The sequence below is a fragment of the Gossypium hirsutum genome, chromosome A13 (genome assembly GCF_007990345.1).
Source record: "Gossypium hirsutum isolate 1008001.06 chromosome A13, Gossypium_hirsutum_v2.1, whole genome shotgun sequence".
In the NCBI taxonomy this organism is placed as follows: domain Eukaryota; kingdom Viridiplantae; phylum Streptophyta; class Magnoliopsida; order Malvales; family Malvaceae; genus Gossypium; species Gossypium hirsutum.
The window spans coordinates 109,728,538-110,016,895 of record NC_053436.1 but is presented as its reverse complement, the minus strand read 5'-3'; the positions used below and the strand labels follow the sequence as shown (position 1 = coordinate 110,016,895).

The following is a 288,358-nucleotide window of genomic DNA, read 5'->3' as shown; positions in this document are numbered from 1 at the left end:
TATTATGTAAAAAAGAGAAGAAGATATGATCAGAATCTATAATTATGCATATATTTATGCATGATTGTTTGACTAGATCGAATTGTTTGAATTTAAAATTGATCAATGTACCAATTTAGATAAAGGTTAAACCGATTTTTGGGTGAACTACTTAGAACCATTACAAAATTAGTTGAATAATTTTTACTGTTTTAATAACTTTAAAGGAATTTTTAACAATTTATTTAATTAAAATCGGATTAACAATTGAACTGGTGATAAATTAATTTTAAGTAATTTATAATATGTTATGTTACTCCGAAATTAAGGTGATAAATTTATACGAATTTTTACATGCTAATAATTTGTTTTTTATTATTATAAATTTTGATATATTAATTTATTTATATTATTTTTATATCAAATTATATAATCATTAAATTTAATTAATAACTTACAAATAACTCCAAATTTTGTGTACTTTACATCAAATTTAGTAAGTTTGACGTCTATATCAAATAATCTATTCATTTTTATGCTTCGACAAGGTACTATTGATTTTGCCTTGTGCTTCAGTTGTCAAATAATTTGAAAACAATATAAAAAAGTGATTTTATGTCACATGTTGTACGCTATTTTGGTTGTTATATTTTTTTCCTTTTCCTTTTTTTTTTGTTTTATTTCTGAATAATGAAAAAGAAATACCTTACTGATTGAGTCTTAGTTCGATTGATAGAGGTATTGTTATTAATGCAAGAGGATTTGGGTTTAAGTGCGCTGAAGTGCATTATTATCCTATTTATGGGTTTGAGAGGGATTATATATAGTTCTAGACATTGTATAAAAAAGAGCAAATATGATCAGAATATGAGATTATTAAGAAAAAAAAGAAATACCCTAATATAAAAAAAACTTTAAAAAAATCATTTAAAAGTTCATCAATAAAATATATATTAAATCTTTAAGGAGAAGTAAATAAACATTTAAATATACAGGTGAAACTATGATTTAATAGAAATATTTAGGGATAAATATTAAATTTATTCATGAATTTTGGTTAAATGTGCAGTTTGATACATGAGCTTTGATTTGGTGCAATTATACACATGGAATTTGAATTGTGGTTCATATATATACATGAAACTTTAATTTTCATTACAATCGTACACATTTAAAGAAATGGTATGGACATTTATTTTCATAGTGGATAGATATAATTGTTTGTGTATGTCATATATCAACGTAAAATTATATTAATTCAACGATGTTGTTAATGATTTGTGAAAATTGAATCAAATCAAAATTTTATGTATAAAATCGCATAAAATCAAAGTTCATGTATAACATTACATATTGAATCAAAACTCAATTAAATTTGATATTTATCTCAAACATGTAGACTATTATATTTATTTTGGTTTAGATAAAATAATAATTCGATTATCAGTTCAGTTTGGGTTTTATGAGAGTTATTTTTAATCATATCACCATACTAATGTGTAATATTTGTACTTACAATCAATGTTATAAGAATCTAGCTAGTGATCAAATTGATCAGACTATTGATTTTGAAAAATTCTAAAAAATAAAAATAAAAATAAATAACAATTGAAACATAAACATTCATTTTATAAATTTTGGCAACAAAATTAATTATTCAGAATATCTCAAATTCGGTTCAAATGAGTTTTTCATTGGTTTTTTTAATCCGATTTGATTGATTTTTATCAATTCAATTCCTTTTTAATTTTATGATGCTGCTTAAATCGACAATCAATTTTCAATTCAATCAATTCAAGCGACTGATTCAATCCAATAATAACAATATTACTTTAAAAATTGAAATTGTTCTTTCTAATTTCTATTACAAAGTGTATACATGGCTTATTATTTCAGTTCTAAGTCAATCAAAGTACCCATTTTCCTCTTCACAATAATACAAAAAATTACAAAGATTTTCATGCCACCTTTATTCCATAGTTATATATATATCCTATAAACTTATACAAATATTTTTTTTAGAGACAAAACTAAAAAATAAACCCCCAAAAAAAAACTTTATATTTGATTTTGATTTTTTTTTTGTAAGTATTGTCGAAATCTATGAGAATTTTGTAGTCTTTTTTTCACTATCAAACAAACAAGGTTTTAAGGTTTTTTTTTTTTGGTAATGAACTCTAGGTTTTTTTTTAATGTTTTAATTATATTGAACTTTGAAAGTCAAGAAATGGAAAAGAAGAAACATCTTTCATCAAATCCTCCAAATCCCATTCTCCAACTTTAATCTCTTCACCTAACCAAAAATTCCCGATAGCCGCACCAGTCATTACGTTCTCCGATTTCATACTGCAATCTACGATATTGTTGTTGTTGATATTGTTGTTGTTTGTAGTGGGGATGGTGGTGATGTTACTTTCGAATGTATTCTCGATTTTAAGGTTTTCTCTAACAGTTTCTAAAGGAGGCATGTATAGTTCCTCCCCACATAACATCTCGTTTTCACCGTACAAACCGTTGACGTTTGTCGCAAAGTACCCGATGGTGGCACCGAATGCAGTCCCGGGGTTCGTGACGGTTGATTGCAAGGAAGAATTGGACGAAGTCGACGATAAATCGAGGTACGTAGGCAAAAGAACACCTTGTTGTTCCATTGTAATGAAGCCGACTGGATTGGAATCTTTGCTAAATTTTGACGATGATGAATCGGGGGTGTTTGGTGAAGAGTTTTTGAGCCTTTTCTTTATCGTCGAATTCCAAAAGTTCTTTATTTCATTGTCGGTACGCCCAGGCAAGCGAGCCGCAATTTGAGACCACCTTTGAAACAAAAAAAAAAGAAAAAAGAAAAAAAGAAGAAGGATTAAAACATGAGAAAAACAAGGGTTTAGTATTTTTTTTTTGTAAGAAAAGAAAGGTGTGTGTTTATTAGGGTTTTTGATTTGTATGTTTATCGTATAAAATGCATAGATTTGTGGCTTCAAATTGAAATTAAGTTGGACAGAAGCAAAGAAAATACTATAAAATTTCAATGTGATCATGGAGAAAAAATAAAAATAAATTGTGTTATATAGGTCGGAGAGGAGGCATGCATTGGAATTTGCATGCAAAGTCGAAAAGCATTATATAATTGTAGGGTTGAGTATCTTCGACTCAAAGGATTGGTATTTAGGTACCAAATAAAGTCTAATGTTTTGGGTAAAAATCTTCCCAATTATTTAAGCTTCTTAAGATATTTGATTGTAGCTTCTTCATACAATAAATAACTTTAAAAAATATGTTCCAAGTCTCTATATTTTTCGTACATTTAAAATTTAGTCACTCTATTTTTATTTTTTTTTAAAATATTCTCTCTACTTTTTATATTTTAAAATTCAGATCAGATTATTAAAACCACTAAACTTGTTAAATTCGTTAGTGCGATATTTTGAAAAAAAAAACCTCACTTGGTAGCCATACAAAAAAAACGATGTTATAATAAACTTGAATTTAACAAAAAAATTTTAACGGTGTTAATGATTAGACTTATATTTTTAAATAAAAAAAAAGTAGAGTGATTAAATTCTTTCAAATAAAAGGAAAGTGACTACATTTTAGATATATAGAAAATACAAGGACTTAAAACGTATTTTAACCTTAAAAGACCCTTTGAATGGCTAAATTCACTCTATATGTATTTTCCATGTTGCTTTCAACTTTATAACTCCATAAAGAGTATATATCAAATACGCATTTAAAAGTTAACAAACTTGGTTTAATTCATGTGCATATGCATTGTTGTTTTTCTTCATTAAGTACTTTAAGTGATTCTTACTTTTGCATATATATATATTTCACACCAACTACCTAAAAACCCTTGACTCAAGGCTTTACAGCATGCATGTATGTGCCAAGCAATTTTTAACCAGAATAATGAGAGAGCTCTTCATTGGTGCTTCACTTTTGTGATATTTCCAAATCACCTTGAAAGTCTTTTTCATATTAGCTTTTCTCCAATTACTCCTCCATTTCTTGTTTTAATTTTTTTTTCTTAAAAAATTGGGGAGCTTATAGCTAGAAAGTACAATTAAATTGCTAGAAAGAATTACCGATTGAGTTTTAACTCGATTGGCATGGACATTGTTGCTAATACAGGAGGACGTGGGTTCGAGTGCGCTAAAGAGTATTATCCTTCTATTTATTGGTTGGGGAGGGGCTATGGGTAGTTCTAGGTATTGTCTCAAAAAGAGCAGATATGATTAGAACTTATAATATGATTGTTTAAAATAACTATTTTGGACTAATTAATGAGATTGTAAATGTAAAGGGACCAAACTATGCTAGATTAAAATATAGGGATTAAACCCAAAATTTGAGCATAAATGAGAGACCGAAACCATAAATTGACCTTTGTATTTATGCTCTATATTTCTAATCAGGGTTTGAGGGGACTATAATGATGTACAAGACTACGATCATAAGCGCTTATATTTTGTCAATGAAATGATATTGAAGGCAATATTAGACTATTTCCATGTAATTATCATTGCTCACCATTAATAAAAAAAATTACACAACCTAAGGATAAGAAAGGAAGGAACATACCTATTGCCGAGAATAGAATGTAAATGGACGATTAGTTCTTCTTCTTCTGGCGAAATGGCACCTCGTTTGAGATCGGGTCTCAAGTAATTGATCCAACGGAGACGGCAACTCTTGCCGCACCGTTGCAAGCCAGCGTTCCGAGCTACGTCACTCCAACAACCTTGGCCATTGGTTAACATATAGTTGATGAGCTTATCATCTTCTTCGGGTGACCATAACCCTTTCCTAAGCTTATTGTTAGTAGTAGTAATAGTGCTACCATTGTTAGGCTTCCTCATCATGTAAAATAATAAAAAATCTCCTAAGAGATGAAAATTTAAGAACTAACTAAGACTTGGGTTTATTTTTGTTGATATTATAAACGAGTTTTTTTTTTGGTCATAAGGAAATTAGTGGAGATTTTATAGAAGAAGGGAGGAGGAGGCTTCATGGTGGGGGAAATGGTGGTGATGATGATGATGGTGATGGTTGTGGGGGTTTTGCTTAGAATATTGGAAATGAAAGAGGAAGGGGAGTTGGTTGATGGGTCTAAGTAGAAAAACGGTTTGGAAGGGGACTTATAGAGAGAGAAAAGAAAGAGATTAATTGTAATTTAATTTAGCTTGTTTACGTTCTCACCTTTAAGATTTAGCATCTCCATCGTTTTTAGCTTTTTTAGCCGACAAGCTTTTGGAAGTTTATGTAAAAGTTGAGGTTTTAGGATAGCAAAAGCTTAGATTGAGTGTTATCCTCCCGGGACAAAGCTAGAAGTTTATCTTAGAGGATCAAATTTAAATTATCATTTTATCTTTGTATATATTTATTATTTTAGAATTTTAAAGGGATTAAATTGAAAATTTTCACCTTTAGGGGGTTAAAGTGTATTTTTAAAATTAAACTAACTTATAAGGGTGTTCATAGTTTGGTTAAAATTAAATTAACCGACCGAACCGATCTGATTTGATTAATTGATCGGTGGTCGAATTTAGTTTTGTCTGAAGTCAGTTAATGATTTTTTAGAATTTCTATTATTGATTAATTCTGTTCAAAATCAGGTAATTAACTGAATTAACTAAAATAAATAATATATTATATATAATTGTTAATTTTTTGTTTGGTTGTTAACTTTCAAGATTTATGTAGTGTTTCTAATGTCTTATTTGTTGTTTTCACCTCCATTTATAGTTTTTTGAACTATTAAAAAAAAGAAAATGAACATTAGCAATGTAATTTTATATGTTTTATACTTGTTTTAATCAAAAAGCAAAAAAAAAAAAGTCGGTTCGGTTAATGGTTAAAATTTTTTACATTTCGGGTAATTGGTTTGGGTATTAATCGAACTAACCGTTTGAACACCCTACTAACTTATACTTTTAAAAACTTTAAGGGACTAAAATGATAATTTGCCATTTTTGGGGGTTAGTGTAGGTCCTATCTAGGGGTGAAGCTAGAAATTTTTTTTAGGGATTGAATTTTAGTCGTATATTTTTATGAGAGTTAAATTACAATTTCATCATTTTAATAGTTTATATCTTTATAGTTTTTTAAAAGATTAAACCAAAATTTTATCATTTTAGGGGCAAAATGTATTTTTACCATGCACTAATTTAAAATGTACCAATTTGAAAAATTCATAAAATTTAAAGGATTAAAACTAAAAATTCATAAAATTTACGGGATTAATCCTACCTAGATTTATTTTAGTTTAAATCTGGATATATTTTAGTTATTAATCCATTTGTTTTTATTGTAAAAGTTTAACAAATGTGTTGATTGTAATTACAATTTGTTTGTGCATTGTATTGATTATTGTTTAGATTGTAATTATATGGATGTATTATTTGAAATTGTTAATTGTTCTTGTACCTTAAAATTTTCTTTTCATAATTTATAGTTTTATGAAAGTAGAAATTGTTGATATAAGATACAATAAGGGAGGATGACAAAGAGAAGGTCAAGATGGTGCTATGGAAGCTAGTTCACCCGTAAAGGTTCAAAGTTGAAACATAGATAAAATGACAAATTGATTGAGAGGGCAAATGTTCAGAGTAACATTAGGATGTTCAAGGGTCGATCCTCTGTTCATAGTTTTTTAAGGTATTCAAAGGAAATGTCTCCTTGTTCATTGGTATGATCTTGACTAGATAAACGTTTAAACTTGTTAAATGCACAATGGACAATCATCTGCACATATTATGAGATTCTCTCAGTATGATATAGTAAAGCTGAAATAGACCCCTTATTGTCTTGGAAGTATATTCACATTAAGATAGCATTCTCCTTTAACCTCGAGTGGTAGGTCCTATTTGAAGTAGAACGGGTGGTCAAGTTAGTAAATGCTGACGCGTATCTTTTTTTGTGGAGAAATATAATAGAAATATTATCAACTTTTACTCAATAAAATACCTTTAATATAAACGAATAATTATTTTATACACTCTCAGTGAAAATAAAAAATCATAAATGGATCCAGCATGTTGTCAAGAGTCACATTTATATAAGTATATTTTCCCTTTTATCCCCAAATGATGAATTACTTTTGACATAACCTTATTGAATGACTTACAAACAAAATTAATTAATTAAAATATTCATGTAAGCATATAAAATGACAATATTAAAATTTAATTTGTTAACTATAATTGAAAATACTAACAAAATAATTATTGATACACTTGGATTAATGCAAATAATTTTGAAAATAATTATTATAATAATAAAAAAAATCGTGATATATATTATTTTATTAATAAAATTATAATTAAACATAATTTCGATATTTTCATAAAAATAAACTTTCATTATATAATTTTATTATTTATCTATTCGAATTCAAATACATATTTCATTCAAAAAATTTTAAAGCGTACAAATGATATTGTATAAGGATTGACATGAATATCGTTGTCAATGTAATATGATCAGAATTTATAAGGATTTATTCAAAAAAAATTCATATAAAAAACAAATATTTGTTTTTATTAATATATAATCTAAGATATTTTGCTTCAAATTCACATAATCTCCTCTTTTTTCTTCTTTCAACATGTCATGATCCAACACGTGTTTTTGAAGCTATAGTGGCATGATTGATTAATTTTAAATTAATAGTTGACGCATATAGGACATATATATAATATTGTATTACACATTTAGGAATTATTGCTAGAATAATATCAGATCAGTTGGTCGAAATGGTTACATTGGAAATCGATTGGTATGTTAATTTGGATTAAAAGATTCAATCGATCTCCGAGTGAATTATTCCGAATCAGTAAAAAAGTTAAAAAAACAAAAGAGAGAAATTGAATTGATTTATAATTTTTATAATTTTATAAAATTTTAATTAATTATTTATTATCAGGTTAACAATTCAATCGATTAAATCAAAAATCAAATCATCCAACTGATTTGAAAAAAAAACATATATTGAAGTTGTGATGAAAAGAAAAAGTAGAAAAGACTCCTTTATTGGATTATGAAATTATTTTTGTTGTCAAATGGAAAAAATGTGACAAAAGAAGGATTAATTGACATTTTAAAGTTATATAAAAAAAAGTCCTAAATTTTAATTAAATTGGTATGGAGATAGTTGTTAATGTCAGAGAACGTGGGTTCGAATGCGTTGAAGTATATTATTCGCTTATCTATGGGTTGAGGAGGGGCTATGAATAGTTCTAAATATTGTGTAGAAAAAAATAAATATGATCAGAACCTATAATGAAATTATTAAAAATATATATAAAAAATAAATAAAATTATTAATTGATGAAAGGGAAATACGATGACTTTCAAATGTGTTCCACTCACATAAAATTGGAAAGCACATTGAGTCATATCAAATAGTAGCATAGCCTATACAAATTATCTTTTTAAAAATAAATCAAAATTTGTAAAATATAAAATATTTTATACAAATTATGACATGAAAAAAGAAGGAATACAATATCAGTATACGAATTATCAATATAATTTATATATTAAGAAGTGTTGAGTGTAATGAGAAGATACGTTATAATATCGAGAAAACTGAAATCCAAACATTTGAAACAACGTTATTGAAAAAAACTGTCACGAATTCAAAAAATAATTTTTTTATTTGTGATTTTCGAGCCTTTTAAATTTAATAGGAGACATAATCATTTTAGCCAAGGGTGGCATCAACAGCAGGCAGTACTTGGGCCTCTAAAAATAATAATTTTGTACATAAGTCATTTAAAAATATAAAATAGAGTAATATTATAGTGGAATTTTACTTTTGACTTCCCAATCAATCATAATTAAATTCTATTTTTCTAAATAAAATTTTTGAATTCACTCCTAATTTTTAAATTTAAATAATATTAAATTTTTATTCAAAATTTTTATCAAATAAAATTTCTACAATTTCAAATCCAATTTTGTCACCTCTGGTTCTTGGTCTTACAGACATAAAAGAAATTAATTATCAGATATATAATTATATTCTCAACATAAATTACTTAAATTAAAATTGTTGACTTGGGTGCCACATCTGCACTGTTACATGCCACGTAAGGTTTCCGTTAGTGTAATGTGACACCAAAGAGAGAAAGAATTATATAAAACTGTGATTTCACGTCATTTTTATCCCTTTTCAATAGGAGAATGATAAATCAAATTTTTTTTCTCTTGATTTTCAGTATTTTCCCTCTTGAAAAAAATTCAAATTCAAGAAAAAATACTAAAAATTAGGAGGAAAAATTTGATTTGTCATTTTCCAATTGGAAAGGGATAGGGATGGCGTGGAATTATAGTTTCATACAATTTCTTCTCCACCAAGAACCATCATTTACAACTCTCGGTAACTTTCAAGACGAAAAATCCAATTAAACTGAAAATTTTAAGATCGAAATAGAAAAGGAGATAAGTTCAAGGATTAATTTAGTAATTATCTCTTCTTCTTTTTTTCAAATTAATTGCTAAGCAATTAAGAAACCAACGTGAAGAAAATAATACAAAGAATTGTGATTCAAGAAAATGAATTACTTTTGCCTTCAGATTTCAGTCACTGACATTTTCAGCAAACACATAATTTAACAAAAAATTGAATCACAATTAAGGTGGGAAAAACATGAAGAAAAGAAATATGCTTCAACACACGCACACAAATATCCTTTTTTGACTTTCCAATTTGCACCTTTTAGAAGCAACACAAATAATTATTTATTGGTTTCCGACTGAGTCTTAATTGGAATTTGTATTATTGTCAACGCAGAATGATGATGTAAGTTCAAGTATGCTGAAATGTATTATCTGTCTATTTATGGGTTGGGGACTATAATTAGTTTTAGGCCTTATATTAAAAAGAGCATATATGATATCGTTGATTGTATTGATAAGTTTAAATACTATCTTATGTTGATTTTGTTCGAATTTATATTGTTCGACCCTACTATGTTTTGCCTATCTTAATTTTGATTATAGTTATTCTGATATATAATTTATATTTGTAATTTGAAAAAAAAAAAACAAGAGAATCGGAAACTACACCTTTTAAAGGTAATTTACATTATAAGTTATTTAATTTTAACACCAATTTTCATATCAATAAACATTTAATTTCATTAAATTCCATCATTGAAGTTTTATTACTAATAAATTGGGCTAATTATACTAACTCTAGTAAGTAATTCTGATAAAAAAAAAAAACTTAATTGATTGTATATCCGTGACTTAATATGATATCCCAAAGATAATTATATTTTAAAAAGACTATTAAATGCTGAAACCAACTTTTACATTGAAATTATTCAATGAAATTAGCATAAATAATCTAATTTGCTAATGATTGAAGTTCAAACGATATAACAGTGGTTGGGTATAATGATAAAGCACATTGTACTCCTAAAGGGAGGACTCAAGTTCAAAACTTGGAGACGACATTGTTTGGAGGGATAACCACGAACCCTGAACATAGATAGTAAAACAGACATGAAGAATAAAAAAAATGTAACAAAATTGGTGTTTCGATCAATGACCTAAAATGTAGAATACCATTTTAGTGTATAATTTTATTTTAAAAACTTGAGAAATGGATAAAAAAATATTTACGAGTATAATTAATATTTTTTGAAGTTACTTCAACATCCATATAATTATAACCAAAATAAGTTAGTACATTGAATAAATGGATAATTGAAATATATTCAAAACTAGAAAAGGATAAATTTAGACATATAATCAGAATTAATTTATATGAGATAGGACTCGAATTTAATATCTCAAAATTCTATGGACCTCAACCTTGTTTTTGTTTTGTTTTTTTTTTTTTTTTTTTTTACAATCTTCGGCCTTCAACCTTATTATTAAACTAAGGCCTCATTACCATTGTCATATCTACACCTCGCTAGCTCACCTTGAGTCTTACCAATATCGCAGGATAGCACCTTGATCGAGAATTACCTTGTAAGGTTAAGACTTTGCAAGCCCTCAGCCTTGCAAACCTATGACATCGTAAGCACATACCATGGGGCCTACACTTTGGCACAAATAGAATACCTACTAGTAGTACATCACATTAATCGTTGTCTAAACATGACATCCTATACCTATGAAGAAAGGATATCAATAAATCAAGTGAAGCTCTAGAAAGTATAAAACTAATACAAAAGTAACACATGGTGTCTTCGAAAAAACTGAAGGTGCCCTTTTTGAGTACCCTCAAGGACTAAGGATTGAGATCTCCCTCTTCTCTCTAACTCTCAACTACTTTTTTACCTTCTTCGTAACTTATATTTTTTAAGGAACTTAAATTCCAATTACCCACGATCATTAATGGTTTTTCGTTCTTAGGGTAAATTTTCACAAACCACTCCAATTCTAATTTTGTATCAACATGCATATATATTGGGAGGGATCCATTTATAGTGGTATAAAACTAATATGGTTTTACCCTCTTTTGTAATTTTTCTACAAATGATATTTAAACAATCCAACCATCATATTTCATGTTTTATTTATACAAATCATGCATGTCAAGTTTGAAGTAAATAATTTTTTAACTATTTATTTTATGTAAAAAATTTCAACTGCTACATGTATATATATATTAATATAGACAACTTTTAGATCAATATGATGATGATATCAAATTATTTCAAAATTTTACATGAATGACAAATACAATTATAATAATAAATTTATCAAATATCAATCATAATAAAAATTACGAAATGATGTAAAAATACGTTAATTTTAGACAAATGTAGTAAAATTCCTCCCATTTAATATTAATAATTAAATCATTTGTAGCTTATAACTATAAATTCCGGTCATTTAAAGAAAAAATCATTGATTTTTCATCGTATCCACACAGTTCTTGAAAATATAATTTGCTTCAATCAATTAGGTTCTAGAAGTAGAGAAAATTAAACCGATTTAATGGTAGTTTAAGTGCAATTATGGTGTATTGGGCGAAACTCCTCACACGTTTCAGCTTTATATTGTCAACACATAATTAAATTGGTTGAATATAATTGGAAGCCACTTTGGACATTACTTAAATTCACATACATAATATATAAATATATTCACATACTTTGGGTTTTACTTGGGCTTTACTCAAATTACATGAGTATTATTGTTAACGAAGGAGGGCGTGAATTCAAGTGCGATAAAGTTATTATCCTCTTATTTATGGGTTTAGGAGGGACTATAGGTAATTCTAAGCATTATATAAAAAAACAAATATGATCAGAACCTATAATGAGATTGTTAAATATATATACATATATGGACATTGCACAAGCAATTGAAATAGTCTCTTTAATCATGCATCCTTTGAAAGTAGAATTCAAATTTATAAGCAAGGACACATATCCTTTGAAAGATGAATTCAAATTTATAAGCAAGGACACATACTTGAAATTTAGCTTTTCGAGACTCGGTTCGAGTTGGATTCATGCATGATGTTAACACTAAGGATAAAGTTAGAAATTTTTTGGGGTTGAGATTGAATTATATATTTTTATGAGAGTTAAAATATAATTTCACCCTTGTATTGACTTGTATCTTTATGGTTTTTAAAAGGACTAAATCAGAATTCTAGTACTTTGGGGACCAAACTATAATTTTATCATATATTGACTTACAATTTTATAAATATTTTAGGACTGAAGTAACAATTTCTCATTTTAGAGGGCTAAGGTCGTTGTCAGCCCCTCCTCTCTTTGCCCTTGGGTATTGATATAATTTATAATTATTAAAGTTTGGCCTGATTCGAAATATAAGCATTACATTTTATCCAAATCTATTTATATTTGTAAATGATTAATCTAAGTACATTTAGACTTTTCTATATTATTTTTTTCTTTAAATATTATAACATTTATCTAATATTTAGTAATTATATATAATATTTATGACCATAGTATATTTTTCATTTATTAAAATTTTAAACATAAACAAGTTAATATATATTTGAATATTTATATTATAATGTAGTATATTTATTTTTTATGTGATATAAATTATATAATGTAAAAAATAAAAGAAAAATAACGTATTATATACTTGGAATGAACTGATACTAACTCTAGCTTGAATATTGGAGTTCAAGCAAGGCTTATATTTTAAACAAACCTAATTTTTGTTGGTCCAATCTTATTTTTTGAGCTTAATTATGTCCAATGGACTTTAGGGTTTAGGTGAGTAGCTCAATCCTTCAACATGTCTAAGTTAGATGTTTACATGGGTTGGGTCAAATATATGCACTATATCAATATCATACATAGTTGTCGAAGCTCAATCCGACTTGAAATGAGTCTCATATTTTATCTAAACTCGCTTATAGTTGTTTACTATTTGCAAATAAATTTACAATTACATTTTTCATAAATTAAATAGTCTTTTACAAGAATAAATTGAATTTTATTTACATTTTATTCTAAATAAAATCATATAACTAAATTCTATAGTTATTTTTTGAGTTAAAAATTTGGGAGAAGGGATTGTATAAAACTGTGATTTCATGTCATCTTTATCCCTTTCCAATAGAAGAATAACAAACCAGATTTTTCTTCCTGGTTTTGAGTTTTTTTCTCATGAAAAATTCAAATTCAACTAAAAAGTGCTAAAAATCATAAAGTTAAATCTTATTTGTCATTCTTCTATTGGAAAGTGATAAGGATGACGTGAAATTACAGTTTCATATAATTCTTTCTCATAAATTTTATTCTTTACATGTTCCGGATATAATAGTTTTAGGGCTTTATGGGTATCTGATCTTGTCAAATTTGGGCTTATTGTATTTCAAATTTTCTTTTCTTTTCGGATTTGAATTTTCTCAACTTTTTTAAATTATTATTTTTAGTTTGAACTTAGAATTTTTTAATGTATATAAAAATAAAATAAATTTTCAATTGAGTCTTAAGTCGATTGATGTGGATATTGTCGAAACCATTTTTTTGGGATTTAAAAGATGGTGGATCGACTTTTTGGAAAAGAGAAAATGGAGTCGCCACCGACCCTTTTTTGAGGTGTAATCGGATCACCTTGAAATAGATCACTTTAATAAAACATTTGATTTATTAACATAATAATTTTAGGTCTACGAAAATTGAGAGAAAGGGTTCGGGAGTCGGTTACGCACGAGAAGGGTTAGCGCCCGCATAACGCCCAAAATTGGTACCAAACCGATTAAATAACTGTCCATGTGTCTTAGATTTAAAATGTTTTTGAAATGAGATTTCTTTTTGATTACATTTGAATAACCTGAATTGGTCGTCAAAATCTTTTTGTTTCAAAGGAATATAGCACCACATCCAGCACGGTAGGATGTGATCCTTTATACCCACGGGAACACGATAGATTTCGACTTTCAAAATTCATGACTTGGGAATTACAAAAGGATGCTCTACTATTTAGTCCAACGAAAAAATCGAAACCCAGCACAGTTGGGCACGATTCCTCGAATTTCCAAACGTTGAGCATTGCCTTGCCTTAGAAACCACGAATGAAATTCCAAAGGGATATTCGATTATTTTGCGCAAACGAGAAATTGCAACCCAGCACGATAGGGCACAATTCCCCGAATTGCCAATTATCGAACACTTCCTTCGTTTTAAAAAGTTTTTAGAAAACATGAACGAAATTCTAAAGAGACATTCGATTATTTTGGGCAAACGAGAAATTGCAACCCAGCACGATAGGGCACGATTCCTCGAATTGCTAAATATCGAACATCGTCTCCGTTTTAAAGAATTTTTAAACAAATGATTTTAAAACCGGCTTGAAATACACTAATTTAACTTAAAATAAAAGAGAATAGTTGGTTTTAAAAAATTAGAAATTATAAAGTGATATTTGTAAATCGGAAATAAAAATGGGATAATATACATGAGCATAATAGACGCATTAATATAAAATAAAATGAAAGACGAGAATAACAAAAATTATCAAGCACGCGAGATAGTCACAGATCAAAGATAACGAAAAGTAAAGTAAGAACTTAAATAAATGATATATACGTAAATAAATAAATGACACAAACGACGATAAAAAATAATAATAATGCAATGATAATAAGAAAGAAAAAAATGATAACAATAATATGTCAAATAATAAAAATTAATAATAATAGTAAATATAGTGATGATAATAGCAGAATATGCAATATATAGTATTAGAGGCAAATACATAATACATACATATCAGAAATAATCATAAATAAATAAATAAATAAATAAACTATTAATAACTATATAAATAGATATATAGTAGTTGTATATACATGGTATTGTTTAGGAAAAAACATAAACATAAGATAGTATGAGAAATAAAAATGTATAAATGATATAATATTAAGGTATATACATAACAATAAAAATACAATATTAAAAGACATATACACGTAACATAAAAAATGTATCCGTATTTGTATATTAAAAATATGATATTTAAACTATTTACATAGTATATACATGCTAAAATAATAATAATATTTAAAAATAAATATTAATGATATTACATAGATATATACATATATATTAAAATGAAAACATGATAATATCAACAGTATGTACACAATATATAATATATTAAAGATATATATATAATATTAATAAAATATATATATATATATGTGGTATAATGTTAATATGTATGCATAATATGGGGTATGACATAATATTTAAATGTGTGTACATAAAATATATTAGGAGTAATAATAAGAAACAATAAATATATATAATAAATATTGTAAGCATTAATTAAAGCTAAAAATGTCTAAATAATAATAAAATATGCTAATAATAATAATACGAAAGTAGGACATAAAATAATAAATAATATTTTAAATAAAAAAATAATAATAATGCAGAAACCATATTAAATCTAAAGGGACTAAATTCGAAACAAATAGGAAGTTTTGGGGCCGATTAAAAAAGGAAATATGACAAAAGGGACCTAGATGAATGCGCGAGTGACCAAGGAGGACTGAAATGGAAATAAATCCACTCGTCCAAAACGCATCATTTGATTAAGGACCCAGATGAAACGACAACGAAATTCCAGGGGTGAAATTAAAAAAATCAAAAAGAATGGGACCACATCGAAACCGGACTCAAAAGCGGAGGGACTGAGGGTAAAAATAGACCCTCAGTCCAAAAACACGCGGATCCTAGGCAGTTTTCGGGTCGGGGTCGGGGTCGGGTCAGGCGATTAAACAACACCGTTTTGGGTGTGTAATACTTGCCCCAAAACGACGCCGTATCAGGGGGATATAAAAGCTAATATTTCAGAAAAAAATTTCATTTTTCCCCGAGTTTTAGAAAAAAGAAGAGAGAGGGAACTGTTTTCTCTCTGGGTAAATCCCAGAACTGGCCAGAAAGGTCCGGCCACTCCCGCCGTAGCTCCGCCGTGCCGGCCACCGTACACGGTGGCTGGAAATCGCCAAAGGTATTTTTTTTATATTATCTAATATATATATGTGTTATGTGTAGACAAAGGAGAAAAGAAAAAAAAAAAGAAAAGATCCCAAACTAAAGAAATTAGAATCACCTTTTTATTTTTGATTTGGATTTTTCTCTTTTAGGGTCTGTTTTTGCTTTTGATTTAGTAGTGTTTAAACCACTTTTCTCATTGAAAGTCCGAAAAGAAAAAAAAGAAGACCCTTACAATGCATTTAGAAGGCTTTATATAGTCGAAATAAAAATTACATTTCATTTTGATTTTCTTTCTTATTTCTATTGCTGTCTTTTCTCCATTAATGTATGCAGATGGAGCAGGTGGCTCAGCAACAGCAACGGTGGCAGGCGGTTAGGTGCGGCGCCGTTAGAGGCAAGTGGGGGGATGGTGAAACGGCTAGGGTTTTAGGTTTCCTCTTTTTCTTTAATGTATTGGGCTATGTGGGCTTGGGGGTCATTTGGGCTGTAATGACTTGGGTTAATAGGTTTAGTGGGTTTATTTAGGATTGGGTTTAGGGGTTGTAAATGGGCCGAGCAAATTGGACTTGTAACAGATATTGTTATCAATATAGGAGGATGTGAGTTCAAGTGCACCAATAAATAATTTTAAATATTATGTTAAAAAGAACAGATAATGCTCATCCAATTGAAGATTCTCATGTGCTTCTCATGTGATTTTGCTGCTGCAATTTTATTAATGATAGAAAAATATTTTTGAATCTATATCAAAGTAGAAAAGAGGCCGCAGGATGAATGAGAGAAGAGAATCTAAGGATATTTCTTAATTACCTAACAAATATTATATATAAGAGTAATTTTGTAATTATTTTAGGTCAGCGTGAGGTGGGTTTAGGATAAGTTCGACTTTTATCTAATCCAACTCCTTTTTAAAATTAACTCACTTCGAATTCGATTTAAAAAAAAAAAAACTCGACCCCATTTGGTCGGATTGGATTAGAACTTGTTACTTATTATTATTATTTTTTTGCCATCTGTGAACCATACTACTAGACTTACATGGCAAGACGTATACAATATAAGGGGCCACATATCCCAAGAACAACCGAAACTTTGCCGAACTTCTTCCACAACTCTACAAGAACTAGCGGCTCTAGCTGGTTGATTTACATAAGGAACTTTACAATATATGACAAGATAATTTGATGGTAACTCATATGAAAAGTACATAAAAATCTTTACCACGACGAATTTTTTCTTAGATAAAGTGGTTAAACCGACAAAGTATCTAAACAAAAGTATTAGTTATAATGCGGTTTAAAAATTAAATTTCAAATATCCTTTAAAAAACCCCAATTTATTCACGATTTTTATTTACATCCATAATCAAAATCCAAAGTTGGTACCAAAATTCCATTTGGAGCTAAGATATTGTTTGCCAATGGACAACATCAATACAAAGTGGACGGCACCCATACCAAAACAATGGAACACTTCAATTCATGATTTAGCATTTTAAAGAAAAAAAAATATTCAGGTACAATTGCCGAATGAAGACCATTTCATTTTCGTCTATAAGCAGTAAATTCACCCAATTAAAACAAGAAAACTAAATAAAATATATATCATATATTAAATGACTCTTTCAAATCCCAATAAATTAATGACTCTTTCAAGGTTTGTATACAATTAGTGGGATATCACTACCAAATCCACAATAAATTAATGAAGGTTGACAGAATAAAATGTTAAATTATTAGGTTTTGTTGGAGAATTAGTAAGCTTCATACAACATTAAACAATTGAAACAATATTGGAGGGATGAGTATATATATTGTGGTTTGTCTAAAACATTTCATTCACTAAAGAGAAAGGTATTACATCTCAAGGCATAAGAGAGAAAAAGTTGAGGGAATTTCGGCGCTTAATTTTGCTCAAAATGGCCAATATTTGGCCTCATCTAGCCTATGTATTGGCATTGTGCTTGTTGATCAACAATGTAGCTGCCTATTATGATGAGCCTTATAATACTCCACCACCTTACTATAGTAAGAAACCAGAAACACCATTGCCTCGTTATACTTATAAATCCCCTCTACCATCATCGCCACCACCATACACCTATAACTCTCCACCACCACCTCCTTATTTCTACCAATCCCCACCTTCACCATCGCCTTCACCTCCACGACCGTATGCCTATAAGTCTCCACCGCTACCTTCTCCTTCCCCTCCACCTCCTTATGTGTACAAGTCCCCACCTCCACCATCTCCATCTCCACCACCTCTATATGTTTATAAGTCCCCACCACCACCATCACCTTCACCACCGCCGCCTTATGCCTACAAGTCACCACCTCCACCATCTCCTTCACCTCCTCCACCCTATGTCTACAAGTCTCCACCTCCACCATCACCTTCACCACCTCCTCCTTATATTTACAGGTCTCCACCACCACCACCACCACCACCATCACCTTCACCACCTCCACCCTATGTCTACAAATCTCCACCTCCACCATCTCCCTCACCACCTCCACCCTATGTCTACAAGTCTCCACCTCCACCATCTCCCTCACCACCTCCTCCTTACATTTATAAGTCTCCACCACCACCATCACCATCACCTTCACCACCTCCACCCTATGTCTACAAGTCCCCACCTCCACCATCTCCTTCACCTCCTCCACCCTATGTCTACAAGTCTCCACATCCACCATCTCCCTCACCACCTTCTCCTTATATTTATAGGTCTCCACCACCACCACCACCATCACCTTCACCACCTCCACCCCATGTCTACAAATCTCCACCTCCACCATCTCCCTCACCACCTCCTCCTTACATTTATAAGTCTCCACCACCACCATCACCTTCACCACCTCCACCCTATGTCTACAAGTCCCCACTTCCACCATCTCCTTCACCTCCTCCACCCTATATCTACAAGTCTCCACCTCCGCCATCTCCCTCACCACCTCCACCTTATGTGTACAAGTCCCCACCTCCACCATCTCCTTCACCTCCTCCTCCTTATGTTTACAAGTCTCCACCTCCACCATCTCCCTCACCGCCTCCACCCTATGTCTACAAGTCCCCACCTCCACCATCTCCTTCACCTCCTTCCCCTTATGTTTACAAGTCTCCACCTCCACCATCTCCATCACCTCCTCCACCTTATGTTTACAAGTCTCCACCTCCACCATCTCCTTCAATACCTCCTCCTTACATTTATAAGTCACCATCACCACCATCACCTTCACCACCTCCACCCTATGTTTACAAGTCCCCACCTCCACCATCTCCTTCACCTCCTCCACCATATGTGTACAGGTCCCCACCTCCACCTTCTCCTTCTCCTCCTCCACCTTATGTCTACAAGCCTCCACCTCCATATTACTAAAAAGTTGCATTTCCTCCCTCTTCATCTCCTTTTCCGCATCTCTAAAAGCCAATATCGACACCATTATTCAATCAAATCAAATGTTTTTCTAAGTTCAACGAAGCTAAATTATAGTTTCTTGGAACAATTTCCCTTTCTTTGAAATTCTTGCTCGTGTCCTTTATATGAAATTAACGCGGATGTTTCTCACTGTTGGAAGAATAAAGAGAAGAAATAAATTGATGTGGAAAATCATCGTATGATTTCTTGATTGTTTTTGAGTAATATATATTGTTACAATTGATACATTGATATCTTTATCAAGGGTTGAGGTTTTACTTTGTAATTGTTTACTTCATAATATATTTTCCATATATTTCATTTATCTTTTCTTCACTTGATTATGATTCTTTTACTCCCCTTTCCTTTTACCATTCTTATCTTAAACTTATTGAAATTTGTGATGCTAATTAATTAATTAACAAATCCTCTCCCTAAATTCTAACCACCATCAAATTGCCTAAGCTAAGTTTTCTTTTTGGTATTCTGCTTGAAAATTATGCATGAACTCAAGCAATATAAACCCAAACTCAATTGAATTTTATTGCAATTAATTTAAAGTAATTCCAAATCACAAGTGGACCAATCTTGGGTTTTTCTTAAATAATATTAATGACTAGTTTGTCTACGTGACCTTTAATAATAGGCCCATGCTAGTTCAAATTTGATTAAAAAGAAGTAATGGTAATTAATGTTAATTAATTTGAATCGTTTAAGGAAAAAGTAGAAACAATCAGCCAAAACCCCGGATTGAGGAAATAAGAATATCCTCAATTAATTGCTAATCAGGCTTTAAAATTGATGATAAAGGTGGAGGTTTCGATCCTTGAACGCTTGAGTTTGACTCCTACCATTTACTATTCTAATGTCTGGGTCTCATTTTCACTAGTTGCCCATGTTTTAGATGGGTTTTGTTCAATACCCAATCCCCTTTTTTACTTTTGAGCTAAGATATTGTTTGACAATGGAAGACATCACCAAGATCAAGTGAACGACAACCAGAACCAAAAAATTGGAACACTATTCGTGACTTACCTATTTATAGATTAGGTTAATTTTTTTCCCAAAATTTAACATTTATATATTTTGGATGTTTAGATAAAATTATTAAATATAAGAAATCAACTATATAAAAAGAAAATAAATAATAATTTTCAGAACGAATTATGCTTAGACTTATTTATGAGTCAGACGAGATTAAGTTATAATTTGTCAATTTACTTGTTCATTTTTTTTGTTCATATATAGAAATATTAAAAATGTATATTACTTTAAATTTACATAAAAACTCTTCCGATTATTTAATTTGATTTCATACAAAACTAGATCAATCTGAAATAAAAAGAATGTTGTGATATACAATTGTTTGGAAGAAGGTTTTTTTTTCTCATATTTGTTTTATAGTACATTTTTAAGGTTCATGGCCGCCTCTCTTATTAAAATCGACTCTGAAATTCAAATTTACATTGAAGATACTCCTTATTGTGCTTTAGACATATCACATTTTTCTTGGCAAAATTTGTTTTACTATTAGTTAGATCATTTTCTTTTAGATAAATCAATTCCTTTCTAGGGGTCCCTTTGGATGGGTGATACGTTTACCTACGATTAGTGTAAAAACAACAGTGGCGGTGAGATTAGATACTATAACGATAATGTAGTGTGAGACAAAAAAAAAACTAAACACACTACACTGAAAATAAACGTTTATCCAAATAGGCCCTAGGAGAGTTTAATCATTTTGTGTAAAAATATTTCTTAAATAAGTAATCCAAGCTCTAGATATGAAAATTTTGCCTATATTTTCAATCTATCAAATTAATAAAACAAAAAAAATCTATCAAAATCTTGAAGGGATTTACAATTTAAATACTAAAAAAATGTCATACTACCTAAATTTACTCAAATATAAATAAATAACTTGATTTCGTCAAATCAATTTTATGTTTTTTCAATGCCTAATGGGTTGGAGAAAATGTCTGGATTTACTACCATTTTTAGCTCAATGTTAAGAATTGACTTGTTGTGGTACAAAGTCCCAAAATTTTATTAAGAATTAATGAAATTGACAAATTGTTGGAAGCTGTTTTACAAATATACAGATATTTATTCCATTGACAAATATCCAACATTTAAGACTAGCACATCTTAGTACAAATGTCAATTGGTCTCTTTCAAAACTATTATATTTGAAGTTTTAATATAGTCTAACATGCAATTGAGAGTGGTTCATTTACAATTCTATTGGACTGCTTCAAGGTTAGCATACAAATTAGTGGGATACAATACCTCAATAAATTAATAAATGTTGAAGGAATATAATGTTGAATTATTTGGTTTGTTGGAGAGTTTGAAAGCTTCATAGATCATTAAACAATTGAAATAATAATGGAGAGATGAGTATATAAATTGTAGGTTGTCTTCAACATTTTATTCATAAAAGAGCAAGGTATTACCTCTTAAGGTATTGAAAAGAAAAAGTTGATGGAATTTTGGTGCTTAAATCTACTCAAAATGGCCAATTCTTGGCCTCGCCTAGCCTATGCATTGGCATTATACTTGTTGATCAATAATGTAGCTGCCTATTATGATGAGCCATATAATGCTCCACCATTTTACTATCGTGAGAAACTCGAAACACCATTGTCTCGTTACATTTTTAAGTCCCCTCTTCTACCACCATTGAAACCACCATTCACTTACAACTCTCCACCACCACCATCTCCTTCCCTTCCATACCCTTATGTGTACAAGTCCCCATGTAACACCCCCACGCCTGAAACCGTCACCGGAGTCAAGCTTGAGGTGTTACTAAACTTATCTTACCTTTTAAACAACTCTAAACCACTTATTTTAATTTTCGGAATAAACTATTTTTCTGCGTCATGGTTGCTTAAAAATTCATTTCTCGAGTTTCAAAACTCAAAATTAAGATCCGTAAATTTTTCTTGAAACTAGACTCATATATCTATCTACTAATTTTTTTCTAGAATTTTTGACTTGGCCAATTAGTACAGTTTATTAGTTAAAGTTTCCCCTGTTTCAAAACTCGACTGCACTGACCTCTTCTTACTACGAACCATGTTTCTTCCTGTACAAAATTCATATCACTAAGCCGTTTGTTTCACTTAAAACTAGATTCAACAAGGATTCTAACCATATAAAGTACACCTTATAATTAGTTGAAACAAGGGATCCAAAAATCGCTCTGACCCTGTTTCACTAAAACTCAGATATCTCATAAAATATAATACCTTTACCTTTTTTGCTTATTCCAAAGTTGAAACAGGGGATCCAGAAATCACTCTGACCCTGTTTCACTAAAACTCAGATATCTCATAAAATATAATACCTTTACCTTTTTTGCTTATTCCATAAGAAAATATACATAATAAGCTTTAATTTCATATATTATTCATCTTCAAACTATGTTTCTACAATTTTTAGTGATTTTTCAAAGTTACGTCATTTCTGTTACTTGAATCTGTTTTTAGGTTACTTTCACATTTTTCATAATTTTCATGTGATAATCACCATTCAATCATACATATTAATAAACATGTATATCATCGGCTATTTTATTAGCTAATCACTAGCAAGTATTTACACATCATTCACTGTTCATATTATACCAAAAGTAGCTAAGTTTCTATACATGCCATACCCAAAACAAAACGTCTAATTATACCGAGTTATTTATTTGATAGTGTGATCAGCCTCCGACGTTTCCTTCGATCCCTGAGTGACTAGATAAGTACTATAAGAAGAAGAAAATAAAGAGATTAAGCACTAGGCTTAGTAAGCTTACAAGCAAATAAATCACAACATTCAACATAATGGATAATTATGCATAATATCATCTAACATCATAAATTTCTTTACTTCTCAAGTTCTATCTTCTTCTTTATTCCCTTACCTTCTTTCTTACCTGACCTTTCCTTTTTCATAAGTATAATCTACTTTTACTTTGCTGTTAATTCACTGTAATTTAACTCGCATCCTGACCCGTTGAACTGCTCGGAATACTAAGGATACTAGGGTCGTTCCTGTCTATCAATATCCTACCAATGCCATGTCTTTGACATGGACTTACATGAATTATTCCTATCTCTAATGCCATATATAATATGGACTTACATGGCTCAATCCTGTCTCCAAAGCCATATTTCTAATATGGACTTACATGGCCCATTTTTGTTCTGTCCTGTCAACCCTAATATCCTAACATTCCTAAGGTTCAACCGGGGCTTTCTAACACTTTTCCTCTGTCACTTCACCTTAAATTCGACTTTAAATATTTTCATAAAATAAATATATAAATGCTGGAAGTTGACAATAATAATGTAAAATAAAAGAATATTGCATTTATTTACTGTAACTTACCTTGATACAAAATGTGACTAAACTTTATAATTTAGTCATTTACTTTTTCTTTTCCCCGATCTACTCCTGAATTTCGTTCTTCTTGATCTATAATAGAAAATTTAACTTATTTAATATTCACATTTATTAAAACAGTCCTTGACCCAAACTTTGGAAAAATTATATTTTTACCCCTAAACTTTCACATATTTGTACTTTTGCCCCAAGGCTCGTAAATTAAACTTCATCCTATTTTCTTATGTTTTATGACATGCTGATCATTTTTCCCTTCTATGGCAATATCAAAATCACACTCTAACATATACTTATGACTATTGGTATTTTTTTCCAATTTAAGCCCTTTTACTCGTTTTCACTTAAAACCGAGTAGCATAAGTTGTTTAACATAATTTAAAACCTCATATTCTATCATAAAACACCAAAATACACAAATTTCAGCCATGGGTATTTTTCCAAATATGAACCCTAGGTTGAATTATTGCTAGAATAAGTTTAATCAAGTTACCGGGACTCCAAAAACGTAAAGATCATTAAAAACGGGGCTTGGAATCACTTACTATGAAGCTTGAAAGTTGAAGAAACCCCAGATATGGAGGAGAGAAAAAATCGGCAGAAACTAATTGAGAAGATGACCATTTTTGTGTTATTTTTCCCTTTTTAATTCATTTAATATCTAAATGACCAAATTACCCCTCCTTACTAAACTTTCAAAGATTCCTTCCATGTCCTAATTTTTGTCCATGAACTTAAAATTGGTTAAATTATTATTTAAACCCTCCTAATTAATATTCCAAAGTAATTTCATACTAAAAACTTCTAGAATGCAAGTTTTACAAATTATTCGATCTAGTCCCTAACCTCAACTTAAGCACTTTATGCATAGAATTTCATCACGAAATTTTCACACAATTATGCAATCATACCATGAACCTCAAAATAATAATAAAATGAAATTTTCTACCTCGAATTTGTGGTTTCGCAACCACTATTCCGTTTAGGCCCTATTTCGGGATGTTACACCCCACATCCACCATCTTATTCACCTCCTCCACCCTATGTCTACAAGTTTTCATCTCCGCCATCTCCCTCACCTCCTCTACCTTATGTCTATAAGTCCCCACCTCCACCATCTCCTTCACCACCACCACCATATGTCTACAAGTCTCCACCACCACCATTTCCCTCACCACCTCCTCCTTACATTTATAAGTCCCCACCACCACCATCACCTTCACCACCTCCGCCCTATGTCTACAAGTCACCACTTCCACCATCTCCTTCACCACCACCACCCTATGTTTACAAGTCTCCACTTCCACCATCTCCCTCACCACCTCCTCTTTACATTTATAAGTCCCCACCACCACCATCACCTTCACCACTTCCACCTTATGTCTACAAGTCACCACTTCCACCATCTCCCTTACCTCCTCCGCCATATGTCTACAAGTCTCCAACCCCGCTATCTCCCTCTCCTCCTCCACCCTATGTTTATAAGTCTCCACCTTCGCCATTTCCCTTACCTCCTCCACTCTATGTCTACAAGTCACCACCTCTACCATCTCCCTCACCTCCTCCACCTTATGTCTACAAGTTTCCACCCCCGCCATCTTCCTCTCCTCCTCCACCCTATGTCTGCAAGTCTCCACCCCCGCCATCTCCCTCACCTCCTCCACCCTATGTTTACAAGTCTCTACCTCCGTCATCTCCCTCCCCTCCTCCACCCTATGTCTACAAGTTTCCACCTCTGCCATCTTCTTTACCTCCTCCACCCTATGTTTACAAGTCTCCACCTCCACCATCTCCCTCACCACCTCCTCCTTACATCTACAAGTCACCTCATTCACCATCTCCCTCACTTCCTCCTCCTTACATCTATAAATCCCCACCTCTACCATCTCATTCACCTCCCCCACCATATGTCTACAAGTCCCCACCTCCACCATCTCCCTCACCACCTCCTTCATATGTCTACAAATCCCCACCACCACCATCTTTCTCACCACCTCCTCCTTATGTCTACAAGTCCCCACCTCCACCATCTCCTTCACCACCACCACCACCACCACCACCCTACGTCTACAATTCTCCACCTCCACCATATGCCCACAAGTCCCTACCTCCATATTACTAAAAAGTTACGCTTCCTCCCTCTCCCTCTCCCTCTCCCTCTCCTTCTCCATCTCCTTTATCTCTTCTCTAAAACTCAATACTGACACCATTATTCAACCAAATCAAAAGTTTATCTAGGTTCATGGATGCTAAATTGTAGTTTCTTGGAACAATTTTCCTTTTCTTTGAAATTATTGCTCGTGTCCTTTATTTGCAATTAACGCGGATGTTTATCACTGTTGAAAGAATAAACAGAAGAAATAAATTGACGTGGAAAATCATCAAATGATTTCCTAATTGTTTTTGAGTAATATATATTGTTACAATTGGTACGTTGATATCTTTATCAAGGGTTGAGGTTTTACTTTGTAATTGTGTACTTCATAATATATTTCCATATATTTCATTTATCTTTTCTTCACTTGATTATATTGCTTTTACTCCACTTTTCTTCTTCCATTCTTATTTCAAACTTATTGAATTTTGTGATGCTAATTAATTAATTAACAAATCCTCTCTTTAAATTCTAATCACCATCAAATTGCTTAACCTTTTTTTTTTACTCTAAAATTATGCACCAACCCAAGCAATATACACCCAAACTCAATTTGATTTTATTACAATTAATTTAAAATAATTCTAAAGGAGAAATGTAATAATCAAGGACTTTTTTTAAAAAAAAAAGCAATATCAATGATACGAGATTCACTTCTTTTATACCTTCAAACCTTTAAATCATAAAAGGATTTGAGCAACATTCTTTTTTTTGTTGCAACTGCATTTATGTGAGCTAAGCTAAAATTCAATCAGCTTAAATATCGAGCTTGAATATCATTATTTAAACTTATAGAGGAGAAAATAAATATAATTGTAATATCCAACTTTACCCCAAGATTAAGATTTATGGGTTTTTTTTTTGCATTATTAAACCTTAAATTATAGGCTGTAAAGAAATTATGGACTTACTATAACAGAAATTAGGTCTAATTTTGCTATAAGTCCATGTATTTTCTTTAGTTGAAATGTTTTAATAAAATTGTTAACGGTGCCATTTTTTTCCATTTAATAAGCTAATGTGGCAAGGTGAAACCAAATGCAGGAGATGAGGTGGATTAGTTTGTCTACGTGGCCCTCGATTAGTCAAAATCGAGACAAAAGAAATTTCTCAATCAACTACAATGTAATTCGATGATAACTCAGTTTTTTTTATATACTTCATGTTAATTTTATGGTTTATATTTGGGGTTTGAGATTATCTCTTTAAAAAATATTGTCTTTAAGGTTCAAATACGGACCCTTCCTTTGAAAGTATGTTATAGTACAAGAAAAAAAAATCTTATGAAAAAATTAAATCAATTAAGTTCATAGTGATAAAAAAAATCAATTAGATCCTTTTTGTAAATAATTAAAAATTGTCATCGATCAATTTAACTATTAATGGACATTGACATGATTGACGAAAGCAATGTGAAGATGATATGTGGTATGCCACATGAAAATATGTTGACCGAGTCAACATATACTTTTTAAATATTAAAAATTTTTAAAAAATTAATATTTTAAAAAAATACCTGTCTAGCATGTGGTTGGACATAACGTCCAAATTCATTTGTTCAGATTTTTTGTGGACATAATTATTAAAATTATAAATTATTTTTAAAAATTATATAAAGAATCCTAAAAAAATAACAAAATACTTTAAAAATTATAAAAATTATTAAAATGACAATATATAAATATTTTTAATAACTTTTATAATGCTTTATAATTTTTTTAAATGCATTTTATGAGTTTTAGATAGTTTTTATAATTTTTTAATGTTAACTTAAATAATGAATTTAGACAAAATGAGAAAAAAAAAACCCTAAACAAATAGATATCTAAATTTGTCCAGATTCACATGAATGTGGGCAAAAAAAATGCTTGATAGAGGTAGAATATTCATTATCAAAAACTAAAGTTACATTAATCAAGTTATTGGTTTAATGACAAAAAGCTCAAATTTTGAACGTGGAGCTAAAATAGGCATAAAAATCTCAATTCAATCAAAACATTAAATAATAATATAAATATTAAGATAATTATATTTTTTTTAGAAATCTCGTTATAGATTCTAACGATTTATGTTTGTTTTGACACAATACTTAAAACTATCCATAGCTCCTCTCAACCTATAAATAGAAGAATAATGCGCTTCAACGCACTTAAATCCACGTCTTTCTATATTAACAATAATGCTCATATTAATCAAGTTAAGGCTTAATTTACAATATTGAGATAATTATTGGATATTATTAGTCTACGTCATGATTGGATTTAGACCTAGGTTATTGTCGGCCAATGGAAGTAGTGTTGACTTCGCTTAGCATTTACATTTGCAATTCCAACATTTAGATACCTTTGCCTAATTAGTTGACCAATTCATTTTCATCTTTAAGTAGTAAATTGACCCAATATAAACGGAAAATAAAAAATATCATAAATATATATTCGTGAATATCCCAAATATATATTTATATGCACAACGAACCTCGAAAATTTCAATTATTTTGCAATTAAAAATTTGAGATTAAATTTATCCATAGATGACAATATTGTTATTTAAAAATGAAAATAGCTGTCTGATATTTAGAAGGTTGGAATAAAATATTAAGTATAGAAAATAAGTTTAGGCAAAATATGAAAAAGAATAACAATTATTACATGTTTATAGGTCGAGTCGAGTCTTCTAAAAATTATCATTCTTAAACTCACATTCAATCTATTATTGATGTTCATACATTATAAAAAAAAATTTGTGTTAAAATTTCTAGCATGTGCTCATGCAAATATATATTCAATCTATTATTGATGTTCATACATTATAAAAAAAATTGTGTTAAAATTTCTAGCATGTGCTCATGCAAATATATATATCGAAAATTTTAACTAAAACATTAGAAATTTTGATAAATGTTAAATTTTTTTATATTGATATAGTATTAGAAATTTTGATATAATGTGATATGCCTTTTCTTTTCTCAAGTGAACAACAAAATTTCTCGATTAAAACTCTTATCCATAGATACGGGTTAAAATACTCTTTTATCTCGTTTAATAAAAAAAATATATTGTACAAATGAATACTCAATTATGCTTACGTTTCTGTTTTAGTCATCCAACTTTAAAAAAATTCAATTAAGGCATTAAACTTAGTATTTGTTCTTGTTTTAGTCATCCGCCGTTAAATTGATAACGGAAATAATAATGTGACATTTTTCTAACTAGTATAATATATTTGCATATTCTACCAATTTGATTCTCAAACTTTCTAACCAAAACTTTTAAATTTTAAAACAGAGGCATTTCATATCTACAAATTTGTAAAACCAAAAAAAAAAAAGGGAAAAAAAAACCTTCTCCAATTATGCAAATATAACATGTAATAAATAACATGTGCAAATATAGTCTTGCTTAGAAACCAAACAATCGAAATCACCACCGAACATCCAAATCCAAAGAACCAAGCTTAAGAAACATAAAATCTGGCAATAGGTACTAATTAATTCAATAAAATCCAAAACAATTAACATCAAAGTTGTACTTCTTCTTTATGGATGATTTAGTATACAAAATAAAATCAATTAACAAAGACTATCTTTGAGCTATGGATTAAATTGGGTAACCATCAAACACAAGAACAAGTAAAAATTCAAATAACCCAGAAACTAAAATCCTAATATAGTGTAGTAGGCCAATTTTGGCCCACTAATACCAAGCCCATTTAACCCATCCTCAAACCCAAAACCTAAAATTAACCTAGCCCAACATCCAAGCCCAATCCCAAAACCCTAAACTCCCACTTGCCTCTTCCCACTCTCCCATGCTGTCTGCCACCAGCACCACTCCCACTCTCCCATGCTGTCTGCCACCAGCACCATCACACACCCCCATACCGTCTACCACCACCATGCCTTTGCCGCACCTGCAAACAAGCAAAGGAAAAGGACAAAAAATGAAGCAATAAACATTAACAGAATATTGTATTTTTGGCTATAAAAGCCACAAGCAAAATCGAACTCAGAGGGGGGTTTTTTTTTTCTTTTCTGTTTTCGTTTTTAACATTCATTCAAGTGTTCAAAAGAAATCAATAACCAAGATAGAATGAAACACATGTACAAGCCGTGACTTTAACACTGAAATCAGAAGTTCAAAGTTGTCAAAAAAATCAAAAACTACAAATATAAGGTAATCTTTTTCTTTATTTTGTTAGTCTCGTTCTCTAAACCTATTTTCCATACATAAATATTAATATATATAAAAAATACAAAAAAGTATAAACATAAAAATATAAAAAATAATAATAAAAAAATATTTTTTACCTTTTCCCGGTGGCCGGCGCCGGCGCCGGCGAGCCTCCGGTGGCCGTCCGGTGACCGGCCCCCTGGCCGGATTCCCCTTCCCCTTCCCTTCTCTCTCCCTTCTCTCTTCCCTCTCTCTTCTTTTTTTCTTTCCTTCTCCCTAAATGATTTTTTTTGGTTATTTTAGGCCTTATATAGCCCTCCAAAACGACGTCGTTTTGGGGGCTACACTTAAGCCCCAAACCGACGTCGTTTTGACCATGCCCGACCCATCCGACCCGACCCGCTAGAGGATCCGCGTGTTTTTGTTTGAATGGGATATTTATGCGCGCAGTCCTTCCGCTTTTTCAGGGTTTTGCAATTAAGTCATTTTTCTTGTTTCCAATTTGGCCCCATAATTTCTCGCGCTTTTCGATTTAGTCCCCGCCAATGTGCTGCGTTTTAATGGAAAAGAATAATTGTTGTTTCGGTCCCCCTATGTTTTGTGCGCGCTCAAATAAGCCCTTTTCTCTTTATTTCCTTTCACATTTGCCCCAAAACTTTGTTATTAGTTCAATTTTAGTCCTTTTTTATTTGTTTTTGTTTCTTTATTAAATATTACATTTTTTGTATTTCAATATTATTATTATTATTATTATTATTATTGTACATTAGTGTATATCTTCATGTATGTACTTATATAATGTACGGATGCTTTTCTTTTTCATATTATTATTTTAATATATATATATTATATTTGTGTATATTATTATATATATTTTAATGTTATGTATTGTATATTTCTTACTGTTCATATACTTTTATGTCGTTGTATGTATATTTTATTATTAGTTATGTTTTCTTATATATACTATTTCATGTATGTATTTTTTATATGTTATCCTTATTATTTGTATTGATATTAGTATATGTTTATATATATCTTTAATATATATATATAGGTATATATTTATGTAACATTATTAATATTCGTTTTCCACATTATTATGATATATATTATGTAAATATTTTAACATTATATTATATATGTATTTATATATTACGTATGTACATATACCTTTTAATATTATATTTTTATATTACGTAAATATTATTTTAAATACTGTATTGTATATATATATCCTTAGTACCACGTTACATATATATTGTGTATATACTTGTTTTCTTACCCCTATTATATTCATTGTTAATACATTTATTTTTTTATACATGTATACATACCCTTTTTATAATATTATTTTTTACACATATATGTATATATTTTATTTTATTGTTGCTAGTTATGTACTCTTTTACTATCTTATATGTACTTCAAACACTATACGTATAATATATTTCTAACACTACTACCATTTATATAAATATTTTACGTATATACTCTTAATTATCTTCATATGTGTATTCATTGTATTCTTATTACGTTCTCGTATTCAATGCTAACATTGCATTTGATCTTGCATGCACGGTTATTATTTTCTAATATTATTGTCACCTCGATTATTTGTTTCAATATATGCCTAGCCCTATCATTTATTTATTTTTATTTCATATCAATTTATTTTGCATTATTTCAAAAATCATATACTTGTTTTGCTAATTAATTTCAATAAACAAGGAAATGTACCGATTAAACATTAAGTCATCGAGTTCATCGCTATGTTGGGTGAACGTCAATTGACTCGTGTTAAAACGGCATATCCTTCTCAAAAACCGGAATAAACTAAAATTTCTCGTTTTTTTTTCGGATCATAACTAAACTTTACATTGAGTTCGCATTTTTGAAAATTAAGACAACATGTGTTTAACGAGATACCAATTTTGGGTGTCGCGAGGGTGCTAATACCTTTCTCGCGCGTAACCGACTCCCGAACCCTAATTTTCTCTGGATTTTCACGCAGACCTAAAATTACCTCTTTTTAGAAAAGCTTAAGAATAAAGTTTCTAAAAAAGGAGAATTTTGTAGGTGTCCGATCACACCTAGGAAAAGGATCGGTGGCGACTCCCTTTTTATTTTAAAATCAAACTTCAGTTTTCAAACTTTTTCACTAGATTGCCACAATTAGCGACCCCGAATCCACCAAAATTTTTAGGTCGCTACATATAGTATAATTCATAACAAACCCAGTAAAGTATGTTATATTTGCATGATTCAAGAAATTTTTTCTTTCTTTTTTGGGTTTTGGAATACCTCTATTGTCAAAGTTTTCTGATAGCTTCGATTAGGAAGTGTGAGAATCAAATTGATAGAATTTCTTAATGTGAAATGTTATATTTATTAAATTATTTAGAATTAGGATCAAATTGATAGAATATGTAAATATTAATGACTAAATGTGTTATTATATCAGTTAGAAAAATGACATCTCCCTATTCACGTTATCAATTTAAAGGCAAGTGACTAGAATAAGAATAAATACAATTTTTAATGCTTAAATTGAGTATTTTTAAAATTAAATGACTAAAAAACGAAAATAATTGGATAACAATTTATATAATTTACCCTTAAAAAATGAAAATATTTTTATTTTTATTTTACATTATTTAATGGAAAGGAGATGTTTCGTTTCTCTACAATTTTTTAACACGATGTAAAGCATTGACTTCTTGCAAAATCAAATGAAAAAAAAATTATTAAAAAATATTAAATCATGAACGTGATGACAAGGTGCTTCCCATATATCAAATATTTATTATTCATTTGACAAATATTGAACATTTAAGAGTTGCACATCTTACAAGAATAAATTATATGTATAGTAAGGTATAAAATACAATTGGGAATGATTTATTTACAATTTCATTGGACCGCTTCAAGGTTGGTATCCAAATTAGTGGAATATACCTACAAATTCCTCAATAAATTAATAAATGTTAAGGGAATATAATCTTAAATTATTTGGTTTGTTGGAGAGTTTGGATGCATTCTAAAGCATTAAAAATTTGAATAAATATTGGAAGGGTGACTATATAAATTGTAGGTTGTCTTGAACATTTCATTCACACATAGAGAAAAGTTATACATCTCAACAAAAACAAAGTTGAGAGAATTTCAGTGCTCTAACTTTGACTAAAATGGCCAAAATTTGGCCATGCCTTGCTTATGCATTGGCATTGTGCTTGTTGATCATCAACAATGTAGCTGCTAATGATGATGAGTTTTACAATGCTCCACAACTATATTATGGGAAGAAACCGGAAGTACCTTCAAGAGCACCACCATACATTTACAGGCCACCTCCTCATCCATATCAATCACCATCACCTGGTTACACCTATAAGTTTCCACCACCACCATCTCCCTTACCTCCACCTCCTTATGTTTATAAGTCACCACCACCACCCTATGTCTACAAGTCCCCACCTCCACCATCACCTTCACCACCACCTCCTTACATCTACAAGTCGCCTCCTCCACCATCTCCTAAACTACCTCCTCCTTATATCTACAAATCCCCACCTCCACCATCTCCTTCACCTCCCCCACCATATGTCTACAAGTCCCCACCTCCACCATCTCCCTCACCACCTCCTCTTTACATTTATAAATCACCACCTCTACCATCACCTTCACCACCACCTCATTACATCTACAAGTCCCCTCCTCCACCATCTCCCAAACCACTTCCTCCTTATATTTACAAATCCCCACCTCCACCATCTCCTAAACCACCTCCTCCTTATATCTACAAATCCCCACCTCCACCATCTCCTTCACCACCTCCCCCTTACATCTATAAGTCCCCACCTCCACCATCTTTCTCACCACCTCCTCCTTACATTTATAAGTCTCCACCACCACCATCTCCTTCACCTCCTCCACCATATGTTTACAAGTCTCCACCTCCACCATCTCCTTCACCTCCTCCACCGTATGTTTATAAGTCTCCACCTCCACCTCCACCATCTCCCTCACCTCATTCACCATATATTTACAAGTCCCCACCTCCACCGTCTTCGTCATCACCTCCTTCTTATGTCTACAAGTCTCCACCTCCACCGTCTCCTTCACCTCCCCCACCCTACGTGTACAAGTCCCCACCTCCACCATCTCCCTCACCTCCCCCACCATATGTCTACAAGTCCCCACCTCCACCATCTCCGTCACCACCTCCTCCTTATGTCTACAAGTCCCCACCTCTACCGTCTCCCTTACCTCCCCCACTTTATGTCTACAAGTTCCCACCTCCACCATCTCCCTCACCACATCCTCCCTACATCTACAAGTCACCTCCACTACTATCTCCGTCACCACATCCTCCTTATGTCTACAAGTCCCCACCTCCACCGTCTTCCTTACCTCCCCCACCTTATGTCTACAAGTCCCCACCTCCACCATCTCCCTCACCACCTCCTCCCTATATCTACAAGTCACCTCCACCATCATCTCCCTCACCTCCTCCTCCTTACATATACAAATCTCCACCTCCACCATCTTCTTCACCTCCCCCACCATATGTCTACAAGTCCCCACCTCCACCATCTCCTTCACCACCTCCCCCCTACATCTACAAGTCCCCACCTCCACCATCTCCCTCACCACCTCCTCTTTACATTTATAAGTCTCCACCACCACCATCTCCTTCGTCTCCTCCACCATATGTTTACAAGTCTCCACATCCACCATCTTCTTCACCTCCTCCACCATATGTTTACAAGTCTCCACCCCTACCATCTCATTCACCCCCTCTATCATATTTCTACAAGTCTCCACCTCCACCATCTCCTTCGCCTCCTCTACCATATGTCTATAAGTCTCCACCTCCACCATCACCCTCACTTCCCCCTCCTTACATTTACAAATCTCCACCTCCACCATCTCCCTCACCACCACCTCCTTACATTTACAAGTCTCCACCTCCACCACCATATGTCTACAAGTCCCCACCTCCTCCATCTCCTTTACCTCCCCCATCTTATGTCTACAAGTCTCCACCTCCACCATCTCCATCACCACCTCCTCCTTATGTCTACAAGTCCCCACCTCCACCTCCACCGTCTCCCTCACCTCCCCCACCCTGCGTCTACAAGTCCCCACCTCCACCATCTCCGTCACCATCTCCTCCTTATGTCTATAAGTCTCCACCTTCACCGTCTCCCTCACCTCCACTACTTTATGTCTACAAGTCCCCACCTCCACCACCTCCCTCACCACCTCCTCCTTACATCTACAAGTCACCTCCACTACCATCTCCGTCACCACCTCCTCCTTATGTCTACAAGTCCCCACCTCTACCGTCTTCCTCACCTCCCCCACCTTATGTCTACAAGTCCCCACCTCCACCATCTCCCTCACCACTTCCTCCCTACATCTACAAGTCACCTCCACCCCCATCTCCCTCACCTCCTCCTCCTTACATCTACAAATCTTCACCTCCACCATCTTCTTCACCTCCCCCACCATATGTCTACAAGTCCCTACCTCCACCATCTCCTTCACCACCTCCCCCCTACATCTACAAGTCCCCACCTCCACCATCTCCCTTACCACCTCCTCCTTACATTTATAAGTCTCCACCACCACCATCTCCTTCACCTCCTCTACCATATGTTTACAAGTCTCCACCTCCACCATCTCATTCACCTCCTCCACCATATGTTTACAAGTCTCCACCCCCACCATCTCATTCACCTCCTCCATCATATGTCTACAAGTCTCCACCTCCACCATTTCCTTCGCCTCCTCCACCATATGTCTATAAGTCTCCACCTCCACCATCACCCTCACCTCCCCCTCCTTACATTTACAAATCCCCACCTCCACCATCTCCCTCACCACCACCTCCTTACATCTACAAGTCTCCACCTCCACCATCTCATTCACCTCTACCACCATATGTCTACAAGTCCCCACCTCATCCATCTCCTTCACCTCCCCCACCTTATGTCTACAAGTCCCCACCTCCACCATCTCCATCACCACCTCCTCCTTATGTCTACAAGTCCCCACCTCCACTGTCTCCCTCACCTCCCCTACCCTACGTCTACAAGTCCCCACCTCCACCATCTCCCTCACCTCCCCAAACATATGTCTACAAGTCCCCACCTCCTCCATCTCTCTCACCGCCTCCACCCTATGTATACAAGTCCCCACCTCCGCCATTTCCCTCACTACCTCCACCCTATGTCTACAAGTCCCCACCTCCACCATCTTCTTCACCTCATCCACCTTATATCTACAAGTCACCGCCTCCACCATCTCCCTCACCACCTCCTCCTTACATCTACAAGTCACCACCTCCACCATCTCTCTCACCTCCTCCTCCTTACATCTACAAGTCCCCACCTCCACCATCTCCATCACCACCTCTACCACATGTCTACAAGTCTCCACCTCCACCATCTCCCTCACCACCTCCACCATATGTCTATAAGTCCCCACCTCCACTATCTCCCTCACCACCTCCACCATATGTCTACAAGTCCCCACCTCCACAATCTCCATCACCTCCTCCTCCTTACATTTACTAGTCTCCACCTACACCTTTACCATCTCTTTTACGCCTTCCTCCTTATGTTTACAACTCAAAACCACCTCTTGTTTACAACTCCACTATTCTACCGCCATACTATTAAAAGATTCCACCGCCTCCCTCTCTTTTTTCTCATCACTGAAAAACAACACCGCGACCATTATTCAACCAAATCAAGAGTTTTTCCAAGTTCAGGGAAGCCAATATATAATTTCTTGGAACATTATTTCTTACTTTCGAAGTTCTTGCTCGTTTCATTTATTTGAAATTATTGTTGATGTTTGTCACATTGTTGAATGAATAAATGAATAATAAATTGTTGGAGGAAATCATTTGATTCTTGATCGTTTTTTGTAATATATATATATGTAATTCGATTTCTTTACTAAAAATATTTAAGTCATTAACAATCCTCTCATTAAATTCCTAACGAAAAAAAAAAGCAATAGCCTACACTATGTTTTCTTCTACATATTTTACTTGAGAATTATGAATGAATTCGACTATAATTACCAATACCCAAATTAAATTCATTACATTAAGAACAAAAAATTATTTAATATATATGTCAAAATAGTATGTCACGATATATTAAATATTTAACATAAATTTAAATTTGAAATTAGAAGTATAAGTAAAAAGTTAATAATAAGTCATATGAATGATAAAAATTTTCGGATTAAAATTAATTTATTGCTAACTAGTGTATTAAAATTCCTATATATCAAACACAGCTTTATGGTTTTTGAGGTTTGAATGATTTATTGGACCTCGATTTATTTTGGGGCTTTAAAAGGACTATGAGTTGCCACAGCATGAATTTAGTTTTAGCATTTTTTGGGGGTTTGCTTAAGTGTTGGGTTAGTGAAGTCCATTTTGGATGGCCCAAATACATAATTAGAAATAAACTTGTCTAAAATTATTTGATGATTTTATCTAAATAGTTTTTTTTTAGAAAATTTGGGATCCATTTGAATTTTTTAATTTAAAAATATTTTTATTTTATTTTATTTATTATAAAATATCTGTAAAAAATCATTTACTGAAAAGTTTAAATATAAAAATGAACATACAAAATTATATAATTTTTTTAATACGTGAGTCTTGTTACCATTGACTCAAATTTAAAGATTTAATACCATTTACTTTGGGTATCTTTTAGTAATAGAAACAAAATTAAGATATTTAATTGGGACAAAAAAATTGAGTATTACGTATATTAAAACTAAATTCAAGTATCATTTGATATATTAATCTTCTAAATTTTATAAAGATTAGATTAGGTAAAATATAATTATACATAATTTCAAGTTAAAGGCTTGAGATTAAATGTGGATCATGAAATGTATAATCTCGTTATAGGTTTTGATCATATCTGTTCTTTTTGACACAATATTTAAAATTACTCATAACTCCTCTTCAAGCCATAAATAGGAGGATAATGCGCTTCATTACACTCAAATTCACATCCTCCTATATTAACAACAATGTTCATATCAATTAAACTAATACTCAATCGACAAATAGTATTTTTTTTAATTTCAATAACAAAAATTCAATAAATGTAAACTTTAAAAGGAAAAATCTTCACATTTTTCCATCTAAACCATGTCTTATCCATAGACAAACTTCTCAATTCTTGATCAATCGACTACCGAGAGCCATTGACTTGTATCTCCAAATATTATAAATAAATAAACAAAGTGCTTAACCATTCAATATATCTAATCGTGCAAGCATTTGTTTGCCTTGTATTGTTTTTTATTGCAATTAGTGGCAAATAGGAACAAGACAATATCATCTCATTAATCACTTTAAATAAATTATACTTAAAATATATTTTTTATTAAGTTAACCAATGAAATTAACTAAATTGGTCACTTAACTGTCAAATGGTAATAAAAATTTAACGATTTATTTCTACGTTTTTTATACTGAAATTTGAATAAACTACCTGTTAGTCGCTCTAAATAAGAATCATTTCTATTTTAGTTACCTAAATTTTTTTCATATAAATGCTCCATTAATTTTTTTATTATCATTTAACGATGGAGTGACTAATTTGACTAATACCGTTAGTCTTGTGTACAACACTATGACCAACCTCCTTGTCCAATTCCTCCAGTCGCATAAAGATTAGAGAAATATAACGCAGTATGATTCTAATTATTCTACTCGGAAAATTTGGATCAAGAAACCAAATAAAATTTGATAGCTATCCATCCCATCTTGCCTAGGTGATGATGTTATCACTTACATTCCGACATGCAATGAAACTAGTTTCATTTAAGATTTAGGGTTTGTACTTCTTTGCAGTCTAGTATTCTTTATAATTCTTCTCTTAATTTGGCTTTTAAATTAACCAAGCAACAAGATTTAAATGTTTCATGTACATGTTGAACGCCCTCAATTTAACCGTGATCATCTTCTTGAGAACCCCTAGACTCTCAAAAATTAACTTATTCCACTCTTACGCAGCCTCAGTACCATCATGTTGAATTCGTCCTACTTTTATGTCTTTATATTTTAATAAAACCTAACCTCTGAATAGTAAATGGTATAGTTTCAGGAAACACATTGTCCTACCTTCTTTTACAAACTCCCCAATCCAACCTTAGTAATAAGCTACCCCAACTGCATGTAAATTTCGAGCCTTTGAATCCCATGTCCATTAATCCATGACAAAACACATCAAGTTCTGAAAATGTTTACAAGGTCCAACATTATCCCCACTTACTTTCCTATCCCAAAGTTCATTAAAGTCACTAGCTATACATTAACTTAAATAATGCCAAAATGTAATTGGATTTGAGTGTAATTACTTCAATTATCACTCTCCCTCTATAAATTGAAGATTATAATTGGGGTTCGTCATTTACATTCAATTCAATGAAGTTCACTAATAATAATAACTACCTGAACATGTCACACGTACATAATTACAAACAATTATACCCAAATCTAATTAGTATATAACTCTCCCTGGAAAAAAAAAACTTAAAATATCGATAGCTTAACATCTTTCCTTACTTTTTTTAATATATATCCTATAATATTATATATTAATTAGGTGTTGTTTGACTATTGAAAAATTAAGTACTAAAACATTAAGAATTGAATTTGAATTATAAAATATGTTTGATATATTACTTAAAATTAACTACGGAATAAAATTAGATTATTTGATAAATATTTTTTTTTTAAATTTAAAGGTGAAGTATTTAAAGGATAACGTTAAAAGAAAAAAAATTGAAAAAAAAAATCATATTGAGTGATAAGTAATTCCTTATAATCTTATCATTTTCTCCATTTTTATATTGAAAAATTCTATCATTTGTTTTTAGTATCGATTTTCAAATATACTTAAAAAAATAAATCACTTAAAATATTAATTTTTAGTTGATTTAATTTTTTTAATGAGTTATAAATATACTGTTATTATTTATATAATGATGGCATAATATATATATATACTAAGAAAAATTATCTCATAAATCACTTAAAGAAGTTTTGTAGACTCTACAAGATTTAGAGTGTGATAGATTTTTCTAAGATAAAAAAAATAAAAAATATTATATAATTAAAGTACATATTAAATAGATAAAATCAAAATACAAAGTCAAAACTCAAACCGTAAGAGTTATTTAGAGGGTTTTTTTTAACATTATTCTTAGTATAAATTTTTATCATATCTGTTCTTTTTTATACAATCTAGAATAATTTATAGCCCTTCTCCAACCCTTAAATAAGAGGATAAATAACTTCAATACACTCAAATCCACATCCTCTTACATTAACAACAATATCAATACTAATTGAATTAAAACTCAATCAACAAAAATTAATAAAAGTTGATATCAAAACGTTGTTATCACTCTACCAGTGATTTGGTCTACTTTTAATTTATAATTTTAATAAAATACCAAAGTGACATTGCGAACAAACCCAAAATGAAATTTATAAATATTATATATGTTCACTGTGACGTAGTCCAAGGGAGGAGTTTACCTGTTCAGTTGGAGTACTTAGGCAAACGTTTACTAAGTCTTTCATAAATTTCTTTTCTTCAAATTGCTTCTATTCTTACTTTTTCACCATGATGAAAACTTGTTTTTTTTTATTTAGGCCTTAAATTTGGTAACTATTCTTAAATTAGGGTTTGGACTTTTTTTTATCTAAATTAAGCTCTAAAATTGGTAATTATTTATACATTGGGCTTGAAATTTTTTTTGTCTAAGTTAATCCTTAAAAACCCTAACGTTTAAGCTTCAATATGAGAATAATTACCGAGTTCAATAACTAATTTAGACAAAAAAAAATTCAAACCTCAATGTAAGCACAATTACCAAGTTCAAGCCCAAAATAATGATTTAACCCTAAAAGAAATTATATCTCCTATTACACAATATCCAAATTGAAATAGGGAGATAAAACCAAATTTGATTCCTTAAAAAAAGTTTAATTCCTTATACTAGTCCTTCTATTATACTAAAAATTTGAGATTTAATCTTTTTATTTCAGTTGAACATAGTTTGATCTCTATACTTTTATAATACTTTTAATAGGTCTACAATGATAGCACTCTTAGTTATTGCTCTTAAAGTAGCGAATTTGTTTTACTGTTATTCTGTCACATAGTGATTACATGAATATCCAATCAATCATGTTCAAATAATAACAAATTTATATGTCAATTGAATGTTAAAGGCTTTTTTTTTTAAATTCTATAACATCAATTTAACGGTGTTATCAATTTAGACATATTAAGAACATTAAAAAAGTGAATGAACCAAATTAGACAAAATTAAATTAAAAAGATTAAATCCCAACTTTCACATAGTAGAGGTGCCAATCTATAATTAGACCTAAAAAATTAAAAATAAAGTCTATTATAATAATGCTAAGGGTACTTCGATCTTGTGAAATAGGAAATTGGATATAAAATTAAAGTTATGCATAATTTTTAATATGTAACGTTTGCTAAGAACATTTCAAGTACAACTTCTGTTGACTATTTGCTAAGAACATTTCAAGTACAAATTCTGTTGACTACTTCATGGTTGAAGTACAAAAGTCTAGCACGAGTTAGTGGAATGTCAATTTCATTTTTCAATAGTTAATAATTTCATATAACATTTGAGCACATATGGATTTAATTTAATGGCTAATTAGAAGTTGGAAGTTTCATATATACCAATTTAACATTCTTTAAAATATTGGTGAGATTACTATATAAACTTCAAGCCCTCCATTGGGAGATCACAAATCAGAAATAGGAAGTCCTTTATTTGTTTGGCATAGAAGTGAAACTTAGTGCAGTTTTAAGAGCCTTGTTCCCCAAAATGGCCAAGGTTTGGCCACATTTAGCCTATGCCTTGGCATTGTGCTTGATAATCAATATTGCAGCTACTGAGGATGAGCCTGCTTACGATGCACCACCTCCATACTATTATATATCACCTCAACCTTCACCATACATTTACGAGCCACCATTGCTTCCGCCATATGAGTATAAGTCGTCACCACCACCTCCTCCATATAAGTATAAGTCTCCGCCTCCACCCCCATACATGTACAAGTCGCCACCACCACCTCCATACAAGTATGAGTCGCCACCACCTCCTCCATACAAGTATGAGTCACCACCTCCGCCTCCATATTTGTACAAATCACCACCTCCGCCTCCATATGTGTACAAATCACCACCACCTCCTCCATATGTGTACAAGTCACCACCTCCTCCTCCATACAAGTATGAGTCACCACCACCTCCTCCATACAAGTACAAGTCACCACCTCCACCCCCATATGCGTACAAGTCACCACCATCACCTCCTCCATACAAGTATGAGTCACCACCTCCGCCTCCTTATGTGTACAAATCACCACCACCTCCTCCATACAAGTATGAGTCACCACCTCCACCTCCACCTCCATACAAGTATGAGTCTCCACCTCCACCCCCATACGTGTACAAGTCACCACCACCTCCTCCATACAAGTACAAGTCACCACCACCTCCTCCATACAAGTATAAGTCTCCACCTCCACCCCCATACGTGTACAAGTCACCACCACCTTCTCCATACAAGTACAAGTCACCACCACCTCCTCCATACAAGTATGAGTCACCACCTCCACCTCCATACAAGTATAAGTCTCCGCCTCCACCCCCATATGTGTACAAGTCACCACCACCTCCTCCATACAAGTACAAGTCACCACCACCTCCTCCATACAAGTATGAGTCACCGCCTCCACCTCCATACAAGTATAAGTCTCCGCCTCCACCTCCATACGTGTACAAGTCACCACCACCACCTCCATACAAGTATGAGTCACCACCTCCGCCTCCTTATGCGTACAAATCACCACCACCTCCTCCATACAAGTATGAGTCTCCGCCTCCACCCCCATACGTGTACAAGTCACCACCACCTCCTCCATACAAGTACAAGTCACCACCTCCACCCCCATATGTGTACAAGTCACCACCTCCACCTCCATATATGTACAAGTCACCACCACCTCCTCTATACAAGTATGAATCTCCACCCCCATATGTGTATAAGTCACCACCACCTCCATCATATTACAAGTAAACTCCACAGATCTTTATTTTCATATAAAGACCCATTATTCCTCTATCTCTTTTATTTTCCCCTCATTACATTAACAAGTCTCCAGGTCTTCCACTACCTTCAATTACATCGTAAATTTCTAAGTCTCCTCCCCCATTATTTTCATTCCCTCCAACTCTATATTACTACAAGTCTCTATCACCTCTTTCTACACCCCATCCCTTTCCTTACTACCATAAATTGCCTACGTTCTATCAATATTTGTACTAAGTTAAAAGAACCCTAATTATTTAATGAAATATATGCATTATGAATGTTGAAGTACTAAGAGAAGGGATCATTGCTACAAGAAATCATTAGTTGGTTTCTTGCAAGCCTTGTTGTTATGCCAACTCATAGATAAAGGATTTGTTATGTTTTCAAGAATATTTACTTCGTGAATTTTCAATCTCATGTAAATTTAAATCAATTAATGTTTATATGCTTTCATATACAAAGATGCAAAATAATGTAATGTGAGTTCTCTTGATTACAATTCTCTGGTTTTGTTTTTTTCTTTTTAATGTTCATCTATCCAAATGATAAGTTTTATTAGGTCATTAATCACATTTAACTTAAAAAATATATGATAAAAATTTACATTTTAAAAAATGTCTAACAATTAAAAATGGTTATAAATCTCTATATTTTTCTCTCTTAATTGGACAATCCTTATGATTTTTCATATTTTCCCTTAAAATTTTGAATTATTGTATAATCACACGTCAGCAAAATATTATTATATAGACCCTTCCTACTACTTAAACTACGAGCCTTGGCCAATAAAATTAATCCACATTATTTATTGTTCCATTCATTTTTACACATGGATATAAACTCCAATTCAATATTTTTCCCTCAAAATACCTAAATGCAATACATATGTATTGTATTTTTCCTTCATGTTGTCGCCATCGCCAACTAAATGGAGAAATCATTTTTAAATAACATTCAAACAAATAGTGAACAACACCATTTCATTGAAAATTGATATTTTCTTTATAGAAACTCCGTTAAAAGTTGTTAGAGTTGTGTGATCCAATCTCGTCACTTGTTAAAGCGGCAAAATAGGGGGATCTGTAGACATTGATTATAACAAGATTGTTTAACCCTTAAATAGATGTAGTCGAATTCCTCTTGTATCATGTGTTTTTCAACATAGTGAATTTCTCCTCCTCTACTTGTGGTTTTTCCCAATAAGAGTTTTTCATGTAAAATTTATGTGTTTTTATTTTTTTTCTTTCTTACTGCATTGCGATCATTCCTATTACCATTATTGACATTTATTATAACAAAAGTATTAGTAAAAATCCTAAATTTTTATAAAACAAATCCAAATAAAAGGTAATAAATCATATATATTTTTAATTTTGCCAAAAAAATTCACAGAGTTCTTGGATCAAATTCATTTTATAAAGATAATTAAAAACCCGGAAAACAAAACAACCATTTTTATATGATCAAGAATTAAACTCAATAATGGGGAAAAAATTGAGAAGTAAACTCCCTGAGAGTCCAAAATTTCAATCATGGAAAAAAAATAGTTCCATTTGGATTTTGTTTGGATTTCTCTGGAAATCAAAATTCACTTTTTCATGAGATACCTTACAGAAAAAGAAAAGGCTTTCTTTTGGGTTTCTCCATTGTTTTTATAAAAGTTATTCAATTTTTTTCATCAACTCCAAAATTGATGGTGATTAGAGGTAAACAAAATTTGATTTGATTTGAAAAAAATTGAATTTTTTTTTAAATTTTGAGTTATTTGATATTTACGAGTCAATTTGAATAAATAATTCGAGTTTCGAGTTCAAATCAAGTTGAATTTTATAATTCGGATAACAAATAGGTGTAATTACCCCTTTGGTCCTTGTCAATTTTGAAATTAAGCAAATTGATCACTCTCTCAACAAAAATTATAAAAAGAATTCAAATAATTTTTAAAATTTTAAAATAATTTTTTAAATTCAAAATATTTATAAAAATTCCAAAATTTATACTTTTAAAAAAATCTTTAAAAAATTTAAAAAAATCTAAAGAATATATAAAATTTTCTAAAATAATAATTTTGGGACCTAAATAAGTTAATTAATGATATAAGATTATCATACTAAAGTATCTTTTTTTCTTATTTTACTTTGAAAAAGTTTTCAAATATATTTGGTTTCAAATTCATATATTCTAACATGAAATTAGTTATACGTAACAATATTTTAATTTAACATGTTTATTTTTTAAAAATTTAACTCGAACAATGTCACTTTGTTCGACTTGAATTTCATTTCACTCGATTCGATTAAAAATTTTAAATTAAGTTTGAATAATAAAATAGGACTCGTCAACCCGATTAACTCAAAACTTTTAGATTTTATATAGAAAAGTATAAAAATAAAATACCTTCAAAATGGTGTTTATTGCTTTACAAAAATAATGGGTTTTTGATAATTTTGAGATTAACTCAATCAAATCCTTAAATAATAGTATAGGTTGAAGTGTTAGAAAACTTGATGTTTTATATTCGGGTTCCACCTTGTGTGAGTTTTTTCTCAAAAATTATTTTGGGGTTTAAGTCACAACATGTGTGAATCAATATTTTTAGAATTAGGCTGTGGTTGAATCAGCTAGACCACCAATTCGATTAAAAAAACTTTAAATTTTAAAAATATTAAAAATATATATAATAAAACAACAAAATTCTGGTTCTAACTAAACTTTTCCATGGGTCGGGCCACCTGTCTCGTGCTGAAATCTCGCTTGAAAAGTGGGAGGGTTTAGGCAAAAAATAAGACTCATTTAGAAAACGGGCCAAGCCTCAGGTAAGGCTTTTTTGGCTCGGGCATAACCCGGCCCGAATTCACAAAAAGAAATATATATATTGTTTTCAAACTGTTTTGTTGTCATTTCACTATTATTTTGTTGTTATTATTTAGATATTGTATAACTCTTATTTTATTGTTAATTTCGTTACTATTTTAGATAAATTTACTTGTTAAGTTGTACATATATTAGTGTTATTTAAGTATAAAGATTTTTTTCAAATTATTAGGAAACTTTTATTTTAATGTTTTTAGTGTTTTTGATGTATTATATTTAATATATATAATAATATAAAAAATTGAATACGGGTTGAACCTGAGTTTTAATATTTTTATCCAGGCCGAGCTTAGACAAAATTTTAGATTCTTTTTTCAAGCGGGGCTCAAGCCTCTCAATCAGGCTTAAAATTTTGTCAAGGCCCTATCTAACCCATGGACAGATCTAGGTTCAACCAATCTGATAACAATCTCTAAACTAATATTTTAATCAATTCCTGGTCCAATTGACCCATTCAGTCCAACTAGCCCTATTCAAACATCATTAGTGTGAACTCTGTCCATAATTTTAGATATCTTTCGGTTTTTAGTAAAAGATAAAAAAAAATAATAAACATTTTTCTAAAAATAAAAATAAAAATAAAATTGGGTTGGTGCCTTTTATGAGACGGAATAGAGGAAACAGAGGCAAATGTTTGGAGATGAGAGAACAACACATAGACAGTGAAGTTTCAAAGAGATTACTCAAAAACAAAAACACACATCCAACACACTCGTGCTGTCTTGGGAACATGAACTAAAATATTATGTTATTGTAACATGTACTCTCCCCCATCTTGGAAATATCTCTCATTTTTCTTCCCTTTTTTATTTATTTCTATCAACATTCAACACTAATAAATAATTTATTATTTTGGAATTTATTTTTAATTTTATATTTACCCAAAATATTTTTTAATTTATATCACTCTAATCGATGTTACAAATTCATATTTTTTAAGTTTTATTATATTAACCATTTTTAGATTAGTTCTAAACTATCAATTTTATATCAGTTTACTTAAAAAATATAATAAGAATATGGCACATAACGTGCTTTTATCGGACATTGTATATATTTTTTTTACGTAAAATATAACAAAATTGATAGTTTGGATTTCATTTTAACAAAATATAAAAAAATAATATGAAATTTAAGTATAATTTAAGGACCAATTTATGGTTTTTATTTTTTATTAGGTTTCACATTTCATTGTGGATCGAATCACTTCTCAAGAAAAAAGATTATATAGGATCAACCAGTTGAACCAAAAATATATAAAGATATCAATTTGAGCTTCGATCTAAATCTTTTAACATTGTATTTGATCATGTACATGTAGAGCCTTAAAATTTTTGGTAAATTATCATTTAAGTTGTTTAAAATTTTTGAAATTTATTGGAAATTTTAATTAAATTTTATAAAAAAATTTAAAAATTTTAATAAACCCCTTAAACTTTTGAAATTTTTCATGAAATCCAAAAATTTATAATTTTTTTGATTAAATCTATAAAATTTTAAAATTTTTAATTAAATTCCTAAAACTTAATATCACAGTTCACCACTGATATATAAAAATATAAATTGATGATAAAGAGATGAACTTGCAGTTCGAGTATTTTGTTCAGAAATGGTGTTTTTAGTGTACCATAGCAGCATGTTTGTTGAATGGAAGACAAATATACTTACATTGGAATTCATGAATGTCAATTGTCAAACTCATCTTCCACTTATCATGTGTCATTACATTTTCAAGTTTCCACTTTCATTGTTTACTCACCATGCATGCATGAAATTCATTTTTGACTCGTGGCTTCAAAATATCAATGATGATGAAGCGAATTTAGAAATAAAAAATTATGAGGGATTGTAATTAAATTATAATTTTTTAAAGGTTAAAATATAAATTTATCATGTATTAGTTTATGATTTTATTATTTTTGAAAAGAATTAATTTTTTTTATTTTGGAGATTAAAGTGCAAATTTATCATATATGAATTTATAATTTAATAATTCTTAAAGGGGCCGAACTGAAATTTTTCATCCCTTTTGCATTCGCCCTTGGTTAAGGCTGAGCCTTTTTGTATTTGAGTAACTAGATTTGAGTTTCATCATATGTAATTAAGGGTGAAACCAAGAGAGTTGACAAAGATCTTGGTCACCTTTTGATTTGGTATAATTCCCTCTTTAAGCCTTTAAATTTTGATAAATTTTAATTAATAAATAGTAACAAATCTTGTTTTCACCCCTAAGGTTTTTCAATAATTCCACCCTTATAAAATTCCTAACTCACCCCTGATGTGGGTCTCTAGTTTTATCACATGCGTATGTTATGTATAGATGTTGTCCCTCTTTTTTTTTTTTTTTCAATTTTTCGTCTATTAAGTTTTATGTCGGACCCTATGTTATAATTGTTCAAGTATATATTTATATTTGTATTGTACTTGTGTATGTACTCTAGTAATTTTAATTATTATTTTAAAAATTACATTTAATACCATATAAGCATCCTCTTCAATTATATTTTTATTTTTAAAATATAATTTAAAAACGCTTGGTAGTTTTTTTAATTAAAAAACTCTATTACTATTTGCCAAAAAAAAAACCCTTCTTATTTATTTATTAATAAGTACAGGTTGTAGTGATATGACATATTATATTTTCAATGAGAGAATTTCATTCGAATTCTAGAGATAACATTGTTGGGAAGGATATCTACAATTTTCAAAAAATTAATATTCATAAACTGTAAAATAAACATATAGAATTAAATCCTAGAGAAATAATTTTCACAATTAACACATTAGACTTCCAGTGAGAGAACTTAGCTCGAACTTTAGATATAACATTGTTAGGAGAAATATCAACAAATGCGAAAAAATTAAAATCTTCATTGACAATAAAACAAACATAGAGAATTAAATCATTCACACATTATACTTCACTATTTGTCAAAAAGTATTGGGTGCAAATCGTAAAGTACGTTACATGGAAAGAACTCAATTCAAATCCTGAAAATGATTTTGTTGAGAAAAATAGCTATAAATTTGATAAAAATATCATTGAGGTCTCTATACTAGAAGTTAGATTACATTTTTTCCCATTTACTTAAAAAATGAGCAAATTAGCCTCTATAAGCTAGATCAAAGAGTAAACTGATCCTTTCTGTAAAAAATTAATATGGCTGACAAAATAACTTGACAGTTACACGTGGTGTGCCACGTGTACCTTATGCTGACGTGTAAAGACCAAATTTTAACAATAAAAATGGATGAAATTTTTAACAAAATAACTAGTTTACTTTTAGATGTAACATACAGAGATTAATTTATTTATTTTTAAATTAAAGAGAATATATAATTTAACTCGTAATACAATTTCATTCATAATACTTTTACCCAACAAATTTAAAAATATATATATTGATAGACAGTAAAATACATGAATTCTACTGTAAAAATATTCTATTATCTAATAAGAATAATAAAATTATTATATACTCTAGAACCTGTCGGAAGTGGGGCTTGAGATGTAAAGAAGAGAGAGATAGAGTGAAATGTAAAGCCAAAATGAAATGCAAATGTGAAAGGGTTGAAACAGTGAAGTTGGTTGGGGAACTGTTTCTTAGTTGGTACTGAGCCAACCCGACAGGAGCTCGCCCACCAAAGCACCTGCTGCTGCCTTTCCTCAACTCACTTCAGTTGAGACTCGAGTCTATTTTGTTGTTTCCCTAGGCCAATTAAACTAAAACCACCACAAATTTATAATCGAATTTGGATGTAATTATTTATGTAGTGTATTTGAATAATTATAGTAAACAATACATCTTATTAAATTGAGTGTTATTAAAATATTTCGATTAATTTTTTTATTTCTTACAAGCAAGGCATAGTTAAAAATTTTGTTTTAAGGGAGTAGAAATGAAATTATAAGTGAGATTGAATATAATTATGTATATGTATGTAACGTATTTAAGTAATCATTATAATCAATGAATTTTATATAATTGGGTGTAATTGGAACACATCGGTTAATTGTTCTAATTCTTACAAGCAGGGGCAATGTTAGAAATTTTGTTGAAGGAGAACTGAAATAAAATTACAAGTGGATTTAGATGTAATTACATGTGTAGTAGATTTAAATAATCATTATTGAATTGAATTGAATGCAATTGTGTATTTTTTTTTTACAATTAAGAGATGAAAATTGGGTTACTTAATATAAAACTCAAATTCTCATGTCTACAATATTATCTTCTTACGACCGAGATAAGAGATTATTGACAAATGTAAAAAAAAAAATAGAGCAATGTTCTAAAAATGAAATAATAGATTAAACCAATTAATTGAATTGAAAATAAATTCAAATAATAAGTATTAAATATAACATATATTTGATAGACTATGCATTTGGTATAATTTTTAATATAAATTCTAGACATTATCATTTATTATTTTTTTATAAAAATTAAAAATCGGTTTTTATTTTTTTTATTAATTTAATCTTTTCTCGATGATATTTTAATTGGTTTGCTATATTCTAAATCAAATTAATTATCGATTTTCAACTCAATCAATATATATTTTAAATAAAATTAACTATCGACTTTTAATTCAATCAATAAATTGTTGCTTTTACAAAATTATTTTAAGGTAATAGTTTTTTTTTCGGTGGAAGAAAACCGCCAAAGAACAACGATTACAAAGATAACAAAATTAACATTCAAAAGAAGTTAAACCAACCATATCTTCAGTCAACAAAGCTTTAACTGAAATAGGGCGATCCTTGAAGATTTGCAAATAATTACGGTATAAGTTTACAATCTTTGCCATGTGATCAACAATTCTATTGTGGTCCATTGAAGCATGTCAAATTCGTTCTTTCCAATTGTGACACAACAACTAATAGATTAATCTCAATTTTGACGTACTGTTATTAGCGGCATTTCCATTCAAGATTAATTCAACCAGTATAATATTATCACATTCTAATTCTAACAACATAATACCAACTTCCCATACTATTTGGAGACATTCTAATGCAGCTCGTGCTTCCATTTTGGAAATCCTATCCTTACCAAGCCTCACTGCAAAACCCTACAGCCAGTTTGCATTGTGTTGTCTAAAACACTCCCTGAATCAATGCACTACTAATAAATACTGAGATAGCACCGTCTTTATTTACCTTAACCCATTAACTGAATTCATTATTAATTTGCTTGTTCCGTTCTACTCTTTTGTGCTGAACAGTAGATATAATAAAGTGGAGCGAAGTTCAATCATTAAAAAGTTTGACCTAGATTTTGGAATTCAATTCATCGAGTTTTTTTCTAAATTTAATTTGTAATTTTAAATTGAGATAAAATTTAATCTTTTGGATTTTGATTTATTTACTTAATAAAAATATAAACATAATTTTTTTATATAATATTGAATAAGAGACCAAGATCACGGTTTGAATTCGCATCAAACATATGTATGATAAAAGATTTAATTCAAACCAAATAATATAAATTATATATTCAATTCTAATTTAATATTATTATTATTTATATTCAAGTTTATATCAAAATTTTTCATTATTAGTTAAAAATATAGTAATTATTTCCACAAATAATATTAAAAAATTACCATATATCTCTTTTTATTTTTATTTTTTTAAATATTGATAACTTGTTTGTTAATTGCTAGAACTCTGGCTAATTGAGTTAATGTGACTGTTCACTTTCTCTTACACCGACAATAATATCTATGTCACACCGACAATAATATCTATGTCAAACGAGTTAAGATTCAATCGATAACTACAAAAAGTAATTAAAAGTGAAAATCAAATTGAAATCGACATTATTAATAAAATTTTATTTGAATATCACCTCCTATTCGAAAAAAAAAACTAAACTCAAACCACACATGTGATTAAAAATAATAATAAAAACAAATGTCTAATTTACTAGGTAGTCACTAATTTGTACATTGTATGTGTCTTTTTGTGAGAAAATTAAGACAAAGAAGCAACCAAGGAGCTAAGTAGGGAGACAAAACTATAAAACCAATTACTACCTGTTTTTTACTTCCCCACTTTTCCTTACAATTAATTTACTTCTTCAACCTCTATTTATCACTCTTGTTATATATATATATATGTGTGTGTGTGTGTGAATTTCTTTCACTTTTCACACCGTATCCTTCAAACATTATCTTGTTCTTTCAACTTCTAAGATTTATCTTCTCCTCCACTTTTATTACCCTTTTTTTTATTCTCAAAATTTGTGGATCCTATTGAGTCTCCCCATATAAACTATTAGGGTGGGGATTTTTTGCTCTCAAACTCTAAATCTTCATCTTCAAGTGATCATCAACCATGTCTGATTCTGATCCTTACTCTAATTACTTCAATGGGTGGTTCAATCTCAACCCTTTTAACCCTTTTTTCCCATCTCCATCATCTTCAACCCCACCTTCACTTGCTCCTATCAATGGCTACAACGGGTACCCTTCTTCCCCACCTTTGAAAGAAGCTCTTCCTTTACTCCCAACAAGGCATGATGAAGAACAACAACAACAACAACAAGATAGTTCATCTTTTAGTGCAGCCATGGAAATGGAGAAAAAAGCTTGGAAGATAATGATGAAACCCTAACTGTTGCTCTTCATTTAGGACTCCCAAGCCCTAGTTCTTGCTCTAATGATTTGATGATGGTGTCGTCAAGGTTTTCACCACAAGAAGTAACAGATGATAAAGAAGATCATACCATTGTTGCTTCTGAGTATCTTTCAAATACACTCAACAAAGGTCAATATTGGATCCCAACACCATCCCAGATTTTAATTGGACCTACACAGTTTTCTTGCCCACTTTGCTTCAAGACCTTCAACAGATACAACAACATGCAGGTACTTTTTCAATAAAAATGGAACCTTTAATTAAAAAAGAAAAAAGAAGCCGTCTCTTTTAATTTTCAACACCTAAAAGAGGAAAAAAAAAACCCATTTTTTTCCTTCTTTTCCAGTTTGATTTCAACACTTCACTTTTAAGCTTGGTTATGATTATAAGATAAGAAACATATGGGTCCTTAGGGTTTTTTTTCTCTTTTTCTTTTTTTTTACACTTTATTATTGCATATCTTTCTCTTTTTCTTTTTATTTTTTTGCTTTGACACTTTGAATATTATTATATACATTTATGTATATATATTAATCTTTTTCATATAGTCCATATCTCTTACTTTTGCATGATTTGAGGGTGTTGGGATTTGAAAATTAAGAATAAATCTATATAGACCTGGTCCAGTTTTGAGAATATAAGATCACTATAAACTTCTCTTTTTATTATGTGATTGAACAACACAAAGATTATGCTTTATTTTTTTTGTACCTTGAAGTTTGTGTTTCACACTTTGGCAGATGCCTAGAACTGTAAGTATCCTCAGGGCTTATCAGATGATCTTCATCAAACCCCTAAAAACCCCAAATTTTTTTCTGTGAAGTAAAGTCAAAATTTGTGAAATGAAATTACATTAAAATCCCATTTTAATTCAAAGAGTTTTCTCTTCTTTTAATGCATACAATAATAGCTAGAGCAAATACATGTACAAACCCTAATCTCTTCTTTTCCACGCATCGCCATTAATTCAAGCAATAAAGCATGATTTTGATTTTGATTTTATAGATGCATATGTGGGGGCATGGCTCTCAATATAGGAAAGGACCTGAATCTTTAAGGGGAACTCAACCGACAGCAATGTTAAGGTTGCCGTGCTATTGTTGTGCACCAGGGTGTAGGAACAACATTGACCATCCAAGGTCAAAGCCACTCAAAGATTTTAGGACCCTTCAAACACATTACAAGAGGAAGCATGGGATTAAAGCATTTATGTGTAGGAAATGTGGGAAGAGCTTTGCTGTGAGAGGTGACTGGAGGACACATGAGAAGAATTGTGGGAAGCTATGGTATTGTAGTTGTGGGTCTGATTTTAAGCATAAAAGGTCTCTAAAAGATCATATTAGGGCATTTGGGAATGGACATTCAGCTTATGGGATTGACTCTTTTGATGAAGAAGATGAACCAGGGTCTGATAATGAACAAGATAATGAATCCTCTCAATGACACATAAAAAGGTGTTCCATAGTTTTAGCCTTTTGTTTGTTTTCTTTTTTTCCCTCTTTTACTTTTGGATTTAGCTTCGTAGTAAGAGACTCCTCTTTGATCAAAGGTGGACCAAGTTCTTGCATGTAATTCTAATTTGAGGGGATGTAGAATTTATCATTTAAATTTAGTTTTTATTTATTAATAAATTTATTGCGTGACTCCAAAATGAAACATCTATCGGATTAATCTGATTTAAAACTTATAATTATTTGAATAAGTAACTCGAGATAACTCATTCAATGTTGAAATATAGCTAGAAGAAAGGAAATCCGATTCTAAAGATTGATTTTAGCCTATTATTAAGTTCATTGAAACTTTCTTTGGGAGATATTGAGGTTGGAATTCAAGTGGAAAGGAGTGTGTGCACTATTAGATGATTCATTAACTAATGAGATTCGAGAAATAATAGCTTAATGGTGAGTTTGGATGGGTGGAATGTAGTGTGTTTAGTTTATTTTATTTTATTTTTTGTCTTACACTACAGTTTGTTATAACATCTAATCTTATCGCCACCGCTATTTTACATTAACAATAGGTAAATACACCGTCTATTCAAACTCACCTTAAGACGAGAAAATCTCTCTCTCTTCCTTTTCCTCATAGTAGCAAAGGCTGTTCATTTACTAATTGATAATGTGATTTATTTTCATTGGTGAGTTCTTAAAAGCAAGAATTAGTAAAAAATTTCATTAAATGTTTGCTTTGAGATCATATTTTTGAAAATTTTAATTTACTCTAATGATGATGTGATTTATTTTCATTGGTGGGTTTTTAATGATTTTTTGATAAAGTTGATAGCTATTTAGTTGAAAGATACAAAGATAGTTCTTTTTGTTTGCTAATAATTAGATATAAAAAGTAGAATGAGGAATTATTTGTTTGCTAAGTCTTCAAACTCTATATTTTAAGTATACACTAATGATTCCTAGTTATTCATTGAGTTTGCAATGAACTCACTCACTCCTCTTTTACTTTACAGATAGATATGTCGCGGATGGCAGCGATAAGGTAGATGACTTGTCGAGGCTCATCCTTGAATAGATATTGGAGAACTTGAGAAATAGGCAATGAGATTTTATTTACGTGGATTTAGATTTATTATAATTTGATTATGTTATTAAATCAATTTCCTTAAAAATTAAGTTTATTTTTATTTTGCAAACCCTTAAATTTTATTGTTGTAAATAAGTGGTGTATTGAAAATTAAGTTGAGAGTTAATGGAGAGTCACTTCGGTAGCTAATATAGTTCTCCAAATTTAGGTCAAAATCTACTTGGATAGGTTCGGGGTGTTACATTGTGCGTTTAGCTTCTTTTTTTTCTCACCCTACAGTATTTAATTGGATTAGTAGTTAAAACTGATCAATTATCAAATTAAACAGTTCAAAATAAATAAATTATTAAAAATTTTAAAAAATAAAAATTAATTTAACCATTGATTTAATCTGTCCATACCAACTTACAAATAAATTAATTTTATATATCTTACAAAATCGATACTTCAATCGCTTCTCGATCTAACTAGTCTAGTGAATTGAATTAGGACCAACAACACTACCCTATATTAATTTTTATACCCATCAAAAAAAAAAATTTTTTGAGCTGCTTTACTTGAAGAAAAGTTTTGGTGACATGAGACTTGAGAGAGACAGGCAGACAGCAAAAAGAAGTAAAAAAGATTGCTTATGAAAAGTCATATCAAAGCTTACAAATATACTCACCAGAGTATGTACTTTTCTTCATTTTTACTGTCCCCAAAACAAAACAAACCCACTCTAACCACTATTTCTATGCTTCTACCTCTCTTCTACTTTTATATTTGTTTTTATGGTTTAATTTAATATTAAATTCGAAATCAATAATAATCAAAAATTTAATTTTAAATTTTTTAAATATAAATAAAATATTTTTTATTTTGTTTTATGGTATATGAAAATCGTCGTAACATTATTTTTGTTTTCAATGTTTAAATCTAAAAGAAAAAATTTACAGTTTCATTGCAACTTTTAATTTCTCGTCAATTTTCTCTTTTGAGATTAGATTGATCAATTAAATAAGTTAAATTATTAATAAATTAATATATTAATCCGGATAAAGGGTTGAATTTGATTTTGAAGAAATCGTGCGAAATCAGTTAAAATAGGTTAAAAATAGTTGAATTAATAGTCGAATCAATTAATTTAATTTTCTCTATTTTTAAATTTCTTTTAAATTTTTTTACTCTTATAATTTTTAATAAATTATTTAATTAAAATAAAAATAACTGATTAAATCAAAAATCAATAATGATCACGTATATTATTTTAAAAACAATTTAGGTAAGGTTGGCTCGGCAGTATAGAGAGAGAATTTGCAGTTTCACTGTGCATATAAATTTAACTCAACAGTGTTAAAAAATTTATTTATTTATTTATTTTGTTAAATTGCATTCATGATTCTTTTCTTGTTATATTTATGTTAACCAGTGACCTGTCTGTCATAGCATTTTCATCATTATTTGACTGTTCTATTAATCTGTTAATGTGAAAATCATGAGAGGTTGATATTTTGGTTTTAAAATATTTCATTTTAATTTTAAGAATTATATTTTTTACTTATTGAGTTTTAATTCGATTATTATCGGTATTGATGAACATCCATTTAATAATAAAATATTTATAACACTCTTTCTGTGGATGTCCAATGATAGATAATATGTTTAGTTAAAAGCTTACTAAAATAAAAATCTTATGGGAAAAAGCTTCTTAGTGAAGGAAAAAAAATACACATATTTATAATACGCATAACATGTTGTCTCATTAAAAAAGTTTATCAAGAAAATCCAACGGGACAAAACTTCGATTAAGAGATAAAAAGTATAGCGCGTATTTACTCCCCTCATAACAACATCACATAATACATTATATTCTATATATTCAATATTTTGAATATTAACTTTTCAAGTGATCACTTGAACGGTTTTATATCATTATACTTTTAAATGTCACGAGTGAAGAAGAATTTAGAGAAAATATATTTTGATCTCTTTATGAGTTTCAACCATAATTATAACAAACGTTAATCATAATCTTTCTATGATTATATGAAAATACATATAGATATTTTGGATCAATTTATAATCTTTCTTCAACTGCTATTCACTAAGTTGAATTTACCCGTATCAATTTAATAAATACTTACACAAATACATTCCTAGAAATTTCCATATACTTTCAAGATTTTAATACAAACTTTCACTATAAAATGATTTACATAAAGCTTGTAACAATAATCATTAGACGCATATCAAATTTTCATGAACAGTCATACTAATAAGATATCTAAAGGTTACTGTATCCACCACAAAAGAATATAATTTTGTAATCAATGTCAGAACTTAGCAAAAACTTCAGATTTCTTATTTTGTTTTCACAGAACTAATCATTTGTACCTCACTAGCTTTATACCTTTAGACGTTTGGACTAATGGTTCAAACTTTACAAATTTAATTATACTCGAATCGTGACTTTCCATTTTTATATTTCTTGACAAATTTATTCAAGATTCTCATTTTCTTTCATTATTTCAATAATGCTATTACATGTAAAAGCGTTGTCGATAACTGTTTTATTTTCACAGTTTTATATATATTTTCTCGTATTGATATAACTTATCAACATATCTTCACGTAGTTGAATCTTTTCAGGAGTTTTTAATGTTTTTTTTTTACATAAATTATCGAAAAGGTTTACGATTTTTATAATAGCAACAGTCTATCGGCTAAGGGCTTAGCCCTTTAATTAAACAGAATATTATCAATTCTAGTTCTTCATTTGTCCAGCCTTCAATTTAGGCAAAATTTCAATATAATTTTATCGTTAACAAGTTAAATGTATTTCAAGCTTTAGAAATGGTTGACGGGCTTATCCCCTTAATTAATGGGATATTATCAATTCTAGTCCTTCATTTGTCAAGCATTCAATTTAAGCAATTTTTCAATATAATTTTTTATATGTATGATTTAACACTCTTCTAGGGTCCACAAAGTAGAAAGTGTTGGGCTTCTCTTTTGAGAACTCTAAAATTTTCTAATTATTGGGCTTGTCTTTATAAATAAAAAATTTTTTGGGAAAAAAATGCTTGTCTCAATTATACATGATTTTTTTTAATCATATCTACGTTTGATTTAATGTGTAATTTGATATACAAACTTTAATTTGATATAATTATACTCGTAGAACTTTAATTCTGATTCAAATATTTATTTTTAATTCAATTATTCGCATTTAAAGAAATAAATACATCAATTTTTTATATTGGATAAATATAATTATCTGTGTAGGCAATATATAAATATGAAATGATGCTATATTGAAAATTATGTTAATACTTTATGAGAATTGGATCGAATAAAAAATCAGTATAAAAATTGCACAAAATCCAACTATCATATTTCATTTTTCATTTATGTAAATCATGTATGTCAAGTTTAGCATTAATTAAAATTTTTTAACTATTCGTTTTATGTAAAAAAAATTAAATCGTTAAATATACATTAATATAGATAATATTTTAGATCGGTAAGATAAAGATATCGAATTGATTCAGAAGTTTACATCCATGATAAGTATAAATATCTTAATAAACTCAATAGTTAATTTGTTAAAATATTAATCGTATAAAAATTATAAATTTTTTTGGAACAATCTAATTATTAAGTTTTGATCAATATCTGCTCTTTTTGACACAATACTTAAAATTATCCATAGCCCTTTCCAAACTCATAAATAGGAGGATAACGCGCTTCAGCACACTCGAACCCACATCCTCACATATTGACAATAATACCCATACCAATTGAGCTCTATCGGTAAAATTATAAAAAAAGTTTATTGAATTATGAAATTTTGTTTTTGGTAAAAAAAACTTGTATTATTTCAATCCATATATTTACATCAATCATGTTCACATAATCACCTCATGTTAACAGTCCAGGAGTGCTTACCATCAGTCCCATTGACATCATAAATAACATAATTCACATTTATGGTATCAAATTCAATACTTGGTGACATTTTTTAATTACATAATTCAAGTAGAATTAATTATTTTAAGTGTTGAATTATGGATGAAATTAAATTTGATAAAAATTTGCATATTTACATAAAGCAAAAATTAAATTATGGACTTCAAAGTGTTAAATATTCAATTTTATCGTTCAACTAAAATCTTATTTGACCAATTGATCATGTTTTTGGGACGACAGCGTGTTGGATATTTCGTGGCTTTTATAATATTTGTATTTGAACTTATTAAATTTGAGTAAGTCATTCAAATCTAAATATGTATATATAAAATTATCCGTTGAATATCTAGATCAATTAGTTATTCGAATTTAAATATTTAATATGTCAAAAAATGACAACAAATTTTAAAAAGTTAATGATTCATATATCCGAGCTTGATATCTAAATTCAAATGAATTATTTGCAAAAGTAGAGCTAATTTGGACAATATATTCTCTAAGTTTAATATTTGTCATTCCCTCGTAATCATTTATGTATAGTAATTAGAATATATGAATCCAAATATCATCTAAATCTACAACATTCGAATATGCAAAAAAAAATGTAAATATTTAAATTGACAATATTCATTCATGTTTGTGCTTACATTAATAATAGATCACTTATCTATTAGGTGTAATGGTAAGACGCATTGTACTCCAAAAGAGAAACTGCATATTTAAACTTTAGAGACAAAATTATTGAGAGGGACAATCACGAACCTCAAACATGAAATGTAAAAAAGAAAAAAAATTGAAATATCATCTAATTTGTCATATTTGGTTAGCACCTTTTGACTGAAAAACATTTAATCTTTAATACTTAACGTGTTTAAGTTTTCATAATTGAAGAGTTCGATTTTTATAAATAAATAACTCTTCCCATTAGATTTGTGTTATTTGATTATCTACTATAGAAAACTACTCCTATTAGATCTTTGTTATTTGATTATTCACTCGAGTTAAATTCAAGAAGGTTGAATTTCACATTGATGGGAGGTTTAACAATGCCAATATATGTTTATTTAAAAAAGGCTTGTTTATCATTTATGTACGCTTAAAAGCTTTAGTGTGAGAGTCAACAGCCGCATCGAGGGTCTAGCAAGGGCTTTACCTCTTAAAATGGATAATTTAACTTTTGGCTCTTCATAATTTATAAAATTTTAAGTTAATATATAATAAAATTATACTTTGGCCTCTAAAAAATAATAAAATTTTGATTTAATCATTTGAAATATTATAAATATATAGATTATTAAAATAGTGAAATTGCATTTTAGTTATCATAAAAATATACAACTTCATTCCTCCTCAGAAAATATGTAGTTCATGTATATAAGTTAGATTGCATATAAGTTGGATTGCAACTTAGTGAGTTATTCTTTGGATAAAACTCGCAAATATACGTAATTTTCAAACTGCGAAACTAAATTCTATGTTCATTTCAAATTTACTTTATTACAAGGCAAAATCAACTAACTCTTAAATCTTCAAGTTTTACTCTATTAAAGGTTTGGATATATTCCAATTATTGATCTGAGTATATTTTGATTATCGGTTTAATCATGCTTTATAATATTTAATTGGGATAAATCTCAAAACCATACATGAACGTTGATTTTGTACAATTTCATACATAAAATATTAATTTAATTCAATTTTTATGCAGATTAGTAACATAATTATCGATATAACATCACTTTAAGTATACATATTGCAATACAAATAATTATATATATAATATAAAAATAAATTAGTATATTTATTCCTTTAAATGTGTATATTTAAACCAAAATTAAAATTTTATGTATATATTTGAATCACGATCGAAGTCATGTGTATAATTGCACATAATCAAAGTTTAAGTGTAAAATTGCACATCAAAACAAAATTAATGTGTAGGTTTTGAGATTTATCCCTATTTAATTTTGATGATAGTTATTTAAATATATATTATTTATCTATGTAATAATAACTTCAATAAAATTAAAATTAAAAATATAATTAATAGCATTATTAACGACTTAATTAATCAACAAGCTCTAAGTGGTTTTCCACAAAGACAATGGTTATGAGAAAATGACGATGCTTCGAGATGATCGAACGGAGCTCCGGCAGGAATCCGCCCGCAAAGGTGGTTGTAACTCACATCAAGGTGACCAATATAAAACGCCGCCGTCAATGTTCTCGGAATTGAACCCGAAAGCTTATTATACGATAAATCGATCACAGTAAAATAAGATCTCGGCCCGAAAACATCCGGTATTTTACCCGCTAACCCGTTTCGACTCAAATTCAAGTTTCCAATAGAAGAAGTCAAAAGAGTTGGTGGTATCGTACCCGATATTTTGTTACAATCCAAATTCAATGTAGCGAGTACCGCCATTTTCCCGAGTGAAGCAGGGATTGATCCCGATATTTTGTTCATCGAGAGGTCCAAATCTGCGAGACGATAAATTCGAGATATTGAACCGGGGATCGGTCCACTTATTTGATTCCCACTCAACAATGCTCGACTCAACATTCCGAGTCGACCTATACGTCTAGGGATCGGACCCGAGATTTTGTTATTTCTCAAATCGAGATGCATTAAACTCGATAAACTCGTTAACGAAGCCGGGATTCTCCCGGATATTTGATTATCGGCTATATTTAAAACCGTGAGACGGTTCAATTTTCCGATATCGTAAGGAATTTCTCCCGAGATTTTGTTACCGACTAAATCGAGGATTCGTAAAAACGACAACGTACTGATACATTTAGGAATCTCACCGGTTATTCCTTTCCAATCAGCTATAGTAATACTTGAAAGACGGGTCAACTTGCAAATTTCCGGTGAGATAAAACCGGTCATATAACCGGTCCGGTGAGCTCGTTCGAAAATGGGGTCTTCGGACTCACCACGGAGGTTGATGTCGGCAACTCGGTGTGACTCACTGTCGCAGCTAACGCCGTACCAGTTGTGGCAACAATCCGTGCCAGTCCATGAATCGAAGATTCCTAAGTATGGTTCGTGGAGAGCTGCTCTGAATGCTAACAGCGCCGCCCTGTCTGACGGAGGGCAGCTGTTGACGGTGGCGATGACGGCAAGTAATAATGCCGATATAATGGTAAAGACTGGCTTCATTGCTTTGTTTTGTTTGGTCTGAAATGGAGGAAGGATGTTTTTGTAAAAAACAAAAAAACAAAATACTATGGAAAGTGAAAGACAATGGGTTGAATTGAGAAGAGGTTTATTTATAATGGGGAAATGTGAAATTTTAAGGACAGTTTTGCCCCTAACGTCCATTTGGGCAGTTTTGTGGTGCTTTCTAGAACGTTCATTGTGGTTTTGCCACATCACTCTATCACATTTTCATTTTAATTTAGAAATAGGAAAAATGATCAATTTAGTCCTAATGTCTACCTCTTTTGTAATTTTGGTCTTGATTCTTCTTTTTTATTCACTTTGGTACTTAACCTTTAAAATTTAAGGTGGGTTTGGATGAACAGTGCATTTACGTGCGGTTATTGTAAAAATAGCGGTGGCAATGAGATTAAATAATGTAGTGATACTGTAATGTGAGATAAAAATAAACTAAACGCACCGCACTTAATCGCTCATCCAAAACCACCATTGGTCAATTTATTTTTTTCTAGATGAAAAAGTTAATTGAACCGTTAAATTTATAATAGTATAGACCTGAAGGCTTGCATGACCGTTCATATATACTTTATAAAAAATTTTAAAAAAATTAATAATAAATTTAACAAAATTCAAAAATATTCTTAATTTAAATCATAGATATGTATGTATAAATTATATATATATATAATATACGAAAATAAATCCTCAAACTCTTGATATTTAGAATTAGTTATTACACTTGTTATCTTCATGTTTCAAATTTATATCCTCTTATCGAGAATGTAATATAATTTACCATTACATCCAACAATTATTTTTTAAATTTAAATCACTTGATCTTATTATTCATGGTAATAATTTATTATAATTACAATTATTTAAACTATATTGCTTATAATTATAATTACTTCTTAAAAACTAATAAAACATATATTTTTGTATTATACATTTACAATTAGCAATTAAAACTCGTGGTCGAGGATTCGATCTTTGTCATGGATATGGAGTAACTTTAAAACTCGTGACCAGTATTTTTCCCCTTAATAGACCTACAAAATACAAAAAATTAATTATTGAACTCGTTTAGATAAATACCTTAAGAAATAAAAAACTGAAAAAAAAATAAATCTCTAGATCTAAATTCGGGTAAACGTCAACGACGGAGCAGATTGGCCCACGAGAGGGGTACTTGAATCTCTGTCTTCAACACAGGTATCACTGGTTCGGTCCTTTTGGAAACCATGCACTCTGTTTATTAATTTATTTACTTAATACAATTTACGAAGTAAATACAGTCAACATGATATTAAAAAAAATATATTTAGGGTTTCCTTCCATTGATCTGGACCGTTCAACCACCCTATATATATAAAAAAAAAACCCAGAGACCCCATTAAAATTGATTTAAACCATGGATAGAGGAAGAAGATGAAGTGAAGACAGGCCATGAGGTTGTCATGTTATGTGGGAGATACCAAACAAGAAGTGTAAGATTTCGATGTCCCTAATAACTCAACATGAGCTTCATTATTGATGGGACGTAATTGTATTTAAATCCACTTTTTGATAAATTTAATTAAAAATAAATTTTTACATTAATTTTTATTTGTTTTATAATTAAAATTGAATTTAAATGTTTTTGTTATTTTAGTAATAATTCCGGAATTCAAGTTGGAATATTGGATAAAACATTATTTGGAATAACAGTTACAAACTTCGAAATGCAAAGTGAAGGGAGGGAGACTCACAGCACAAATGTCTTGACTTCCTTAAAATAAAAAAAAATTATTTAATCCCAAAAAATATAAAAAAACTTAAATTAATATATGATAAAATTTATAATTTGGTCCCTTAAAATGTTAGAATTTCAAGTGTATCATTTTGAAAACCATATAAGCTAATAGAAAGGTAAATTTGCATTGTAGCCCTCATATAAAATATAATGACAAATTTCAATATTTACCTATGGTATGGTGGCAAATTTACACTTTAATCCTATTATTTTTTTAGAGTATGTTTCTTTCAAGGGCTTGGGCTCAAAAAAAAATTATAATAGATAAAACTAAAGGTTAATATACGGTAAAACTACACTTTAATCCTCTAAAAATGAATTTTTTTAAAGAAATTATAAATTAATACATGATAAAAATATATTCTCACTTCTAAAAATTATATAACTTAATTTCAGTCTTTTAAAAAAATCTCCAACTTTGTAAACTCTACTTTTACAAGTAGTGTATCAAAAATTAAAGAAAAAAACTCGTGAATTACAATTTTATTTTTAATAAAAGGGAACAGCATAAAGCGAAAATATCAACCGGTAAAAACTTAACCTGACATCAACACAACTCGATCAACAAACAATAAACCTTTTATCCTAGGTTAAGGATTGTCGAACACCTGCAAACTTGAACTTCCGACGAAATATCGATATGATAATATTATTAAATAATAATTGTAATTAATAAATAGAAGTTTTCCGACAAGGCAGTAGGAAAGTCATATGTTAGGAGAACCTTATCCATAAGATACTCTTCCTTATTGGGAACATGAAATCTCTCAGACATATCTGAATTTAAATTAATTTATGTCTGTTTTCCACTCCTAAGATTTGGCAGAAAATCTGACAGTTAAATTGTTAATTTAATACATTTAAGCTAGCTTAATAATTTTAGGTATAATGATTAATTTAATCTTCAACGTTTATATTTATTATCAATTTGGTTCTTTTTTTTAAAGTTAAATTCGATTATTAACTTTTTAAAAAGTGTCAAATTGGTTTTTTTATAACGGAAATGTTAATTAAAATAATAATCGTTTAACAATATCGACGTAATAACTCAATTCACGCGTACCTTATGTTGACGTGACACAATTTATCTTATATATAAAAAATTATAAAAATTCAAAATTTATCTTTATGCCATGATTTTATATTTGAATTTATTTTACATAGAATTTATAGGTTTTTATATATTTGATTTTGGTTATAGTTATTTAATTGTAGATTCTTTATAATTATAATTATAATTATGATATTTTATTTTATTTTATTTTTTAAAATTTAAAATTTTAATTAATTGTTGATCTGCATGATTTTCTTTTTTTTTGGGATTTTAAATTTTTAAATATGTTTTTATTTTTATTTATTATAACTCTGTTATTTTAATTTTTTTTTAATATAAGTCCAACTAAGTCTGTGGTGTAGTGATATTCAAATCAGTCCAATTGGTCGTAAAATTAAGTATTTTAATTTAAAATATTATAAGAATTTAATTAATTAAAGATTAGTGTAAATTTGGACAACTCACATAAATATAGTAATAATTGATACACTTAGCTGTTATGATTTTATTTAAATCCTAAATTTTGGGATTTTGATTTTGAAGTAAATAAAATAAATTGGGGGAAAATCTGATTTGGATTTAGTCAGTTTTTTTTTTGGTGAATTTATAAGACGAGAAGAAAGCTTTAACAATAATATGATTAAGGCGGCTCGAATCTAAACCGCATTTGAGACAATGAATACTCTAATCATCAAGTCTAATCATCAAGTCAATACACGATGTTCGATTTTGACAGATTTTAAATCTACATTGAAAAGAAAGATTGAATGAAAATTTTTGAATAAAATAATAAGGGTTTAGAGAATCAAGAGATTTAATTATGATCATAATTAAGAGGATTAATGCATGTTCTTCTTTATAATTTTGTTTTTAAAATCATGATATATTAGAAATTTTGAACATCAATCATGGCTTTCCTGTTGTTGCATGATTGACCTTCAGCATGTGCTACGTACATGTGCTATATATATAAATATAGGTTTAAATATATCAAAGGTCCCTGTATTCTTTTAAATTTTAAATTTTAGTCCATATACTTTAATTTTGAGACATTAAATTCCTGTACTTTTTTTTTAAGTTGAAAATCTTGGTCCGTCTAATTTGTAGTTAAAGTGAACGGTGTCAAAGATAAAATATCTTTTTGGTCTTCAACATTTGCAGTTTTTTTTTCTTTGTCAATTTGGTCTTTATTTTTGAACCAATAAGTCTTTCTAAAATTTTTAAAATATATATTTTTTAATTTTTATGTTTTTATTTAAAATATGAAAAAAAATTCAAAAAATTTTATGTACTTTTAAAGGGTAAGGACCAAATTGAAAAAAAATTGTAAATGTTGAGGATGTAGAAGTTATTTTACTTTTGACACCGTTAACTCTAAAGGAAAATTTACATGGAGGAATCAGAATTTTTAAATAAATAAATTACAGGGACTTAATGTGTCAAAATTAAAGTATAGGGACTAAATTTTAAATTTCAAATATTATGGATGGAGAAAATAATTTTGAGAACATTTTTCACCAATTTCATCATTTGATCTGGTTCAATTTTAAATTTAATCGTGATCCAATGTAACAGGTGCAAAGCTAGGAAAAAAAAAGTAGGGGCATAAATTAAATTGTCTATATCTTTATAAATTTTAAAGGATTAAATCAAATTCTTATCATTTCTAGAGGGTCAAAGTATAATTTTACCTTTACTAATTTAAATTTTTTTAAAATTTAAAAAGTCAAAATGTCAAAATTTTCATTTTAAGGGCCCCTTAAATCCACCTTTGCAATGTAACTATCAAACATAAAAAAATTTAAAATTATATATTAAAAGAAAAATAAAATTTAATTTAATTTTGGGTAATCGTTGTTTTTAAACTTATATTTCATAAATAATAGAAATATCTGATTTTTAATTTTTTTCATCAGCCTGAATGCATTGATTAGGTGTAAGTGAAATATTAGTTACATGATCCAACAAAATTAAAGATTTAGAGAATTTGAAATTTTAGATTTATTATCAAGTATGGTCAATAATTAGCACAAGAATGTAGTTCATAATAAAGGCAAATTATAATTGATTGGATAATAACTGGCATCACTATTCTTCAACATATATGTTTTTCAATAATCGTAATTAGTTAATGGTTTGGATTCGGTACAGGTGTTTAAAATTTGACTCGATTTGAAAAATCGAGATTTTTATCAAATTTTGAGTTAATCGAATTGAGTTATTCAATTTTTTTGTAATAATTCTAATAAGTGATTCAATTTTTCGAGTTTGAGTTGAATTGGAATTTACAACTTGAATAAAAAGTTTATGTAAGTACCTCTTGGGCCCCTGCCAAGTCTAAAAATATGCAAATTGATCCTTCTAAAAAAAATTAAGAATTCAAAATATTTATAAAATATTTTATTCCAATAAAAATAGCGGTAAACTTAAAGTTTTGAAAAAATAAATTATCAAATCAAATTTTTCATTCTAATTATCTTGTTTTTTTCCTCTTATTTTGTTCTTAAAAGAATTCTTATCTATCTATCTATATATATGTATAGTATTTATGTTATTTAACTTAAAATTAGTCATATTGCCAACAAGATTTTATTATAGTCGGTTTAATTTTTTAGTTTAACTCAAACAAATTTATTTAATTCAACTCGAATTTCATTTCACTCAATTCGGTTAAAAAAATTCAAATTGAGTTAGAATGATAATACATGACTTCTTAACTCGATTAACTATAATTTTTTTCTTCTGATTCAACTCGATTTGATAGAACGTTCACCCATTGTTCAAATATTCTTTTGATACAATGTTTAAGGTTTAGTGAATTATATTTAGAGGTGTGCATGGGCCGGGCCCATAAAAAAATTTTGGCCCGTTTTCAAGGCCCGGGCCCGACCCGGCCCGAAATATGGGCCTGAAAATTTGTCCAAGCCCGGCCCGAGAAAAAATGGTAGGCCCAGCCCAGCCCGGTCATATTAATTTTTTTTTTTGCTTTTTTTATTAAATAAAAAACTTTAAAATATAATAAATCAAATACATTTAAAACATAAAAACAAATATTAAAACAAAAAATAAATAAATAATGGGACTAAAATAATTATTAAAATAATACATAAATTAAAAATATAATAAAATGTAATTATATTAAAATTGAAAAATTGAAACAAATTAAAACTAAATTAAGAATTAAATTATATTAATAACAAAAGTTTTACAATATCAAAATAACATCAAAACAACAAAAAAAGTAAAGTAAAAGTACTAAAGTTATTTAAAATTTAAAATAAAAAAAAAATTAAAATAATTTAATATTAAAATCGGGCCGGGCCCGGGCCAAAAAAATCTTACCCGAGGCCCGGCCCGTTTTCTAAACGAGCCTCGTTTTTTGTCCAAGCCTGTTTTTCGGGCCTATATTTTTACCCAAACCCTCCCATTTTTCGGGCGGGCCTTCAGGCCGGGCCGGGCCGCCCGGCCCATGCACACCTCTAATTATATTTCACTTGGATAATTTTTACAAAGCATTTTTATTTTTTATTTATATAATTCTAATTACAACCATAAACCCCATAAATTAATAAGTTGAATTATAATACACGTTTAAGTATGTTTGAATCTCGAGTTTTATTTATTGTTGAAACAATAACTATGTATACTTAGTTTAAGCTTAATCAACATTTTTTTTTAAAGTTAATAGTATATTTGAAATTTTATATATGAGTTATAAATTTTTTTTATATCAATTGTGGAATTAAATATAAAACATTATATTGATAAAGGTTTGACAACTTTCAACCAATGTTTTATAAACTAAATTGGTGGTCGAACTGGTTTGCTCACCAGTTTGCCAGTTTGACTAGTCCAATCGATCTAATTAAAAAATTATTAAAAAAATCAGTTCAATCAATTCAACCGGTTCATATTAGTTTCAGATCTAATCGATCCACAAGTACCTTCCGGATTGATACCTAAATAGGTTCTCAGTCCAACCGGTCTGATCCAGTTTAAGTAAAATTGCTTTCAACCAATGAAAAAGAGTTTAAATTTGGGATTTATTCTTTATACCTTTTCAATATATTCCTTACATTTTAATTTGGTATACAACGATTCATATACTTTTTATAATGTTATTAGCTAGTAAAAGTAGTTAATATCATTAATTATTTTATTAAAATGCTATTTTGAACTTTCCCTAACACAAAAATATAGATATTAATGAAGCCTATGTGATGGCCTAATGGTTAAGGGTGTTCACCGCCCTAGGTGTGGCCTAGGTTCGAGTCGCGCTAATCATGTTTATTGCTCGAACTTTGCATTGTTATTGTAATTGACCAAAAAATATATATAGATATTAATATGATGAGTTTCAAACAGGAAGTTTTAATTAAAAAATCCCATCAACATTTTAAATTTTTAACTAGAATTGTTAATCATGTTAATTAATTGGACTAAAAGATAGATAATCAAATTATATCAAATTAAAATATAGAGATTAAATCTAAAATTTGAGGGAATAAAATCACAATTTCAACCTAAATAAAATAGGGTAAACTACAAAAATAGTCACTTTTATTTGCCTCATGTTACATTTTAGTCATTGATGTTTGAAATGTTACGTTTTAGTCACTTATGTTATTATTTTGTTACGAAGTGATCACTTTTCCATTAAGTTCCGTTATCTCCCTAACGGTAGTCTTATGTGGCAGTCCAACTAGATTTTAAATTCATCCGGCTAAATTATGCATTTGATTTACAATTATAATTACGTTCTTCAACCGGGGGAAGGATGACTATCCTTTGTAATATACATCAATGAAACTTTTAATATCGAACAGTTGTTATTAATACTCGGATTTATAACAAGCCATATGGAATGTTTAGTTCTGTTTTATTTTAATAACACATGAACTATGTCGACATTAATATTTAAGGTAAACTCGTGGATTTTATAGTCAATGAAAGTTGGTAATATTTTAAAGTTGTTTTTAATACTTGGTTTTATAACAAGCAAACACCTGGAACAAGAATGTCTAAAATTCGCCCTTAACGTTTGCACATTTTTGCATATAAGTCCTTATACAATTTACATTCGTAACCCGGAGGACGTATGAGTATATCTATTAATACATACGTCATCCGGCTAAATTATGCATTTGATTTACTATTATAATTACGTTCTTCAACCGGGAAAAAGATGACTATCCTTTGTAATATACGTTAATGAAACTTTTTAATATTGTACAATTGTTATTAATACTCAAATTTATAACAAGTCATATGGAATGTTCATCCTCGCACTAATATATATAGATAAACTAAAATATATATCTTGTAGAGCAAACTTATAAAGTAAAATTTTCATAAATTATGCGTGAGGTATTCATAGTAAAGACAACCACATGTGAAACTAAAATTGATTACTTTCATTTTGCAGACCAAATCAGCAACCAGTTAAAGTAAAAAAAAATGTATAAATACACGATCAAAGTAATGCAGTGTCTGTTTATTTCTTTCTCTCCTTTTTACAATGCCAATTGAGTGAAAATAATTGTTAACGAGACAAAAGATTCTGATTTTTCTAGCATGAAATGGATCATATTATTTGGTAATTAATTTCAAATTTACATGTCTGTTTCATATTTTATTTACACCCATGATTTCTTCCTCGTCCTCTTCGACCCTGTTAGCTTCTTCTAACCAGCTCTTAGTAGGAGTGTATTGACAACGCATAAGCAAAAAAAGCATTTATAGGTGGGACTACAGTAGCTTGATCATCAACATGATCGAGGGAGCATTTACGAGCAAATCACAATTCTTAATATGAATCTGCAAGCCTGAGAAGATTGCATATTTTAAAAACTTAATATCAATTAACATGATTTTGTCACATGTCTAAAAGAACATTGAAATAAATAACTTATGGAATAGAGCTAAATTTGAGCAGAATATGACCAATTCTCAAAGAAAATTAAGGTGCACATAGCATAGGAGGGGAGACGCAAAGATCATAATGTAGCTAATAAGGATGAATCAGACTAAAGCATTAAAATGATTTGTGGAACAAATTAGACACAAGGGATGTACAGTTCAGATATAAAACATAACTAAATCTATAGCACAAATCTCATGTCTCGACGGAAGCAGTGAAACTGAGCCAAGACATCATTAAAACAATCTAGTTTTGACATTCTTTAGACTATTTCATGCAGAAAAGAAATGTCTCACTATAATCACTTGCTTATCTAGACATGCTTTGTGCATCCTTCTCCAAATAAAACTCCTAACATTTGCAAGCATGTTTACCAACTAGTTTGATGCAAAAACAGTAACAAGCTGATTTCAAGGACTACAATCTCCTAATCATATATTTCATGTTGAGCTCCATGTTGCGAATATCTTGAAAGTTAGATTACTAGGAAGAACAAAGATACAAACGTTGGACAAAGGAATTGAATGGAACCAACCTGACATATCAAACAAATTGTTAGAAATTTCAGACTATTCTAAATAACACAATATCAGAAAGCAACAAAGAAATAAGGCAAAGAGCAACAATATGTAACTGTAAAAATTCAAAAGCATACTTGATGATGTCTCCAGAACAACTCTCTATGATTTATAAAATTGAAGCAAGGAACTTGATGTTTGACCTGATGCTTGAAGTCTCTGCTGTATATTTTGTTGTACTTGATTGGGTTGCTTTTGCAAACCTAACTATTGCTACAATTGAGTAGGCTGTGATTGCATCTAAGCTATCAGTTGCTGTTACTGTTGTGGCTGCTGGGATGTTTGTCCTCGTATTCATTAATAAGAAAGATTTTTATTTTTTGAATAAAGTATACAACTTGAATCCATTTTATATCAACAACAACGATAGTACAAACGATAGAATGAGAGATTACGAGTTTCTATACAAGATTTCGCACATACAAGAAATGATGACTATCCTTTGTAATATACGTCAATGAAACTTTTTAATTTCGTATAATTGTTATTATACTCGGATTTACAACAAGCCATATAAAATGTTCAGTTCTCTTTTATTTTAATAACACATGAACGATGTTGACATTAATATTTAACGTAATGAAAGTTGGCAATATCGCAAAGTTGGTTTTAATACACAGTTTTAATATCGTATAATTGTTTTTAATACTCGATTTTATAACAAGCAAATATCCGGAACAAGAAACTCCAAAATTTGCCCTCAATGTTTGTACAATTTAGCATGTAAGTCCTTATACAATTTACATTTATTGGAACCCGGAAGACATTTGAGTATATCTATTAATATATACTTCATCCGGCTAAATTATGCATTCGATTTACTATAATAATTACGTTTGACTATCCGTTGAATATATATCATTGAAACTTTATAATATCGTACCGTTGTTATTAACACTCGGATTTATAACATACCATATGGAATGTTAAGTTCTGTTTTATTTCAATAACACATGAAAGATGTTGATATTAATATTTAAGGCAAACTCGTGGATTATATAGTCAATGAAAGTTGGTAATGTTTAATCCCTCAACGTTTGCACATTTTTGCATGTAAGTCCTTATACAATTTACATACGTAACCCTTAAAACGAATGGTTATAACTGTTAATACGTACTTCATTGTGCTAAATTATACATTTGATTTACTATTCTAATTATGTTCTTCAACCGGGGGAAGGATGACTATCCTTTGCAATATACGTCAATGAAAGTTTTTAATATCGTAGAGTTGTTATTAATACTCGAATTTACAACAAGCCATATGGAATGTTCAGTTCTGTTTTATTTTAATTACACGTGAACGATGTCGACATTAATATTTAAGGCAATGAAAGTTGGAAATATCGCAAAGTTGTTTTTAATACTCGGTTTTATAACAAGCAAACACCTGGAACAAGAAACTACAAAATTCGCCCTCAATGTTTGTACAATTTTGCATGTAAGTCCTTATAGAATTTACTTCTATAACCCGGAGAACGTATGATTAGATTTGTTAATAAGTACTTCATCCGGCTAAATTATGCATTTGATTTAGTTATGTTCTTCAACCAGGGGAAGGATGACTATCCTTTGTAATATACGTAAATGAAACTTTTTAATATCGTATAGTTGTTATTAATACTCGGATTTACAGCAAACTCATGGATTACATACGTCAATAAAAGTTGGTAATATCATAAAAACTATCTAATTGTTTATCCAAAAGAAGCTAGCATTATCCAAACCAACTTAGCATTATCCAAATGAAGTTATGGAATTAATTATTGTGGTTTGTTATTTGTCATTCAAGCAAATCAGTCATACTAATTACAAATCAGTCATTCAAAGATTTAGTTAATTTAATTCAGAATTCAGTTTTCTCCAGCCTCTTTCTCCCATCACAGACCTTTTTAGTCTTTGGTTTGGTTGAATAAAGGAAGGATTCTAGAAAGTGAGTTAAATCCCTTTTTTCCTGCCACTACCGGAACAGGGGGTTATCCTTCAGAAGTCTCCTTCCAACGATTTTACTTAACATTGAACCAACAACAGCAATTGTGCATGTTTTAGTTGCAATCCAAGGAGGAGTGTTGAAAGGTGGCTATAATGCAGCAGTATGCAAGTGACCAAGCAGTCCAGCAGCAACACACAAATGTCCATTGTGTAATCCGGATGAAATTCCTTTTTGTAATAGTTGAATTTTGTTAGTTTGGTTGTAATCCTTTTATGTTATGATAGGGTTAGAATTAATCATGTTCTTAGATGATTTAGTAGTCATTTAGACTGTCTTTAAGCTGATTTAACAGCTTGGATACTTGCACAAGCAAGTTTTATGTTGAAAATTGGCTTACCATGCTGCTATGATATTTTTGGTTAAAGTACATGCAGCGCATGAAGCTGCTGTAATATCTCCGGATGAAGTGCATGCAGCTTGTAAACATGCTACAGCACAAATGTTACAAGGCTGTTTAGCTGTAATATCTCCGGATGAAGTACGTGCTAGTAATTGTGCATGCTGTAGCATGAATGCTTGCTGTAATAGCAAGGTTGTTTAGTACTTTGTTAAGTTACTTAGTTCAAAATGAACTAAGTTGGTATTATTTTAATATTTTTAGGTGTTGTTTGACATAATCAACTTTTGTACAAGTTAACTTTTTATAGTCTCAATGTTGACTAGTTTAGATTGTTGGGTATGGGTCCCACTATGTGGGAAACCCATATTTTCTGCCATAATGTTTTGTCTTTCTATTATTATTGAGTGTCAAATTCTCAATTTAAAAGAGAGAAAAAAAAACAGAGAGTGAGATTGAAGCTCGTTGGAGAAAAAGAGAGAATAGAAAAAAAAATCAGTTTTTCAAGCTTGGTGCAGCAGTGATCAACTCCTCGATCGAAGGTCCATCCGTGGTTCGATTGAGCTGATTTTTGGACAGCAGCTAGGTGATAAGGTGTTCTTGACTTTGTACAGTCGGATTTTTCATCCGAGACTTGTAGCATCGGAAATACCCATTTTTCAGCAGCTACGTTTTTGGTGATATTCTCTCATTTTTCTCTCTTTTGCTAAAGATTACATATTGTTAGCCTTGTCGGAGTTGAATGCTTGATGTAGGCTTGATATTGTGATCTTATAGTTGAACATTTGATGATAGTGGAACTCTTGATCGGACTCTAAAGTCCCGTGGTTTTTACCCTTGATTTAAAGGGATTTTCCACGTAAAAATACCGGTGTCTCTATCTATTTATTTTTGTTGTGGTTGCATTAGTTGATTTGTGGTTGATTAAGGTTGCTAGAGAACATATCTTGTGCGATTGTGCTTGCCATAATTTTTGACAGGAGTTATAAGGAGAGAAAGAATATCGGTTGTGCTTTCGCTTTGTTTCGGTTGTTCGGTTTCAACCCAACAAACTGGTACCAGAGCTTGGTTATTGTGTCAGGTAATTATGGAAATTAATACGAGCAAGATGATTATGTTGAATGGCACAAATTATCAACTTTGGCGGAATAAAATGAAGGACTTGTTGTTTATGAAGGCTTTGCATCTTCCGGTCTTTACTACTCAAAAACCCGATTCGAAAAGTGATGAAGAATGGGAATTTGAGCATCAACAAGTGTGTGGCTTTATTCGGCAATTTGTTGAAGAAAATGTTTACAACCACATTGATCAAGAGACACATGCTCGAACATTGTGGGAGAAGCTTGAAAGCTTGTATGCTTCGAGGTCGGGCAATAACAAGTTGTTTTTGCTGAAGAAAATGATGGCGCTGAAATATAAAGAAGGAATGTCTATAGCTGACCATGTTAGTGAATTTCAGAGTGTGATGAATCAGTTGCTTGGTATGGGTGTCAAATTTGATGACGAGATTTTAGGACTTTGGTTGCTTGCTACTCTACCAGACTCTTGGGAGACCTTTCGAGTCTCACTCATTAATTCTGCCCCACAGGGTATTATTACTTTGGATTTGGCTAAGAGTGGTGTGTTGAATGAAGAGGTTAGAAGAAGATCTCAGGGTTCTACATCACAGTCCGAGGTGTTGGTTATCGAGAACAGGGGAGAAACAGAGACAAAGATGGAAATGGTAGAGATAAAAGCCGAAGCAAGTCAAGATCGAGATACAAGAATCTTGAGTGTCATCATTGTGGTAAGAAAGGTCATATCAAGAAATATTGCTTCAAGTGGAAGACAGAGAACAAAGGTGGTGGTGATAAACACGATCGGAATGACGATGAAAAATCCGAGCGTGTTGCTACTGTTACTCGTGAAGATTTGTTAGTTATTTGTGATGAGAATTTGGTCAACCTAGCATGCGACGAGACTAGTTGGGTGATTGATACTGGTGCATCACTTCATGTCACGTCGAGGAAGGAATTCTTCACATCTTATACTCCTGGTGATTTTGGGGTATTGAAGATGGGTAATGATGGTTTGGTTTCGGTTATTGGTATGGGAGATGTTAGCTTGGTGAGTAACAATGGAACAAAGTTAACTCTCAAGGATGTCAGACATGTACCGGATGTCCGTTTGAATTTGATTTCTGCAGGAAAGCTTGATGATGAGGGATTCTGTAACACCTTCAGTGAAGGGCACTGGAAGCTGACTAAAGGCTCCTTGGTTGTGGCTCGAGGAAAGAAGAGCTCAAATTTGTACTTGATGCAAGCTTTGACTTCTCGAGAGACGGTGGATGTGACACTGAATGACAACTCAACTGAGTTGTGGCATAAACGACTCAGTCACATGAGTGAGAAGGGGCTTAGCTGTTTAGCGAAGAAGAATCAACTTTCGGGTTTAAAGAATGCTACATTGAAGAATTGTGCTCATTGTCTAGCAGGAAAGTAGAAAAGAGTTTCATTTAGAAGCCATCCTCCACATAGGAAATCAGAGTTGCTAGAGTTGGTCCATTCAGATGTTTGTGGTCCGATAAAAGTAAGATCACATGGTGGTGCACTTTACTTTGTGACTTTCATTGATGATTGTTCAAGAAAGCTATGGGTTTACACTTTGAAGTCTAAAAATCAAGTCTTTGAGGTGTTTAAACAGTTTCAAGCATCAGTTGAAAGGGAAATTGGGAAGAAGTTGAAGTGCATTCGTACTGATAATGGTGGCGAGTACACAGGGTCGTTTCATGAGTATTGTCTGCGACAGGGAATCAAACATCAGAGAACACCACCAAAGACTCCACAGTTAAATGGGTTAGCTGAAAGAATGAACCGAACATTGATTGAGAGAGTCAGATGTTTGTTGTCAGATGCAAAGTTACCAAGATCATTTTGGGCTGAAGCTTTGAATACAGTGACACATGTGATAAATCTGTCTCCTAGTGTTCCTTTGAAAGGTGATGTGCCAGATAGAGTTTGGTTTGGTAATGACGTGTCATATGATCACCTACGTGTGTTCGGTTGTAAAGCATTTGTTCATGTTCCAAAGGATGAAAGATCCAAGTTGGATGCCAAGGCTCGACAATGCATTTTTATTGGTTATAGTCTAGATGGTGAGTTTGGTTATAGACTCTATGATCCAGTTCAGAAGAAACTCGTGAGAAGCAGAGATGTTGTCTTCATTGAGGATCAGACCATTGATGACATTGATAAGACGGAGAAAGTGGATTCACAAGGTAGTGGTGACTTGATCGATGTGAATCCGGTTCCCCTAGACTCTTCACCAGATCCTATCCAGGATGATGTGCATGGTGATGTTAGTGGTAACCATCAGACTATAGGTGATTTTGATACTCCCATGGATGATGTTGTGAATGATCAACAACAAGCACCTATAGCTCCACCAGCAGTTCCACTTCGAAGGTCTTCCAGAGATCGACGATCTTCTATCAGGTATTCTCCTGATGAATATGTTCTTTTGACTGACGGGGGAGAACCTGAATGTTATGAAGAGGCTATGGAGAGTGAATGCAAAGATCAGTGGGTTGAAGCAATGAAAGACGAACTTCAATCCTTGCATGAGAACCATACTTTTGAATTGGTGAAACTGCCTAAGGGCAAAAGAGCTTTGAAGAATCGGTGAGTTTACAGGTTGAAGCAAGAAGAGAAGTCTTCATCTCCACGATACAAAGCTAGATTGGTCGTCAAGGGTTATACTCAGAAAAAAGGGGGTTGATTTTGAAGAAATATTTTCTCCGGTTGTGAAGATGTCCTCTATCAGAACTATACTGAGTTTGGCAGCTTGTTATGACCTAGAGGTTGAACAAATGGATGTGAAAACTGCTTTTCTTCATGGTGACTTGGAAGAAGAGCTTTACATGGAGCAGCCAGAGGGTTTTGTTGCACAAGGGAAAGAGGACTATGTGTGCAGATTGAAGAAGAGCTTGTATGGTTTGAAGCAAGCTCCAAGGCAATGGTACAAGAAGTTTGAGTCTGTTATGGGGGAGCAAGGCTACAAGAAGACTACTTCTGATCATTGTGTGTTTGTTAAGAGATTCTCTGGTGATGATTTTATTATTCTTTTGCTCTATGTTGATGATATGCTTATTGTTGGTCAGAATGCTTCTAGAATTGAGAAGTTGAAACAAGAGTTGAGTAAATCCTTTGCAATGAAGGATTTAGGGCCAGCAAAGCAAATTCTTGGCATAAGACTGACACGTGATAGAAATGCCAAGAAATTATGGTTATCACAAGAGAGGTACATTGAGAAAGTACTTCAAAGGTTTAGTATGGACAAAGCTAAAGCGGTGAATACTCCCTTTGCTATGCACTTTAGATTGAGTGTTAAGCATAGTCCTTCCACAGAAAAGGAGAAGGAAGAGATGCAGAAAATTCCTTACTCTTCAGCCGTGGGGAGTTTGATGTACGCAATGGTTTGCACGAGACCAGACTTGGCTTATGCCGTTGGTACAGTTAGTCGGTTTCTTTCTAATCCAGGCAGAGAGCATTGGAATGCAGTGAAGTGGATTATGAGATATCTTCGTGGCACTTCCAACATGAAACTTTGTTTCGGCAATGAGAAACCTGTTCTTGTTGGGTATACAGATTCAGACATGGCCGGAGACATTGACTCGAGGAGATCTACTTCAGGTTACTTAATCACTTATGCAGGGGGAGCTGTGGCATGGCAATCGAGACTGCAAAAGTGTGTTGCATTGTCCACCACCGAATCAGAGTTCATTGCAGCAATCGAAGCATGTAAGGAGATGCTTTGGATGAAGAAGTTTGTGCATGAGCTTGGTTTTACTCAGGAGAAGTATGTCCTGTACTGTGATAGCCAGAGTGCTATTCATCTTGGTAAGAACTCAACTTTTCATGCTAGATCTAAGCATATTGATGTGAGGTACCATTGGATACGAGATGTTCTTGAAGCTAAGCTGTTAGAGCTTGAGAAGATACACACTAATGATAATGGTGCTGATATGTTGACGAAGGCCTTACCAAGAGGAAAGTTTGAAGTATGTTGTTTGACCTCCGGCATGGAGGCATTCCCCACATAGTTGGAGGGGGAGATTTGTTGGGTATGGGTCCCACTATGTGGGAAACCCATATTTTCTGCCATAATGTTTTGTCTTTCTATTATTATTGAGTGTCAAATTCTCAATTTAAAAGAGAGAAAAAAAAACAGAGAGTGAGATTGAAGCTCGTTGGAGAAAAAGAGAGAATAGAAAAAAAAAATCAGTTTTTCAAGCTTGGTGCAGCAGTGATCAACTCCTCGATCGAAGGTCCATCCGTGGTTCGATTGAGCTGATTTTTGGACAGCAGCTAGGTGATAAGGTGTTCTTGACTTTGTACGGTCGGATTTTTCATCCAAGACTTGTAGCGTCGGAAATACCCATTTTTCAGCAGCTACGTTTTTGGGGATATTCTCTCATTTTTCTCTCTTTTGCTAAAGATTACATATTGTTAGCCTTGTCGGAGTTGAATGCTTGTTGTAGGCTTGATATTGTGATCTTGTAGTTGAACATTTGATGATAGTGGAACTCTTGATCGGACTCTAAAGTCCCGTGGTTTTTACCCTTGATTTAAAGGGGTTTTCCACGTAAAAATACCGGTGTCTCTATCTATTTATTTTTGTTGTGGTTGCATTAGTTGATTTGTGGTTGATTAAGGTTGCTAGAGAACATATCTTGTGCGATTGTGCTTGCCATAATTTTTGACAGGAGTTATATGGAGAGAAAGAACACCGGTTGTGCTTTCGCTTTGTTTCGGTTGTTCGGTTTCAACCCAACATAGATGGCTTGTTTGTGTGTACAAGCAATGTTTTTAAAGTTACTAAGCTGCTTCTGGTAGGTAGCAATAAGTGATGTAGTTAGCTATAAATGTATTATTTTTCTTATTGAAAAATTAAGCATATTAGATTGCTTTCTTGGTGCACGTTTGTGAGTAAGTAAATTTTTCTTGCTTCCTTGTTCTGTATCCCGTATTTTTTCTTCTACTTTTTTTTTTCTTTTTTATTACTGTAATACATACTTCATCCGGCTAAATTATGCACATTTGTGAGCAAGTAATTTTTTTCTTGCTTCCTTGTTATGTGTCCTGTATTTCTTCCTCTGCTCTGTTTTCTTTTTTGTTGCTGTCAAAAATCCCAACATTTTAATAATCCCAATGCTAATTAGTGGGGTTACTTGAATTTTTGTGATGATTTTGATTATAAATGTACTGTTTTTTCTAGTTGAAAATAGAGCAAAATGAGCTATCATCTATAAGCTCCCTTGCTGCACATTTGTGTTATTCTGTGTTCTATGTTTTCTTTTTTGCTGCTATCAAAAACCCAACAAATTCAGAATTCAGTTTTCTCCAGCCTCTTTCTCCCATCAACCACCTATTCGGTCTTTGGTCTAGTTGAATCAATGAAGGATTATAGAAAGTGGGTTAAATCTCTTTTTTGCTGCCACTCCGGGAACAGGGGGTCATCCTCCAGAAGTCTCCTTCCAATGATTTCACTTAACACTGAACCGGTAGCAGCAGTAATACATCCAACTGCAAGAGATTTAGTATCTGTTCAATATAGTTGGGCTTCTTCTATAAGAATTCAAGCTGTTATTCGTGGTTATTTTGTAAGTTTTAATACTTTTTAGCTCTTTCACTTGTTGTCTAAGAATTCAAGCAGCTCAAATGAAATTCAGTTTTAGCCTTTTGATTCATTGAACTTAGTCTAAATTCTGCACCTATATTAGTTGTTAAATGAAACAGTAAGTTACTTTGCAACAATTTATTTGTAGGCAAGAAAGGCTCTCCGAGCTTTAAAAACAGTTGTGAGGGTTAAAGCCTTATTTCGTGGTGGACACGTGAGGGAAAAGGCTGACAAGGTGTTCAGGTGCAGAGAAGCTATGATTAATATTCGGATTCTTTATAATAATATAAAAATCTACTATCTATCATCACTGGGATGCATGTTGGCAAAACGAAGTCTTAGTTTCAGTCTAGAACTGAAAAGCGCAGCAATAGCAAACCAAGCTACTTGAAATTAACGAAGTCTGCCGTGGCAAAACAAATCGTTCGCAGTCATTATTGTAAGTTGTAACTGCTGCTGGTTCTGATCAAGTGTATATGATTAATTTATAAAAAATTCTTTTAATATTTGGTTCTAATATAAATACATTGTTAAAAATATATATTTAGAACTTGTTTGAAATATTCTTTTTGGCCTTTGGTTACCCAAAGCTAAAAAAATGAGAGGAAAGAAATTGAAAAGAGACCGAGAGAGAGAATCGGTAAAGAAATAGGAGGAGATTTGGAATATACAAGATATATCTGTTAATACGTACTTCATCCGACAAAATTATGCATTTGATTTACTATTGTAATTATGTTCTTCAACCGGGGGAAGGATTAAACAAAGATATGTTAATTGAAGAAAATGCAAATCAATCAATCTATCCAGGCTGGATAAGAACATAATTATAATAGTAAATTAAATGCATAATTTTGCCGGATGAAGTACGTATTAACAGATATATCACGTGTATTCCAAATCTCCTCCCATTTCTTTACCGATTCTCTCTCTCGGTCTCTTTTTAATTTCTTTCCTCTCGTTTTTTTTAGCTTTGGGTAACCAAAGGCCAAAAAGAATATTTCAAACAAGTTCTAAATATATATTTTTAAATATATATTTATATTAGAACCAAATATTAAAAGAATTTTTTATAAATTAATCATATACACTTGATCAGAACCAGCAAAAGTTACAACTTACAATACTGACTACGAACTATTTGTTTTGTCGCGGCAGACTTCGTTAATTTCATGTAGCTTGGTCTGCTATTGTTGCGCTTTTCAGTTCTAGACTGAAACTGAGACTTTGTTTTGCCAACATGCATCCCAATGGTGATAGGTAGTACCTTTTTATATTATTATAAAGAATCCGAATATTAATCATAGCTTCTATGCACCTGAACACCTTGTCAGCCTTTTCTTTCACGCGTCCACCACGAAATAAGGCTTGAACCCTCACAACCGCTTTTAAAGCCCGGAGAGCCTTTCTTGCCTACAAATAAATTGTTGCTAAGTAACTTACTATTTCATTTAACAACTAATGTAGGTGCAGAATTTAGACTAAGTTCAATGAATCAAAAGACTAAAACTGAATTTCATTTGAGCTGCTTGAATTCCTAGACAACAAGTGAAAGAGCTAAAAAATATTAAAACTTACAAAATAGCTACGAATAACAACTTGAATTTTTACAACAGCTTGAATTTTTACAGAAGAAGCCCAACTATATTGAACAGATCTGTAATCTCTTGCAGTTGGATGTATTATTGCTGTTGTCGTTTCAGTGTTAAGTGAAATCGTTGGAAGGAGACTTCTGGAGGATGACCCCCTGTTCCCGGAGTGGCAGCAAAAAAGAGATTTAACCCCCTTTCTATAATCCTTCATTGATTCAACTAGACTAAAGACCAAAGAGGTGGTTGATGGGAGAAATAGGTTGGAGAAAACTGAATTCTAAATTTGTTGGGTTTTTGACAGCAGCAAAAAAGAAAACATAGAACACAGAAAACACAAATGTGCAGTAAGGGAGCTTATGGCTGATAGCTCATTTTGCTCTATTTTCAACTAGAAAAACAACACATTTATAATCAAAATCGTCACAAAAAATTCAACTAACCCCACTAGCATTGGGATTATTAAAATGTTGGGATTTTTGACAGCAACAAAAAAGAAAACAAAGCAAAGGAAGAAAGACAAGACACATAACAAGGAAGCAAGAAAAAATTTACTTGCTCACAAACGCGCATAATTTAACCGGATGAAGTATGTATTAACAGATATACTCAAGTGTCCTCCGGGTTCTAAAAAATGTAAATTGTATAATGACTTACATGCAAAAATGTGCAAACATTAAGGGCGAATTTTAGATTTTTCTTGTTCCGGGTGTTTGCTTATTATAAAACTGAGTATTAAGAACAACTATACGATATTAAAACTGTGTATTAAAACCAACTTTGCGATATTGCCAACTTTTATTGCCTTAAATATTAATGTCGACATCGTTCACATGTTATTAAAATAAAAGAGAATTGAACATTTCATATGGCTTGTTGTAAATCCGAGTATAATAACAACTATACAATATTAAAAAGTTTCATTGACGTATATTACAAAGGATAGTCATCCTTTCTTGTATGTGCGAAATCTTGTATGGAAACTCGTAATCTATCACCCTATCGTTTGTACTATCGTTATTGTTGATATAAAATGGATTCAAGTTGTATACTTTATTCAAAAAATGAAAATCTTTCTTATTAATGAATACGAGGACAAACATCTCAGCAACCACAACAGCAGCAGCAACTGATGTCTTAGATGCAATCACAGCCTACTCAGTTGTAGCAACAGTTAGGTTTGAAAAAGCAGCCCAATCAAGTACAACAAAATATACAGCAGAGACTTCAAGCATCAGGTTAAACATCAAGTTCCTTGCTTCAATTGTATCAATCATAGGGAGCTGTTCTGGAGACACCATCAAGTATGTTTTTGAATTTTTATAGTTACATACTGTTGGTCTTTGCCTTATTTCTTTGTTGCTTTCTGATATTGTGTTATTTAGAATAGTCTGAAATTTCTAACAATTTGTTTGATTATGTCAGGTTTGATTATGTTAGGTTCCACTCAATTCCTTTGTCCAACGTTTGTATCTTTGTTCTTCCTAATAATCTAACTTTCAAGATATTCCCAATATGGAGCTCAACATGAAATATATGATTAGGAGATTGCAATCCTTGAAATCAGCTTGTTACTATTTTTGCATCAAACTAGATGGTAAACATGCTTGCAAATGTTAGGAGTTTTATTTGAAGAAGGATTGTAACACCCCTTACCCGTATCCAACACCGGAATAGGGTACGAGGCATTACCAAAACACATACACTTGTAAACGTATTTAACCGAGTTATAAAATTTCATCAAAATTAAAACTTTCAAAATAATTAACATGTTTCTATAACTTTTCACAATATATCCTCAAAATATTATAATCATAATAATTAGGGCCTGCGAGACCCGATACATACTCATGCAATTTAATGCTTCATTTCCATTTCATTCAATTCGCAATTTCTCATGCTCATAATTTAAATCATATCACTAGAAATTTCCATTTAATTCACGTACAATTCAATGACATCAAATTCAAAACTAATACGTATTTACCATTTAACTCAATGTTTATTGATTATACCATTCAATAACACATTTATGAAATTCTCAATTTAGCAATGAAAATATCACTTTAGTTTGAATAACAACATCGTCCTGATATAAATACACTACCACTTATCCATTTACTTTAATTCTTTTGGGCCCATTTGTCACTTACCATCCTTAATCAAATTAGAGAACGGTCACGGAAAATTGAGTACTTCACTTTCACTTTGCCATAGTATAACTATGGTCTTACGTATGATCACTTATCACTTGTCCCTGATCAGATAAGTGTAGCCACCTATCACTTTGTTTCTTGATCAGATAAGTGTAGCCACTTATCACTTTGTTTCTTGATCAGATAAGTGCAGCCACTTATCACTTTGTCTATTGATCAGATAAGTGTAGCTAAAGCTATCACTTATCACTTTTCACTTGTCACTTGATCAGATAAGTATAGCCGAAGCTATCACTTATCACTTTATCACTTGATCAGATAAGTATAGCCGAAGCTATTACTTATCACTTTCCACTTGTCACTTGATCAGATAAGTATAGCCGAAGCTATCACTTATCACTTTATCACTTGATCAGATAAGTATAGCCGAAGCTATTACTTATCACTTTCCACTTGTCACTTGATCAGATAAGTGTAGCTAAAGCTACCACTTATCACTTTATCACTTGATCAGAAGTACTCAAATCCGGCGTTCCGCTCAATTTAATCATTTATTCATATATCAGGCTTACCAACATGTGTTAATTCATAAACCATTCATGGTATTATTTCATGCCAAATCATATACTGAATATACCATACACACATACTATGAAACTTTATTTTCACACATGAGCTTAAACCATGACCAATAATGCACAAAAATAAGCATCATTCATATTTCATCGTTTATGAGTTATAATCAAACATATGACCATTTATACACGAATCATTCATATATTTCCCAATTTTCCTCCTCCTCCTCTCCATTCCACATCCTTAATGTGTATAACACACTTAAACAACATTAACCATAATTTCAATATTCACTAACATGTATATTCAAAGCTGTTTATCCGAGTCAGAGTCACTAAATTATTTTTATCCGGAGCTACGGAGCTCCAAATTAAGATCCGTTAATTTTCCCTGAAACTAGACTCACATATCTTCATACCATAAAATTTTTATAATTTTTGGTTCAGCCAAATAGTACATTTTATTCTTTAAAGTTTCCCCTGTTTTGCTGTCTGACAGTTCCGACCACTCTTCACTAAAAATTAATTATCTCATTGTACAGAATTCGGATGATGTTTTAGCTTGTTTCTTCTAAAAATAGACTCATTAAGGATTCTAACCATATAAACTATAACTCATAATAATTTATGTACAATTTTTAATGATTTTCCAAAGTCAGAACAGGGGAACCCGAATTCATTCTGACCTTGTCTCACAAAATCTATTATATCTCATGATTTACAATTCCATTGCTCACATAATTTCTTTTATAAGAAACTAGACTCAATAAGCTTTAATTTCATATTTTATTCATCCTCTAATTCAATCTCTACAATTTTTGGTGATTTTTCAAAGTTACACTACTGCTGCTGTCCAAAACTGCTTTAGTGCAAAATGTTGATTTCCATTTTGCCCCAAATTTCACAGTTTATACAATTCGGTCCTTTCTCAATTAACCCCTCAATTAATCTAATTTTCTCAATTAGTACTTTACTAGACATTATAAGTTGTTACACAACTATTGAAATTCAGAATTTCCACATATAACTCTATCTTCAAACTCTTTTACTATTAGGTCCCAAACATTCACTTTCTATTCAATTCTTTCAATAAAATCAGCATATGAACAATTTAAAGCTCTAATTTCATGCTAAATCATCATATACTTCCAGCACATATTCATATCAACTTTCAACTTCTTTCATAAAATCAAAAACTAATGAATTTAACAAGTGGGCCTAGTTGTAAAAGTCATAAAAATACAAAAATTTCAAGAAATAGTCAAGAATTGAACTTACTTGTAATAAAAATATGAACCACCAGCTTGAAGAAGCCCTTCCATGGTGTTTTAGCTGATGAGAATTCAGAAAAATGAAGAGAAAATCTAGATAATTCCACTTGGGTCCTAACTTTATCAAGCAAATTTTGCAATTTTCCAATTTTGCCCTTAATTCTCCTTACTTTCTTGCTGATTTCATGCCTCTGCCGTCTAGCCCAAATAGACCTTAGGTCTATTTTCTTTTTAAGCCCTCTTCCTTTTATCATTTAAGCTATTTAATTATTTCCCAAAATTTTACATTTGTTACAATTTAGTCCTTTTTGTTCAATTAATTATCGGAACTTTAAAATTTCTTAACGAAACTTTACTACTAACTTTTTAACACTCCATAAATATTTATAAAATATTTATGGCTCAGTTTAAAATCCCCGAGGTCTTGATACCTCATTTCGATTCTAATTATTTTAATATTTATTTCTAATGCACTATTCACTATTTCAAAAATTTTCCTAACTTCATATTTAACTTATACTTACTAAATTAATAATATTTTCTACCCATTTGTCGAATTTAGTGATCTTGAATCACCGTTCCGACACCTCTGAAAATTCAAGCCATTACATTTTTTTTCGTCGGATTTGTGGTCCCGAAACCACTGTTCCGACTAAGCCTAAAATCGGGCTATTACAAGGATGCACAAAGCATGTCTAGATAAGCAAGTGATTATAGTGAGACATTTCTTTTCTGCATGAAATAGTCTAAAGAATGTCAAAACTAGATTGTTTTAATGATGTCTTGGCTCAGTTTCACTGCTTCCGTCGAGACATGAGATTTGTGCTATAGATTTAGTTATGTTTTATATCTGAACTGTACATCCCTTGTGTCTAATTTGTTGCACAAATCATTTTAATGCTTTAGTCTGATTCATCCTTATTGGCTACATTATGATCCCTACGTCTCCCCTTCTATGCTATGTGCACCTTAATTTTCTTTGAGAATTGGTCATATTCTGCTCAAATTTACCTCTATTCCATAAGTTATTTATTTCAATGTTCTTTTAGACATGCGACAAAATCATGTTTATTGATATTAAGTTTTTGAAATATGTAATCTTCTCAGGCTTGCAGATTCATATTAAGAATTATGATTGCTCGTAAATGCTCCATCGATCATGTTGATGATCAAGCTACTATAGTCCCACCTAAAAATGCTTTTTTGCTTATGCGTTGTCAATCCACTCCTACTAAGAGCTGGTTAGAAGAAGCTAACAGGGCCGAATAGGACGAGGAAGAAATCATGGGTGTAAATAAAATATGAAACAGACATGTAAATTTGAAGTTAATTACCAAATAATATGAGCAATTTCATGCTAGAAATATCAGAATCTTTTGTCTCGTAGTTAACAATTATTTTCACTCAATTGGCATTGTAAAAAGGAGAGAAATAAATAAACAGGCACTGCATTAAAGAAATAAACAGGTACTGCATTACTTTGATAGTGTATTTATACTCTTTTTTTTTACTTCAACTGGTTGCTGATTTGGTCTACAAAATGAAAGTAATCAATTTTAATTTCATATGTGGTTGTCTTTACCATGAATACCTTATGCATAATTTATGAAAATTTTACTTTATAAGTTTGCTCCACAAGATATATATTTTAGTTTATCTATATATATTAGTGTGAGGATGAACATTCTATATGACTTGTTATAAATCCGAGTATTAATAACAATTGTACAATATTAAAAAGTTTCATTAACGTATATTACAAAGGATAGTCATCTTTCCCCCGGTTGAAGAACGTAATTATAATAGTAAATCAAATGCATAATTTAACCGGATGAAGTATGTATTAACAGATATACTCATATGTCCTCCGGGTTAGGAATGTAAATTGTATAAGGACTTACATGCAAAAATGTGCAAACGTTGAGGGCAAATTTTAGACATTCTTGTTCCAGGTGTTTGCTTGTTATAAAACCAAGTATTAAAAACAACTTTACAATATTACCAACTTTCATTGACTATATAATCCACGAGTTTGCCTCAAATATTAATGTTGACATCGTTCATGTGGTATTAAAATAAAACAGAACTAAACATTCCATATGGCTTGTTATAAATCCGAGTATTAATAACAACTGTACGATATTAAAAGTTTCAGTGATGTATATTACAAAGGATAGTCATCCTTCCCCCGGTTGAAGAACGTCATTATAATTGTAAATCAAATGCATAATTTAGTCGGATGAAGTATGTATTAGCCGGATGAATTTGAAATCTAGTTGGACTGCAACATAAGATTACCGTTAGGGAGATAACGGAACTTAACGGAAAAGTGATCACTTCGTAACAAAATAATAACATAAGTGACTAAAACATAACATTTCAAACATAAGTGACTAAAATGTAACATAAGGCAAACAAAAGTGACTATTTTTGTAGTTTACCCAAATAAAATATTATAGCTATTTCCTTATTTGGAACTTTCATACATTCGAACCTTGGCTAATTGCACTAGACATCCACAATCTATGACTATCATTCTAAATTCGTCTTTAAACTTCAAAATGTTCTAATCATATCCCTAAACTATTAATGTTTTAAATTAACTCAGTGTTGGGAATCGACCCGCATATGTAATGAGAAAATAAAAGTAAAAGTAAAAGTAAAAAAGATCAAATACACAAATATTTACGTTGAAAATTTCTTCCAAAGAAGAGACAAAAAACCATGAGCAAAGGAAACTTTACTAAATGAGAAAAAATTGAAAGAGTACAAGATGTTAACCCTAAATCCTGAAAGAACAAAGCACTTTGGCTCAAACCTGAAATTTCCTAAAACTCACAAAATTCTTTTAATCTCAAATATGATGAAGATTATTATTCTAGGTTATAACAGCCTCTTTTATAGGCTATTTGTAGGTTAAATATGATTAAAATAGCCATAAACTAATTAGAATTTAATTGAAAAATAACAACAAAGTTTAACTAGGAGAAAAAAACCCAATTAAATTGGAAAACATGTTACCACGTCTCAGCGTTGTATGTCCCTCGTTAGGATGTCATTCTTCGCTTCGTTGGGATGTCGACTATTCCTCATCACAACTTCGATTCATAAATATGAGGCACACTCCACACACACTTATCTTGATGTATTAAAATGTATAACTTTTGTCAAATACAACTACCACGTTAAAAGAAAAAAACATAGGTACTGCATTAGAAGAAAATGTCAAACTCAGGTACTAAACAACATATTAACCCAAATTAAATTTCAATTTTTTTTATATTTTTTAGTTCTTAAAAGGCAAGTTATTCTATTCGGCTTGTGCTGGGTCCAGCCAGGCTGTGCTATTCGGCTAGGTAGCAACTAGGGGAGTCAATTTGTGTTGACTTTGAATCTATGATGCTTAAAACAAAATCCAAGATTAGCCGAGCCGATCATGTGCGCTGCGCAGGACATGGCTTCAGACAAGGAGAGACATTGCCTTATTTTATGCCTCTTTCTTTGCTCCCTCTTCATACTTACTACAAAACATTATTAATTTTTCATTCTTTTAATTTAATATATAAATTATATAATAAAGTAATTGAAGCATATTTTTAGTAGGGAATGTCTCTGCAAAACAATCCCCTTATTACATAAAATCTTAATTTTGATACTTCAAATATTAATTGATTTTCACAATTTCTTTGAATATTTTATATCATACATGTGGTATAATTATGTGGTGCCACATTTCAGCACATTTTTTGGCTAGAAATAAATTAGGGTAAACTACATTAAGATCATTAAACTATTAGTAAGTTTACATTTTGGTCATTTAACTTCAAAAAGTTACAAAATGGTCATTGAGTTATTTAGAAGTTTTCATTCAAGTCATTGGGTTATTAAAATTGTTATTGTATGGTCTTCTCTATTTGTACTGCTTGCATCAATCTAAAGCTCTCTTTCCATTTCTATTTTATAGTTCATTTTTTATGAAATAGTTTTAAATGTTACGAATTTGCGAATCAAAATGCAAATAGCTTTTTTCTCCGATTTCCAACACTAATTGTAAGATCGACTCATGTCTAAGGTATGTTCTTTTTACTCATCGATGGGTACTGATCGACACATCGAGTTGTCACTTGGAGCTCACTAGTCGAACTTCAAAAAGAAAAAAAAAACCTTAATAGCTCAATGACTCAAATAAGAAACTTTTGAATAGTTTAGTGACTTAAATGAAACTTTTTAAATTTTAGTAACCAAAACATAAACTTATTAATAAATTTTTTCAGTAATAAAACTTAATAATGATTTAATGACATTAAACGGAATTTATCCAATAAAATAAGTACTTTCTATTTTAACACGTAGTGCAATTATGTGTTGCTACGTGTCCAAAAGATGTGTCATATCACTTCATATTTAACGGTATTATCTAATTGAAAATTTCCAAAATACACTAATTGTAATGATATAAGTGGAAAATTGATATAAAAAATAAAATAAAGTTTTATTTTAAGTTATATAATGTTGAAACATTTAACATCGCAATATTTTAGGTTCAAATCTCACTATATTTATTTATTTATATCTTATATAAAATTATCAAACCTTTAAAGTATAGTATAGATACATACCACATTGGAAAGTTGGATAAGTTTCAATAGCTATTAGTTACACTATCTCATTATTTAATTATTTGATAAAACTTATGTAATTTGATTTTTTCTATTTTGGGTTTACTTTATATTTTCTTTATGGTCCATATTTGGGATTTAGGGTTTAGGATTCGTGACTGTTTCTCCTAATAATTTCATTTTTAAAATTTAAAATCGTATCTTCTCAGTACAATTTGACTTTAAACATAAATATTATTATTTAAGATATTTAAGAGGGATTAAACATAAATATTCGGTTTGAAAATGGATAATGATCATCACATAGAAACCTTGTTTGAAGAAAGGTAGAGGTCCATCAACCTACTAATTCATGGTCTAATAATAAGGATTATGAGAGAGGCTCATCAATTGTCTAATAATTGGATTATTTAGATAGAGAATTGATATAAATAAGTTGAATGAGTTAAAAAATCTATTAAATTAATAAAATTGTATTATTATTATTTTAATAATAATTTTAATAAATTGTCAAAAAAAAATTGTTCACCTTAAAATATTTTTATATGGAAAGATTCATTTTCTTTCAAGACATTTATTCAATTTTAATGAGTATGTATAACCCAATTCCACTGTCTTCTCTTCAAAGGTACTCAGATGTTATTACTTTGTTGAAATACTTAATGGATTGAGAAGAGGCGTAAAACAATTATTAGTGGAAAGTGATTGTTTAGTTGTGGCCAATATGTTTAATGGTCAAACAGATGACACAGAAGGGAGTTTGGTATGAATCATCATAAAGCTTTTAGCAAAGAATTGGCATGTGAAGATGATGTTTACTCCACGTATAGCAAATATGGTTGTCAATTCCATGGCAGCATTAGGAAGAAATATTCCTTTTGATTTGAGAATTTACGATCTTAAGATGGAGTTTTTACAATATAGTGTTGGTGTCGTGACTATACATATTTAACTTCTTTATTTAACTTTTGAACATTTATCTTAATATTCTTCAACCACATCCTCCGCAACATTAAAAATTATTAAAATTAAAAAAAAATATTACAAAAAATAAATTTTTTATTAAAATGTTAGATAATAACTTTCAATTTAATTAGATCAAAACAATTTTTCCAACCCATATTCCAACCGATGGAATCCAATTCAAAAAGAGAAGGAAAGTTGTAAAATTTTTGAATTTTAAAACTTTATAGATGGTAACCAAATATAAAAAAGTGTAAAATTGTAATGGTTACACGTGTCGACATATCAAACAGCCAACAAAGCATTTTCAAAGTTCTAACGTTCACCTTCCTCAAGGTCTCTACGCTTTCCCTCCCATATAAAAGATATAAATTTGAAATTCCACTTCTTAAATGGCGATAAACAATTTCTTACTTAAAAAAGATCAAAATTCAAAATTTGTTTCCTTAATTTCACTGTAAATTAGCAAAAAAAATCAAATCAATTCAAATCTTTTATATACACACAACGCTCCTTTTCTTCTTCTTCGTCGTCGTTTAGCCATGGAAGAAGCCGTTTCAGCTGACATGGCAGTGGCACCTCCATCATCAAGGGTTTCACTTTCACCATTCTCTCCTGTCCGTCGACGGCGGAGGAGGCTTTCTGTTCACTTCGCCGATCTGAGCCGGCCGGTTGTTTCTTCTGCTACGCGGCTGGCGAGGGTTTCACTCCAAGGACGTCTTGTAAATGCCGAGGAAGCCAGCTCGGCTCGAACTGTAGGAGGCGGTTTGGGCTGCAAGGAGGCCGTGGCTTGGGAGCTATTTAGTCCTATTGAGAGGTTCTTGATCGTGGCGGTGATCGGCGTCGCAACTGCCGAGTCTAAGAAGAATTGGTTGATAAGCCACCTAAGAAAATCGGTCGAGTTGAGGGTATGTTTTTCTATTTTCCTGTTTAAATTTAATTAGGTTTCTAATTTATTGATCTCTGGAGTTTTTGTTGTTCAATTAATTCAATTGTTGTTAATCTAATGAAGTTTTGATTCAACTATATATGATTAAGAAAATATCTATGTTGTTAAATTGCTTAATGATTACCCATATACATATCTCTATTATCAGTTACAAATATAATTGCTCAACTTAATTGACTTATAACAGTCTTTTTTCCCCTTTTGGTTAGTGAACACTTGAAATTCAAATTCAGATGTATTGGATTTGATTATTTTGCTATTATTGTGTACAAAAAAAACCCATTTCCATGTTGAATTTTTGGAAATTCAAGCGTCTTTTTGAGTCATTTCTGTGCGGAATTGGCAAAAATCAATCTGATTTAGTTTTATATAAATGGATTTTTAGGATGAGGTGCTTTCAAGCATGCAGCAGAAGGTAGACAATCTATGCGAACAGCTGAATAACGGCGACGAGAAGCCCAGAACTGGGGCTAAAATAGAAGTAGGAACTCCATTGAATGAAACTTTTGGCTCTGGGAGTATGAAGGTTGATGACTGTGGTTGTTGGATTTGCTATCAACATCGCGACCAATTTAAAGTAAGAACAGGATTTATGGAAGTCATGAGTAAAATTATCTTTTTCGGGTCACTTACTTTGTTGATGTGTCAGGGTAACTATATGGTGAAAAACTCTAGTGGGAGTGTGACGCCATTACCAAATGAGACTGAACAAGAGGAGCGCCGCATGTCTGATTTGTCAGACTGGGCTTCAAGTGTCACGTCTGCATCTGAAATCCAGGTGATGATGGATTTTTATGTCTTTTGGAGTGCCGGAACCCGTTTTATGTTCATTGACATTGGCTTCCGAGTTTTCTTTAGTTTTTTGATGTGCATGGTTTTTTGCAGTTGAATAATCTTGCAATAGAGCAGGATATTTTCAATCTTAAGAGGGAATGTGAAGAGAAGGATGCTATCATAAAGGAACTAAACACTTCTGTCCAATCAACCAATATGGCTAGTTCGAAGGTAATGTTTCGTTTTTGTTCACCTTTTTCGCTTGCTATACTTTGTCCTTCGGTTATTTGAGTTCGAGTGTTAACATTTTCTGATAACAGAGGATATCGGAGTTGGAGGACATTATACGCAGAAAGAGCACGACAATCACTAGATTGAAGAAGGACATGGTGGTTCTAGAACAAAAGGTAAGTCGTTCTTAGCACAGCTTTAGCTTTAAATTTAGGAAATAAATGCAAGAAACAACTAATCTAAACCTTGCATGATATCCAGGAACCTACTTTATCCATTTGTTTCTTTTACCTATGGCAATTCTTTTTTTTCTATCAAGTTCTATAGAAATCAACTATAATATCTAATTGGGTTAAATCACTTTTTGGGGCTTAAACTTGGCATTTATTCTCAAATTGGGGCCTGAATTTTTTTAATCCAAATTAGGCCCTGAACTTGACAATTGTTCTCACATTGAGGTCTGAACTTTTTTTTTTTTGTCAAAGTTAGGCATTGAACTTCGCAATTGTTCCCGCATTGAGGTCTGAACTTCTTTTTGTCCAAGTTAAGCCTTGAACTTGGCAATTGTTCCGACATTGAGGTCTGAACTTTTTTTTGGTCTAAGTTAGTCATTGATATTTTCTTGAAAACCCTAAAATTCAAGTTCTAATGTAAGAACAGTTGTCAAGTGTATGCCCTGATATGGGAACAATTGCCAAGTTCAGGGATTAACTCAGACAAAAAAGTTCAAGCACCAAATAGTGATTTAACCCTATCTAATTCTCCATTTTGGTGTATAATATGGAAACTAAGAATATTAATCAGCCTTTCCATGCACAGGAATGAAAAAAAAAGAGCCAAATGTGAATGTTATTGTTCAAAAACAATAAAAAAAAGTATGGACTATCATGATGGATGATTTGCAACAATTTCTTGTTTATGGATAGTTTCTCTTGATGATTTTCTTGTATGATTGATGTGTTAGAGGCTTAGATGCAATAAAATTTCAGACTCGATATGATTAATATGGTGTCGATCGTTGCCATATCCTTTATTTCAATCATACATATATTTACATACAGGTTGTCCACTTGACAAGGCTTCAGAGACCTTCCTCTTCCACCTCAAGTCCGAACTATTGGCAAACTCCAGTCATGACAGATAACCTCCTTTATGACATGGATAGTACTACTAGTCCTTCCTCATCTGATTCGGATTGCTTACCAAAGATCCAACCACAAGCTCCGGTTCCCAAAGTTGAGGAAGTTTGTTTCAAGAACAATGACATTGCTTTAGACAAAGAACAAAAATCAGCACCTGCAAAAGTTACAAGCTCTTTTACGGGACAGACCGCATACCGTTCGATGCCTGAACCGGCTACTCCATTAAGAGAAATATCAATGAATCAAAGATCTAAACCACCATCTTCAAGGCAAAGGCAAGTATCAGCTAGTCAAGATTCAAAGCGAATTAAGAAGCAAACTCGAAGTGTATCGAAAGATTCTACCTCGAAGAAGAGATGGGCTTAGTAAGTACTCAGAAACTAGATGGTTTAGTACTTAGAAACTTTATCCTGTTCTAACACTTTGTTGTACCTTTTTTTTTTAGGTTGCTCCATTCAGTGCATCTACAGATGATATATGCTGGAATATGATTTTTGCAGTTCAAAGATGAATCCAAAGATTAAATGTGCAGGAGATATATTATTCAGGCTAGTACATATCTATATGTTCAAAAAAGTTATGCTGTTTTATGTTTTAATTTTGTTATTTGGTACAGCTAGTATAAGTCTTTGTGAATTTCTAAAGGTTAATAATGTGAATTCAATACATTTTATGAGTATATTTAATGGATGGTTATTCTCATAGAAAATGAAGTTATGTATATGATCTAGTTAGAGTTTAAGTGCCTAAAATTTTTATAGAGGATAATGGATTCTTTAGTTTTCTAATTTTACAAAAAAAAGTTGTTATAATCTTTTATTTAGTTTTAATTTTTAAATTTGCGTTGTTTGTCATATATCATGATGTAGTATTCATGTGGTACTTTAAACCGTTAATGTAACAAGTGCAACATTAAACACAAAGTTCGTGCTAGGTAAATATAATCTTTTTAACCATATTGAATAAATAAAAATTGATCTTGAATCAATCATATTAGGAAACAAATGAATTTTGGTTATCCTAATATTAAAAAATATAATTATTTGGGTTTGGGTCCAATCTGCTACTTTTATAAGCATCAAGACTTCTAAAATAGTCATTTAAGGGCTTAATATTTATAAAAAATGTTCAAATAAAGACTTTTCATGCACTTTAGTCAAATTTGTAGTAAAAATTAAGTGAATGTTAACATATTTAAAATAAAACACATAATAGTTGAATTAGATATTACTTGAAAAGAAAAGAAAATAATAAAAACATAATTTAAAACATGATATATGAACTTTAAAAAGTCCTTATTTGAGCATTTGCGAAAAGGTTTGTCTTTTATTTGACAATTTTGAAAGGTTTGGCCTTTATTTGAATACTTTTGTAAACGTTAGGCCATTATATGACAATTTTAAAAGGTTTAACTCTTATGTGAATAACTCTTAAAAGGCTATGTCTAAATCTGATTGTGGGTCGGGTCGTGCCAAATTTTAAGCTCGTTTTCTAGGCTTGTTTCAAAAAATGGGTCTAAAATTTTGCCTAAGTCTAACCAGATAACAAATACTAAACGAGCTCACTCTGCCTACTCGTATTAAATTTTTTTATATAAAAATAAATTTAAAAAATACAATACATCAATTACACTCAAAACATTAAAATGAATGTTTTCCAGCAAATTAAAAGAGTTATACAATATTTAAACAATAATAACAAAACAATAGTAATATAATAGTAAAATGGTAGGAAAACAAGAGCAAAAAATTTTAAGTAGATTCGGATTGGGATAGTCGGCATGAGATAAAAAATCTTATTCGAGGCTCAATCCGTTTAAAAAATGGGATTTATTTTTTGTAAAAACTCATTTTTTAAGTACTTATTTTTACCTAAACTATTTCACTTTTTAAATGGATTTTTAGACTTGACGGGATCCAAGTCTAATAAAAATTTTAAAACGATGTTATATTCGTAATGAGATTAGTAATTTATGAAAATTTAATTATTTCCATACAAAATTAAAATTTATATATCGAATTAAATTGTCAAGTATATTTTTAAAATTTTGTTCCTTTAAAAAATAACTCACAAATTAAGTATACTTTGGATCATTTGAGGAGGAAAGGGTAAATGACAAATTAGTGTCACAACGAAGAGGTAATTACCAACCAGTGTGAGGGTTCAAGATCCGTGACAATTTCAAAAAAGGAAAACTATTGGTCATTCACACAGCACACGGATCGTAAACTCTAAAAGTATCCACAGCCGTTGATGAATCATGTAATACAATCTAACCGTCCAGATTTAATCTTTGAAAAGTTTTCGAAATTCCCGCGTTCTCTCTCAAAATTTCTTTTATATATGCTCTCAAATCCACTCCTCTCTTCATCAGTTTCCCATCGAATTTCTCAGCAACCAAACAAAATCTTCCATTGTCTTCTAGAACTTTCCAAGCACACTAGAGTTAATCAATGGCTCGTACAAAGCAAACAGCCAGGAAATCAACCGGTGGAAAAGCTCCACGTAAGCAACTGGCGACGAAAGCCGCGAGGAAATCAGCTCCAGCCACCGGAGGAGTGAAGAAGCCTCACCGTTTCAGGCCAGGAACAGTGGCGTTGAGAGAAATCAGGAAGTACCAGAAGAGTACCGAGCTTTTGATCCGTAAACTTCCGTTCCAAAGGCTAGTAAGGGAAATCGCTCAAGATTTCAAGACGGATCTGAGATTCCAAAGTAGTGCGGTGGCGGCTTTACAAGAAGCGGCGGAAGCTTATCTGGTTGGCCTGTTTGAGGATACCAATCTCTGTGCTATTCATGCCAAGAGGGTTACTATTATGCCTAAAGATATTCAACTGGCTCGGAGGATTAGAGGAGAGAGAGCTTAAATAATGTATATGGTGATTTGCTTTGAATGATTTATGCTTTTAGGATCTGTGTTGTTATGTTTTCTCTAGATGTAGATCTCTCAGTTTAGTGGTTTGTGTTCAGTGATTGATGAAATGAAAGTTTGGAAAGATCTAATTAGTAGTACTTTGGATTGAATTTAATCTTCGTTGAAATCCGTTTCATTTTGTTATCTGATCTATCTCTCTTTTGTTGTTTGTTTGAATTTTCAAAGTATTTGGATGCTTCCAGTCACCCAATTGAAGTACAGCATATAGTCTCGTCCAATGCTGAAGTACTCTTATTCCCAGGTTTTTTCTTCTTTTTAATTAATCCTTTTGTTTTAAAAATCAATTATGTTTCTGTTTGGTTCAATATAATGATGAATTTTTTGCAGTTCACAATCCACTGGTTTGTTGTTTTAATTTGATTAGATAAATTCAGATTGGTATTTATTATGTGTTTTAGTTTGATTCAATATTTTAGATTTGTTTTCTTTTTACTTGGTTTCGCCTAAAAAAATTAAATTAAAAATGCTAAAATCGACTATTTGTGTAGTTTATATCTACTCTTTTTTAAATTACTTTTCATATATAAATAAATTTTAAAAATATATATCAAATATATTAAAAAATGTTTTCAGCAAATTAAAAATACATAAAAAATAGTTTTTATACTTAAATAAAATTATGATGATTGCAATTTAACATGTAAATGTCTTTAAACAATATTAAAATTAATAATAATAATAAAATAATATTAATATAATAACAAAATAATAGTAAAATAGTTGATTCAGGCCAAGTTTGGGGTTAAAAAATTTTTACTGAAAACTTGTCCGGTTTAGAAAACAAGCTTATATTTTTACAATTTTGTCTAAACTCTTTTATTTTTTGAATGAATTTAAATAAATAATCTAATTAATAATAAAATTTAATTTTGACTGATTCGTGATTTAATCGATTTCATCAACTAGCTCAAGTATCATTGTTGTTAGATGGTTTGCTATCAGATACATGCAAACAAAATGGTTGGTTGCTGTGTCTAGCTACGGCATAAGCAACTAGCACTAGTTGTAATCATGAATTAAAGGATTAAGCGCCGCATTCTTTTGAGTGGGGTTAGTAATGAGCATTCTTTTGAGTTAGCGGTACATTTACTTGTAATAAAAATAACGGTAATAGTGAGATAAGATAATATAGTAATATTATAGTATAAGATAAAAAAAATTAAACGGTAATAGTAAGATAAGATAGTATAATAATATTGTAACAGGAGACAAAAAAGAAGGTATTAGCACTACACTAAAAATAAACATCGATATAAAGGGACATTAAGATTTTGGCAGCCCAAAGTTCAACAATCATTTTAGGCATCTTGTGGTCAAATAAATCTGAGTTTAAACAATTGAATTTGATTGTTTTATTTGTAAATTAGATTTGAGTTTGGGTTAATGACAAGTAAATATTTTCTTGGGTTGGATTAATTTTTTTTATTAAATCGAAGTAAAATGAATTTAGATTTGAGAATTAGTTCTATGAACGTAGTTTTAAATTATTTAATATGTCAACCACAAACATTAATTGCAAATGCAAATGGTTCAAACGACTATCTGAGAAAATTGAGTTAATGGGTGTTATTAAACCAGACAGCTAAAGACAATTCATGTCCATGATTCTTCGACCTGTTCCTCTCAAAATAATAGCCATAAAAACACCATAAATAGAAGCACCGAAAAAAAAAAACCCAACAAGTTTAAACATAAATCTACGAAGTTCATAAAATTAAGGACTAAAAATTACTTTTAACCATAGAATCATCCATCCAATGTTTAAACCAAATGTGACAAACTATATAAAATCCCCTAATCCATACCATATAATCTCCTAAACTATAGTCTAAAATAAAGAAATAAAGCCACCAAACCGTTCCTTTTTACAACTCACGTACCGCCAATAGAAGCAAATCACTGTCACACAAACACCACGATTCAATCCCACAACATGGGTATGTAAACACCCTTCGCCAATAGGCCAAACATTGGGTTCATCAAATGGGTTAAACAATATAAATGACAAACAGAATTTCTAATATAAATTGACACATATTGACTTGAAACCATTGTCTTTGCTTATTCTCACTTGCAAAAGGAAATAAAAACCAACTCTACAAGCAAAGTTGTGTTCCAATTTTAAAGTATAAAGAACCCTCAAAAATGCATCCCTAAAAATAAAATAAACACATGGTCTCAATTGGTTCAAGTAAATATGCCTCACCTTTTCATCTATTGTCAATAAGGTAGGGCATGCTACATCCATTTCCCTAAAATCAGTAAAGAGTTTTAAGCTTTAGTGGTTGCTTCCATGATGTCTGTTCCTTCTGATTCGAGCTCCTTAACTGCCATTATAAGACTTCGGGTGATTCCGTTAAGATACAAGCCATTTTCTTTCATTTCATCGAATAGTTTCTCAGCTGTTTGCCAATCTAAGACCTTTAAGCAAAGAGACTGGATCAATTTATTGTATTCATCGACATTAGGTTGGACACCGAAATCTTTCATCTCGGCCAATAGGTTCAAAGCCTTGTCAAACTCTTCGATTTTGCAGTATCCACGAATTAGAGTGTGATAAGTTGCCGGACTCAGCTTAGTATGCTTTTTCTTGGCTTCTGACAATATTTCACAAGCTTGATCCATTTGGCCACCGTTTGCATAACCACTCATTATGACGGTGTATGTGTAAACATCGGGTTTCAACCCCCTAGTCTCCATCAGTTTCATCACCTCCTTTGCTTTTTCCATATCTCCTGCCTTTGAATATCCATTGACAACTGAATTGAAAACCGCGTTTCCAGGAGGCGGCCCTTGTTCAATCATTTTAAGAATCACGTTTTTGGCTTCATCAACATTTTTCGTCCGACACAGACCACGAACAACAGCCGAGAACGGCTTGATTGCATATTTCCTTTCATCTCCGGAGAATCCATCTAACATCTCCAAAGCTAACTTCACCGTTTCATCCTTCTTACAGAGTGAACCGATTAAGATATTAACAGAAGAACGAGGAAGAACCTTGTTTTTCCCCTTGGCCGAAAAATAAACCGTGTGAGCCTCCTTAGCCTTACCACCTTTACAAAACCAAGATATAATCTTCCCAACCCGTTCACCATCCGGCAAGCTCTCTTCACTGAGCATCTTTTCACACACAGACCAACCCCAATCATAAAAAGACCGTCGACATAGAGCTTCAACAGTGAAATAAAAACTATCTTCATTCGGTACACACCCGAAATCCGCAAATTTATCAAACACCTCCATAGCTGCCTTCCCTTTACCCAACTTCGAAAACAAAGCAATCAACTCATTTAAAACACCCACATTCAAAACCCCCTCCCTTTTCTCCCCAATTTTCTTAACCAAATCCCACAAACCATAAGCATTCTTCATCCTAGCATCACTACAAATAATCTTAACAAGTGAATCAACAACAGTAGCAGTCACATCAAACCCAGGTTTCTCCATTACCCATTTCAAAAACCTAATCAAATTTTCACCCAAAATATACGGAGTTTCAACAACTTTAACAACGAAATCTTCATGTAAATCCAAATCCATAGCATTAAGATTAGATTCTAAAGACCCATCAACTCTACTTTGCAATAAAGACAACACGTTTTCTAACTTGTTACCATCAATCTCATAAGCTTGGGTTTCTTCTTCCATGTCAATTTTTGAATCTCCAGTTACGAAACTGTCCATTCCGGTCTCATCAACGGCAAGACCCTCTAAAGAGGGAACTTGGGTGTTGCTAGTCTCGATCCCAGCGATGAAATCCAACTGGGGATCTGTGAAACCAGGGGAAGAATCATCGCTTGGATTCGCGGATGAATGGGAGAAAAAACGATGAAGGATTGGAGAGAGCGATGCTTTGGGGAAGGAATGTAAACGTTTACGACGTAGAACCTGGTTCATTTGGGTAACACCAAATTCCCGTGCTACCATCAACAGCCTGGATCTTGCCGACATTGATCTCCACATCTCTTCCTCTTTCTGTTGTACGTACTTGAAAAAACTCTGGAAGTGTGCAAACTGCAAAACCCTAACCCTATATCCTGCAGAGGTTTTTTTTTAGTTTCACTTTTAATTTTGGGTTTTTTAATCGGGTCATTATAACCCGAATTGCGCACCCGACCCGCATTTTACAGAATCTCTTTATTATTATTATTATTTAAATATTTTTTTATTAAAAGCAGAATATTTTATTCGGTTAAACTACATGTTTGATCATTCAACTCTAAAAGGTTAGAAGATGTTCATTAAACTATTCAAAAATTTACATTTAAAATATTAGTTTGTTACAATCGTTGTTGTATGACCTTTTTTGTTTACACTGTCTGTACAAATTGAAAGCTCTTATTTATTTTCTCTTTCACAATTCAATTTTTCCTATGAAATAGCTTTGAACATCATAAATTAAAGAACCAAAATTCAAACAGTTTTTGATACGGGGTTGCGCGCGGACCAAGATCGAGTTGCCAAGTCACGAGAAACTCCTATGAAAACCCTAAACAATTAGATCTGAAACGAAACAGAAAATTAAAAGATTAGATTTTTGAATTTTCAGATCTGAAATAAAATCCCCAAATCAGCAAAGAATCAAATTGAGAATAGAAATAAGTGTTAGGGTTCTTGAAACCCTCAAGGAGATTGTGATTCTGCCCAATTGAACACCAAGATAGTTTTCCCCAAATTTCGGCAATCTAATTTCTCCCAAAAAGAGTATGGATGAATCGGCAAGAACCCTAGAAATTGAGAATTTTTGGGCTAATTCCTTAAGATAGAAAAAGGCTGAAAACACAATAAGAACAGAAAATAAATTAGATAAAGATTCGGCACAAGCAGAAATAAAGAAAGAATTGACAGTAAGAAATTAAAAGATAAGTCCTAAGAAGCCTTGAAATCTCGAAAGATCTCACAACTCCCTTCAAACGGCTCTAATCTCCCCTCCAAAGAATATCAATGGCAAGAAGAAGGTTGAAGATGGCTCCCACAATCACAAGATTGTTAAAACAACTTCTAAAGAAAACTCAAGAGAGAAATCTTGGAGAAAACTCAAAGAAAATTCTGCTCTCAACAAATCTGAAATTTTAATAATAATGATAAGTGTTTAACAAGGTGGATAGCCATGCCTTTAAATAGGCCTTATAACTAGTCCTAATCTAATTAGAAAACTAAAATAAAAAAAAACTCCTAATTATTTTAATATGGAAATTTGGTCAAAGGTCATTTTATCTGGGACTCTTGGACTGAATATTGACATAAAAATTTAAACTAAGTAAATAAATAAATAAATAAATAAAAATAAAACTTTACAACTTGGGCCACTTTGACAATTTGGCCTGATTTTCAACTAAGTATGGATGGATTTCTTGATTGGGCTGGGAATTTGCTTATTGGGCCTCGCCTTCAAGAATTTGGGCTTTTGTGACTCGTATCAGTTTTCTTCTCTGATCTCTGACATTAACTATCATATCGACTTAAATCTAATGTATGTTCTTCTATTCGTTGATCTACCATACCGGTCATCAAATCGTCACTTAGAGCTTGTCAGCCGGATTTTATTTTTTAAAACTTAACAACTCAATGACTTGAATAACAAATTTTGAATAGCTCAATGAAAACTTTCAAATAATTTCGTGACCATTTTGTAATTTTTTGAAGTTAAGTAATCAAAACATAAGTGTATCAATAGTTTTAGCGACATTTGGTCTAATTTACTGTTTTATTTTTGACAAATTAAAAATGCTACTCATTATTTGTCAGAGTTGACAAGATAAGCTCTAACATAGAAATCTGCTCATCCCATCCGTAATGATTAAAACCTTAAAATTTTCGAGTTTAAATTTGTTCAAGACTGACCCGAACCCAAAATTGATCTAAATACGAGCTCAAAGCACAAGTGGGTTATTGGTGATTGAACCAATGTCAAGACAAGACTTTAAATTTGGAACCCTATTTGTCTAGTCATGACTTCATTTTGTATTTGGTTGTGGTTCTCATACCGGTATACAACCTTTTTTCATTTGATTATTGTATTTGTATTTATAGAATTATACATTTTTATTCATTATTTTTAAAAAAAGTTCAATTAAATATAATTATCTTAGACATTTTGATATAATTCATGTTCGTTTTATAATTCATATCTAAAATTTGTAATTGTAGAAATGTTGCTTAATAGACAATAAATTGACACATTAAATATCATAAGTTCTTGCAAAGACTAGCATTAACGAAATGACCTCCCGTTCAACCTAAACCTTAAATCCTAAATCGGTAAATTATTTAATCATTTATAAATGATACAAACCTAAATGATTTACCAAATTGTTATTCATATTGATAAGAGAAAAGGGTGTGTGCTTGTAACCTATTATTCATAGTGAGATGGTCTAGGTTATCGACCGCCACGGCTTGATCTTAAACGAGGTCTCTTTCTCCTAGATTGTTTTTCCACCGGAACATCCTCTTGGACCAGAGGGGCATCATCATTCCCGATTAGAGCCACAGGCTCTGCATCTGTTAGTTGATTTCTCCCATTATTTTTGGAAGAAACCGAGCGTATTTGGTTACCGACAACATTGTTGCTGTCAGCATGACCACCTCGGGATATTTCGGTTATGCTGGATGTTCGAATTAGAGCTTCCTCTCGGCCCAAAACCCCTAACCAAATTGCACTCTCCTTTGCTGTCAGCTTACCTTGTAAACATTTCGACTGAAGTACATGTCTCTGAATTTTTGCGATATCGGGTGACATGTGCTTGATCACGGCTGTTAACACTCCGACTTTCCACATCTTCTTGAGATCATGTGGCTTCTTATACGGAGGACTATCACCCCGTTGTAGCCCTAGTTTTACCCACCAATCTTCATTCCCGGTAGGCCACCAAGGCGGAGGGATTCTCTTTTCTAGTGGATACTTTCTCTGCGGTGGATCACAATGTTGCATCAAAGTTGATAAAAGAGATCCGATAGTAGCATCTTGTAGGTCTTGGAGACTGCTACATGGGTTTCCGTTTCTATTCCTGTCAGACACATTCATAGCTAAACACTCCGCCTCGTACTTGACTATAGCTGCCGGTCCATTCTTGTCGAAGTTCACCTTTTCTTTCCACCAAGCTCTTAAATTATCCGAAGCACCACTCACAGCCTTACCATTTTCAGGAACAATACCGTACACAAATCCACGCGCATTATAAACTTCCATTAACATCAACATGTTCTTAAGAATCCCATCTTGCACTCGGGAAATCTTCTTCCTCCGAGCCAGTTCCGAGGTTTGATTCAGTTCCGCAGCCTGTTGAGCTGCAACCCTTTCCCTCTCCTTAATCCTTCTGAGTCTAACAGAATCTTTCCACATTCGTCTCTCCAATTCATCCGCTCTGATCTCTTCATCGCTAACATCTTCCTCACCCATATTGTCACGCTTTAACTCACTAACTTCAATGTCCCAACTGTTCGATCCGATAAACTGGCAACCATCAAATCATACCCAAAAAAACCCTAAATTCGAACAGCAAAGAAACTAAAAAATAACATTTCAAACAGTAGTACTAAACCCTAACCCTCAAAGGTCCAAATTGTAACATTCAAAACTCAATTTCATTTCCTCTCCTAACAAATTTAAGAACATTTCAATATGCATAAACTCTACTGAAAACTACCCATTTACTCAATTGAAGTACAAGTTGATCTAAATTACAAATAATAGAGCAAAAATTCCATTTCTTATTCAAACAAGAGTCACAATTAACTGAAGCTAATCTAAACAAAATAAAATTATAAATTCAAAACTAAATGCAACCCACAAAATTTCCTCACTTCTCTCACATGAATAGCAAAATCAAACAAAACCCAGATTGAATCCAGCATAAATCGTTCAATATTCAATAAAGAATTGATAAAAAAGAAGAAAATAAAACACGGGTTTAAATTTTTTTTTCAGTGAGGTATTGAAAGCTTTACCTAATATCACCTCCAGTATCATCAAGTTCAGCCATGGAAAAACGATAAAATTTTTAAAAAAAAAAAACAGATATTGTGTTTTTGGTTGCTTTGATAAAAGATTGTGAATTTCAATTGCAGTAAAGGGCTAAAACCTAGAAGCGTTCAGAGAGGACGGCAACTTTGTTGAGATTTATGGAGATGAAGATGCCATTTGAGGAGGTGTGATCTCATGCATTGCGTCCACATAATAAATAATAGGCTTAATTGGTGAATAAATTTTTAAAAACAGTAAATGAATATTCATGTTGATTTAAATTTAGACCTTTATTTGTTTTAGATTTGGTGAAATATAATAACAGGATAAAGTCTGGATAATTAACGCGATTAGCATGACTTGAATTTAGACCATATTTAATATAATGAATACTCTTGACCATCAGACAATCACATGAATTTTATAATCCTTAATTTTAATTTTAAAAGAATTATAAAAAATCATAAAAAAATTTATATTTGGAATGAACATGAACAAATACATGTCCAGATTCATCCCATTAAAATTCAAAAAATTCTAAACATTGATAAGTTATTTTGAAATTATTATTATTTTATCAAAAGAGGTTATTATTTTTTGAAATTATAAAAATTATTAAAAACAAATTTAAAATGAATCTAGACATCTGATTGTCCAAATTCAAATAATCTTGCACATTTATTTATCCCTATTCATTCTAGTCAAATATTTTAATATTTTTTTTATAATTTTTTTAAAAAAAGTGATAATGTGATACTCGAAGAGATAGTTTAGCTATGTCTGTTTTTTTTTTTGCTTTATTCGTTGTATTAGTTAGATTCTACATAGAAACTAGTCACATATATATTTGTGTTTGTATTTGCAATTGCATTTGTACTAGTGAAACTTGCTAAAGAAAAAAAAGGTTTAAATATAAAATTGGTATATGAACTTGTTCACTTTTTTTAAAATTAATAGTTAAGGTTTTTTTGTCCCAAATTTATACCTGAACTCTTTTCCTGTCGACTAAATCTATACTTTTCTCTAACATCTTTAGTTTTTTAATGACGTGTCAACGCTAGCCAATTGCGTAACGCCATATGGATTGTTATTTGTACCTCTTTTTCTTTTTCGTCTTTTTTAGAAAACTAACCTAATAATATTAAAAAAATTATAAAAATGACCCAAGTACTCGATTATTTAGGAAAATAACCTAAAATTTATAGTTTTTTTTTGTGACAACACTCTTCAAGGGAGCAGCACCGTCCCAAAATCTCACTCAATCATTACCTAATTATTAAGTCAATGATTAGCTAAATAAAAAAAATTACTTTTTTTTTGTGTCGCCACTTTTCAAGGTGACAGCCGTATGAGTATTTTCAAATATCGTATTTTCACGGGTACTTCCGGAGTAAAGAAATTAATTTTTTTTATTTTTTGGTGTTGCCTCCTTCAATGGAGACACCAAATGTCTAGAAAAAATATTTGATTATATAAGTTCATAAATGGCGGCACCAGTCTAGGTTTTTTTTTTGTCACCTCTTGCAATGGAGGCATCAAATTTCTGTAAAAAAAAAAATTGATACCAACTTCAGATGTGACGACACTGATATTTTTTTTTTTGCATTTTTCGATGCCACCATTTCACATAGAGTTACTAAAATTAGTAAAAATAATTTCTCCTTAGTCCTTACTGCATAAATTGGAAATCTGTAGAATAGTCTAGACTTTTTCCTCCCACAACGTTGAACTATTGTGGCACCAATCCTTTCTTTCGTTTCTTAAAATTTTAGGATTAAATTTAGGTCTATCTGTTAAAATTGTTAATTTTTTGTTGTTGTTAAACTTGTTAATGTGACATTTTAAAAGAAGAAGAGAAAAAACTCACTTGGTAGTAATGTCACTAAAAAAATGAAATTGTAATGAATCTAAATTTAACAAAAAAATTAATAGCGTTAACCGTTAGACTTGAATTTTTAAATCTAAAAATTAAAAGATTAAATGTTTAAAAATAAAAATATAGAGACTAAATTCTAATTTTTTTAAAAAGTATGGGGACTTATTGCAATTTTTTATTATTTAATAATTATATTATGTTCAAATTAAATTTAAAATCGAATCAAAACTTTTAATTTAGAGGTGTCCGTGCTCGATTCTAAAAATATTTTGAGTGCTGTTTTAATAAGCGTTTCTATTAAAACAAACAGTTTAGGTTAATAGTCTTAAAAATGGAATAATTACCAATTTGATATAAAAAATGTAAATATTGAGGAATAAATTTAATATTGTACCTTTAAATTATATCCAAATATTCTACATATTTCTAATTTCTGAAATAGGAATCAAAGAGATTTTTTTTTTTACAGATTTTGGTGATTTCATGTGAAGAGATGGCATCGAAAAATTTAAAAAAAAATTGTGGTGCCACCACATTTAAAGTTGGTACCATTTTTTTTACTGAAATTTAGTGCCTTAGAACCAAAAAATAAAAATAAAAACTTAGATTCGTGTCGCCACATATGAACCTGTATCCATTCTTTTTTTCTAGACATTTGGTGCCTCCATTAAAGGAGGTGACACCAAAAAAATAGTTTTAAAAAATTAAATTACTCTAGGAATGCCCATGAAAATACAGTTTGAAAATACTCTAAGGGTGTCACCTTGAAAAGTGGCGGCACCAAAAAATTTAATTTCTTTTACAGCTAATCATTGACTTAATAATTGAATGATGATTGAGTGAGATTTTGGGTGTTGCCGCCGCCTTGGAGAGTGTTGTCACCCAAATAAACTGTAGATATTAGGTCATTTTTCCTAAATAATCTAATACCTAGGTCATTTTAATAAAATTTTAATATTATTGAGTTAGTTTTTAAAAAATATATATTTTTTTCATTTTCCCTCTTTTTATTTATTTATATTTTTTTACTTTATTTTCTTTTTCCAACTCTAGTCGGTCTATTTCTACATTGTTGTTAGACCACCATCCGGTCTCCTTCGATGAGCTTTTCGACCAATGAGGACACCAAAGGTACAAATAGCGGTCCACATTGTGCCATGCAATTAGCTAGTGTTGCCAAGTTATTAGCAAAATACTGATTTTATTGACAGAAAAACAATTTGGGTAACAATATGAGAAAAAAACATTTAAATGTCAATCTGAGAAAAGTTGACAAATTTAAATATCAATTTTATATTTAAGCAAAAAAAATAAAATTTAATTCTCATATTTATACTTTCTATTCTTTCCCTAGAACCTACTAGTAATAAGAATGTTTATTTATTAAAATATCTCATATACGTAGGCGAAAACAACGGAAGGGGCCAAATTTACTGTGACAGGAACAAAAGTAGCAATACAGTTTATAATGCTACGACAATAGGCATAGTAAGCAAAATTGTACGAAAAGAAAAAAGGAATACGAAATAACTATAACAGATGCCTTAAATAGACATCAAGTGGTTGATATTATCCCTCCAAGACTAGAACTTATTGTTCTAGATGGTGAATCTATCAAGCTCGATCAACCATTAATAATTAATCCTAATGTGAGTGACTTTTTTTTTATTTTCTTTACTTTTAAAATGTTATTCATTTTCAATTAATAGACTTTTATTATACATTAAACTAATCCTCATATAATTAAAAGATTTAATGAATGTTAGTTTTCAAAATCTAAATTTACTATTTAGATTTATTTCAATTAAATGATGTTAATTGTAAACATTCCATTTTTAGTATTTTTATTGAAAATTTAGATACTTATATACTTAAAAGTGCATATTATCTTTATGAATAATTAATTGTAAATTTTTTTTACGTTATATTTTATGTTATAATTTTTTTTTGACACAATATTTAGAATTATTCATTATCCCTCCTCAACTTATGAATAGGAGGATAATACGTTTTAGTGCGCTCAAATTCACGCCCTCCTATATTAATAACAATACTTATACCAATTTTTTACGTTATAGTTAAATTGTTTGGTAATAAGTTAATAGAAAATATTTGTGTTATTAATATGTATTTCATTTTATAATATTTATTTTTAACATTTTTTTGCACTTGATTTGTTTAGAAAATAGTTTCTGCTAAGATAATATTTAATTAAACATATGTTTTAAAAAATTTAATATTTAGTTTAAAAACAGTTTTATTAAGAAATATTAGTTTTAAAAACATATTTTAAAATATATCAATTTTTAAAACATGTTTTAAAATATATAATTTATTTAAGGAATATGAGTTTGAAAATAAGATGTCTAAATTCCGAATTATATGCTGACATAGTTTTAGTTTGATTGACATCGATATTATTATCGATATGGAAAAATGTGGGTTCAAGCATGCTTAAGTGCGTCTATACTCCTCATATTTAAAGATTATATGTGATTATAGATAGTTATAGACATTATATCAGTTTGGTGAATATTTTTAATCAATTACAGTTAAATTTTAACTTGTTTTTGTCTTAATTTATATGGATCATAATACACAACATATTATTACTTTTTCGAATTGGAAACTTCTTATCTGTGTTATTTACTCATTTTCATTGTATTCTATTAAAAGCTGGTTTTTTTGTATAAAGTATCGGCTAAATTAGCCATATATGCTCTTATTTTTCTTTAATTGGCTAAATAGGTCGTTTTTTTTTAAGATTTAGAGAAATAGGTTTATTTTGGAGAGAGAGTGTGAAAACACGTCCAACTAGGCACACTTTCTACACAGTTGGCAAGAAAGTACGTTCAACTAGACGAGCTTTTACACACTCTCTCTAAAATCGACCTATTTCTCTAAATTAAAAAAAAATTATATATGCACAATTTCGCCCAAAATGTCACTAGATATATAGTATGTTTAAATAAATAGTTTAATATATACTATTAGAATAGTAATTTTTTCAAAATCTTAATCTATCTCGATATATCAATATCAATCGAATTAATTAATAAAAAAATTATAACAATTAATAATTTGTTATTATATTTACCATGCATATAAGTAACGTAGAATAGCGTCTTTTAAATTGTTACAACAATAACGATGTTGATCGATTTAAGAGGTGAGTAGGTTAAATAATTCTTTTTTACTTAAGCTTAGAAAAATAAGGAAGGTCGAATATCTTTGCTTTTTCGTTAGAAGATGCCATTGTTATTTACTCTAATTTCAATTTAGAAGGAAAACTAAAAAAAAAGAAGAAGTAAAAATGTCATTTTGTTTTTTAAAATTATTTTATGAAAATATTAAATTAAAAATCCATTATTATAAATATATTCCTTCTTTTCCAATTTTATAATCAAACAAAAAAATTATTTTATATTCATTTTATTAATTTCAACTATTTAAATAAAATAATTTTTAATATATTTAAAATTTCGATTATATTTGAAAAATTGAAAAAATAAATATTGAATATAAATTACAAAACCTGTTATATTAATTATGGAATATAATTGAATTTTTTATAAATATAGATTTTAAATTATAAAAAAATTATATTCTATATTTTATTCTCAAATTTTAAAACATTTTACATCTTTCTTAACAATATAATTTGAAATAAATAAAGTAAAATAAAATAAAAATATTTTTCATTAAATGATAAGTAGTTCTCGTGTACTTTACATTTTCAATATTTTTATAAAAAATATTTTAATTTATTAAACATATGTAAAAAATCAAAAAATTAAAAAATATTTTTAATTAATTTAAAATTTTCAACCGTTTGTTCTAAAAATATAATTTTTTTTTATGAAAATACTATTTTAAAATTTCAATTCGTGGACGGTTACTTCTTACCATATAGGTAAAGATTCGACTGTGCACTGGGGGCAAATTTAATTTCACATATCCACGCGCATGTAAGGCACGTGGCACTAAATCCTCTTTTTTTTAAATTTTTTTTTCCGAAACTCATTTTAAACGAAATTCATTCTCTTTATTTTTCTCTGCTATTGAAACGAGAGAATTCTACAGAAAGTGAAAAAGAAAGCGTTTTTTTTTTCTCTGTAATTTATGCAAACGGGAAATCTGCCACAATCTCTCTCGATGAATTCGCCTTTTGGAGGACCGAGCGCGTCGAATCCAACTGTTGCCGGAGCTCCGGCGAATAAGGATCGGAAAATGGCAACGGCAGAGCATTTAGTTCTCGATCTCAGCAACCCTGATCTCCGAGAAAACGCACTTCTGGAACTATCGAAGGTAATTTAATCAACCAAGTTTTCTATTTTTTTTTAAGTATTTAAGTTGATAAATTGATGCTCATTGTTCGTATTATCTTTTGTATGGCTTTCATGAAGTAGGGTTTTGACTTAAAGAAAGTAGGTAAATTGGTGGATATTTGATTTTGATTTTGATTTTTTTATACTTTTAGTTTATGAGGAATCCGTAGGAACTATATGTGAAAGTGTTTTTTTCTCCTTATATTTATGTGGATAGGTATAGATAGTGCAGGATGAAATCCAGGAAATAATTCCTGTAAACGTGTTGTCTTTTCTTTCTTTTTTTTTTGTTAATTTATGGGTTTAGAGATGGTTATTTTCCTGAAAAAGAATAGAATTCATGAAAACGTGTAATGGCATATGGATAATGGGCGTTTATATGATTTGGAAAATTAGTCATTGTAATTCTTTGGAAATTAATACTTGTGTGATAATGAGAGAGTTTTGTGTTCTGGAGAAGGACAATTAGATTATGATATTCACCTGGGGGAAAAGACTACCTGAAACCGGTTATTATTAGAAGTTTGGACTGAATTAAGAATATGTTAATTATAATCGATCTAGAGCCTTGAAATTTAAGAATCTTCTCGTTGATCAACACTATATCTCGCATCTGAGAGCGGTTATAGTTAGAAGTTTTGAGTGAATTAAGAGTATGTTAATTACGATCGATCTAGAGCCTTGAAATTTTAGAATCTTCTCGCCAATCTACATGATATCTTGCATGGTATCAAATATTAGAAGAGGGTCGAATTAAGAATGCGTTACGTATGTTCCTTCTAGAGCCTTGGAAATTTTAGAATCTTCTCACTAATCTACTCGTTATCTCGAATGGTATCAAGTTTTTTGACTCTTGTTTTAAATAAAATCTTTGACATGATTATTTATTCATATGAGTTATTTATAGCCTTTCAGTCTTGGTCTCTAGTGTCCTTTTTATGGTTGCATTGCATGTCATTTCTTATGTTGAAGCTCCTTAAAGGTATAATGGCCCTAAAGGAGATCATATGTATTTTTCATTTGGTTCTTTTTTAGAATACCCCCTCATGTCTATTTTTCTTATGGTTAAAATGGGGTTGGAAACTGAAAACTGCACTGGCTCTTCTCTTTTCCCCTTTACATGTGATGCAATATCAATTTTCTCATTCAATGGCTTTGGTTTCATTTTAAAGCATTTAGCATTTCATTATGCACATTTGCGTGCATTATCTTCATAATGATTTTGAATATTGAGGTTGAAATACTTGTCCTTTCCTGAGAGTAGCAAATTAGTCAACTAGTCAACTATTCACTACAGTAAGTGATGTGGTGATATGGAAATATGGGTGGTTGATTGAAGTGGATTCATCATCTTTGAAAATAAAATATAAGGGTTCATTGTTATTTATAAAGGTCAAAAAGTAAGGTAAATAGCTCAGAATAATTCTTTCTTTGTGCACAGTTCTGCAACTTAATCTCTAATGTTCTTTCTCTATATGTGGTTATGTAATTTAGCTGTTCAGCATTTGTCTGTTACTACTATAAACTAGCGTCTACCTTTTTATTTTTTAGAACAAGGAATTATTTCAAGATTTGGCTCCTTTCGTGTGGAATTCTTTTGGTACTATAGCTGCACTCATTCAGGTATGCCTAATAAACTTGTTTTTGTTTTTATTTTTAGAAGAGAGAATTATTTCAAGATTTGGCTCCATTGTTGTGGAATTCTTTTGGTACTATTGCTGCACTTTTACAGGTATGCTATTTATAGCTGGTACTTGGTAGTTCAAATTTACTCCCCTCTCTTCTCCCTATCCCATTTCCTTTCTTTCCATTTTTGTAATTTTCTTATTCACTGTCAAATGCCTGGAGGCTTGGTAGAGAACTTGGTAAGTTCATTTGATCACCTTTCTCCGATTGAGTTCTTGATGCTTTAATTGCGGTACACATCTATTAGCAAGTTGATATTTTTCATGTTTTGGGTTGTGTAAGCTAGCACTGTAAGGTTGGACATGAACATTAATGAAAATGAAGATGGGCAGCTAGATATTATTTGAAGTTCATGTTAAATATATATATACATTTCAAATCTAGAATACGAAAGATGTTATGTCAGTGTTGTTTGCTAGGTAACTTTCATGTGCGTCTTGGTTAAACATGCATTTCATTTTACCACATCTATTGATATTGTTTGGGAGGCCTTTGCTTGTTTTAAGAGATTTTACTTTCTTCATTCTCTTAAGCATAAAACTAAGAACTCCATTTTCAGTTGTTTGTAGCATGTGAAATTTTTATTGAGTGCAATTTCATTCTGATGCCCGTATTACTTTGCATATAATTTCATTTTAACTTAATTTGAAAAAATATTTTCTCCTTTTAGGACCTAAACAAAAAGGAGGAGGATAGGAACAGGTAGAAAAAGTGGTTTTATTAATTGGAGATATAGTAGAAAGGATTATTACATTTTGGCTAGTGAGAAACTTCCTTAGCCGGATTTGGCAGTTTGGGGTGCCATACCTGTGTTGACATGATCCGACGTGGGATTCGGATCAGATCTGGTGAAAAGTGGACATGGCGGTGGGTGAGAACTGATAAGAGAGAAAAAAAGAAAAAGAAAAAAATAACTTTGATTTGCAAAGATGAGAGAGAAGAGATAGACATGGTAGAATGATGACGATGATAGAAGAGGAAAAAAACCGTTTCAAATAAATGAAAAAAAAAGGGTATAATAAATGCTATACCCTATATTTTAAGTTTACACACATAGTCTGTCTTTTTAGGAGAGAGAATAATATATATCAATAAATGCCATGCACAGTTTACGGGGAAAGGTGGGAGTCTGATTTATTGGACACCTGTGTCCGACACCCGTGTCCCGAGTCCAGGTAACATAGGTGAGAAATGATTTATCGGAAAAAAATAATTTCAATTTTTTGCTTAAAGTCAATGGTATATCTGATTCAAATTGATCTTTTTAGTTTGTTTTACACTTTTATCTTGCACTTGCAAAAGTTTTTAATCATTGAATTTTTTGTCAAAAAGAGTGGATTCTTATCATTTTGAGTCTAATGACCACTTCAGACATGCTAGATGCTTCTTACATATTCTTTAATTAATTGAGCTGCCGATTGGAGATCAAAATATTGTCATGGTTAGGGATTTGTACTGTCTCAGTTCCCTGATGCTAAGTCATTTAACTTGCAGGAGATAGTTTCAATTTATCCTGTTCTCTCACCTCCAAATCTGACTCCAGCTCAATCAAATCGAGTTTGTAATGCTCTTGCTCTGCTTCAGGTGATATCTTTTTGCCCTTTTCCTCTGCTTCTCAGATTGAATTTCACTTGTCTAATGTTAACTCATTAATCATAAACCTAACGTTGTCTTGAGTTTGTTTTCATTTTTTTCTCTTGTTGAAGGGGGAAAAGATAGTTTTTGTTTATTGTTGTATTGGTCAATTAGAAGGCATTGCTAGTCAGCAAATAAAAAACCAAATCAAAGGTTGAACCGATAGGGCTGCCAGTTCCTAGTTCAATTGGTTAAACTGGCCTTTTCAATAAAGGAGGTTTAAAGATTAAATAAATGATTTTAATATTGAACAAGCATTAAACATAGGAGATTCCAGAAAAGCATTTGGTTGGGTGTTCAATATAGAACTAAAAGGTAAAGATACAAATGCCCACCACATAATAAAAAGACTAATGGAAAGCCTAAAACCCGGTTCAATCCTGTTTTCTAACTGGTTCACTTGAAACCCGGTTTATTTATACTTATTGGACCAATAAGCCTTCGGCTCTTGATTAACCAATCCAACCGGCTAGTCCAATTTTTTGTTTATTTCTGCTAATGTGTGATGATTTGTCATCTTTCTTACAGTGTGTAGCTTCTCATCCAGACACAAGGATGTTATTCCTGAATGGTATGTTCTTATATGATGCTCAAAACATGTCCTGAATATTTACTGATTTTACTTTGCATTGCTTTTTTTTTTCTATGCTTGAAGTTGCATTGAATATCAGACCATTTTGTGATCAATTATGGATAATACTTTAAATAGGCTAGTGATACTGTCAAAACGGAATTGCCTCTAAGTACCAAGGCACTCTGTTGAGATTTCTTGTTGCTAAAAATCATAGAAGTTGAATATGCCTTGGGTAGGGAGAGAGAATACTGTTTGAGATTGCGGGATATTTTTTCCATCATAACATTTCTTTTCTTCAGAAAAATTATCCTAAACACCAGCAATAGAGTTTTTAAACTTCACTGGGTTTAAATGGACATATTTATGAAATGTAATAAATCATTTTCCATATGGAGAACCTGTAACCACGCATATGGATGTTGTAATTTCACCTACAGCTTATAGAATACAATACTACTTTTAATGTAATTTTTCTTTCCAAATAATATTGCGTTAAGTTAAATGCATCCCTATAGTTGTTACTTTCTAAAATTTTATTCAATAAATGCACTCGTGAGAAGACTACTGGAAAGTTTATATGGTAGCTCTGATTGGTAAATGTGAATAGACTGATATTTACTTAATCTTATAACAATTGCCTTCATTTCTACTTTTTGAGTGTTCCTGAGTAATTGTATATAATCAAAAGTCAAAGACTAAATATTGCCAAAATTTTAACTTCTCTTAATAACTTTTAGAATTGTGATACAAAAGTGACTTATAGTCTTTTATGTAGGGGTAAAATCGTGAACTTAAATTTAATGGATTTTCTTAGTCTTTGAGCTTTTTAGAAGAGAAAATATTGACAGTGGAAGTAAATTGATTTCTTGTTCCTTTTTCTGAGGTTGTAATGGCAGAAAGCTTGAATCAGTGTTGGACATTTGTGTATTTGTCTTTTCTATGTAACTTTGAACTAAAGGTCCTTTCCTGTGCACGACTCCATGCGCCTTGGCTATGTGCATAGTTTTTTGTAGAGGGTTACATGGTCTTGGGTGTTTCCACATTATCATTCGGTTGCTTGGTCATTTTGCTTGCTTGAGCCCTTTCTCTTACCTTCTTGAATAATATCTCTGGAAAATTTGCAATGCTAATGCAGTAATGATGTTTCTTTCTTGCTTCCTGTATTTATTTAACAAATGACAGATAGTCTTTTGATCAACTGTGTATAGTTGTACGTATTCTATTTGACGTCTCTCACTAATTATTTTTCCATTTGTAGCTCATATACCCTTGTATCTGTATCCTTTCCTTAATACGACCAGTAAGTCAAGGCCGTTTGAGTATTTGAGGCTTACTAGCTTAGGTGTCATTGGTGCCTTGGTGAAGGTAATTCATTCTTTTTCATTTAAGTTGATTGAGTTGGCAGCAATGTGATTTTCATGAATTATGATGCCATTATATATTTGACTACAACATGCTAAGCTGAAGGAAATGCATAATCCAAGAGGTTTAAAAAGCAAAGCAGTATTCTATGACTATGATCATGGGGAAATTTGAAGTGGCCTTGTGTAAAATATATGATAAAACATAGAGAAGGACAAAGATATAGTTAATGCACTGCTATAAATAGAAAGAGAGACTTTGCAATGCATGATCTACTACAGTTGATTATAAACTTTAATGGCAGACTTTGGAAATGCATGGCCAAAAGGACTAGCAGTAATTTGTGTAAAGAACAAGCTTCCATGGCTCTCCTAAAATTCTCTTTGCAATTTGTTCCCTAATATGTTTCACTTGAACTCTGTAATCATAATCAGCTGGCCGGTAGGATCTATCCATTGCATGATTTTTAGGATCTAATTTAATGAACTAGGGAGTTCGTCCCTTGCTATGTGCTGTTTTACATCTCTTTTGGGTAGAGGGTTGTGTTGTACCTTCTTTATTTTCTTGTTAGTTACTAGTTAGTAGTTTTGTTCCACTCGGAAAATGTAAAAATTGATGTATGTTGTTTTTCGCCCTCTCTTTTTTTTAGTCCCTTAAATCTGAGACCATGCAATAGATGCTCTGTATGTTGGGTTTTGTTCAATAGAAAATGTTTGCTTCTTGCAACACATAGTGTGGAGAAAAGATACTATAGCAGCCAATTTCGAACCAAACTAGCAATGATCTCTCTGTTGTTATTCATTGTTGTCTGCGTAATGATTCTAACAATACTTATAAAATGAGCTTTCTTTCTTTTGCAGGTTGATGATACTGAAGTTATCAGCTTCCTCCTGTCCACTGAGATAATCCCATTATGTCTGCGCACAATGGAGATGGGCAGTGAACTGTCGAAAACAGTTGAGTTTATTGATTTTATAACTTTGCTTTACCGGTTGTCCTAAATTATCTTCTTTTTCTGTTTCCCTACATATTCCATCTGAAATATGTTTTTTAGTCTAGTAGCAAAATTAGGAAGAATCGCGTGATTACCAACATGTGTGTTTGGAGGTGCCCATGGCTGCCCAGGCCTGCAAATACATGCATATTTTAAATTTTTTGGCAGACTTGAACACTCACTTCCATAACAATGCCAAGAATATCATCAGCTAATGTCTATTGATTCGTGAACTTGGTATTGTATTTGTATTTAGGTTTAGGCTTTTTAGCTTTGTAGAACCGGTTGGTCTGGAATTTGGGTGGCCATTTGGATCAGCTTGGCTTTTGCTATTGGATGCAGAATGTTGTCGAGTATGACTAGTATAAAAGGGCATGTTCTCATTCTGTTGAGTCGAGTCATGTGCCAACCAATAAATGCGGTGATGTGATCACTGATTTGCTGAACGTCCATTCTTATCCCCGCCCATTTTGTATAGAGATTATTGTAGCATCATGTTTTACTTGAGCTATAGTATTATTTTATGGCACAAGGCTGCATAGGAGGCATCCACTTTTGGAGAACAATGAAATATCTGAACTTAGTGTGAACATGATAGCTGTTGTACCTCAACTGTTAAGTTAATTCTATCATATTAATTTGTTATAAGCTGTATCCAGAATTCATCGCATTATGTATAATATCGTTGTTTTTTTTATGTGACAAATGATTGTTTGATGGCAGGTTGCTACTTTTATAGTTCAGAAGATTCTACTAGATGATGTTGGCTTGGACTATATTTGCACCACTGCAGAGCGGTTTTTTGCAGTTGGTCGAGTTCTGGGTAATATGGTTGCAGCACTTGCTGAGCAGCCCTCTTCGCGACTACTGAAACATATTATTCGATGTTATCTTCGTTTGTCAGATAACCCAAGGTTTGTGAGCTCACTTGTCATTTTTTGGCTCTGAGCTCGCGTTCTTTTGCATAAAATTTGACATTATTCGGCTTTTCCATCATAATACAGGGCTTGTGATGCATTAAGAAGTTGCCTTCCGGATATGCTACGAGATGTCACCTTTAGCAGTTGTCTTCGTGTAAGTACTGCATGTTACTTCGTATTTAGTGTATTCCATATGCAAATTCATTTATCATCATATTTAGCCCGTAATCAACAATCAACCAGAACGGAGACCAGAATCATATCCACTGACTGGTTGATTTAGATAAAAAGGCTTGATTGAGTCTGAATGAGTTGTTCTCATCAGTGACTTCTGGTTGCTGGCCATTATTACGATGAACTGATGTCTGTACATGATTTTTGTACCTGGAAAAGAAATTTATCCAATCTCGACAGAGAAATCCAAGTTATATCAGTCACTTTCTTTTTCTCATCCACTTTTTTCATGCTTCTAGGAGGATCAAACCACTAGGAGATGGCTGCAGCAGTTGCTTCACAATGTTGGAGTGAATCGAGTGCCAACTCTTCAGGCCGGTGCAGGATTCGATCACATGCTGGTTAACTGAAAATCGTTTGATTTTCTTTCTTTCATTCAAAACTGGTTTCATCTGGCATGACCATGGAGAAATTCTTCATGGTTTTCATCTAAACTATTATTAGCTTTTGGTATTTTAATTTAATTAGTAGTTGTAATTAGTGATTTGCTGTATGCCCTTAGTAGTACAGGATAGACTTAAGCCTAAGGACTAAGTTGAAGGATCTCAGTGTTGTTTTATACATTTATTTAGCTAGTTTTTAAATGCATAATTAAATATTATTTGGTTAAAATTTTTTGTTAGTCCTTCTACTCTTCTTAAATTTGGAATTTAGTCCCTGTACTTATATTTTTAAGAATTTAGCCTCTCCTTTTCAGTTTTATTAACAAAAAAAAAGTTTTAACAATGTTAATAATTGGACTTAAATTTCAAAATCTAAAAATAAAGGGGACACAATTTTAAATTTGTGAAGAATACAGGACTTACGGAACACTTTAACCTTATTATTTTAATTTTTCTTCAGGTCCTAATCAAGGAATGATTAGGTGAAGGGATTCTAATTAATAGAGTTGAATTCTTTGAGATTCTTATTTATAAGCCATATTAACCCAAATCCAATTTGAAATATGGATATCATATTGTGTCAAAGCTTGACTTGTATTATCACCATCTTATTTGGGAGTAGTCACCTTTACTATGTCCCTAATGGTAGTCATTGTCAATACTGTACTGATATTGATTTTAAGATTAAATGAATTTTTACTCTCGGTAATTCTATCGAAAGTTATTTATCTGCATTTACTGGTGCAAAATTTTTATTTAAAAAAGACTCAAATTTTAGTTTTGAAGATATGTGTTTACGAAGGTAAAAGTATCATTGAAGTCATTATATGTAAAGTTAGATTGTATTTTATTTTCTTTATTTACAAAATGAACAAATTAATTTTTTTGTTAAAGATTATATATGTTTCTACCGTTAAAAATTAATCCTCAAATGAAGATTGACATGATATTTTTACCTATATTTGAAAGACCATAAGTCAAATTTATTAAACTCATTAAGATTTCTCAATTTATATGTCTAGATAGAAAAATTGATTAAATTGAGAAGTGAGCCCAATCAACGCACTTTATTTAAAAGTTATCAAACTCCTCATTACTCGGTTTAGGGTTCACATGTGAAATAAAAAAGAGAGATGGAATTATGGTAAAAACTGAAAATAGAAAATTGACAACATAGTGCTAACAGATTGTCTGAAGAAAAGAAAAACATAAAAATAAAGGGCTACAGTTAGCATGAAATTTACTAAACAAGTCGAGAATTACACACATTACATAATTTATAACAAAAACCATGATTTTCCCACCAACTCCAGAGCTCCGATTGCCGCGAACATCGGAAAACATATAATGGCTGCTTCGGGTGCTCATAACATGCTGTCTGATCTTGCAGGCAACCTCCTAAAGAAGTTAAGAGGTGTCGATGGAAGCTTGTGACGGAACCTCGGGTGTCGTAAAACGTAAATTCCTGCAAGAAGAGCAACGACTTGGAATGGTGTAACGTAAAGAACCAAGGCAGCGATCAAACAGAACGTCACGAATAATGTGGTTGCTCTTGGGTCTCTCCAGCTTAGCAAGGACTGAAATCGTTCCCCTTGAGTTGCGAGGTCACCGATCACAGTTTGAACTCTCCCAGCTATACTTCTTAAACGATCGTACCTCATCCGAACAATATCGGAAGGTCGAGAAGTCGGAAAAGTATCGAACTCTTCGTCTAGTTCATCAGGATGAGCTGCATCAGCATGTGAAAGCCGAGTATCCATATGAGGAGGGTGTCGTGGTCTCCACCGATAATTCCATATTCCAATTAAGAAAAGGTAAAGAAAGATCGTTGGAAGTATCAGCTCGGGATAAAGGACTAAGATGATAAAAAGGATATGGATTAAAATCGTCGTAAGAGGGTTTCTCCAGTTACAGATTTGATCGAACCATTTTCCGACAGCAATTAATCCACTTAAAACACCCATGATTCGGAAAAAATTCGCTTTGCTTCTCCTCATACTCCACATATGCGAATCGACATCGAGCATGTACTCGACAACTTCTTTCCTCAATGGTGGCTCGGCTCGACTGAGTCTCGTCGAAACAATCTGCATAGCTTGATGCCTTAAAACATCGAGTTGAATCACCGATAATGGATGAATGTAATGCATCTTTGGTAATAACGGATGCGAGTACATATGCAACATGTTAATCAAACTCGAACAAGTGAATCTCAACGCCAATTGGATTTCGCCCGTTTTTTTCACGCCTGATGGATGCAGCACAAGTAAAGGATACGAGTGTGTATACACCCTATCGGCTTCAAGCGTAGAAAGCCGAATTCGTACCTTCCCGATTCTCGCGTCTCTAGCCCCTCCGGCTCCGCCATGTACATGTCCGTTATCAAAAACACCCACTGTGATAACAGTACAAGTATCGAAAACCTCCCAAGTGTATTGCTCGTTCCACCTTGGCATAAAGTTATCGACAATCGTCCTCGTCCGGATCCATTTCTGCCCATACTTAGCTACACAATAAGCATCCGTAGTTCCTCGTCCATCTTTTGTTTTCATCGGCATAAGTCCATGAGCACTTAGAATACCAAGTTCCAAAATCCCGATACTCGGTCTCCATAACTGTTTAGCTGTCGGCCTAAGATCACTACTATAATGAGTTGATTCATCCAAAACATGATATCCACCTTCTAAACAAATCCTCAAATGAATCCTACTAGCAAATTTAATCTCTTTTTTCTCTCCATCGACAATCACATGTTTCTCGAGATTAAGCCATCGACTATTCACCGGTCTATGGTCCAACCTTCGCTGCACGATATGTAAAGGAATCACACATTTCCCCAACGTTTCGTCTTTGTTCCCCCCGACCCTATCTTCAACACTTAGCACCAACGGCTCTTCAAACGGCTCGGCAACCACAAACATCAAGTCCTCATTCCACATCGGATTAATAGTTTTACTTTGAGATATCCGAGTCCTCAAAGCTTGATTTCCGAGCATTGCTTTCACGAAAACCTCGGGGAACCGGCTTTTGTCATTAGGTACCAAATCTTGAGCTTCGATCACATTCACTCTCACATACCAAAGCTTAGGCGAAAGATAAACTTTCGACCGGATACTCGCAACAGCATCTGGACCAACTGATGCAGCATCCGAGTGCCAAGCCTCAGGAAATGCTTCGTCGGCTTGTGTCCCCATCCAAACAGCAAGCATTAACTCTCCTTTAGCTTTATCCCCCTTCCGGTCCTCCAACCGATACCATTGCGGTGCCAACGGACTATCTGGTGGAATTCTTTTCGGAATCTCATTAAGATCGAACAATGCCCTTCCGATTAAATCATCGGCCACCACATCTTTATCTTTCACATATACTTCTAAAACCGAAGCTTGAATCCGTTCTTTCGAGAACGCAAACACTTGATTCCATTCGGGATTGTTCTTCTTTTCGAAATGCTTAGTAACTCCTTTATAGTTCCCTAGCTTAACTTCGACATAAGGATCACATCCACCAGTTACATCTTTCCCCGGTAAATCTTTCGCCTTTACCACGCGAACGTAAAGGTATTGCATTTGCTCCACCAGATCATACGTGCTCGATAGCTTATCGCCCGTCACCGCTCCGGCACCGATCTTCGGTGAAGTCTCCTTCAAAGCGAAATCTATAGACTGTGGTGGCTTCTGCATCTTGATAATCAAAAACAGTACTAAACAACACGCAAGACAGATTCAGCAATTTCCTGCTACAAATAATACAACTATATTAGCTAAAAATAATAATTTTTTTTAAAAAAAAATGGGTTTTAAAGATTATTACTTGTGAGAAAGCTTTGAACTTGAACCTGCAAAAATCAAAGAGCAATCAACAATGGTCTAACTTTCAATGAGCTGTCATTAATTATTATTAGTAAAAAGAGCATTTAATGTCATTTTTAAAAAAAAAAAGGCAAAAACTTGAAGATTCCTTAAACAAAAAGTAAGTTTTTTTTTCTCAGCTACCAAAAAAACAACATTAAAAACAGCAAAAAAAAAAGAGCCAATGATTCAATAAATGTAAGAAAAAACAGATCTAAAACAAGAAAATAGCTAACCTAAACAAAGAAAATTGAAAAAAAAGGTATAATATTTAAGCATGCATTATTGATATTATTACACTCAAAAGCTTAGACCAACCCCACAAATAAAATCTTACCATTTATTTTTTTGTAAGAAAAATGAGGAAAATAAAAATTGTACCTTTGTAGGAATGTAAGAAAAAGAACGAAACTTTGATGAAGAATGGAAAAGAAAATATAAATATTTTTGAAGTAAAAGGGAGTGTGAAGATTAGGAATGGGGACATGTGAGTTGTGACACTGAAAGATCTGTTTTTTAAAAACAGCTAAAGAAGAAAGACTGAATCTACCACTGGGTACCAACCAAACCGACCTTTTTTTTTTTTTGAACTTTTCAATGTTTATTTATTTATTTATACTTTTTATTTTAACATGAATGATAGTTGTATAATTTGTTTTTTTTTGTTGTTGTTGAAATTTAAAATTTAAATTAAAAGTAAAATCAATATCAAATTTTGTTGTCATAACTTTTAAGTTGATTAAATTTAATTCATCTGTTTTTTCTTACATTTATTGAATCATTCTCTCAAAACTAAAACCTTAAACCTCGAACTTTGAACTCAGATCAGGTTTGAGATTCATATTTCTCAAAAATATTTTTTGACAGTAATGTTAAACACTCAAATTTTTAATCAAAAATTTCAAAAGTATTTCTCAAAAATACTTTCCCACAACACTTTTCAAAAGTATTGCTAAACTAGTCTAAGTAATTTTTTATGATATTAATACATATTTTTGGTATTTTTTTACCCTAAACCTCAAACTCTAAATTCAAAACCTCAAACTTAAACCTGAACTTTAAACCCAAATCAGATTCGAGGTAAAAAAATTTACTAAAATTATGTATTAATGACATGAAAAAAATTACTAAAATATTATTAAATAATTGAAAATGTACTATAGATAATGCAGTGAGGAGGGTTTATAAAATGATTTTTCTTAATTCATTTATTATTTAAAATTTAAAAATTTCAATTCTTATTTAATTAAAATTAATTGCTTAAATTATGTTATTAACCCTAAACTTGTGTAAATTTATAAATTAAGTGTTTCTTATATTGTTTTTTTATTTTTTTGGTATAATTACCGTTTAAAATTAATTTTGTATGGATCGAAGTGATATTAAGGAAAAATCATTCTAATAAAGAGAACTCTAAAAATCGAATTTGGTTCAAATGTCAAGAAAAAAATATTTCACTTCTTCCAACCCATTATTAGTTATTTCTTCGATTTATATATTATTAATATTTTTACTTTTTAAAATTTTATTTTTAACACAAATCAATAATCATTAAAAATTTACGAACTGAATTTTTTGTAAATAACGTGCAAAAATAATAAATTAAAATTGTAATTTAAAAAATAGCATAACGTAATGAATTTATCTATTATTTGATTCGGGTTAAAATTGCAAAATTTAAGAAAATTAGATATTAAAAACAACTTAAATTTAAAAACATGAATTAAACTTAATAATTTATATTAAGTATAAAAATTAAAAAAAGCGAAAATGACACGTGGGAATGGTGGGGTTGGTTAGGAGCACATGCGTGGGGAAGAGGTGTTTTGTTTGTTTGTTGGAATGTGGGGTTGTCCTTCTGACTCCATGTTTGGTGTTTGCCTAATTTCATTTTCTCTTGGGTGACGATAAAACCCCCTTTTTCTTAATAAATAAAAAAATTTATTGATTTTCTCGCGATATCAACGAGTTACAATGTATGGTCCTCTCCGATATTAATCTAAATATACGTTACACATTTTCTTTTACAAGCAATCGGTTATATAGTTATCGAATAAATTTGTCCATAAGTCGAGTCGGAATATTTGGAAAGTGAGAAAGTTTAAATAAAAATATAAGTTTAAATAATAGATTTAAATAAAAAATTAAGATTTATTTTTTAAATGGGTTGAGCTTCGAGTAAGATCTGAGCTCGACTTGGCCCAAATTTGAAAAAAAGAAAAGAAACTATTGCTTTTTTATTTCTTTTTCATTGTTTTCGTATCGTGTTAATGTTATATTACTACTATTTTATTATTATTGTTTAGATATTATATAATTCTTATTTTATTATTAATTTTGTTATTATTTTAGATATATTTACTCGTTAAATTACAGTTATTTTTTAATTTTTTTCTATTTGTTCGAAAACATTTATTTGAACTTTTTTAGTGTATTTTATGTACTATATTTTTAAAATTTTATTTTTATATAAAAATAGTATAATTTTTTTTTAATATGGGCAGCCCAGGCTAAGGTTTTAGCATTTTTATTCTGGCCGAGCTTGGGTAAAATTTTAGGTTCATTTTTCGGGTTAGGCCCGAGCCTAGAAAATAAGTCTAAAATTTTTACTTGGCTTGGTCCATAGACAATTCTATTATTGGAGAAGGGGATTGGTTTGTAAATAGAAAAAATTTGAGGGGGACTTTTATTTTTTATTCAAAAAATAGGTAAATTAATCTTTATATGTTAGATCGAAGAGAAATTTAATCATTTTTACTAAAATTTTTATCTATTTTTACTGTTAAAAGTTGATGTGATTAATGGAATAATTAAACAATTACACATGATGTGTTACGTATACTTTATGCTAATGTATAAAGAGTAATTGTTTATCAATAGAAATTAAAAGAATTTTTAACAAAAGAACTCGTTTACTTTTTAATCTAATATATAAAAATTAATTTACTTATCTTTTAAATAAAAAAAATAAAATGGTCTCCATAACACTTTTATTATTTATAAACATAAGCCAATTTTTTTTAGTTATTAGTTACTTTTCTTTTACTAAAATCAAAACAAATATTTAAAATATATAATAAATTTACTTGTTATTTTATTAATGAAATACATCAATTCAAGAAAAAATATTATACAATTGTAAAATAAATGTGAAAAAAATTTATCTCAATTTTTAAAGTTTTGGAACAAAATTGAATGTACGATTAAAGATTAAAATACATATGGTAATTTTTTTCTCTTCTCGTTTTTATTTTCTCCATTCAAACTCATCTCGAATTTCTTTCTCCAACAACAACAATTGTTTTACGGAGTTTCACTTAAAAAAATATTTAACCATTTACTAATGTTTTTAACATTTTATTAATGTTTCCAAAGATTTCCTATTGAGAATTCATCTTTTTCGGTAGTGGAACCAGGGGCTGACAGGAGCCCGGTTTTCTTAAAATAAAAAATTTTATATTTATAAAATTTTAAATTAATAATAATAAATTTGTATTTTGATATCTTAAAAATAATAAAAGTATAATTTAATTTTTTAAAAATTATAAAATATATTTAATTCTAGCGGCTCTGAAAATTTTCGGACTGCACCACTTATCTTCTCCATATCAGATTTTTTTTTCCTCAAAGGTGTTGCAACACCAACTAAAAGTGGAGAAAAAAAATTTATCTCAAACTTTTGAACCCAAAATCCGCACTACTGAAAGAGGAAAACCCAAGAATGAAGAAAACCGAAATCTGGATTTTAACATTAACTCAAAATTTATGTACCAAAAAGAAATTGTTTGACATTGGTTTTCATTTTGATATTTACAGTATTAGTTTCAGTAAAGCCTTTCAACAATAATTGATAGAAGAGATGATGATGATGATGATGAAGAAGAAGAAGAAGAAAGCAAAAGAAATTTCAGATCTTCAACAAGATCCAAGTCAAGTAAAGAACAGAGACGCTAATCTAATCAATAGTCGACTGAAAAACTTGATTATTCCGGTAATGTCGTCTTTTAAGAACGAGGGTGTCTGAACCACAACTCCGGTGAGATATGGGTCAAGGTTTGATGTATCAAGAAAAGTTCAGTGTGCAGGCATGGTGTTGTAGATTTGCTGCTACTTTCAAGAAAATAACTGCTTTAATTAATGCTAGCACCACATTCATGATTTTTGAGTCAAAAGTGGAGATTCTCAATCAACATGAATGCAATCTACTGCTCTCTTAGTCAGCAATGCTTGGTGGGTTTGTAATTATTTTAATTTTTATCCGGTTACAGTTGATGAGGTAAGAAAGGTCTGTACAATCATTTCTCACGTTAAAAGATTTTTGAACACTCACTTATTTCAGTATTGCTCGCAAAATAATTATATAAAATAATATTTTTAAATAATTTTTAAAAAATAATATATTTAAATGAATTGGTTTTTTTTATCCACATATTAACTTAGTATTGTGAGGACGTTTCTTTACTCCACAAATATTGTTGAAAAAGTAATAAGTTTTTCATTTGTTTATATTTTTTATTATATTTTATAAGACACATGCTATTTTCTTCACCTTCATGTGCCATATAAAAAATGCCACATAGGATGAATTTTCTTAATTTAATAAGATTATTATCCTTTATAGTAAAATAATAAAAAATTTAAAAATACTTCACATTATCTTAAACCAGTTTGTAGAATTTTTTAAATTAGTGATGGATAAATTAATTATGTTAATTTAATATCTAATTTAGTTTGGAATTTTTAAAAATTTTAAATAATTCACTCAAAAAGCTATACAGATTCATAACAAACCCCTAAATATTATAATTGATCATATTTAAAAAAAATTATTAATTAATAAAATTTAAATTTACTTATTTTCTAAATAAATCTTATTTTTTAAAAACCCATCGTAGCGGGGAGTAAATACTATTATATTTATTATTTTTAATAAAAATAATAATATACATGCATATTCAAGAAAGTTTTTTTTACGATTTTAAACTTTAAATTAAAAATTTATAGATTTTTTAATTTAAAAAAAATGATATACCACTCCATTTCCTAAACGAGGAATAAAAAATTAGATAGTAAAAGAGAGAACAAAAATTAAATTATTAATTTCCTATTTTCAGCTTTCTTTCACTAAATACTTTTTTAGTTAATTTCAAGTTAAACTTATATAGCAAAAATATCTAAAACCATGAAGTGTTGGATGCAATAGTAAAACACATTACACTTTCAAGAACAAAACACGAGTTTAAACCTTGAAGACAACATTGTTGGAAAAACCAACCACATCCCAAAAAGATTGGTCTATTAGTCTTCATGGACCGTAAAATAAATATGGTCATAAATACTTAAAAAAATAATAATAGAAAATATCACTTTTTTGTGACATCAAGGCTGATAATGTAAATTCACACTCAACACAAGTATCTAGTTTATTTGTAGGGATACCCGAAAAGATTAGTCTTCATGGATAGTAAAATAAATATGGTCATAAATACTTAAAAAAATAATAATAGAAAATATCACTTTTTTATGATATCAAGGCTAATAATGTAAATTCACACTCAACACAAGTATCTAATTTTATTTGTAGGGATACAAATACAGTAAAAATGGAGTAAAAAAATGAGGTATCTAGGTTGCAAATTAGAAATGGTGTTATTAAGTGTATAGCGAACTCACTATAGAAAGAGTCTAAAGACAAATATGGGACTATGGAAATCAAAAAAGTTACCTTTATCATCTAGAGACTCTAAATATATATCTTCTCTCGGTTCTTCTCGTACTCCGGTTTGCGTTGCGTATTCTAATGCCATCTCGTAATCCACCTGCAAATGTCGAGACAGTAAAATATCGACTATTTTACAGAATGAACATATGGAGATATTGCAAGCAAACAACATAGAACTCACCTTTTCAACATGTTGAGTGAGCTTTTCATATAGTGTTTCTTTGGTAATCAAATGATCGGATACTTTTCGAAGAATATCTGCATCTCCTTCCTCGTAACGCTTCTTTTTCGATGCATGTGACTTTGCCATTTCTTTCAAAACATCGTAAACGGCATTTGTGGCATCGGGGATATACCTGTGCCAGTAGATTGTTACATTTTTTATCGGTTTAAGCTAAATGAAGAAGAAATGCCATTCGGATAGGGCAAGGGACTTGAATTTACTTGCTCAAATTTCGTTTTCTCTCTTGCTGTTCTCGCGCCTGCATTTTCTTTACTATTTTCGACTTCAGTTGGATGCAGCATTGCTGAATTGCAGACTGAAAAATATAAGGTTGTTAGTTTATTCGTTATATTCGTAACGGAAATTTTGATGCAGAAATTAGAAAAGAAGGCTTCCTCACTTTGACAGCACTAGCTATTTCGCTGATATCATCCCCGATGTACTCCTTTCCAGTCCCTTTAAATGGAATTTTCGTGCTTACAATACTCACAAAGACACCGATTTTATCTTGTGTTTGGTTGATCTTGTAATTATTCCAACTGATGATGAAAGTCGAGTTAGAAGCCTTGATTGCAATAACAGTTTTGACAATACTGTCATACAAAGTAAAAGAATCGTATGTGGTGTATCTTACCTGATTCTCTTTAGCGCAGTCCTCGTGACAACATCACCACCTTGCTCAAAAAGAAGCGGAATTCGATTTGCAAATCGGAAAATATTCAAACCCTGGGATTTATGGAGTACTCGTTAGTTTAATTTTCTTGTACAATAACTATAGAGCACTAACAAAATTTTACTTGTACAAAACCCTGCCACTCCCATTGACATTGTTTTTGAGAGAGGATAAAAATAACAGATTGCCGGAACAATGGGAAACGAAAATATACTTTGCTTTATTCATTCACTCGGGATTTTTTTGTCTTTTATCTTGCTAATTCAAAATGATATAGAAGTAAATAAACTTAAGTTTCAGGAATGCCTGCATTTACCTGTTTAACATCTTTTCCACCCACACTAACACCAGCTTCCACAATGAATGGGTGTCCCTCAAACACTTGAGCACTGTGTAAAATTGTAAAAAGAATCAATCATTTAGCCCAAAAATACGTATCCAACATTCTTAGCAAGGTTTATAAACAATCCCGGTAGAAACCAGCCCACCAGGGCAAACCTGCCAGAATAAGTTGCAACCATGTCAGGATGTAGCTCCTTTATAATTCCTAACCGAAGATTGTATTCACCAGCAGGGCTTAGACACTGAAAGGAGCATCAAAGTTAACAAGGCAGTTGCATTTTAGCTTAGAAGACAGGAAATTGAAATATCAAAAAAATGCAGCTTACATCACCACTGGGGTCATCGAATTTAGCTTGACGAAATAACTGGTGAATTCGAACAATTTGCTGATCGGTGAGAGATTTAACAGCTGTTTTTGGACTAAATTCTGGACCCATTTCTCCTACAAAGTGAGCACAGCAACCACAATACAGATAAGGTCAAGATTCTAAAGACTAACCGATATCAACTAAGCCAGGAACATCTATACTACTGCCCCTTCAGAAAAATTCCAACCCTCAGTGAATTGACATAAATCATAAATGTCTCTCCACTCCACTAAAACTTTTTACATTTCAGATATATATGAAACTCAAAGTGATAGAACCCCTGCATTATTTTACATTTCTTTCATAAGATGCTTTCGAGGATCGTCTTTACACCTCTGTAAATATAAAAAATGGGTAAAAATGCAATTAACCTGAACAAGATAAGAAATAACACTGAATTCTTGCTCGAATGTGAAAAAGGGTAAAAGAAAAAACTCCCAGAGGAATGAAAAGAGAATAACAAAAACCAACCCCAAATTTAGATATCCAGAAACTTCTTACCAATTAATCGCTCAGCAAGGGGTTTTCCAATATTTACAAATTCATGCTGAAGAAACTGCATTAGGTTTTGCTTTGAAGTTTCAGCAATAAGACGTTTGATTAGTAGTATGTCAACAGAAGAAGGATGGTGCTTTGTCTCAACTGGGACTGGAGGCATTACATCTGTCCTCCGTGCAAACTTTATAGTGACATTTTTACTGCATGAGGAAAGTAAAACACAAAAAAGTTCAAACACAGTTGAGCAAAATTGTGTGTGAAGACCGATTGAGATAGAGAGAGAGCATACTCAGGGGCGTCCGATACAAACTTAAATAGAAATTGAGCATATGGGGTGATAACAGCCATCTGTCTCATATAATGCAATATCTTGGACTGCAAATACAAACAAAATGATCTTTTAGCTAATGAAACAAAGGAGCACCTGCAGCTACTTTCAATCATCAAGGAATTCTAAAATGTATAAACATCTATAAAACTCAAATAAAATAATAAGGAGCGTCAGCTGCATACGCGGTACGTTGTCCAATTTCCCTCAATGACCACTTGAATTTCTGCTCCATGCCATTTATCCTTGTTGTCACGTTTTTCATGCAAGTGAATGTGAGGAATGTTCCTGAAATTAAAAACACCATTATGGTATAACTATGCACCAAACTCAGGAATATAACTCTTTATCATCAAATCATCATTGTGGGCTTTTCAAATATACCATAACCCTCAGAATAGATACAAAGAAGAGAATTCAGAGTCCAGACACCTTCATGAACAAAAATATCCCAGAGTGAAAAATGCAGAGATAAATCAAATGAATATTTGTGGTTTATATTGACCAAAGAAATTGTTGTGGTTTATGAGAAAACTAAAAATACACCTTGCATTCAGATCATACCTATGAATGTCTATATCCAACCTACAGAATGAGAGATAATTTTGACCCCTCATTGATGATGAGATCTCAATCGGCAGGCCTGTACTCATTTTGGACCAAATTAATGCCTGCATGAATACAACTTCAGTAAATTCAATATGTTCCAAACCACGATATTCAGAAATAGGAGCCAAATTACATAATTATTCTCTTTAACAGTTTTGTTCGATCATAAGCAGGGAAACTAAAATTGAATTGCTTTGAGGTATGATGTCCTATGGGCACTCCACTGCCTGTTCCAGACATTGAATGGTTCCATGGAGGAGAATATTTTCACAAAGATGCAAGATAAATCACAACTGAACATGCAACCTATAGTATACCCAGCATAAAAAAATTAAGCAATCAAAGCAAGGCACACATGTCAGACGTATTACCATTTTTGCACCAAGACCAAACTTCCCTCGCGTCTGTTTCAATCCATACTTTGTGCCAGACAGAACTGCATAAACGAGCATTCAGGCAGGGTTAAAATGGAAGTGGAATAAATCGTCTACAATAAGAAAAACGTCAACCTGCAGTTGTATCAAAACCAATCAAGAACTTAATGCCATAAGTAATTTGAACCTCGTCCAAACATGTTTGGGATGTCATCATGTGGCATGCCTCTTCCATTGTCCTGCATTTCAAAAACTCCAGTCAAGAGATTTAGACCAAAGGAAAAGTTTTAAAAAGTCATTTACAAGTAGAACAATTTTATCAAAGTTAAAACACAAAATTCCAATGCAGTAAGGAAGGTTGAGATGGGTAGTAATTAGACCCTGCATGTCACCCTGTAAAAAGAAGCTTCGCCTCGACCCTTGGAACTCTTGGAAACCGCATGTTCTTTGACTTTCTTCCCAAGAGCAGCATTCTTTGCTTGTATTTCTTGAGCTCGAGCTTCTTTGGCTAACCTTTTCTGAAAGAGTGAAAACAAATTGGAGCAGGAGACTGAGAGATGACAGACAAACAGCTAAGAGAAGACTTCTTGAATGCCTCACAACAAATTGATTGCATAACAAGGAGTTGGAGAAAACACCATGCTATAATTTTCAAATGGAAAAAGATTGCAAATCTAACCACTTTAACATATCAAGTGAACTTAACACATATAGAACTCCAAAACATAAGTAACTACATAGTTCAATCAGGAAACTGAAAACAAAAGAGAATGCACGTTAGAAGGCGCAGATACCTCACGGGCCTTAGCTGTCTCATAATCATCATATAATTCTTCGTCAACACGTTCTCTATCAACAAGCCCAATCATGGAATTGAATTTACTTTTGACAATCTCTTCTCTGCAACAGCAACGCGGATTTAAGGAGAAAATAAATAAATATATACATCCACCAATTGCAAAAATGATAGCTAAAAGCAATTTCTCTAAAGCTTACATTGTTATTTCTATCACTGGAAGCTCAGATATTGCTTCTGCTGAATCTAACGCATTTTCAACTAGTTCTCTAACAGTTGTGTATAGACATTTCCCAGGCTGAAATCCAAGCAGAAGTAAATCATACAATATATAAAATCTTAAAAACAAATAACTTTAAAAAATAAATAAATAAATAAACTTCCGTGATCTGTACTTAAATTTATAGTATAATAATTGCACAGCTACTAAAATGAGTCCTTAAATTTTTTTTTTCAAAATTTTCAAACGCAATTTTCTCCTAATTTCAATTTCATGTAAAAACAAAACAAATTTTAAAGAAACAAGGAAGAAAAACGTAATTTACATTATCAAAACCAGCAATGTTCTTGTTCTCTGCGAAGAACTCAGCAGGAGACTCTGCATAAACCAAACAAAATTAAAAAGTTAAGAAAGCAAATTAATCTCAGTATAATCCACCAATCCACAAACGTAAATACATATATACAAGCACAAATTGTATAAATAGGTACGCACTTTGCTTAAGAATGCTTTCTTTTGCTTTTTTTGGAGTTTTTGATTTGCCTTTCTTCGTCTCTGTTGGACATTCACTTTCCATTTCAAATTATCCGAGAAACCAAAAAAAAAATTAAAATTAACAAAAAAATCAAGATAAAATGTTAAGAAATGAAATACAATAGCAGATTCAGGGCAAAAATGGAGATATTTGAGAAATGTTGGAGCAAAAAGAAAGAGGGGAAATTAAATTAGGGTTAGTAAAGAAAGCTTTTCATAGCGTGCGGTCATTTGTATGATAAATTATTGTGCGCGCCATTTTTTGCTTTTGGTTTTTCAAGTTAAATAAATTAGACGATTCCTAATTTCCCGCCAAACTTTTTTTTATTTTGTTTCGATTCGATTTTTGCTTAGGGATGGTTTTTCGGCCCGAATCTGATTCGGGATTCGGTCTCAGTTTTTATATGTCTTACCTTAATTTATTTTGAATCTAAATTTATTTTTAAAAAAATTAGTATAATTAATATATCTTTATATTAGTTTTACGATTTATAATTTTTTTTTAAATTTATAGTTGTCTCTCTAAATAACTTCATCTTTAGTATTCGAGTTTGGATTTTCTTTAGATTTCAAATCCTATTTGACTTGCCTCAAAATATTAAATAACTTCTAGAGTTAATTGCACCAAGCATTTCCAAACTATAATTTTTCGTTTTAAATTGATCCTTAAACTTTAAAACATTCTAATTACATCCTTAAACCATTAATATTAATATCAATCAGGTCCTTTTATTATTAAAACTGTTAAATGAAATGTCAAATCTTATATGATATAATTTAAATAAAAATTTAAAAAAATATATTCCCAAATAACTTTTAAAAGTTAAAACTAAAAAAAATAATAAAAAAAAGAGTAAATGATAAAGCTTCTTTGAAAGTTTTGAAAATTTTAATACCAAAATTTTTAAAGAAATGTAATTTATAAATGTTGAGAGTTAAAGTTATTATTATCTCAATTTTAAAAATTGTCACGGTTAATGAACCAATAGCTATTATTAAATTAAATTATAAATTTCATTATATTTTAATATAATTATATGTTAAATAATGTATTTTCAACCAGGGGCGAAGCCAGAACAAATTTTTAGTTGGAGCCAGATAAAATTTTAATTTTTTATAGTTTATATCTTTATAATTTGTAAATGATTAAATCAATTTTTTATAATTTTAGGGAGAGCCAAAGTATAATTTTACCTTTACTAATTTAAAATTTTTAAAAATTTTAAAGACCAAAAGAACAAATTTACATTTTAGGGAGGGCCAGGGCCCATGCCAGCCCCCCTGGCTTTGCCTCTGTTTTCAACTAATATATTTCATTTTTTAAATTACAAGTTCAGCTACATTACAATTACAAAGAATATATTCTAATAATCATGATATAGTCAAACTTAGATTAAAATAAAATTATACAAGACTCAATATGATGAGATGTAAATCAAAATAAATATAAATATAAAAAAGACTATACATAATTAATAAGAACGAGACTCGAACCTAAACCTTTAAAATTCTTAAGATCTTAATTTTACTATTAAACTAAGACATTAACCTGAGTTTGGATAATTACAAAATTTTATCTTGTAAATTAAAAATCGAATTCAATAATAATCAAATCAAATTTAACAAAACTGGTGAAAGTTGTCAATTTTCTTGTGGGTAATTTGGGAGTATGATTTTTAACTTAATTGTGAAACTATTTATATCTAAATATATCAATTCAGTCTCTATTATTATAGGGATCTTACAATTTAGTCCTTTACTATTAAATGAAACAATTTAATGAGAATTTTGTAACTTTTTTAAGTTGAGTGATCAAAACTTAAATACACTAATAATTTAGTGACTTCGGGTGTAGTTTACAAATTTCTTAAAATAAGAAAAAAAATCAAAACTCATTGCAACTACAAACAAGAACCAAAATAAGATTGTACATAAACTAAAATAAATATGGACAAAAAACTCAACGTAATTTATATAAAGTAAGACTTAAATTAGGAATCTTAAAATTCTTGAGACATTAACCTGAGTTCAATAATTACAAAATTTTACCTCGTAAATTGAAAATCGAGTCAAATCAAATATATTTAAGTAATAATCAAACCAAGTATAATAGAATAGAGGTTAAAATTTTTCATAAATCCTTATACTCTTCACAAATTTGAAAAATAATCATACTTATATTTAAAATTTCAAAATTTAGATCCAGCTATTAAGACTGTTAATTTTTTATTAAATTAATTGGTGTGACATTTGAAATTAAAAAAAATTACTTAGTAGTAATGTAACTAAAAAAATGACGTTGTAATGAACTTGAATTTAACAAAATAATTTTATCAGTTTTAACAATTGAACCTAAATTCTAAAATTTAAAAAAATAGATAAATTAAATTTCTGAATCTAAAAATATTAAATTTATAAATTCTCAATTTTTGGCTTCTTTAATTTTTTTTTTCATTTTTGCAAAAATATTACCTTCTCTTGTCTCTAATCCTTTTTAAAGTAAATGGGAAAGAAAGTGAAAGTTGCCAATTTTCTTGTGGGTCACATAGGAGTTTTGGTTTTAATTGTAAAACTGATTATATTTAACTGTATCAATTTAGTCTTTATTATTATAGGCATGTTATCAAATAAGTCCTCTATTGTTATAATTTAGTTCCTGTATTATTAAAAAATATTATAAGACCAAATTTTAATAAAACCAACATTCATCTTTTAAAGTAATTCTATAGCATTTCGTATATTTTTATATGATTAATATTTTAACGATCTAAACGTCATATTTCATACATATCACACATATCAATTTTGATGTAAATAAAAATATTTTAACCCGTTATTTTATGTAAAAAACTATCATAACATTCAATAAAATATTAATATATACAATATTTTAAATTGATATCATAAAGACAACGGATCAATTAAAAATTTAAATGTTTAATAAGTACAAGTATATTAATAAATTTAATATATATAATTATATTTTAACGATTAAATCATTAAAATATTAATCATGTAAAAATATATAAAAGAATACATTAATATAAATAAAAAATTCCTTTTTAAAAGCTAATATCATTTGAGCTTTATGCTCTGCAAATAAAATATTATTTAATGTTAAACTACGAATCAAAGGATGATCCCCTTAATTTTTTTTAAACAATAAATGTTAATTTTATTCAACTAATTAAAATTAGCCCGATATTTCTAACACAAATTTGCTCCAATAAAAAATTATTTAACCATGCTTTGTCTTATAGGGACAAGTAAAAATATTATAGAGACTTTTGTACTAAAAATTAAATTAGATACTGTCCCATTCACTCAAAAATAGGTAAATCAATTATTGTATGATAGATTAAAGAACAAACAAATGTAATTGAGAGAATAATCAAACAGTTATACGTACCATACAACATGTATTTCATTCTGGCATACCAAAACCAATATTTAATAGTAAAAATGGATAAAAATTTTAAAACAGTAACCCATTTGTTATTTGATAAAAAACACAAACTATTTATCTATTTTAGAGTACAATCTAACTCCTAAAACCAGAGTTACAACATGTAAAAAATTGAATGAGACAATACATTGCCTCCACTTAAGTCATACCATGTACTCAAAATAGTTAAATTGATGTGTTACAATCTTTTCTCAAAATAATGAGTGAATAAAAATCGATTTGATTCAAAAAATTTAATTAAAAAAATCAAATTTTGAATTAAATAGTTAACGTTATTTGGATCAACTCGAATAAAAAAATTAATTTTTTCAGTTTAACTCAAATATGAATTACACAATTCGAATTATTCGAAAATCTAAATAAGAAAAGACAAAACTACGTCATTTTGATAAATATTTCGATTCAATTCAAAAAAAATTAATTTGAGTTCAATTGCTAAAATAAGATTCATCAACTCAAGTAACCCAGAAATTGTTAGACTCCTATTCAAAGTTGTATTCAATCTTTGCTCTACTCCAAATTGCAAAGCACGTGCAAAAACCAAGACCCCCAAAAAATGACATAAACGGCAATCATATTCTTACCAAAGGAGACCTATTAAACAAGGACCAGAAACCGGTTACAAATCAACCTAAACTAGAAGGAAAAAAACCAAATTTTCCAGGTGTCCATGTTATTTGAACTAAGTTCAGATAGAATATGTCAATAAGGCTACACAGAGAATAGGGGCATCTAAGAACAGTAGGATTCAGATAAAAGCTAATAATGCCTTTTCCTTTAATAAAAATATATCCTACATTGACCTACAAGCGATGTCAATCTGAAATTTGTTATAGCACAAATGGGCCTACTTCGGATCCGAAAAAGATCTTGAACCTAAAGATGGAAAAGAACTTATTAGTGAAAATGCAGAAAGAAGAAGTCTTGAGCAAATACTGCGCATTCTATGTATCTTATTTATTACCATGAGGATAAATGCAAAAGCCTGTCATCCTCATCTTAAGGGCATTTTCTTTGTATATATGAAGCTCCATGTTCTTCATACCTGTTACACAAATGCATTTAAAGATTTGAGTAATTTAAGATATACTACTATATTTACTGGTACCGGTCTTGAGAATATCAAGGTTGGGATGATAAGAAAATAATGATAAATATCAAAATTATACATGAACTTTGATACAATTTGCAATGTTGTACATCAACTTTAAATTGATGCATTTATATACATCAAACTTTAATTTTGGTTCAAACTTCACATTTTGCTAAACTTGTTATCTATGTGACACAATTTTCTATTAAGATGCGTCAATTACTAACATGACAGTTTATTATATGTAAATTACAAACAAATAAATTTAAATTATTTCCACCTAGATTTTAAAAAAAAATACACTTGGGAAAAGTATTTCTTATTTCCCTGCAAATCTGTTTTTTTGTTAACCTTTGGTGGAAATAATTTCAATTTATTTGTTTTTTTAAACTAATAAAATGCAATGTCAACAATTTTAACATGATTTAACGGAAAATTGTACCACATAGGTAATGGGGTTGTTGTGGGTCAAGTACTCCTTTCCCTTCCCCTTCCCCTTCTTCAAATTCAGATTTCTCTGATCAACTATAGAAAGATTCATTTTGCATCATTTATTCAATTCTGGTCAGAATCAATGGATTGTGTTGAAGGTTCAAAATCCACTGGGTTAAAAATTTCGATAAATCAATTTTGAAATGCTTTTTTCTATGAAATGTGAAAATTGAACCAAAATTGAAGTTTGATGTATACAAACGCACCAAATTAAAGTTGATGTATAACATTGCAAATTGTATCAAAGTTTATGTATAATTTTGGTATTTATTCCAAAGAAAATAAAATGTGAAACTTGACGATATGCATTGGAACCATGGTAAAGAAAAAAAGAGCAAACATGATTTGCTTACTCTGACTTGGAGAACCACATTTGCTGGAATGAACCAAGAGATGCCAATATACTCCCTCCTATCCAAACACTGTTTACACACATGTTAACAGCATTTAATGATAGCAATAAAAACAAAATTTCTTACTAAAAATTTGCACAAGCAGCTTATGCTAAGATAGGCAACTATAAAAGGTATTTAAGTTGTAGTAATAAGGTGACGAAATGGATTAAATTATGTCTACTTTGGTAAATGTTAATCAATTCACTATGGTTTTTAATCATTCCACTTATAGATGCACAGATTTTACATTTTCTGTTTCCTCTTTGCACGTTCCATTCTCTAGAGATTCTCAATATCTTGACAATAGCTCCCCTTTCCAATATTTCTGCTTTTCCGATTATAGTACGTTGTACCTGCACCACCTAGTTATTCTTTTCTTTTTTCATCAGTTTACCAACTTGGTCTATCCTTTGGGAAGAAATGATATATGCACAGTAATGCACTCAAGTAAAAAAAAATTGGCTTCTTAAAAATGGAATTTTATTCATCTTCCTACTCGCTAAAACCTTCCAATTGCAAGTTGGTTTCTGAGATAAAATCATGCTGACGACAATATACATGTGAGGGTATATACTGGTTCTAGCATTACTAAGGAGTACACAATGACCAGTAAGGTAGAAGTCCCCAAGATTCTAAATTTCTAACATGAGGGACATATAACCTGTATCATGCAATTCAGACTTTCAAAGTATGCTATGGAATAAGCCACAATCATTAGTTAAACACATGGGAGTAAGTTCACACAAATGAAACAATGAACCCTCCAACAAAGACTATTGATGATGGCTAAAAAAATAAAACAAAACTTCTTGAGACTAGAAAAGAATAGAAACTGCAAAGCGAAACAGATAAAACCAAAAAAAGATAGATCAGACTACAACGAACCTGAATCTTCTTTCTGTTGCATTTCCACTTGCCAGTACTTTAACTCTAGCAGCTTGAGGAGATTCCTTGATATTGACAGACAATGACAGTGTTATTTTGCTACCAAAATTTTAAGTTTACCAACATTCAGAAGTACCTCAAATAATCTCTATTGCCAAATTTTAAGTTTATTCTACCAATGCGCAGAGCTAACCTCAAATAATCTCCCTTGTCCATTCATCATGACAACTACTTGTCAATGAAAATTATTTATACAAGTCATTTCAATTTGAGGGCCCAAACAAACTCAAGAGTGAGAATTTGTGTGATTGTACGTACGTGTAAGTGCACTGTACATGTGTTACACAAAGGAGATCTACATCATGATCTATGAAGCACATACAAATGGCAAGCCATTTTATACCAGTTTTTGCAGAAGCAAATATAATAATTATGCTGGATTAGAGCTGACAAAATTGACCCCAACCAAACCTAACCCAAATTTAAAACGATCCAAATCCAAATGACACCAAATATGTGAAATGATCCAATATTTGATTAAGCAAAATCCCACTCTATCCATATACTAGATTTTAAATTTTAAAAATCACCATATCACATAGTAACTGTGCATGGTGTTTGTGCTTCTCTTACAGCAATTAAATGACATTTCAGTTTGGAACTAAAGGCCAAAAAGACCATTGTTAATGAAATTATGATGGTCAGAAATCAAGTTTTCATTGATTATTCAAAACCAAAAAAAAAAATACTAAAACAAAAGAAAATATAAATGCAACATGGAATCAAAGCTTTATGGTCATAATTGAAAAGAAAAAAAAAAAAAAACCACCTCAAGCAAGTCTTTCTCAAGTCGTTCTTTCAACTGTTGCATTGATGCTGTACCACCTGCAAGCTGCAATATAAAGGGATAACAGACGTGGTGATATCAGTGGTGAAAGAATATCTATGAATTAGAAGATAATTCATGTTTAACAATTAGATTATCAAAAACATATATTTCATCCACTCACCATACATGAATAATCTACTAGTTTTGGAATATAATATTCAAAGCAACACAAGTTAAGAAAAATGATCAGAGCACTGGAGAATAGGCATGCTTGGACATAATTGACATACCAATATGCTGCCAAACAGTTCTTTCCGAATGTCCACATCGCATCTATTAATGCTTTCTATGACCTGCAAATATTAGTGAAATGCTTCAGTAATCCTTGTAAAAATAAAAGAAAGAGGTTGATAGTAAAGGCAATGCATGAAAGTAAATGAGCATACCATTTGTGGCAAACCACGAACAGATGAAGAAATCTCAGCAAAATTGTCCATTCCAGGAATAGTCTAATAACATACAGGAAATCAGAAACGATATTGACATACACGCTCAAATTATTATTAATGGAACAGTATAGTTATGCAAGCAAAACAATTAACAAACTACAAAAAAAGGAAAAAACTCCAACAACTTGATTTCCCTATGTTTATGTTACCACCAAGAATTGCAGGTCAGCTAAGATACCAGAAGTAGCCAATTGAAAAGGCAACAATGAATTTAGGGAAAGATGATATTTACAAATCAATAAATTTTAGAAAAACATACACAATGGCCTGTTGATAGCACTTAGAAATAAAACTCCAAGTTTGCAGCAGCAATTCCAGGAACATAACTCCAAGTGGTTTATAACAAAAGCTTCCTAGTGGTTTATAGTTCCCAGAGGAATAAGTATGCTAGACTAACCAAGCGATGGTAAATGACTCCTTTATATTTCATTAATACAAGCATAAGAATTAAAAATCTTACCAATTGAACACAACAGAAAAATTGCAAATTCAGAACCATGTACATCAGAAAAAAACCCAAAAAAAGCACTTTACAAATAGACAAGACAAGAGGTCTTATAGCGGATGCATATATTTTTGGGACAAAAAGATATAACCTTTCTTATAATATACGCATATAACCTTAGTTAATTTAATATTATTTTAAGAGTTCAATTCATACAAGCTAGATATAACCTTTCTTATAATAGCAGGATACTTTAAATGTTTAGTATTAGACAGTTTATATTGGCAGGCACACAAAAAGCATGAAAGTAAACAAATGAGATCAGGGTCCTGCAAAGTCTGAAGGCCACCCACCTGAGCCAAAGGAGGGTTAAACAAAATATCAGGGATCTTGAATCTATCAGCGCCAATTTCAATTGTCCTGAAATAACATGATAGAAAATGCAGGATCATTAACATTAGTAATAATAGAAACTGAGATCCAAAGGCAATTTTGCTGTGCAGCTAAAAAGGGTTAGACAATGGATTGTTACTACAAGTTGTCTGGTAAACGCATGGTGTTATAATGCAAAAAAAGAAGAAGCAAGTAGCAAGTAGAGCTGTGTATCACTCAACTCAAGAATGCATAGCAAACAAAGCAAAAGATGACCTGATTATGACAACAAAGCAACGCTAATAAACTTGTAAGAACTTACTGGCCATCAGGAAGCTCATATGGGGTCATTGGGATATTAGAATATGCACTTTCTGTAAAGAAAATGGCAATCATAAAGCTTCAGAATCAAATACAACATCAACAATGTGATTGAAAAGAGATTTTTAAAAAGTATAACATAGGTAATTTTAATAATATGAGCATACATAACATACAAACATAAAATAGGTAGAACAGGAAAAAGTGGCATGACTTTACAAGAAAATAAGACAAATGAATACAAACCATCATAAGGAGTATCTGGAGCTCGACATACACATTCCTTGATATCACTTGCAATTACTCTCTGTTGTAAGAAGATACACATAAGTATTACAGGAACAAACTTGTCTATTTGGAAAGGGGTAATAATGACTAAAGACAGACCTGGGAGTACAACTTGTAAGATTCAGTTGTATGTGGAAAATCAACATCTACAGTCTGAGATTCCCAAAACCATAGTAAAGAGAATTGTCAGAAAGCAATGTAGGTTATATCCTAGAAATTAAGAGGACCAATAAAAAGTGAAACTACTGGAGAAAATTGCAGTTTCAAGAAAACTTTTTACTTTGACAAATCAATTAAATAAGAATGAGACAAGCATCATTGTCCACCATATAGCAACTCTTTTAAAGCTTGTTTTCCTTCTCTTTTGGGATCTAAGTTATAACAATACTCCATATACTCCAATACACTTTCTTTTTTCTCATACCATACGAAAAGATGAGGAAAGCATGTTTTATCAGTGTTTTGTTATATACTACTCCAAACTTGTTAAAATTCAAATTGCTGAAAGACAATATTTTTGTTGTTTTTCAGTTCTCTAGCTTGCATATGTCTACATCACACAGACAGCAGGGAAAGATGCAATCTCCCATTTGCCACAGTCAAGCAGCATCAGGGATTTCAAAACCATATCGAAACTGATCAAAATGTGATGCAGTCCCCAATATTGTTAAGATGGGGGCATTATTGGCAGACAACAAAAATAGTTAGACCCTTTTGACGAGGTGCATTTGGCTAGACACACGCCTAGAACACCTAGGTCCACTTCTTTGTAAGGCAATAGGTGCAGAAAAGGTCAGCCAATTGAAGCTATCTTTAAGTTCTTTTATTTTTATTTTTTTCTTTATTGACTGTACCTTTACTAATAGAAAATGAGATAATATCAAACTCAGTACTTCTTAATGTTTGAGTATTCAATAACAAACACCACAAGGAATCATGCATTTGACTAACAAATAGTGGTCTTCGTACAACAGCAGAAGTTATACTTGGGATGACATGCATGCATGAAATTCGAGAAACTAAAGCAATTAATGACATAGACCTTAAATGGGTTCCAGTGATATTATAAAATACCTGGAAGACCCCTGGTTGTATTTCCTTTCTCTTAAAAGAGTACCTCGGTTTTATCTACAAACACCAGGGACAAAAAATATTTCAACTAAAGCAATGACAAACAACATGGGAATTCTCACCAATTACTTATACCATCACTTACCACGATGCCTTTGCTTTCCAAGCTTTTCATCAAGCAATCGGTAAGAAATTCTCCTCCAATAGGAGAAGAAGACACTGCCTGTTATTGCAAAGAAAAACGAAATAGCAGAGGAAAAGGGAGAAACAAAAAGACAGATCATCAGACTGGCAAAAGTTAGTGAGATATTCTTTTAAAAAAAGTAATCAACCAAATGCTTAAAGTTCTCACAGAAAAAAAAATTATCCAGCAGGAAGTTCATTTTCAAAATAACAAATTCAAATCACTGCAGAATTTTGCTTTCCTGGAAAATAATTACTTAGCATAAGAAAATGAAGAGTACAACAATGAACTGATAAAGCCAAGGTGCATATTCTAGCCTCAGTTATAAGTTTTTTAATAGAAGGAATTTGCAGCTCGACATGGCTGGTAAAGCACCTAATTCCTGTTAAAAAACCTCAAGATAAAAATATTTCCCAAGAAAAGCTCTCCAATAGCTAAGTAAAAATTTTATTCCCTTTCCAGACTAATTCAACATTGAATAATTTTGGAAAAAGGAAATCTGAGCAGCAAAGTATCAACATGGAAGTAACAATATATGTAAATCAAGATGTCATGACCACCAAATCTATTTCTTTATAAGCAATAATTAGACAGTAGCATATAGGTGAAAATCAAGTAAAAGTTTTAAATTAAGTGGAAATCTTTCACTTTCCTAAAGGGAAAAAGATGAGAGAGAGAGAGAAAGAGAAACACCTTTTGAAGAACATAACCATCATGTACTGGGGCAACAGTAGTTGATCCTCCACCACTGAAAGGTTTAACAGTTATATGTAAAGACATGTTAGTAAAAGAAAGCGAGGAAAATTATACCAGTATAGAGAAGTGGAGATACTGCTTCATTTATACGAAAGTAGACATAGGCAACTGATCCATAAATCTCAGATTCTCATAATTCAGAGTCCAAATATGAAAATAAGCAACCTTTCAAGGTTCTCTCACTTTTCTACTGATTAATATTTAAGTTGAATAAGAGTTGTTGTTACTCTTACACGCAACTTCCAGCATTCTATATTCAACCTTTGACAGACTAATATTGACAGCTGGATAAAAGAAGTCCCAAAGGAAAAGAAAATAATGGTAATCTGATGCCAGTAATATCAGTCCGAGTTCAGTATAGTTTCTGTTGGAAGATGGCTATTTCATTTATTTCCTGTTTTGTAATGCGTAATATCAATCCTTGGTTTAAGTGATGGTTTCCAGATTTAGGTTCTGAAGCCCACAGCCTCTCTAGGCTATTTCTGTACCATTCTTTCATCAAATAAACAACCTCAGATTCGACACGGTATTAAAGCCACTCTCTGATTACCTTAAATTTTAAGAATATAAATCAAACCTGTCAACAACAACAGAGGTAGCACGTCCTGAAGCAAAAGATGTAAGAACCTGAAATAGAAAAGAACTGCAATCAATAACCAAAGTTTAAAAATAAGAGTTGGAAATTAGGAAAATAATAATACCGCATTCTTGGCCAAAAACAAAGCAGGAACTTTGTACTTTTCGAACATGAGTTCTGCTGTCCTGTTAGATTTTAACAAGACCAAACATGTTTTCAGATTGGTAAAAGTAAAAAATAAAAAGCAAAGAAAATTGACTAAAGCTTGAGTGCTGCAAAATTCTGACCTCTCCCTCTGTTGTTGAGTGTTGGAAGAAGGCTCAGCAAGTAGCATTGGATGTTCCTTCGGATCAACGAGTAAACAATCCTTTAAAGCATGATCCCATATGCTATCAACAATATCCCAATCAACAACAACCCCATCCTTTAGGGGTGACACCACCTGACGAACGCAAACAGGTCTTAACTAACTAATACAGCAAAAATAGATAAATTGTAAATAAACAAATGAACTAATACGAAAAAAGCAAGCAGCATCAAGCACTTAACCGACCTCCATATGGTCACGACGAAAACCCAAGGCTTGAGAGCCTACATACAACCTGCGTTTTCCCTTGGGTTTGTTGGAATCAACATTATTGTTGTTAGTCTCAGAATCGTTGTTTTCTTTGTCATCATCAGCATCCATTTGATCAATGCACCCCACAACCTTAACAAACAAACAAAAGCAAGCAAAACAAAACAACATGAACATGAGCAATGAAGAACTATGTGGGTAGGTCGAAAAATAACGCAGAAAGTTAGAAAGAATGAAGCTTGGACTTGTCTTACAGAGGGAAATACAGCCTTGGGAGCATCTTCACCGGCATAACCAGCTTTGCAAGTGTGAGACCCTAAATCTATCACTATAGCCGATACTTCATCTGTGCATGTCAATTATTATGTACTGTTACTTAATTTTAACAAAGAGGTAAGCAAATCATCACATTAACCAAGAAAAATAGAAGATGCAAAGCAAAATTAGGCTCAATTTTCGCCCTACTTACCTCCTCCATACATGGCTGCAACTCACAGTCACAGTGAAAGCAAGCGATACAAGCGGGAACAGAAAAGTGTAGAGGAACTGGAAGAGGGAAGAGCGGCAGAGCAGATGTGGTCACCGGTCACGGAGGAGATAGAGTGGCGGCGAAAGTTCGGGCGGCGGCGGCGTGGGAATGAGTTCCTCTATCTTTTCTATGATTGTGATTTGGGCTTTTAGGTTTTGATGATTTTCCAACTCCTTTAGGTTAATTAGGGTTCCTTTTTTGGGCCCTTTTGCAGTTTTATGGCCTATAACGTTTTTATGGAGGTTTTAGGGTTAATTTCACAAAATATCCTCAAATTATGACTTAATTTTTATAATGGTCCATATACGTCAAAACTTTCTCAATAAGTCCTCAATATATTAGAGTTGTATCAATCAAATCCTTCTGTTAACCTAGCCATCAACTTGGACATTAAAGGTACTCTTGATTGAGCGGAAAAAAGAAAAAAATTGTGTGCTTGGTGAGAACGAAAAGTGACAAATTAAATAGTAAAAACGATCATTTTACATCATAATATATAAAACAAATCATTCTAAATTAAAATGATAAGAGAAAAAAATGAGAAAGAGATAAATTAAACATTCAAAATTATGCATTTTTAAAAATATATATTTTATTTTTTCTCGTTTTTCAACTCTAATAAGTCATGAATCGAAAGAAAATTATTTTTTCTTTCAATTTTTTTCATATTTCCACCAAGCAGACCAATAAAAAGAACATTTTATATTTTTTTGCTTTTCTACTATTTTAATTTTTCATCTTTCCATTTTTTTCGATCTTACCGAACAAAGTCTATTAGTTTGGATTTGACATGAACTATTTTTTAAAACAGGTAGGTTAATTTTTAAATAATACATATGTACTCTACTACATAAACAGCTTGTATCTAATGTGTTAATAGCATATAATGCGGCTAAAATTTAAATAGGCTATTTCTTTTCTTTTTCTTTTTTATAGAAAAATGGTTATATTCAACTCATCCACACAATAAATATGAACTAATATTTTCAAAACTGAACCAATGGTAAAATTGAGTCACCGATTCAATTCCAACAATTAGAAAGAAAAAAATTAGGAAAAAATTATAAACACAAACAAATAACAATTTTAATATATATAATTTTTATTTTTTTATGCTGGGTTTTACTGAATTGGGTTTGATTTTATAGGCATAGACTAATAAATTGGACCAAAAAGTCACCAATTTTTTGCTACTTCGACTTATTTTGGTTCTCAGTTCAATGGTAGTTCCAAGTGGTTTATTCAAAACCCAGTTCAATACTCTTATCTAAACTAGTACACTCGCCAATTTGCAATCCAATCGGTCTAGTTCCAACATCGGTGTAAACGTGTTTAAAATTTGATACAATTATTTTAAATATGATCCACATTAAATTTAAACTAACATCAATTCGAGTAACATTTAACACTTAGGTCAATGACTAAATCGATAGAAGGAACTAGTAGTTCAAATATCAGTACTTTGAAAACTCAATTAAAATATTTTGAAATTTAGAGATGTATGAGTAATTAACCTTAATATTTTATAAAATGGAAAACTATTGCACTTTTCATTTAAAAATATCAATGAGTATACTTACCTAATTTCTTTTTCGTTCACTCAGTGTAGCAGTTGCTTTATTTTCCCTTTTTTGGGGACATAAGTTGCTTTGTTTTCTATATGAGTTGAAGATCAATTTTTACAGTCACAAGCATTATGTCCAAGATGACAATAATTTAGGGCTTTAAGACAAATTGGCTTTAAATTAGTTTTATTTATTTATTTATTTATTTTTTGGCATTGAAATTTTTTTCTCTACACTTTAGTATCTGAATTATTATTTTTATCCCAATTTACTTCAAAATAAAAAGTCACCAACAAGAACATGACAGGTAACATATTCTTATTGGACACAACATATTCTTATTGGACACGGATAATTTTTGAGATAAACTGAGACGAAAATAATAGTAATGAAAAGAAAATTTAAGCACTAAAGTAGGAAAACAAGTATAGTTCAAAGTCTAACTTAAGCCTAATTTCAGAAACGAAGCCTGGTATAAGACCAAAACATTTTACCATTTTTATGCAGCTAACTGCTGAAAAGATTTTTTTATATAATAAGACCAAACAAATATGTCTAATGCACAGCAAAAAGGACTTAACCTAACTAATAATGCATTAGTACAATGGCTTTTGCTGCAAATATATAACCACAAAAGGGAAAAGTGTCTTAGGTTTATGATTTACCTCAAAAAGGAAAAACAATTGAAGGCATTATTACCACAAAACTCCATTGAATCCCACTATATAATTTCAAGAGGAGTGTCTTATAATGTGATTCAGAACAATATATACATATTAGTATTACAACCAAGTCAGTGCAGTTAAATCAACATTTTTTCATATGAGAAAACAAAAAACTGAAAAATTGTTTAAATATGAAAGGGATTTTAAGCAATTTAACCGCACAGCGAACTATAAGCAGTAACAGAAGATTCATTCCAAATCAGTTGGCCATGATGTTAACAATAAGCAGTAGACTATCAATAACCAGGAAAACTAACTTTTCATTGCTCTTTTATGTAAAAGACTGTTCAAACAGTTTCAAAGACTTGGGTATATATGGTTTAAAGTTATAGTGATGCCATAAAGCATATTGTCATAAGGTAAATGCAAACCAACTTAATAGCTTCCTTGGCCTTCCGCTCCTCGACTTAGTCTTTCTCAGCTTCTGCATAATTAGATTCCTGTTACCATATTCAATATATCGAAGACAAGCGAATATAGAAAGAAATGAACATGCATATGGTAAAATATATATGTGTCCATGAAACATCCCAATCATGCATGCAGATGTATACGAAGTTCATAAAACATAACCATTAGAGGGGAGAGTGAGAGAGAGTACTCAAAGTTTCCACTTATCGAGAGAGATTACTTGCATTCCTTGGCCTACTACTCCTCCTCTGCATCTTTAGTGGTGTTATGCAAATGTTACCTAATGGCAAGACTGTAAAGAGGTTAAGAATGAGAGAGAAAGAGACATAGTACCCGTTTTTCCCATTGGGCATCGGCAGTAGGCTTTCCTCTCTTTGATGACTTTCCTTCGTTTGAAGCTTGTTTGCCGATGAACCTTCTGTTTAATGAGAAATTATAAGGAGGAAAGACATGCATTGGCAAATAACAAACAAAGGATAATTTATACTACATAGGGGTTGGAATTATTACATAATAGTTCATTTAGTTGTAAATTTGATGACAGGCAAATTCATTGTTTAAATTTAACCAGAAGAAAAAGCACTTCCTCTTCACAAGTCTGTAAGATTCTTACTCGGTATACCACTTGGCATCTCCAGATTGATCACCTTCCTTCCTTTTCTTTACCCTTCTCGGCTTCTCCTTTGTCTCAACAACAATATCCTCAAAGCTCATTCCACTTTGCATTCCATATCCCTCAAATCCCTCATTTTCAGGAAGGAAGAAATATTCACAGTTTGTAGGACAAAAAAGAGTCCTAGTCCTCTTGCTACCATATTCATCTTCTATACTTTTCTCAGAAACATTTCCCAGTTCCATCTTTTTTTCAAGTATTGCATCTTCCTTCCTGCCTCTTGCCATCTCAGTCTCTAGCAGGCAAATTTGTTTTTTCTTCTTGTCTGATACTTCCCCTCCTGTTTCACCGTACCTCACAACAAGCTTAGTTACAAGTATACGTAAATTGGAAATATGTTCAATTACTAGTACATAATTTTTTTTGCAAGTTTCAAGTTCCAATACATTAAGATTCCTTTATCCCTAAAAATTTGCATCTCTAATTGTTTTTCGCAAATCTGTTAAGAATAGAGCGCATGTTCATTCCTGGACTTAATATGCTAAGTGTCTAGCTTAAAGTTGATGTTGAAACAAAAAGCAGAATCCAAGTATATAATGTGATTAAGCCCATGTGCATTGGATCATTACAAGCAATAAGTTATAAGCATGAATAACTAGAGTTTCAAATCCCAGCTCTTGGCCAAGCCACTGTGTTCACCCCAAAAACCCATTTCGTGGTGAATCACAGGGGCAGTCATGTTTGTGCTGTGTGAGTTGGCAGTGGTTTGCTTACAGGTATCACTACTACATCTTTCTACTGATGATATATTTTCTAAAGTTTATCTCATACTTGGCTTATATCTTATAATCCATCAATACACCAACATGTTCTCTGGGAATGATACATGAACCTTTGGTAGTAATGCTGTTGTAAATATAGTAGATATAAATTTTAGCCATGTTAAATGAGGCATCAAAAAGTTATCTTTAATAAACAAATTTTTAGTTTTTGCATTGCACATGATGATACAAGTGGTTTAATTAAACAGTCAGGTACCACTATGAAATGAATTTCCAATCAACCTTTTCAACAAATTCAACATGTTACTTCATCCTAAACAAAGACTGAAATGAATGTTTAAGTAAATGAAGAAGGTTATCAGAGTTTATTTTCTTTACTACTGCACAAGCAACATTTGCATATCAAGATGAAAGGATCAAGGTCCAATTACAATCAACTGAAAGAAAATGACAACTCTATTGCAATTGTTCGAGTAAAAAAAGAGAGAGATCCAAAATTACCTAGTTCATAGGAAGTAAAAGGCTGTGCAATGTCAAAGTTAACTGCACCACTAGAGGTATTTCCGTCTTTGTTACTTGATGCACCAAAAAAGAAAAAGGGGTTAATTTAAATCGTTCAACTCTGGGAAAGACGATTTTATCATGTAGAAGGCAGAAGCATGCAGTAAATAAACTAAATGATGACAAAAAAGTGGTAGATTTAATAAGTCATGCATTTATCAGAAATATTATATAATTATTTAACTTCAGTGACAAAACAAAGAATAATGGATATAAAAGGAATCGAGGAAATTTACTCTTTAATGAACAGGTAGGGTTCACTGCCTTCATCAGCTCTGTTGGCCCGTGCTTCATGTGGTCCTCCCATAGCCTAATATTAAAATTTTGTAGTAAAACCATGTAAACTACTATTAGCTTATCTGAACTAGAGGGAGCTGATTACACTTCATTTAGTCTCTTCAGATAATTTTAAGAGGGGAATAAAAATTTATGGCAGACCAATGGTAACTATGTTTGGGAAGAACTCAGATTAATGTTTATGAAATTCATAAAAGGAAAAATAAAGGGAAAAGTGAAAGACCGATTACTTGACTGGATTTCTCCTGCATGCAATAGCTTTTCCTTTTTTCCTTGTCTTGACAATTTATTGGTCTGGTTTCCATAGTTAGCACCTTATTCAACTCCCCACATGGTCCTTCTTCAGAAACTTGACGTGCAGCATGTTTCAAGTGGTAGAATGACCATCCAATTTGGCGATTGGTTTCTTGAACCAAGAAACGGTCATCAAAGTAAAGGCCATTTCCTGATGGGAGACGATGCGTAAACCGTGATGTAGGATCTGATACTGAAGGAAGAGGAAATGGAGGGCGACTGTTACGGATTCTCATTTCTAAAGTGAAATAACACAGAGAAAGATGTAGCAGTTACAAACTAATTAATTTTTAAACAGAACAGGTAAGGATGGTATTACAGTAAGCTTCTCAGGAACAAGACAGAAATGCTGAAATTATTTCGAGCAGCTTTAATGGCAGAGGAAGCCGATACCTCATCTGTCAGTAAACTAGAAACTCTCAGTTATCAAATACGTGGAGCTCAGCTCTAATGCATTTGTAGCACGTGTAACCAAAACTCCTCACAAAAATGTAAAAAGTAACTCATAGATGACAGCATGCACGAGATTAGCCGTTACAATTCAAAATTTTAAGAAAGATTGATCCCATCCTCAACCTATATAGTACACTTCAGTTCAGATCTAGTAGCTCGTCCATAGATATCCTTCTCTCTGTCAAATAAAGATTTGCACTTGAGAACCAGAATCACTTAAAAGCAAGTAAATTCAAAGCAGAAGAATTGATTAGATATTAACAGAGTATCACGCCTACAAATATCTGAAGTTCCCAGAAATGGACAAGTATGCTAACAAACATTCGATTAAAGCCTCATTCTATTGTCACATACCATAAAAGTCGAAACTTTTTATTTGTGATAAATGAAGTAATAAACAGACAATGCTAATGACAAGAAACATTTGATAGAACCCTCATGCCACCATCAGAAGATCTATTCATTAATCAAATCAAAAAAGGAAAATCATAAATCTCTAAAGTTTCAAATTGCCTACACTGATGAACACAATAATGAAGTTTATTTGCATGCAAGGAAATACATGGTGAGCTAGCTATAAACTCCAAGTAAAGCACCATTTCACTTGGAGGAGCTACAGATATTTCTATTTTTAGCTGCAGCACTGTTTGGGTTAAAAAAAAAAAAACATGTCTCAAACCAGCTATTTGGCCCTCCATGATGAAAGATACCTGGAGAATTTTATCATACCACAACTACATTATCTATTGCCACACTGTACAGAAACTTCTTCAGAAAACGAAATGAACCCTAGGCTGTCTAACTATGGTTTGCTATAATAAAAGCTTCAAAGACCATTGAACAGAATATTGATAGGCTAAGGGTGAGGACTGCAAGGTCTGTGTCCACCATTCAGAATGTTATACTCTCTTACTCTCTCAAGAATGCTTTATCATTAACTTTGCATATTAAAATAAGATATTGGCATATTTTCAGTTTGTCATTATGTCTTCACCATCCACCAAAAATACCGTTCATTTTGACTAATTCGACCTAATTGCTTGTACAGTATCTAGATTAAAACTTTCAATCCTGAGACACAATTGGTCATTAAACGAAACTTTATCTTAAATTTTAACTTTCAAACTAGTCAAATCAAATATATTTTGATGGCATATGTTTCTAATATACTTAGTGCTTAACATGTGTTACATGTGTTATAATTACCCCTCATCAGTTCAAGAACTTTTGTTATATCAGATTCCGTGCACAGTTCACTCAAAAGAATGAAGAGTTATAAAGAGAGAGATCTGATACAGGCTAGCCATTTTTCCGTTAAAGTATAAAGAAGCACTAGCTTTCCCACCTTGTGGCCAAAGCAAGAGAAACAGATAAACTCTTACTGCATGAAAGTTCCATCAAAAGTTAATTTGCAGATATATATATGTATATATATATATCATATAAAGCAATCAACTCTCTGAATCAAGTAATGACAGAAAGCTCACCATTGTAAGTCTGGAACAGGGAAAAAAATAAGTGATAGTTGAGAGGACATTAATAAACTAGGTGAGGAACATGGACACTGGAGAAGTGGACAGTAACTTGGAAAGAAATTCTTGTGCGTGTGCATGAGAGAAAGTCCACACACACTTTTGGTTCTAAAGGTTCTATTCTCTGCCTGAAAGGATTTCTAGCAGCTTTATTATAAGGTAACATGTTTAGTTGTCTTTACATGATCTGCCTCATGGACCAGGTTGCCTAGAAAAATAAACTACAGAATATAGTACACTGATCTGTTCTGTTCATCACATGCAGCCACATTTAAAGAAACTAGGGAGACCAAGAGAAAGATGATACAAATTAGAATCCTCACTGCACAAAGAAAAAAAAGTTCAGGCCAAAAGTAGCAGTGGAAAGAACGAGGAAAAAAAAAAGGAACAAAAAAAAGAAACAAACAATGATTAGCACAAATATCACAGACAAGGTACTCATGATCTTCTGAAAGAAAATCTACTATTTCTGATCATCTGATGTTTTTCTTACAATGACAGGATACAATGAATAATTTTTAATCACAGCCCTAAATCTACCGCAAAACAAGACTTGCAGAAAAAAAAAAAGTCGAGATTGAATATGTTGTGGCTACAGAAAAGAAGAAAAGTAGAGATCCAGTAGTCCTATCTATCAAACAGTAAATGTAAGAAAACTGCAAAAATGTTGAAAGAGAATTGAAACTTCATTTCTCTTTCTTCAAATCTCTAGACAAACACTGGAGTCACTTGTTTTGGTTGGGATTTGAATCACTCGGAGGTGCTTTTCTTAAACTTGTTTCCACAGGATCTTGAATGGCTTCGCTCAGCTTGTTTAGATTTGCAGAAATAGAAGCAAAGGAACCTAACAATCTTCTTGGTTGATTTCTAACTCTTGGATGAGTGTTTCTCCAACAGTGGAGGGACAGTGAAGAACAAATAAGTAAATTAAAGAGTATTAAGGCAAAAACAGCAAACAGAGCTCTATGAATGAATTTCATATTGTTCTTCTGTTGAAAAAGAAATGTAACAGAGATGGCTTTGGAGCTAAGAGATATATCTTCAGGAAAGGTGACAGTGCTTATCTTACATGTTTCTACTAAAGTCTTAATATAAGTGTAATATATATATAACATTACTAGACAATTACTCCATACCTACTAAAAACACCTTTTGAAAGTTGAATATCCCTATCCTGACTAGGTATCATGTGTTTGAACAGAATTCATTATCATAGCTAGTTAACCAGGGTTACGGCATATTTAACTTGACTGGTTTTGATTGATAGATCTAAAATATATCCAAACAGGTTCTAAAATAAATAGAGCAAAGATATTCATCAGCATAATTTATTCACAGTAATAACCAAAAATAAGAATAGATTAGAGAAAACTAATGACAGCAAAATAGGCCATTAAAATAATCATAAAGAGCATGTTGAGATTTCCACTCATAATGCAGATTAGAATATATTCTTGATTAGATATATTCTTATTTATTTTCTTAGTTATTTAATGGGATGAGAACTTTGAAGCAGCTGACCATGTGCACTGATTTGAGTAGTATTTTTCTGTCTTTTCTGCAATCCTCAAATATTAGATAACATGTCTCATGTGACCAATCACATGAGACCAAAATCAGTTGCGTCATTTGTCTGTCCTAACCTGTATATTAAATTCTATTAATCAGTTTTGTAACTGTACTAAGTATAACAAAAACAGCTGAAGTTAGCTGGGTAAATCCTGCTTTCTGCAAAACAATCATTCATAATCCTTATAGGAAAATGCCCTCCAATTGGGACCCTTTTCTAATTTCATTGGAGTTATATCAGGATCTTTTCCTGTTTGAATCTCAATCTTGCTACGTTTTCATATACAAACATGATACTTTCTTTTATTAAATTTAACAGGCTTGTCAACAATCTTTAAGAACTGATGCACTTATTTTGATCTGAAGTTTGTTCGCTTCTGTTTTTATTCCAAGGTAATCTATAGCTGCCAGACATTAATAACAAATTTAAAAACATGCTGAAAAGATCTTTATTTCTATACTTGGCATGTTATGTGTGTATACACATTTGTGTGTATGTGTTTATATATATAGCATCAACTATTACTCAGCAGCCGAATTTAATAGAGAGGAGGGAAGTTTACATACATAATTGCAGCCCATCACATTAGGAATGATCATGGAGATAGAATAGCAAAACCATTATATATATAATCTGTTCAAAGGACCCCAAAAAGCTGTATTTGAAGGATTTATAATATTACCAAAATTACTTGAGCATATTTCATTTGGGGAATAAGATTTTTTCCAGGGCCAAGCAACCTGGATCGTAAGCTAGTTACTTTTTACTTAACAAGCCTATCATGGTTCCAGCAATCCTCAGTTTCCATCTATGCATAAGGTTTTGAGCTGCCATGTAGAGCATTCAGAAAAGGAACTCGTACACGGAAAAGAAGAGGATTGATCCATATCGAACGCTTTGGCAGGGATTGACCAAAAGATAATAAATGGGTAATGCTCCGAAGGTAAGGAAAAGAAGATTCACTCTTTCAGCAGACCTTTCCATCCATTTTAAGAAAATCGAAAAGTTTTCGAGATATCTAAAGAATGTCACCCGCTTTATACCTGGATGGGAGGACAGCGTAGAACATAAACATCATTCAACTTTGCAAATATCTTCTACCCATCCTGAGTCCAAACATCAGTGAGGATCTCTAAATTGAATTCACCTTTCAGTCACATAATAAACTCAGCAAATTTGATTCTATTTCCTCCATGAATGATTAAATCAAAGGTCACATAGTCAAATCATTTGACATAATTTAGTTGGAACTCAATCTATGCTTTCATGATCAGAAAACATTGAAGGATTCTCCTTCCATGTGACAGTGCTATAACCAAAAAGTCTTGCAAAACAAGAAATTAACTGCTCTTGAATGACTTCTTCAGCCGGAAGCACAGTGGCTGTCTCCCTTCTCAAGGATGTAACTTCTTTATCAGTAATTCCACAAGGCACAATATGTTTAAAATACTTCAAATCAGGATCAATGTTGTATGCCAGCCCATGAGAGGTTATTCCATATGATATCCGGACACCAATTGCACCAATCTTTCTTTCTCCAACCCAAACTCCTGTCTCACCCTTTTGGCTAGCACAAGCTTTCACGCCATACAAGGATGATAATTCAATCATAGTTGACTCAAGTTTCTCCACATAATTCCTAGCGCCAATCCCAATTTCACGAAGTGAAATAATAGGATATAGGATGGCTTGATGGGGACCATGAAATGTAATGTCTCCTCCCCTTTGCGTATAATGAAGCTCAGCTCCTATATTTTTCAATTCAGACACAGGTAATAACAAATTGTGATCGGTTCGCCGCTTTCCAAGGGTATAAGTCGGTGGATGTTGCAGGGACAGAAGAGTATCGGGTATCCTACATAATTTTCTATCAGATACCAGCTTCTCCTGCAGCTTAAGTGCATCCAAGTAATTGACAAAGCCCATCTTCCACACCTCAAGTTTACCTGGACCTCTCATTTCCTGTAGAATACAACATCAATAAGCATATTTCCTTGATATATTATTTCAAGTTTAAATTGTTGTTATGACATCAACTATCCAGTACAGAATAAGAACCTATACTGCTCAAATAATTTTATACCGAAAGGGATTGCAAAACCTATACTTCACATGTAATCTTTAAGTTATTGTTAATTTGTAAAAGGGGATAGAACTACAAAGTCTTAATCAATTAGAAAACAACGCAGGCACTGAAATTTTGAAAGAGTAATAGTCAAGAATTTTTTTTTTTACAATCTCAGCCTTTTCCAATCACAACTATGTGCCAATATCAAAGGGGGGATATGAAATAAGCCATTAAAAATTGAAGCTTTTCCTTAATGTTCCACTTTTTTAAATAAGGTAAAGTTGAGGATTAATTGGATAGAGATATGGCAAGTTTCCAATTAAATTTGTATAGACAGTCACGATAATGCAAAAGCGCCAAGTGTTTGCAGTAGAAAGAATATTAGCACAAGTAAAAAAGAGAATAATGAACTTAAACCAGCGAAATGAAGATTTGAGAAGTGAAGTCTTTATGTTTTCTGTATGCAATTGCAGCAACCAATTTATTGGGGAAGTTTAAGAGTTTGGAAAAACAAACACTGAATAAAATCTTGCAATTCCATAACAAAGAAACCCAACCCATCATAGGAAACAAAAAACTATGCTCAGAAATGCAGGTTGCAGGTTACTTTTACTTTACATCTCATAGAAGCATTTCCTCATACACTTACTGGATATGGGTATTGAGAATTGGACACAAAAAAATAAATTACCAACATTTTTACCATAAGCTAAGAGCCAAATTTGCACATCTAATCTTAGTGTATTAATGAAAGAACCAAAAAAGCCTTTACATCTCATGGAAGCATTTTCTCATACACTAGGATACGTTTCCAGAAAATAAATACCAACATTTTCACCATAAACAAAGAACCAAATTTCCACATCAAAACTCAGTTTATAAATGAAAGAACCAAAAAAAAAAATATCAAATGACAAGCAGAAAAAAAGAAAAAGAAAAAAGAAGCTTACCCACCAATTAGATATGCAAAATGGCAGCCAGCTCTCAGAAATCATTTCCTCTTTCCCCACGCTGCATTATTATATTATAGGATTGAGGTGCGTTGCTTTGCTTTGCCCTCAGTCCCTCGCCAATTATGTTACTATGCTTACCAGAAATTGGGGCAGAAAAAAGAGAATTTTGAGAGAATAAGAGACAGTGAAGAAGAAGAAAACAATCTAAAAAACTAACCCAATCTCAACAAAAAAGATGGACTTAGTATGGACCAGCTTAATAAGAGTATAAAATATTGTTTTTATTTTTTAAATTTATTTTTATATAAAAAATTTAATACCCGTGAGTTGGATTAGACACCGATTTTGGATTAGACACCGATTTTAATTTTAGGTCTATATTTTTTAGATCAAATTTGAGCCCTCTAAATTTTTTACTTGATCGGTCACGATCTGTTATCAGCTTTAGATCTAACACAATTTATCACAAATTTATAACCCAATCTAGCTTCGACAATAAAATTTATGTCTCGTATCATTCTATTCATCGGAATTTGATTTAAATAATACAAAAATATTTTTAAATTTAAATGTATATATAAAATAATAAATATAAATACATACTTCCATATTTTATAAAATTTTGAAACCATGGATGAAGCTTATTGGTTGGATCAAATGGTTCAAAATGGATATGAGCTTCAAAATTATTTTGAAATTGAATTATGACACAATTCATGAATAGTCTTATTATACTTTATTTTGATCTATTTTAATTCATTTACTTTTTAAATTTAAAATTTTAGAGGTAATTAAATACGTCAGATCAATTTATATTATTAATTTTGCACTATGCGTAGGTTATGGTTTTAATCGATTTTTTATGTGATATTTTTAGTCTCATATTTTTTGAATTTAAAAATTTAGTACTGACTCGATCAGTAGTCTTTCAATCCATTAGCTAATATGACTTGATTTTTTTTTGTGTATTATATGAAAATAACAAGTTCACATGACATTATTTGTATAATAATATATTTTCCATATAATATTTCAAAAATAACATAAATTAACTTAATAAATTTAATAATTACCATTTAAATCAAAACTAAAAATTCGAAATTCGAAAAAGATAAGAGATTAAAAATCTCAAATTAGAGTATAGGGACTAAATTCGTGACCTACATATAGCAAAAGGAATGATGGAATAATTTGATATTAAAATGATAATATAATTTTTTTGCCCCTGAACTTGGCAACTAGGTTTACTTTCGTACCAATGTTTTTTTGGGTTTACTTTTATACTTGAACTTGGTGACTAGATTCATTTTGGTCATTGAATTTGAAATCCATCAATATTTAATTATGTGATCAGTGTTCCTGAAATAGGACTTGATTGATTAGATTGAAAGCCAATCTATATATTGATCTGAACAAAGAGGTGAACCAATTGAATAAGAAACTACTTAAAACTAGTAAAATTGAAAATTGAGACAAAATCATTAGTTGAATAGGTTAAATCTGTTTAATAAAATTTTTATTTTTAAATTTTTATGAATTTTTAATTATTGTTAGCTTAACAGTTAAATTGATCAAACAAGTTGAATCGGGAATCAGTGATCTGACCAGTTCAACCATTGGTCTTGTTATTAGCACATTATATGTGACATTTGAAGATTGTGCCACGTCATAACTTTTAAAAAATATTTTTATAATATTCAAGTGATAATGTAACATAATCTTAAAATTTCACTTTATTATTTTTTTTATTTTTAAATTTATTAAATTCAGTAACAAAATGAATAAAAAAAATATACTGACAAAAGTAACCTAGTTACCGGCAAAAATTATATTATTCCTAAACAAAATGAGATGCATTAGCCATTAAGAGCATAGAGAGCGGAACTCAAACCTTAAAAAAATTGCGCCATATAAAACATATTTCAAGTCCGCCTTCTTTCTCTTCCTTCCCTCTCTCAAGCACGCGCGCGCACACACACACACTGTCTCTCTCAAATCCAAAAAACCATATCTTTTTTTTTTTCACATCAAAAGCCGCTCTCTAAACCCTAATTTTATCCCTAATTTGCATTTCGAAGCCTCTCCTTAATCCCTCAAATTATCGTCATTGTTCAAGTTTCAAGCACAAATCGAAAATTTCGAAACGGAAATTTCCTCGGACGAATTCGGTTTCTTAAGATTTAGCTTCTTTCGTGCTACTTTGGCTGCAATTTTTGTCTCGGGGTTCGAAGAGTTTTCGGAGTAAGTGTAGTTTCGAAGCTGATTGGAAGTGATTTTTTGTTGGAATCTGAAGGGTTTTTGGTGAATTAATTGCCTTTTCGATCCTCAGAATAGAAGGGATTTGGACGAGCAAGGTGAGCTTGTTAGGTTTTTTTTTCCCTCTAGGAGACGAATTTTGTGAATGCAGGGTTTGTAGTTGATGAAATTGACTTGAATTTTGTTTTTAATGTGTATTTCTTTGTTTGGTTTTAAAACGGCGAGAATGGTTGAATATTTTGAAGCTTAATTTGGAATTGAAAGCTTGAATTTCTGCATTGTCTGTTTAGTTAAGATCTTAGATTTGGGAATTAGGTTTTTGTCTCAAAGAATTTCTCGAATTCATTTTTATTTTGCCTCATGAAAAGCGAGTTGCTGTAGAGTAAAATTAACTAACAAAAGCAAAATGGTAATTTGACTAAAAACTGAAACATGAAGAAAATACAATGGCTATTCCTCTATTCATGTATTTTCTTCTTCAAAAAGAGTTCAATTTTTAATTTTTTGAAAAATTACTGTTCCTTTATTCAAATTTGCTTATAGAAGTGAAATGCAAGTAACAAAGCAAACACGAATTGGCGTTTCTATGCATATAGTTAGAAGCAGTAACTAAGACAAATTCATTAAGCCAAAAACCTGAATCATATTTGTAAAACACCTGAAACTGTCACGTTGTTTTGATCTTACTAATCTAGTTTGAAGCAATAAGTGGCAAGTATAATTTCCGTGCTTAACATTTTTAAGAATACATTTTAAGGTTCTTGAGTTCAGCTAGGGTTTATTTTGATAATTTATTGTTGTTAATTCTTGTAGCACTAAATATTAGAATACTGAGCTTATAGCTAGTTTAGCTAAATTGAAGCTTATCAATTAATTGGATTTTTATTGTTTCCAGGTATTTGTTCATTGTCTTTCACAAGAACTTGGCAGCTTGTTTTTGGTGCTTGTATTGGTTCATAGGTTATTTCATAGATTTGACTGATTATTGAATTTGAAGGAGCTATCATGGACTATGAGCTTTCTGATAGCAGTGGTGAGTTGAAAGTTCATTTTTAGTTTGTTTTTTTTTTCTTTCCCTCATATATTTGATGACTTTGAGATTTAAAGAGCTTGGTTTATTGATGGGAAACTTAAGTGGCTTTCCTTGGTTAAATTGAGTGAAGATTTAGGGTTCATAACCCTATATTTAATATATTGCTCCCACAAAAGGTTTGAGCTCATTTTTTTCTCACCCCATTCTCTCCTTCTCAATGTTGTAATTTCTGCATTGTCTTGAAGTGTTCTGCAAGCCTTAGCATAAATTTTGCCTTCTCATAGAAGCTTAACTCAGTTGATGATTTTTTCGTGATCTGAAACAACTGCAGGAACAGATGATGACCTCCCTTCTTCACATCAGAATAGGTTTCAAAGAGGGGGTCGAACTGCTGCAGGAAATGGAAGATCAACAGTTGTTGGTTCTATGGGCAATGGAAGATCAGCAGTTGCTCCTTTGCCTAGGATTCATGGTGACATGGAAACACAAATCCATCTCATTGAGCAGGAAGCATACAGTTCGGTCCTGCGGGCCTTCAAAGCTCAATCAGATGCTTTAACTTGGGTATTTGTCAAAATACTTATTCAATAATTTATCCCATAAAAATTGTGTCAAGTAGGTTTTAAAACTATTTTAAACCAAATGTGTTTTCCCTCTCAGGAGAAGGAAAGTTTAATTACTGAACTTAGAAAGGAGTTGAGAGTGTCAGATGAGGAACATAGAGAACTTCTATCAAGGGTTAATGCTGATGACATGATCCTGAGGATAAGGTCTGACTATACTATGTCATGCTCTGTCGAGCAGCATTTATTAAATATTGAATGACTTCTTATCATCTCTGCATTTTAATGGGAATTATGATCTATCATTGCTGTTAGAGAATGGAGAGCAGCAGGTGGGATGCAGCCTGGAATGCTCAGTACAAGTCAGCCTATTCATGATCCTGTACCTAGTCCTTCAGTATCAGGATCACGCAAGAAACAGAAAACATCACAATCTGTAGCTTCATTATCTATGGTTGCACCATCTCCTGCACTGCATCCATCTATGCAACCATCTTCATCAGCCCTGAGACGAGGTCCTCCCTCAGGTGCAAAGAGCAAGAAGTCAAAATCAGTAAGTCACTTTGTTCCAAGAGAAAGTTAATATGCATATCCTATTTTCATCATTTACTGATTATGTATATTATTTTGCTGTATCCTCAATGAAGTCGACGCAGTACACTTCCACAGGTCTTCCTGGCAGACCCCAGGCTTCTAACCGCATGTCTTCTGGGGCCTTTGCAACAAATGAACCTGCTGAAGCAGCACCATATGATCCATTAATCGGAAGGAAAGTTTGGACAAGGTGGCCTGAAGACAACCATTTCTATGAGGCTGTTATTACAGACTATAACCGACTTGAGGTATATTTTGTAGTTTTTTGATTAAGATGTTAATTAATGGAGCTCTTTATAATCCTATGTTTCCATATTGATAGGGGCGGCATGCTTTGGTTTATGACATTAATACAGCAGATGAAACTTGGGAATGGGTCAATCTCAAAGAGGTAGGATAATTGCGTTTTATTCTATCTCATGCAATGCATTATTGCTTTGTATTGCCTGATTTACCTTCAGTTAGCATATTCTGTACATATTTTAATAAAAACAACTTTCAAGTTTGTTGCATATTTTTCTCGGAAACTTTTATGCCATTGACAAGATATTGTAGAATTTATATGCATGTTTATCCTTGTGGCTTGAACCATGTGTTTCCAGAGATATGGTTATATCTCATAGAGTTACAGACTTACAGTACATTGTCGATCTTACCAGTTAAGCCAATGATCAATACGATTTTCTTGAATTCAAGTGCAGTTGGGGTTGGAAATAATGAAATTTGGAGGTCCCAATTTACTCTTGCCTTTATTTAGATATATCTATTAAAATATGAGCGAGGATCATGTGATACAGTTATTTTTCCTAGTTGATCCAACCATTAATGAATTCAAGTTGTGTTATAAAGTACCGACCAATGTCATGAACTGTCTTCACATCTTTACAAATTGCTTCGTTATTATCATTCTCGTTCTAACTTATCAAGGGTTTTGGAGCTGTTCTAAGTCTGTAATATTGCATGCTAAAGTGGTAAGTTTTTCAATTATAGCTTCTCTCAATTTTTTGTTACTTCCTAGGATGTCTTTTACAATCTTCTTATGCATTTCACTACTTGAGGCTCATAATGAGCAGTAAGAAACATAGAATGGTATTTTTATTTATCCATTTCTTTGGTTATTTAATACAACATCAGAGTAAATCCTTTGCATTATGCTTTCTTGCTACCTGACTGATTATTTTATATATGATGGTAGATATCTCCTGAAGATATTAGATGGGAAGGTGATGATCCTGCAATATCCCGAAGAGGTGGCCGTCCTGGACCAGGCCCTGGGATTAAGAAGTCCATGGCTCATGGTGGTGGGGTGGTTGGAGCAGGAAGAGGTAGGGGGAATTTAAAGGGTCAGGGCAAAAAGGATTTCCCTTTGACACAAAATGGTGTTGGGAAAAAGGTTTTGGGTGATATTGAGATACTTCATACAGATACTCTAATTAAGGAGGTATTATTGTGGCTGAAAGATCATCTACTATACAGTTTTTGTCAAAATATGTTGTGTGATTGTATTCTAATTTTGGAAATTTGAATAGGTTGAAAAAGTTTTCAGTGCAAACCATCCCGATCCTGTGGAGATTGAGAAAGCAAAGAAAGTGTTGAATGTAAGTATTGTCCTCTAATGATTTTCATGTGTTGTTCTACATCAGCTATTGCAACAATCATGATGGATCATTATTGCAGGAACATGAGCAAGCCCTAGTTGATGCAATTGCTAGACTCGAAGATGCTTCCGATGGTGAAAGTGGTAATCACTGATTGCATAAGTTATATAATTTTAGTTAAAATAAGGATATGCACCAGCTTCTATTGTACACAATCTAATTGTAGCTTTTGGATGTTTGGTTTACCTGTGGCAAGGGTGTAAAATTTCCAATTAGTTTTTTTTCCCCTCTTCACTATCATATTCCCATAAGAAAAAATGCAATGATACAAATTTCAAACAGGCAAGAATACCAATGTATAACATAGATACTATCTTAAGCCTGCCTCATTATTTAAAACAGCAGCAAGATGAAAAACCATAAAAAGAGCTTGTATATGTATAAGCTTGTGTGAGCTCTTATGTAGCCACCAAGAGGGGGGGGTAATAGCTTTATTCATGAAGAAAGACATCTGTCATTTATTCATCTATTTTATGCAATGGATGTCCAAAATATATACATAGTTTGGGTAGTTAATAGTTTTTAATTTTTATTTATTTGTTTAGCTTAAAAGCAGATGGGGAGCATCCGTATCTCTCAAGGACAATCAATGGATCGACCAAGGCCATGGAGAAAACTGCAGTTTGACGATAATGATATATGCCATTTTAGCCATAGCATATTTTATGCATTCAGCAGCAGAAGCTTTTTTTGTACCTTGTTTTATGATACTCTTATATCAGCTAGGCTAAAATGCCTTTTTTCTTTTGGTACATAATCTTTTTAGGCAGAAGGTTCATCGGATTTAGTCTCATTTGTAACTTGACTTTTAGCTTGAAAAATGCTTTGTATAAAATTTTTTTAAATGCTAGTGAATGATAATATTCTGACCTTGTAAAAGTTTTTTAAATTTTCATTGTGTTGCTTTATTCCCTTTGTCTCTATCTTCTTCATTTGGTTGTAGTCATGTTCAGTGGGGGGCCCACATTTTCACTTTCATCAAAAACATCATTGATTGGAATTTTGGAACCAAAAAGGGTCTAACTTCCTGCAAGTTGCAATATATATATACACAAAAAAATCAATAAATGAAAAAGCAATGCAAAATTCATCAAGCAACTAGTACAAGAACTGGTTGCTTGTCCTACAAAGAGGCAATAAATTCAAGGATACATTTCACCATCTCAGCATCAAAAGCAGGGCCTTCCATTTCGAAGTGGCCAGCTCCTTCGATTAAACGTGTTTCATTGTGACCTGCTGCTGATTTCAACTTGTTATCAAGCTGTTTCACGCTCGTAAACCCATCCTCAGTTCCCATGACGAAGAGTTTTGGTTTTGGGGATTGAAGAATGGCTTTATGGTGACGTCCGAAAAGGATTGAGGCCATCATGCCGAAAGGGTAACCCAGACTTACGTAGCCAATGATGTGCTCAATTTGATCTACTGCGGAACCTGCAATTGGTGCTCCTGCAACAAAAAGAACCCATTTTATCTCTGAAAGAGCAAGACAATTTAATGTAAAAGAAAACAAAACCTTGGCAAATCAGTTATACGGGTGATTTACCGGGATAGAAACCATACAATCCATGCACAAACTAATAAAAACCTGTAAGAACATGTGATACCTAATTTAATGTATAAAAGGCCCATGAAAAGCTCAATGCCATAATCCTCACACAGATTTTGCTGCAAAGAAACTGTGACTCTACATCACCATATATCACTTCCACTCAAACCATGCAATATCAAAATTGTATGAAAAGTCAACCGAATCATTAATGCATTACTGAAATAATTTTTCATAATTTAATTACATATATGATGCATTTGACTTTTCATACAAAGTTGATTACGTTACACGATTTGAGTGTAAGTGATATATGTTGATGTGACATCACCATTTCATACAATCTTTTCTTGAATCGATCACCTGATATTTTTTCTAATCATCATTAATGAAAATTGTCTCCCCAAAGCAAAATACTAACCCTAAATCCACAACACATCAATAATTTCCACTCCAAGGAAAAAAAGAACATTAGTTAACCTTATACAAATGCACTAATTTCCCTTTGATTTAAGCCTGTAATAAGAATCTAGCTAACCCTTCATCTTTATATATTAAGTACAGCACAGTGAAGAAACAAAACTCATCAGATTTGTCTTAAGAACTAGCCAAAAGTAATAACCTTTACTTTTACAAACAAAGTGAAGCATATAAAAAAGGGTAAACTACACTAGTAGTCATCAACTATTAGTAAATTTCTTTTTTGGTCATCCAATTATGAAAAGTTACAAAACGGTCACCCAACTATTGGCAAACTTCGAAGGCAATGAAAAGGATTAAACTTCCCAACAGATCATTTTCTAAAACAATAGTAAACAATCTACTATACTAAATCATCTACACATCTATTAGATATGTATTTACCAAATTTGAAAACTATTGATCATAAATCAAGAACCACTAGCAAGCAAAACAAGAAATCACAAGTAACCACGGATTCATCACTAGAATTTCCTTTTTTTTCTACAAAAAGGGAAAGTACAAGATTTTATCAACAAGCAACCTGAAATCATTGATAAGACTAAAATAAAGTTACCATTTTTTTAATCAAATTACATGATTAGCACTTGAATTCATCACTAGAATTTCATCTTATAAAGAAAGGGAAAGTAAAAGATTTTATTAACAAGCCTCCTGAAATCATAGATAAGACTAAAATAAAGTTACCATTTTTTTAATAAAATTACATAATTAGCACTTGAATTCATCACTGGAATTTCCTTTTTTCTAAAACAAGGAAAGTAATAGATTTTATCAAGAAGCAACCTGAAATCATTTATAAGCCTAAAATAAAAATACCATCTTTTTATAACTCGCACGCCACTGGTAGGAACATATCACTACCCCACACTACTAGCAGGCAGTTCTTGCGATTCAATCCCACAACGTAGATATGGGGTGAACAACCGTAGTCCAAAATACGAAATTTTTTATTATCATCAAAGTACATGATTAGCACTTGAGAAACAAGCTAGAGTTAAATCTACCTACAAATCATACAAAATAGAACTTTTCCAATTAACTTTCCCTTCAATGTTACAAAGAACTTGAACTTTATTATTTGTCTTTTAAAACCAAATTATATAGAATTTAATACCCTATCTAATAGGATCTAAATCTAAACAAAAATAATCTAATTCTCCATATAAAAAATCAAGCTATTTCCACCCCCCCACAAAAAAAAAAAACAACAATTATACCATACCTGCAGAAGAACCCACCAACAAAATCTTATTAGGAGACAGATTTTGAGAAACCCAATTGCAAACAGCAACAACATCGGCAACTTCAGCAAAACCTGTAAGAGAAGGTTTCCCGGTCGACTGTCCAACACCTCTCATATCAAAAGTGACGGCGGCGTAACCTTTGTCGGCTAACCCAGAAGCCATACCTTTCATAAGAGCTTGACAACCACCCATGATGGAGTATTGATGGACAAGGACGATTACCATGTTGTCTTTCACTTGTTTTGGTTTGAAAATTCTGGTCATTAGGTTGACTCCATCAAGGGTTTCGACTGTGGATGACTCTAATGTATAGTTGGGCATTGTTGGATTGAAAGCTTATAGAGAGAGATGAAATTAATGGAAAAAAAGTTTGGGGGGGGGTTGAAAGTAAAAGAATGAATTGAATGAGGTGTAAAAAGATTTTTTTTTAATGGGAGTTTACAGTGTTCGTTTAGTTGGTCTACTCAATAATCAATATACAATACGAGGGCCATGAATTGATTGAATGCTCAATTTGGGCAACTTTTTATTTTATTTTACTTATTTGGGCAAATTCCACCTAAAATCATTAAACTATTAGTAAACTTATATTTTAGTCACTCAGCTTCAAAATGTAATAAACGGATGACTGAACTATTCCAAAGTTTAAGTTAATTAAAATTGCTATTATATGACTTTCTCTGTTTTCATTGCCTACACCAATTAAAAGTTTTTTTTTCATTTTCTTCTACAGTTTTATTTTTTTCGTGAAACAATTTTGAAGTTAATGAGTTTACAAACCAAAATCTATACAGTTTTATTCTCTGATTTTTAACATTGACCATCAGATCGACTTCGATATAAAGTATGTTATTTTATTTATCGATGGGTACTGATTATCGAACCGTCGCTTAGAGCTTAATACCTGAACTATTTTAAAAAACTTAACAGCTCAGTAATTTAAATAAAAAATTTTAAATAATTCAATGACTCAAAAATCTTTTTTTTAGTAATAATTTAGTGATTATTTTGTAACCTTTTGAAATTAAGTTATCAAAACATAATCTTACAAATAATTTAAAAACATTGAGTGTGGTTTTCCCTTTTATTTAATTTTTTCGATTTTCGAATCTACTCGTAACCCTAAACTCTTAAATCCAAATATAATACCACCTTATTAGTAAACATATCATTTTTATCTTGTTGTACCAATTTAATTAAGACAAAAAAACGATCACCTTTTAAAACAAAATAAAAGGTAAAAAATGTTCGGATTAATTGCGCCTAATTTTTCAAATCACATCAAAATTTTAAATTAATTTTTAAACATAAAACATTATAATTATGTTTTAAAAATATTAATATTATATCAAACAAATTCATCTCTTATATTTCCCGATTCCAGATTTCGTTAATCTGTGATGACACGACACTATAAAATTATACTACACTGTCACTTAAAATTAAAATATAAAAAAGAATATTAAATAAAATACAAAAAAGTAATAAATGAAACAATGAAAGGGCTGTTTAACTCTTAAGACCCCACCAAATCCATCCATTAATTTAAATTGTTCATCCACAATTTTGCTGAAACCTATTGTGACAAAACTCAATCTACCAAAAACAGAAAAGTTTAAAAAGGCCGGGCAATGGAGATTAAACATCGATACTAAACATTTGGCATCGAATTTCGGGTCTCGACCTTGGCATACCGGATTCTAGTGCTTGTCGCTCGGAATGTTGAGGTCTTTAAATATGGGACTGTCAACTCCGATACCCATTGCATTCAAACCGTTATCGACATATATGACGGCACCTGTGATAGCCGAAGCCAATGGTGATGCCAAGAAAGCAGCAGTATTCCCCACTTCATCTGTTTCATCATTTTTCATTAATTTACTAACCATATGATAAATTAAATTAAAATCTCAGTTAGTTCCATCGAATCACCTGCGGACAGTTCTTTTTGGAGAGGTGCATTGGCCTTCGAGTACTCAATCATCATGTCGATAAATCCGATTGCTTTCGCAGCACGACTTCTTAGAGGGCCTGTTTGCTAGAAGCATAAATTTATGGATTAACCAGAAAATATTAAGTGCAAGACTGAGTTGTTCTTACCGGCGGATATTGCGTTGACCCGGATTTTATGTTTTCTTCCTGCTTCGAAAGCAAGTACCTGAAATTTAATGAGGGAAATAAACATGCCAAACTCGGGAAACCCACTATGTGATCAAGTTCATACGTAGACGAGTCGAAAACAAATTAGAACTCACTCTTGTGTCACTTTCGAGAGCTGCTTTAGCAGAACTCATACCTCCACCATATCTGCATTATGATGCTATTTGAGACTTGACTTTGTTTTTGGAATAGTAAGCCAACGAAACACGGAAAAACCTACCCTGGAATTATTCGCTCAGAAGCAATGTACGTAAGAGAAATTGAAGAACCTCCTGCATCAGCAATAGCTTATTTCAGAAACACTACGAGAATTAAGCAGGTGCAGTGAACAAAATGATAAACCGAGATAAAAAAAGGACATGCCTGGATTCATTAATGGGAGAAAATGTTTGAGTAAGGAAACATGGGAGTAACTTGAAGCAGATAAAGCCGCAAGGTATCCTTTCCGGGATGTATCCAAAAGAGGTTTGCTGACCTGTTAATAAATAATTGCTCGTTATGAACATAACTGAAACCATTAGCGACCGAACCTCAGACCTCCTTTACCTCGGGGCCATTGGCTAGTGAATGCACAAGAATGTCAATACTTCTGAAATCCTGTTTAACGGATTCAGCAACTTCCTACAATACATACAGAACATAACATGGAAATCACGAATGCACCGACTGCCATGAGAATTTACCTGTGACCTAAACTTTTAGGCTCGAAAAGTTCCGAAGGTGAAGTTCTAGTAGGTATGTTCGTACATACCTGAACGGTCCACTTTGAGGATCCAGCATAACGCTTATTCGTTTTTATCTGCAAGAAGCAACCATGATTTTAAGTTTACAAAGATATATGAACTTGTCAGCACATAAAATCTCTAGAGAAACCATAAACGTATATCCATTACATCTTCGGGTACATCATCAAGGTTGTCAAAGATTGCATCTAGAGGATATACTTTGGTAATCTCCATTAAAGAGCCATCCGGCAATCTGAAATATCAACTTCCATTAATTCATGAAATATCGACGGTATTGTGGCATATAAGTTATAAACAGCTCATACAAGCGTGATTCATCAAACTTTCCCCGTCGCAAGCTGGTTTCGAATATGTTCAAAGCCTACAAGGAGAACTCTATTGTCAACATGCTGCCATGTTTATAAGGACCAAAAAAAAGCTAGATAAGGCCTAGTTTACTTACAGGCACCCACGTTCCGACTAGTATTTCAGCACCTGCAGCAGCAAGAGATTTTGCTATTGCCCAGCCATATCCATTGTCATCGGCTACACCAGCAATAAATGCCCTCTTACCTGTCGAAAGCAGCCACAAAACTTATATAATATAATGATACAAGTGGAAGTATTATGGTACATAAGACGAACCTTTCAAGTCAATTGGCAACCCGGAAACAGGCTTATTTTCATTAGATTCAGACATTGCTTTCGTTACAACCTTGATAAACTTTACTGTGGATGATCTGAAACCGTGTCGGAAAGGGTTTAAAGATGATATATTGCAAGGACTCGTTAGCTTCGGCCACAACACCGTTTTGGGATTCGAACATAGAATGGCAGCACCTGCTTTAACAACTCCAGGAGAAAATGAAAGAAAGTGTCTTGCTGCCATTAGTTGTAGGCTGGAAGCTACTGTTGCAGCCATTGTTAAAATATGATATTAAGCAGCACAATCTGAAAATTTGAAAAACAAAATGAATAAGGAATAACATAAAACCTATGTTACTTAGAACTCAGTAAAAGTACCATGAAGGCCCTTGTACTAAGAATCAGGTTGCATTTTGCCCCCTCTACTAAAAATACGGGCAAATTAGTCCCTTAACATTAGATTAAAGAGCAAAATAGTCATTTCCGAAAACATTTCATCCATTTCTACTAATAAAAACTGACCTCATGCTAATGTACAACGACTCACTTTTGACAATAGAAATGGATGGAGTTTTTTTTACAGAAGGACTAATTTGATGAATTGATTTGCTCATTTTTTGAGTAAAGAAACAAAATGCAATTTGACTCTTGCCTCCATAGTATGTTTACCCTCAAACCTCTTGTGTAAGTGTGGGATACGAGTATTTACCTCAAACGGGTTTCCATATATTTTGGAAGCTACATAGCATAAAAACAAACACATAGAGAGCATGCATAATTGGAATACATTGTGCTTTTAAGAATACAAATTCATTTGGCTTTTTCATATTTGTAGAATTACTAATCAACTAAACTCAAAATTTTCACTCATTCATACATGTATAAATAAAACCAAATTAGCTAAACCAGTTTTTTTCTTTAAATGCAAAAGAAAAACCCTCGAAAATACAAATTAAGCTGAAAATAACCAGTTAAAGATTCCATCTTTTTACCTTAGCAAAAAAACCCAAAATTACTCACTTTGTATCTCTAAGAAACACACACATTCTGAAAATAAAAATTTGACATATTTCCCAGAAAACAAAGGAACCCATATATAAAAGGCATGGAAATTTTCAGAATTTGAGCACCCATTTTAGATATACAGCAGCAAAAATGGTGGAACCTATGAACAGAGAAAGAGATAATTTACCTGTGAGAGGATTTTGTTTTGTTGAAAGTGTAATCTGAAAACGAACCATTTATAACATAAAATACTTCTTGTTGTTAGCTCTTTCACTTAAGCTTCGCCTGTTGCATTTCTTTTATTTATTACAATTTTTACTTATTTTTGGATAAATTTCAAGTTTAGTCACTTATATATGCTTTAAATTAAATTTTGATCATTAAACTTTAAAAAATTATTTTATGATCATTAACGTTATCAATTTGTTGCACTATAGTCATTGAGTCGTTAATTGCAGTTTAGGGTGTAATGACAATTCGACGTGGCCATTAACAGTATTGTTTTTAGGTTAAAATATGCTCCAAATCTTTTATTATTTATATATTTAGAATTTATTCACTTTACTATTATTTTAAGGAATTTAATCCTTTATATTTAGAATTTGCTAGTGTGACCTTTTGAAATAAAAGAATATTCATTTAATAACCATGTAACAAAAAAAAATTGAAACAGAATAATCTTAACGATGTTAACAATTGAACTTACATTTTTAAATTCAAAAAATAGATAGACTAAGTTCTTTGAAATAAAAGTAAGGGACTAAATTTTAAATATACGAAAAAATATATGAATCTAGAGCATATTTTAACTTATTTTTTAAAGTTAAGGTGAAAAAGAAAAAAAAACCATTAATTATTATTAGCGACTCAATGATCATAACATGATAAATTGATCACATTAGTGATTATATTGTAATTTTTTTAAAGTTCAGAGATCGATGAGTAATTTAAACCATTCATAAGTTTCTAAATTTGTAGTTTACCACTTTTTAATAATATGAATATTAGAATATATTACATTATATCCATTTTATAATACTATAAATATAAATTAGAAATATTTAACCAAATTATTTTTATGAATATAAAATTAAGATATTTGTGTTCTTTTTTAAAAATTATATAAAAGGGTGCTATCAATTTTTAAAAAGAATATATTTATTTTTCTACTTTATTGAATTATATTTTGATAAAATATAATTATTTAATAAATATATATTTTTTATTCCGATAATAGTGCTGAAAACATATATATTGTGTGTCACCGAAATTACGGCATCAATTGTTAACAAACTTTTTGAAAAAAAAAGATGAATGAATAAAAAAACATATAAAAAGTTTGACAAAATGATAAATTTAGTCCCTAATATTCATCATTTTTTTTATTTTGGTCCTATTTTTCTTTAGGTCACTTTAACTTTTCCCTTTTAAAATTTTATTTAATTTGCTTCTTTTTAGATGAAAAAGTCTATTGAAGAATGAAAATTTTAAAGGCGCTAATTTGACAATTTGAATGACATTTCATGTGTTCTATATAATTTTTTTAAAAAAAATAATAAAAATCATTAGAAATTTTTAAAAAAATTTTAAAAAAATGTATCCATGTTAGTAATGATGTACAATATATTGTCCTACCATATTAGTGCCATTAAAATTTTAGCAGTTTAGTCAACTTTTTTTGTATAAAATAAAATAACTTTTTCGAGGTTTAGAGTTTAGAGTTCGAGATTCGGGTTTAGATTCAGGGTTCGAGGTACAAGATTGGAGGTTTGGGATTCGATATTCAAAATTTAAGGTAAAAAATTACCAAAATTACGTGTCAATGACATGGAAAAAATTGTTGAAATGTCATTAAATAATTGAAAATAGACCATAAATAATATGTCGAGAAGGGTCTATCAAATAATTCCTCCTTGTGTTAAGTTATAATTAATTTGGTAATAATACTTCAAAATTATAATTAAAATATTAAAATTAAAAAGAACATTTTTTTTCAATAGTAATATTGTAAAGGGGACTACAAAGTTTAAATCGTACTACTTAAGTGTCAGATAAAAATTTTAACTATTATTTTTTTAACTCAAGAGCCGGCCTCTTTATTGAAGAACAAAACAAAGAAAAACAATTATAAGAACTAACAATTACAAGGAAAACACTAAAACAAATCCCTCAGTCGTGGGATTTTGACCGATAATTGCTTAAACAAGATCATTAACAATACTAGATAAAGAGCAACCAAACTAGAAATAGAGTCATCAGAACCCTCACAACCCTTCAAAGAAAACCAACAATTAATAAAAACCAACTTGAAGCAAATATGATAATATAAATATATTTGAAGTAATCTTTTGTAGGTCCTTTTTAGAATAAGGTGGTTTTCGAATGTTGGCTAGTTAAGCATGTGGGTCTAAATTGATTTGGGCCAACTTTTAATGGGATTTTCGAGATTTGATAAAATATTAATTTATGGGGAGAGATTCATAATATAATTTTAAACTTTCATTAATTTTTTTGTATAATTAAATTTTTAATAATTTAATTATTCTTATTATTTATGTAAATATTTAAATCAATCTGATGATATCTTTAACATATTAATTAAAAATATTATCTTTATTAGTAAATATTTAATGATTGAATTTTTTTACATAAAATAATTAGTTAAACATTTTTAATTTACTCAAAATTTAACACGTATTACTTACATGAATAAAACATAAAATATGACAATTGAATTGTTAAAATATTGATTATATGCTGGTGGTAGAAGCATTGAGTCTTTCGTTGTGGGATGTCTTGAGCTGTGTCTTCCTTCTATAGGGCTTGAATAAGTCGATTTGATTGTTTTCCTCTCTCTTAGAGTGAGGTTTTTGGCAAGGAGGATCTTGGTGCTATGCTATTTTATCATGGATTTTTTCTACAATAGGATAAGTGGAGGTAACAACAGATATGGATGGTGGAGAGTCCGCTGTCGTCACTAGAGGTGTCAAACGGTTGGTTCGGTTATTAATTGAACTGAACTAGCATTAACCGAATTAATTGAACTGTATAATCTTTTAACCATTAGTCGAATCAAAATGTTTCAAAAAAATTAACTGAACTGAAATATTCCGGTTAACTGAATTAACCGAAATTTATATGTTTTGTCTTTTGGTTAAAACAAGTATAAAATATATGAGAAAAATATATCGATAATGTTCATTTGTCTTAAAAGTTAACCAAATTAACGAATGCTTGAAACACTACATAATTATTAAGTTTGGTTAATTACTCAATTTCAAATCAATTTAATTGATAACTGAATCCAAAAAACCATTAACCGACCGAACTAAATTTGACCACCGACTAATTAACAGAATTAAATTGATTCAATTAATTAATTCAATTTTAACAAAAATTTAAACACCTTAATCATCGTTGCCTTCCTTGGCACGGCATTTTCTTTCTTTTAGGTGTTTTATATTTAGTTTTTTTCCTTTTCTTTTAGGTTCTCTGTTACCCTAAAGTTAGCCTTCTCTACTTACGAGATTGGTCATTCTTGGCTCATGATAATCTCTAGACTCCTCCACCTTTGAGCTTTCTCAAGTGTAATATGTTTATTGTTTCATCATCTCTTTTACGAGAATAGATATCTATTTAGATAGTTGTGTGTTTATATAAATAAATACAGAATTTTTTTATAAATAAAATTTAAATTTTACTTCGAATAACAAACATATTCAATAAAGTAATTAAAAAAAAACATATTTACAAACCTTAAAACCTCCATTAATTTACCCAAAAAAAAACCTATGCTAAAATCACACTAAAATTCACTTTGTTAGAGACTTATATACATATATTAAAGTACACTAAAATTCACTTTGTTAGACACTTATATACATATATTAAATTTGAAAAATTAAAAAATATAAGGATTAAATTCTAAATTTAAAAAGTTAGAGTCAATTAATTTGTACTCCAAAAAGGGTAACACTTTTCTGCTTTACATTACGTCCACCATTTTCAAGTCCTTCAATAGCTTTTTTACAATAACTCTTGATCGTCGACCCCAAATTCAACTCTAACTCCACCGCCAAATCATCATCACGACGGTCCTCCTCCTCCACCGCCGCCGCTGACGATCCCAACCCATTTTCACCATTATAATTCACATCAATAAGAAAAAAACTCTTCCCATTTTGATCCTCACCGGAGCATTCACATGAATAAAAAGTAACAGTATCATTTTCATTAAGCTTCTTCTCTTTCACAAACCTGCTCCATCCCCTTGTAAAAACAAAGCTTTGACTACTCTTCCAGTAACAGTAACGAAACTTCCATGTCACCATTAACTTGTCGTAAAAAACAAGCTCAATGTCTTCAACGCCGCCACCACCAGCGGCGGAAACTTGTCGGTCGGTTTCACAGATGTGAGGGAAGTATTTAACGGCGTATTTTTTTGGGATTACTAACCTATTAAGCTTACCTACATCACTAGGTGTTAATTCTTTTTGAAACAATTGCATGCATGAAAATTGTTTATCACCATGAACAAGTTTCTTGTTTACGTTGCTGCCTGTATTTAATTTCCCATTTCTTTTTGATAAAATTTTGACGAAATCTTCAAATTTGGCTTGATATGAACCATCTCTGATCATATTAAGAACATCTTCAGTTGAATAAAGGCTTTGAAAATCAGATTCTTGGATGTTTTGTTCGGTCCAAGGGAAATTCCGGTGAGAATCGCCGCTTCGGAGTTTAACGGCGGCGCTGTCGTATGCCATGGCAGCTTCGTTTTCAGACTTGAATGTACCGAGCCATATACGTTGATGGTTGGCGTATATTTGTGCACCCCAATGACCATTTTGTTGTGGGACAACACCTTTGAACTTTGGTAAGGAACCAATCTGGTCGTACCGGGAACGTTTTCCGGGCCGGAATTTGTAACCGCTGTTGCCGGAATCCGATGTTTCTGCTGCTAAAACAGTCTGTTTTGTGTTTAAAACAATGCTTGAATCATCTTCCACCATTAGAGACGATTCTTAAAACACACACACACACACAAAAAAAAAGGCACGCAAAGTTGATAAACAGGGAAACTGGGGATTTAATATAAAATATAAAATGTAAGAGATTATATATATATATGTATGGATTTATTCAAAAAATCCAGGAGAAAATGAGGGAGAAAATGTGGGAAATCAAAGATATTGAAAATGGTAGGTTTAAATTTGAAAGATGAAGATGGTGTAATACAAATTATAAATAAATTAAAAATTTAAAAAAAAAACCTCAATTAGGTAACCATTGACAACCAAATAATTAACTTAAAATTTACAGGAAAAAGTGATTTTCCAGTGAAAAATATTTAGGTTATAAAACAAAATTACTTAAGTAAGTTAGAAACAAACTGCTTTTGAGTGATTGAGTTTTTATTTTTTTTTTCAATTTTAGTCTTAATTTAGATAATAAGATTTTGTTCAACTTAAAATTTTATACTTAGCCTCTCAAATTACTTTTCATTTTTAATTAAAAATTATCAATTTTCAGTTCAGTCTGTGTGATGATGTTGTTTGCTCTGATACAAAAATATATATGTCTTTGTTTCAGTTGTTTGTAATAATCAGGTTTCAAGAGTTAATTTAAGGTATTTATGTTTCAACTTTGTTATTTTATTTTAGATTGTAAGAATCCCAATTTTTTTTAAGTTCATCATATAATTATTTTATAGATTTGGATTCAAATTTAAACCTCAAAAAAGAGATAAAATTTATTCGCCTTATTATGAATTGCATCTCTCTAATTAATAAAATAAAGAAAATAATTAGTTTATTTACTTTTATTTAATAAAATTCAATCCTTATATTTTATGAAAATTAAATAAATACATGAATTTAAACTGTTGATTTTGTTATTTATTGATTTTTGCTAATTTCTTTTTACATATAAATTACTGAACTACCGGTTTCTTGAATATGGATTTAACAACAAGGTTTAATAATGTTTTCCATTAGACTAACTTCTCAATTTTTTCTAAAGTATAAGAATCAAATTTTAACAAAATTAAAATAGAAGGATTGATTTCTCAACTACTGTAAAGTAAAAGGATGAAATTTAGAATTAGACCAAACTTTGTTTAAAAAAAATCCCTCCTTAAATGGACACGTGAATTTGGACGATGACTCTATTTGTTTTTTTTTCTTTATTTCTTTGTCATTTTAATCTTTAAATTGTCCCCCAAAATGGGATTAAAATAAATTTGACAGCATCAACACCAAAGGCAATAATCCCACTAACAAAATCAAAATATTTCCTAATATATATATTTTCTTTCTTTAAATTATTTTCTCGAGAAAATATTAGTGAAAAGAAAGTATAATTGCTTAATCTTTGATTTATCGGCATATTTTATTACCGAGATTAACGGGTTTAAAGATTTGACATTTCATTTATTATTGAATTTGGATTTATACAAATTAAGTGAAAAATAAGTTTGAATTTTCTTTCGCTTTGTTAATCTTTTTGTTAATGATGATTGGTTTTGAGTTTGCTTGGAAATTGTTGTGGTAAGCCAAAAAAAAATTTAAGAGTGTTCTGTTTGCCTCAAATTATATTTTAGTCATTTATATTTAAAACGTTATGTTTTAGTCATTTATGTTATCATTTTGTTACGAAGTGGTCATTGTACTGTTAAACTCTGTTACCTTTCTAACAACAGTCCTACGTGGCAATCCAAATGGATTTTAAATGCCAACTTGGATGTCCAATTACTGGGATGAAAATAGGTTTTTAATTAAATAAATTTAATTTGGACTGCCACGTAGGACATCTAAGTTGGCATTTAAAACCCATTTGGACTACCACGTAGGACCACCTTTAGGGAGGTAACGAAGCTTAAGGATAGAGTGACCACTTCGTAGCAAAACAATAATTTAAGTGACTAAAACATAACATTTCAAACATAAGTGACTAAAATGTAATTTGAGGCAAACAAAAGTGACTATTTTTGTACTTTATCCACAAAACCTATGTTGGTATTTTTGGATAAATTGATATTTAGTCCCTCTACTTGGGTAATTTTTTCAATTTGATCCTAATTTTTTTGGCCCACAATAGTTCTGAAACTTAGCAACTTTTCCCAATTTTGTCTTTAGACTTAGGTTCCGTTTGTTTCATTGAAAATGGCTTCTGGAAAAACTAATATTTTCTGGTATTTGGATGAATTTGTGTAAAATATTTTTTGTTGTTTGACAGATTTCCTAAAAATATTTCATAAAGCTATTTTCAATGAAACAAACATACATTTGAGATTTATGATAAATAGTTTAAATGAAGTAGTGAATTGATTACAAAGTGATGTTAAGGTGAAATTATAGTAAATAATGAATCTTCATGATGTTAAGGATTAAGTTGTAAATTTTGTGAAATTTATAATTGAAACAAGAGAAGTGATATGCATGAAAATTTGTTATGTGAAATAAGATATTATAATGAATTATTTGATTAAAGTGCTTATAATGTGAAAAATAGATTACATGGCAATAAGGACTAAATTGAAAAATGTACAAAAGTTTAAGTGTGAAACAATTTAATATGTGAATAAGGAAATTATGATAAAAGTTAATGAATGTGTTATTAGATGATGAAATATGCATAAAGTATTGTAAGAGTGAAATTGTGGAAAAATATGGAAATTTTATGATAACAAGGACTAAATTGTTAAACTTGAGAAAATATGTGGATAAAATAATACAAGTGAAATACATAGAAATTTAATATGTGAAACATGATATTGAGATAAATTATGTGGTTAAAGTGTAACAAGGGGAAAAAATTGATTTAATATGATTAATTAGTGAATATTGAACTTTTATGACAAAAAGGGATTAAATTGAAAAGTAATGAAAGTTTATAAGAAAATATTTGATAAGCGATGAATGTAGTAGAGAATGTAACATCCCGGTGCTTTGACTCAATGTTCAGGTCGGGTATGGGGGTGTTATAGTGAACAAAGCCTTATCAATTTGGAAAATATCTTATGAAAAAAAGTTTGATAAGACATTTTATGGGAAATAATGGGTAATTTTACGTTGATCATCCTATTTTACATGAAACAAACATCGGAAAAGACTAAAAATGTTTTCCGTAAAAGCTTTTACGTTGAAACAAACGGAGCCTTAGTATATCATTAAAATATGATGACGTGACACTTTAAGAATATATCACATCAACACTTGAAAATTTTAAAAATTATATAAATCACAATTGAGTCAAAATCAAAGTTTCATGTATATACATAAACCACAATTCAAGCTTTACGTGTATAATTATACCAAATCAAATTTTATGTATCGAATTGCATATTGAATTAAAGTTCATGCATAAACGTGATATTTATCCCATATTTATTTTGATAAAACCCTAATTTTTATACTATCAAAATTACAACAATGTAAAAAAGTACTAATTTTGACTTGTAGAATTACCCAAGGGACTAAGAAGAAAAATGTGAAATAGTAAACATTAGAGAAGGGAGGGCTCAGTAATTTTAGGAAAATTTTGTTACATTTCAACAGAATCCTCTCTTTTTAACATTCAAACCCCCAAACCCCTACTCTTTTCATCGCAAAAGCAAATACAAAGTGCATATTGCACGGTTTCTTTGTGCAAGAAAATCAAGAGTTTGAAAATTAGTCCATAATAATTTGTAATTGTGAGCTTATTAGTCCTCTCATCTGTTTGTAATCCCCATAAATGACAATAGGCTTCACTGGATCATTATTTTTTACTTCACGGAGTACTACTCTCCCTTTCTCCGCCCTCGACACCAGTTCTTCGCCGTCGCCGGAGTCTTTGATAGTTCAACAAGACCTTGCCTTGTTGGTTGCTTTGTTGGTTGCTAAGTTTCGTAAAAGGTTAGTAGTAGCTTTAGCAGGGGCGAAGCTAGAGGTAGGAAAACGATGACTTTCTTGAAAATTAGTAATTCAATCCGAGTTTAAGGGTATGGGTGAAGATTATTTACTATAAATATAAAATCTTTTTTGTGGAATTTGATTTCTAAATATTTATGTCAATTTATTACAAAATAATAGATTTTCTTTTTCTCTTGAAAAAATGTTTTTTCTTAAATTTTATTTATTGAATTTTTTAGATAACATTTTAAATTTTATATTCTATGCCTTCTATACACTAATAGAGAATTTTTTTTGTTAGAAATATTTATTTTTGAATCATAAAAAACAAGTATTTATTCATATTTATTAATAAAAGGATAATAAGGAAATATTTTTCATTAAAATATTAAAAATAAATTTTAATATATTTAAAATTAAAACATTGAAATATTTTTTTACTATTTTAATTATTTTGAAATGGAAATTAAGTAGAAATGCAATTTTTTGAGATTATATTACCAGGACTAACAATTGCGAACATAAACCCTAAAATGAATATGAGGTTCTGATCATATCTAGTCCCTTTATGCATTTCAGCACAGTCGAACCTACATCTTCCTATATTGGTAAAAATATTTATGTCAATCGAGCTAGGACTCAATTAATCATTTTAAGTTGTTTTTGTTACTATTTCATTAATATATATATTTTGCAGAAGAAATTATCAATGGCTGATATTGAGTCCTCTACCGATGAGATTGAAAGAAAGGTTAGCAAATTAAAATTAAAATAAATTATTAAATATAGGATACTCTGAATATGGCAAAAACCCATCAATATTTTCTTAAATATATACATTTATATAGATATTCCTCATAATTCATATGTATTTTCTTAGAGATAAGAAATGGCTTGAAATGGCTTGGATACAAATTCTTCCATGTGAATATACAGTTTATAACTATTCCATATGCTTTATGATGAAATTAATAAGCACATATATATAGTCAAAATAGCTGATTATATATATATATATATAAACATGGATTCAATTGTGAAATTTAAGAGTGATTATCAAAATATTTTCTGATATTAATAATGGGATATCACTTTCAAGTGAAAATTCAATCCCTCTTCATCATATTTTATAAAATGAGTTAAATAATGTGGCATGCACTCCTCTATATATATATAGAACCCTTTCTTCACTTTGATCTCATACTAATAATTTTTCTTCTTCCTTTCTTCACTTTGTTCTCATACTAATAATTTTTCTTCTTCTTTTTCTTTTAACTCTGAGTAAGTTCTTTTTAAAAATGATTTTCATGGTTTAGTCCATAATTAACAATTTTAAGTTATTTTTGTTACTGTTTCATTAATATATATATTTTGCAGAAGAAATTATCAATGGATGCTATTGAGCACTCTACCGATGAGATTGAAAAAAAGGTTAGTAAATTAAAATTAAAATAATTTATTAAATGTTGGATACTGAATATGGCAAAAACCCATCAATGTTTTGGACTAAACTAGAGGTTTAATATTTTATTATTATTATTATTTTATTTGTTGATATTATTTAATTATTGATAATGACAGGCTGATGAAGAAATTATTAGCTTTGGAAAAATAGAATCTGGGAATGAAAATCAGCATTCACCTGGAAAGAGGAAAAAATGTGGAGGATGGGAATTAGCAAGTCTCTTGCTAGGTATATCTCATTTATATGTATGTATGTATGCATGCATGCATGTATGTATGGTACATGAAATATTGTTTGCTTAGTTATTTGATTTTTGGTTGCAGTGAATCAAGGCCTAGCGACATTAGCTTTCTTTGGGGTAGGGGTGAACTTGGTGCTGTTCTTAACCAGGGTACTCGACCAAGATAGCGCCGTAGCGGCCAATAATGTTAGTAAATGGACCGGGACGGTTTACTTATGCTCGTTGATCGGAGCGTTCCTCAGCGATTCGTATTGGGGTCGTTACTTCACATGTGCTATCTTTCAGCTAATACTCGTACTGGTACCGGATAATCACCGTTGTTCTTCGTTTATATGTTTGCACTTGTAACGTGTCGGTCGAAATTGATATCGGATTGTTGTTGATTACAGGGTTTGGGGCTATTGTCATTTGCTTCATGGTTTTTTCTGATAAGTCCTACTGGTTGTGGTGATGGGATGAAACTTTGCAACACTCCGTCATCGGTTGGGGTCGTTATGTTTTACTTATCGATATATCTTATAGCGCTCGGGTATGGTGGGCATCAACCGACCGTGGCTACGCTCGGAGCGGACCAGTTCGACGATTCAAACCCGAACGCAGTTATATCGAAAGCCGCATTCTTTAGTTCCTTTTACTTTGCACTTAATGTAGGCTCTCTATTTTCAAACACTATACTGGTTTACTATGAAGATTCAGGGAAATGGACATTAGGCTTCTTGGTTTCTTTTGGGGCAGCAATCATAGCACTATTGTTGTATTTATCGGGGACATCGAGATATAGGTACGTAAAAGCAAGCGGAAACCCGTTGCCACGCGTTGCACAAGTATTCGTCGCTGCATATCGGAAATGGGGCGTCACACCTGCTACCGTTGATGCCTTGTACGAAGTCGAAGGAACTGAATCCGCAATCAAAGGAAGCCGAAAAATACTCCATAGCAACGATTTTAAGTAAGTAAAACAATTTAACAACAATCATAGACATTAGACACTTATGTTCCTTAGTTTAAACTACTGGAAATCGAATCGATTTGTAGGTTCCTCGACAAGGCGGCTACGATAACCTCGATGGATTTGCGTGGACCGAACAATCCATGGAAGCTTTGCACTGTAACTCAAGTCGAAGAAGCTAAATGCGTCCTAAAAATGTTACCGATTTGGCTTTGTACGATAATTTACTCCGTCATTTTCACCCAAATGGCATCCCTTTTCGTCGAGCAAGGTGATGTAATGGCTTCCAAACTTAAAAACTTCCGTATCCCGGCTGCAAGCATGTCGGCTTTCGATATTTGCAGCGTTCTCATTTGGACCGGGGTCTACCGACACGTAGTTGTGCCCGTGTCTCGATCATTAACCGGTAACCCCAAAGGATTAACCGAGATGCAACGAATGGGGACCGGACTCATCATTGGAATGATTGCGATGGTTGCAGCCGGTGTCACTGAGATTCAACGGCTCAAATCCGTGTCTCCCGGTTCGAAAAAAAGTTCATTGAGCATATTTTGGCAAGTTCCACAATATGTTTTAGTTGGTGCATCTGAAGTTTTCATGTATGTTGGCCAATTAGAGTTCTTTAATGGACAAGCCCCTGATGGTATTAAAAGCTTTGGTAGCTCACTTTGCATGGCATCAATGTCACTTGGCAACTATGTTAGTAGCTTGTTAATTAACATAGTTATGGAGGTCACAACCCGAGATGGCGGTCCCGGGTGGATTCCCGACGACCTCAATGATGGCCGTATGGACCGGTTTTACTTCCTTATCGCCGGTTTAACCGCGGTGGATTTCATAATCTATGTGTATTGTGCCAAATGGTACAATGGCATCAACCTTGACACTAGTGAGAACGTAATTCAATCGGAAGAACAACGAAAGGAGGTGCTCGCAAGTTTAATGTCTTAGAATTTTGGCTTAAATGCAAAATAGGCCCTCAAATTATATCACTTTTTCCACTGAGGTACTTAAAAGTTTTTTTTTTTTTGTTCAAAGGTAGTACATAAAGTATTAATTCATCTCGTTTTACCTTAAAACACAATACCATCTACTAAGAATGTTCTATTTGTCATATTCTTATTGGATGTTGTACAATTTTAGAGGTAAAATAAGATGAAATTAATAGTCTGAATACCACTTTTGACAAAAAAAAATTGAAGTACCTAAATTGGAAAAATAGTACAATTGGGGGGACAATTTTATAATTAATCCTATAATCTTCATCCATTTTCAACATTTAGGAATTAGATCAGTCATGGTTGTTGTCTTTTTTTTCTTATTAGCTATTATTATAATTATAAAAATAGTTAATATTTCTTTTATTATTTTATTAATTTCTTTCTACAACAACTATAAATCATAAATCTTAAACATTAAACTCAATATAAACTCGAAAAAAATTATAATAATTATAATTAATATTTAATTATACAAGTGATTAGTATTTATATATAAGTTTTTTGCTATTTTCTATTTAATCCAATAATATATCATGTCGCTAACTTCATGTACTAAAAATGTATCAAATATAATTCCATATAATTTACGTAAAAAAATCAAATTCACAAATAGATTTATCAAAGGAAAATATTTAAAGTTATTAAAAAAACTTTAGTTTGTCTTTGAAGGTGCTATCGAAACAAATTTTGTAGCAAGTTTTTCGACAAAGCTTAAGCAAGAGAGTAAGAAAAAGCAGCGAGGGATCAGAATTGTTACTCAATTCAGATTAAACAATCTTTTTCTCTAGACATTTGAATATAAATCGAGTTAACATTTTACACTTAGATAACAAGATTTGAAACCGTTCAATTGATTTTGAATCAATTCATTTTTAATACAACGGATTTTTCTTATGAAAAGTGAATGCGGAGTAGAGTAAAATTTTTCTTTTGGATAGTGGATATTAAGCGGTTATGATAATTGCTTGTCCCTTACCCGCTCCACTATAAGATATTATCATTTTATCCTTATATATATAAACTATTAAAAGAATAAAAATGTAATAATATATATAGAAAAAATAAGTGTAATTTATGTTTAAATATTTTTTTTTTGAAAAATTATGTTTAAATGTTTTCTTGACTTTAAAATATTGAAAATATTAAAAATAAATAGCAAAATTTAAATTAAAAGAGAGCTGGGTGTGATAGAGATGAATATATCCAACATATATGGAGGTGGTAGTAATAATTTTCAGGATTATACATCCGTAGTGGAGTAAGGCCAGTGGTGAAGCAGGCCGTGCCGACTATGGAGCGATGATGGATTTAACAATATTCACCCCGTCTCGCTCCATTGCCATCCCTACTTCAATTAAGCAAGGTAGAAATCTTTAACTCTTATTTTTTAAACTTTATCAAGATATTATCTAATTCCATTTGTATAATAAAATTTTGCATTTGCTACTTAACTGGACATTTAAATGTAAATTTTAAAGCTTGTGTGTTGACCTGATGATCAGGGCATTTATTGTCCCATATGTGGCTTGAACTTGAGTTCAAGTTGCACTAGTTGGGTTACTGTAAGAGTTTTACCTCCGCTTATAATTCACCAATAAACTCGCTAATTATTTAAACTTTACCAATATGTTATCTAATTTTGATTTCATTTTGTTTAGTGAAATTAATTCATGGATTATCAATTTTTTTCTTTCAAATATAAACAAATATAAATATTTTGAGTATTTTATGACTTTTGAGTTTTAGAATTGATGCAAGTTGATGGGTTTTTAAATTATTAAATTCACACGTTTGAACATTTTACTATTTTAAATTAGAATTGTAAATTTTTAAAAAATAAAAATAATTTTATTATTATATTAATTTATAAATTTATAAATTAATTTTGATTTTTTTAAAAAAATTGGACTCATCCTGTGTTCACGTCATCCTGGTTAAGTGTGGAACCTCACATGGCAATATAGCATTCGTTTTTATGAAATGGGGTCATCCAAACTATGAAGATGAAAGCTCACTCTTGGACATTCACATATTAAATACCAAAAGGCAAAGAAATAAGAGGGTGAGCCTTTCGTTTCATTTTCAAGATAAGATAAAGTGTCTAAGACATTCTAAATAACTTATTCAACTATATATATATATATGATAATGCTTGCCAGTTAATGTGTTTGTACCAATTAATGTTTTCAATGCATCAATTCATTTCCGATTGAGTCTTAACTCGACTGGTGTGGATATTATTGTAAATACAGAAGGACATAAGTTTGAGCGCGTTGAAGCGCATTATCCTCCTATAAATGGGTTGAGAAAGGACTAGATATGATTAAAACTTATAATGAGATTATTCATAAAAAAATCAACTTATTATCAAATACTTGTTGATTTTAGTGGATTGTTCAAACATCTAATTACAGACCCAAGTTATATAAATTCAATTGATTCCAAGAGTGATATATGCAAAAGTGGAGTGAAACTTATTAAATGTATCTCAAGTTGGCTGATGCTCCAAACTTGACAAACAATAACTGTAATGAATTTAATTTAATAATTTTCAATCATATCGGAGCATGTATCCCTCTTAAATATATCACTATTAAACTTAAATTCTTGGGTTTAAATCAATTGCATGATATTGTCACTCCAAGTGCTCTAAACTACACACCAACTGGAGGATCGATGCTATCACATGAGATAAAATTGCTATGGGAGTCATCAAATTAATTACACGTTAGAAACTTTCGATACTAATATATATGATGGAAATTATTAAATGAGTCACAAATTGAGTTGATGTTCTAAACTTGAAATGAGTTTACCTTTGTTGGCTCATATAAACCATACCATATCACCTATACTTGTATACTCATGTCTAGCTCAGAACTTTCTCACTTGTCAAAACATGTCTCAAATCTTGAAATCACTTATCAACCACTCTTAGCTTGTCTTGATTTGTCCCATCATAATATTACTATTGACTTTTATATATAATATTGAGGGTCGGAGATGAGGGTCACACGGTTTAAACACGTGTTAAATAGATGTTTGACAAAAATTTTAATCACTGTCCCATACAAGTCAAGACCATAATATTACTATTGTTATTTTGTATTGTCTCATTTCATAACAAATTTTTATGGTAATTAATTATTATAAATTCACGGAAAGATGAGATAGTGTAATCACATCATATTGGGGCATTATTTTTACACATGACTTTTAAAATCCGATCAAGAATTAATCGAAATACTAGTCTGAAGAAAAACATCAAATTGGATGATTCGTAAATCAGTACAATCAATTGAATTTTTTTATATTTTTTAATTATTATTCAAATTTCTTAATTATTTATTCAATTGAATCAATTAAATTAAAAATCGATAATTCACCAATCCAATTTCCTTTTCATTTGATTTGAAGTTATAGTGGTTGAAAATGAAAGAACATAAGTTTTCCAAAGTAATTCAAACCATAAAATAAGAGGGACCAAGCAACATGTAGATGATGCAACAGCCTGCAAAGTCATATACATACATATATAAGCCCAAAACCCTGTTAATTTATTTATTATTTTTATGATTAAGGTATTTGTTACATTGGTTTTAAGGTACATTAAAATTAATTTTGTTTAGGTTTATTGTTTTCTCAATAAAAATATAATTTAATGGGGTTAGAAATACTATGGATGTGTTTATGTTAGGAGCACGATTGTATTTTTCCTTTTTTAATAAAAAATTAACAAATCAGTCCTTATACATTAGATTAAAGAGTAAACAGATTATTCTGTTAAAAATACATCAATTTTTACTATTAAAAATTGATCTTTATATACGCGATGTACATGTGGCATGCCACAGGTCACTGTTGGTTCTTGTGTTAGCTATGGCAATTTTTAATAGTAGAAATAGATGAGATTTTTAACGGAAAAAATCAATTTACTCTTTGATCGATTGTATAATAACTAATTTATTCATTTTTTGAATAAAAGAAGTAAGATGCAATTTAAAATTTAGTACAAGGATTTCTATTATATTTTTACCATCCAATGAGATATTATCAATTCTAAATGGAATTCATATACTGTAATAATGGTAAACAATCTAATTATGGAGTGAAAGAAGAGAGAATGAAGTAATGATTATCAAAATAATCAAATCATGGATTTAGATGAATAAATTAGCAGTTGAACGATAATTAAATAAAAATTCCACAACTCATTAAATTTTTTACCACTTCATAATCATGTATTCTATATCACCAATCAAGTCCATCAAACAATCAATTTTCAATTCAGCTGATTGGTCTAATTTGATATCAATCAAGTCCATCAAACAATCAATCTTTAATTCAGCTGATTGGTCTAATTTGATTCTAACAATCGGAAAGATAAGGTCAGAGATTATCACAATCTAATCATACCATCATTTAAAAAGATGATAACTTGATTTTGGTTTGTGGTATCTGTTGATGAAAAACGAGAAGATGTACAAGGAATAGTGAAATGGTTGACCTGCACTCACTATCCATCTCTTTTGATGTCTTACGGCACTGATTATATACACTGAAATTTCTTGGTCACTATCATATATCACAAAGAATTTGAGCACTCAACATGAAAACCCAGAATTTCTTTGTTTGTCAAGTGGGGGCATATTATGTTTGGATTTATGCAAAGTTACAAAATGCTGTATAAGATTGTAAAATTTAGGGTCAAAGCTAAAACCTTATACTAAGAATACTTAAAATTAAGCTATTAATTTATTACAAGAGGTAAAATTATTATTATTTTCATTTAATCAAATGTTATGAAGGATTTAGATTAAATTTTTGTAATTTTGGAGAGGGGTTAAAAAGCAAATTACTTATTTAATTAAAGAGAGTTACACCCCTGATGCTAAGTCTGACTAGCGGTTAGAAGGAATGGGAGGAAACGCTTTTTTCCCATTCCAGTTTAAACAGAAATGTTTGAATCTTAAAATCATCACTAAGAAGATTGTCTTAAATATAAATTGTATAGAGGCAGTTAATCTGTTAAGTAGTTATACTCGAGATCAAAACTTATTAAGGGGAGAGTGAAGGATTTATTGAAATCGATAGAAGAATTTCAATTGGTACATGTATCTAGACAGAAAAACAGAATAACGAATGGTATGATTAACCTTACCATGAAAATGAATGTTGAATGAAAAGTTTTTGACAAATCTTGTTGGACGGTGGACGGTGTATGATATTGTAGTGACTAAGACTCTCAACTTTCATGATAAGACAAAATAGATAATTTTTTTTGATGTCACGAACAAAAAAAAGAAAATGTTAAATAGGTGTAAGCATTTCTTATTCCCTTTAGTTAAAAGGTGTGGTTAATATTAATTCTTTAAAACAGAGGAAATCAGCTGTATGCCAGTTTCTATGTTTCTAACATATTTTTCACGTTTCTGACACTAGAAAATTTTGCATACAAAAGAAAAAAGAAAAAAAAACAGAGAGCAAGATGATGATTGTTAGGATTAAATTGGACGGTGGAATTGATTGAATCGAAAATTAATAGTCTAATAAATTCAACTGATGCTAAAAGAAACAAAAGAAGATTGACTCGGCATAAAATCAGTTGATTGGATTTAAATTAATTTAAATATTTAATTTAATTTAATTTTTATAATTTACAAAATGAATGTATGTATTTATTAAAATTTCCTTTTTTTTTATATTTTTCCTAATTATTTTTGAATATTTAGGAATTTTTTAGAATTTATAGGACAATGAGTCAATCTAGTATGTACAACATTTGAAATTGAACAAATAAGAATAATTGAAGCAATATTAACTTAAAAAAAATTTTAAATGCAATTATGAAAAATATCACCATATTTAAATAAATTGTTGAAATTATTTAAAAGTAAAAGAAATCGAAAAATATTCATAAAAATTATAAAATAATTTAAATTAAAAAACTAATAATTATTTTCAAAATTTTGAAAAAAAAAACTCAAACATTAAAAGAAAGAGAGAAAAAAGTTCTTCAGATAATTTTTTGTAAAAATTCCAAAATAAAACGAAAATATTTTTTTTGAATTTTTATAAATTTAGAAATTATAATGTTTTTGAATTTTTTTCCCTATTTTTATTTCTTCAAATTCAACCAATGGATAAATATTTTTCACAACTATATTTATCTTCAATTCTTCAACTTTTACAAATGTAAATAATTACCATCATATTTGCTATTTTTTTAATAATATAAAGATTAAATAGACCCATTTAATTTAAAAAATAATTTATTAACAAAAATAATTAATGCTGTTATTAATTATTATTTTTAATCACTTTCTAATTTTCTAACAGTAAATTGCTCCCAACCTTATAGTAAAAAACCTTTTTGAGTATATATTAACAAGTACATGATTTTTTTGATAGAGGGCTGAATGTCTCAGTTAAAAAAAAAAATACTGTCCTTCTAAGGAAGAACTCATCAACAGTGGACCAAATCTGTAAAAGGAAAATAAATAAATTGGGGATTTAATACACATTTATATATCTTAAGACCAAATGCACAAGGTAAAAAATACCAGCCAAGATTATGGAGCTATGAAATTTCATGCTAATCCCTATACTAAGACCAGATGCATTCATATATAACAATCACATTTCAGGTTGTTCAGGTTGTTCTACTAAAGAACAATCATCTTTCTTCTGCCATTATTGACCATCATCTCACAAATATTAATAAAAGCATGTTAACATCTGACCCCCAGTGCGATAGAATGACAGGTCCAAGTTAATGGTATACCTCCCCTCAACACAATATCATACAAATGAATTGAATTGAAATCATAAGGAACTGTAATTTCCATAAATTTCCCTCGTTGAAGCTCGCAAATGAAGTCAGCCGGAGGATCAGTCACATTTCGCAAAGTGATTGTGGTACTTCAGGTTTTGTAGTTGAACAAAACATCCCAAGCCTTACGCAGACACAAAATATACATTGATTTATGACCTACCTCTATATTGAAATGAATATAGGATGAAAGGTAAAATAAGGTTCAAAAGAAATTAGTTTAACAAGTGTAGTCAAATGTGCAAACCGTGTAAAAAGACCTGATAATCGATGACCAAGCTTGTTTCTTGATCTGCTTAGCGAAACAGCCTTTGCACTGATCTCTTAGGCACTTTGCCTTCAAGCTTCAATCTTCTATAAGCTTCTCTAATGTGGCAAGGCCTGATTGGTCCGGATTCTTTTCTCTCTGTCATGACTATTCTAGCTGCAAACCACCAAAATAATGGAAAAATAGACTCAATAGTTTAAAGTCTTGACAAATGAACTTCTTAGCACCAAGCCATATATATTTGATCATAATATTTGGTGCATTTACAAGCATTCCACCATGGAAGCCCTTGTACTAGGAGTTAGGTTGCATTTCACCCACTTTACTCAAAAAATGAGTAACTTAGTCCTTGTACATTAAATTAAAGAGCAAACCGACCCTTTCTATGAAAAATTTCATCCATTTCTACTGTTAAAAACTGACATGGCTGACAGAATAACCAAACAGTTACATGTGGCATGTCATGTGTATCTCATTCTTACAAGCACCAGTTTTTAACAGGAGAAATTTGTTTTTTGATCTAATGTACAAAGACTAATTTGCCCAGTTTTTAGTAGAGGGGGCACAATGCAATTTGACTCTTAGTACTAGGGTTTCCATGGTACTTTTACCAGTTTCACCCTTTTTGTTCTCTCTTTCAATCAATCTGATTTGCTTTCTGGAAATGAAATCTCAACTCTACTGCTATAAGAGGAAAGTGCATGTACCTTTCTCAACAAGTTCACCGACAAACATTTTCGCTATACCACACACGACAATGGTCATTGGTAAAGAAATTTTCTGGCTGCCAGTTATGCTTACCAACAACTGCATATACCCAGAACAAACTTAAATTCGATGTATTACCAAATCATGTTTTGCAATACTTAATGCATAAATGGTTTGGAGCTGTACTGACAGTACATATGCACCAAGGAATCTCATGTATATTCATCACTAATACACAAAATTTTCAGTTAATTATCACACCCGTGCAGATGAAATTAGAACAAGTCAAAGAGGCAACAAATAATTATAATCCACCATATATAATAATATTTTGATATGGACACTTTAATTACAATAGGAGTTTTTAGTTTTATTTATTTATTATATATCAGGTTTTACTAAGGGTTTTAGTTTTACTTATCTATTATATTAGGTTTTTATTTCCTTCATAAACTCTAAGTTAGGAATTCTATTTTATGTCAATTAGGACTCTTTCATTTGTTATTAAGTCTATAAAAGGCTGCCAATATGAAATAAAGAGGTAAACAATTATTCTATCAAAAGAAACGTTATTTTGAGAGGGGGTTTAGTCAAGGACGAATCTGCCTTTTGAGTAACCATAGGTCAAAGCAAGAATTCTTTCTCTTCTAGACCTGTGACTAGATCCTACGCCAAGGCGCATAACAACTTAGTATCGGAGCCAGCTGTCATGGGTGACGAAAAAACTTTGACAGCCAAGCTGGAGGCATTCATGGAACAAATGGCTACAAGGCAACAAGCACTAGAGGAGCAGGTAGCGATGTTATCTCTTTCGATTCAAAAGACAACGAAAGGGGATTCAGAAAAAAATAATGAAGAACAAGGTAGCAATGGAGGCAAGAAAAGAAATTCAGATTCGCAACACGGTGGGGCCATGGTGCCACGATACTCTAAGATGGAATTTCCCACTTATGATGGGGTTGGAGATCCTTTAGGATGGTTAAAAAGATGTGAAAATTTTTTTGGCAATCAACGGACCAACGAAGAAGACAAAGTCAGCCTAGCTTCATTCCATCTTTTAGGAGAGGCACAATTATGGTTTGATCAAATCGAAGAAGAGGAGGCAAATCTGGATTGGAAACGCTTCAGAGAGTGTTGTCATATCAGGTTTGGGCCACCTATGAGTAATAACCCCTTGGGGGAACTTGCAAACTTGAGACAAACTGGGACGGTAGAAGAATATCAACGCCAATTTCAATCACTACTCGCTAGGACTACTGATCTTAAACCTCGACAACAAATAAACCGTTTTACTGCTGGATTGGTAGAGGAACTTAGAATTGATATTGAGATGCAACAACCGGGAAACCTTGGAGTTGCAATGAATATGGCTCGAGCTTTGGAACATAAACAAAAAGTCTCTTCCAAGATGTTATCTCAAACCAATCTAAATTGGTCAACTTCCCAAAACACTGACAGCAATTCAATCATTCCAACAACTCAGAACATTGCAAAGGGAGGGGGACAAACAATAGAACCAACAGGGAACAACGGTAAAATAGGTTCTTCTGCACCATTTATTAAGAGATTGACACGGATAGAAATGGCGGAAAGAATGGCTAAAGGGCTGTGTTATAATTGTGACGAGTCTTATTCCATGGGACACAAATGTAAAAGGTTATTTTAGATAGAAGTACCAGATGTTGAAGGCAAGCAAGATGATGATGAGATAGATGATTTTGGATAAGTTTTGAAGTTTATTTTGAATTTGAGCTTGAGGACAAGCTCAATTCCGAGAAGGGGAGTAATGATATGGACACTTTAATTGCAATAAGAGTTTTTAGTTTTATTTATTTATTATATATCAGGTTTTACTAAGAGTTTTAGTTTTACTTATCTATTATATTAGGTTTTTATTTCCTTCATAAACTCTAAGTTAGGAATTCTATTTTATGTCAATTAGGACTCTTTCATTTGTTATTAACAGTCTATAAAAGGCTGCTAATATGAAATAAAGAGGTAAGCAATTATTCTATCAAAAGAAATGTCATTTTGAGAGGGGGTTCAGTCAAGGACGAATCTGCCTTTTGAGTAACCATAGGTCGAAGCAAGAATTCTTTCTCTTCTAGACCTGTGACTAGATCCTACGCCAAGGCGCATAACATATTTCTAGAGAAAGACTACCCAAAAAAGCTTTCCAAGAAGCTCACCCTTCTCATGTTAGACCTTTGAAGCGCAGATCTCCTAAATGATTCATATCTACTCATCTGATTCTCAGTGAATTGCGATAAAATGGCTCTGCAAAGAAGTATAGAGCAATAGAAGTATAGAGCAAGGGATCATATTTTGAAATATGGTTAAATTCTGCCAGTAGTCCCTGTACTTTTTGAAAGTTGTGGATTTAATCCCTGTACTTTAAAAATTTCAATACTCACCAAATGATAACTAATAAATTCATTCAGTTAAGTTCTGCTATTTTCCAAATCTGATGCGGGAAACATTATCATATGTGTAATGCCATGTTTTTCACATATTACTCTCTAAAAATGCAGTTAATGGATTAATGATGGTCTTTTGCATTATGATTGAAATTTCAAAATTTGATAAGTATAAAGACTTAGAATGATCCAATTGAAGAATATTGGCTAAATCTATAATTATACGCATGATACAATACTAGTAATTGAATTTTACCAAATAGATTTAACTGTAAGGGCTAGGACAAAAATTTCAAAATTTGAAAAGTACAAGAACTAAATTTAACCAATTCGAAAAGCACAGAAACTAAATTTAGTCAAATTAAAGTACAGGGACGAAATACACAACTTCCGCAAAGTACAGGGACTAATAGCAGAATTTAACCTTGAAATATTTATACTTGATCCTTTAAAACACTAAAAACATGGCATTTCACCTAATACATAATTAGCTGAAAATTAGAACAAAAAATAAGGAAAAAGAGGGTAAAAAAAAAGAAACTCACTGCATCTTGGCCATTTTAGCAGGGTCAGCACTAGAAGGGAACTTGCTAAGTTCAACTTCCACATTTTCCTCCTCTTCCTCATCTTCATATTCTTTGTTCTTGGTGGTAGCTCTAGTAGCAACATTAGCATTAACACTTGTAGAGTGCAACTTAGGAGTTGAACTTGACGACGGATGAGAGGGATTTTTTATGTTGGGACCAATGTTATCGTAATCATCATCATCTACAAGTAAATTGTGTCCACCATTGGTTTGGTTCTGGGGTTCATTTGGAGTTTGGCTGTTCAGTTCATCCTCACCAACTGGGGAATCAGGTGGCGATTCCTCTTGCTCCTCCAATGCTGCTTCGAATGGATCCTTTGATTGCTTCATTCCAATACCTGCTTTTAGGATGATTTCGATCAAATTCTATCCAACAAATCATGCAAAGGAATGGAACGCCGAGGTCCTAGGAGACATCTAATTTGGAATCTAAACTCCAGAACACAAAGAAAATATGAATAAAATCCAAACAATGTGCATACTAACATTTGGCATTAAGAGATTCAATTTAAGAACAATTTACAGGAAAAAAATGACCCCAGAAAATGGACTAATTTAAAGAAGCCAAATCCACCAAATGAATTACAAATGTGAAAGAAATCAAAGCAATGAATTTCAACCATACAAGCAAGAAAAATGAAAATCAATAAATTTCTAGTTCTTGCCTAGGAAAACACATTCAAGTATGGCATGCACAGAAATACAAACGGAATTAACCGGTTAGATTGAAACCAATACCTCAAATGCAATTGCAAAAAAATTTAGGTTGAAGTAATTGATACTGTACTAAATAGTTGCTTGAAGTATAGTTATTTTTGGGTTTAGGGTTCTGGGTTTTGGAGATATATTCGAACCCAATCGCTGGGATTGTCGGAAATCGATTTAGATAGAAAGTGTTAACCCAATTTGAAGCTTTCCAAGATATTCAAATTAGTGAAATTAAGAGGAAAAGAACAGAAATAAATTGAAAACCCTAAATTAAAGAAATGGATATACGGAGAAAGAATTGGGTGAAAAAAGATTACCTTTGCAAAAGTTTAGCGACTCTCTAATGCAGACGAGAGAATCAAACAGATCGTTACAGTCAAACTCACCAAAAAAAAAAAAAGGAGAAAGAAGAACAAGCAAGAAGAAACAATATTTTATGGTTGTTTAAAAATATTTATATTAATTTTTAATTTTTAATCTTAATAATTTTATATACAATTAATTTAATATTTATATTATAGTATTATATATTACTATAAATTTAATTTTTAATGTTATAAATTACATAATGTATAAAAATAACATAATACAATATATTAAAAAATTAAAATACAAATTCAATCGAGCTCGGACCTTGAATGTTATGTTAACTTTCGTATTTGATCTTATTTAATTCTTTTTAATAATATAAAAATTAAATCGATTAATTCAATAATAAAATAATTAATTTGATCCTGTACCTATCATAGAGGGACTATGTAAGTACTTTTACCTTTTATTTTTAACACCCGACAAATCATTTGAAGAACGTGACACATCATCAACCATAATTTTAAAAAAAATTATAGAATTTGTAAAAATAATTTTAAAAAATAGTTTATAAAATGATATAATATATAAAAATTATAGAAATATGTAAAAATTACAAAAAAATAAGCATTAAGATTTTTTTACATTATTTTTTAAATTAGGAAAAAAACATAAAACATTATTGAAAATATATGTTCAAAATGAGCCTCTTGAACCAATCAAAATTAAAAAATAAAAATTAAGAATTTATTTTGAAATTATTATTTTTTAAAATTAAAAAATATATAAATTATTAAAAAATAATATTTAGAATAAATCTTGACAAATGTGTGTCCAAATTTAAATGAATTTGGACATTTATCCAAATTCATTTTAGATTTGCAAATTTAGTAATATTTTAGAATTTTTATAAATCTCTATATTTTTAATAATTTTTATATGTTATTTTGATTTTTTAAAGATTATATATATTTTAAAACATCATGTGATAATCAGGATTGAACTCAAGACTAATATTAGCTATCACAAAATTTTTATCATTCTACTTAAATTCAATCCAAAATTACAACTATTTTTTTAATATAATGCCTATAGGATCTACCTATAATATATTCTCAACCCTTAAATAGAAGGATGAAATACATTTGAGCATTCTCCAACCTAAACCTCGTGCATTGTCAACAATGTTGATGTCAATCAAACTAAAACTTAATTGGTCAAATTACAATTATATTTTAATGAGTAAAATATACCGGTAGACACCTAACTATCAATAAGTTTCTTTTTTGGTTACTAAACTATAAAAAGTTACAAAATAGTCAGTTAACTATTTAATTTTTTTTAGTCACTTGCTGTTAAATGACTAATGAAATGATGATGTGACAACTTTTAAAATTGACATAATAATAAATTTAGCCCTCAATGTTTATATATTACCTAATTTTATCCTTTTTTTCATTAAATATAATTTATATACAATGTGTAATTTAGAAATAAATATATCTTTTTCAAAATATGTTTAGTATTAAACTAGACAATCCTCAAATACATTGTTTTTCTTATACTTCAAATGACTAAAAACTCGATGTCTCTCGATGATAATTAATTCAATTTTTGTTAGCTTGAGCTGATTGTGATGAAGCAAATCAAAGCTTAATATATATTTTTTGAATCAAATTATAGAATGTGTAAATGTTAAGGGTTCAATTTTTCAAAATCAAGACTAAATTGGCACAATATATAACTATTGAGGGTTAAAGTTGCTATTACGTCAATTGTAAAAGCTATCACATCAACTTTCTACCCGTCATTTAATGCCTAGTGACCAAAAACAAAAAAAAATTGAATAGTTGGGTGATTATTGTAACTTTTCATAGTTGAATGATCAAAAAAGAAATTAATAATTAAATGACCAAAAATGAAATTTTTTAATAATTGAGTAACTACTAATCTAATTTACCCTATTTTATCGATTCCACCGCTAAGGAGACAAAACCTAAGAGAAGATCCCTCGGGAGGGAATCATATTCCAACGTAGGGTTTCAAAGAAAAAGCTTTGTAAGGCAATGGATGAAAGCCAAAACCCAAAAGACAAATAGATCCCCGGAGTGATTCCATCGGTTCATTGAAATCGATGCGGAAACAGACACCGGAGGCTCACAAGCTATGTTGCCTTCACCTTTGCCGACTTAAAAAATCTGACTCTCACTGATCCTTTCTTAGCAAAAATCCAATCTACAACATGCCATCCTAAGCACTCTCTTTCATATAGCCCCCCTTACCAACTACAAAACTTTCTTTCCACAAACAATTACAACCCTAATTTTATTTTATTGGAATTAAGTATTTTATAGTTTGTGAAAATTAATTATTTTACGTTTTTGTGATTGTTTCTTTTAACAGCGCTATTTTTAAGATTTAAATTTGATTTTTCTCTTTAATAGTAGAGTGTATCTTACCATTACACCTAATTAACTAAGTTTGATGTTTAGGAATAAAAAAAAATACAAAAACCAATAAATATAAGTATAATCAATATAATTGATGAATGATTTTCGACTCTTTAAAGAGAAGTCTTTGAAGTGTCGTATATTTGGAGCCAATGAACTTCTTGACATGTTTGGTATTGTCTTCGGTTTGACTTTTATTTACCAATTCTGACGACAACCTGAATGCTCGAGATTGCTTTAAAAAATTGTGGGTTCAATAGAATGGAAGAGCCTCGTCGGGAAAGATTGTGCGTGGCACACGACCACTTACCAAAAAAATGTGAGTGTTTGTGCTAGCTAGCTCAAGTGGTAGCATAATTGCCCACAAGTACCATATATGTTGTAGGGCATGAGATCAAATATTACTAGGCACAAATGCTCGCGTTTTCTTGGTAGATGGTTGTGTGCCACGCACAATTCTTCCTGATGAGTCATTCTCTCTCTGTTGAATCCTCCACCTCAAGCACTCAAAGTTCTTATAAACGAACGTTGATTCGGTGTGTATTGTGATAAGATAAATTGATGCAGTTGTATGCACTAAACAATTTGATTCAATTACTAATTCTAATTCAATTATACTCATTTAAAAAAAATTCAATTATTTTCATATTGGGTAGATATAATTTTATCTTGGGTAAACTACATCATTAGTCACTAAATTATGGGTAAATTTTTCAATTGGTCACTTAATTAAAATATTTTACAATATAGTCACTGAACTATTTAAAAGTTTTCATTTAAGTCACTGGATTGCTAAAATTGATGCTATATGACTTTTTCTGTTCGCACTGCTTGCACCAATAGAAAGCTCTGTTTCCCCTTCTCTTCTACAATTCAATTTTTTTCATGAAATTGTTGGACAAAACACGTTAGCGAACAAATATAAATATAAATATAAATATTTATATTAAATACAAGATTTGAACAAATAATATAAACAAATATTTATATGTATGTAAAAACACCAGATCTAAAACAAAAACAAATTAAATAAATATTTATATTTATTTAAAACTATAGATTTGAAAATAATTAAATAAACAAGATCTTTTGAAAAACTATAAATGGAATAAGGGAATTGAGTTTTACTAGATGTTAAGGCCTGTTTTCACAGTTTCCTTAAGACAGATCCGGCCACTCCTATGATACTTGGAGAAACGTTGGTCAGCTGTCACCTAGGATGTAACAACAAAATGATCGCGATAGTAGTACCTTTGCAGTGATCAACGAACAAACCTTACCTTCTTTTATCACTGAAACGTTTGAAAATTTGGAGAGGAAATAGAAACAAATTTTTTAGAGTGAAAAATTCGTTGTGTGTCTCTAAAGAATTCTGCAGTATTCTTTAGGCTTTTATAGGTATTTAATAGGGAGGAATTTTAAAAATTTCTATGAATAAAGAAACAAATCTGCATTAAAGGAGCCTTTAAATCAATTTGAATAAAATCAAATCAAATTGAAAATCAATTTGATTGGAATCAAATCAAAACGAGATGTTTGTCCTTTTAAAACGGATTATGTATAATTATCTGCTGAGAAAAAAAACAAAATACATATTGAACTAAATATCCGTAAGCCTAAAAAGACCCAATCAATCCAAACATTTTGCGTCACTCGCATCATGGGGTGCACCCCTAACACTAATGGATTTGGATTTGAACCCCCCACTACACACAAGAAAGAATATTAGTTTAATTATTCAATAACTACTAAGTTAGTTTACATATATATACAAGTTCTCATTCATTACTCAACCATTTTGAGCATATGATATACCATTGTAAATGTCTTATGGAGTAGAATATAAAATCATAATTTTATGATTCAACTCTTCACTTTTACCAATTAAGAATATACCTCAAAGTTTTTAAAAAATTATATTTTTTTCAATAGAAACAACTTCAGACGTCAAAAATCTGTTAGCAAAATTTAAATAATTTTTTTCTCTTTTTGATGAATGGGACAAAAATTGAGATTAGAATCCATGATGTGGAAAGCAAAACAAATATGTAAGCAAATGTTGGCATGTCGTAAAACCATTTGATTTTTTTGTTTCAATCATTCATTGAAAAAATCCATAGCACGTTTAGAATGAAGTCCCTCAATGAAGCCATCACATGATATGTTACATAAAAATTAGAAACTTGAACGTGATGATGCATAAACTTCTCTAATTTCACTCTCCAAAATTCATATAGCAAGCGATAATTCCAATGACCAAAAATTATTGAAACCAATGTGCTTTTCCTATCATTGAAAATGGTGATGGAGCCTTGTGTACCATTGTTTGCGTACATACTTTTTTATTATTAATATTTTATTGATAAAAATATTAGAGATTTTTGTATTAAAAGTTAGATTGTATTTTATTTTTTTATTTTTTTATTTTAAAAATGAATAAATTAGTCGATATATGTTAGATCAAAGAGCAAAACAATACAAATGGATGAAATTTTTAATAGAAATGACCAATTTGCTCTTTGATCTAACACACAATGACTAATCTACCGTTTTTAGTAGATGAAGCAAAATATAATCTGACTCATTGTATAGGGGCTTCCATGATACTTTTACCCTATTGTATCTCTTCTCAACGATAAATAAAAATATGTTTTAGAAAATTGTGTTTCCAAAGATAATCACAGAGTTAAGTCAAACAAGTAGTAACATTGTTTCACTTAATTTCCCTTTCGAAAGAAGAACTCTTATTTAGAATAATTGTTGTTTGAAGTAACTATTTTTTTTTTATTTTTTATTTTTTAGAATAGCTATCAATCATGTTTAGAACATGTCATTTGAGAACAACTCCTGTTAAGGATAACAAATAGAACAGTTCTTATTTAGAATAACTGTGTTTCAAGAATAACCATATTTAGAACAACCTTTGTTTAGAATAATAGTGTTTTTTTTTTCAAAGAAGAGATATTATTCAAAATTAGCTCTTTCAAGAAAAGTATCACCATAGAACAACTATTATTCAAAACAACCTTTATTAAAAACAAAGCTAAATTCACAATTTGGCCCTGGAAGTATACTCATTTTTTGACTTTGGCATATAAACTTTTCTTTGTCTCAATTTGATACCTAAAATACTCTCAAATTCCATTTTTTTGACGGACATTAAAAAAAAATCTTATAGTCAATCACAAAGTGTCATGTGTCGTCTTTATGTAAAAAAATATTTTATTTAATTAAATGTATATACACATTAAAAAATAGAAAAATAAAAAAATATATAGAAAAATATATAAATTATAAAAAAATCTATAAAAATAAAATTTTAAAAAATAAAATAATTGACAAAAAATAGTTGAAATTAATAATATTATTACAAAAAATGTAAAACATTTGTAAAAAATTATAAAATATATAATTCTAAAATTGTAAGAAGGCATATAAATTTCATTTTTTTCAATTACTTAAAATTTAAATACTTTTTATATATTATTTTGGATTTTTAAAATTTATAATTATATATTTCAAAATTTTATAATTTTTTTAACTTTTTATATATATTATATGCTTTTTTTACATTTTTAATCAATATAATATATATAATACTAAAAAAATTAAATATTAAATATTTAAATATTTAATTTTATACTTTTATTTTTTTAATTTAAAGTTAATATTTTTATTTTAAATAAACCTAATTTTCATGCAATATTTTTTCATTGACCAAAACATGCTAAATGGAGTTTTTTCATTAGCCAAAGTTTCCTAACAGATTTTTTTAACGTCTGTTACAAAATGGACCAAAAATAGAGGAAATTGATACTTTAGGTATCAAATTGGGATAAAAAATTTTAAGTACTAAAGTAAAAAAATTAATATACTTTAGGGACTAAATCGTGAATTAAACCTAAAGACAATTATATTGAGAATAAATTAGGTTTAGACCAGGTCAAAATAATTCTTATTTAGTAACAAGTTTTGTTCAAGAACAACTCTTCAAAAGCAATAGTTTGTAATTCATGAGATGCTCTTAATTTTTGTTCAATATGTTTGTTTGTGCATTGTAATGATCGATTTTAATCAAACATAAATAAATTTCTTGTAATTTTTTCTACGCATTATAGTGATCAAATTCCAATTGTAGTTGTACAAATATATTGATTGTAATTGTGATGGAATTGTAACTTCAAAAAGAAGGAAAAAAAAAGAAGGAAAAAGATTAAATTTTATACGCATAAAGAGTACATGAACTAGCTAAATTTGTTTGGTTATAATTAGAGGTGTTAGTTCAAAAAATTAATTTCTAAATCCGAATCCAACCCGTTTTGGATCAGCCAAAGGTTCCTTTAAAGTATTTTAATTATTTATATTTAAATTTAATAACAAAATTTATAAATATAATATAATTTCATCATTTATTAAATCGAGTTGATTCAAAATTGAAGAATATAAACTTAAACTCGACTCAAGATGAATTGAATTACTTGACTAAACTGATCCAACCTAACTTATTTTTGAGCCAAGCTTGAGTTTAATATTTTTAACTTCACGTTGACTTGACCCAGGTTGATTTACTATTAAACAACTAAAAGAATAAAATTACTTTTACTATATATTTGAATTTAAATTTAAATAAAAATATTGATATAACATCTGTGAAAGGTTGTATTTAGTGATTATGAATTGAATTAACTATGATGGTATGATTTATTTTTAATTTAAATATTAATTATTTATATTTACTCCAACAACAATAATAACATTGTATAATATGAATCCGATTGATCAAATTAAGCGAGAAGTGTTTCATTTATTCCCGAGAAATACCTTTCATTCCACTATGAAGTGTCTGTGGTTGCAACAGGTGTTCGGAAGATATCAAAAAGAGGTGAGAGGTGAGGTGGGGTTACTGATGATGATGAAAGCGAGAATCATCAGAATCAGAAAAAAGGGAAAAGGGTGATTAAAGAAAAGACTCCCATCCCCACTGATTCTGGCCTTGCTTCCCAACACGTAGCATCTAACCATAACGCCTGAAATCCACCACTCCTCTATTTATTTCAAAACCACTTGGATTAAACTCCCCCTCCGCTCCATTCCACTCTCCCAAAACCAACACGCCTTCTTTGCCTCGTGTTTCATCAGCTGGCGTTAAACTGCTTTCTTTAAAGGTACATTTCTCTTTAATTTCCTTCATTTTTTTTCCATTTCATGTTTTTCTTGTTAATTTTGCATTGAAGTGATAAATTTGAGTGAATGATGTTTGGTATATCTTCTTAGTAACTGACCTTTTGAAAATACTAGCATTTTTTTTTAATATCAAGTGAAAGAAGAAGAAGAAGAAGAATTTCGGCATGCAAAAAGCTTTTTAAGGCTTTTTTTTTTCTTAGATCAAAATTTATTTGTTTACTTATACTGTTCTTTTAAGCCTGAAGAAAGAAGCCATGGTTTCAATTTTTGAGAGTTTTATAAATCCCAGATACCAGAGAGCTTCATCGTTTATTCATATATTTTTGAACATTTTTAAAGCAAGAACTTGTGATTTGTTTTTGGTAAAATATGCAATAAATCTTCATATTTTTCGTAAATTTAAAATTTAATCCTTTTAGTTTTTAGAATTTAATCTTTTTAAAATCTACGTTAAATTTTTAACATTATTAAAATTATTTTATTAAATTTAGATTATTATTAGTAATTGAGTATTTCTTTATTTCAAAATTTTACATCATCAAATTAAAAAAAAAAACAAAGTTAACACTTGCACTTGATTTCAATATCTAAAAAATAGAAAGGCTTAATTTTAAATTTTCAAAGAGTATAGGGATTTCTCTACTTTTTTAGATTTAAGTTTATTAACACTTTCTTAATTACATTTCACTAAATTTAACTAAAAATTACAATATTAATAGTTAAAATTAAATTTTGGAAAGTACAATTTTCAAAAAATATAGGAAGTTATAGTACATTTTAACCTTTATTTATTTCATATATGATGAGGTTCCTGCATGCACCGAAGAAGTCACCTTTTGCCAGTATTTTCGAGTGGCTTGTTTCTCTCAAAACTACCTTGAATCTTGAGACAGAATTAAATATAATTTTGGCCTTTTCTTCCATTTTTCTCTCTCTATTTTCTTTTAAAAATTGCTTAAAGAATTCAGAAAAAATACTTTCCAACACGAAAATTGCTTCAAATTTATGGTTTATATCTAATAAATGGTTGCTTAATTTAAAAAAAAAAAGTTATTGTAATTAGTTTTGCTTCTTGCATGTCCAGCCTGCAAAATGGGTGCCGGTGGTAGGATGCTAGTTGACGGTAAAAAGGAGGAAAAACGAGGCTCGGTCAATCGAGTTCCGATCGAGAAGCCTCCGTTTACGCTCGGTCAGATCAAGCAAGCCATTCCGCCCCACTGTTTTCGCCGCTCCCTCCTTCGATCCTTCTCCTACGTGGTCCATGACCTATGCTTAGCCTCTCTCTTTTACTACATTGCAACATCATATTTTCACTTTCTCCCACAACCCTTTTCCTACATTGCTTGGCCTGTCTATTGGGTTCTCCAAGGTTGCATCCTCACCGGTGTTTGGGTCATCGCACACGAGTGCGGTCACCACGCTTTCAGTGACTACCAATGGGTTGACGACACCGTCGGGTTGATCCTTCATTCCGCCCTTTTAGTCCCGTACTTCTCGTGGAAAATCAGTCACCGCCGTCACCACTCGAACACCGGTTCCATGGAGCGTGACGAAGTATTCGTGCCCAAACCCAAGTCTAAATTATCATGCTTTGCGAAATACTTAAACAATCCACCCGGTCGAGTTCTATCTCTTGTAGTCACATTGACTCTTGGTTGGCCTATGTACTTAGCCTTCAACGTTTCGGGTCGATACTATGATCGATTAGCTTCCCACTATAACCCTTATGGCCCCATTTACTCCGATCGCGAGAGGCTACAAGTTTACATCTCCGATACTGGTATATTTGCGGTAATTTATGTACTTTATAAGATTGCTGCAACAAAAGGGCTGGCTTGGCTTTTATGCACTTATGGGGTGCCTCTACTTATTGTGAATGCCTTCCTTGTGTTGATCACCTACTTGCAACATACTCACTCGGCATTGCCGCATTATGACTCGTCCGAATGGGATTGGTTGCGAGGAGCATTGTCGACGATGGATCGAGATTTCGGGGTGTTGAACAAAGTGTTCCATAACATCACCGATACGCATGTTGCTCATCACCTCTTCTCAACGATGCCACATTATCATGCAATGGAGGCCACTAAAGCAATCAAACCAATACTCGGCAAGTATTATCCTTTCGACGGGACACCGATTTACAAGGCAATGTGGAGGGAGGCAAAAGAGTGCCTTTACGTTGAGCCTGACGTTGGTGGTGGTGGTGGTGGTAGCAAAGGTGTTTTTTGGTATCGTAACAAGTTCTAAAGACCGACCAACTGCCTGATAGCTGGCCGGCGAAATCAACGTAAAACGTACTTATTAGACTAGTGTTAACTAGGGAAGTTAATAATTAATGGTAGGAAAATGTGGAATAGTTGCCTAGTAGTTTTATGTATTAAGTGTTGTATTAATAAACTATATGGTAGAAAAAAAATGTGCAAGTGCTATAATGTTTTATGGACGCTACTAAAATAGATCAAAGACAATAAGTAGCAATTAAAAGAGTAGAAAGACTAAACTTTAGATGCACAAAAAGTACATGGACTATAATCAGCATCAAACCTAAATGTATTTGGTTGTATCTAGAGGTGTTGGTTCAAAATAATAATCTCTAAATCCGAGTCCAACCTGTTTTGGATCGCCCAAAGGTTAGATCTAAAATTAAAAAATATAAGCTCAAACTTGACTCAAGATGAACCGAACCGCTTGATTAGACTGATCCAACCTGGCCTATTTTTGAGCCAAGCTTGAGTTTGATATTTTCTACTTCGCGCTGGCTTGAAGCAAATGGTTCGATTTACTATTATATAACTAAAAAATGTGTAAAAAATTCCTTTTAATATATATTTGTATCTAAATTTAAATAAAAAATATTGTTATTAAAGTTTAATCTAGCCGAGTTAAATTGAACTTGAACTTAAATATTTTTTAACGTCCAATAAAATTGGAACGATATAGAAAAGATTAGCATGTCCCTGCACAAGGATGACACGCACAAGTCGAAAAATGGTCACTTTCTAATTCATATGATATGTGTGATGTTTGTGGAAAATGTTGAGTGGTATAGAAGACTTGGTATGTAACAAATAGTGTATGAATTAACTTATGCTTGATCGAGAATTTTGAAAATGTTACAAATTAGTCTTTATTAAATTCCAGGTTGATTCCAGAGCATATGTACCCGTGAAAAGTCGTATTTGGTGATTATAAATTGAATTGACTACGATTATATGATTTATATTTAATTTAAAGGTTAATTGTTTATATTTATTCTAGGAACGATTATATCATCTCGTAACTCAAACTCGACGATTGAATCGAGTGATGAGTGTTACATTTAGTCGTCGTCAACACCTTTCATTCAGCTATGAAGTCCTTATGATTGTACCAGGTGTTTGGGAGATACCAAGAAGAAAAGAGATGATGATATGAAAGCAAGAATCATCAGAATAAGAAAAAAGGGAAAAGACCCCCATCCCCACTGATTCTGGTCTTGCTTCCCAACACGTAGCATCTTACCATAACGCCTCAAATCCACCACTCCTCTATTTCAAAACCCGCCTTCGCTCCACTCCACTCCCTCAAAACCAACACGCCTTCTTTCATCACCAGGCGTTAAACTGCTTTCTTTAAAGGTACTTTTCTCTTTAATTTCCTTCTTTTTTTTTCCATTTAATGTTTTTCTTGTTAATTTTTCATTCATCGTTTTAACGATGAAGCGATAAATTTGAGTAAATGATGATTGGTATATCTTCTTAGCAACCGAGCTTTTGAAAATAGAAGAAGAAGAAGAATTATTTCGCCGTGCAAAAAGCTTTTTAAGGCCTTTTCTTTTTCTTAGATCAAAATTTATTTGTTTACTTATAATGTTTTCTTTAAGTCCGAAGAAAGAAGCGACTGAATTACTTAAAATTATTGAAATTAAAAAAAATTATCAGATCATTTTTTTTCAAAAAAATTACGGATTTAGACGAAATAACGAAAATGCTTCTAAGGATTTGTAGAAAAACACTTTCAGCTAGAATGTTTTTTGCCCCCAATATTATTTATTTATACATTTATTATTATTTTTGATGTCACCTCTTATGAAAATAAAACTTACAAAGCAGGTCTTTATATAGACTCAAGTCTCGTTTTCTTAATTTTCTTAAGTGAGGTAAGATATGGGTCTATATAAATTTATAATCCATTTGCAGTTTGTTCTTAAATAATGTAGGATTGTTTACTCTTTTAACTAACAACATAAGATTAAATGGTACACTTAATTTTACGTAGGAAAATGTGGAATAGTTGCCTAGTAGTTTTACGTTTTAAATGTTGTATTAATAAGCTATATGGTGGGAAAAAAAATGTGCTAAGTGTTATAATGTTTTATGTAGGTGTGAGAATTCAATCGAGTAAAAAAAATTCGAGTTAGTCAAGTTTATGAATCCTGAATTCAATTTGAAATTTTTTCCAATCGAATCGAATCAAGTAAAAAAAATTCGGATCAAGTTTAGTCGAGTTAACAAATCCTATTATTTATACTCAATGTTACATTTACATGAACCGATTATTTAAGTAGTAGACGAAGTATAAGATTATTTAACTACGTAAACAATATAATGGTTCTTAATGGGTAAACATGTATCAAAACGACGTAGTTTTGTCTTTTCTTATTCAGATTTTCGGATAACACAAATTTTGTAATTCATATTCAAGTTGATCCAAATAACTCGATTAACTCGAACTATTTAATTCAAAATTTAATTTTTTTATCAAATTTTTCGAATCGAATCAAATTTTACTCACCTCTAGTTTTATGGACACTACTAAAATAGATCAAAGACAATATAAGTAGCAATTAAAATATATTTAATATGTCAAGCGAGTGTTAGCTCGACAGAATCCATTGATTTTAATATTAAAATAAAAATAACTTGAATTTCATGTTGATGTTAAAGTGTATAGAATTTCTATTGGATTAATAGGAAATTAAGGTAAGAGCCTAAAGTTCAAAATATTTTTACTTTAATATTCTGAGTGAGGGTGAGGGGGAGGGGCCAGTCTTTGTCTTCGATAAAATATGGAAGCTAAAAGTTCCTCCACGGGTGCGGAATTTTCTTTGGTTATTGGCCATTGATAGAGTTTCTATGAAAGATTTTCTAATTAAAAGGGGGGTGAAGATTCATGACAGCTTGAACGTGTGCCCGTGGTGCAATAGGGAGTTGGAGAGGGCGGATCATGTATTTTTTAATTGTAATTTTATTGCAGGATTCTGGAAGAGAATATTCAACTGATGGGACATCGACTGGTTAGCGGTTAGCAACTTTGAGGAATTTTATATGCTATGTTTCAAGGCGAAGATTATTGGTTCTTGTAAAAGTTTGTGGCTAACTTCAATCGCTGCATCTTGTTGGTCGATTTGGTTAGCAAGAAATGAGATTGTATTTGATAATAAAGTGTTGACAATGGACACTTTGATTTTCCATTCCAAAATGAGGGCTTTACTATGGGTAAGGGCTGCTACTGAAGAGTGCAGGTTTCAAGAGAGATTATGGTGGTTATGTCCGTATAGATGTGAATTATCTAATTCAGGGTCAGCCGGCTGGCGCTCTCCTCCACTTGGAGGCTTGAAATTTAATGTAAGTGGTGCTGCTCTTGAGGGTGAATCTGGTGTTGGAGGGGTAATGAGAGACGAGGAAGGTATTGTTAGAGCTCTATTCTCGGGTCCGAGTGTTGCTTGTGATACGGAGTCTGCTGAATTGGAAGCAATTACCATAGCTATGGATGTTTTTAATGACATAGGATGGAAGGATTCATGCTCTCTAATTATTGAGATGGGGTCGAGGAAGGTTTTTAATTGGATCTTAGAGAAATCAAGTAGACCTTGGTCGCAATATTCTGTTTTTGCAAAAATTGATAGAAGGAGGGCCTGTGCTGGAAAGTTAACATTTTCTTTTGCTGAGGAGGGTGGAAATGAAATGGCAGATGCCTTAGCTTCTACTGGTATGAGTAGACCTTGTTTGTTTAAGGCTTGGTGGTGAGTTTGGTTTATGAATATTATGAGCTTTTCAAGGTCCGTTCTCACGGTGACAGGTATGCAAAGGAAGACGCTACTGGAGGTTTGTTACTGCTGATATGTTTTGATCAGATACTGTTATAGGTTTTTTGGAATTGAGTAATGTTTCTTGATGTTTCTGGTTTAGGTGATGTGTCCAGCTGTTTGGGTATGATCTGATTGTAAAAGCTTTGTGGCATTTGTCAGTGTTGCCTGACTAGGTGCTTATGTACTCTTTTACTGAGCGAAAAAAAATAGAGGGCTTTTATGAGTAAAAATCATAAGTTAGGGACTTTTCTAAATAAAGTTTAGTCGTTTAATGGCTTTTTTAGTATATTGGCCAAGAACTTTTAAGTAATCACAATTCACGCACCACTAACACAAGTAAATCATTGCCCCACAAACCACAAACAAACAGAGAAATGATTGTATGAAACTGTGATTTCACGTCATCTTTATCCTTTTTCAATTGGAGAATGACAAATCAGATTTTTTCCTCCTAATTTTTAGCATTTTTAGTTGGATTTGAATTTTTTCAGAAGGAAAAACCTAAAAATTAAGAGGAAAAATCTAACTTGTCATTGTCCTATTGAAAAGGGGATAAAGATGACATGGAAGCACAGTTTCATACAATCACTTCTCCTAGCAAACAATATAATTTTCAACATTATATTTTACGATTCAATTAAAGTCTCACTTTATTATATATCTCATAATACTTTATGTCCACTAAACTAAGTGCACTTATCAATTAACAGTGTAACTATAGTGAGCATAGATATCGTTCCCTCGAGGACTACAATTACTAGTAATTACCACATTTCTATTATTTAACCTAATAATTCAAAAGATTGATTAAAATTAAATCAAACTAGCTAAATTAAATAAGGAATGCACCAAAGAATGAAACACAAAAGCAATAAAGTATTAACCAAGTAACAAAGCAGTACATACGTAAGAATCTGCCTAGATTTCATCTATAATTCTCAATATAATTTATGCAATTTATTTTCTTAGCTCTTTGATCCATAGAAATCCCTAATATATGCTAACATCTTTTTTGAACATAAGAGCAACTAACTCTAGGTTGATTAATTAAAATTTCTTTCTAATTAAAATCATTATTATCACATTAATTCATTCTATGGGTCATCTTATTAGATTTGACTCTAATCCGATAGATTTATGTTGTCCTATTTTAGGATTGCATGCAATTCCATTCAATTATGCAAGATCTAATCACAAGAAAGGTCTATTCAACCTCAGACTTATGCACATTAAATATGGATTAACACTCTAAAATTATTAATCCATGAATAATAAATCATTCATAATTGAAAATTAAGAGACTAATATTTTATTGCATAAAAAAAATTAAACAATAGAATCCATCCTAGGGTTCATCTCTCCTTAAGAGAATTAGTTTATATTGGCAAGAGTAAACACCAAAAATACAATATAACCACTAGAATAAAAGAAATCCATGATAGCTTTCTTGAAAATCAACTTGAACTCTTGAATATTGGTGGAAAATTGCTTGAAAATTAGCATCAATGGTGTTCTAAAGGTAATTTTCGTGCTCTCCCTTGGTGGTTGCCTCTCTTCCCTTTTATTTTCCTATTTATATCCTCTTAAAGTGTTAAAAACTCTAAAAATCGCAACTTTCAACCATTAGCACACATAGTTTTTGAGATCGACACACCTTGGACACACAACTGTATGGATTGCCCTGTGTGAAAATTTGCTACATGTGTACAGCTTCCAGAATGCTCCAATGTTCTAATTTTCACCTTTTTCACTTGTATTGCTTTCAAATGCTCTATTAAGCATCAAAACATGAATATAAAGGATTAGAAGTATATAGTTCACAATTAATACCACTTAATCACCCAAAATGCATTAAAAATGAGGTTAAAATATGTTACTTTTGACACTTATCAATTAAAAAGAATTAAAAAGTGTGGGTCTTAATCTTCAAGTACTCCACTCCATAGATACGGGTGGTAGAATCAACTAGAAGTACTTTTGGAGGCGATGTAATATGATTGATTGGAGCATCATGAGGTTCATAAAGGTAACAAATTGATGGGTGTTAACATACTCTTCCTTATATATCTTTTGAGTGTATATATTCACCTTATATTATATGACATTTTGAAATAATAAAATAAAAGTATATAACAAGCATTTTAGTACTAAAGTACCTCTCAAAACACAAATAATCAATAAATAGTAATATTTTAAAATTACGTTACACTCGTAGAAATTTTTATGGAATGTCACTCTCTTGTTTAAGAAAAGGAAGAAAAATAATCATACAAGTATTTTAAAGTTTATTTTAAGCTTAATATATAATTTGGTACACGAGTTTGACACTTTTTTCTAATGTGGTATTTGTATTATATTTTGGTTCAATTTAATACTTATAATTGATAAAAGTTATATATTTTGATACTTAAAAGTAACCGTGTTAACTTTTTAATTCAAAATTTAACATTGATTTGATAAAAATTAAGTACTAACATTATTAGATTTAAATTTTTAATGATTTTAGCAATAAAATTAATTTAGTGTCCGAATCCTTAAAAAAGAAAAACCTTTACCTCCTCCCCTTTCATATTGGCTAAGTTGAACCAACTTATCCAATGATTTTTCCCTCTACTAGCAGGGGCATATTTTGGGGGTTGGTAGGGACCTAACCCCCCTAAATGAAATTTTTTTCATTTAAATTAAAAAAAATTAAATTAATTAAGGTAAAACTATATTTTACTCCCTAAAAATGATAAAAATTAATTTAATCTTTTAAAAATTATAAAATATAGGCTATTTAAATGATAAAATTATATTTTTACTGTTGTAAAAATATAAATTTTATTTCAACCCGTAAATGAATTTTCTAACTTTGACTCCTACTAAAAACCGCATTTTGTTGAAAATGCATCATATAAGTTGGAATATTCACACATGCCATTGCCACTAATTAAGAATTTCAGTCAACTTGTTATAAATATTGTATTGGTTGTACATTTTGTTTTGCCGCCATATCTATTTTTTATGTACTTTAATTAATATTCTTAATCTTTACGAGATTTTATAATATATAAATCTAAATAATGAAATTTCTCATCAGACCTTAAATTATAGCAAATTGGATAAAATACACAAAATTTAGTTAGAGAATATTTCGTGATATTGTTGATAGTTCCAATGTTAGATCCAATAGTATAAAATCTATAGATTATCGTGTAATATATTGATAGATCCAAAAAAGCAATAATTTATTACTTTTAATTTTTTAAAATTTATATTTAATAATACTTTTATTAATATCAATTGAGTCTTAACTCGATTGGCATGGTCATTGACAAGGACATAGGTTCGAATGTGCTGAAGTGCATTATTCTTCTATTTGTAGGTTGAGGACGGGTTATAGATAGTCCTAGGCATTGTGTCAAAAAAATTAGATTTGGTTAGAAACAATATTTTTATTAATTGCATTGACATGTATATTTTTTTAATACTTTATTATACTAATATAAGATACTTATCAATCTCTTAACCCTATTTGTGAAGTCTCGCTAGCAGTGTACAAAATAATTCTCTTATTTTTCAAAAGATTTGTTGATTATATGTAAAATTATAGAATAATAATGTATAAAAATAAATCTCACATTTATATAATTTTTTACTTCAGTAAGACTTGTATTGTTTCAAATCCCGATTGGTGTTGGTAGAAGGATATTTTTGAAGCTTTAAAACAATTGTCGACTTGTAAGCTATGTGCTTGGTAGGGTTCGCTGCGACTGTGGGTATTCGTTCTAAGTATTACATGAAACAGAAAATAAGCAGGCCACACAAGGCTTAGTTTTCTTACGTATGTGGAGTTTAGCTCAGTGATATATATTTAACTATCTTCAATATTTACAATAAGTTATCCTAAATCTGTCACACACTTTTTACAATTTCCTCACTTTTATACTTTGAAAAATGATGCTCTCACTACTAAATTCACCATTGTAAATTCAACAAGTAAAATCATAATACAAAAAAAAAACTATAAAAATGCACTCACAGCATAAAGTTCCTCACTTGAACAAATTAAGTGCTATATCTTTTAGTAGGATAACTTATACAAGTCCTTCAATTATATAGAATATTTCAAAACTTGCTAACATAAAAAGACCTATTTTAATCCATATAAAACATCATTAAGATAAGCCAAATACAATATAATAATGACAAGGTAACCATGGACTCTTGGTAACTAAGAATGCAGTGTTCCAACTCAATTAAATATCCTCGATCCAAGGGATTAAAAAATGGGGTGATCCAATTTGATCCAATCTTCCGAATATATTTCCCCAAGTAATATGATCTCCATTAATGGACTAGATATCATCCACATTATTAGTACAATAAAAAATAAGGTTCAATAATTTGTCAACAATGCAAATACAAAAAGTGTTTCAAATAACAATGCAAATACAATTAAAATTTTCTATTAAATTCACTGATATATCATTTTGGAATAAATAAATACTTGTTTGATTACCATGTATATATTTAGCCTGAATTTAATTTTAAAAAATTAAGAGTGTTAACAATTAATTTATATTTTTAAATAAAAATAAAAAAATTAAATTCCTTTAAAAAAATCCCAAATTTATAATGAGTAAAAAAAATTAACACAATTTTTTTTCACTCAGTCAATAAGAATATATTAATGAAAAGATATTAAAAAACTCCCAGATAATCTTAGACATCCACCACCTGTGCGAACAGCTAATAACAAAGAAAAAACATTTCGCCACCAAATTTTAAATAACTCACCATTGCCAAAGAAGCATCCATACTATTACCTTGCCAATGAACAAATGCGAAATGAACTCTAACCAACTGGATAATATAACGATCAATACCTACTAAAAGATTCCACAACGACCATGTCCTAGAACTCCTCTGCTATTTCAGGCTCAACGGCATCAAGCAACACAGAAAATAATGAACAAGCCACCATTCCTTTCTCGTCTCACAACACTCCACCGCATCAGCTTCATCCTCAGCTACCTCTGCGACGATAAACTTCGACCACCTGTGGGGAGATGGAACCCAATGAATAACAGCCTTGTTGACTTTATTTCTCGAAGGCCTACATTTTGCAAGACAAAACCACCATGAACCCTCCGAAAATTAAATGTCATCATGCACTACCCTTGTTCACATCAAAGATCTCATTTTGGGATTAAACAACATATCAATTGTCCTCGAAGTTTTGTCGAATACAAATCATTTCGTGCCAGCCATACTAACCGTCAAGACGCCGAAACCAATAACAGGCATTTTATGAAACCTTTCAAATTCACATTATATAGCCCAATATTTGCCCGGGCTTGGACCCAAGACAAATTACCCAAACACAGTAAAATTACAAAACCCAATATCCAATACATACTAAACCCCAAATAAAACAACTAAGCCCAATACCTAATCCTAGCCCAATCAGCCCAATGCCCAAAATAAAAAAATAAGAAAAAACAAAACCCTAAAGCTACCAGCCACCGACCTAACCCCCACTTGCCTCTGACATCCCTGCAGCACCGTCCCATCGGTCACCTCCACCGCCCGTGGTACCTGCAAGCAGTAAATGGGAAGAGACAGTAAAAACAATAAAAAAGAATTAGAAAACAGGCTATAAAAGCCGAATGTACAAACAATTTAGAGGAGGGATTTTTCTATCAATACAAAGGATTTTTCTTTGTTTTTTATCCATACTAGCAGATTAAAACCAAGAACAGTGGATTCAATAAGATCAAAGAACGTAGATAGCATCAAATACAAACTAAAAATCTCAGAAATCGAAAGCTTAAAAACTTAAGGTGATTTATTTTTTATCCTATTTTAATTTCGTTTTGGGCCTATTTTCCCACATACATATACTAAAACATATAAAAAATATAAAACAAATAATTAAAAAAATGGGAAAAAATTACCTTTTTCGGCCACCGTGCATGGTGGCCTGCGCCGGGGCCGGCGACGGTCCGGCAATCGGACCGATGACCGGCCCATGGCCGGAATTCTCTTCCCTCCCCCTCTCCCTTTTCTCTCCCTCTTTTTTTTTTCTTCTCCCCATTCAAATATTTTTTTTTAAATTTGTCTTTTATAGGGACCAAAACGGTGCGTTTTGGTCCCCCCCATTTAAAAGAAAACGGTGCCGTTTTGGCCCTGGGTCGGATTGACCCGACCCGCTCCAATTAGGATCCGTGTGTTTTTTAAACGGAAGGGCTATTTTCGCACTTAGCCCTTCTGCTTTTTCATGCATTTACAATCAGGTTTTTTTTTGCTTTTAATTTGGCCCTAAAATTTATCGCTCTTTGCGATTTGGTCCTCCCTTCAACGACGTCATTTTAAGGGTTCGGGTAAATTTCTTATTTAGCCCCCTGCAGTTGTACGCGCGTTCAAATGGATCCTTTTATTTATCTTTTATTTTAAATTCGCCCCAAAACTTTGATTTTAATCCAATTTTAGTCTTTTTTCATTTATTTTTCGTATTTATCCTGAATTTTTTATTATTTTTCTATTTCATTCAACTTTAAATATTATTCATGTTATATATAGTACTATTATCACTATTATTTTTATATTATTATCATTATTGTTATATTATATTTAGTTTTTTAATGTTTCGTTTTTTTATGCATATATATTTTTATTATTATATTTATTATTAATATTATTAGTACATAGATATGCATGTACGTACTTATTTAGTGTGTTAATATTTGTTTTTATTATCATTTCTAATATATGTATATATTATATGTATTTTATATATATTATGTATATATTTTTAATGCCATTAGTTATATATTTCTTATACCATTCCACGTATGTATTTTATATCATCTTATGTATATGTTCTTAAATACTATTATATATATTTATACCATATTATGTATGTATTATTATTTTATTTATTTTTATTCCTATTATATTTATTATTAATGTTAGTACATCTATTTTATTGTATGTATATATATATACTTTTTATATAGTATTATTTTCGTATATCATATTATTCATTACTATACTTATTGTTTTCACTATTGCCACTCATTATTCTATTTTAATATTATGTATTATCTGGTGTACATACATCCTTTTATTATTACTATTATTATTATTATTATTATTAGTATATATATAAATATATATTTTCTATGTTATTAGTATTCCTAATATATATTGTATATGTTCATTTTATATATATTATGTATATGTATATTTAGTATGTATATATTTAGTATTATTATGCGTACATTTTTCATTCCTATTATTACGTATATACTTTAATATATATGTATATATCTAGCAATATTAGCGTTTTTAATATTATATTTACGTCACTTCATTTATTATTATTATATGTTTATATATATTCATGGTTTTTTTTCGTGTTTAATGCTATTACTATCATGTTTAATACCATATGCATTATTATTGTTTTATACTATTACTATTGCATGTATATTGTTAATGTTTTATATATTATCTGTTTTGCATATTCTTAACTTTTTATTAATATTTGTCCGTTCCGAATTTAGCATTAGTAGTTCATACCATAGTACAACATCAATTTTAGTTTTTTTACTTTTATTTTTTTATCTAGAAATATCTTCATTCATGTCTTTAAATTAATTTCAATAAATAAGGTAACGTGCCGGTTTAACATTAAGTTGTTGATTTCATCGCTATGTTGGGTGAATATCATCGGCTCATGTTAAAAAGGAACGTCCTTTTCAAAAAGAGATCGAAATTATAAAAAATTCTCGTGTTTTGGTCGGATCATGATTAAAATTTAAATTGAACTCGTATTTTTGAGAATCAAGACAACGCGTGTTTTACGAGATACCAATTTTGGGCATTGCGAGGGTGCTAATACCTTCCTCGAGCGTAACCGATTCCCGAACCTTACTTTACTCTGTTTTTCACGTAGACCCAAATTTGGCCTTCATTTTTGTTCAAGAATAAATTTTTTTTTTAAAAAAAAGATGATTTATTAGGTGTCCGATCACACTTAGAAAAAGATCGGTGGCAACTCTCTTTTTAAATAAAAAACAAAAGTCGGTTTTCAAATTTCCAATAAGCCACCTCAATTAGCGATCGAAAGCGAAAATTTTACGTCGCTACACACGTTAAAGCATAGCGAGTAAAATTCAGCATAGCAATAAACTGTTTTCCACTGAAAACCCCACCAAATAAAAATCTTCAACCAACATCCATAAAAAAATTGCAATTCTAAACTTATTTCTATGAATAAAAAATTATAAAATAATAAGCATCCAAATAGAGGAAGTGGTTGAAACATATCTTAATAAAAAAATAGTGCTCTTGTTATAAGCCTATTGTTAATATACTTATTTGGGAAAGTGGCGAGAGGATCCGGGCCAGCAACTGTTTATTTTCACATTATCCTAGAATGTGCGGGATCAGGGAACAGAATCATTGATTGAAGTATTAAAGATTCTCACATATAGACAAGAACCCATGATCTGTGTATGACCTAATGCCCCTCTGGCCTCTGCATCACATTTTCGCACAGATCACTCGTCTTTATATAAGATCAATACAGATTGGGAGACATCCAGATCCAGCAAGTAATGACTATGGCTCCGGCATCATCTGCAAATGTTTATTGCACCAATGCCACAGACAAAGAAATTAGCTATGCCAATAATTCCTCACTTCAAGTATCTTTCTCTATCTCTTCCATACTAGTTTTATATATGTTAAGCATAGAAGCCTTGGAAAGAAATTTTTAAGTGTCTTCCGTTAAGAAGTCGGTCAATCTCTCAATAAACTCAGTTGAGAGTTAGCATACCTTGAGTGGTTGCTCGAAGAGCCTAGTTCACGTAATCAGGAGTGCCTCGGTTGGTAGATTTGTAAGACTCATGGGATAAGTGTTTGTATAGGGCGTGATGATAGTAATGTAAATAATTTGACTTGTAAACAAGGGGGGAGTCCAGTGAGTTTTGGAAGTTCACCAACCAAGACACTCTCAGCTCTATAAGTCGCACCCGCTTATGGCACAATACGAAGGACAAAATCTCCATTGGGAGACAATACCCAACATTATTGGGAGATCAATTGACTGCCTAACTTACAATACTTTAAAAAATTTTTCCGAAAGAATCGTCCCTTCAACAATATTTATATACATGTATGTATATATATACATATATCCTTTAAACAAAATTGTTTACAGGTTTTTGTTTTTGTTTTTTTTTTCAGAAAAAAGTACAATTGAAGACAAGGCCATTCCTAGAGGACACCATCAAAGACATGTTGAGCAAGATGGTTCACGTTCCTTGTATTAAGGTGGCTGATTTGGGTTGTGCTTCGGGTCCAAACACGTTCTTCCCGACATGTGAAGTTATGGATATCATCGCTAGTGTTTGCCGACAAGCACATTGGGAATCGCCTGAGCTTCAAGTGTTCCTTAATGATCTTCCCCAAAACGACTTCAATACTGTGTTTAAATCAATTCCTGCATTCAATGGGAAGCCTTGTTTCATTGCCGGAGTTGCAGGTTCCTTTTATCAAAGGCTATTTCCGAGCAAGAGCATTCATTTCGTGCATTCTTCTTACAGTCTTCATTGGCTCTCAAAGGTTAGTATATATAATTAATGTAATTGGATATAATATAGGGAAGGCAAACCCCGGGTTAAATGTTGTCAAATCTATCACTTTTTTATAGTTGGTATATTCTACTCTATTATTAGTCTCGTTTACTATTGATTTATAATATTGAATATTACTATTATCTTTATAGGTGTTAGATACATAAGTCCCATTCTAAAGGCAAGCAATTAATTGAATTAGTCAGTTTGGCTGGTTTTTTTTTCAATCTGACTTAATTGACTTTAACATAAGAAAATCGACTCGATTAAATTCAATTGAGAAAGTTGACCACACAAAACCGACTTTGATTTGGTTAGTTTGGTCGATTTTCTCGATTAACCAACCTTAAGTAACTGGATTGGGTTTATAAAGTTATATATCTATTACATATTATAAATATAAATAATTTTAAACTAATATTAAATAAATTGGTTTCTTAGTTGTTTTTGATATGGAATTCAAAAACCAATAACTGATTGAATTAACCAATCAAACAAAGATAAAAGCAGTCCACCTGACTAAACCGAAACTAAAAAGATCTAATGGGTTGATATTTTGTATTTAAAATCGAAAATTGCTCACCCTTACCCCATTCTACCCTGCTTCGCCTTAATTTGATTTTTGCTAAATATTTTTAATATTTTTATTTTTTAAAAAGCAACCAAATATTTAAATATATATGTTTTTTAAAAACACGAAGCATATGAAAAATTTTCTATAATGCATTTTACTTTTTGTCTCCTTTTAATATTTATACATATAAAGGTAAAATAATAATTTTATATTGTGAGCGGGACGAAACGAGATTACCATAATCACTTTATATCTATTATCAAAAAATAAATCCACCTCACCTTGCATTTATTTATTTTAAAATTCACTAGCAGATTATTTTTAGCTTGATTGGACTGTTTGTGTTTTGCCGTCCCTAATTACATATATAGCCACGTTAGCATTGTCTATAATTATATGATTGTGAATGAATTTTAGGTACCAAGAGGAGTTGAGGATAACAAGGGAAATTTATACATAGCAAAGTCGAGCCCTCCTAATGTATCCAAAGCTTATTCAGGGCAATTTCGAAATGATTTCTCGAGATTTTTACACTTTCGTTCCGAAGAAATGATAACTGAGGGACGAATGTTGCTTACCTTCATTGGTAGGAGCAGTACTGATCCCACAAGCAAAGACTGTTGTGCCATATGGGATTTGTTCACCAAATCACTCCTCGACTTGGTGGCTAAGGTACATTATGTTTGTTGTTTCCTTTCGCTTAAATACATCGATATATATACATTACTATCGACATTATCATAATTGCAAACATAACCGGTGCTATTTGGTTGGCAGGGATTGGTGCGTGAATCTGATATAGATTCATTCAATGTACCTTACTATTACCCTTGCGAAGAAGAAATGAGAGAAATTATCGAAAAAGAAAGGTCTTTTGCTCTCGACAAATTAGAGATTTTTGAAATGAATTGGGACTTCGAAGACGATGTTTTCAACGAAAATTTCGAAAAGAGTAGAAGCGGGCGAAATGTTGCAAATTGCATACGAGCAATTACTGAATCTATGATTGCTAGTCATTTTGGAGAGGCCATAATTGATGATCTGTTCTCAAGATTTGCACAACATGTGGGTGAGCATTTGTCGTGTGAGAAGACAAAGTACTATGTTACTATTGTTGTTTCAATGACTATGAAATAGTTGGACATGTATCATGGATATGTATAAGTTTTGTCCAATTTTTTTTTATTTAAACGAATAAAAAATGAATTTTATTTTATAGATTTTTCATCAATACTAACAATTTTTTTCGTCAAAAGATGAGTTTTTTTTTTAAATATTGTTGTTGTATTTGTTTTCTTTCTCTCTCTCTTTTTTTTTCTTTTCCAAATTATGAAGTTTTTATTAATTTTTGAAATGTTTTTTTTATACCTATTTAGCTCAATACTCATAAATATCGAGGTTCACATAGATACAATTTTACCAAACCTTGAAGCATATGAGTTTAGAGATCAAGCTTTGATTTTAGAAAATTTTAATGTATTCTTATATTTTAATGTAATTTTATAAAATTGAAAGTTGTTACTATTTATAGTAATGAGTTATGTCTTTTAAATTCAAAAGTTACTTAACTTGATTATTAATAAATAATTATAATTATTCAAGTAGATATCTATTTAATAATTATGTTTATTACTAAAGATATGACTATCCGTTTGGGTAGTTACGTCCTTGTGAAGAGATATGAGACCTTTTATAAATAGGAGTTGAATTGTATTTGTATGACACATCCAAAAAAGAAACGTAGAAACAAAGTTTTTTTTATTCTCCCACCATCTTTTATATTTTTAGATTGTTCTATAATGAATTATTACAAAATTTTTTATAAAAATTGATATCCTTGTTACGTTTGGCTTAGTGCTAGTGGATTGTTTTCATTTGTACAAAATGTAGACAGTCATTGGGCTTCACTGTATCCTCAAAGTTCATTATGACTCTTGACGAATAGAACTTTAAGAAAGTGGCATCGATACATGTCTTGATACTAACTTGATGCATTTTTAATGAAATAAATATAAAATCTTTCCAAAAAACTTATCACATTATCTTATCCTTTCTCAAATCCCTAACTTCTCCTTTCTCTCTGCTCAATTATGTATTCTAGCTAACTTTACAAGAAACTTCTCTAGGGAAGAAATTTAAAGTTTGAACTCTTGAAAATTAGTAGAAAAGGGCCAAAAAGAAAAAAGTGAAAATTAGGTGGGAGACAAGATGAAGATGATGATGGATGACATTTTTTTTCTACATCTTTCTATGTATTAAAAGTCTATTTAAAATTTTTATTTTAAATTATTAATAATATTTAGTTAGAAAATCTAATAATCACACGTACCATTTCAATCTCATTCACAGCTCTATTTTTAGCTTTTTCCTCTTTTTCCATCTATCTAATTTAGTCATTTTCTATTTTTAATTTTTCATACTTCTACCCAACATTTTTCATACCTTTACGATATAGTCAATACTTCAAATTAATTTCTCTAAATTCACAAACCCTTTTTTAATTTCTTATGATATCCAATTAACACGTGTAAAGTACATAAATATGTCAATTTGGCTTAGAATCAATAAGAATCTATGATATGTGTATGACCTAATTCCCCTCTGGCCTTTGCATAACATTTTCACACAGATCACTTGCCTTTGTATAAGACCAGTATAGACTGGAAGACTCTATATCCACATCCAGCAAACAATGTTTATTGCTATGACATCATCTGCAAATGTTCATTGCACCAATGCCACTGATAAACAAATTAGCTATGCTAAGAATTCCTCACTACGTACAAGTATTTTCCTCCATCTCTTCCCTATGTCCAATACTTGGTTATATATATATATATATACACACACACACTTTAAAAGAAATTGGTGACTATAGTTTTCTTTTTGTTTTTTCAGAAAAAAGTGCTATTGAAGACAAGGCCATTCCTAGAGGATATCATCAAAGCCATGTTGAGCAAGATGGTTCCTGTTCCTTGTATTAAGGTGGCTGATTTGGGTTGTGCTACGGGTCCTAACACGTTCTTCCCTACATGTGAAATTGTGGATATCGTCACTAGGATTTGCCAAGAAGCGCACTGTGAATCGCCTGAGCTTCAAGTGTTCCTCAATGATCTTCCCCAAAACGATTTCAACACTGTGTTCAAATCTGTTCCTTCATTCAATGGGAGGCCTTGCTTCATAGCCGGAGTAGCAGGTTCTTTCTATCAGAGGATTTTTCCGACCAACAGCATTCACTTCGTACATTCTTCTTACAGTCTTCATTGGCTCTCAAAGGTTGGCAAATATATACACATAAATCCACTTCATTTAGAGAAGATAATTTTGGAATTCATCTAATGATACCTGTTTTGTCATCCCTAATGTCCTATAGAGAAACGTTAGCATTAACAATAACTATATGATTATGAATAATTTTTAGGTACCAGGAGAAGTTGAGAACAAGAGGAATGTATACATAGCAAAGTCGAACCCTCCTAATGTATCCAAAGCTTATTTTGAGCAATTTCGAAATGATTTCTCGAGTTTTTTACGTTTTCGTTCCGAAGAAATGATAACCGGAGGACGAATGCTGCTTACCTTCGTTGGTAGAAGCATTACTGATCCCACAAGCAAAGACTGTTGTGCTATATGGGGTTTATTCACAAAATCGCTCCTCGACTTGATGGCCGAGGTTAATTGTTTTTTTTTGTTTTTTTTGTTTCCTTTCACTTAATTGTATTGATACATAAACTATTGTGTCGCATTTATCATAGCTGCAAACATAATTGACGCTATCTGATCGGCAGGGATTGGTGTGTGAATCTGATGTGGATTCATTCAATGTTCCTTATTATCACCCCTGCAAAGAAGAAGTGAGAAAAATCATCGAAACGGAAGGGTCTTTTGCTCTTAATGAATTAGAGACTTTTAAAATGAATTGGGATTTTGAAGACGATATCTGTAATGAAAATTTCGTGTTTGAAAATAGTAAAAGTGGACGAAATGTTGCAAATTGCATACGAGCAATTGCAGAATCTTTGATTGTTAGTCATTTTGGAGATACCATAAAGATATGCTCAACATGTGGGTGAGCATTTGTCGTATGAGAAGACAAAAATGGTTACTATTGTTGTTTCAATCACTATGAAATAGTTGGTCCAATAATTTACCTCATATATGCAACCAAATTTATATATTTATCTTTATATTATACCATCATATGTATCATGCATATGTATTAATTTTGTAGATTTTTCATTCAAAAGAATAAAAGAGCGGATTTATGGGTTTTTTTATTTAAATATTGTTGTGGTACTTGTTTTCCTTTCTCTTTTTTAAATTATGAATTTTTATTAATTTTTGAAATGTGTTTTTTTTAATATTTATTTACCTTGAATGTCGATATTAACGTAAATACAATCTCGATGTAATTATTTGAGACAAATTAAGATTTCTTACTGTAAATTAAATCCCATGATTTGGGACACGAAAAGGTATGCTAAGATAGAGAACTATAATTTGTAAGTGCATGCATGGCTTACTAGAGGAATAAGACAACATCTTTATCAGTTAGATTCTAACATAATCTGTCAGTTGGATTGTCAATTTTTTCAATAATTTAATATCATATCATACTTATTTCTTTTTATTTTTTTAGAGTTTTAAAAAATAGTATAATTTCAATTTTAGTCGTTGAAATATGCTCAGTTATAAACTAAATATGGATCAATTGTAATTACAATCCTTTTACTTTATTTATAAAATAATGTCCAAATTTTAGCTTCAAGTTTATACAATGCTCAAATTTAAGATTTAATTTTTATATTTAACTTTTAACATAATTTGGTACTTCGATGATGAATTTCGATTTCTTCACTTTTTATAATTATAAAAAAAAATTAAATTTTAATTTTAATTCTTAAATTGCGCTTAAATTTGAGATTTTATCTCTATATTTAATTTTTAACATAATTTAATACTTTTTAAAAATTATTTATAGTAATTTGATAAATATATTTATCAATTTATTTTTAAAATATATTATAAAATAATTCATCCGCCTATTAAACAATGTATCATGTTTTAATTCTATAAAATCATATTTTTACTCTCAAATTATGACAATTTTTCTGAGAGAGATATTGTTCGAAGAAAAGCAGGTGATAATTATTAATACGGGGACGTCTTGGGAACCCTACAAAAGCACGTGGAGCCAAATAAAAACAACAGAAAGAAAACGACAGGTCCAAAGAAGACGTCCCTTGAGAAACCAAAACAACGATCAGTCTTCGATTACTGTGAAAATACGAGCACCCGATCCAAATCTTCAGAGAGCCATGCAATCAAAACGGCAAAGATGGCCATCAAAGCACAATCTCCAGCCAAAACGTTAATCAGGGAGGATTCGCCGATCGACATTAGGCAGAGTTGAAGTGGTTACTTAGCCTTTTGTTTCGCATACTATGCCTTCTGTTCTGAGATGCAGTAACCATATCGACTTTGAATGTTAGAGATCAGGAAAGGAGAAAGGATTGTACTTCAATATCTATCACCTGATTGTATAATAGATGCAGATTCAGATGTCAAAATGCTTATAATTTTAATTATCTAAATAAAAAGAATTTTAGCCCATTTGAATTCAGATTTTTGTTGCTTTGGTTATTCGAAAAATGATAAAAACAACTTTGAATTTTTTTTATGGATTTAAATAAATGATAAAAGAATAGTATTCAATTCGGATTTAGATTTATACAATAATATTAATAAGGTAATAAATGAATTCAAAATTTTAGATAGATTTGAAGATTTGAATTTTGATAATTTAAAAATTTACAAATATCTAACTCAAATTATTTCTAGCAATCTTGTTTCATATAGTGTCCGAGTTATAAAATAAAAATAAACTCATTAACAATATCAACAATTAAATTTAAAATTTTCAAATCAAACAAAAAATACTAAATTCTTATAATTAAGTCTTGATATTTTAAATTCGACTTTAATTAAAATCATGTTAATTTGACTTCAGATGAAAATATTATTATACTCTATAATATTTGATTCTGATTATAATTATTTGGACATATATTGTTTATAATTATCTTTTTTTTTTTTGCTTCATTCAAGTTACTCTGTAGTCAGAAAAAGAACAGAACACTATTCAAACAAGAAAATTACAACAGATAAACAAAAAACATAATTCCAGCAACAAGAAAACACTAATCTAAGCCAAAATCACCACCATGCTTTAAACACATGTGGCCTATTCACACCAGCCAACGCCAAAGAGAACGCCATGTCATTTCCATTCCTATTTGCCAAAGAGAAGACAATGGATCTGATCTTACACTTAGAAGTTTCAATATCTGAAAAAGTTACATGAAGCGTCCAAAGTTTCAATTCCTTATTGATACACCAAGAAAACACCACCGAGGAACTTACTTTAATAACCAGAGAAAATCTCAGCTTCGAGAGCAAACTTCACCGCTCCAATCTCAACTTCCTCAGCAACATTTGTACCAACAGCACCAGAGAAAATCTCTCTTGCAATCCCCTCCATATCTCTCAATATTCCTCCACCTCTAGCCTTGTCCTCTTTCGCTATACCACATACATTGAATTTTAACCAACCACAAGGAGGTAGTCTCCAAAAGGAAACAACAGCATTGGATTTGTGAGACACCACACAACATCTTTGTGGAGTTAACCACCAAAACTTCTCCTGCAACATGATTTCATTATGGTTTGATCTAATCCACAACAATGCCCTCATCTTAGATTGAAATACCAAATTAGCCATATTCACTCTCCTTCCATCAAAAACCAGCCCATTTCTTGCAATCCAAATTGTCCAGCATGCTGCAGCAATAGAAATCAGCCATAACCTTTTCTTACTCTCATCCAATTTCACATTGTAACACAATGAAAAGTATTCCACAAAACCATCGACTCTCTTTAGCACCAAGAGCAAAATATCGAAAAATTTTGAATGTTCACACCTCTTTTAGACAGAAATTCCATAGACGGAATTCTGTCGATAGCTAACATTCAAAGAAAGCTACGAACTCTAGGGGGACCTTAATATTCCAAACTTTACCACAAGCAAAATTAACGTTCGCGTCCATTATCAATAAATTCGAACATCTTTTAACCGAGAACATCCCGAGTTTATCATTGGACCAACACAATCTATCCTCTATTTCCGAAATCAACACTGTTCCAATCACCTTATCAACCAAATCTTTACACATCTCCTTCTCCCTATCCATCAAAGATCTAGAAAACCAGCCTTCCCAGTTCACGCACCATTTCCCTAAATAACTTAATGAATCAGCTACTATTATTTTATTATCATTGTACTTGTTAGTTCAAAAATTAAATAATAGTTTCGGTAGATCAAGTGGTTGAAACATATAAGACTAAAATAATAGTATACTTGTTATATGCTTATTTGGGAAAGTAGGGAGAGGATCTCAGCCAGAAAACAAAATCAAATCAATCTGCCATTATAATCGAGATATGGGAACAGGAACATTGATTAAAGTACTAAAAAGTTTCACACATAAACAACCACCCCATTTTCATACAGATCAGTCGCCTTTATATAAGATCAGTATAGGCAGGCAATGGCCATGGCAAGGCATCATCAGCAAATGTGCATTGCACCAATGCCACTGACAAACAAATTAGCTATGCCAATAATTCCTCACTACAAGTATCTTCCTCCATCTCTTCCATTATTTTATGTATGTATGTATGTATTTCCATCAAACAAATTTGTTCACTAGTTTTTCTTTTTGTTTTTTTTTCAGAAAAAAGTACAATTGAAGACAAGGCCATTCCTAGAGGATATGTACCATCAAAGACATGTTGAGCAAGATGGTTCCTGTTCCTTGTATTAAGGTGGCTGATTTGGGTTGTGCTTCCGGTCCTAACACGTTCTTCCCTACATGTGAAATTGTGGATATCGTCACTAGGATTTACCGAGAAGCACACTGTGAATCGCCTGAGCTTCAAATGTTCCTTAATGATCTTCCCCAAAACGATTTCAACACTGTGTTCAAATCTGTTCCTTCATTCAATGGGAGGCCCTATTTCATAGCCGGAGTAACAGGTTCTTTCTATCAGAGGCTTTTTCCGAGCAACAACGTTCACTTCGTGCATTCTTCTTACTGTCTTCATTGGCTCTTAAAGATTGACTGTTAGGATTTTAACCCGATTAAGTAACGAACAAGAAAATAGCAGAATAAATTGAGAAATTGAACACACAAATTTAACGTGAAAAAACCCCTCCAAAGAGGATAAAAAACCACGGGCAAATATAATTTTACTATAATGGCAAAAGAACGAAGAGTACAAAAGATGGAGATAAAAACTAAACCCCGAAAACCCGAAAACAAAGAATCCACAAAACGTAAACACAAAATTCTCTAAATGTGTTACGAGTTCTAATCTCTAATTGGTGTATTTTCTAAGGTTGTAAAAGATCCTATTTATAGACTAAATTCATAGATCAAATAATAATAAAATAATCTAAACTAATCAGTGATTGATTGAAATAAGTAAATAGAGTTTAACTGAAAGACTATTTTTCAAATTTGAATGAAAATAGGAGTCATATTTAACAAATTTCCACCTTGACTCATATTTCCACAACGCCATCTTTGCCAAAGCCCGCCACGAGCCTATCTTGAATTATACAGGGAATTAACTGAGTCGAATTTGTGCTTAGAAACTGGAAGACTTCTAGCTGTAATATCCCTACCCGTATTCATTGCTGGAATAGGGTACGAGGCATTACCGGAGTTTACGAATTAAATTTTTTTTTATATTCAATATAGCCCCTTTATAAATATCTAACCTTCCCTGCAATATTAAATCGAGACCAATCCACATCAACCAAATCAATTCAACATATTTTCAAGATAAATTCATGCATATTTATAAAATAACGTCATCACATATCTAAAACCAGGTTTGTTAACCATACTAATGGCTAACTTTACATTCATTTCACGTTAACATTTACTTTGTTAGCTTATACATGCCATTGATTTCCAAAATAAAGTTTCTTTATATACCGAAATCCTGAGGTTGACAGTGTGATGTGTCTCCGACCAAATCCGACCTCCGAGCTCTTAACACTACAAAACAGGGAAAAAGGAAACGGGGTAAGCACTTTGTGCTTAGTAAGCTCATGTAACAAGAATTATACTTACCTAATATTTTCAATACAATATAATAAACATTCATATATCCATTCAATGCATTATTACCCTAACATGCACAAACTCAACATTCAAGTTAGTACAATAATTTCCATGTATCAATAATATATATACCATGATTGATGAGCTCGTCAATACCATGATTTCCATTTCTTTGTTACTTTTCCATATTTATCCCGTTGAATTTATCGAAATTTCGATGGATTTTCAGAGGTACACATTTATTGTACAATTCCGGGTCCATCAATTCATATTCATGTGCGCACATATCCATTTCAGAGAGCACACTCCCGCGAACCTCAACCTTGCAGCGGGATTACCAGTCCAGGCTAAATCCCCTGTAATATAAACTCATAGAGTATTGTCGGGATTACCAGTCCAGGCTAAATCCACTGCAACGACAATTACTCTAATGAGCTTGGATCTGAATTACCAGTCCAGGCTAAATTCAGACCCTAATTCGGATTACCCGTCCGGGCTAAATCCATTTTACACATATTCTTCGGGAGGGCTATATCAGGATAGGATCACCCGTCTGGGCTAGATCCTTTTTACCGTCAATTCCTTTTCAGAAATCCATCGAATTTTCCTTTCATTCAAACGGGATCTCTTCCCATTTTATCAAATATATCAATGTTTCATTAATTTTCATACAATGAACATTCAAATCATATTCACATCAATAACATACAATCTCAAGCAATTTAAGAAAATAATTCAAGTTACACGAACTTACCTTGATACTTGTTTGTAAACAATAAAAATCTACTAATCCCAAACTTTTTCCTTTCCTCGATCTACCTTCGTATTTGAATCTTCCGGATCTAAATAAATAAATTTAACTATCAATTCAATACATTTCATGTTCATATGCAACATTCTCTATAATTCAACTATTATTTATAGTTCATTCAAAGCTGTCTACTTGAGTCATAGTCACTAAATTATTTATAACTTGAGCTAAGGAACTCCAAATTAAGATCCGTTAATTTTCCCTAAAACTAGACTCATATATATTTTTACCATAAAATTTTCAGAATTTTTGGTTTAGCCAATAAGTACAGTTTATTCTTTAAAGTCACCCCTGTTCTGCTGTCGACAGTTCTGACCCTTCTTTACTAAAAATTAATTTTCTCTTCATAAAGAATTCAAATGATGTTCTCGTTTGTTTCTCTTAAAAATAGACTCATTAAGGATTCTATACATATAAATTTAAGCCCATAATTGTTTTTATTAAATTTTTTATGATTTTTCAAAGTCAGAACAGGGGAACCCAAATTCATTCTGACCTTGTCTCACAAAATTCATTATATCTCAAAATTTATAAATCCATTGCTTACACTATTTCTTCTATGAGAAACTAGACTCAATAAGCTTTAATTCTATATTTTTTTCATCTTCTAATTCGATTTCTAAAATTTATGGTGATTTTTCAAAGTTAGTCTACTGCTGCTGTCCAAACTGTTTTTGTGCAAGCTGTTTATTACCATTTTTCCCCTAAGCTTTTAATAAATGATAATTTCATCCCTACTCAATTAGCCTCTCAATTGAGCTTATTTTTCTCAATTAAAATTTTATTATATCACCTTAAACTAGTTTAAAACCTTTAGGAATTATAATTTCAGCAATAGACTTTAATTCCAAGCATTTTCACAATTAGGTCCTAAAAATCAATTTCTATTGAAATTACCTAATAAAATCATCTCATAAGCAAATTAAAGCTTTAATTTAATTCTATTTCATCATAAAATTACATAAATCAACCATGGTGACTTTCAATTTCATCCATGAAATCAAAAACTAATGAATTTAATAGTAGTACCTAGTTGTAAAAGTCTTAGAAACACAAAAATTACAAGAAAAAGGCAAGGATTAACTCACTTGGTGAAAAAATTATGAAATATCAGCTTATAGAACCCTCCTATGGCGTTTTTAGCTGCTGGAATTGAAGAGAAATGAAGAGAAATCTAGATATTTCCTATTTAGTCCTAGCTTTATTTAGTTAATTTTGCAATATTCCAATTTTACCCTTAATTTATCAATTTTTCTGCTGATTTCATACCCGTCCAGCCCAAATAAATTTTGGGTCTAATTTCCTTTTAAATCCTTCCTCATTAGACTCTTAAGCTATTTAATCACTCTAGCAACTTTTACACCTATTACAATTTAGTCCTTTTCATTTAATTGACTACCCAAACATTAAAATTTCCTAACGAAATTTTAATACCACATTAATAACATTTCATAAATATTTATAAAATTATTTTTGACTCTGTTTTATGAGATAGAGGTCTCGATACCTTGTTTTTACCCAATTTCTTCAATAATTTCTTTTTCTATCTAATCACTAAATTGGTAAAATTTTTCTATCAATATTTTCATACGATTTTCCTATTATATCAATTTTCAAGCAAAAATATTGAAATAAATTTCTCTTTAAATCGGATCTATGGTTACGAAACCATTGTTCCGATAACCTTGAATTTAGGCCATTACACTAGCCTTCGACTTGTACACTGCTAAATCAAAACTAACCCGGGTTTGATTTTCACGAACACAGTGCCCTAACTTTTCAAAACATGCATCTAAAAGAGAACCTCTCTTCAACGAAACAGTCATACCTTTTTCCCTCCTATGACCAAGTTGCCTCCGCTCCAAACAAGTTGACTTCAACTCCGTAACGGACGAGGGACGTCTGATTTCAACGGTCACTGTATAACCTTCCAGAATATAAAGACTGCTGGTTCTTTTACCTTTTAACAAAACGAGAGCTCCACGAGATACTTTAATACCACTCGACTCGATGTTGATTTTGCATCCTTTCAAGTCTAAAATACTTAAGGAGATGAGATTCTTTCGTAAATCAGGTACATATCTGACATCTGAGAGTGTCCTAATCGTCCCATCGTGCATCTTAATTTTAACAGTACCAATACCAATTATCTTACTGGATGAATCGTTTCCCATGCGCACAACTCCACCTTCAATCGAACTGTATGTGGAGAACCATTCTCTATTGGGACACATATGGAAAGAACATCCTGAATCTAGGATCCATTTGGACGTGAGCTTGGTGTCATCACTTGTTGACGCTAACAAGAAATCATCCCCATTTTCATCGGCCAAATTAGCACCAGCTACATCTTCCTCGTTACTCTCAGCAGCTTTTTTATTTCACAGTTTATAACAATCTGCTTTGACGTGACCTAACTTTTTACAATAGCGACACCTTTTATTTCGTTTCTTTAATGCTACCAAAACAGAAGCTTGCCTATCTGTCTTGCTATCCAAATGAAGCTCATTGTCGAGTTTGTCTCTACTCAACAAATGACCCTTCACATCTTCGAACGAGAGTTTGTCTCTGCCATAAATCAGTGTCTCCCTGAAAGACTTGTATGAAAGGGGTTAAGAGCACAATAATAGCATAGCCTAATCTTCATCGTCAATATGAACCTCAACATTCTTTAAATCATTTAAAAGAGTAATGAATTTACTGATGTGATCTCTAAGAAGCTTACCTTCGTTCATGCGAAACGTAAATAGACGTTGTTTCAACACTAAACGGTTAGCTAGAGACTTAGTCGCATAAAGAGTTTCTAACCTTTTCCACAAGGCAGATGAGGTCTTCTCCATCAATACCTCCTGCAATACCGTATTCGTGAGGCACAACTGGATTGCAGATAAAGCCTTTTCATCAAGCTCTTCCCATTCTATTTTATTTAGATTCTCAGGCTTTTTCCCGATAACAACCTTTTTCAAGCCTGATTGAACTAGAATTGCCATCATCCGAACTTGCCACAGATTGAAATTTGTCTCACTATCGAACTTCTCAATTTCAAACCTTGTTGTTGCCATCTCTGAACGGGCTGATCTATGAAAATTGAACTAGTTCTGATACCACATGTTAGGATTTTAACCCGATTAAGTAACGAACAAGAAAATAGCAGAATAAATTGAGAAATTGAACACACAAATTTAACGTGGCAAAACCCCTTCAAAGAGGATAAAAAAGCACGGGCAAAGATAATTTTACTATAATGGCAAAAGAACGAAGAGTACAAAAGATGGAGATAAAAACTAAACCCCGAAAACCCGAAAACAAAGAACCCACAAAACGTAAACACAAAATTATCTAAATGTGTTATGAGTTCTAATCTCTAATTGGTGTATTTTCTAAGGTTGTAAAAGATCCTATTTATAGGCTAAATTCATAGATCAAATAATAATAAAATAATCTAAACTAATCAGTGTTTGATTGAAACAAGTAAACAGAGTTTAACTGAAAGACTATTTTTTAAATTTGACTGAAAATAGGAGTCATATTTAACATTGACAAATATATATACACACATACACACACACACACACACACACACATATATATATGCATTATGATTTTTTTAAGTGTTCTTTGCTTATAAGCTAAGAAATTAGAATGACAACTGGAATGAGGCTGGTGGGAACAAAAAAAAAAGTTAAAAAGGAGTGAGTATTAACTATAAAATCTATCTCTCATTGATAAGCCATAAAAGTAATATATTTTTATATTTCTAATTTCATCTTTGATGTGTTTTTGGATGATTTATTATATAAATTAGTGAATTTGATGCTCCTAATCCTTTAAATTCATGTTTCTATATTTAGGTGAGAATAGAGAACTGAAAGGAGCGAAAAACAAGCCAAAATCAGACAAAAAGAACTATTTTCAAGATCCACATAGCCTGGGGATTTACACACGGGCTGGCCACACACCCAAGTGTCAGCCCATGTCGATTTTGCAACCTGCTTTCCAGATACACGGAAAAGCCCAATTTTTAGGCTTTCAAAGCATTTTAAAATTTATAAATTCCAATTAGAAGAAGACCTAAGGGAGGAATCAAAGAAGATCGAAAAAAACATTCGAAGAACACCATCGGAATCAACTCGAACTCGGATCTCCCTCAGGATCAAAGATCTCCATTTAATTTCTTTCGAAATTTTATTGAGTTTCTTTATGTCTTATGGTTATCCTAACTTTAAGATGTTTCTATTCAGGATTATGAACTAAATTTCCTAGATACCTAAGGAGGATGAAATCTATGATAAATCTTATTATTTAATTTCTATTTTTACGTAATAAATAATTGATTCTTTTTCTCAATTATGTATGCTTATTTCGTGTTTTAATATTTTTGAGATATTAATTCATGTTTAATGTGCTTATTTCAGTGGAGTAAAAGTTCCTGTTTAAAAGTAGATCTAGCATAATTGAGTGGAGTTACATGCAATCCTAGAAATAAGATGATATAAATCTACTGGATTAGGGTCAAATCTAATAGGGGAATCACTAGATCGAGTTAATGCGAAAATAGGAGTTTTAATTAGAAAGAGATTTCAATTAATCAACCTAGAGTCAGTTGTTCTAACTCTCTCGAGAAATATTCACATAATTTCGGGATTTCTACAAATTAAGTCACAAGTGAATAAATTCGTTTAATTTAGATTCAGAATAATAGGTGAAGTCTAGGTGGATTCTTTCTTGGTATGGTCTTTCTCATTGGTTATCTTCGATTATTTTCTCCTTTCATTCTCTGTTCGTTTGTAGTTAAATTAGATTAATAAATTTAGATTAAAAACAATCACTTCAATTTGTCGGCTAAATAATAGAAAAACGATAATTACTACTACTTTTAGTCCTCGTGGATACGATATTTCCTACTTATAGTATATAAAATCAATACAGATAGTAAGACTCCATATCCAGATCTAGCAAGCAATGACTATGGCTACGACATCATCTGCAAATGTTTATTGCACCAATGCCACAGACAAACAAATTAGCTACGCCAATAATTCCTCACTTCAAGTATCTTCATCTATCTCTTCCATACTTGTTTTATATATGTTAAGGATGGACTCCTTTGAAAGAAGTTTTTAAATGTCTTTTGTTGAGCAGTCGGTCAATCTCTCAATAAACTTAGTTGAGAGTTAGCATGCCTTGAGTGGTTGCTCGATGAGCCTAGTTCAAGGAATCAGGAGTGCGTCGGATGGTAGACTTGTAAGACTCATGGGATAAGTGTTTGTATAGGGCGTGATAATAGTAAAGTAAATAATTTGACTTGTACACAAGGGGGGAGTCCAGTGAGTTTTACAAGTTCACCAACCAAGATACTCTCAGCTCTATAAGTCACACCCACTTATGGGACAATACGAAAGACAAAATCCCCATTGGGGACAATATCTGACATTATTGGGAGATTAATTGACTGCCTAGCTTACGATACTTTAAAAACTTTTTCCGAAAGAATCGTACCTTCAACAATATTTATATACATGTATGTATATATGTATATGTATATACATATATCCATTAAACAAAAATGTTTACAGGTTTTTGTTTTTGTTTTTTTCCAGAAAAAAAAGTACAATTGAAGACAAGGCCATTCCTAGAGGACACCTCAAAGACATGTTGAGCAAGATGGTTCACGTTCCTTGTATTAAGGTGGCTGATTTGGGTTGTGCTTCGGGTCCCAACACGTTCTTCTCGACATGTGAAGTTATGGATATCATCGCTAGTGTTTGCCGATAAGCACATTGGGAATTGCCTGAGCTTCAATTGTTCCTTAATGATCTTCCCCAAAACGACTTCAACACTGTGTTTAAATCATTTCCTGCATTCAATGGGAAGCCTTGTTTCGTTGCCGGAGTTGCAGGTTCCTTTTACCAAAGGCTTTTTCCGAGCAAGAGCAGTCACTTCGTACATTCTTCTTACAGTCTTCATTGGCTCTCAAAGGTTAGTACATATAATTAATGTAATTGCATACAACATAGGGAAGGCAAACCATGTTGTCAAATCTTTTACTTTTTTATAATTGGTATATTCTGCTCTATCATTAGTCTTGCTTTACTATCGATTTATAATATTGAAAATTACTATTATCTTTATGGACGTTGGATATATAAGTCCCCATTCTAAGGTAGAGCAATCAATTGAATCAGTCAGTTCGACTGATTTTTTTTTCAACCTAACTTAATCGACTTTAACATAAGAAAATCGACTCGATTAACTTTAGTTGGGAAAACTGACCAAGCAGAACTAACTTTGATTTGGTTAGTTTGGTCGATTTTCTCGGTTAACCAACCTTAAGTAATTGGGTTGGATTTATAAAGTTATATATCTATTATATATTATAAAATATAAATATATTTTAAATAATTTTAAACTAATATTAAATAAATCGATTCTTAGTTGTTTCTGTTCTGGAATTCAAAAACCAATAACCAATTGAATAACTAATCAAACAAAGATAAAAGATGTCCACCTGACCAAACCGAAATTGAAAAAATCTAATTGGTTGATATTTTCGATTAAAATCGAAAATTACTCTCCCCTACCCCATCCAACCCTTCTTCACCTTAATTTGATTTTTGATAATTATTTTTAATATTTTATTTTTTAACAACCAAATATTTAAAAATATATACATTTTTAAAACACAAAGCATATGAAATTTTTTCTATAATGCATTTTACTTTTTTGTTCCCTTTTAATATTTATACATATAAAGGTAAAATAATAATTTTGTATTATGAGCGAGACAGAACGAGGTAAACAATTACCATAATCACTTTATATCCATTATCAAAAAACAAATCTGCCTCACCTTGTATTTATTTATTTTAAAATTCACTCCATTTAAAGTATATTATTTTGAGATTTATTGGACCATTTGTGTTTTACCGTCCCTAATTACATAAATAGAGACGTTAGCATTGTCTATAATTATATGATTATGAATGAATTTTAGGTACCAAGAGGAGTTGAGGAAATTTATACATAGCAAAAACGAGCCCTCCTAATGTATCCAAAGCTTATTCAGAGCAATTTCGAAATGATTTCTCGAGATTTTTACGCTTTCGTTCCGAAGAAATGATTACTGAGGGACGAATGTTGCTTACCTTCATTGGTAGGAGCATTACTGATCCCACAAGCAAAGACTGTTGTACCATATGGGATTTGTTCACCAAATCACTCCTTGACTTGGTGGCTGAAATACATTATGTTTGTTGTTTCCTTTCACCTAAATACATCGATACATATACATTACTATCGACATTATCATGATTGCAAACATAACTGATGCTATTTGGCTCGCAGGGATTGGTGCATATACATAATGTGCCTTATTATTACCCTTGCAAAAAAGAAGTGAGGGAAATTATCGAAAAAGAACGATCTTTCACTCTCAACAAATTAGAGATTTTCGAAGTGAATTGGGATTTTGAAGATGATACTTAATTACTAATCAAGGTTGTTTCTCTTTGCCTTATTTTTTTTCCATCATGTATTATAGGCATTATATTAGGAAGGTGTTGACTAGAGATCGGTTGCCAAAAAATGGGTTTCTAATGGAAGAGTCAATTATACAAACAACCGAGAGGAATGCCGCGGTTCGAGACTGGTCTCTAAAGACTCAGAAAGAAAGAAGGGATAGTCTAGTGGAGGGATGTATTGCCAATTTGCCCGAGCACGTAACTATGAATGTTCGCCAGAATAACCTTGAAGATTTGGTTCGGGTTTGGAGTCAGTGGGACTTGGACACTAGGGGTATCTTCACTGAAAGATATGGGGACATAGCCAACTTGATTACTGTCAACGTAGACGAACGATTGATCTAAGCCATGGTCAAATTTTGGGATCCGGCCTACCAATGTTTTACTTTCAATCAGGAAGACATGAACTCGACTATAGAAGAGTATGCTACTTTGCTTCGTGTCGAAAACGTACAACCTTATAAGATATATGTGAAAGAACCTAAGCCAATGACCTTGAAGAAAAAGTTAGTGAGATTGACAGACATGATTGACGCGTGGGCCAAAAAACAGATAAAGACGAAGAATGAAACTATTTGCATTCCATGGTCTTCCCTACGAGACTTGGTTCTGAACCATCCCGACATGTTGAAAAGGGTAAATCTATTCGCTCTGGCCATTTACAGTTTGATCATCTTCCCGAAGGTCCTTGGACACATAGAAGTTGCGGTGGTAGATTTCTTTGAAAGGTTAAAACAAGGAATCAACCCCGTCCCAACTATTCTGGCCGAAACCTTCAGATTAATAAGTAGCTGTAGGAAGAAAGGGGAAGGTCGTTTTATCGGATGCGCGCAGTTACTCAATGTTTGGATTCTGAGCCACTTCTGGAAAGTAGAGCGCACACCATTCCATATGTTTTCTAAAACATTCTCCCCGTTAGAAGCTTATCTTAAGAAAGAATGGCTGAAGGAGGTCACTGAACAACACTGGGTCTCAGTCTTTCAGAATCTTCACGCTGATGACGTAACTTGGAGAGCCCCGTGGATACGCCCGTCAATTTTGCTATACAAGGTCAGAGATCAAGATTGGGTGCCACTACTCGGGTTATGGGGAGGAGTTGGATATACTCCATTAATGGTCCAAAGGCAATTTTCTTCGCGATAATTCATACCTGCCACTGGAGGATTAGCACAGTCTGAGTTTGCTTTTGCGGGCGAGGGATATAGGAAGAGGGTTCGAGCTATCGCAAAGTCTTGGAAAAGAATTCATCTCATGGAATTAGCTTTATACGCTGACACTCTCACCCAAGATTACGACATATGGAGAAAGCAACGGGTGAACAGTCAGCAAATCTCATCAATGAACTACACTGTCCAGAATCCTTTCTCGGAGGAAATGCCGTCTGAGCTAGAAATGGCAAGACAAGAATTTGAACGAGAAAAGGCCAAGATGTCTCGGGACCTTAGTTCTCTTCAAAAGGAAAACTACCAATTGAAGATCGACGTTCAGATTGAAAGATCCAGAACCAAGAAAGTGCAAAAAGAAGTTGAAGTCGCGAGAAATGACTTAAGGGACCTCCATCTAGAAAATAATTAGTTAAGAGGCACAATAAAAAATAGTGGGCTGGGCAAGTCGTCGGCAGAATGGAAAGAAGAGATAAGCAACATTAAAGGCGGGATGGAATTTTAGAAAGGAAAAGCGAAGAAAGAGGAAGAAAAGGCTGCGCGGGCTATGATAGAATTGAGGAAGAAGAACGCCGAATATGAAGCTGTGTCTGTCGAGGTAATGACTAGTCGATCTAAACATCAAGAACTAAAAGAAAGGATAAAAGAGTTAGAAGGTATGCTGCAAGATCGTCAACAACAACTAGATACTCTCTTGAAGGCTTTGGAAGAAAAAGATAGTCAGTATGATAGAGACGTTCGTGCTTACGAAGAGGGCCTCCAAGAAAAAGAAATGCAACTTAGCTATTTGATCAATGAAGTTCGTGGGGTAGCCATGCACGTGGTGCAATTATCGGAAGAAGCTGAAATTCTTATTTGCCAATTCCCTCCAAGTCAAAGATCAAATATATTAGAGTTCTTAGCGCGAGTAAAGAAATACGGCGATATAGCTAGGAAGTTTGTGTAATAGCTGAATCGAAAATGGAAAAATATTTTGTAATGAACTCTTTTGATGAATGGAATGCCTAAAATAGGGGCTATCTTGAAATCAACACCAACTTCTTGCATTTCTTTCATGATTAACATTCATTTGACATTTATGCATTCATTCATTCATTCATTCATTCATTCATTCATTCATTGCATATCCCATAATCGTTCGCTAAGGTTAAATCATACAATTCGCAGTTGTAATACCACGAGATTGGAACCACGTCATTCCTATAGAACGCGTCGATAAGCTAGGGCAATGGAGGCTAAATTCAATGAAAGAATTGAAAGGATGGAAAGACTTCAGAGGGAATTACAAGAGCAGTTGGCCAAGTTGCAGCAAGAGACAAGAGATTTAATGGTGAGATCTCGAGAAGAATCACTCGAACAAATGGACCAAATGGCCAAAATGATGGAAATGATATCAGCTTTAGTTAAAGGAAAGGGACCCATGCAGAGCCCTGACGTCGAGGAACCTCGGTCAAGATTTAATCACAGTCAAGATCCGCTCTATCCCCCAGGATTCACTCCGCCGCATGCCACGCAACACAAAAAGGGTACACCCAAGGGGAACCCACAGACCTGGAGCAACGAGCGGTGCCACCTGCTCACATAGGGCAAGGAGTATTCGTATCAAACCCAGGAGCTAGTCCTGCTGATCCACTCGTTCCAGATTTGGACGATCCAGCAGAAATAGCTAGGTTGAAAATAAATGATCATGATGTTCAGGACAAATATAGGAGCTTGGAAGAAAGGCTCAAGGCGATAGAAGGTACTGAAGCCTTCTCTGCATTGAGCACCAAAGAACTCAGCTTGGTGCCCGATCTGGTTCTGCGTCCAAATTTTAAGGTGCCTGATTTTGAAAAGTACGATGGGACAAGATGTCCAAAAGCGCATCTTGTAATATTTTATCGAAAAATGACGGGTTACGTGATCGAAGATAAACTACTCATACATTACTTTCAAGATGTCTAGTAGGATCGGCTCTTCGGTGATATAACCAGCTTAGTAGGGAAAAGATCCGATCCTGGAAGGACTTGGCATCAGCATTTTGTGAGCAATACAAGCATGTATCGGATATGGTGCCAGACCGGATGACTTTGCAAATGATGGAGAAAAAGCCGTCAGAAACTTTTAGACAGTATGCGCAGAGATGGAGGGACGTCTCAGCCCAAGTGGAACCCCTACTAACAAAAACAGAGATAACCGCTCTTTTCATCAATACTTTGAAAGCACCATTTTATGACAAATTAGTGGGAAGTGCCACGAAGGACTTTACGGATATTGAAATATCCGGTGAGCTTATAGAGAATGTCGTCAAGAGCGGTAGAATGGAAGGTCAAGAAAGTTTAAGAAGGGTAGCGCCCATAAAGAAGAAAGAACCAGAAGCTCATATGGTGGGAATGGGAAGCCATTATACCCCTAATCCATATCCAAACCAACCCCGACCTCAAAATTATCCTCCTCTAAATTTCTATTATCCCCCTCAAACCCCTTACTACCAAGCACCACCTCCTTCCTACCCCGTATACGCCACGAACAACCAAAAACCCTTCACCACATTCCCACAAAACATGATACCCGCTCAAAGCCAGCCCAGAAACGAACCAAGACCAGCAAGGCCTAATTCCGAGAGACCGCAATTTACTCCTATCCCTGTCTCGTATGAGGAATTATACCCCAAAACTTTTGGAGAAACAGCTAATTTCTCCCCATTACATGGCACCCCTTAAACCTCCATACCCAAAGTGGTATGATCCAAACGCTAGTTGTGCATACCACGCGTGGAACCAAGGGCATTCCACAGAGAATTGCCTAGCCTTTAAGAGGAGAGTTTAATGACTCATTGACGCGGGTATCCTACGATTCGATAGTGCCAGTAACGCAACTGGGAACCCGTTCCCTAACCATACCGAAGGAAATATAAGCACAGTGGGAAAAGAGGACGAATAGAAAGTCAGAATATGTGTTTCAGAAATAAGGACGCCTCTGCAAAAAATCTGGGAGGTACTGGTTAAGAAAGTATTGCTTTGTCACCCCGATAGAATTCTTGGAGAAGAAGGTCAAAGTTTTTGCAATTTCCATAGAATTGTAGGACATGACATTCAGTCATGTAAGGATTTTAAAATGTTGCTTCAAGACCGGATGGATAATAAGGAAATCAAGGTACTTAACAAGAGGGAAGAGGCCAACGAAAGAGAAATATGCGGCTCTGACAGCCAATCATCAGGTCCTCCTTATAGCGCTAATTGACCATTAGTAATTTATTACGACGCGATGAAAGAGCCGGTGAAACCAAAAATGATAATCGAAGTACCGTCTCCTTTCCCGTACAAGGACGATAAAGCCGTACCATGGAAATACGACGTCAATATCGTCACACCTGAAGATAAAAAACTCAAAGCCATAACTGGAGATGTAGGAGAGGTAGGTCATTTTACCTGAAGTGGAAGATGTTATTCGAAAGAGGTCGAACCAGTGAAGAAGAACAGTGACTGGAAGCAAAAAGGGAAAGGAGTGATGCATGAGGCCGAAGTCGAGCAAGAAATTCCACCCGTGCAAGAGACTAAAAAGCCTGTGGATGAAGAGGAAGCACAGGAGTTCTTGAAATTTATCAAGCACAGTGAATACAATGTGGTGGAACAATTGAATAAGCAACCAGCACGAATCTCGGTTTTATCCCTGCTGTTAAATTTGGAGCCACACCGGAACGCTTTGCTGAAAGTGTTAAATCAAGCTTATGTGGCAAACAATAATCCGTGGAGAAGCTTGACAGATGGGTGAACAAATTGAATGCGGATAATTTCATCTCTTTTAGTGATGATGAAATACCACCCAATGGTAGAGGCTCAGTGAAAGCACTGCATATTATGACTTGCTGCAAGGGCTACATAATACCGAACGTGCTCATCGATAATGGGTCGGCACTCAATGTCATGCATTTGACCACACTTTCCAGAATTCCGATGGATTTGTCCTATTTAAGGCCCTGTCATTCCACGGTAAGGGCATTCGATGGGACAAGGCGTGAAGTCATGGGGAAGATTGAGATCCTTCTAGAAGTGGGTCCTTACATATATGATGTCGAGTTCCAAGTCATGGACATTACACCCTCATATAACTGCCTTTTAGGAAGACCCTTGATCCATTCCGCTGGAGCGGTCCCATCATCCCTCCATCAAAAGGTGAAATTTATCATGGATGGCTGTTTGGTCACTGTCGAGGGAGAAGAAGACATTGTCGCATCTATCTCTGCTGATGCGCCATACCTTGAAGTAAGCAAGGACACAGTGGAATGCTCCTTCCGATCCCTTGAATTCATCAATGCCACTTTTATCACCGAGGGAAATAGAATTTCAGTGCCAAAACTATCGAGAAATACTAGAATGGGTGTCAAGTTGACTGTAGGAAGAGTAGCTCGAGCGAGAAGAGGTTTAGGGAGATATCTGCAAGGAATAGTCAGGGCTCTAAAGCCAGTACACCACAAGGCTCGATACGGTTTAGGGTTCCAGCCGGACATGCGTCAAAAAAGAAATCAGTGGAAGAAAGATCAGGATAAAAAGATCGCAAGAACATTAGGCCGAGAACCAGAACGGGAGCCCATGGAATTCCCTCCTTTGTCAATAACATTTACGTCTGCAGGAATGATATACCCAGGGCAGTATAGTACACAAAGCACAATGTTAATGATCGAAGAGGGTTTTCAGAATATCGGTATAAATGTCATTGACAAAGGAGCTGACGCGAGTAAAGACGTCTCAAAGATACGCCCTTGTCCCCCGGGTTTCATGTTGAACAATTGGACTGCCGAGGATCTTCTTGTAGTTTATAAGTCTTCAGAGTAATGCTCAAACGTTAACATTCTGTTATGTCCTTAGATATAATAGAATTCTTTTGTAAGAGCTTGCATTCGCTCTTTATCATTTAAATGAATATCAATGAAGATGCATTTTGTCACAATTTTTCGCATTATCACTAATTCCATAATCATTTCATGGCCTATCTTTACATTTGCCTCATGCCATACCATAACATTCAGTTTGTTGGTTTCAATACTTAGATGCCCCTCTATAGTTTCCTTTTCCATTCAACTTTCAGGTGCTCAGATATCAATTGCATGAACAAACCCGTTACGAGTCCTGAAATCGATTTTGAGAAGGCTGTTTGTTTAGGAGAATTCGAAGCCGAAGAAAATGCTGAAGACTATGTCTCATCTCCTGACTTGCTAAGAATGGTGGAACAAGAGGATAAACAGATTTTGCCTTATCAAGAATCTGTTGAAACAATAAACTTGGGAACTGAAGAAAGGAAGCAAGAAGTGAAGATTGGGACATCTATTTCAGAGGGCACCAGGCATAATTTGATTGCTTTGCTCCGTGAGTACAAAGATGTATTCGCGTGGTCATATCAAGACATGCCAGGGCTGGATGAAGATTTAGTGGTCCATAAACTCCCATTAAGGCCAGAATGAAAACCCATTCAACAAAAGCTAAGACGGATGAGACCTGAGATGTTGTTGAAAATAAAAGAGGAAGTCAAGAAGCAATTTGATGCTGGCTTCCTACAAGCCTCCAAATATCCAGAGTGGGTGGCCAATATAGTTCCGGTACCAAAGAAAGACGGCAAAGTACGAATGTGCGTGGATTATCGTGACCTGAATCGAGCAAGTCCCAAAGATAATTTTCCCTTACCACACATTGATACGTTGGTGGATAACACAACAAAACATTCATTGTTTTCTTTCATGGATGGATTCTCGGGGTATAATCAGATCAAAATGACCCCTGAGGATATGGAGAAAACTACCTTCGTAACAATGTGGGAAACATTCTGCTACAAAGTGATGCCATTTGGGTTAAAGAATGCTGGGGCAACATATCAGAGGGCTATGGTGACGTTATTCCATGACATGAAGCATAAAGAAATAGAGGTCTATGTCGACGATATGATTGCTAAATCCCGAGGGGAAGAAGAGCATGTAGTGAACCTAAAAAAGTTGTTCGACAGACTAAGAAAGTTCCAGCTAAAGCTTAATTCGGCCAAATGTACGTTTGGGGCTACCTCAGGAAAATTGCTTGGCTTCATTGTCAGCGAGAGAGGCATTGAAGTTGATCCAGATAAAATAAAAGCCATTCAAGAGTTACCACCTCCGCGCACACAAAAAGAAGTCAGAGGATTTTTAGGGAGATTAAACTACATCGCCCGATTTATCGCTCAACTTACCAACCAATGCGACCCAATCTTTCGAATCCGTCGAAAACATAATCCCGGAGAATGGAACGAGGAGTGCCAAGTGGCTTTTAACAAGATAAAACAATATTTGTCTAGTCCTCCAGTGCTAGTACCACCAATACCGAGAAGACCATTGATATTATATTTGACTATGTTCGAGAATTCAATGGGTTGCGTACTGGGGCAACATGACGAGTCCAGAAAGAAAGAAAAGGCGATCTACTACCTCAGCAAAAAGTTCACTGAATATGAGGCAAAGTATTCGTCCATAGAAAAATACTGTTGCGCTCTGGTTTGGGTAGCTCGGAGACTCAGGCAATATATGCTGTATCATACGACATGGCTAATTTCAAAGTTGGACCCAATAAAGTACATGATGGAATCACCTGCACTCTAAGGAAGAATGGCACGATGGCAGATCTTACTATCAGAATATGATATCGTCTATGTGAGCCAAAAGTCGATAAAAGGGAGCGCAATAGCTGACTTCTTAGCAACTCGAACAACGGAGGAATACGAGCCATTGAGATTTGATTTCCCAGATGAAGACTTGATGTACCTTACAGAAAAGAATGTGAGTCATCAAAAGAAAAGTCATGGAAGATGAGCTTTGATGGTGCATCGAATGCATTGGGGCATGGGATTGGAGCAGTCTTAGTATCACCAGAAGGAAACCATTATCCGTTCACTACCAGGTTGAATTTCTTCTGTACCAATAACATAGCGGAATATGAGGCCTGTATCATAGGACTTCGTGCAACAATTGAACGAAACATCCAAACTTTAGAGGTATACGGAGACTCAACATTGGTGATTTATCAAATTCGTGGAGATTGGGAAGTGAGGGATTCAAAATTAGTCAAATACAGTGATCTCGTGGCAGGGTTGATTAAAGAATTCAAAGAAATAACTTTTAATTACTTCCCACGAGAAGAAAACCAGTTAGCTGATGCCCTGGCCACTTTGGCTTCAATGTTTAAAGTAAACAGAGAAACAGAAATAATGCCTCTTCAAATGAACATATATGAAGTCCCTGCACATTGTTTCAGTATTGAAAAAGAGCCAGATGGACGGTCATGGTTTCATGATATCTTAGAATACATCAAGAATCAAAGGTATCCCGAGCAAGCAAATGAGAACGACAAAAGAACAATCAGAAGAATGGCAGCGAGATTCATTCTTGATGGGGACATCCTGTACAAAAGAGGAAAAGATCAGGTACTCTTGAGATGCGTAGATGCTGTTGAAGCCAGAAAAATACTTGAAAATGTCCATGAGGGAATTTGCGGGACACATGCCAATGGTTTCACTATGGCCAGGAATATTATGAGACTCGGTTATTACTGGCTGACGATGGAAAGCGACTGCATTAATTTCACACGAAAATGCCACAAATGTCAAATTTATGGTGATAAAATTCATATAGCCCCTTTGCCCCTTCACGTCATGACTTCTCCGTGGCCTTTTTCTATGTGGGGCATGGATGTTATAGGGCCAATTTCCCCAAAAGCTTCTAATGAACACCGATTCATTTTTGTGGTTGTTGATTACTTCACAAAATAGATAGAAGCCGCATCGTTTGCCAATGTGACGAAGAATGCAGTTTGCAGGTTTTTGAAAAAGGAAATTATTTGTCGATATGGTTTGCCTGAAAGAATTATTTCAGATAACGCCTTGAATTTGAACAACAAGATGATGAAAGAAGTGTGTGAGCGATTCCAAATAAAGCATCATAACTCCTCGCCCTATCGCCCAAAGATGAACGGAGCTGTTGAAGCAACCAACAAGAATATTAAGAAGATTATTGGGAAAATGACCGAGACGTATAAAGACTGGCACGAGAAGTTACCATTTGCTTTGTATGCATATCGCACATCTGTACGGACATCTACGGGAGCAACTCCTTTCTCTCTGGTCTATGGAATAGAAGTTGTGTTACCCATCGAAGTTGAGATCCCCTCGTTACGAGTCTTAATAGAGTCGAAATTAGAGGAAGCAGAATAGGTTCGAGCTCGATATGACCAGTTAAACCTCATCGAAGAAAAACGTTTAAAGGCAATTTGTCACGGACAGATGTACCAAAAGAGAATGATCGCTGCTCATGACAAGAAGGTACGGCCAAGAGAATTCCACGAAGGAGAACTCGTGTTGAGAAAGATTCTCCCAATACAGAAGGACTTACGAGGAAAATGGGCACCAAATTGGGAAGGACTATACATCGTAAAGAAGGCATTCTCGGGCGGAGCTTTGATTCTCACTGAAATGGATGGGAAGGAGTTACCTAATCCAGTGAATTCAGATGCTGTGGGGAAGTATTATGCCTAAAAAAAAGAAACAAAGAAAAAGAGAGAGGGATCAAGGTGAAAACCCGAAAAGGGCGCCTTGATTAACACAAAAGATTAGGATGAAAACCCGAAAGGGCATTCTAATGAAGCAAGCACTGGCTTAAAAAGCAAGGTGTTTTGAACGGTGGGTCAAACAGAGAGACTACAGTATTTGAAGCATTTCTGAAAACTTGAAATCTCTTACGCAAGAAAGCCATGCTCGAAAAGATTTTTGATTGAGGAACGTGGAAGAGTTCATGCGTTGAATATCTAGAGCATTTGTATTTGTTGAAATGCGATCCCTTTTCTCTTTATGACACTTTTCTTTTACTATCATTGATTAACTTTCTTTGTTTGCTACATTTGAAATGAATAAATGTGAGGTATCCTTTTGTCCCTACCTAACCATTTTCATGCATCTCATTATGTGGTTCATTTACATGATAAATAGTGAAATGACATACTCTAAACACAAGAAGTGCTAAGCATTACCCGGATAAGAATTTGATAAGTACAAGAGCCTCAAAGCAAGGACAAAGTTCAACCAGGGGCAAAAGGGTGATATTTGAGAAATGTTGATTACTCGTGAAGCTTGGAGACAAGTACGAGGTTTGAAGAGAAGGTCGAGAATTGAAGCAACGAATGCAGACCCTCAAAAATCATGACGAAAAAGGACATATGACAAACATGCCTAAGGCGCATAGTATAATCATGTAGGCATAAAGGCATTTAAGATAAACATGTGCATATCATGATGACATCATGCATGACATATACAGGTACTCCAGTAGAGCAAGAGGGTGTGATGATAGCTGTACTGAATTAAAGGAAAAGACACCTGAATTCCACCAGATGACAGGATTTAGTATTTTGATGTTTTTTCTGTTTTCAAAATTCAACTCATATTGCGAGAAGTGAGTTGAGCCTCGGGGCATGCCGAGGTATTTTTAATTACTGTTTGTCAAAAAAAAAAGTCGACTCATATTGCGAGAGGTGAGTTGAGCCTCAGGACACGCTGAGGTAATTTCAATTTATGTTTTTCAATTTATATTTTGCAAAAATCAATTCATATTGCGAGAGGTGAGTTGAACCTCAGGATACGCTGAGGTATTTTTAATTTCTGTTCTTAATGACTGTTTTTAAATCAACTCATATTGCGAGAGGTGAGTTGAGCCTCAGGACACGCTGAGGTATTTTCAATTTCTATTTTTTTCAATCTATATTTTTCAAAAATCAACTCATATTGCGAGAGGTGAACTGAGCCTCAGGACACGTTGAGGTATTTTCGATTTTCGTTTTTCAATTTATGTTTTTCAAAAATCAATTCATATTACGAGAGGTGAGTTGAGCCTCGGGACACGCTGAGGTAATTTCAATTCCTGTTTTTTTTTTTAAAAAAAGTCAACTCATATTACGAGAAATGAGTTGAGCCTCAAGACACATTGAGGTATTTTCAATTTCTGTCTTTTAAAAAAATCAACTCATATTGCGAGAGGTGAGTTAAGCCTCAGGTCACACGCTGAGGTATTTTCAATTTTTTGCTTTTTCAAAAGATCAACTCATAATTCGAGAGGTGAGTTGAACTTCGGATCGCATCCCGAGCTATTTTCAATTTTTTTTTGTTTTTCAATAAAGAATGAAGATTGAACAATCGAACAAAATTTAGGGCTTTTAAGTCTTTGCACTATCCCTGTTTCACAGAGATGAGCAAAGAGGGGCAACTGTAAACACTAAATTTTTGTCCAACTAGAGTTTGTTGTTTAATTTTCAAAATTTTTAAAAAATAAAAATAAAAAATTTTCAAAAAATAAAAAATGCATTTTGACCCCTAAACTTTTCCTAAATTTTATTTTGACCCTTAAACTTTTTTTAAATTTCATTTAGACCCCTAAACTTTCCTTAAATTGCATTTTAACCCTAAATTTTATAAAAATTACATTTAGCCCCAGAAGTTTTGCTGCATTTGTGATTTGGTCCTTCAGACAGATTACATGATTTGGGGTACCCACTTCCCAGATTTTCAGGCCACAAACATGGGTGGTTGCTCCTTCTTCACCCACTACCTGCAAATAGCATAAAAATAAGCAAAATGGGAGAAATAAAAAAAAACCCACACAGAAAAGAGGAGGATTCTCCCATTTGAGAAAAAAGAGCAAAAAAAATTCAGCAAAAAAAATTTCCAGGAAAAAAAAAACAACAAAAAAGGAACATTCAGCAATCTAAGCAAGAAAAAACTCCAATATCCGGCAAGCAACCAAGCAACCAAGGACTAACCACCATTAACACCACAACCAAGCTCCCAAACCGAAACCCACTCTAAATACCCGAGCCAATCGATTATCAGCCACCTCAAAACCCAAACTTCAACTACCCGTAGCCTGATTTCATGTGGTGCATACAGTGGCTGCTGGTGACGCACACGGTGGAAGGAGAGGGAGAATAGGCAGCTTGAAGTTTGGATTTTCTTTGTTTACTGCTGGAACTTGTTTGTTTTGGGGGGGTTTAGTATTAAAAAAAAAAGAAATATTTTAGTTAATGGGTTGGTTTATGTAAGGTTTGATGGGTTAAATTTAGTTTGGGTTAATTAGTGGGTTGGGTGATATGTTAAGTTACTGGGTTGGGTTGGTTGTGTTGGATTATTAAGTTAGTGGGCTGAGGTTGGTTTGTGTTGGGTTGAAGTAATTTGGATTTTGTATCTTTTATGTAGATTTTATTTGTAATTGGGCTAAACAAAAATTGGTCTAAAAAAACTACAATAATAAAAAATATTAAATTTTAAAATGGTCGGGTCAACCTGACTTTATTTGCGGCAATCTGATCTGGTAAAGATCACCAACAAAGGCCCATTTCAACAGCCCGAGAAGAAAAGAGATTAATTTCAGTAATCAATAACATTGGGGCTTCGGTATATTCTTACCCTTTTTATTATTATTTACCTATTCCGAATTTAATATATATTTTTATAACTATATTATGTACATATATATATATTTTGTACATATCATTATTTTATATTATTGTTGTAAAAAAAATTTTATGTATATATTTTTATGTACGTTTCCTAATATTTTCTTTTATTGTAGATATTATTATTATTATTACATATATTTATTATATGCATATATATATATGTATTTTTATGTACATATTATTATTTTATATTATTATTACCAAATATATCATTTTTTCCTATTTTATTATTAGTACATGATTTATTTTTATTTTTATTTTTATTTTGTAAATATCGTTATTATTGTTATTCTAATATTCTAGTATTCCATGTTAATATTTTTCATTAATGATATCTTTTTTTTGTATCGTTTATCTATTTTTAATTTCTCACTTTAGGAATATATTTTTCTCATGTTTTAATTAATTTAAAAAATAAGGCAGTGTACCGATTTCACATTAAGCCATCGATTTCATCGCTATGTTGGGTGAAATTCATCGGCTTGTGTTAAAAATGGGACACCCTTTCTAAAAAATCGAAAACTAAAAATTCTCATTTTTCAATTGGATCACGAGTAAATGTCAGATTGAATTTGTACTTTTGAAAATCAAGACAACACAAGTTTAATAAGATACCAATTTTGGACGTCGCGAGGGTGCTAATACCTTCCTCGTGCGTAACCGACTCCCGAACCCTATTTTTTTCTCTGGCTTTAAACGTAGACCTAAACTCGGCCTTCTTTTTGTTTAAAAAATAAATTTTCTTTTGAAAAAGAGGATTTATTAGGTGTCTGATCACACCTAGGAAAAATGATCGGTGGCGACTCCCTTTTTAATAAAATCGAAAGTCAGTTTTTCAAATTTCCAATAAATCACCTCAATTAGTGACCAAAAGAAGAAATTTTTACGTCACTACAATTTGTTCTCAAGATTTGCACAACATGTGGGTGAGCATTTGTCAAGCGAGAAGACAAAGCATGTTTCTATTGTTGTTTCAATTACTAAGAAATAATTGTCCCTATTTATAAATCCAAGTAGGTTCAGTTCCTAGAAAAGATTAAAGAGGTCAGAAACGATCCTACTTAAAATCCAATCTTTTATATAGAATATCGCACTACTGTAATTTAACAAAACACTGAAATTTTTTATTTATTTTTCATTGTTTAATAAATCTTCATTTTCAGAAATTTTATTTGCTCTTGTACCACATTTTCTAGTCTTGCTTATGCATGTCATTTTAAGGATGGTTTGGTCGACCTCCTTTACAATTTAGTGAACGCTCAGTTCTTTTGTCGATCTTATTTGCCACTTTGGACCATTCGAGGTTGATTTTCTTATCGTATTAAACGCTTACAATCACTCCAGATATGTCGTGCTTGAGTTGTGATAGAGCTAATTGTTAACATATCATAATGTTCTATTGATTTTCTTTTCACAATCAAGAAGATATCATTAATATAATAAAAGGAACACAACAAGAGTCTGGATCACCCTACAAAATAGACCAAAATACAGTAAGAGAAAAACAAACAGAATAAAATATACCAGCAAACAGTAGCAAGGCAAACACATGTGAGGATCAAAACCATGAACAAAACATACAACGACATGCCATTGTTGTACAAATAGGGTAAAATAGAGTAAATTATTGTACTAAAAAATCACACTAGGTTCAACAGATCCAATTTCCCCATAGCAAGTCAATATTCGAGAAGATCTTCCAAAAAAGGTGTAACACCCCCTACCCGTATCCATTGCCAGAATAGGGTACGAGGCATTACCGGAGTTTACTGAACATTTTCAGATAATTCTGAGTCATTTATTATTCAGATTTTGAAAATAATCATAACGTCTCTCTATTGGGCCCTCGAAGCCCCAAACATACACTAGAAACCAAATGGAATTAAATCGAGATTATAAAAAAAAATTCGCAAAATCTTAAATTTTATTTTCATCTAAGTACTTACCATTTCAATGCTTCTTGTAATTAAACATATTACCATTCAATCAATAGCTTGTCCTTTGTCTAAGTGTCAAGCCACATCATTGTTAGTATACTTGCATATATTTCATATAAATTCAACATTGATATACTTATTTTCTCGACATGTCACATTTGAGTTTAATAATTGTCTTTACTTACATAATTTCCTTGTATCAACGTATCAAATAATCATATATGTACATGTCATGAAACATATTAATTCTATTACCGTTTCTTTATAAGTATATATCAATCGTTTCATTATATCAATATTTCATGTTTCATCATTTCCATATATTTTAAGTATATTTATTCCGGTAAAGTTTATATCAAACTTAACATAAATTATATTCCATGTACTTATTCTTATTTTGTTTATCTATTTTGTACATATATTTCCATATGACCAGTTCTTGTAAACATTTCACACAACCATTTCATGTAACCCTTCGTCATCTAATACGTATTACCTGAATATCAATTGTTCAATAGATATCATAGCGTCTCCCATCCACGGTCTTATTTATCTTTGACATGATGCCACAGTGTCTTTCAACTATGGTCTTACTCATTTTCTGTCATGTTGCCATGGTATCTTTCAACCATGGTCTTATTCTTTTCATGTCACGTTGCCATGGTATCTTTCAACCATGGTCTTATTCATTTCCCGTCATGTTGCCATGGTATCTTTCAACCATGGTCTTATTCGTTTCATATCACGTTGCCATGGTATCTTTCAACCATGGTCTTACACATTTCATATCAGGTTGCTATGGTATCTTTCAACCATGGTCTTACACATTTCATATCAGAGAGCACACTCCCGCGAACCTCATCCTTACAGTGGGATTACCAGTCCAGGCTAAATCCCCTGTAATATAAACTCATAGAGTACTGTCGGGATTACCAGTCCAGGCTAAATCCCCTGCAACGACAATTACTCTAATGAGCTTGGATCTGAATTACCAGTCCAGGCTAAATTCAAACCCTAATTCGGATTACCCGTCCAGGCTAAATCCATTTTACACATATTCTTCGGGAGGGCTATATCAGGATAGGATCACCCGTCCGGGCTAGATCCTTTTTACCGTCAATTCCTTTTCAGAGATCCATCAAATTTTCCTTTCATTCAACCGAGATTTCTTCCCATTTTATCAAATATATCAATGTTTCATTAATTTTCATATAATGAACATTCAAATCATATTCATATCAAAAACATGCATTTCAAGCATTTAAGAATATAATTCAAGTTACACGAACTTACCTCATTGCTTGTTTGTGTTTATAATTTCATTAATCTGATATCTTTTCTTTTCCACGATCAAGTCTCATATTTGAGTCGTCTGGATCTTTATAAATAAATTTGATCATCATTTTCATTCATTTCATATTCTAATGCATTTAATTAATGCTCTAGGAAAAGTTACCATTTTGCCCCTAAACTTTTAATTAATGACTATTTCATCCTTAGGGGCAAGAAAATAAAATTCTTGCAATTTAATCCTTATTTCCAGCTATTATTCTCATACATATTGGTAACAATCCATGAATTCTATAAAATATCAGAATTTTTCCATAATTTCAACACTTTTCAATTTAATCCCTAAAACATGTTTTCCCCCTATCTTGAACTAAATTAATAATTTCATTCAATTTTGTAATTTAAATAATAAAATTAATCCATTTCATGCAACTTGGTCATTTTTTGACATTTTTATAAAATTACCCATAAAGTTTTACTTTTATTCAATTTAGTCCTTAAGCCTAAAACATGCAAATTAGTCATGCTTGCTGAATATTCATATATATTTTACTCCTCCTCCTCTCCATTCCACATCCTTAAATTTATATAATATGCTTATAAGTAACATTATCAATAATTTCACTATTTACTTATATGTATATTCAAAGCTGTCCATTTGAGTCATAGTCACTAAATTATTTATTTCTTGAGTTACAGAAGTCCAAATTAAGATCTGTAAATTTTATCTGAAACTAGACTCACATATATTCTTACCATAAAATTTTCAGAATTTTTGGTTTATCCAATTAGTACAGTTTATTCATTAAAGTCACCCCTGTTCTGCTGTCTGACAGTTCTGACCCTTTTTCACTAAAAATTAATTATCTCCTTGTACAGATTTCAAATGATGTTCTAGTTTGTTTCTAATAAAACTAGACTCATTCAGGATTCTATACATATAAATTTAAGCCCCTAATTATTTTTATTCAATTTTTTATAATTTTTCAAATTCTGAACAGGGGAACCCGAATTTATTCTGACCTTGTCTCACAAAATTCATTATATCTCAAAATTTTCAAATCCATTGCTTACACTGTTTCTTCTATGAGAACCTAGACTCAATAAGATTTAATTCCATATTTTTTTAATCTTCTAATTCAATTTCTACAATTTATGGTGATTTTTCAAAGTTAGAATACTGCTGCTGTCTAGAACTGTTTTAGTGCAAGATATTAATTACCATGTTAATAACACCCTTATTTTCTTTCTCTACACTATTTCTCTTCACTTTCTCTTATTTTCTCTTCATTAACATATCAAGAACATAGGACCATATGTAAGGAAACTCTACATTAACATCAATCCCAAGCTTTTTCAATAATATCAAACTTAAAAATATATTGAAATCATGATGTTCTTACCTTGTTCTATTGATTCCAACCTTCATCTTGATTTTCTCTCTCCATCAGCCTCCATTTCTTGAATCCAACTTGATATTTTAACTTCCCATAGCCTCCTTAACATTTTTCTCTCTTGGTAGCTAAGGAAATTCTTTTGATTTTTAGGTAAAAATCGTGAATTTTTTATAGAAGGACCAAATTGTAAAGAAAAGAAAGTTTCTTTCTTCCTTTTCTCTTCATACGTTGGGTGCATGGGAAAAAGATGATGATTCTTCATCTTTCTTTCCTTATATATACTAAATAAAATAATAATAAAATAATAAAATATCATTTAAAAATTAAATTAAAATATTAATAAACTATTATTTATTTATTTAATCTAAAATATCTCCAACATCATCATTGCTTTCTAGATTTCTCTCTCTTCCAATTGACCATTTTTCCCTTTATTATCTTTTAAAATTCCATCCTTGAGTCATCATTTAATTTGGTAAAATTGCAATTTAGTCCCTCATAGTTCTTCACCTATTCAATTTGGTCCTAATTCATCCATTTTCCTTAGTTTCTAGATCATTCCACTCTTAAAATATTTACACTATTGGTCCTTCAACTTTTTTATATTTACACTTTAACCCCTCAAATTTTGAGTATTTACTCTTGTGCAACAAAACTTTTCTCACTTTTACAATTTAGTTCTTTCTTGAATTAATATATCATAATATACTTCTCAATTTTGACATAACTCAAAATTTCCCTTTTTGTCACTTTATTTCCTTATTTTACTATATCAAGGATAATATCTTATTGTAAAAGTTTTCGGGGTATTACAAAAGGCCTCAACAAACGTTTCAGAATCCATGACACAAAATTGAGAGAATCAAATTCTTTAATCAATGTATTATCATTATAATGGGCCAATTTAGTCCTGGCCTAAACAGAAACCCAAATACAAAAAATAGTAAATAAAACCAAAATAGTGAAATAAATAAATAAATAACAGTCGAAGTCCATTACAATTACAAGCCCAAATCAGAAAACCCTAATGGCCCAAATGGCCCAAAATTTAAACAATATTCAAAAAAAAAAACCTAGCTAGCGCCGCACCCTAACCCTAGCCGCTACCGCTCCTAGCATGCCACCACCAATTGCCTGCCACCGTCGTCAACCACTACCTGCAAGTGTCACGGACTTGGAGTTTTCCCACACATCCGTGCGGCCTTAGGCAGTTTCTTGGCTTAAAAATGCCTAAGTCAGCCTAACTTCCACCAATAATGGATTCAACCGTAAAAAAGCCTAAGTCAGCTCAACTCGCAACAATAAAGGATTCAACAGAATTCCCTTTCTATTTCCATGAAGAACAGCGGAAGAACGAATTAAGAACGATCTTTGAAAGATGAACAAAAGCAAGAACACTTGAGAGAAAAGTTTGAGTAAATGCTCTCAATTCTTATTCACAAAGAATAATGAAACAGTTCAGGAGTGAGTACAAATGAGGGGGAGGCTCTCTATTTATAGTTGAGCTCCCCCAAAACCGATGGCTACAATTAAAAGTTGTATTCAATTAGGAATCTAACTTTACAGAATTAGAAGCTGTGTACAATTAGAACTTCTAAGACTACTTAGTCCTATCTTCATTATCGGGCCCATCAGGCTTCAATGTGACAGGCCTGTCCAACAGCTCTTTGAATCGGGCCAGTTCTCGTAGGCCAAATGATCCCCATCTGAGCAACAGACCTCCATTGGATGCATTTGGTGCGCTTGTCACGGGCTTTGAACTGCGGTCCGTGACATTCTCCCCCACCCATTCTCGCAACGCCCTCGTTGCGACTTCTGAATGGCACTGACTTGATTCGCCTCGGTCTCGTCTCGTCGCCTTAGCCTTTCCCTTTCTTTGGGATTCTTGCCTCGGCTTCTGTCGCTTCTTAACTCGAGCCGTCCTGCTCGTCGCATTTACTCTGGTCAACTGTCCCACATGCATCGCTTCTTTTCCTTTAAAGTCTGATGCACCACCTACCTTTCCCATAGGTGGAAGCCTTGTCGATGACTCGGCTAACTCTGATACTTCACTCAACTTGAGCCTCATTGGTCCCAGCTTCACTGTTTTCATCGCAACTTTATCCGCTAAGTTAGATGACAAACTCACCTCTTCCTTGGATGGAAGCCCCTTCGACGACTCACCAAGCTCAGACGTTGCGTTTCTTTCGACTCCGGCTTGCTTTGGACAGTTCCGCAACTCATGCGGACCACGTCACAAGAAGCACTTAACTTGCTTCTTTTTGCTCCTCTTTTCCCTCTTGGCTTCGGTTTTTCCCTTGCTCGAACCAAGCTTCTTGGGCTCATTGTCTGCTCCATCGTTCCCCTCGATGACAGACTTCTTCGGACACTTCCGCAACCTATGCGGACCATGACACAAGAAGCACTCCACTGGCTTCTTCTCGCTTTCGGCCTCCTTGGCTTCGACACCCCTTGCGCTCGAACCAAGTACCAAGGCCTTACCCACCGGCTTCTCCTTAAGCGCGGATTTCTTCGAACATTTCTTCAACATGTGTGGACCGTCGCAGAGAAAGCATTTTAGCTTGTCCCTTTTCCTCTTGGGTTTCTTCTTCCCAACTCGTGGTTTCCCATTACCACCATTATCGCCGTTGTCATTGCCATTAACTCTATCTTCCTTGTGATCCATTTCACATACGCCCCTTCCATCGGACTTGGAAGACCCAAGCTTGTCTTTCCTTAGACCAAGCTTCACCACGGACTCAACTACCGTCATGGCTTCCGACAGTTTTTGGAGACCTCTTTGTTCCACCTCATGTCTGACCCACGGCTTCAATCCCTTTTGAAAAGCAAGCAATGCTTCTTCATCGGTCACATCTGAAATTTGGAGCATGAGTTCCTTGAACTCTTGAACATACTCCCTCACTGTGCCCCGTTGCATTATCTCTTGCAACTTTGCCCGAGCTTCTTCCTCGGCAAATTCTGGGTAAAACTGTCCCTTCAACTCGCATTGGAACTCTTGCCACGTCCCAATCTCACCTTGCCTTTTATCTGTGGTCCTACCTCGCCACCATAAAAGCGCAATGTCAGTAAGAAACATTGAAGCAGTGTTTACCTTAACCGCATCTTCCATGATGCCTTTGGCACGGAAGTAGTTTTCCGTCCTCCACAAGAAATTGTCCACATCACATGCAGACCTTGTCCCCACAAACTCTTTCGGCTTTGGGACATCCTCATTACTGAGTGCTGCATTTGCCACTCCTTTCCCCACGGCTGCTTGACACAAGGACAGCTCTCCCTCGAGCTCCTCTATTCTTGTGCTCAAAGCCTTCATCGTGGCCATTGTTTCCTCCTTCAAAGCCATCATCATGGCCTCGAGAGCATCATTCCTTTCCGACAGCTTATCCCTGTGTGAATTAAACAACTCGTTTACCTTGTCCATGGTGGAATCAAGAGACATCTTTACATAGTCTCTGGACTGCTCCTCCCAGTTTGTTATGCGATCCTCGACCCCATCAAGTGCCTCATTTACATCCGCCATGGATCCCTCGAGTTTACCCACACGTTCTACTGCCGATATTGTCTCCCTCAAAGACTTCCTCGCCCACCTTTGTTCAAACTCTTCTTTCGACATCCCAACGGTGCCTTTGAACCAACAACTCGAATATTACTTGGTTCAAACCTTGGCTCTGATACCACTTGTCATGGACTTAGAGTTTTCCCACACATCCGTGCGGCCTTAGGCAGTTTCTTGGCTTAAAAACGCCTAAGTCAGCCTAACTTCCACCAATAATGGATTCAACCGTAAAAACGCCTAAGTCAGCTCAACTCGCAACAATAAAGGATTCAACAGAATTCCCTTTCTGTTTCCATGAAGAACAGCGGAAGAACGAATTAAGAACGATCTTTGAAAGATGAACAAAAGCAAGAACGCTTGAGAGAAAAGTTTGAGTAAATGCTCTCAATTCTTATTCACAAAGAATAATGAAACAATTCAGGAGTGAGTACAAATGAGGGGGAGGCTCTCTATTTATAGTTGAGCTCCCCCAAAACCGATGGCTACAATTAAAAGCTGTATTCAATTAGGACTCTAACTTTACAGAATTAGAAGCTGTGTACAATTAGAACTTCTAAGACTACTTAGTCCTATCTTCATTATCGGGCCCATCAGGCTTCAATGTGACAGGCCTGTCCAACAGCTCTTTGAATCGGGCCAGTTCTCGTAGGCCAAATGATCCCCATCTGAGCAACAGACCTCCATTGGATGCATTTGGTGCGCTTGTCACGGGCTTTGAACTGCGGTCCGTGACACAAGAAACAACAAAGAATAGTGGCTAAATAGTAGCAAAAAGCAGTGAAATATAGTATGTAAATCGGCTATAAAAGCCACAACAACCAATGTAATTTTTTTAGGCACAAAAAGTAATAAAAAAGAAACAAAATAGAAAAAAACAAATTAAAAGAAAAGGTAGTCTATTTATTTTATTTTATCTTGTGAAAATAGAAAAGAAATAACCTCTTTCTTACCTATATCATGGTCCTTCGCCGCGTAAGGCCGAGGCTATTGCCTCCAATGAAAGGCAGAATCGTTGTCGAGGGAAGGAAACCGAAAGGTTTTTAATCTCTTAAGTTTTTTTGCCTTTTTTTTATGTCAAATTAGGGCTAAAAGGGATTAAAAGGGTTAAAAGGTTTTTAAAAAGGTTGAAAAGGATTTTTTTGCGGTTTTCCAGACCGCCGACGATCGGTGGCAACGGCGGTCTACAACGACGCTGATGGTCGGACCCTGAGGCGATTTTAGAGAAAAAACAAAAGGGGTTTTCATTTTTTTTAAATAGTGTAGAAATGAATTTTTGAAGCATTTTTTTTACTTAAATAGGGTGCCAAAACGGCACCATTTTAGGCTAGTTTGAAATGCCCCAAAACAAAGTCATTTTGGGGCCAACTCGATTATCGACTCGACCTGCCTCAGGATCTGCGTGTTTTTTAAAGGGGGGATATTTGCACCTTTGGTACTTCCGCTTTTAAGTATTTCTCAATATAGTCCTATTTCTGTTTTTTTTTCTTTTAAAATTTATCCCTTTTAATTTTAATTTTTTTTATTTTGGTCCTTTTAAATGATGCGCATAGGGAAGTTTGGGATATTTTCCCGCTAAGTCCTTGTCCCTTTTAGCGTGTTACATTTTAGTCCTTATTAGTGTATTTATTTATTTCTTAAATTTTTTTAATTTTTGGCCTTAATTTCATTTAAATTTCGATTTAGTCCTTTATTTTTAATCTTTATTAAACTGTTTTCTTTTATATTTATCTACTTATTTATTTATTTATTCTTTCTTTATTCTTTCTTATATATTTAAAAAAATATTGTTTATATTCCTTTTATTTGTGTATCTTGTCATCATTGTGTTTTTTTTTTAAGTATATTTCTCATATACTTAAATTTACTATTACTTATTTTATTTATTTATTTATTCTTTTACTCTTTAAATACTTAAATTTAATATTATTTGTTTTGTCTATTTATTTATTTATTTATTATTCTTTTATTTTTAAATATTTAAATTTGATATTACTTATACTTCCCTTTCATTTTATTTTTTTAAATTTTTTCAATGTTACTTTATTTATTTTGTTATTAATGCCATGAATTAATATTCTTATTATGGCCATATTTACATTATTATTACTATAGTATTTATTCATTTATTTGTTATTTATCATTCTATTATAAATATTCTACCCACATGGTCATCTTATATTATTTTGCTATCACCATTAAGTTTAAGCATTTATCCATGTATATATTATGTCTGAATAAGTAAAATGCATATTGTTTTAAGTATTATGTTTGTTTTTTTGTACGATACATAAAAAAGGTAAAAATTTTAACTTGTGGCAATGTTCATTATTTTTTGAATTAGAAAAGTCGTGTTCCTAACTTACGGAGTATGGCTTCTTTCTAAAACCGAAGTAGTCGAATATCCATTTCAAAAATATAAAAACGAGATTTAAGTAACGACTTAAATGGCGACTATTCTAATTTTCAAAAACTAAAGGTGTCATGTCCTTACTCTCGGGGCATGATCCTTCTTCTCAATTAATTCAGAATTAAACCTTTTCTATTAAAATATCTTAATACAAATGGATTGCATTTTAAATTCTTTTAAAATTTTTAAATTTTTGACATTAAGACATCAAGTAATCAATTAGGTATCAATTTTGGGCGTAACGAGGGTGCTAATCCTTCCTCGTGCGTAACCGACTCCCGAACCCATTTCCTGAATTTCGTAGACCAAAAATGATTATTTTAGTAAATCAAACCTTTTATTAAAATGATCAAATTGCGAGGTGCGATCACACCTCATAAAAAGCATTGGTGGCGACTCCCATTTTCGTTTTCAAAATAAAAATCAATTTCAAAAAAAAAGGTTTCGGAAATCATTATTCCATGAAGATCAGCAAAAAAATTGGAGTGTAGCACCAATCGCCTTTGTTATGTGAGGGAGTTTGTCTTTCATTGCCTATTGACAAATATTTATTGTTTTTTCTTCCGAATTGTAGGGTCCTATTTATGAATTGAATTAATAAATTTCTCTTTTAAAAATTGTATTATTTTGAGAGAAAGATAGGTCCGGATGATAAATCGAATTGTGGATTCAAAAATCTACAAATATTTAATTTGTTTTTTTTCAAACTTGGATACTTTTTGGTTTCAAATTTTAAAATTATTATATGTTGAAGATTCAAAGGGGGTGGAGATAGATGCCCAAACATCCATGATCTAAATTCGTATTTTACATATGCATATAATAGATGCGGATTCAGATGTCAAAATCCACTTATATAATTATTAAATAAATTTAGATCATAATTATTAATATTATTAATTTTAAATTTTTAATAATTTTATCAATAAAATAAATTTAGTGTTAATTTTCTCCAAATTCTTAAAAAAAAAACAAAAAAAAACCTTTACCTCCTCCCTTTTCATATTGGTTAAGTTGAACCAACTTATCCTATAATTTTCCCCCTACTAGAAACCACATCTTGTTGAATCGACCTGTATTATATAGATTGGAATATTCACATATGCTATTAGAGGTAAGCACTCGATCAAGTTGAGTCGAATTGAGTCAAAAAAATTTGAGTTAGTCGAGTTGACGAATCCTATTTTAGCAACTAAACTTAATTTGGAATTTTTTCGAATCGGGTCAAAAATTTTCAAGTCAAGTCGAGTCAAGTTAACGAATCCTATTATTTATACTCAATGTTGCGTTTACATAAACTAATTATTTAACTAGTAGACGGAATACAAAATTATTTAACTAAATAAACAATATAATGGTTTTGATTTTAACGTAATGGGTAAACATTTATCAAAACGATATAGTTTTGTCTTCTTCTTTTTTAATTTGAATTTTCAGATAACTCAAATATGAATGAATTGTGTAATTCATATTCGAGTTAAATCAAAAAATTTAATTTTTTTTATTCGAGTTGATCCAAATAACTCAATTAACTTGATTAATTTGAACTATTTAATTCAAAATTTAAATTTTTATCAAATTTTTTGAATTAAATCAGATTTTGCTCACCTTACATATCATTGTCACTAATTAAGAATTTCAGTCACTAATTAAGAATTTCAGTCAACTTGTTTTGAATATTTTCAATTGATTGTACATTTTTTATTGCCCCCATATCTATTTTTTAATACTTTAATTAATATTCTTAATATTTACGAGATTTTATAATATGTAAATCTAAATAACGAAATTTTCAATTTCACCTTAAATTATAGCAAATTCGTAAAAATACACAAATTTTAATTAGAGAATATTCCATGATTTTGTTGATAGTTCCAATGTTAGTTCAATACTATAAAATCTATAGATTATTGTGTTGTAACTGGTTCGTGAGACCACCTCTCGCATTCCCACGTTTCGTGGAATCACTCCCGTACGCTTAGATTTTGCTGTCAACCTTTGTTGCTCATTACTTTCACATCTTTATTTTTGTGATAGTGAGATATATAGTTGGTAGTTTTTTTTTCGGAGAACTATTATTATAATACCAACTAAGCTTAATGTCTTTAAGTTTTGAAAAATTAAGAACAAAAAAATATTATTTAGTGAGGTTTTTGAGTGATTAAAAAATTTTGGTAGTTTTTAATTTTTCGTACGGTTAAATTCGACGACCTCATCAGTAGTTCGACGTGATCGACAATAATATTATAACTGAAAATATTTATATTCAATTTTTACCGTTGCACTATATTGTAAACAGTTATTTATGTTTACATATCATGATAGATCCAAGAAATGGAATCAACATTTGCAGATGATTCCATAACAATAAAAATTGTTTGCTGGATGTGAATATGGAGTCTCCCAGTCTATAGATTATGGTGTAATATATTGATAGGTACAAGAAATGTAATAATCTATTGCCTTTAAATATATTGATTGATCCAAGAAATGCAATAATTTATTGACTTTAAATGTATTAAAATTTATATTTAACAATACTTTAACTGTTTTAATTGCATTTATTTTAAAACATTTGAAGGCAATAGATTTTTGCAGTTCCTGTATCTATCAATATATTACACGATAATATATAGACTGGGAGACTCCATACCCACATCCAGCATTGCTATGGCATCATCTGCAAATGTTCATTGCACCAACGCCCCTGGCAAACAAATTAGCTATGCCAATAATTCCTCACTACAAGTATCTTCCTCCATCTCTTCCATTATTTTATGTATGTATGTATGTATATATGTATTTCCATTAAACAAAATTGTTCACTAGTTTTTCTTTTTGTTTTTTCAGAAAAAAGTGCAATTGAAGACAAGGCCATTCCTAGAGGATACCATCAAAGACATGTTGAGCAAGATGGTTCCCGTTCCTTGTATTAAGGTGGCTGATTTGGGTTGTGCTTCGGGTCCTAACACATTCTTCCCTGCATGTGAAATTGTGGGTATCGTCACTAGGATTTGCGGAGAAGCACACTCTGAATCGCCTGAGCTTCAAGTGTTCCTTAATGATCTTCCCCAAAACGATTTCAACACTGTGTTTAAATCTGTTCCCTCATTCAATGGGAGGCCTTGTTTCATAGCCGGAGTAGCAGGTTCTTTTTATCAGAGGCTTTTTCCGAGTAACAGCATTCACTTCGTGCATTCTTCTTACTGTCTTCATTGGCTCTCAAAGGTTGACAAATATATATACAAGCATACATATATATATATGCATCATGATTTTTTAAAGTGTTCTTTGCTTATAAGCTATGAAATTAGAACAACTGTAATGAGGCTGGTGGGAACAAAAAAAAAAGTTGAAAAGGAGTTAGTATTAACTATAAAATCTACCTCTCTCATCCATTAGGTGGTTCATGTTATACCATCCCTAATTGCATATATAACGACATTAGTATTAACCATAATTATACAACTGTAAATGGTTTTTAGGTACCAGAAGGAGTCAAGAACAACAAAGGGAACATACATATAGGAAAGTCGAGCCCTCCTAATGTATCGAAAGCTTATTCGGAGCAATTTCGAAATGATTTCTCTAAATTCTTACGCTTTCGCTATGAAGAAATGATAAGTGGAGGACGAATGCTTCTTACCTTCATTGGTAGGAGCATTACTGATCCTGCAAGTAAAGACTATTGCACTACATGGGATCTACTAACCAAATCGCTCCTCGACTTGGTGGCCGAGGTTCACTATTTTTTTCTTTCACTTGAAATACATTGATACATAAACCGCCACGTTGCATTTAACATAGTTACAAACATAATTGATTCTATTTGGTTGGTAGGGGTTGGTGTTCAAATCTGAAGTGGATTCATTCAATGTGCCTTACTATTACCCTTGCAAAGAAGAAGTGAGGGAATTCATTGAAAAAAATGGGTCTTTTATTCTCGACAAATTAGAAAGTTTCAAAATGAATTGGGATTTCGAAGACGATATTTGCAACGAAAATTTCATATTCGAAAAGAGTAAAAGCGGGCAAAATGTTGCAAATTGCATACGAGCAATTACAGAATCTATGATTGCTAGTCATTTTGGAGAGACCATAATTGATGATCTGTATTCAAGATTTGCACAACATGTGGGTGAGCATTTGTCAAGTGAGAAGACAAAGTATACTACTATTGTTGTTTCGATGACTAAGAAATAGTTTGTCCTAGTTGTTGCTTTGGGTATTTGCTTAAAATAAAAATTGTAATGGAAGTGCTAGACTGTAGTGGTTATTATGGCTTAGTTTTGCGAAATTTGTCTACATAAAAACTTAGAAATAATAAAATTTGTTTATATAGTTTGGTTTCCCTATATTCATGAAGCTTAGCTCAGTGAGATAATTCCATTATCTTTAATCCATAATACAACAAGTGAATCAGACTCTATCACTTCCCAAGTATGGAGATCTCACCTTTGTACTTAAATACAAGAACCCTCACCTCTAAATCTTCCCCTTAAGAACTTAGACAGTAAACACTAACAATATTTATAATAACAGTTTGCAATTTCTCACAAAATAGTTCCTCAATGAACAGAGTAGAATGCTCTCAATAACATCTCTTTTCAAAATCTATACAAGTCTCCAAACACATATCGGTTTCGGTTTGCTAACATAGAATCTAAGTAAATATAAAATAACTCCTTCAGAATAGCAATTACATCAATAACAACCAAAATAAAAGCACTTGAAGATATGCTCTTTAAAATCAACAACATTATCTTATTCACATCTCCACATTCCAATGTCTTAATTGATTCACCCGAATCTTATCAAATCTTCAAATGTCAAGGAATGATTTCCATAGATAGACCAGAGGATCTTCAATATAACAACATATAACCACATCTAAAAATTTTCTTAATTAAATTGTCAAATCAAATGAAACAAGTTTTTAATCATCTCAACGACAATCTACAATTAACACTACTGAATATCATTCAACAACTCTTAACACATTTTTCAATTAAATTTTTATATTTATTTTTATGTTATACAATCAAATGTACCATGGATAGGCATAAATTTCGACAAAATCAGAACAAGAACCTGCTACTCCGGCTATGAAACAAGGCCTCCCATTGAATGAAGGAACATATTTGAACAGAGTGTTGAAATCGTTTTGGGGAACATCATTAACGAACACTTGAAGCTCAGGCGATTCACAGTGTGCTTCTCGACAAATCCTAGTGACGATATCCACAATTTCACATGCAGGGAAGAACGTCTTACCCGAAGCACAACCCAAATCAGCCACCTTAATACAAGGAACAGGAACTATCTTCCTCAACATGTCTTTAATGGTATCAAAAAATTGAAGTATAGATTAACTCTCAAGATTCAATAGTGTAGGGGTCATAATTGAAATTTTGGCCATTTGTCTTATAACATAAAAAAAAAAACCAATGTAAACTTAAAAGAAATGGAAAGTCACATATCAATCTCTAAGATTATTAAGGTATTCAAATTATATATATCCACATAATGTTTTAATAAAAAAAGTTAACAATATTAACTATTTGAACTAATTAATAACATTAAAAAAATATAAATTATATTAGAAACTAAATTATAAAGATTAAATTTGAAAGAGACCAAAATTATAATATAACCACATTTTTTAAAATGTCAAAAAAAAAATTAGCATAAGGAGTATGCCACTTGTCAACAAACAAAAGGAATACATGCTTCACTGATTTTGATGTTATTGTTATAATATTCTTGATTTCATCATTGTTTTTTTTTTTAAAATAAGTATGATGGGAGTGCCATATGTAAGAAAAGAATACATGATTCATTGATGTTATTGTTATAATATACTTTGATTTCATTATATTTTTAATCAAATCAACTATCTAAATAAATATATATATTAGTATGGTTTACTTATATTTTTAGTTGTGTTAATTATTTATTTGTGTTGAGTTATAGAATAAAAAATTTGAAGATTAAAATATAGTTTAAATAATATTTTTCAAACTAAATCGATGGTTAAATTAATTAGACTACTGGTTCAATTTAATAAATCGTTAAAAAATATAAAAATAAAAAAATATTAGAAAAACAGTTCAATCAATCTATATCAATTTGTGGATCAATTGGTTTGATGTCACGCTTTGAACTAGTACCCTTATTGTTTTCCAGTTCCACCGATCTGGTTGACTGATTTAGTTTGGTTCAAATAATTATGACTCTAAATCTTTATACATTTTGTATATTTAAAATTGAGTCCTCTACTTTCTTGATTTTTAAAAATTCATTTTTAAATTAAATATAACTACGTGAAATTTTAAGCAAAAAGTTGATGATATTTTAATTTAAGTATAATTATATTAGAAAGTAAAGTAAAAAGTACTACATTGTATAATAGTTGAATAAAATTAATCATTTATCTATAATAATGATAAAAGGACAAAGCAGCATGGTGCATCCACATGTCACGATAAGATAAATAAGCAAAGTCCACGAGAATAATGAATGGGGAAAACCCGAACCCAGATATTTCCACCACTCATACAGGTTGATTGAGAAAAAAAGGTAAGGTGGTTAAGAGATCCCAGAGTACCATTTAATGTTTTAATAAATTAATTATTCTACTTTTTTCTAGGAAAGGACATAAGCTAAGCATTCAAACAGATACTATGACACGGTTGTCTGTTTGGGATTAAGGAAACAAAGTTCAATTGGTTTTGTGTTGTTTTTTAACGGTGGAAGCTGGTGAATTGTGAAGACAGAGGAGGTGGATCCGGGGGGAAATGGAGAGCGGTGACTCGAATTCAGGTGTCAAAACGGCGTTGTTGACCAGCGGTGAGAACGGGAAACGTGTTCGGTTCGTTCGGCGTAACTCGGTTAACTCACTCAGGAATGATTTTATGTTAAGGTTGCCTGATAAGGTTCGGACTGGTCTTGATGCTGAATCTCCTTTCGACATTGATGTTTCCAAGACCAAAGGCTTAACTCAAGGTTTTTTTTTTTTTTATCTCTTTCTCATGCTGTCTTTTTTTTAAAAAAAAATTTTTGTTTGGTTTCTGAGAAAATGTTGGTTGGTAGATAGAAAATTTTAGGTCAAACGCATTTTCGGTTCCTTTCTATTTACATAATGAGTCAATTTATTTTAATTTTTAGTATTCACAAATTCTATTAAATGTGATTGTGATTGTAAGTTTGTTGATGTCTTACATTAAATTTGTTGAATTTTTATGATTTAGAATTAAAATAACAGAATTTGTAAACATTCAAGATTAAATTTAACAAATTTAACTTTTAATATTTATTATTTTTTATCAATTTAGTCTTATTTTTTATTTCTAACAAGGGCTAAGGTTGTTAAATTTTTAGAATCAAGTCTAAAATGATAGAATTTGTAAATGTTCAAGGTTAAATTAGTTATTATATCAATCAAAACTAGATATTTTGTCCAAATTCTAAAAAAAAAATCAACAAATTTAACTTTCAATATTTACATATTTTGTCAATTTAGTCATGATTCCAAATCAAAATTAGGATAAATTGATTGTGACTAATTACTTTTAGTTGTTTACTTTTCAAAATTGAAGATGACTAAATTACTCTTAATTTTTTTAAAAGAATAAATTTACCTAATATCGAAATTAAAAGAGTACAAAAAGATTATTTACCAAAATTTCACATTGTGTTTTTTTTCTCTCTTTGATTAGGTGAAAAGGAATACTACAAAACACAATTTGAGACCCTAAAATCATTTGAAGAAGTTGATGCCATTGGTCACGCTGAAACCAGTGATGATGAATATGAAGATGAAGAACGAATCCAACATGAAAGAGCTATGAAAATTTCTAATTATGCAAACATTGTCTTGCTAGCTTTTAAGGTATTTTTTTAATTCGTTTTACTATTTAAGTTCAATTTTTTGCTCTATCATTTGTTAATATCACCTATTTCCTTGTATTGATGCAGCTCTATGCTACTATAAAGAGTGGTTCCATAGCCATTGCAGCATCAACATTAGATTCTTTACTCGATCTCATGGCCGGTGGCATACTTTGGTTCACTCACTCGTCGATGAAAAACACGAACATCTACAAGTATCCAATCGGAAAACTACGGATACAGCCGGTCGGTATTGTCATATTTGCTGCAGTGATGGCTACACTAGGTTTGTCCCTTCATTGTTGCTATTAGTTTAATAAGTAAAAGTATTATAGAGGCCTTTATTAAAAAAAAGGACAAATTGATTCATGTATATTAAATCAAAGAGTATATTAGTCTCGTTAAAAAATTCATCTATTTTTACTATTAAAAATTGTTCCCTATATGATAAAATGAGGTACACGTGACGTTAGTTATTCTATTAGTTCACCAGTTTTTACCAATAAAAATGGATGAAATTTTTAACAGAAATGGTCCATTTACTCTTTAATTCAATGTACAATGATTAATTTATTTATTTTTTTAGTAACATGAGCAAAATGCAATCTTACTCCTAGTACAGGAGCCTCCATAGTACTTTTACATTGCCTCTTTTCGTGAAGTTTCTATGGTGGTCGCCATGTTTTATATGTGGAAAGCTTTCCAATCCTGAATTATCTGTATTGGCAATAACCCGACCTGTTCGGTTTATGTTTGTTTCGGTCATTATCATTCACATTTATAAGGTCTAATAATAACTATCTCAGTCAAAAACAACATGAATCGTTTCCGTATCACGAAAAGTGTTCGAAATTATATCAAAGTTACGTTTTTTTTCGAACTTTTTTCGGGCACATAATACTCGAATGGTAACAGGGTTTCAAGTGTTTGTCCAAGCAGTGGAACAGCTAATAGCAGATGAACCTACAGAGAAAATGTCTGCAGATAAATTAATGTGGTTATACACCATAATGTTGTCTGCTACATTTGTGAAACTTGCCCTTTGGATTTACTGCAAAAGCTCGACGAACAAGATCGTCCGAGCTTACGCAAAGGTTTTCCGTTCGATCATTTTCGATGATTAATTTTATTTTTTTAGGATTTTGCTTCGTGCCCGTAACAAATGTTTGATTTCCCAGGATCACTATTTCGATGTGGTAACAAATGTAGTAGGATTACTTGCAGCCGTTCTGGGTGATAAATTTTATTGGTGGCTCGATCCCGCCGGTGCTATCGCTCTCGCGATTTATACGATAACGAACTGGTCAGGAACCGTTATGGAAAACGCCGGTAAGTTCACGATTTTCTCGATCATTAAAGTACATAAACCAGACATGCTCATACAAACTGAAATACGAGGTTGTCTCTCTCAATGCAGTTTCGCTAGTAGGACAATCAGCTCCACCGGAATTTCTACAAAAACTGACATACCTCGTCATCAGACATCCGCAAGTTAAGCGTGTCGACACGGTCCGAGCTTATACCTTCGGCGTTCTTTACTTCGTAGAGGTTAGTTCCATGTCGCTTCATCCTTTTACATACAATATATATATTACAATGTGTCATTGAAAAAGAACAAAATACAATCTAACTCTTAATATAAAAAACTCTATAGTACTTTTACCATGTGTCATGTGTCCATATGAATACGTGGACATGTTTTTTCTATTACAGGTTGACATTGAACTGCCTGAAGATTTGCCATTAAAAGAAGCACATACCATAGGTGAGACATTGCAGATAAAGATCGAGAAACTTCCAGAAGTTGAACGTGCATTTGTTCATCTTGATTTTGAATGTGAGCATAAACCAGAGCACTCTGTTCTTAGCAGGCTACCGAACAGTAAAGACTAAAGTGTTTTTTTTTTTTAATTGGAAATTTGTTTGAAAAAAATTAATTAATTAAATATTGTTGAGATAGAATTATGTTACTCGAACTCGAATCTAAACTTATATTGTTTTATTTATTAAGAATGTTATGTTATTTTCTTTCTTTTTTTTTAAATTAAATGTATATTTAGTTGTTGATTGAATTTTATTTCAGTTAACATGATTATATTACAACAATTAAGAAAACGTAAATTCGAGTATGCTTAAACATATATTTTCTTCAGATTTAAATGTTTAAGTTCAAAAGTAAAATAAGCCTTCTATTAATATATATATATATATAAAAGCTATGAAATCAAGATTATTTAAATTGAACTTAAATCAATTTTTTACTTAATTTTTATTTAATTTATAATTAATTTAAATTGTTTATGATGTAAAATATTAATTTTTAATTTTTAAAATAATTAAGATAACTTGAAATGTTATATAAAATTTTATTTTTTTTAGAAAAATACTATAAGAAGTTATATAAAACTCATTTTATTAAAATAAAGTCCAAAATTCAACAATCAAAATTATAAAAAAGAAAAAACAAAAATAAAACAAATCAAACCGAAATTAATTGAATTGAATTGAATTGTGATGGACCAAATTTATAATTAAAATTTATATTCTTATTTAGTGTTTTTGAATTTATATAAAAAATAATTAGACATTAACTAAGGATGGGTTTGGATGGACGGTGCGGTGCATTTAACTTACTTTTTGTCTTACGCTACAGTATCGTTATAATATCTAATCATATTACCATCATTATTTTCACATTAATCACAGTTAAATACACCAGTCATCCAAATTCACCCTAAGCTTTGAATTTAACTTCATGTTCATAAGAATCCCTGACTGAATCAGGTGACTATAGGCCTCTGGTTTTAGGCATATAAAACTTAATTACAGTTAACCCCAAACATCTCAACTTATTACAATTAAGCATTTTATAATTATACAGATTCAAATTACCATGTATGGTCAGTTTAATTATGTCGCTCAATCCCTGTAATTTTGAATTTTGGGAATTTAGTACCTTTACTAGGTCGTGATTTAAAAATTAAAATCTAAAGACTATTAATGATTTTTTGTTAAATTTGGATATGTAGCATTTTTAATATTCAAAGGTTTGGTTTAAAAATTAAAGTTTAATTGATAATATATATTCGAATTTATAAGACATGTAACAAGGTTATTAATTAGATTTTAATTTTTAAAGCTAAATTTTTTAAATTAAAATGGATGTTTAATTTTTAAAAGTGCGAAAAATACAAAGACTAATGTCATCGTAGCCTAGTGATCTTATTCCCTTTTGTTTAATTACTGAATTTCAAAGCATAAATCGCAAAAATAATGATAAGAAAGACTTTGGTATTTTTGGAAAAGGTTGAGGTTTTAAGTCTTTAAGTATTTAGGTTTGAGTTCTTTCGTATATAATTGTTATGTATTAATCTCTAGCTCCATCATGCGTAGTGGCCATTAGTGGATTTTGTTCGATTACATTTTGATCCGTTTGTACTTTATATCGGTAATTTTACTTTTTAGTTGTTCGAATGTATAAATATATTTATAATTGTATTTGTATTTGTGATTGTGATCGTAATTTATTAATACATTTAAACTCTAAAAAAAACTAATTAAAGTAGCAGAGTTTGTTTTAGGGTTAATATATCATTTGGTACCTGATTTGACTTCAATATTTAATTTGGTACTAAGAATTTTTTTGTCCCAATTTGGTACCTAAGTTTAACTTCAATATTCAATCAAGCACATAGACCAAACAACATAAAGTGGTCAATAAATATTTGACCCGTGTGTTGTAGTAAAAAAACATAGTTACTTAATTGGGGCAAATAAAACTTAAATATCAAATTGAACATTAAAGCCAAACTCAAATGCTTAATTGGAACAAAAAAAAACTCAAGTATCAAATGGAAAATAACTTAAGTACCAATTTGAATATTGAAGCCAAATTTAGGCACCAAATAGAACATTGAAGCTAAATTGAAGTACCAATTAGTATAGATTAAAATATGTCATAGATCCCTATACTCTTCACAAATTTGAAAATGTATTCTTATTTTCTGGAATTTAGTTCCTCTACTTTTTAGATTTCTAACTTCAAGTCTAACTGTTAATACTGTTTTTTTTTTGTTAAATTTGTTGGCATGATATTTTGAAATTAAAAAAAATACTCACTTGGTAACCATGTAACTAAAAAAAAATGACATTGTAATGAATTTGAATTTAACAAAATAATTTTAACAGTGTGAATGGTTGGACCTGAATTTTAAAATTTGAAAAGTAGAGAGACTAAAATTTTAAAATAAAAGTACATGAACTAAATTCAAAATCTATAAAGAGTACATGGACTTATCGCATATTTTAACCATTACTATATTATCCCTTTGTATAAACCCCCTTTACTCCATCAAACAATAACCTGAGAAATTATTACAGTAAAATCTTCACTTAAATAACTAGGAAGACGAAGTTAATAAACCTGAGAAACGACACATACATACATACAAACATACATACATACATACATACATACATCTAGCAACACTGCAAAGATTCCATAAAATGTTCTACTTTATAGAATATTCTTACAAAATACGTACATATACAACAACATATTACACACAGATTTTAAACATGAAAAGCCACAAACTAATAATTAAGCCTTGTGTGTACCAAAAAAGAAATTAACAAGCAAAGCTCAACCTTAGGTTTTCAATTTATACAATTATACCCCAAATGGAAACCAACGTTCATGGAAATAAGACTGATATGAAATCATATAAAGAAGCAAAACAAGCACTAACGCCACCCCCCACGGAGACCCTCCCGCCCTATGAAGCGAATCCTTCTCCGGTTCTGGTATCAACGACGGCACACGCCCCGAAAAGCAGTGGAGCAAGAGGAGGAGCACTATAGGAGCTAGCATGAGGAAGAACTTGAGTTGGTTCATGAAATCTTCGAGCACGGATTCGTAGTTTAGGTACCAGGAAAAACCGAGGACGAAGAAGAGGATGGAGATGAAGAAACAGAGATGGAGTGGGGGTAAGGATAAGTAGTCCATGTAGGAATCTCTATAGTATCTAGCCATTGTATGTGTGTGTTTTTGTGAAGAGAAAGTGGGAGAGATTGTCTGAAAATTTTCTTTAGGACCAAATTGGTTTGTTTTTGAAAGTTGACGAGTGAGGGTGTGGTTTTATATAGGGGGGAATAGAGTTAATGGATGGGGTTTTTTTGGATTCATGTGTAATTTGTTTGCTTAATTATGTTATTATTTATTACACAACTTTAGTTTTCATCAATTCACGTGTCAAAGTCAATGTTTAGTTAACATATAAAAAGGAAATTTATTTTTTTTAAGATGTAATGATTTAGTATTAAATAATTACGAGATATTTAATTGAAGGATGGTAATAAAATTATTAGTGTTACATTGCCTTGTCTGAATCACTCAATAGTTTAACTGTTAGTGTCATTAAAATTTAATCTATTATTTTCTAATGTTATTTCATTTTTGTTTCAGTAAAATAAATTAAATACATTAAAAATACCAAAAAAATATATAAAATTATAAGTGGCATTGAGATTACGCCTCTGTTACCAAATTTAGGCACTACTACAAGATCAAATTAATCTTTTTTATCCCGACATAAGAATGCGATTTCAAATTATAAAATTATTACATCAAGGGCAAAAGCAAAGGGAGTAAGTAGGCGGTAAATTTGTCATTTAATTTCCTATTTTTTATGAAATTACATATAATAAATTTACACTTTTAACCCTTTAAACTTTATAATTTATTTTAAAACTCTTTAAATTTTATTTTCTAGCTTCACTCTAGATTACCTAAACTAATCTAATTTATTTAATGAATGTATAATGTCAACCCTATTTATTACATCTTTTTTCATGTTTCTTACCCTACTCTCACTTGAGAGGTATCCAGACCCAACCTAAGATAGAGGGTTTAAGATAAGATAATGATGATGAAAAATACTTGGATTTGGTAATTTCAGGTAAAAGTAGTTGAATGGCCGGTGGCTATATTTTATATATAAAGGACTAGGCTTTTTATTTTATACTATTAAAGACCATTTTTTTTAACAATCTCAGTTCTAATTATATTTGTTTTTTTTATAATATATAAAATTATTTATAACTCCTCCTTAATTTATAAATAAAAAGATAATGCATTTCAATACATACGAATCCACGTTCTCCTGTATTAACAACAATTTTCATATTAATTGAGTCGAGATTCAATCGGTTGGCATGTAAAGTCTTGATTTCAATATATATTATTTTTTTGGCAGTAGATTGTAAAGCATTTAAGCAATCAGCCTAGTGTTTTAGATACTACTGTTTGTCAAAAGTTAATGCAACACTCTTTTGTCACTTTTAATTTAATTTGCAACGAATTTTAAAAAAGGAATGAGCTTATTTGCTTTTTATATAAAGAAAAAAAAGGGTTTACAAATAAAGCATAGTTCTTCATTCAAAAGAAGAATGAAGCATGCAGAACCATGATTTATTCTCTTTAACCAACTGTTAATTATGGAAAGAGGTTGGTTATATGATTACGTGATAACTAGAATTTAGTAGTGTTGGTAAAAGTTGAGATTTTGAGATTTCAAGTATTCATATTCGAGTTTTATCATATGTAAAATATCACGTTTGGATTCTTGATCTAAACTTATTCTGGTTTAGATCCAAGTGTTTTCTGATCATCAATTTTTTTATTTGTACTTTGTAATTATTTGATTATAGTTGTAATTATACGAATGTATTAAATATAATTGTGAATTGCAATTGTACCTTCAAGTGTATATACAAGATTGATTAATAAATACGGTAATTAATCAACTTATAAATTATGTTAATCAATATCTTACATTTATTGAGCTGAGTGATGAGGAATTCAATGTCTTTTATATAAAGTTTCAGGTTCAAACTTTGCAGATGGAGGTATTCAAGATCTAACGTCATTACCAGATACTAGGTCTTTGATCAAAATAGAGGTATTCAAGGGTCGTGCAATAAACTTGACTAGCTTGGGTTCATATTTTTCAACCCAGATCTATTTACTATTTATAAATAATAAAAATATAAAAAAAATATTTTTTTGAACATTAATCTTATTATATGTTCTTATCATATCTATTTTATTTTTTATACAATGCCTAGAACTACCTATAGCCCCTCTTCAACCCTTAAATAGGAGGATAATACACTTCAATGCAGTCGAACCCACGACTTCTTGTACCGGCAAAAATACTAATACTAATCGAGCTAAGACTCAATTAACAAAAATGGATCATTTGGAAGAATTAAGCTCAAGTTCAAACTTTTATTTTTTTTAAATCAAATATTAATCCAACTCAATCCAACCCATAAACACCTCTAAACCTTTCATAGTACTAAACAAACATGTAGATTGCTTTGTTACAAATTCCAACTTTGGAACAAAAAGAAGAAAAGGTTGAATAAAAATGGGTTTTCGTTACTTTAATTTTCTTTTTCTTGATTTTGGAATTTCCTTCCATCGTAAGGTTTCTTTTCTTCTTCTTTTTTTCGATTGATGTTAATATATATTTTCCAACAAGGACGGTGAGAAAATTGAATTATTTTAATGCTTGAGATTCGCATATCTGCAAAGCTGTAGACCAGTAGAAAGCTGCCACCTACAACCGACCATGTACTGCATCTCAACATATGACAACAACAATGGACCAAAACAAAAATTAAAGAAAAGCTAGGGCTTTGTGAAGAAAAAGAAATTAGAAGGGAGGGAACATGTCATTGGAAAAAGTTATACATGTATGCTACCAAAATGGTGAGTGGTCCATCTCAGATTTCTCCTTGCTGCTGCTTTTCGCCTATCTTTATCCACATGATGGATTACACAAATCTAAAATTATTGGAGGGGCTTTGAAATATGCTTATTTTTATGTATTTTATTGAATTTTTTTGTGTCGTTAACAGAGTGTGTACATATTTGGTCGTTTATAAAGCAAATTATTTGTAAATAATTATAGAACAATATAGATAAGAGGTTCAAGGACGAAGGTAAGGGGGAAGGTTTGGTTTCCAGAAATAGTTGTTTGTATAACAATAAAATTATACTTTTATCCTCCAATAATTTATGATTCATCTTTAATTTTCTTAAAATAATTTTTTAGATTGATTCCTGAGCGAGTTGATTCCTTGATTCCAAAATATGATTAAGCTTAATAATCACTTACTCAAAACATAAAGATCTAATTTCATCTTTAAGATAGCCACAAAATCTCATCTCTCTAACTACTACTTAGAAAAGTACGTATAAGATGTCTCTAAACTCGAAACAATCATGTTTATTATACCACCGGTATCTATTTTCAGAACCATTGCCATACTAAAAATCATTTACTAAATTTTATTAAAACGTATAAACCTATGTTTTATATAAATGACATTTCTTCGTACATTATACTTTCCTATTTTTAAGATACAATCTATGCCTAAATTTTGTTCCACTTTTTAACAAATAATAATTGACCCAACACCCAACTATTGAAAGTAAAAATAATTGACCCAATACCCTAAAACCTTCAAGGTGGTGCCCACAAAATACAAAAGGAAAAGGTAGTTAATTTAATATTTGTCCAAATTAAATATAGACCCCCCTTGGAATCCAAATACAAATGGCACCTCACTTTAGCATGGCCATATTTTTTTCATATAATATGATTATCATTATTAGTTCATGATTTCTTCGGTTAATTAACTTCTTTACAATAAAAAATTAAGATTTTGTTAAAGATTTTAATTAATTTTATAAAATAAAATGTTGATTAAATCTTAATTCGATTGATATGATTATTATTAATATAAGAAGATATAAATTCAAATACATTAAAATATATCATTCTCCTATTTTATAAAATAAAATAACAAGTGAATACTAGAAAAGGATGTGACAACTTAAAAAGGAAGTAGACAAGTGGACATGATTTTGCCTGAATTGTTTATGAAAAATGATTGATGTAGGTGCTTAGTTGGACCAATGAAGAGATGCCATGTTGAAAGACATAAGTAACCGTTTGAGAGGAAACAGATAACAACCGCACCACATAATTTCTAAAAACATCGAAGAATTTTGAGTGTTGTGAATGAAAAAGGAAAAAATTATCTTCGAAATAGGGTTTGGTTCAGTTTAAGATTTAGTGGAGATCTTAATAGAGTGAAGTGAGAAAAAACTTTAAGAGGATCATAATAGAATTATAATTTTTTAAGGAGTAAATTACAATTTTATTAACGTATTAATCTATAATTTTGTTCTTTTTAAAAAAATTTAATATTGAATAAAAGGATCAAGTGCAAACAAGAAATGGAGGAGAATAAAAGTTTTGAATTCATAAAGGAATTCTATTTATAAGTATGTAAGTGGGAAATTGAAATGACTCTCGAAAAGCAATAACGGTGACAAAGTGTTATTTCAAAAACCTCATTTAGATAATAATAATAATAATAAGCGTATCTAAAAATAATTAACACGCAAGGCACAATGATCAAAACATTGATTATGATGTTTTAGAATATGTTCAAGCCTTACAAGAATTTCCAAAGGCTTCTAGAATTGACTTAATCCATGTTATTTTATAACTTGCTTTTCATCTAAGAGCCAATTATATATTCATGCCGTACCATTTCAACACTTGAAAATAGAATTTGATAAAACTCGATTTTACTAAGAGCTTAATCTCAACTTCACTAAAATGTAATATCAAATAAAGCTCTATACAATTCTCAAATGATATGTAGGAAAGAGCGCTACCAACACTTGATCTAATATTTATTCACCTAGTCACTTCATATTGCCTCTAGTAGTGTTTTTAGTTGACAACCTGCTACTCTACCATTTGCACCTACGGAGTAAAGTGCTTGAAGAATGAGACTCATGCCAAGTCAACTTCCCTATATAAATACTTCATTTTGACACCAAAAAAGATATATATATATATAGAAAAAAAAACACAACTGCTTATAATAAAAAAAAAACACCTACGATCACAACACTTTATATAACTCAATTGTTATAACAATAATATTCGTCACCTTTTGGTAAGCGTAGCTATGGAGAGCGAAGCTGGATATGGTCAGGTGAGGTGTTAAGAGATGAGAAAGGAGTGGCCTGTTTATTATTTTCTGGATTGGTTAAAGCTATGGGATCGAAAATGGCAAAGGTAATGACTATTAAAACTGCCTTGGAGATGTATATTGGCACGGAATGACATGTGAAAGTCCCTTTTATTATTGAATTTAGTTCATGTATTACTATGGAGTGGTTGTTGGAAAGGAATTATAGGTACTGGACATTGTGGAATCTATTCATTAGTATAAATCGTTGTACTAATCAGCTAGTTCGAGTTCACTTTGCATTTGATCACCGGTACTGTAATAGTATGACTGATGCTCTGGAAAAAGCAGGAGTAAAGAGACTTTCGTTATTTAAAGTCTGGTGGTGATTGATGTTCGTTGGCTATTAATTTAGTTGCGTTGGTATTGGATGTCTCAAGTCAAGTGAGCTTCAAAGTGAAAGGTTATTCTGGGAGTTCTATAATCTTTTTGTTTTTGAAAGAAATTGGCATTTACCGACATCTTTATCTTTTTATTATATTTCTTTCGACCGATAAAAAAAATTATTAGTCACATTTCGAATTACATTATCATAAGTGCATTAGCAGCAAAATATGGACTATAAATTGAGCAATCCATTTTTTGAGGTTAATTTGTTGGGAAAAGAATTGCTATATTTGGATTGGGCTTCTAAACTTTAAGCAAATAAATTACAACCCACCTGGTCAGATATGAGCAGGCTTTTTGGAGGTGGTTTTGGATTTACTGTGTGAGTTTTATTTTATATTTTACATAATAATAAATTTAGTCCTTAAAAATTTATCATTTTTATCATTTTGGTTTTAGTTTTTTTCGATTATACCATCAACTTTCAAATTTTAATCAAGTTATTTTTTAATGGAAAAATTGATTGAATTGTTAAAATTTAACAATACTAATGTTGCAACCAGTGTGGTAGTCAATATGTACTGTATTGCAGATGTGGATAATATTTTTTTAGTTGTAATTTTTTGAATTTTTTATCTTTACTTTCTGAATTTTTATGAAGTACAGGCAAATTACCATTTAGGTTACCATAACACTGACAAAAAAAAATTTAACTATTTAGTGAGGTTTTTGATAAAAAATTAATGATAAAAAGAAGAATTAGGGCTAAAATAATAAAATAAATAGACATTAGGGGTTAAATTTGCATTTTTACCAAGAGAACTGTTTCAAATTCATTTTTATCTCAACTAACTAGTTAATTTTTTGTAACGATCGATAAGTGGTTGGAAGAAGTGAAGTGGACTTCTTTTTCAACTATTTGGATCAAGTTCGATCATAAAATTTACATTATTGAAAAAATTTTATCTAATATCATTTCAATCCAAATAAAATTAAACTTAAATTATAAAATGGATAAAAACATCGTATCTTCCAATTTCAATTAAAGATAATGGTAAAAATTTTTAAAATAACTATAAATTTGTCAACCTTCCAAACTAATTTGAATCAACGCCTAGCACACCATTCAAAAAAATATTTTTATTTAAATTTAATTACAAAAAATATATAAATATAAATATTTTTTTGATTTTTTAAATAATAAAAAAATTCTAAGTAATCCAACCCAAATTTAAAATTTAAGAACAAACTTGAACATGAGTATCTTTGGTTATACTTCAATTATCAAAGGTTTATCACCGAAGATGGTAAAAGTATCTTGAAAGTCTTTGTATTAGACGTTAGATCATATTTTGGCGTCTTTATTTAAAAAATGGGTAAATTAGTTTTTATATGTTATATCAAAGAGCAAAGTAGTCTTTTTTGTTAAAAGAAATCATCAAATTCTATTGTTAAAAATTGGTGTGACTTGACAGAATAACCAGATAGATGCACAAAGTGTACCTCATGTTCGCATGTAAAGATCAATATTTAACAATAGAAATAGATATAATTTTTAACAAAATGATCAGTTTGTTCTTTCATCTAACGTATGTGGATTAATTTACTAAATTTTTTTAATAAATACAGTAAAATATAATCCGTCCGCATATATTTAATTTACTTTAAGTTAGATATTTAATAATGGTGGTAAAAATTAAAGTTTTATTAGAAATTATTTTTGTTTAATTATAAATTTCATTTTTATGTTGAGAATCAAAATCTGATGCTTTTATTTTACAAAAATTTAAAAAATAGTTTAATTGTTAAATATTTCCATTAAATCATTGACATAGAGGTCCACTATTAAACAATTTATAAACAAAGATTTAATAATGTTTAAGTATTCAAGTTTATGTCACAATCTGCATAATTACATTATGTGAGTCTCTAATCTCATCATGTGTATATTATAAGTAGGTTTTGTTCGATTCTTTTTTTTATTCTTTATCTATTGTGTTTTATAATAGTTTGATTTTACGTTATTGTTATTCAAGCATATATTTATATTTATATTGTATTTGTAAAACTTAAAAAGGACAAAGAATAGTTAAGTAAACAACATGCAATAAATTAGTAAAGTTCAACAATTCAAGTTGACACATGTATCAATTGTTGGATTAATTCTTCAAAATCTGTGAATTACAACAATCAAATTCTGATAAATTAAAATAAAGTGAGTAACACTTTAACTTATGTAAAGTAAATTTTAAATTACTTTAAAGGGAATGAGTCATTTATTTAGGTGTAAAACTAATCATTAATTACACATATTTTGTACGATTAATATTTTAATGATTCAATTAGTGACGAATCCAGGGAGGTTGGTACGGGTCTCAGTCCCCTCTAAACTTGCTCCCTTAAAATATAAAATTATCAATTTAAACCCTTTTATAATTTATAAAGTTTTAAATTAGTAACAGTAAAATTGTACTTTGACCCTCAAAAATAATAAAAATTTGATTTAATCATTTAAAAATTATAAAGATATATGCTATTAAAATGATAAAATTACATTTTTGCTGTCATAAAGATATACAATTTAATTCCGTCTAAAAAAGAAATTATGGTTTTGCCCCTAGATTCAATTGTTGAATTATCAATATAATTATATTTGTCATACATGTAAATTTTCGAGATTAGAAAATTAAAATATTAATAATACAACATCGATATAAATAGATCTCTCCTTTTAAATTTTATATTTAATATATGTGGGTTGATTTTAAATTAAAATTTAACCTTAAAAAAGGCTTTTTTATAAAAGTAACCCTAAAAATAAATTAATTATCAAAATAACCCACATTTTTAATTATGTACAAAAATAACCCATTTTCTACAGTAAAAAGTGGTGGAGCCATATGATATGGCGCCACCACTTTGCCACGTCAGCCAGGGGTATTAAAAAATTATTTTTTGGTGAAGCCATGTTAAATGGCGCCACCAGTATAAAATATTTGAAAAATACTAAAAATTTTGGAAAACCAGGGAACTTAAAAAAATTTTCCATTTTTGGGTGGAGCCATTCTAAATGGCGCCACCACTTTTTTGATTTGTCAGGTTCTTATATTTTTTTTACTTTTTTTACTTTTTTACTTTTTTTTCTTATATTTTGTCTCTTTCTTAGATTTTTTTCTTTTTTAAGTTTTATATTATTTTTTTAATTTATTTTATTTATTTAATTTATATTATTAATTTTAAAAAATTTGTAATATATAATTAAAATGTTTTATAATATTTTTTAAAATTTTAAATTATTATTTTTAAAAATATTATTTAACTTTATATATATATTTGTGAAATTAGTTATTTATAAATTTTAAAAATTTATTTTTCAAATTTATTTTTTAAAATTTTTAAAAAATAATTATTTTTTCTTTTTTTTTTAGTTTTTTGAAGTCTAATTTTTTTCCTTATTTTATTTTGTTTATCTATTTTATTTATTTTTATTATACATTTCAAATTAAATTTTAGATTAGTTTTTCATAGATTTTGTCTTTTTCTTTAATTTTTTTTAAGTTTTATATTATTTTCTTATTGTATTTTGTTTATTAGTTTTATAATATTTGAAATGTATGTTTAATATATTATTAATTTTACATAGAATTTTTAAATTAAGATTTTATAATTTTTTTGTTATTTTATTTTAGTTTATTTAATTAATTTATTTCTTATTATTAATTTTTAAAAGTTTGTAATGTATATTTGAAATGTTCTATAATATATATTTGTTAAAATTTTAAATATTAGTTTTAGATTTTTTTTTAAATTTTAAATGTACATTTCTCAAATTAATTTTTGAAAATTATAAATATTATTTTTTAAATATTAACCATATTTTTAATAATATAAAATATTAAAATAATTTAAAGATATGATCTTTCAAATTTATTATTTGTTTTTATTTTTTAATAATATAAAACATTTAAACATTTAAATTTTTAAATAAAATTTGTATAAAAAATTTAAAAAATGTTAAATATTTTTAAAAATAAATAAAAATTATAAATTTCAAAATTTTATGTAAAATTTAAAAAATATTTAAAATCATTTAAAATATTAAAAAATATTTTAAATCATTTTAAATGTTTTATAATATTAAAAATATATTTAATATTTAAAAAATAATTTGAAAATATATTTTTAATATTTATAAAAATATATATTATAAAACATTTTTAAAAAATACATTTCAAGTTTTTCGAAATAAATAAAATAAATAAGGACTTAAAAAAGAAAAAAGAAAGTCAAAACTTTAAAAAAAAGAGGCTAAAACAAATAAGTTGGCTGTCAGACTTGAAAACTAGTGGCGCCAAATTATTTGGCTCCACCAGGATTGCTACGGGGCCCACTATACTCTAAAAAATCAAAGTATTTTGGTGGAGCCATTCTTTATGGCTCCACCTCTTGGTTCTCTTCTATATATAGAGTGGTGTAGTTGCTGTGTTAAGTGGAAAAATTCAAAAAATTTGTTAAAAATGAATAATGAGGTGTTTTTGGTGTATGTTGTTTTTTATGGTGAAATTGTAGAAGGTAATATTGGCTGTGTATTTCAAGGCCGGCAAAGAGTAGGTTTGCGATTCAAAAAAAATGTAAAGCTAGCAGAAATGAAAAGGAAGATCAGTGCGAAAATAGCTATCCGTTGTGGATGGGCGATGTCCAAATTATTTTACAAGTTTCCAATCTCTACAGATCCGTTCAAATTTTGTGCGATGCAATTGTTAAATGATGATGACTTGAGCACTATGATGGAAATATGGTAGTCCAATATGACCGGTTGAAGAAAGAAGAAAAGATCGATGAACGATTAAGCGAGACTTTGCCTTAGAAACCAATGAAATGCGACCGGGAAGCTTTATTACACAAAAGTTTTTTGAAGACTTCTTGCTTCTGTTTCCCTGCTTACTATTGCTATCACCTCAATTGCTTTCGACTTGCTCACTTAGAATGAAGATCAATAATAATAATGGGCGGAAAGGCTTTACACAAGACCACAGAGCGAGAGAGAGAGCCTTCGCTTACCTGTTTAACCGTGCCCTCCTATCGTACCTATATCCCCTTTCCTTCAGTTACATTCAGTCTCAGTTCTGCTTCCAACTACTGGGAGTGTGAACCCTTAACCAGTTGAATTATTTGCTGAGTTAGCAGACTTAGAGCCTGTTGAGAATGTTAGCCCAATAAATCAACATCGCGAATTTGATTTTGATCTTAATGTTGGATGGACAGGCCTTTTAGAATGTGGTGGAACGTCGTAGATACCCAAAATTCCTAATTATGGTGGGAATTCGTACAACAACTCAACCCTTGGTCCCCGTCTACAAATACATCCAGAGGTGATAATAAGAACTAAGACAAATGTCAGAGAAATGACCAATAATGGTGAAGATCCTGATCAAGACGTTGAAGATTTTAGTGACCCCGATGTTGATGAGGTTCCGGACGATATCGATAATGAAGGCCCGGAGGAGGTTGAAGATGTTCATGGCCCTTCATTCTGTAACCCGAGTCATGGTATTATTTTACGAAATGAACCTGGGGGCAACATGTTGAACGTAGATCCAGATGCAGCGCATGCATCCGAGTTCCCTGAGTACGTTGATATAGGACCTACTCATAGATTGGCGTCAAATTCACAGTTCGACGAGTTGTTCGTTGGGCAACAGTTCGAGAACAAGGCGGATTGTGTGTTTGCCATCAAACAATACAGCATGAAGTTGTCGATTGATTACAAGGTTGCCAAATCTACACTGACATTATACGTTGGGGAATGTTAGAGAGTCGACATTTATACAGATGACTCAAAAGTGGCAAATACGAAAATTAGAAAAGGCGTCATATATGTACTGTCGCACGCATGTCTCAAGACCACCAAAAATTGGATGCCAAAAGTATTTGTAACTGCATCATGCCACTGGTGAAAGATAGCCCAATCATTCCTGTGTCGACATTGATTGCAGACATGCAAGCTCGGTTTCAATACAAAGTGTCATACAGGAAAGCGTGGTGGGCGAAACAAATGGCCATGCAACAATTGTACGGCGACTGGGATGAGTCATACAATGAACTTCAGAGTTGGATTTCAGCAATGGTAGAGTATGTCCCAGGAACTGTCGTGGACTTGCAAACGTTGTCTTATAGAGGCCCTAATGGATAATTGGAACTGGGAAAAAGAGTGTTTCGTCGACTGTTCTGGACTTTCGATCCATGTGTTAGGGCCTTCTCCCACTGCAAACCGGTAGTGCAAGTTGATGGAACATGGCTTTATGAAAAATACATGCAGATATTTCTGATTGCGGTTGCACAAGACGGTAATGGAAATGTACTACCAATTGCTTTTGCCATCGTAGAGTCGGAGAACTCTGAATCATGGGCATATTTCATTCGAAACTTACGAAGACATGTTGTCAGGCAAGACAACATTTGCATTATATCTGACAGATCAAAGGGTCTTGTTGCTGTAATTCGGCAATCGGAGGTTCCGTGGAGGTCTGTCTATTGTATTCGTCACATCGCTGTGAACTTCCACAATGAGTATAAGAACAAAGACTAGCGCAAACGAATTGTCAACATAGGTAAAAATATCGTATTTAAATTCGTATTTGTAATTATTTCTAGTCCATTTCCTAATTTTAACGTATTTTATCGGAATATATACATAGGGTACGGGCTAGAACCACACCGATTTAGACATAAGTTGGCGAGGTTAGAGACTGATATGGCGGGCTCAAACCTTCTCTTACACAGTGGTTGAGTAGCATGGAGCCGTGGCAATGGGCTCAATGTTTTGATGAGGGGTACCATTATGGCCATATGACAACTAACCTTGTTGAGGCTGTTAACTCCGTCTTAAGGTGTACGCGTCACTTGCCAATTTCAGCTATTTTTTCAGCCACATTTTACAGGTTAGCAACTTTAATGCCAAAATGGGGTTGAAACAAGCAAAACAGTTAGAGGCAGGACACGTGTACGTCGAAAAAATCAGAGATGCCATGAAAGATAACACTCAAAGAGCTAGGTTGATGAATGTAGAACTATATTTTTGAAATTTGGAAACTTTTCGAGTGACAGAGTATATCAATCGTCGGTTAGGGATCCTGCCACGGTCCTATGGAGTTGATCTCCGAAATAGGCGGTGTGAGTGCGGGATGTTCCAAGCACTACGGTACCCGTGTGCGCATGTGGTTGCAGCTTATGCTACCTATAGATTGAATGTCGAACAATATATCGATGATGTATACACACTTGAACGTACGTTGCGTATTTGGGGTAACGAGTTCTCTGTATTAAGGGATATATCGACATGGGAAGTGCAATCGCCTGCATTCGAGATGTTGCCTGATCGGTCACTATATAGGAGAGTCAAAGGTAGACCGACAATAACGAGGATTCGAAACGACATGGATGTAAGAGAACAAGTCGAT

General features: G+C 31.5%; 29 protein-coding genes, 3 long non-coding RNA genes, 1 other non-coding gene and 1 pseudogene across 57 annotated transcripts; 19 read left to right on the top strand and 15 right to left on the bottom strand.

Moving 5' to 3' along the window:
• Positions 1-1,810: 1,810 nt before the first annotated feature.
• On the bottom strand, positions 1,811-5,016 carry LOC107945235 (transcription factor MYB83). The gene is made up of 2 exons (XM_016879163.2): positions 4,558-5,016; positions 1,811-2,793 (listed from the first exon to the last, which is right to left on the bottom strand). The coding sequence occupies exons 1-2, from the start codon at positions 4,836-4,838 to the stop codon at positions 2,181-2,183; spliced, it is 894 nt and encodes a 297-aa protein (XP_016734652.2). The 5' UTR covers positions 4,839-5,016; the 3' UTR covers positions 1,811-2,180.
• An 11,261-nt stretch (positions 5,017-16,277) lies between these two features.
• LOC121212659 (uncharacterized) lies at positions 16,278-17,053 on the top strand. The gene is made up of 2 exons (XR_005907914.1): positions 16,278-16,452; positions 16,773-17,053. It is a non-coding gene; the product is annotated as an uncharacterized lncRNA (long non-coding RNA).
• A 1,232-nt stretch (positions 17,054-18,285) lies between these two features.
• On the top strand, positions 18,286-20,196 carry LOC121212658 (extensin-2). Its single transcript, XM_041085860.1, has one exon. It carries the CDS (start codon positions 18,358-18,360, stop codon positions 19,819-19,821), a length of 1,464 nt encoding a protein of 487 aa, XP_040941794.1. The 5' UTR covers positions 18,286-18,357; the 3' UTR covers positions 19,822-20,196.
• A 2,178-nt stretch (positions 20,197-22,374) lies between these two features.
• LOC121212369 (extensin-2-like) lies at positions 22,375-26,377 on the top strand. The gene is made up of 2 exons (XM_041084845.1): positions 22,375-22,621; positions 25,242-26,377. Exons 1-2 carry the CDS (start codon positions 22,375-22,377, stop codon positions 26,375-26,377), a joined length of 1,383 nt encoding a protein of 460 aa, XP_040940779.1.
• Positions 26,378-33,696: 7,319 nt separating this feature from the next.
• Positions 33,697-37,288, top strand: LOC107950556 (extensin-2-like). The gene has a single exon (XM_041085859.1). The coding sequence runs from the start codon at positions 33,768-33,770 to the stop codon at positions 37,161-37,163; it is 3,396 nt and encodes a 1,131-aa protein (XP_040941793.1). The 5' UTR covers positions 33,697-33,767; the 3' UTR covers positions 37,164-37,288.
• Positions 37,289-42,435: 5,147 nt separating this feature from the next.
• LOC121212657 (extensin-2) lies at positions 42,436-43,825 on the top strand. Its single transcript, XM_041085858.1, has one exon. The coding sequence runs from the start codon at positions 42,508-42,510 to the stop codon at positions 43,765-43,767; it is 1,260 nt and encodes a 419-aa protein (XP_040941792.1). The 5' UTR covers positions 42,436-42,507; the 3' UTR covers positions 43,768-43,825.
• An 8,976-nt stretch (positions 43,826-52,801) lies between these two features.
• LOC107945249 (zinc finger protein WIP2-like) lies at positions 52,802-54,933 on the top strand (annotated as a pseudogene).
• A 260-nt stretch (positions 54,934-55,193) lies between these two features.
• On the top strand, positions 55,194-56,029 carry LOC121212656 (uncharacterized). Its single transcript, XR_005907913.1, has 2 exons — positions 55,194-55,439; positions 55,767-56,029. It is a non-coding gene; the product is annotated as an uncharacterized lncRNA (long non-coding RNA).
• Positions 56,030-61,816: 5,787 nt separating this feature from the next.
• LOC121212655 (DNA damage-repair/toleration protein DRT100) lies at positions 61,817-63,031 on the bottom strand. The gene has a single exon (XM_041085857.1). It carries the CDS (start codon positions 62,955-62,957, stop codon positions 61,863-61,865), a length of 1,095 nt encoding a protein of 364 aa, XP_040941791.1. The 5' UTR covers positions 62,958-63,031; the 3' UTR covers positions 61,817-61,862.
• A 29,774-nt stretch (positions 63,032-92,805) lies between these two features.
• LOC107945277 (uncharacterized) lies at positions 92,806-96,259 on the top strand. Its single transcript, XM_016879233.2, has 7 exons — positions 92,806-93,369; positions 93,796-93,987; positions 94,060-94,188; positions 94,296-94,415; positions 94,505-94,591; positions 95,477-95,922; positions 96,003-96,259. Coding segments are annotated over exons 1-7 (1,341 nt in total). The 5' UTR covers positions 92,806-93,003; the 3' UTR covers positions 96,004-96,259.
• A 1,656-nt stretch (positions 96,260-97,915) lies between these two features.
• On the top strand, positions 97,916-98,566 carry LOC121212654 (histone H3.2). The gene has a single exon (XM_041085856.1). The coding sequence runs from the start codon at positions 98,011-98,013 to the stop codon at positions 98,419-98,421; it is 411 nt and encodes a 136-aa protein (XP_040941790.1). The 5' UTR covers positions 97,916-98,010; the 3' UTR covers positions 98,422-98,566.
• Positions 98,567-100,491: 1,925 nt separating this feature from the next.
• On the bottom strand, positions 100,492-102,682 carry LOC121212653 (pentatricopeptide repeat-containing protein At3g02650, mitochondrial). The gene has a single exon (XM_041085855.1). The coding sequence runs from the start codon at positions 102,453-102,455 to the stop codon at positions 100,761-100,763; it is 1,695 nt and encodes a 564-aa protein (XP_040941789.1). The 5' UTR covers positions 102,456-102,682; the 3' UTR covers positions 100,492-100,760.
• A 1,975-nt stretch (positions 102,683-104,657) lies between these two features.
• Positions 104,658-106,663, bottom strand: LOC107945288 (ETHYLENE INSENSITIVE 3-like 3 protein). 2 transcript variants are annotated; one of them, XM_016879244.2, is made up of 2 exons: positions 106,443-106,663; positions 104,658-105,931 (listed from the first exon to the last, which is right to left on the bottom strand). In XM_016879244.2, exons 1-2 carry the CDS (start codon positions 106,475-106,477, stop codon positions 104,875-104,877), a joined length of 1,092 nt encoding a protein of 363 aa, XP_016734733.2. In that variant the 5' UTR covers positions 106,478-106,663; the 3' UTR covers positions 104,658-104,874. The 2 variants fall into 2 exon arrangements, with proteins under 2 accessions (XP_016734733.2, XP_016734749.2); XM_016879260.2 differs by having other exon boundaries at positions 104,658-105,948; positions 106,443-106,631.
• A 5,604-nt stretch (positions 106,664-112,267) lies between these two features.
• Positions 112,268-120,679, top strand: LOC107945315 (CCR4-NOT transcription complex subunit 9). 3 transcript variants are annotated; one of them, XM_016879280.2, is made up of 9 exons: positions 112,268-112,642; positions 114,214-114,285; positions 115,843-115,932; positions 116,512-116,554; positions 117,816-117,922; positions 118,780-118,875; positions 119,637-119,827; positions 119,918-119,987; positions 120,307-120,679. In XM_016879280.2, the coding sequence occupies exons 1-9, from the start codon at positions 112,457-112,459 to the stop codon at positions 120,415-120,417; spliced, it is 966 nt and encodes a 321-aa protein (XP_016734769.2). In that variant the 5' UTR covers positions 112,268-112,456; the 3' UTR covers positions 120,418-120,679. The 3 variants fall into 3 exon arrangements, with proteins under 3 accessions (XP_016734769.2, XP_016734765.2, XP_016734778.2); XM_016879276.2 differs by lacking the exon at positions 114,214-114,285 and adding an exon at positions 114,323-114,394 and having other exon boundaries at positions 112,275-112,642; XM_016879289.2 differs by lacking the exon at positions 114,214-114,285 and adding an exon at positions 114,326-114,394 and having other exon boundaries at positions 112,365-112,642.
• Positions 120,680-121,566: 887 nt separating this feature from the next.
• Positions 121,567-124,897, bottom strand: LOC121202944 (FT-interacting protein 3). Of its 7 annotated transcripts, none has more exons than XM_041085850.1 (3): positions 124,680-124,897; positions 124,261-124,285; positions 121,567-124,183 (listed from the first exon to the last, which is right to left on the bottom strand). In XM_041085850.1, the coding sequence occupies exon 3, from the start codon at positions 124,128-124,130 to the stop codon at positions 121,815-121,817; it is 2,316 nt and encodes a 771-aa protein (XP_040941784.1). In that variant the 5' UTR covers positions 124,131-124,183; positions 124,261-124,285; positions 124,680-124,897; the 3' UTR covers positions 121,567-121,814. The 7 variants fall into 7 exon arrangements, with proteins under 7 accessions (XP_040941784.1, XP_040941782.1, XP_040941787.1 ...); XM_041085848.1 differs by having other exon boundaries at positions 121,567-124,186; positions 124,680-124,889; XM_041085853.1 differs by having other exon boundaries at positions 121,567-124,186; positions 124,636-124,875.
• A 4,902-nt stretch (positions 124,898-129,799) lies between these two features.
• Positions 129,800-135,242, bottom strand: LOC107945355 (DNA topoisomerase 6 subunit B). Of its 2 annotated transcripts, none has more exons than XM_016879326.2 (19): positions 134,947-135,242; positions 134,777-134,829; positions 134,432-134,529; positions 134,230-134,335; positions 133,816-133,953; positions 133,623-133,674; positions 133,433-133,497; positions 133,017-133,123; positions 132,638-132,740; positions 132,414-132,499; positions 132,128-132,324; positions 131,585-131,700; positions 131,415-131,500; positions 131,233-131,305; positions 130,878-130,969; positions 130,644-130,782; positions 130,465-130,559; positions 130,202-130,376; positions 129,800-130,117 (listed from the first exon to the last, which is right to left on the bottom strand). In XM_016879326.2, exons 1-19 carry the CDS (start codon positions 135,026-135,028, stop codon positions 129,971-129,973), a joined length of 2,010 nt encoding a protein of 669 aa, XP_016734815.2. In that variant the 5' UTR covers positions 135,029-135,242; the 3' UTR covers positions 129,800-129,970. The 2 variants fall into 2 exon arrangements, with proteins under 2 accessions (XP_016734815.2, XP_016734823.2); XM_016879334.2 differs by having other exon boundaries at positions 133,828-133,953; positions 134,947-135,179.
• Positions 135,243-139,008: 3,766 nt separating this feature from the next.
• Positions 139,009-147,982, bottom strand: LOC121203564 (actin-related protein 4). Its single transcript, XM_041085847.1, has 20 exons — positions 147,715-147,982; positions 147,500-147,591; positions 147,222-147,377; positions 146,956-147,110; positions 146,793-146,853; positions 146,669-146,718; positions 146,029-146,083; positions 145,297-145,374; positions 145,155-145,208; positions 144,180-144,233; positions 144,039-144,099; positions 143,794-143,845; positions 143,453-143,519; positions 142,592-142,654; positions 142,436-142,498; positions 142,146-142,208; positions 141,317-141,381; positions 140,390-140,458; positions 139,416-139,496; positions 139,009-139,327 (listed from the first exon to the last, which is right to left on the bottom strand). Exons 1-19 carry the CDS (start codon positions 147,725-147,727, stop codon positions 139,451-139,453), a joined length of 1,317 nt encoding a protein of 438 aa, XP_040941781.1. The 5' UTR covers positions 147,728-147,982; the 3' UTR covers positions 139,009-139,327; positions 139,416-139,450.
• A 2,316-nt stretch (positions 147,983-150,298) lies between these two features.
• Positions 150,299-156,659, bottom strand: LOC121203150 (uncharacterized). 7 transcript variants are annotated; one of them, XM_041085843.1, is made up of 7 exons: positions 152,959-156,659; positions 152,668-152,741; positions 152,372-152,445; positions 151,089-151,428; positions 150,809-150,893; positions 150,666-150,729; positions 150,299-150,504 (listed from the first exon to the last, which is right to left on the bottom strand). In XM_041085843.1, the coding sequence occupies exons 1-6, from the start codon at positions 153,256-153,258 to the stop codon at positions 150,679-150,681; spliced, it is 924 nt and encodes a 307-aa protein (XP_040941777.1). In that variant the 5' UTR covers positions 153,259-156,659; the 3' UTR covers positions 150,299-150,504; positions 150,666-150,678. The 7 variants fall into 7 exon arrangements, with proteins under 7 accessions (XP_040941777.1, XP_040941776.1, XP_040941780.1 ...); XM_041085842.1 differs by having other exon boundaries at positions 150,299-150,488; XM_041085846.1 differs by having other exon boundaries at positions 150,666-150,723.
• Positions 156,660-157,181: 522 nt separating this feature from the next.
• LOC107945377 (octanoyltransferase LIP2, mitochondrial) lies at positions 157,182-159,885 on the bottom strand. 2 transcript variants are annotated; one of them, XM_016879352.2, is made up of 2 exons: positions 159,596-159,885; positions 157,182-158,539 (listed from the first exon to the last, which is right to left on the bottom strand). In XM_016879352.2, exons 1-2 carry the CDS (start codon positions 159,638-159,640, stop codon positions 157,829-157,831), a joined length of 756 nt encoding a protein of 251 aa, XP_016734841.2. In that variant the 5' UTR covers positions 159,641-159,885; the 3' UTR covers positions 157,182-157,828. The 2 variants fall into 2 exon arrangements, with proteins under 2 accessions (XP_016734841.2, XP_016734849.2); XM_016879360.2 differs by having other exon boundaries at positions 159,600-159,874.
• Positions 159,886-161,456: 1,571 nt separating this feature from the next.
• Positions 161,457-166,581, top strand: LOC121212652 (protein EMSY-LIKE 3). 2 transcript variants are annotated; one of them, XM_041085839.1, is made up of 11 exons: positions 161,457-161,952; positions 162,750-162,887; positions 163,219-163,451; positions 163,548-163,657; positions 163,766-164,003; positions 164,098-164,292; positions 164,367-164,435; positions 165,240-165,485; positions 165,574-165,642; positions 165,722-165,785; positions 166,248-166,581. In XM_041085839.1, exons 2-11 carry the CDS (start codon positions 162,860-162,862, stop codon positions 166,250-166,252), a joined length of 1,257 nt encoding a protein of 418 aa, XP_040941773.1. In that variant the 5' UTR covers positions 161,457-161,952; positions 162,750-162,859; the 3' UTR covers positions 166,253-166,581. The 2 variants fall into 2 exon arrangements, with proteins under 2 accessions (XP_040941773.1, XP_040941772.1); XM_041085838.1 differs by lacking the exon at positions 166,248-166,581 and having other exon boundaries at positions 161,470-161,952; positions 165,722-165,922.
• Positions 166,582-166,750: 169 nt separating this feature from the next.
• On the bottom strand, positions 166,751-169,483 carry LOC107950722 (uncharacterized protein RP471). The gene is made up of 2 exons (XM_016885675.2): positions 168,954-169,483; positions 166,751-167,148 (listed from the first exon to the last, which is right to left on the bottom strand). The coding sequence occupies exons 1-2, from the start codon at positions 169,294-169,296 to the stop codon at positions 166,826-166,828; spliced, it is 666 nt and encodes a 221-aa protein (XP_016741164.2). The 5' UTR covers positions 169,297-169,483; the 3' UTR covers positions 166,751-166,825.
• Positions 169,484-170,483: 1,000 nt separating this feature from the next.
• LOC121212651 (enoyl-[acyl-carrier-protein] reductase [NADH], chloroplastic) lies at positions 170,484-173,806 on the bottom strand. 2 transcript variants are annotated; one of them, XM_041085836.1, is made up of 13 exons: positions 173,698-173,806; positions 172,506-172,811; positions 172,324-172,433; positions 172,187-172,242; positions 172,029-172,113; positions 171,887-171,934; positions 171,682-171,756; positions 171,499-171,610; positions 171,356-171,407; positions 171,231-171,282; positions 171,076-171,133; positions 170,908-171,006; positions 170,484-170,830 (listed from the first exon to the last, which is right to left on the bottom strand). In XM_041085836.1, the coding sequence occupies exons 2-13, from the start codon at positions 172,780-172,782 to the stop codon at positions 170,676-170,678; spliced, it is 1,179 nt and encodes a 392-aa protein (XP_040941770.1). In that variant the 5' UTR covers positions 172,783-172,811; positions 173,698-173,806; the 3' UTR covers positions 170,484-170,675. The 2 variants fall into 2 exon arrangements, with proteins under 2 accessions (XP_040941770.1, XP_040941771.1); XM_041085837.1 differs by lacking the exon at positions 173,698-173,806 and adding an exon at positions 173,215-173,691.
• A 3,648-nt stretch (positions 173,807-177,454) lies between these two features.
• On the bottom strand, positions 177,455-178,522 carry LOC121212368 (AP2/ERF and B3 domain-containing transcription factor At1g50680). Its single transcript, XM_041084844.1, has one exon. The coding sequence runs from the start codon at positions 178,520-178,522 to the stop codon at positions 177,455-177,457; it is 1,068 nt and encodes a 355-aa protein (XP_040940778.1).
• A 3,608-nt stretch (positions 178,523-182,130) lies between these two features.
• Positions 182,131-186,423, top strand: LOC107945399 (protein NRT1/ PTR FAMILY 7.1). Of its 2 annotated transcripts, XM_041085835.1 has the most exons (7): positions 182,131-182,407; positions 183,102-183,155; positions 183,782-183,835; positions 183,986-184,097; positions 184,193-184,410; positions 184,500-185,059; positions 185,146-186,423. In XM_041085835.1, the coding sequence occupies exons 2-7, from the start codon at positions 183,114-183,116 to the stop codon at positions 186,008-186,010; spliced, it is 1,851 nt and encodes a 616-aa protein (XP_040941769.1). In that variant the 5' UTR covers positions 182,131-182,407; positions 183,102-183,113; the 3' UTR covers positions 186,011-186,423. The 2 variants fall into 2 exon arrangements, with proteins under 2 accessions (XP_040941769.1, XP_016734882.2); XM_016879393.2 differs by lacking the exons at positions 182,131-182,407; positions 183,102-183,155 and adding an exon at positions 183,610-183,685.
• A 6,121-nt stretch (positions 186,424-192,544) lies between these two features.
• Positions 192,545-198,002, bottom strand: LOC121212650 (transcription initiation factor TFIID subunit 11). Of its 3 annotated transcripts, none has more exons than XM_041085832.1 (6): positions 197,897-198,002; positions 196,831-197,209; positions 196,058-196,145; positions 193,868-193,967; positions 193,140-193,316; positions 192,545-193,016 (listed from the first exon to the last, which is right to left on the bottom strand). In XM_041085832.1, exons 2-5 carry the CDS (start codon positions 197,199-197,201, stop codon positions 193,189-193,191), a joined length of 687 nt encoding a protein of 228 aa, XP_040941766.1. In that variant the 5' UTR covers positions 197,202-197,209; positions 197,897-198,002; the 3' UTR covers positions 192,545-193,016; positions 193,140-193,188. The 3 variants fall into 3 exon arrangements, with proteins under 3 accessions (XP_040941766.1, XP_040941767.1, XP_040941768.1); XM_041085833.1 differs by having other exon boundaries at positions 192,545-193,057; positions 193,153-193,316; XM_041085834.1 differs by having other exon boundaries at positions 193,153-193,316.
• A 7,342-nt stretch (positions 198,003-205,344) lies between these two features.
• Positions 205,345-207,941, top strand: LOC121212649 (delta(12)-acyl-lipid-desaturase). Its single transcript, XM_041085831.1, has 2 exons — positions 205,345-205,503; positions 206,607-207,941. Exon 2 carries the CDS (start codon positions 206,615-206,617, stop codon positions 207,770-207,772), a length of 1,158 nt encoding a protein of 385 aa, XP_040941765.1. The 5' UTR covers positions 205,345-205,503; positions 206,607-206,614; the 3' UTR covers positions 207,773-207,941.
• A 483-nt stretch (positions 207,942-208,424) lies between these two features.
• Positions 208,425-208,528, top strand: LOC121212932 (U6 spliceosomal RNA). Its single transcript, XR_005908304.1, has one exon. It is a non-coding gene; the product is annotated as a U6 spliceosomal RNA (small nuclear RNA).
• A 428-nt stretch (positions 208,529-208,956) lies between these two features.
• LOC107945428 (uncharacterized) lies at positions 208,957-211,847 on the top strand. The gene is made up of 2 exons (XM_041085830.1): positions 208,957-209,142; positions 210,761-211,847. The coding sequence occupies exon 2, from the start codon at positions 210,832-210,834 to the stop codon at positions 211,531-211,533; it is 702 nt and encodes a 233-aa protein (XP_040941764.1). The 5' UTR covers positions 208,957-209,142; positions 210,761-210,831; the 3' UTR covers positions 211,534-211,847.
• Positions 211,848-216,379: 4,532 nt separating this feature from the next.
• LOC121212648 (uncharacterized) lies at positions 216,380-217,679 on the bottom strand. The gene is made up of 2 exons (XR_005907912.1): positions 217,538-217,679; positions 216,380-217,178 (listed from the first exon to the last, which is right to left on the bottom strand). It is a non-coding gene; the product is annotated as an uncharacterized lncRNA (long non-coding RNA).
• A 2,425-nt stretch (positions 217,680-220,104) lies between these two features.
• On the top strand, positions 220,105-222,935 carry LOC121212367 (probable methyltransferase TCM_000331). Its single transcript, XM_041084843.1, has 4 exons — positions 220,105-220,294; positions 220,836-221,213; positions 222,216-222,470; positions 222,576-222,935. The coding sequence occupies exons 1-4, from the start codon at positions 220,205-220,207 to the stop codon at positions 222,933-222,935; spliced, it is 1,083 nt and encodes a 360-aa protein (XP_040940777.1). The 5' UTR covers positions 220,105-220,204.
• Positions 222,936-224,702: 1,767 nt separating this feature from the next.
• On the top strand, positions 224,703-225,998 carry LOC121203523 (probable methyltransferase TCM_000331). Its single transcript, XM_041085829.1, has 3 exons — positions 224,703-225,074; positions 225,220-225,471; positions 225,587-225,998. The coding sequence occupies exons 1-3, from the start codon at positions 224,748-224,750 to the stop codon at positions 225,869-225,871; spliced, it is 864 nt and encodes a 287-aa protein (XP_040941763.1). The 5' UTR covers positions 224,703-224,747; the 3' UTR covers positions 225,872-225,998.
• A 39,234-nt stretch (positions 225,999-265,232) lies between these two features.
• On the top strand, positions 265,233-266,765 carry LOC121212366 (probable methyltransferase TCM_000331). The gene is made up of 4 exons (XM_041084842.1): positions 265,233-265,310; positions 265,413-265,790; positions 266,048-266,302; positions 266,403-266,765. The coding sequence occupies exons 1-4, from the start codon at positions 265,233-265,235 to the stop codon at positions 266,763-266,765; spliced, it is 1,074 nt and encodes a 357-aa protein (XP_040940776.1).
• A 2,269-nt stretch (positions 266,766-269,034) lies between these two features.
• Positions 269,035-272,489, top strand: LOC121212646 (metal tolerance protein 4). 3 transcript variants are annotated; one of them, XM_041085825.1, is made up of 8 exons: positions 269,035-269,141; positions 269,212-269,567; positions 270,281-270,453; positions 270,540-270,738; positions 271,368-271,546; positions 271,631-271,781; positions 271,870-272,000; positions 272,166-272,489. In XM_041085825.1, the coding sequence occupies exons 2-8, from the start codon at positions 269,360-269,362 to the stop codon at positions 272,343-272,345; spliced, it is 1,221 nt and encodes a 406-aa protein (XP_040941759.1). In that variant the 5' UTR covers positions 269,035-269,141; positions 269,212-269,359; the 3' UTR covers positions 272,346-272,489. The 3 variants fall into 3 exon arrangements, with proteins under 3 accessions (XP_040941759.1, XP_040941761.1, XP_040941760.1); XM_041085827.1 differs by having other exon boundaries at positions 269,039-269,141; positions 269,335-269,567; XM_041085826.1 differs by having other exon boundaries at positions 269,075-269,141; positions 269,217-269,567.
• A 2,460-nt stretch (positions 272,490-274,949) lies between these two features.
• On the bottom strand, positions 274,950-275,580 carry LOC121212647 (uncharacterized). Its single transcript, XM_041085828.1, has one exon. It carries the CDS (start codon positions 275,482-275,484, stop codon positions 275,122-275,124), a length of 363 nt encoding a protein of 120 aa, XP_040941762.1. The 5' UTR covers positions 275,485-275,580; the 3' UTR covers positions 274,950-275,121.
• Positions 275,581-288,358: the final 12,778 nt, after the last annotated feature.

Bases quoted from the DNA above. Each gene is read 5' to 3' on its own strand.
- LOC121203523 (XM_041085829.1), top strand. From the start codon at position 224,748: ATGTTGAGCAAGATGGTTCCTGTTCCTTGTATTAAGGTGGCTGATTTG. The intron at 225,075-225,219 runs GTTGGCAAATAT...AATAATTTTTAG, and splicing joins GTCTTCATTGGCTCTCAAAG to GTACCAGGAGAAGTTGAGAA. The intron at 225,472-225,586 runs GTTAATTGTTTT...TCTGATCGGCAG, and splicing joins TCCTCGACTTGATGGCCGAG to GGATTGGTGTGTGAATCTGA.
- LOC121212658 (XM_041085860.1), top strand. From the start codon at position 18,358: ATGGCCAATATTTGGCCTCATCTAGCCTATGTATTGGCATTGTGCTTG.
- LOC107945288 (XM_016879244.2), bottom strand. From the start codon at position 106,477: ATGGCTGAACTTGATGATACTGGAGGTGATATTAG. The intron at 105,932-106,442 runs GTAAAGCTTTCA...CGGATCGAACAG, and splicing joins GATACTGGAGGTGATATTAG to TTGGGACATTGAAGTTAGTG.
- LOC107950722 (XM_016885675.2), bottom strand. From the start codon at position 169,296: ATGCCCAACTATACATTAGAGTCATCCACAGTCGAAACCCTTGATGGA. The intron at 167,149-168,953 runs GTATGGTATAAT...TTTTTGTTGCAG, and splicing joins GTTGGTGGGTTCTTCTGCAG to GAGCACCAATTGCAGGTTCC.
- LOC107945355 (XM_016879326.2), bottom strand. From the start codon at position 135,028: ATGGAAAGTGAATGTCCAACAGAGACGAAGAAAGGCAAATCAAAAACT. The intron at 132,741-133,016 runs GTATGATCTGAA...TTTTAATTTCAG, and splicing joins TTGGATATAGACATTCATAG to GAACATTCCTCACATTCACT. The intron at 131,701-132,127 runs GTAAGAAGTTTC...CTCACTTTGTAG, and splicing joins CCTTGCTGAGCGATTAATTG to GAGAAATGGGTCCAGAATTT.
- LOC121212654 (XM_041085856.1), top strand. From the start codon at position 98,011: ATGGCTCGTACAAAGCAAACAGCCAGGAAATCAACCGGTGGAAAAGCT.
- LOC121212647 (XM_041085828.1), bottom strand. From the start codon at position 275,484: ATGGCTAGATACTATAGAGATTCCTACATGGACTACTTATCCTTACCC.
- LOC107945315 (XM_016879280.2), top strand. From the start codon at position 112,457: ATGCAAACGGGAAATCTGCCACAATCTCTCTCGATGAATTCGCCTTTT. The intron at 115,933-116,511 runs GTGATATCTTTT...TCTTTCTTACAG, and splicing joins ATGCTCTTGCTCTGCTTCAG to TGTGTAGCTTCTCATCCAGA. The intron at 119,988-120,306 runs GTAAGTACTGCA...TCATGCTTCTAG, and splicing joins CCTTTAGCAGTTGTCTTCGT to GAGGATCAAACCACTAGGAG.
- LOC121212653 (XM_041085855.1), bottom strand. From the start codon at position 102,455: ATGTGGAGATCAATGTCGGCAAGATCCAGGCTGTTGATGGTAGCACGG.
- LOC121212367 (XM_041084843.1), top strand. From the start codon at position 220,205: ATGACTATGGCTCCGGCATCATCTGCAAATGTTTATTGCACCAATGCC. The intron at 220,295-220,835 runs GTATCTTTCTCT...TTTTTTTTTCAG, and splicing joins CCAATAATTCCTCACTTCAA to AAAAAAGTACAATTGAAGAC. The intron at 222,471-222,575 runs GTACATTATGTT...TTTGGTTGGCAG, and splicing joins TCCTCGACTTGGTGGCTAAG to GGATTGGTGCGTGAATCTGA.
- LOC121212649 (XM_041085831.1), top strand. From the start codon at position 206,615: ATGGGTGCCGGTGGTAGGATGCTAGTTGACGGTAAAAAGGAGGAAAAA.
- LOC121202944 (XM_041085850.1), bottom strand. From the start codon at position 124,130: ATGCAGAAGCCACCACAGTCTATAGATTTCGCTTTGAAGGAGACTTCA.
- LOC121203564 (XM_041085847.1), bottom strand. The intron at 147,378-147,499 runs GTAAGACAAGTC...TTGTTTGTTAAG, and splicing joins CCAAGGCTGTATTTCCCTCT to GTTGTGGGGTGCATTGATCA. The intron at 139,497-140,389 runs GTAAGCAAATCA...TTTGTGTAACAG, and splicing joins ATGTGGTTCTCCAAGTCAGA to GTATGAAGAACATGGAGCTT.
- LOC107945399 (XM_041085835.1), top strand. From the start codon at position 183,114: ATGGCTGATATTGAGTCCTCTACCGATGAGATTGAAAGAAAG. The intron at 184,098-184,192 runs GTATATCTCATT...TTTTGGTTGCAG, and splicing joins ATTAGCAAGTCTCTTGCTAG to TGAATCAAGGCCTAGCGACA. The intron at 185,060-185,145 runs GTAAGTAAAACA...ATCGATTTGTAG, and splicing joins CTCCATAGCAACGATTTTAA to GTTCCTCGACAAGGCGGCTA.
- LOC121212650 (XM_041085832.1), bottom strand. From the start codon at position 197,201: ATGAAGCAATCAAAGGATCCATTCGAAGCAGCATTGGAGGAGCAAGAG. The intron at 193,968-196,057 runs GTGAGCTTCTTG...GGGTATATGCAG, and splicing joins AAAGGTCTAACATGAGAAGG to TTGTTGGTAAGCATAACTGG. The intron at 193,317-193,867 runs GTACATGCACTT...GGTGGTTTGCAG, and splicing joins CGGTGAACTTGTTGAGAAAG to CTAGAATAGTCATGACAGAG.
- LOC121212369 (XM_041084845.1), top strand. From the start codon at position 22,375: ATGGCCAATTCTTGGCCTCGCCTAGCCTATGCATTGGCATTATACTTG. The intron at 22,622-25,241 runs GTAACACCCCCA...TATTCCGTTTAG, and splicing joins TTATGTGTACAAGTCCCCAT to GCCCTATTTCGGGATGTTAC.
- LOC121212652 (XM_041085838.1), top strand. From the start codon at position 162,860: ATGGACTATGAGCTTTCTGATAGCAGTG. The intron at 163,452-163,547 runs GTATTTGTCAAA...TTTCCCTCTCAG, and splicing joins AATCAGATGCTTTAACTTGG to GAGAAGGAAAGTTTAATTAC. The intron at 165,643-165,721 runs GTAAGTATTGTC...TCATTATTGCAG, and splicing joins AAGCAAAGAAAGTGTTGAAT to GAACATGAGCAAGCCCTAGT.
- LOC121212651 (XM_041085836.1), bottom strand. From the start codon at position 172,782: ATGGCTGCAACAGTAGCTTCCAGCCTACAACTAATGGCAGCAAGACAC. The intron at 171,757-171,886 runs GTATGTACGAAC...TATGTATTGTAG, and splicing joins CCTCAAAGTGGACCGTTCAG to GAAGTTGCTGAATCCGTTAA. The intron at 171,611-171,681 runs GTAAAGGAGGTC...ATTTATTAACAG, and splicing joins CACTAGCCAATGGCCCCGAG to GTCAGCAAACCTCTTTTGGA.
- LOC107945428 (XM_041085830.1), top strand. From the start codon at position 210,832: ATGCTATGTTTCAAGGCGAAGATTATTGGTTCTTGTAAAAGTTTGTGG.
- LOC121212366 (XM_041084842.1), top strand. From the start codon at position 265,233: ATGGCATCATCTGCAAATGTTCATTGCACCAACGCCCCTGGCAAACAA. The intron at 265,791-266,047 runs GTTGACAAATAT...AATGGTTTTTAG, and splicing joins GTCTTCATTGGCTCTCAAAG to GTACCAGAAGGAGTCAAGAA. The intron at 266,303-266,402 runs GTTCACTATTTT...TTTGGTTGGTAG, and splicing joins TCCTCGACTTGGTGGCCGAG to GGGTTGGTGTTCAAATCTGA.
- LOC107945235 (XM_016879163.2), bottom strand. From the start codon at position 4,838: ATGATGAGGAAGCCTAACAATGGTAGCACTATTACTACTACTAACAAT. The intron at 2,794-4,557 runs GTATGTTCCTTC...TTTGTTTCAAAG, and splicing joins CATTCTATTCTCGGCAATAG to GTGGTCTCAAATTGCGGCTC.
- LOC121212657 (XM_041085858.1), top strand. From the start codon at position 42,508: ATGGCCAAGGTTTGGCCACATTTAGCCTATGCCTTGGCATTGTGCTTG.
- LOC121203150 (XM_041085840.1), bottom strand. From the start codon at position 153,258: ATGAGAATCCGTAACAGTCGCCCTCCATTTCCTCTTCCTTCAGTATCA. The intron at 152,742-152,958 runs GTAATCGGTCTT...TTTTAATATTAG, and splicing joins TGCAGGAGAAATCCAGTCAA to GCTATGGGAGGACCACATGA. The intron at 150,489-150,808 runs GTACTATGTCTC...CTAATTATGCAG, and splicing joins ATGCCCAATGGGAAAAACGG to AAGCTGAGAAAGACTAAGTC.
- LOC121212368 (XM_041084844.1), bottom strand. From the start codon at position 178,522: ATGGTGGAAGATGATTCAAGCATTGTTTTAAACACAAAACAGACTGTT.
- LOC121212646 (XM_041085825.1), top strand. From the start codon at position 269,360: ATGGAGAGCGGTGACTCGAATTCAGGTGTCAAAACGGCGTTGTTGACC. The intron at 270,454-270,539 runs GTATTTTTTTAA...GTATTGATGCAG, and splicing joins TTGTCTTGCTAGCTTTTAAG to CTCTATGCTACTATAAAGAG. The intron at 270,739-271,367 runs GTTTGTCCCTTC...GAATGGTAACAG, and splicing joins TGCAGTGATGGCTACACTAG to GGTTTCAAGTGTTTGTCCAA.
- LOC107945377 (XM_016879352.2), bottom strand. From the start codon at position 159,640: ATGATTTCTGAGAGCTGGCTGCCATTTTGCATATCTAATTGGTGG. The intron at 158,540-159,595 runs GTAAGCTTCTTT...TGTATTCTACAG, and splicing joins TTTGCATATCTAATTGGTGG to GAAATGAGAGGTCCAGGTAA.
- LOC107945277 (XM_016879233.2), top strand. From the start codon at position 93,004: ATGGAAGAAGCCGTTTCAGCTGACATGGCAGTGGCACCTCCATCATCA. The intron at 94,416-94,504 runs GTAATGTTTCGT...TTCTGATAACAG, and splicing joins CCAATATGGCTAGTTCGAAG to AGGATATCGGAGTTGGAGGA. The intron at 94,592-95,476 runs GTAAGTCGTTCT...ATTTACATACAG, and splicing joins TGGTGGTTCTAGAACAAAAG to GTTGTCCACTTGACAAGGCT.
- LOC107950556 (XM_041085859.1), top strand. From the start codon at position 33,768: ATGGCCAAAATTTGGCCATGCCTTGCTTATGCATTGGCATTGTGCTTG.
- LOC121212655 (XM_041085857.1), bottom strand. From the start codon at position 62,957: ATGAAGCCAGTCTTTACCATTATATCGGCATTATTACTTGCCGTCATC.